Source organism: Pseudopipra pipra, chromosome 10 (genome assembly GCF_036250125.1).
Source record: "Pseudopipra pipra isolate bDixPip1 chromosome 10, bDixPip1.hap1, whole genome shotgun sequence".
Taxonomy (NCBI): Eukaryota; Metazoa; Chordata; class Aves; order Passeriformes; family Pipridae; genus Pseudopipra; species Pseudopipra pipra.
Genome location: NC_087558.1, coordinates 15608763 through 15871724, shown reverse-complemented (window position 1 = coordinate 15871724; position 262962 = coordinate 15608763). Strand labels below are relative to the sequence as shown.

Sequence of the window (262962 nt, the reverse complement as noted above, 5' to 3'; positions counted from 1 at the left end):
CAATGAATTTAATTTAAATTACATCTGATTTTTAACAACATAAACGAGAGAAGAATTATGTCTATACAGAGAAGCTTGTTTTAGAGTGAGCATCAAGGAGGATGAAATTATAAAAAGGAATGAAGAATGCTGAGTGAAAAATAACACTTTGGGCAATTTTATATGCACTGGGTATTTCTGCAGATTAAGAAAATTTACCAAGAAAAGAGACTTTTTACAGTCTCCAATCAAAATTTTTGTTTGCAGAGCATCACTACAGCAAGAAGGAGGTTTGGCAATCTGTCATCTAGATTTCACAATTTTCAGCTACTCAAGTTGATCCACTGAAATAGGAAGTTTACTAGAAGCCACACTTCCTATTTCAGTGACACGTACCCAGTAGTTATTCATAAGCTTAAGGAGGCTGGTCAGCTATGTGGCAATCTGGGAGATATTTCTCCTTCCCCCACTTGTGTACAGGAAGGTAAAGAGCCGCTGCTACAGCAGCCCAAATTCTCCTGGAAGCAGCTGTGCATTCAAACATTGTTTGAGGGCTAAAACCAGATAATTTTCGAATTACACTGCTGAGATGTTCCTGGCAGAGTGTGTAACAGCACCAGTGTCATTTGCTTAATGTAGTCACTATCCCCCACAACCAACAACTGCTACCAATAAAATCCTAATGGTTGAGTACATCCAGGCACATAAAGGTGCAGAAAACCAAAACCACTGTAGGACAAGAGACACATATTCTCTGTTCTCCAGTGGTTCTCAACTGTAGAATGTGAGACAGAAAATAGAGCAGAGTTCAGGGATGAAAACATGCTCCAATTCACCACAGTCCCAGTTAAGAAAAGGCAGACAGGTAGCTGGGAAGGGCCACCTTCTTGCTCCTCAGCCTGGGCACTGCACCAATTATCAAGAAGATTTTTAACACATCTGCTGTTGGATGGGTGAGAACTGATTTTCTGCCAAATACCCATGCAGGTTGTAAATAGAGATTTACAAATCATCCAGAAATGCACAAGAATCACCCTCTTGTGTACAATAATTTAGTGAGACCTGAGTCCTTTCTAAGTTTTTGGGAACCAGAGTGAATGCAGAGAGCCCTCCCTGAAGGTATAAGGCTGACGCCATCAATATTTCACCTAAGATTTTATGAAGTCTTAAACATGTAAAATGTCTTCAACCCTAGAAGAGGCAATAATACATAACAGAAAGTTAACAAAGCTCAAAAGTTCTTCATCAAGCTCATGCTTAAATTTAACCAGGAGCAGTCCCCAGCATGGCAATGCAGCTGGACTTACATGCTTTGCTCAGAGCCCTGCAGGAGCTTATTTCAAGCCACAAGCAAGAGATGGTTAAATAGCTGGACCTGTGGCAGTCAGAGGGACCCTCGATGGGTCTCCCACATAAAATGCCAATGCCACATAGAGCAGTTTTTGTGCAAGTAACATATCTATGAGTAATTATGAAATTAATTATTATGAGACAGGATTTGCATTTGTTCTTTCAAAAAGCATTGTCTTTTTAAAGAAATTTAAGGGTTGTGTTCCTCTTTGGTGTGTAACAGAGAATACATCCCCATACTGAGGGAAGGGATTTGCCAACTATTGCTGCAGAATATTATACAGAAAATTGCACTCATAAATCACCCTTGACACTGAAGTTTGAAGAAGAGGGATGTAAATCAGAGACAACACATAAACGAAAAAGAGAGAGACAATGAATTCTCAGAAATCTCAAAGCTGACTTGCTTTTGAATAAAGAGCACATTTAACTGTTGATTTGAAGTCTGATATTATTTCTCTGCCCACAATTTCTGCCCTTCTTGAAAGGTACTGCCAGATGGGAAAAGAGAAGATGACTATATTGCTTATGCAAAATCAGGGCTTCTCGAAAATCAATTGAGAAAACATGCCAGCCCTAATGCCAGGGTAGGGCAGTGGTTTTGTTGGGAATTTTAGTTTTCTCTACAGACAGTAGTCCACTACAGTGATGGAAAATTAGATGGTATTAACTATTTTTTACAGCAATTTTGTGGTTTATTGCATGAAACTTTAAAATGTCATCAAAGCATCACCATATTTGCCATTCAATAATATATTCCATTAAGTAATCTATTCCAAATGAAATCTTTCAAAATTCAGCAATATATATCACTAAGTAAACCACAGCTGTGAGACACTTTTGATTTAAACCTGATGCGTCAGTCAATACTGCTAGCTTACTATCTTATTTTAAATCTCACATGTATTAAAATATAATAACCCTTCAAAGCTACCAGGGATTAAAGCATCTCCATGGAATTGTAAAATATTCTCCCCATGGAAATGAAACAAGTGAAAGGCAGAGAAAAACTGATAAATTTTGTATGTAACTCAGCGCTCTAAAAATCTCATCCCATCTTTGTCCTTATCACGCACAGACAACACAGGGCACAGGGAAAGAGGGGAGGCAGTGTGCTGAGTACTGGAGATAAAAATAACTGGTCATCATATGGAGAACAATCTCAAGCTCAAATTCACAGCAAGATGAAAATGGAATGGCATTACAGGCACATGCAAAAGCAGATCCATCCTTATTTACATGACATTTTGCCAGTTTCATTTTGACAGACCTTTCTAGCAAATGCCATACAAAGGGAAAACAACTAAAATAAATGTTGAAATTAAATTAATTAGTAGGAGGAACTGGTGTCAGGTTCAGACCACAAATAAGACAATACGGACAGCACATTTTAGGTACAAAATCCTTGAAATAAATTATTTTGCATCATGACACTTATTGCCTGGTTGCCTTCTTCACATGACAGATGCAGTATAACAACTCAAACAACCACAGACTGCTCTGTAGAATAAATATCAGTGCCATACCCTGGGACCTACAAACACAGTATTCAGCAAGCTAATACTGATTTCTGCTCCCTGTAACCTATCCATGAGTTGCACTGTTCTCAGGGAGAAAGAATAATAATTGGAACCTTTGTGTTCTCTCTGTCTCAATACAGTATAGAAAATAAGCTGGCTTCTAGGACAGCACAGAAACTGTACACTTGAGCCATTATTTTTTTTCCAAACCAGAAGTTAAAGTTAACCTTCCGGCAGGTGGCTGAGGTAAATGAAGCTTTATCATGCATGAAATTGCCCTCATGGTCCTCATACTCATTAACAAAGTGTTTTCTTGAAGCTTACAGTGGCCAGGTGTGCAGGTGAAAGGGAGTAAGAACAAAGGTTCTCTTTCTCAGTTTCGTAGGCTTGACGGCTTAAGACACAAAAAAAATATACTATTATTCTAATTGATATGGTGGTGATCGGTCAAAGGTGGACTTGATGATCTTACTGGAGTCCTGGTGGAGCAATGCCATGCTGTGATATTGCTGTCCTGATGCAATATAAGATGCAGTCTTTCATCAACCAAAGCACTTATGAGAAGGGAGGAAGAGACTTAGAGAGATGGATGAGTCAGGAGAGTGTCATAAGTTCATCCTGTTCTATCTGGCCAAAGAGTTTCAGACGCAGGAACTCTCCATTGACCAATTTGCAGCTGTTTTTCCTGCTTGTCTTCAGTTATGATGCCAATGGTTAAGTTTCTCCATAAGATGCCCTAGAGCAGCAAGGCAGAATATACTGCACGAGCAAAGGGATGGTGAGATACATTACAGCAATGATCACATAACCAACCATTACAATTGAGGGTGAGAACAAAGTATTCTGCTGACAAACTAATTGCTATTGCAGCTTCTACATGCCAAAATAATATAAATTGCATTAGGCTATTTTCTCTTTCCACAGAAGCTACACGTATTTTTGTTACCTTGTGCAATCTGTATCTGGTTTCTAGGCTCAGACTCCAGGCGGATTTACTTCACATTACTTCAAACCCACGTAAGTGAGTAAAGAACTGCAGTGAAGATCAGAACAGTCACACTCTGCTTTCCTTGAGCGGTGCTGGACTGACATCAATGTATAGGCACATGCAAACTTGCTCATATGGAAACATGAATGGAATTCAAAGTTTAAGACACTGCAGATTCAGACTATTGTTCATGTGTATACTACTCCCAGGAGATGGAAGAGAAGTCCCAGCTGGCTTCATAAGAGATCTCTGTTCTGTTGCAAGGAGCTACTCTGACAGGAAGTAGACCAGTCCACAGGAAAAGAAATAAGTCAAAATTTTGCAGTGAAGGACATCTCCTTGAGAAGATAGCATTGCTTCCAGAGTGATAAACACGATCTCTTCTGGTCTGTGGGATGCTAGCAAAGAGCCTAGGGTCAATGATATAGAGCAGATTTTTTCCCTTAAACTATTCCTGGTCTGTTATTGAAGAAAGCACAGCAGACAAGCTTATTTTCCTAAATGATTAACTTTGCTGCCTTTTCTGCTCTGAGCATCAGATAAAGAAGTTTATTCAGTTAGCTTATTTATTTACATTCCTTTGCCAAAGATCTCACCAAACAAAGCCTATTTGATGATTTATTCTTTGCTAAAGGGGAAGCTTATTTACAATAATCATCTTATCATAAACTTCTTAAAAGGAGGATTTGAAACTGGAATTCATAATAACAGAGAAATCTGACTTTTCCATGGAGGTCATATTTGTTATACATTTTGCACTGTAGAAGAAATGAAGCCAGCTGAGCCCAGATGAAGCTGTGGCATAACCCCTTTGAAGTTTTGTTTGTTTTCACTGGGTGACCCACGTTCTGCCGGAAGGGATCACCTTCACCTATTTGGAGCTCTTCCAAAATATGAGGGGGGAAAAAGGATATAAAGGGTTCAGATGCTGGGTCCACTAAAGGGACTCTGCAACACAGAAGTTACACAAGAGGGATCACCTCTAATGAAAACAGCAGAAAGAGTCAAGAAGTACAAAGACAACTTCTGAGCGACGCCTCTGCAGTGACCAGCACATCAGCCTGAGAAAGAGCTGCTGGGAGCTGAGAGCACATCACAGTCTGCCCATCTTTGGAACCATCTCCAGCATTTTCAGGGAGCAGCAGTTTTCTGATTGCTTAGGTGTTAGACTCTGGCTGGTCCCATCTCCCTGATGAGATGTTTAAAATGTACACATAAAAGTGTCTCAGAGTCAAATTTGCCTTATGCCAACCCTCCTGACCCCGCACAACTACAATGTTTTGGCAGATGCTCAGCCGAAGTCTCAGGGAACAGAAGACAAACATGCAAGGAGGAGATACAGCAGATCAGTTCCCTGTCTCTCATCTGGCATTAGCTGTGTGCCTCACCCCTCTCTCACTACTCCACTACTCGTGAGAGCATTTCACAAGGCTGATGGATGCTGAGAGATAAAACATATTTTAAACAAAAATTTTGTTTATATTTTCTTATAAAATAAAAGGTGCCTGACAATCACAACCCAGTGCACATCTCTCTCAGTAGGTTTGAAGAGAAGGTTTGGACATACACTGGACTGCCCTAACACTCCCATTTCTTATGTTTGGAACATGAACTCATTAGCTCTTGATAATACACTAATTATTTTGATTATTCATAGCAGGAAATGGCATGGGAGACTAAACCCTTTGCTGAATTACTCTGGCTTTCATCTACCCTCCACGATCAAGGAGGAAGCAGAAGTTCTTACTTCTGCATCCCCTCTAAGGTCAGGAATAAGAGCAGAGTAACACACAAATAGCAATTTCAGCCCAGCCAATACTGAGCAGCACATGAACTGCAGAAATGTGGCAGTAGAGAAACAAAAAAGGGTTCCCAAAACTGGTCACTCAGCAAACACCTGACACAGAAAACAGACTGGAGGAACCCAAAGGGAGGACGAGCTGGATTTGCTCAGCTGTAAGGAAGGGTCGCAGCTCTATCCAATGCAATGTGCCTGTCTGCTCTGTGAAAGCTGGGTGGTTGTGGGCAACACGAAGAGGGAATCTCAGAGAAATTTTGGACACAGAAGGATTTAGCCACATGAAGGGGAAAAGAAGTTCCCTCTGGCAACACGTGGGGAGGGGCTCTTCAATTCCCCTCAGCCATCCCCACAAAGGATAATATTCAGAGGTGTTGAGTTTATTCCTCATCAGGTGTCTACTGCTATCAAAGGAGAAAATATACATCTTCAGGAATGTCATGTCTGGCCACACTCAGGGATGTTCTCCTATTTACAGATGGAAGAGGACAAAAAAATAACCAAATTTGGAAAGTACTGGAGGTTAATGACAAGCTCAGAGACTTGTTCCCATCCGCAGGAGGAGCTGGAGGCTGTTAGCCCATTGCTGGGGGCTAACAATCACCCCTTTCTGCATCTGGATGATTTACCAAAAAAACTCCAAAACAACCCATGTGTAGTATATTGACACCAGGTGGTATATGCTATACATCTATATTTGCTTCCTATATAGAACAAACTTCATATGGTTTGGAAAAAGGATATGAAATTACCAGTGTCCTTTTTCTGCATTCATGTATATCCTCAGAAGGACATGATCTGGCGTATAAAGACAGTAACCAACTTGTTCTTGCAGCTTCAGAGTTGGAATAAAAAGAGAGGATGGGTTTGTTCCCTCCAGGTCTGAGGGCTGATCCATCTGGCAGGCAGTGCAGCACTTCACAAATATCTCAGGAGCGCATGGATTCAGGCATAGTGCATGCATAACATGCCATCAGGGTTCAATAAAATAAATTGGAAGGAACCAAAGTAATTTTCAAAGTACAATTCATAGGAAGCACAGGATGATTTACAGAAGCTAGAGGCTTCAAGCGGACAGGAAAATAGCTCCTCACTTACCTTTCAGGTCAGTCAATTGAGAGAAATATAGGCTGGTCAAGAATCACTACCAAGGTGTGATTTGTATGCAGAAAGGCTGCTGCTCATTGCAACATCTCTCTTGTAAAATATGGACCATGAATATGTATGTTCCGTAGAATAACAGAGTTGCTTGTTTCCCTACTTTGTATAGATTTGCAAGCCAATACTTTATGACTGCAAAGGCCAAAAATTCAGAAGAATGAGTATTTCCTCTTCCTCTGATTAACAAATCAATTACAACATCAGTGTATTTGCCCCTTTTCCACTCAAGTTAAAAAAATTGGTACAGGGTATAGCTTGGTTTTGACCCTTCTCTGTAAAGGGTTCTCAAAACATTCCTAAAAGTTACAGTAAATAAAAGTTTCAATATACAGAATAAAACAGCAGCAAAACCCTGTACCAACAAAAAAAGCTCATCTGACAGCCACTAGGTGCAAATGTACAACCTCTGTCGTGGAAAACTGCCTGAAAAACAAATCTAGTTTAGAGTTAGGTCTCTTTCTAGCAATTATCTTGGACCAACATTGTTAAAAGCCCGTGGCAGCAGATACAGGGTGTCAGAAAAGGTATTCTGGATTTCTGAGAAGCATTTGGCATTTCCTTAATTCTAACACAACATGGTGTTACTAACCTGGATATTCACCATCAAGGACTGCACCTCTGCTCCGGAGCTCCATTTGTCTCACTTTCGAGAGATTACATTGATAACAAAACCCATATTTCCCTTTTCAAATTAACAGCTGGAATATCTTATTTTGGCATTATTTATAGCACATGTCCTTTCAAATTTATAGACAACACTTCACTTTGAAATGAAGAAAAACAAAGAAACAGCTGTAATCTTCACTGATTAACGTTTATTCGGTATTTTCTGAAATGAGCAAGAATTTAAGACGCCCATAAGCAATCAAATACAGCCACAAAAACCCCATACTGATCCTAAATAAGAAGCACTATGAGAAATACACAATATTTCATGAAACAATACTGTACATCAACAACCTTTAGGAAACAAACAACTTAAACCATATGCTTAGTTTACTCACAATATAAAAAACTTTAACCTTTAAAGAAAAATATAGATTCAGTCCAATTGTAGGATCCAATCCAATGCCCACTGAAGTCAATGGAAGTTCTTTCATTGATTTCAATGTTTAAAGGATCATGCCCTTACTTTGCCTCAAGAGGCACTTTAATTATTATACAAGGCCTAGCCTGAATAACTATTACAAAAATGTCAAACATCAACTCAAGAGTATGTTTTAGCAACTTTCAGGAAATAATGGAGAAATAGGTTATCTATCCATGCATGGAATAAGGCAAAAGCTAATTCATTCAGATTAGGAATAATAATTTTTACTAGTTTCTTTTTCACAACACAAACATTTTAGACTTTTTTAATTAATGGATATATTATATATCATATTATGCTTCACATTTTTCCTACCTCTACTGAGAAAGCTGCCACTGACATGTCATAAAGAACTCCTCGTTAATTATTGTTTTCTGTTCCGTAACAACCACAAGAAACTCATCTGGGTTTAGTAATAGTGTCTACCAAGAAAAAAGCACACACTATCGTAAGCTTATAGTTTATAGAGCTCAAGGTACATTAAAATGTAAATCATGAAGTTCACAAATTCTGTTTTAAAATATTTTTCCAAACTAAAAGCTGCAGAAAATTGGTTCTTAAATATTCTACAGAAAATTCTGAAGCATCTAATGGTTTAAATTACTTATGCTTTCTTCTTAAAAATATTTAAATTAGGTTAGTAGCCCATCCTTTTGAAAAATAATCCAAAAAAGATACACTAGATTACAAATCTTTTGTCTTAATCAGTGTAACCAAAGGTTTGTCATCTGGGCTGTAATCTTCATAAGCAATGGGGGTTGCATCATACATTGCAGGTCGGGATTTCTTGCCAAACCTGGAAACAAAAGAAAACTTCTGGTGACAAACAGAAGTATTAATAAGTTCATGGCAACAACAGACTGAGTTATGGAATGTGATCAGAAACAAAGTCAGAGAGCTTAGATAAACTCTAAATTGCATTGCAACATGCCAGAAGTACAGAAGTTTAAATATCTGAACTGTGACTCTTGAAATATATGTATGAAATAAAAAAATTTATAAATCTTCTTGCAATCAAGAAACAGATTCCATATCAAAGGCTACAGGAACTCTGCTGTGGAATTCTGCAGTATCAGAATATGGGAAGACTGTAGAAGATGAGAGGGAAGAATTTTATTTTCGAGCCTGCTCTGACAACCAATATTAAGGTCAGATCATAAATATTTACAAAAGGTAAATAATAGACAGCTATGAAACATGCATTTGGAAAGGCAGTAGCTGTGTACTGAATTGAGTTATAAAGCTTTAGACAAGGCATTTGAAAAATTAATTTTAAGTCTTTGCTCACCTGACATCCACTTGAGAGGGACACTCAAATTATCAACATGCTGCACACTGGTTGCAACACTGGCCATACTAATGGCAATTAGGGTGTTACAATGCCACATAAACATACTGATCTAGCAAAGGTTCACAAGCAACAGAATCACATGAGCAGCATCCTGGGCAGCCATCCCTGCTAAGAACCAGCTGTATCTGCCTGTGCTGAGAACTCTCAGGCTCTGTCATTGTGGACCCAGTGCTGGCATGTCCAGGACCCTTTTAGAAGACTTTGCACTGCATGGAGAGTCTTTCACCCCTCTGATCATTTATTAAGATATAAAAATAGTGCTAAAAATGCAACGCCAAAGTGGAAAAAGTACTGAAGTGTTCTGGTTACAATTACAGGAGTTTTAAATAACAAAACAAACAAACAAAAAATTCACAGGAAGATGAGGCAAAAAATGGTCAAGTATTTAGTAACATAGAAAGAGAAAGACTTATTTATGCAGCCATCCACACCAAGGATTTTTATCCATTTATATACTATTTTAAGTCTGTATTCATTTAAGTTGTGTGCACTGGGAGGTGAGACCCAGAAAAATTCAGTTTTTTAGGATAATGTTTAGCCCAAACCAAAATTAACTTGATTTTCTTCCAAGACTTTTACGCAACTTCCTGACTTCCAATTTCATTCTTGAGTGTTGTCAGTGATCTAGAATTGCTGACAAAACTGAAATGGCTGAAAGCATTATGATATATATGGTGAACATTTCATTTTTCAAGGTACTTCAGCTGTCAATAAGGCCACACTAGATACATTCCCATGCATGAATATCTGCCTTCCTCTATAGTTTGTTTTAATAAATATGCACAGAGCACATTTTCTCATCAGCATCATGGTGGATAAACCTGATTTTTGGCAAATGAGATAAAATTTCTAGAATTGAATTAAGGAATCAAGTTAATGGCATCTTACTAAATCAGAGGCAGCACTGAATTCTGAATCACCCTTTTTCACCATCATTTTCAAGGATTTAAAAGAAATAGAGCTTTGCAGAGATACAAATGATGATGAACATTCTCCAGAGATGTAAGTCAAATTTTGACAGGTAGAGAACACATGGCTCATTGCACACAGTGAAGTAGTACAAAATTTATTCTCTTGTGCAGGTCAGGGTTGACATGTGACCCTAATTAGAAAAGGCTGAGAAAAGACCACAGCACATGTGCAAGTAGTTTGTGGCCTGGTTGAGCCATCGAGCTGGTCGACCACATTGCCTTGATCAGGTGGTTCAGAAGTCAGTTCCTGCTCACAACAGTAAACGGAGTTAACACAAACCTCAGAGGTTTATGTCAAAGACAGAATTGTTAAATGAGAAATCTTCATTCAGTGGGTGTGTCTGGTAGGACTGCACAACAATGCTTTGCTATCATTTAATTGATGGCATAAAAGAACACATAAAACAATTACCGGCACAATCTGCTAGAGGCAATGATTTAAGGGGTAATAAAAAGTGAAAAGGTGCAGGTCCCTGCTACAAAGTGTGCTGGATCAATCCATCACCTGCTTACAATGAATCCACATACAAAAAAGTGAATAAAGATTTCTTCCAGGGCAATCAAACATAAGATTTTACATCTAACAAAGGGTATAACACTGTGTGGGGAAATCTCAATCCTGGTAAGCACTGAGTCTGGAAAAAGACTGGAAGAACAGGATGGATAATCATTCTGACATTAGCTTTCGTGCCATACTCTGTCTGAAGAACAACTGTGTGCTTGGATCAGTAAATAGAGTAGCAGTAGCACTAGGGAAGTTCTATAGCCTCTACATTTAGATTTGCTGCATCTATTCATGGGAGATGATGGTGTTCCAACATGTACATCAGAGATACTTACCAGTGGCACAGGGACCATCACAAAGTTAAGTAAATGAAATGAGAATTAGAAAATATATTTTGCAATGAAGCATTGAATAAGAGCGACCTGCGTAGCTTGAGAGAGACCAAGGGTTCCCTGACAATAATGAGGACAGCATATATTCCCTGTAGGAATTCTTCTTGGCACAGGTAGCTCTGTGTGTGTGCGTGTGTGACAGAGACTGCAAATCTACTTCACATACAGAATGGCCTTGCCCCTCCTCTTCCTTAGAAGGCCATTTCAAGAGATGGCTAATCATAGAGAGTCATTAACTTTAACAAACCCTTCAAGTAGAAGACTTTTGAGAACACTGGACAGTTGAACCCTGAGGAAATGGTGTCTTCCAACTTCTGTGGGCCAGGCTGGAGTTCTGAGTTTCCCCAGAAATAGAAGAAACCACACGTTGCTACTCTGTTTAAAGCCAGCAGCTGGTAAAAGGAGTCCATAAATAAAGTTTAAACAAGAGAAATAAAAAAAGAGAGACCAGAATTTAAAAAAAAAAAAAAAAAAAGAGCACACGTAGAGGAGGAAAGGGATTCTTTTTGCCTCCTCAGGAAGAGAATGATTTATTTCCTCTGAATTTTTCAGAGAAAAGGTCAGGTGTGTAACTGGTATTGTGTCTTGCTTAGAACAACTGAGCTATAACCCTAGAGTTCCCACAAAATTAATTGTGGCTGAGGATGTATATAAGCAATTGGCAGCTGATGTGGAGACCAGAGTACTTGTGCATGTGATAATACTTTCACAAACAGGTAGCTGACTGAAACCTGTCAGGAAATGGTGGGAAATGAGCCCGTCCTGATGTTCATCAGATTCAGAAGGCTTTGGACATTGCAGTTTAACACAGGAATGGGGAGAATGTGGAATGTGCAGTGGAGAGGAGCTGGCCCTGCTGTGACAGGACAACCTAATCAGAGTCTGACAAACCAGACTCTTCAACTCACACATGGACGGAACAGGACAGGATGTGAAAGTAAAAATTTAAGAAACTACTCTGTGAGCAGTGCATGAAAGCTACTGGAAATGGCATCTGGGCACACACGAAATGTACTGTAGTACAGTCTGTAACCAGATAATCTGTGAACTCAGTGTTAATGTTTTCTACAGTGCATGATTCAGTTTCAGTAACAGATCTTGGTTCCCATTCAATGAAGTCTTATGGCTACTGAAGCCAGTGGTCAACTATTTCATTACATTGTTAGCTTCTTGCTTTAAAATGTATAAACTTTAACATAAAAGCCATATTTCTTTCCTGCCCAAATAACGAATGTGAAAGACAGCTGTGCTTCACCAGGTTAGAAAACTGTCTAGTTCTGACCTGCTAATTCTAGGAACATTCACTAGAAGTAGACGTTTATTAGTAATGAACCTCGAGCACATTTTTTTTTTCTTACAGCAGGTACCGGATTAGCAAATATCAAATTATAAAAAAAAAAAAAATTAAGAAAAAAATGCTGAAAAAATGAAGAAATAATTTTAAAATAACTTATTTAATATGCAACAGGCATCCACACTCCCTGGACACCTATTGACTTTAACAGAAACCTCATATTTAAAGAAAATAATCTATTCGCTTTTCCTTAGGCCTCCATTTTCCAAAATTACTAATATGTTTGGGTATCTAACTGTGAAAGGGAATTATTTCCAGAAAATGCTGAATTTTCTATTATTTGAAAGTAGATCTTTTAGATACAGCAATTCTGAAAATTCAGATCTTGGTATTTATATATGTAGATTTAAGAGTTTATTCAAAAACAACTATAAAAGTTGTGCTCCTTTTCCTGGATTGAATTTACCAAAGCAACAGTTTATATCTTTCTGAAACCAAAATAAACACAACAATCTTCACACTAAACCTCTGTGAATTATCTGACTTGGCAGCTCTATCTTGGATTTTTATAAGACATCCATTCTCTGAGAGACACAGAGAATTATTTGGAATGAAAACATTTATTTTCATTTGCATTAAGTAGAAACACCTTTTCCAAGATAGGGAAACCATTTATTGACAATAATGTAATTTCTAACTGCATAATAAAAAAATCATCATGAATCTATCCCAGTCCAAGAACTTCTTCAAAGTTTATTTTACCATGATGATAACTTGGGGCTTTTTAAACTTTTGCCTTCAGTAATAAGCAGAGTTTCATTCACAGTAATCTAGACAGTAGTGATAAAGACTTGAACTAATCCAGCTTCCAAGATTAGAAAGGTTTCCTACAGGAAATCTTTTATCATTTTCATTATCTGCCAGTGAAACTGCAAAAGGCAAGACAAATTCTGACTGAAAAGAGCCTGCCTTGCTGGTACACTTTTCCTTGGTACCCTTAGATAGAAAGCTGACAAATTTGCTTTAAGAAATAAGTTAAGAAAACTCAAGTTTCTCAGAAGACGAATTCCACTCCTTGGGGAATTGCAAAGTACAACTTCAACCAGTAGTAACTCAAGAGGACTGACACACTCATCCCTGCTATAGGAGCAGAGGGAGGTGTTTAATTTCAAAGATGAACAGTATAATTTTGCACCTTGCTCTCCACCCTCGGAGATGTGTAGTACATAAATGTAGACATTCAGAAGGCCAAATAATAAAAAAACTCTAAAGCTTTTTATGGGTCATAAACTCTGTCCTCTCCCAGTACAGTACTAAAAGAAAAAAGGGTTTCTCTGGGTGAGTACAATGTAGAGATGCTGAGATTCTACTGGGAAAGACATAAGACTAAGTGGTAAAGGGGACTTCAAGGAAAACTTAAAAGAATACTGATTTTATGGCTGTGTTAAAACAACTATACACATCTTTCTTTTTAAAATATTTACCGACTAATGTATTTTGACAATGAACAAATGTTTTATTGTAAACCCAGTTGGAACACTTTAAAGAGCTACTGCCCAAAGCTGTGCTGTGATTAACTGAGTCCGTGGGAATACCTCATCCATTCCAGGTACCTGACAACTTCAGTGGTGGTACAATTTAATCTATTTAACTTTCACTGAAACAGCACTGGAGCATTCAGAAAATGAATTACCAGCAGTCACCAACCAATATGCACACATTCCTCCACATCAATGCACAGGAACGTGTCTCCCTCCATTCTTTTAAGAGCATTTTAATGGTAACACACACAAACACTATGTTGGAATTTGAAGTGATCTTGACAAATTGAAGAAATGGGAAAAAGAAACTACAAAAATGGAAGTTCTACCTTATTGAGAGAGATGTCAAACACAGACAAAACAATACTGACTGGGAAGCCAAATGACACAGAGGATCTTGGGGCAAGAAAAAAATCTGTCAATAGTGTAATGCAAATTAAAAAACAATAAAACAAACAAAGAAGAAAGTTTCTTTTTCAGATGTATGAAGAGGAATGCCACAAATAAGATGCAGGAGGTGATTATTCAGTTTGTTTGGCACATGTAAATCTTCAAACAGAGAATAACTTCCAGCGTTAGGGACCCCCCGTCAAAATAAAAACGAGAAAGACAATCTGGAGTGTGTCCCAGGAAGACAATGAAGAAGCTGGCATGATCCAGGAGGAGATACTGGAAGAATGGGTTAGTTAAGTCCAGGGAAGAAAAAAATTGTTTTGCTTTTTATTATTAAAAAAAGGGGGGGGGGGGAGCTCATCACCTGATGTACAAGTGATACAAAAAGATAAATTCTTCTTCATGGCAGCCTGAAGAGCAGTAAGAAAGTAGTAGTGTAGTTCATAGCAAAGAAAATCCAGGTTGGATTTTAGGAAAGCTTTTTTTAACTCTATTCAACTCCTTTGGAGATTTTAAAACACAATTATTGGCATGGAGCTATTTAATGCATATTTAATGCTATATCAGTGCAATGGCTTACACTTCAGCTCTCAAATCCTTTCTAGTTCTACTTCTGTATAATTCTGACACACAATGCCCTGTCTTGCAAGTGCTCTGTTAAAATTAAAAGTTAAAAAATTACTGTCTCTAGGAAAGCAAGTAAGAAAGGCAAACAGGAGCACAAAAATCAGTGAGGTGAAGAGAGTCTCACTAAATAATCTGGTAAATTCAACATGTCTTTGCTGTCTGATCATATTGCTTGTGTGTATCAGTTAAAGAATCTGACAGGCTAAGAACCTTGCACTTCATCAGCTGCACCAAATAAATCCAGAATAACTCCCTCTCTCTTCAAGGAGTTCTGCTGTATTATCACACTCCAGATGAGAACAGAATAGGGATCAAAAAAGAACTACAAGCAGCGATCCTGTCTTTTCCCAGTGAAGCCGCCCATTCATTCTCTGCCAACAGCAGTCAGATGCACTGGGCATGAACTGAAATCACGTATTGCAACAGATTTCTGTTAAATTACCACCCCCAGAACAAACCTGGCATGTCGGATCGAAGCAATTGCACTACTGAATTCACTGTCAATACTCCTACAGTTGTAAAATTCTTCATAGGCTGGTCTGGAAGAGCCCTGGTATTCGATGCGGCTGATGCGACATATTCCCACAATCAGGATGATCAGCATCAGGACAAAGGCTACACACAGGGCCCCGATGATGATGTAGAGGGAGTGACGAGGCATATTTGTTAGACTCTCTGCCATATGCCCAGATTTCCACTGCAGATCTGCCAATAAGAAATAAAAGTTTATTGTTAATTAGTAGTTTATATCCGTCCCGCTGAATAGAACTATTTTATGGTATTCATTTTCAATATTGCTGACTTTTGAAGGTAGGGGCATATGTAGTTTCTCAGGCTCTGTTATTGATACATCACCATGCCTAATATGCCACAAATCACTCATCTTTTTTTTCAGATTTTAAGGTCATATGGGAACACCAGTCTAGTTCCATCTCCATCTCCTATATAATCCAAGTCAAAGAAAGTCGTCAAGTTATGCTTGCATTATGTTATTTTATACTGTAGGCTCTCTAAAGGCAGGCTGGTTTTATGCAAAAGCTTCTAGTAACTCACCAATGCTCTGTGCAGTTTGTTCTAATAGTGAAGACTTCCACCAAAATCTTTTATTTAACCTGTATTAAACATGCTTTGTTTCTAATTTGAAATGCAGGCTTTCATTATGCCTTTCTCCATCAGAGTTCAGAGACTTCAAAACCAGCATTTCAAGGACAAAAAGGGCATCTCATAAGGTCCCACAGTAGTGAGCCCACTAGAGTCTTTTCTCAAGCATAATTTCCCTGAGAGTCTCAAAGCAGACCTTAAAGTAAAGCCACTGTGGAAGAGGCTTTTTGTATTTATGTATTCCAGATTTTTATAAATATTCTTGATCCTCAAACTATTGCCTATCAATGCCAAACAGATTTTCTATCAATTGCTTATGTCCTTAGATCTGTTTTTCTCTAGCATGGGTCAATGTATTTCTAATTAACCTGTACTTCCCTCTAGGGTTTGTTTTTGGCAGTCTTTTAAGCCTATGGATTCATGAATTATTTCAAACCAGGAACAGAACTGAATCATGCCAACTACAGAAATCTGACACTCTGCAAAAGTTATTTCTAGGGGGTGACTGTTCCTTTTTCAAATGTACTTCTGCTTTGCTCTGGTTTAGAAACTCCCTATACTTAATCACAAACACTCTGGGAACAGGGCTACCAAGCATATGACTTGGGACAGTTAAGATATTCTCAGAAGCCACCTCTCAAGGATGTTGATGATGGCAGATAATTGATTCAAGCACCTGAGCTGAAATCACCAGTTTAGTGGTATCCGTGGATAAAATCTCCATCTATAGTGGAAATACAGGGGAATGTATACAGACAGAAAAATAAATCCATTTTAGAGGAAGGTGGTGAGAAAGTTTGAAGCTGTAGCATACCCAAGTGATATTCACTTGGGCAGAGTCTGGAGAAATGGTTGCTCTTTGTCACAACAGTAAAGGTTGTCCCAGAGCACCTCTCAGCTTGGGTTGCTTAGACTTTTTGTCCACAAATGTGAGCTGAGCTTACAGGACTGGCTGTTTGTTTGTGTTATCTTCTTCAGAGATCAGTAAAGTTTTAATCAGCCTGAATCATTCAGTGATTAAATGCTTCTAAAATGCTGTTGCTGCAGTTTGCCCAGTCAGGATATGAGGGAGAGAATACAGCTGTGCTCTGTGCAGTTTGGGAAGGGTTTCTATTTCTGTTCTGCAGCACATTTGTCACAGCCAGTGGCTTCTGTCAGGTTGTCAGACTAGGCCAAATTCAGATCTAATGTGTGCAGATATATGGCAAGATAGTTTTGATTTAGATTCCATGTCTTCCATCTCTGGATGACAAAGATGAGAGAAATTTCTTCCTTTTTTTCTCACCAGATCAAAATACAAAGATTAAAAGTATATTAGAAAATATTAGAAAGAAAATATGACAGCTCAAAATCACAGTATTTTCAGTTGTTATAGTAATGTTCATAAAATTAAGAATTAGATTTCAATGCACACCACACGGTCTGCACTAGAAATTCTTCATAATGTTAGTTTTCAAGTAACCACATGGTTTGGCATACCTCAGCAATTACATTAATAATTACAAAAGTGGCAAAGGTAATGATATAAATGAATAACCAGCAGGAATTAGAGAATTCATATGAGACATTTGCAAGCATTTTTATAGTGAATGCTTCATTAACTTTTTAGGCAAATGCATTTTGTTGTGAAAGGAAGAATATCCTCTTTATAATTAAGACCAATTCAATTCTATTTAATTGGAATTGCTAACATTGGGAAGGACCATAAGATGATATAATAGATATCACAGTTCATTCAGGCAAACACGTCTAGTTTGTTGTATATACAACACTTGAAAATTCAGGAGAGCAGTTTGACAAGAAGATAACCCTGAAATTCTGTTAGGATAGTCACTCCAGGCAGCTAAACCAGCTGGTGAAAAAACGTGGAACTCTTAATAATAGTAAATAGGGTGGTTCTACAAAAAAAGACTAAGTACCAACAGCCTCCTTCATGGCTAGTAATAGAGAATCACAAAAGATAAAATGGGATCTATTTAGGTAAACAACTCCCAAACACCAGTTTTTTCCCCTCTTGAGAAGCCTGAAGCTGGGCTTCAGGTCTTTTTCTAGGTATCAGAGGGATGATTCAATACAGAGGAAGTCAGTTCACAGTGTTTAAATTTAATTTCTACCACAATATAATAAATATGACAAGAAGAATTAGAAAGATGAACAGAAGCAGATTTACTAAAAAATTCAAACTTTAGAGCTCAGAGAAATGCACTGCCCTATTGTCTCCCCCAGTGAGATCAGAAGTGCTGCACCTGTTCATAAAAGAGCTGGATATGGCCTTTCTATATATGATTACTGTTGGGTTCCCACCAATTCATAGCTCAGGGAAAGATAGTGAGTACAAAGATCTTCCCATGGCTACATAGATCTGCAGGAAAAAAAATCTGCAGATCAAGATTCTTTTAAATTCTTTCTGCAAAGTGATTTCTTCAAAACTCAATCCCTCTCTGTTTGCATAATCCTTTATATATCTGTTAAAATCCAAGTTCTTTAGGAAAGCTTCCACAGCTTTGTGTGTAAGCCACTGCATTGGTTAGAGAGGCTGTGTGTCCATATTTACACCTGGCTGTGCTCCCCATATCCCACTGGCTCCATACACACAGGGAAGTGTGGGTGCCATTCACAGAGACAACAAAAAGGCAGTGCTGTCACCACCTCTGGGCTAGCTAGGAATGGTCTTCTGCAGTCTTTGCTTACAACAGAAAGCACTGGAACTGAATTTACTGGTTTGAAGTAAGGACTAACATCAAGAACTGAATCAATTTTTAAAAGCAGTCGATATGTTAAAGTAAAAGAAAGTAAAAAATAAAAGCTTCATATGCTCCTCATGTAAATGATATAGGAAACATTTTTTATTCCAGCCTTTGTGTTTATTTTATTAATCTATCACCTATTCCTGCACCATTAACTGTGCTAACAAACTTGTATATCTGTATAATGACTCAAAGGGATCTATGACCACAGTGCCTGAAGCATTCAAGCAGTTAAATACACAGCTGAATTCCCTAGTAAAGACAACATCTCTATCCCAGGAACAAGACATCAGGGAAATACGAAGCAGCTCTGTGAGCAGCACAACTAATGAAGCTTAATTTCCATTTTAACTCTTGGGCTTCATTCTTTCTGTCTCTGATGGACTCTCCACTGCTCCATAATGGTGCACTTACAGTGAAGCTTCTCTCTAAACTAAGCAGCAAGATCACACTGAAGCTGTTCCTTCCCTAGGCCCACCAGTGGAACCTCTCTAAGCCTTACTAAATGCTTATTTCTAACAAATTTGCTGGAAATCAGCCTATGGATGGAAAAGTTATTCCTGAAAGAATTGGTAAGTGCATGCACAGACAAGTCACAGCACAGTTACACAGAACTAGTTTCCTTAGGTAAGCAAGTTCAAAGTTGTTTTGCTGAAACACCACTAAAACTACAGGTGCTCAGAAGTCAAAACAAATATGTTAGGGCCATGCTTATAGGGCTGTGGAAGTACATTTTACCCAAAGTAAGCTCTGAAGCACAAGCACAGTTAAAAGACAAACTGCTTAGTGCCCAGCTGTGAGCCAGTATCTGTGACAATCTAGTCCAGCACATCTCAAAATAGGATGCCCAGAAACAGAACTTTTTAAATTTCATAGCCCCTTCTGAAATGTTATGGCCTAAAATAAAATTAATTTAACATGGTTTTGATAATTTACACATGATTCGGAGTATTTGTGCGGATAGAAAGAGACAAGTATAAGTTTCTTTAACATAACATATCATTTTTAGACATTTTCAGAGAACTACAAAACTTACGTATTTCACAGTTTGCACCGACCCATCCGTGAGGACAGTGGCAGGTGTAGCCACCAGGCTGATCCATGCACGTCCCCCCGTGGTGACAGGGGCTGCTGTCACAGTCGTTTACATCGATCTCACATTCTTCACCTTCAGAGGAGAAAAAACCAACAAAAGCCACAGTTCTGTATGGCTGGTACCTGACACAGCAAGTACATCGTCAGCCATGTAATTTCTCTCTTGCTGCAAAACACCTTACAGTGCAGTAGCATCCTTATTCTCAGAACATCAAAAGTGTTCCAAGAAGGAAGTATCTTCATTCTGTCAGGTGAAAACAAAGTCTGAGGACTAAGGCATTTGACTAACCTCACCCAGACTCTGTATCTCATTTCTCTAAATATATTTGCCGTCCCAAGAAAATATAACAGTTGAACACGTATATTCTGATATGCTACACAATAATACAGATAATCAGTGCCTCTGAGCACTGAGAAACATTGTACAATAGGAAGCTAATTCTTTTCCAAAGAATGCCCTTTAATTAGCACAGATAAAAAGCACAATTTGATCTATAAAAGAGTTATGAATGGGTTTATCTATTACTATCACATTAGATATTACCTTACATGACTGACAGAGTATCAGGTTGTAAATTATTTTAGCAGCAGATATTTGGATTACACCAGTCATGTCAGTCTAAATACAAGGCCAAAGGATTAAATGGGCTTCTTACCAGGACTCTGAAAGTGTAAATTGATTCATAAAAAGCACTTTAGGGCTTTTAGCAATTGCATATTAAGGTAATGGAATAAGTTGTTTCTTGAGCACAAAGTAACTAAGGTCAATTTTAAAATATTTTTCAGTTTCAACAGTGTCCAATTAGTATATTGGCTTACCTGGAAGTCTTCAAAATGATATTTTTAAAATGCAATCTAATGTCAAGTAGTAAGGTCATAAGGCACATTAAATAGCTGTCAGCTTAGTAAAGTCTCTTTAGTAACAGGCTTTATTTGCTACAAAGTTCAAAGCAGCTGTAAGTAATACCAAGAATTTTCCATTCTCACTAGACTGACTACAATTCAGCGAAGTCCAAATTAATGTGTTTCTTGAAGAGACCCAGTCTGACTTGGTATTTGTCTTCTTTTGGACATGGTGAACACTGACAGCCTGATGTTCTGTGTAACGTACAAATCACTTGCCTGCATATCCAGGTGCACAAACACAGGTAGCATTTAGACCTTCGCTGTCACAAGTGCCACCATTCTGACAGTTGATGTTAATACAAGGGTCTTTGTATAATTCACAGTGCCTTCCTGAAAAGGACAAATCAGTAATTGCCATTACCATGACAGCATGAAATCAGTACATGCAATAACTTGATTTCACCTGGATGAATGTGCAGTCTCCAAACCTGTCCTATGTCATAAGACTAAAGCCATGTATATTTTGCTGGCTAAACTTTTTTACACACATGCCTCCTCTTTGCTCTTCCCACACAGAGGCTTTGGGCTAGGAGAGGTAGGGCAATTTCTGCTAAGAACTACTGGCCGTCTATGAAAAACCAATGATATAATAAAGCATAATCTGATCACCTAATTACCTAATATTCTTCAATAAAATGTAAACAATAATTGTCTTGAGTAAGAATTTTATGTAATAAAATTCTGTAATAAAACACACCAGCATTCTGATGCCTCATTAACTTTCGCAGGAAAATGAGGAATATAACTAAGGCAATAAAAAGAAATTAATTTATTCAAATGGATAGTTAAAAGTGCATAATTCAAATGGATAGTTAAAAGTGCATGGCACTTTCTTCATTCTTTCATGCTCAGTGTAGGCTATGTGAATTCAGCAGCTTTGCCTTGCAGAAGACCGTGCAAGCTGGATCTGGTATACAGAACATAAAACTCAGCAGATTCCCACCTGGGGATAGGCAGAGGGACTCTACTGCCACTGCTACATGCATCAATTTCTTGGGATCTACTGTTCAGATAAAACTAGAAAAATCAATACATGAATGATTTAATCTGTGCATAGATGACACTGAAACACATACATGTGAAAAATGAATGATTAGTGAGACTTCATTTATAATGTATCTACTACTGTGAAATTAACTTTTACTTAAAGCATCTGCTTAAATTTATCCATTAATTTAGGTTTTAAGTCTAAATATAACTTCTATTTCCATTCTTTGCTTGGGAATGAATCCAAAGTGACCACAAAGTGACTACTTAGCTAAAATCCTAAGTTATCCCCAGGTTTTCCCATTCTTATACTTCTTAAAAGAATTTCAACAAACTGGAGAGCAGGACTGGGTTTTGAATGCTTCTGTGTGGTAATGCTTAAAAATTACACACACATTTTTCACTTTATAAGGTGATTCATGTTTCTAAATCCTTAATGTCCTGCAAACTGTAAAGATGCACAACCCAAAACCTTCCATGATTCTGTGATTCTATGATGGTCAATAGAAGCATAAACTCATATTGTTTATTTTGTATAAAAACTGCTTTGGCATCAGGAGAATGTTTCTAATAATGAGATAGTGAATGATTATGTTGCTTGTGGAGATTACAGAACCTACAACGATGGAGGGCTAGAAGGGCTAGACAGATACATATGAAAAGTGGATGTGCAGCTGATCCTGTCTTACTCCTTCCCAATCTCTTTCATGAATACCAAAAGTGTTGCACAAGAAGTTTGCAACTTTGAATTTGGAGAGCCTGAGTGAATGACTGAAAGGAATTAAATGAGTTCTCTAGTGTTCAAGATTGCAATTACGTACAGCAATGTGAGCTTATGTGAGTTACATAAATAAAACCATGAAACCAATCACCTCAAGTTAATCGTGAAAATGAAAAACATACATAAAAGCAACTTATTTTAAATATATATATATATACACACACACACACATACTTGCTCACTACAGACCTGCCAAAATAATTTTGTTAACATTTGCAGTGTTATTAGCAAAAAGGCAGAGCAACTCCAGTTGAGCATCCTGCAGCTGCAGGAAGGAGCCAGCAGAGCCAGCAGCCCACAGGTACCTGCTGGCACAAACTTCAGACCTGCATGGCAGCTCTTGTCTACCTGCCAGCCAGGGGGGATGGAGGCAGAAGGGGGCACTGCAGGTGGGGATGTCTGGGTTGGTGCTGCTAAAATGGAGGCCTCTGATGACCCACAGAGTGTCCTGAGCTGGGGACCTCAGCTCTGTTCATCAGTGTCACTGAACACCTGAAGCACTGGAATGACGAAAGCTCAGCAATCAGCAAAAAGTGCTCACAGGAGCAGGCTCCCTGCTCTCATTTAAAGCATAATGTGTTGTGCACGCAGTGATTTCAGCTGCATGGACAGGTTGGATGAGAACAGAAGATGAAGTCATAATATTGTGGTTAAATGCTGTTTAAACTGTCATGAAAAGCTGATGGTCATTTCCTCACTAAGCCTCTAAAATGATGAATTCTGCATCTATTGTCAAAGAGCAGTGCAATCACCAGCATGAAATACATATTTAGCCTCAAGCAGCTGTTAAGTGAGCATTACTTATCCACACAGCTAAGGATGGATATGCTTAATGAGAAAATGCTAGAGCAATGTTCCTTATAGTCATTCTGTGTAAAATATATGTATTTTTTAAATACTAATATCATATAAAATTACATTAAAAATGTTCTCACAGCATGATTCAAAACAGAATACACCAAAAAAGTATCATTTCAGCCCTCCACAGAGGGATGTCACAGACCACTGATATGTGTTAATCTGTTTACAGCTGAAATGTACTGTGAGATGGAAGATTTTGTAGAGCCAAACATATACTCTTCTCATCTATTTTAGAAATTACTTAGGAAATGCCAAAGACCAATTCCATTTGAACATATCTAAGAGTAGCTGCAGTTAACATGGGAAACCAATCACAGACCAACTTCTCTCTCTGGGCTTTACAGTCTTTTAAATGAACAATCAAGACAAAACTTTCATTTCTACTTCTTTGTGCTAATCTATTTTAAATACTAATCTTTTATTATTATTTTGTTTTTAGCTCAGTTAACTGGAGAAAATTAATTAAAAAATAATTTGGAAAGCTCCCCATGTGAAAGCCCCTAAAAATAACTGATGAAAAAGTCTATTTGACAGTTATGTTTTCTTTTAAAAATTCATCACTTTCTAACATATCTTAAAAACAGCAGAAAAAAGCTACACCTATTAATAGCAGAGAGAAGCCATTTGTCCCAGACAAGGACATGCATTCTCACAGACAAGATAAATCTAAACTATTCATTTGAATAAAGACTATGGGATCAGGATCTATACTGTCATTTGTTTCCATTAATTTTACATGAAGGATTTACTTCTGCCCAGTGAAGGATGTCGTATATACCTGTTTGTAACAGAACTTACCATAAAAAAAATACAGAGAACAGTTGAAAAGGCAAGAGGCAAACCCATCCTACCTTCATACTCAGCAAGGCACACGCACTCGTAGTGGTTGGCGAGGTCTCTGCAGGTGGCTCCGTTCTGGCAAGGTGCAGAAAGGCATTCATTATATTCCTCTTCACAGTAAAGGCCATGGTAACCTAAATCCCATGAAGAGGAAATAAAACAAGCCATGAAACACTTCCCAGTAAAAATTTACAATTAGGCGACTACAGACTCCGGGCAGATGCTTGCTAATTTAAATATACTGCACAGACACATACATGTTAAGATGCTGATTTTAAAGGAATCTGCTCCCCGGGCGAAAATTACCAAAAAAACATTGGAAGCATAATGTTCTGAGAGAAATCCCAGCCTCTGTGACAAACCACAGTGAGGCTGCAAGGGTGGAAGCTGGTGGCAGAAGCCAGTAGCAGCAACATGAATACCCGCACTCTGATTGTAAAAAGGAATACAGGAATACTGACATATCAACCAGCTCCCTTGGATCCTTGCATCACAGCCACTTTTCATCAAAGAGGTGACATAATTGTATAACAGTTGTTAGAATGATAATATGTTTTAACTTCAAAGCTGTACAATGTCAAAACACTGTAGAAGCATTAAGGTATTTCCATTTTTACAGAGTTCCCAAGCCACAGGCAGGTATTACAGCCTGATTAGGCAGACACAGAAAGCAGAGGCAGAGAAAAGACACCTGTTAACAGCCACTGAGTCATTTGTATCATGAGGTAAGAAAAAGGAGTTAATCCACTTGAAACAGTATTTTTTTCATTACTTAGTGTGCCATACAATCATCAGTTTCAACAGAAGTTGAAATTACTTTCCAGACATAGTGCATCAGGTCAAAGTAGCATCTACTCATGTTAAGTAACAGCATTAATTAGTGCAGTGTAACAGAGGAAATAAACTAACTGTAATGCTAAAATATGTTTGCCTGATAGTATTTGTTTCTTGGTATTAAATATGAAGAATCATTTTTTTCATTTTGAAGGTCATTTTGAAAACTACTATTTTTGATATCAAGAAGCTTTTTTAATTCTTCTTCCATAGATCCAGGTTTTATTTTTGTAAGGAAAAGTTTCCTCTCTTATTTCTTGTTACTTTTCTTTCTTTCTTTTTTCCTTTTTTTTTTTTTTTTATTTTTTTTTTCTTTCTTCAGGTAAGGGGCTTTCCAATAGCGGAAATAATGTCTAAATTTATAGGCATTTAATAAACTAACAAAAAAACCATCCATTGAAAAGGTGAGGATTGAAACTTTAGCCAATACTGTTGTCCACAGAGTAATGTCAGACACTTTGTATGTGGTGGTTACTGCACACCCTTTTTCCTCTTGGGCTATTATTTTATAATATTTGCCTGATACTGAAAACAATATAGACTGGGAATTTTTTTATTTGTTTTAAATGATGGCTGGCCTCTATCTGTCAGCTTTTCTCAATGTTCTAGAAATTTCATTCTATTAAAGGTCTGTATTACACAATTCCAAAGGTGGTTTCAAATATGGCTTCATATTAAAAGCCGTTTCACGAAGAACAGTCATACAGAGAAGATATGTCATGGTATGTAAACAGTGCATAAGAACACTCTGAGATTCCCCTCAACCTTAATGATCACATAATAATACCAAGAATATGTACTTATAGTCTATGATACAATACTCTGCACTGGAACAGTGCTCATACGCTTTTAAAAAGCTTGATTTGCTCATTACATATAGCTGTAAAAGCAAGAGATGAGTGAACACACAATGAATAAATACACAGAGGGCATGAATAAAGATGCCAGGGAAAAGGCCTAAAATATAAAGTGAGTGTAAGATTCTGCAGTGTGATTTTAGTTCTTCAGATAATCTCTAGTTAGTAGCAAAACTCAGAAATATGAAAGGAGGGAATCTTTCATGAGGAACCAAGGAAAGGGGCAAATTCTCATTTTAGTAAGTGACAATCTATATTTTCTCTCCTGGTCTACATTTTCCCCAAAATTCTCAGAAAATCACAAAAAATAGGACAAATGCCACCTCCAGACAGTACTTGCATTTCCTCTCTCCCTCCCTATTATGGATAATTCAAAACAAAATTTTAGGAAGATACATTAGTACTACTCAAGATTTTATATACAGTATCACCCATTTGATTCTGCATAAAATTGTTCTTTCATACGAAATAGTTAACTGGACTAGTAGCTTATTAAGAAACATTTCAGAACCACTTTTTCCAAAGCTGTTAGCCAGGCAATACAGAATTAATTATGCTAAACATTATGGGCTTTCTTACTGGCCTACGATGAAGTTTATCTAGCTCATGGTTCTATGAAATATCCTTATGTGGTAAGATCTGTAGTCAACATACAAACCACCAAAATCAGCAAACTTAAAAGAAAAACAGATGGGAATTCCCAGTGTTCAACACCAACGTAATTCGACATTTTCAGAAAAAACGTTTTCCACTTCTCACCTTTCAAAGGGAACGAAGGGAATTTGTGACTGAATACTTGCCTGGTTTCCAAAATCAATACGAATTATGGTATCACCTCCTCAGGCTGCAGGCAGCCCACGCTGCCAGACACTGCACACAGCGAGGGAAAGATGTTTTCTCTCTCCACGAGAGGGCAGGTCTCGCCCACACACCATTTCACCCTCATCGTCCTCACCCTGGGGCCAGCAGCTTCCTTCTGCTGGAACTGCTGTGATGGAGAAAGTTCTGCTGTGGGACCAGGCACCCGAGGGAGAGGCTTGTTTCTCCTCATGGAGCTAAGAGGCACCATATCACTCTTAATAGCATTTCTCGTTGTATTACTGCTTTTAAATTATACTGATATATAAATCATGTAGTATACTGAATTCAGATATATATCTTCAAAAAGACTACATAAAAAATTTCTTTTCTTCAAAGAATTTAGATTGAAACAGGGGAATTTTTCTTAAATAACTTCAGAATAAAGAATTCCAGTGGAGTTGCTTCCTTTCTTTCTAAAAACATTACAATTCTGCTGCTTTTATATTCACAGCCAATGCCAAACACAGTTCTTCTGTGGTGTGTAACATTTCTGTGGACATATTCAGAAAGAAAGAAACAATTCCTACATTAACAACACTTCTCCAGCTACTGTGTCCTGAACTGGGAAAAAAAATATGTTAGGCAATGCAGCTTCAAAAAGGGCAACTTCTTTTTTCCAGGTCACTTGAAACTGGAAAAGCCTTCAATAACATCCTCTTCACGAACTCAAGCAGAACTCAAAAATGAAGGTCCCACTCTGATTTGCTCTCTTCAGAGGCTGGGGGATGGACAGGGAACCTAGAAAAAAACCTAAAATAAAGATGTCCCTACGTTACCTCTTTTCCCTCTGTGTGACGGTCCCTCTGCTACTGGTCTTTACAAAGGCAGAAACAGATCTGTTGCCATCCTCCTCTTGATTCCCAAGTTCTTCTTCCTCTTTCTTAAGCAACAGGGAGGCTGCCTTGAAGAGGCTGGGTTATTTTCCTGATGCTGTCTGGCATGGCCTTCAGAGCCCTACATGCTGAACTGCACTGTCTTTGCACATGGTTGTTAAAAACTGCAGGAGAAAATGGGAAAGGAGGCATGCAATCTGTGTCATGCAGGATGATGAGGAGAAGCCATGGGCTTTGTCAAAAGCTTTGAGAGCAGTTGACAGCAAAAGATACAGCAGAGGAACCTCTTGAGAATATCTGCACTTCCAGGTTAAAAAAAGAGACGCTTACTCTGCTTTTATAAATCAATAAAGAACAAAGCTGAAAGCCTTTGAGCCTTTTTAGACACTACCTCCTCAACAGTGATTCCCACACCTAACACTTCACCAAATCAAGGAAGCAGAACATAAAATCCCATCTTTATGGGAAGGCCTAATGGGGTACAATGTGAGAGAGTTCTATTTTGCAGGGAACAGCATCAGTCCACATATATGGCTGTTCACTAACAGAGGGTTATATAGTCAAGAAGCATGCTGTATAGTCAAGAGATAAATGTGTTCAGTGTAAGTTTGAGCTTATGTAACAATTAAATAAGAGAAAGAGAGAAGACTGCTCCAGATGGTAGGAAGGTAGGAAGGCATGCTCACCAGCCATGGCCAGATTGCATGGAAGGTTGTCTTAATGTAGAAGTGGAAAAAAGATGAGGAAACAGAAGCAATAAAGGGCTCAGTTGGGAAGACAGTCAGGAACTGGAATTAACCTAAAGTCACTTCTGCTGGAGCTTGCATACCCTGCCCCAGTTCCAAAATGTGGGAAGGGAAAAGATAGAGAAAAAAAAATTGCTACTGCTGCAGACAAATGTTGCACTGGCCTCTGCAAAGGCACTAAGACAAACCAATGCTCCCAGAACCACCTATTAAGTTGCATGAGCAGAAAATCAAGGGAAACATACTCTATGGTACTACTTCTGAAGTTGCCATCATTCTTCACACCTTGTAGAATTTTTTCTGGAACTCCTCTTTTCTGTTCTATATATGTCAGTATATATATACATATATATATAAAGTAGAGGGCAGGTATTTAATGTCTGTACCTGTGCTTTGCAGTATCAAAATATATACCCCTATGTCTTTAAGAAACCCAAATGCAAAACTTTGCTCCAATATTGTTATGCAACTTCTAGATAGATTTCTCCACCTTGGACCAGTCAAAGTTAAAAATATTATATTAAATATTTGCATTTTAAATTTACCACAGCAGCTGTATTAAATTATTTGAATATAAAGAATTAAAAGGTTTAAGATAAAAGGTTTAAGAGGGGAGGAAACTGCTTTGAGATCCAGGGACTAAATAAATGTTCTACGAACAGATACAATGGGGTCTCACTGGTCTCACAAAACTGGTACTAGATGAGAAATCCAACTAATGAGGACAAGAATTTTTATCCAAATTAGTTCTTTAACATGAGGTAAGCATGAAAACACATGACACAAACTATGAATCTAATGTCCAAACACTGAGTATTTTTTTGTCAAGGGTCAGATGATGAATATTTATAACTGGGGTGTGGAAGCATATAATTGAAGATTTAAAGGTAAGGTTTCATGTGCAATTGAAAAATCATACACACAACACAAAGTAGATATAGTTGAATAGGCTTGGGAATTCCACAGAGTCCCTCAGCAGACATTTGAAGAAATAGTATGTTCAACTTTGAAATAACTTACACTTCTTTCTCCCATTCAGGAAATAGGGACATTAAAAAGTACTAGATTGCTCTCCAAGTTAAGTTATACAAATTAACTGTCCTGTACAAGCTATTAGATGATGGAGATTATTTATAATGATGCCCTCAATGAAAGCCAACACACAAAAAATAATTAGTAGTAAATTCTTGATTGTGTATGTTCTGCAAATTGTGCAACTATGCAAATAAACCTACTATCATTTATCATTCTTCAGATCTGTACCCTGGCCCAAAAAACATGGAAACCAAACTGCCTACCAAGCAAGGAGACTTGCAAAGACCTTGAGGTAATTGGAACTGTTTAAAAGTCCTCTCTTGTTTAATTTTTGAGGCAGAAGTAATACAGATGAAAATCCAACTGACACTGTGCCTGCTAGTAGAAACAGTGCACAAAGGAAGGATTGCATTCAGGTCACACACATAAGCAAAACTTTGCAGCACTTTGCTTCTCTAACAGGAAATTACATCCTCTGTAAAATACCTAAAAAAAAAAAAAAAAAAAAACAAAGGGAAAAAGAAAGAAAAAGAACACGACACCCTAGAGCTGAACACAAAAATATAAGTGGTAGGTTCTAAAGTTTTTAGAGCCATAGGTTTCAGATGTACCAGATAACCAACATAGAAGAGAGTTCTAAAAATGTCAGTTAATAAACTCTTATTTTATATATATATATATATATATATATATATATATATATATATATATATATATATATATATATATAAAAATAATGTATAGGAATTAAGGGACATGTCTGAAACACTCCTGTTCAAAGAAGCCAGTGGTCTAGGAGCTGGCACACCAATGCTGAGAGCCTGCAAGCTTTTCTGGTTCTGCCTCATGGTCAGGAGGCAGAGACCATTTCTTTCCTGCTGATGTGTGGCAATATTTTTATTATTAACCCTTGATAATGCTATTAAACTGCACACAAATTTAATTCATCTGCTTTACAAGTAATGTGACAGAAACTGTCAAAGTCTCTTCAGGCAAAATTGTAGATAGAATCCAGCTTCTTAATATAGCAGAGACTTAACTCATCCACTCTAGTGAACTGTTTTGCAATAGAGATACCAAAAATGTGGTAGGCCATGATCTGTAGTCATTATTTTAAGGGGTTTTTTTTTTTTAGTAATTGCAGCCTAGGAATCCTCAAATTTAATTGCTCTTATCTGCCTTACACACAATAATTACGCAAACTACCAGGAAAGTGTGACTCCTAAATGATGATCTACACAGAACAGACTCCCAATTATCTACTATCCCTTTAACTCATGGGGAAAATCCCTGAAGATAATTGGTTCAAATTCTACTGCTATGACTTAAAAAAAGTCTGTAACAGTATGTTCATAACAATGAAAAGGCATAAAAGAAGGAAACAAATGATCCTGTGCATTCCTATCTTGCTACCACTTACGTGCAGTTTTTTAATGATCTTCTGAAATAAGATACCCAATTTTTTAAACTGATAGATTAATGACAAGCTCACATAATTTGGTCTTTAGGTTTCCACCTCTGCATGAAGCAAGTGATGCTAGTTTTGAAAGTGAAGTTTACAGCAGTCTATAAAATGTTTGGAAAAGAAGAAATCTTTTTTTTAGACTTCAAAGATGGAGCAACACAAAAGAGTTCAACTAAATAAGAGCTGAATGCAACCTCTACAGCTTCTCATCTGGCTAACTTTTAAATGCACAAATATTATTTAAATAAGTTCCCATAACATGGGAGGTCTAGGACTATTTCTAAGTCCTGAGACACACAGAATTAATTTGAACAAACCTAACCATCAACTTCTAATCAGGTTTAGGTGAAAAAGTTAAGAAAAAAAGTTTTTATTTGTCCAAGAATATTTAATTAGCTTTTCATTGTTTGAACCACAAGCAAAGAATGTGCTAAATAACATTAAAGCTTCCCAGGTTTACTTAGAAAGAGAAATGTCTAGTTTTTCCTACCATGGATGACTGGGGAAGGGGCATTTGTGCTGGACAGCTCCCAGTGCTACAGAAATTGGCTCCCTTTTGAGGACATTTAAAAGAAAATTTTTTTTTTTTACACTATTTCAGAAATTCAGGTTTCTGTTTACTTATCTTCCCATCACTTATACAGGTAGAGCATCTCTTCCTGTGTTTTGATTTTTTGCAATTTAAAGCATTTGAATCCTGACAATTCTTTTCAGAACTTCCTAGACCATACACAGAACCAGGAATCTTAAAAATGTTCATCATCAGTCTGGTTTTTACAGATCAAGATATATTGATACATTTTGATCACTTTCCTTGTTGTTCAGCATTAGGCAGCTTCTCAACTCGTTTGTTTTTCCACCATCTGTTGGGATGTTTCTTGGCCACACCCCAATGGCTTGTAACATTCCATAGCTAGAAAACAGCAGTTTTCTGTTATGAATCCAAACAAGTTAACAAAATACTCACCAGCCAAACAAGGAATAGACTGATGCTACCAAATAACTCTCACAGTCCTACCTGCTGAGCACTTTTTTCCTGTATTTCTGGATTTTTTTTTTCCTAACTTCAAGGTTTTTTCCCTGTTCATTCCTTATGCTGTTTAGTCCTTCAGGGGGGCTGATTGAGGAGAAGAATATCCAAAATGAAGGAGTAAATATTAAACTATTAAATACTCATTCCTAAAAAGGAATGTAGGAAAAGGGCACTTGGCAATTTCAAATACCTTCAATCAAAATGATACTTTGTCAGACATGGAACCAGCTATATGGTATGAATTCCAGTTTATACTTTCGATAAGACAGGATATGCTGGCTCTATTTAAATATGATTAGGCTTATTGCCCTTCATCTCAATACCTTGTCCTTTTCTCTAAGGATTCCTGTATTATGCAAACAAACAGCGAAGGAATTAAACATTTAAAAAAGGAAGACTGAATATTTGTAATGAAAGATTTATCATCTTCGGTTTGCAAAATGCATAAAACAAACCACGTGTTAGGAAATACACTTATGCACTACATATGCCATTCTTCTTTTGAGATGGAAACTGCCCACACCATTCACAGAAATATTTGAGTTGAAAACATTTGAGGTCACTTAAACATCTGGAACTATCTTGCCACAAAAATCTACCTACTCTCTGGTTTCTGAAAAGTTGCAAGCATGCAAGCAGAAGAATTGAGGATGTTTCCTGAAAATAAATACTGTTCATAAAATAGAGACTGCTTTTTATCTTGTTGATGTTGTGGTTAAATACATTAATATCTTTCAATGATTAAAGCTTTTACATGAGATTCCTATAATCTTGTATGTATAAATTCACAAGTGCTGTCAACAAATTAATTATAAGATAACACTACTGTGGTATGGTCTGCATTTCACTTTCATATTTTTCTCCTTTATAACGTATGTAATTTCACTATAAATCTGTCAAATCCAACTACAAATTTCCACTAGCTTCCTCTCAGTTGTGAGTACCTCCAAAAAAACTTTTGATGGCTCCTTGAATGGCTCTTAACAGAAGTTAAATTCTGACACCTTCTAAAAATGCTGCATTAGTAGATTTCATTATAAAATCCCCATATTCACAAATATACACAAATATGAGATTGGCAGGATACCTGCACATCCTGTAACTGAGAAGGCAGAGATGGAGAATTGTGACTGGTTTCCCACATGACATGGAACAGAAGCACAGAAGGTATTTCTCTGAAAGGAACTTTGCAGAACAACGTGTGTGTCACAGTGTTATGTATATATAGATCTACTAACTATCCAGTATCACTCCTTTGTTAATCACTTGTACACTGAAAATTTGTTTTCCCCTTAATTTCTTCAGTTTTCAAGTGTATAGCTTTATAGGAACAGCCTTAAAGAAATATGCCAAAATTATTCAAATTATAACAAAGATTATTGGGTTTCACTCTGCAAGTCCTTAAGCGGAGGTGGACGTGTAGCACAGGATATCATTATTTCTAACTGCTACTTCAGCTATTAAATATCCTTTCTAAAATGTATAAAGGAGCTATGGGAACCCTAATACTCTGTTACATTGGCACAGTGAATTAAAAAAACTCTAGAGCTGTGCAAAATGATCCCCAGACACCATTCACTGCCAAGCTGGGTTGTCAAACAACTCCCAGCTGAGCCACCTTGCTGTACCCACCTCAGCAGCACCACTGGAACTTCTGAAGAGATACAATTTATGGAAATATGGATGGCAAGACTAAACCCTTCGGAGTAACCAATTTTTTTCCTTCTCTACCTTTGTTCAGCCACCTTGTTTTTTTCTACTCCTTCCCCGATGATTAGTGTCATATTTTCTATTCTCTGCACCAGATTTCGTAATTCCAGTGGCACAGATACCTCACCTTAAAAAGACTTATCCTGCAGACCGGTTTTGTAATACAGCTGTAGTGATTACCCAAGCCATATGGATCTCAGTGGGTATTTTCAGTGCTCACTCTGCAATTTTTGATTTTCCAAATGGAATGTGTAATGTGTAGATTCCTATCATTACTCTAAACAGATAAAACATCTGCTCAATGTGTTTTATAGACTGAAAAAGAAAAAAAAAAGTAAATAATTTAAAACTATATATGGAAACCACATATAAAAACAGTGGAAGGTTTACAAAGTGTGTAACTGCTTGTACAAACCAGGGTTACAGAGGCATCTGTAGCTGGTTCCAACACTGCGACAAATGCCATGTGCACATGGATTCAGGGCACAGAAGTCAATTAGCTGAGCACATGTAGGTCCTGTAAAGCCAGGACTACAACTGCAGGAGAAGGCAAGTCTGTCTGCATAACAGGTCCCATTGTTCTGGCAGGGAGATGACGCACAAGGGTCTATTTTGTCTTCACAAGAGGTTCCTAAAAACCCTAAAAGAGATAAATGGTTTTGATGAGTAAGCATTTTGGTATGCATACAATTTTAATAACTAAAGCATGTTAGAAGTAAGCCACTGATATATCTATATTCCTTTTCTTAAATTCTGTGAAAATTATGAAAATTAAGAAAACACAGACTTCCTGGATAATAAACTCTAATTTTGTCCACTAAAGATGCTTCAGGTAAAATCATACTATGATATGTTTAAGGCAATGAATTGCAAAAATATTTGCTGAAACTGATAGTGCTTATCTGCCTTCTGAGTGGACCTGACTGGAAAAGCAGAAGAGATTTTCTAAAGATCAGGAGCTGACTAGCCTGGAGAAGAAAGAAAAGCCAAAACTGACCTTTTTTCATATCTCTTAACATATATATTAATTATAGCAACCTCTTAAACAGAACGTGGGTTTACTTAAGCATCAATAATTTAAATGACTTTTATAAGAACAATCTTGTCATTAGCAGGAGACACAATAATTTATTGAAGAAACACCAGACAAAAAACAGACATAAGGAAAAAGATATTCTTGCATGGGAGGTTTTTTAAAATCAGATGTAGGGAAGAACGAATTGCAGTACATTAACTACAGTTTGTGTCTATACACACACACACATCATATATGTAGTAACACAATGCATGGTTATTGCACCCAAAAGCCAGTCAGAATAGCACCTTTCCAAATAAAAATCAAACTGTCCTTTCCATTCAGTTCTAATTTTTTTTTGCTGAGTAGTTGGTCCATTTGTACAGACCCATCATTTTTCAGGCTTACAGTTCCCTGGATTATCTTACACTCTAGAACAGCTATTAACCTTACATTGGAATATTAAACAAAGGGGAGTAACCCACACAGAGCATACTACAGGGATCTACTCACACAATTAACGAGACTTAGATTATTGTAACTAAGAAAATATGGGAAGGCCACAACTCCTGTGTGAGTTCCAGACAAAACTAGGATGTTCTTGGCCACTGTTGGCAGCAGGATTTTAGGGGCATCTTCAAATATTAGCTCTTGGACAAGTGACTTAAAAGGTCATGTTTCCCTCATATGTCCATAAGTCTCACATCAGAGCTATGAAATGAAAAACATGGAAAAAGTAATCTAATTAACAAAAACAAACAAAACAACAACAACAACAACAAAAAAACAGGAAATTAAAAAAAAAGAAAGGAAGAAAGAAAAGAAACAACATACAGATTGAAATTTAACAGTTTAGTCATACATAACTCAGCAACAGATCAGGAAAGAAAAGCAAGTCTGGCAGGGCACAGGCAAAGAACAGGCAAGGCAAGACCCTTCTGCCCTCTCCAGGCAGGATTGTGCTATCCCATGGCTCTAATTGCTTCATGGGCTTTGTGAGGACCACCTGCTCACCAGTGCTGAACAGACAGAGCTTAAAAACAAATACTGGGAAAAAATCCCCAGATACTGGAATCCTGTCTCAGAGGTCCCTCCCGTCAATAATAACTAAGCATCAGAAACTGCGGAGAACAGAAACACTGAGATCAAGGATCTAATTCCAGGATCTAATTTGTTTCACTGACAAATTAAAAAAAAAAAAAAAAAAAAAAAAGCCTGTTATCATAAAATCTTGGTCAGATTCAGAAGAACCTGCAAGAGCTTTTAAGTATTACCAAGAGGAGGTCAGCCAATGAGTCCAGTGAAATCTCTATATTAACTCTGAAACCAGATTGAAAAGGATCAAGGAGATCTGAGGTCACCCAAAGACATTAATGCTGCTTCACTACAACCTTTGCAGTAATCTTCCCCACAAAGAGGAGCTTACTGGCAGATGGCTAATGTTTCAAGTGACAAAGCACTTCAAGAACATATGCAGGTTTAAAATACACCAAAACATGTTGCCCTTGTGCTATCTTTGACTGCACTGTGAAATGTGTTTAGTTGATTCTGGAAGTTTAAATCTTTAGTATGAGTTAAATATCTGAAAATGCTCAAAGCAGCAAATCTGGAAATTATTATTTTGGCATTTCCAAATGTACATTTAAATCCATACCAGTACAACTGTTGAAAATAAATAATGCAAGGAATAACTTTAAAAATAAAATTCAGAGGTGTATTGATTGAAAACAGAATCAAATAGTGGAGGAAAAAAAATCGGTATTGTTTACCTGCAGATAATTATCCCCTGAACTGCTCTTCAACCCAACCCAATGCACCTAGGTCATTGCTGGTGTAACAGGGACATGACTGAAATGCAATCACTACTGGTAATTTGAGAGATCTGAATACAAAATATAAAAGGAATCATGCAGAAGGTAAAGCGGAAAGGCAATACTGGAAAATACTTATAATTCTAAAAACCAGAATACAATGTTGGTGCTTACATGGGTCAGGCCATTGGGCTCGTTGTCAAGAAGAATAACAGTATTGAGTCAGGTGATATGCTTTATAAATTGCAACAGACCTCTAGGGCAGTGATTGAAAGCAGATCAGAAAATGTTTTCAGAGACAGAAAAGCTCCCCATAAAAGCCAGATTTCTCATCATGGTGGGATTTTAATTACTTTGCTATTGAAAGCAAAAGAGCCATGTGCAAGTCAAGGAAGTTAAGCATTTTCTGAAGACACTGTAGACCTGTCTTTTATACAGATTGCAGAAAAACTAACTTGTATGAATGTTGTGTTACACCCAATTCTGAGTGTTAGAAAAACGTGAAAAATTAAGTCCATGAATTGCCAGCACTTGGGATTACAAAGCCTTTAACTGTGAAGTACAGGGATAAGGAGTAAAAGAAATACAAGCAATTTATTTTCCCTATAGAAATTTGTCTTGTGAGGAAATAGAAATTGATGATATTTCACCAGAATTCTGTAAAGACAAAAAAGATACTGATCAGATGGATCACGAAGTCATTAAAATGTAGCTGTAAGATTTTGATTGAAAATCACCCTTGCTAAGTCTTTATGGATGAAGATGAATAGAGGCTAAATCCATTCAAGCACTAACTAGAAGTCTATTTAGAATAAGAGCAATTTGGGAAGGTGCCAGGTAAAAACATTAGATTAGCAGAGAGTACCAGAAACTAAACAGCCATAAAAAATTTTAATTAACAACAAACTGTTCTTCAGGTAAATTAAACTCTCTTGTGGTAATATGAAGAATTCGGCATTCTAATCACCAATAACCTTGGGAAATCTTCCATATGCATCAGCTGTGTGACCCACTTTCCCAGAATACAAATAGTAAATAGGTTTATTCTATGTAAACCTAAAGAAGTTGGAATCACATCTGCAAGATGTACTAGAGGAAAAGGTTTTTACATGAACAATGAAGGACAGAAAAAAGTGAAGACCTTGCAATTTAAAACTATTCTAAATATAGGCAAATAACTTCTGTTCTCTCAGTCAGTTACAATCCATGGTGACAATGTGCATTTTCTAGATGCTATTGCAAATCAACACGTATGAATCACAACTTAGCATCTTCTAGCACTGTCAAACACTTTTTTTTAAACCACAGAATCTGTAATAAGAGCATTCATAAATTTGTTGCTTTCCAGTATTTTCAGATATAGCTGCAGATATTTCAGGACACTTTTGCTCAGTGTGTTGCCAGCAGTAGTTACCTGCAGCTAGTCAAATCAAACTGTCAACAGTAAAATAAAATCAATCCTGAAATGTGAATTTCAAGTAATCTGTATGTTAAACTCTTAATCTCAAGCATTGTTTTCTCTCTGTCTTCTTCTAGAGGATGTCTCTGAAATCAATTATTGCTGAGGATCATTTTTCAAAAATATATTACCCTGAATGAAAATATTTCTGCCCCTTCTGTCAGAGCAGGTGACCTCCACATACAGCAAGTAGCAACAGCCTAAGAAGCCAAGCTCGTTTTCTGTGGCTGGCCAGCTGAATTCATGCCACTTTAAACAAAGATTAATATCTTCCTATAACACTGGATGCAGTTCATCTTTACTCATTATCAGGACATTAAACTTGCATGGAAGAGAAACAAAAGTTTATTTTTTTAATATAACTGATCTGCACTTTGCTCATCATTCTCTGGTTTTGTTCAAAACCATAGTCCACGACCAATTTATTTTAGTATTATCTTATGAGTAAAATTGACAGAAGCTCTCCGAACGTTTAAGAAACATAAAACAAATATATACACAACTACCAAGTCTTTTATTCCATCTAATTTTACAAAATTTGTATGTGGAAGTAACACATTTCCCCCACACAAAATGAAGCAATTTCCATATAGGTTTTTTTTTTCATTTGTAACAAAGATTTCCATGAATTTGGTAACTACATAAGCAAGGATAACTAGTTTCTACACTGTTGAAACATGTTTATCAATTTAATAACATTTGGCTATTCATTTAATGTAATGACATTTGCCTATTCCAAGCAGGGGTTTTTTTACGTTTCCAATATTTTTTTTTAAATATTTAATTCCACTTCAGGGTACTTTGGAAATACACATAACTTCTCAGTGACATAAAGACAATGGAGCAACCAAACTTATAAATTGATAATCAGTACACCAATCAACTCAAAATTTATTAATGCAGCTGTCAATACAGTAGTATGTTATATATTACAAGAAGGGGAAGAAAATCAGGGGATTTATGGAATTATTCTGAACACAAATTTCAAATATTCATATTCAGGTTGACATGTTTACTATGTGTAGGATTTTAGAATATCTAGAAATTCCTTTGCATGATCATTTGAATGTAATATTTGCTAAATGTATGTTTATTAACATGAAACTTTTGAGAAGACAATCAAAGATCCCCACCCCATTGTAAGCACAAGATCCCAAATATACTTTTCAAGTTAGTGTCAAAATTTTAAACAAATTCTTTGGTCCTTAGTATTCCTTAAGATACTTCTCTATAAATTTGAGTGTAAAATCCAATTTGCTCTTTAGTACAGGTGACTCAACAACTTCAGGTAACAGTTTATTTTCTGACATATTCTGAACATAAAACCTACAATGCATCCCACAGAAAACGAAATCTGCAAGCATAATGAGATTTTCTTTACTAAAGGACTCTTAAGGCAGCAAAATTTTCTAAAGAATAATCACGAATTGTTCACATCTGAGATAAGCTGCTTTTTCAGTACCTCAGATCTCACCTTCTGTCGGTTATCACATCCTTCTTTCATGAACCACAGATCTCATTTGTAAAAGAAATGCACAATCTCGAGATCATTCCTCATTGTTTCCATCTCATTCCTTTATCTGCCATCTTCTTCTTTTCCCTTTGTGATACTTTCCATATTTTCTTATCCTTTTCTGCCTAACCACATTATATCTCCAGTCTGTAGTTCTTACACATACATAAGCTCCTCAGTCACCTTTCTGCAGAGTGCTGAATTAGCACTACATAAAGAAAAGCCTTTTCTCAACAAGCAATTACTATTAAGCACAGCAGGAGAATAGCATCAGGGCAAGAGACCTTCAATTAGAAAACTAGGGTGTTGGTAGGGGGGTTTTAATGGAAAATTTGAAGACATGCTAAAAATAGCAAAGGTACAAGTTACTGCTTCTGCAATTTTCAATTAACTATCCTTTGTTGTATTTACAAAAATTACCAATTTTCTTCAAAACCCAAACAAAAGCTCTCAAAATATGCCTCTGTGAGAGGATAACACCTGAAAAGAAGCAAGAAGGATCAAGGGACAGTCAGTAGTAAATGTAGGTAATATATTTTGCTACATCAACTCTGTCCTTGCACAAAATATCTGAATTCTTGAGCTCATTGGCATTAGCAGACCTCCCAGAACAAAATGGAAAAGCAACACCTTTTTACTTAATATGCCCAGTAGGCCGCTCCAGAGCAATAGCCCAGGCCCTGCAGACAGGCTGTGTCTGCACCAACACTTCCCTCTTCGTGGTGACGACATGGGTAGGAAGCACAGCTGTGTGACTTCATGGGAAGCATTCACTCTTGGAACCAACTGCAATTATTAGGGAGAATCCTTGGGATTGCTGTTGAGTTATCGCAGGCTGACACAAGAAGAGCACCATGCAAACAAGGTGCCATTTGTTCCCACAAACCTAAGAATGATTTTTTCATGTCCAAGGAACTAAGAATCAGACACTGAGCACATAAAACTATTCTTCCCAAGGGAAATAATCCTGGAGAGTCCAGAAAGTGATTCCTGAAAGGCTTTCTCTACATTGGTAAATAAAGCACATCAATGCACAAAACCTGATTTCAACAGGAGTTATAAGTGTATTTCGGTAAAAGTTTTGGAAATTATACTGGGAGACTAGAACTGGTAACTCTACACAGGAAGTTTCAGGAGGATGGCTGAAAAAACATTTGCCTATCAACAAAGCCTAGGAGCAGAGAGGTACTTTTTGAAGTTGTTAAGGAATTGTTTCAGCTCTTTCTTTCCTCTGGAAGGGTCAAAAATCACACTGTGTCTTTAAGGAAAGTCCAGAAACCATTGAAAACATCGAGGTTCCTGGCAGAACAGGGGCACAGGCTTGTAACACATAATAAGAACAGAAGTACCAACAAACAAAAAGACCAGACTACTGAAAAAATGATACCACTGTGCCCCGAAGGAAAAAGAGCAAAGCATGCAGCCTGAACATTGAGATAGTACAATAATTGCCAAAATAAGCCTACTTAAAGCAGAGCACTCAAGAGAAACAATAGGAAACTCATCAATCACAAATATGGATCAGTGGAAAAGAAAGGAGCAGAAGATAAATATTCAAGGAGCAAAGCAGGTGACGAGGTTGAGGAATCAAATAGCTTAACACAGAGAGAGCCAAACACGAGCAAACAGAGAAAAGGAACGCAAGTGACTTGGTTCTTCTGCAGCAAAAAAGCTGCTACCAGTGGGAATGCTGCACATCAAGCACTGGCACATCAAGTAACCTCTCCATCAGTGTCCTGGGGGCGGGAGGTTTTCCTCCCCTGTGCTCCAGGTCTCCCCCACAGCACAGAGGCCCAGCACGGGGCCCTTGGCACAGCCAGCAGGTGCATTTACAGGAGCAGCATTGCCACCAGCAGTGCCAGGGCCGGCGGGCCAAGCGGAGCTGGCAGCCTCCCCACTCCCCTGACAGACTAATTGCCCCTGGCACGAGCTCCCTGAGCCGGAGAGCAGCCACAGCCCCCCACAGTGACTGAGGCACAAATGCCATTTAGCAGGTGCTGGGAGCAGGGCAGCGCATCCCAGCCACAGCCCCACAGCACACCCACGGCACAGGATGGGGAACGCGGCCATCCAGGGGTCTCAACCCCCCAGTAACCCCAACCCGTGGCCAGCGTTACAAATGGTGATAGAAGTCAAGACATGGTCAGCACATTCACTCATAGCTCAGCAGCAGCAAGCAACTGAAGTATGCCACACACAGAAACAAATAGGGCTGATTTAAAGCAACCAAAAATCCCAATAGCTTTTCTTCCTGACATTTATCATTGGAAAGATCATTTCCTGCCCAGCATCCTTAAAGGTTCTTGAACAGATCTCCTATGGAAAATGCAAGCAAATTATTCACCAAGCCTAACACCTAATATTTTTCTTGCTGAATTCTGCTACTAGTTATAACAGAAACAATTTTTGAAATTCTACCAAATATAAGATCTGCACTGCTGTCAAGATGTCAGTGTGTTTCAACACAGCTGTTAAGTGCTAAAGCATGACACTTGAGAAAAACAAGGAATCAGTCCAAAGAAATCACAAATAATCTTCATTATTAAGCAAGCAGATGTTACTGGAGAAGTTATCAAAGACTTGCACCCCTAGAGCAAGCATAAGGTGCTAGCAGAACAAAAACAACATCCACAGATCAAGTAAGGACAGAAATATAATTAATTCAAAGCTCTAATCTTAATTATAAATAACTAATAGAAGGCTTCATAATTGAAAGCTTCCACTCATGATAATTTTTTAATACGCAGTTTAGACATCTGTCATTGCAGTCAGGTCAGGTTACAAAAGCACACACTGGCATTGGAGTGTCCTCATTTCACACAGTTATATTTACAGAGTTTACCAGTGACACTCAATGAAAGGAATATGTCCAAACTGGAAGGAGAAGGAATTAAAATATTGGGGGATTGAAATAATTCCTTTAGTTTTGAGTTATTACTTTTACACACATTTTAGCCAACTGGCCCATATGCAGAAATATGCAAATGCTACAAGGGAGGTATCTTTTTCTCACACATTTAGTGCGCAATATAAAAATAAGATCACATTCTAAGTCTCAAATTCACCTTTCTCACAGTGCTGGAGCCTGATTTCTATTGTAGAATGAAAGAACATTTCTGCACCACATATACGCTGAAACACTCAGCCCCTGCCACACTTCCTATCCTATTGCTGACTGTACAATCATTTCTCATCTGGATATTTTTTTTCTGCTTACAATTATGGGCTAAGGTACAATTTAAAAACTATTTTAATACATGTATCAATATAACTGAAAATTTAGACTGAGCACACACCACAAAACACCAGTTTGTATGAGGTACTAAACAGGTGCTTGCTGTTTACCTTCTGGGCATTGACAAGTGAATCCATGGATGTTGGATGAGCAGGTACCTCCATTTTGGCATGGCTGCTGGATGCAGTGATCAATCTCTGACTGGCACAGCTCTCCAGTGTAACCTACAAAACACACAATATTCAGAAAATAGAGCAAAAGTGAGGGTTTACCATGAAATGTATTACTAGTCATCCAACAAGTAACAATACTTTTCTTGACTAAAATTAGCCAAATAAGCAATAGAATACAGGACAGTCTTCTAATTCTTTATAAAAATGAGATTTCTAATTAAAATGTATTCTTCACTGGAGAAACACAAATAAGTAGCACAAATCTGGGGGTTATATCAACTGTATTTTAATTACAGCAATATTCTGACAGCACTAATACAATGGAGGTAGGTGCTCAATCCTCATCAGCACCCACATAACCAAAAAAATAAGTAATTTTGGAAAGATTTTCAAATGCATCTTGAATCTCAAGTCAATAATCTTTATCAAGACTTTAAACAGAACTTGACACTATGAATTATTTGTGCATATGCTGAATGACTGTCATTTGCTCCTGCTTCTGGGCTTCAAAAAGAGTGTTTATTTTAAGTGGGAGCTGTGAAGAGTTGCTCAGCACAGTTGCAGACTCCTCCAAATAAGCTCCTATAAGTTCACAAGCTACAGATTGTGTGTACTGTACTATTTGACCATAAGTCTGCTTTGTTCCATATGTCTGATGTCTGTAACACACCCCCAGCAAATGAACAAACTTAAAAATACAGTCTAAATTATTATACACTCCAAGCTTTAATTCCTTAACAAATACCACACATTCCCCTTTTCTAATTTTTATTTACCTCCAAGAAACTCTCTTGAATGCATGACCGAAGAAGAAACTAAATGCTACACACAGACATTATTTTTTTTAAAGGAATCCTACATAAAATTGTAAATATCTTCCATAACAAGCACGTTTAACTCAAGATCTGGTGTTAAAGACTAGTAAGCTATGACCAGGTGACACTGTCAGTACACTGCTAGAAACAGGTGTAGAAGACAAAGACCCCAAGGTGAGAAAGAGGACATGCCTGGACTAGGATTTTGCTGATGCAGGGGGAAAAAGGAAAAAGAAGGGAAACCAAACCAAACAATGGGGGGGAAATATTTTTTTTTAATAATTATTTTTAATACAATCAAAATTTAAATTTATGTGTCTTTTGGGCAGGTTAATACCCATACCTGTTCAAACCTATTGGTATCACCACAAAATAGCTGTCAACACAGACTGTTATATTTGGAGTTGCTAGAGCATTACTACAGAAATCTTCCAGTTTTATATGCTATAGAAAGCTGAACTATAAACCTATCCTCTGCAATGCAAAACCTGAAGAAAGAAGCTCCGTTGTGTGTTGTCATATGATTCTATGAAATCACCTAAACTGGAGAAAAATAATGAGGTTGAAAGCCAGAAATCTGGTCTCACAAGGCAGGTCCTCTGGACCAGGTTGTGGCATTTGGAGGGCACTTTCCAGCCTCACTCTGGAAAACTAGTGATTTTCTGCAATTTCAGTTGGTCTCCAACAATGAAGTATTACAGAAGACTACATCCACGGATTTCTTTCATTTCTAGGCTTCATAGTTGTCCAAGTTCTCACATTCAGGTAATTATTTTTGTCAATCATAACACAGTATTGAATATGCTTAACTCATTTAAATTTTTTTCCATCTTTGAATGTTACCAAGCTTGTGAAGGTTAAAAATTACCCTGGAATACAGGTATCCAAAAGAACATGGCACAGAAAGGCAGCACAGACTGCGCTGCTCTGAAGCTTCCTACAAGAATCCGACTTCCTGTGATTGCCATTACAGCTGGCAGGAAAACTCATCAGAGATAATATTTTATAACAGATTTGCAAAAATAAAGATGTCCTATCTTATCATTATCTATCGGGCATGTTTTGTCCATCTGAAAGACAATATGATTCAGGAATATCATAGCAAATATGTCACAAGGGCTAGAAATGCAGAGGTGCTGAGCAATCACCAGGGGGGGACAGGGGGGAAGACAGTTTTCTAGTGAGATACACATAAGGAATCCTTACACCTCTGATTTTCTGCTGATATTTAACTTCATAACATCTCCTTCCATTAGAATTTGGGAAACAATCATATTCACATACAAATGTTTCTGAAACTTGCATATGCAGATATATATGATCATTAAACACTTATCTACCATTTTCTTTAATATTTTTCTGTATGAAATGATTTTTGTTTAGAAATTCCATGTTAAATGAAAACAGTTAGTTTTCCTGACTATTTTTTGATGTGTGGATGCAAAGTTTGGTGGAAAAAATAATTATGCATAGAAACACAAACCACTGACGTCAATAGTGATTGAGCCATCTGAATAACATTAGACACTTGCTATTAAAAAAATAGGAAGATTTATTTTACAAAACTTAAAATATAAACATAATCATAATGTGTGAAGGTCACAGAACACTGAGATCATCAATTCCAACCTTCAACAACACACACTAAACCACACCATGAAGTATATTTATGTTACTCTGCAAAACTTAATAGTACAACCTGAAAATATGAAGATATCCAAGTGGAAACACCTTAGGCTTTAGAATTAAAACATCAGAATTATCATAAATATTCCACTTTTTTTTCTTAAACACCTACAACCAATAATTTTGAAGTATTTGAAAAATATTTTATATTAAAATTATATTCCAGTAAAAATTTTGTCTTCATGGAATTCAGGCAGGGTTTTTTAGAATCACTATTGCATGTCTTCTGAGGTAGGGAATTTGAAAATAGATATTTAACCTAACAGTACTTGATGTAAAACAATTTCCAGGGCAATTATTTCAATAAAAGCAAACAAATGGCTTTGAAATATAAAGTTCAGATAGAAGACTTTCCTATAACAGCCATTTAGAAAGGTTTTTTTCCAATAACATGTATCTTTAATTTACCCTCCAGCATATGACCATCACTTTTAGTTTAATTTTAATTTCAGTGACGATGTCAATAATAATTTGATCCAATTTTTAAAGTAAACTCTTAAAATAACTTCAGATAAATCAGACACTTGTTCATTAAGCAAACCCACGAACTACTCAGTTTATTTTATGAATTTTTTTAAAGCTTTCAAAATCTAAGTTAATTCTGAGGAATGGTCCAAGAACTGCATCACATAGAGAGAATTTTCTCCCATTTGATTGGTGCAACATACAGAAAGAGTTTACTGGTTACAGTGAAAGCATGTTTATTCAACAGCTAGTTTTAACATATACTTAAAATCTGAAAACTGAAAAAAATCTGATTAGGAAAAAGTTGATGTAAACAAAATTTTGCTTATGTTTTCTTAATAGTTAAAGTTCTATTGGTTATGAACAATTCAGTCATTAGGTATTGGTTTAGACATGTGCTTTCAATGGTGTTTTTTAGATGAAGAATCTTTCACAGCCTTTTGAAAACTGCCCTCAATGTTGTTGTATTTTCCATCTTTCCCGGTATCTGAAGTTGCACAGTTCACTGCTCGGCAAAACATCTGCCCTGGCTGTCCAAGCAGAAATGCATTATTCAAAGTGTAACACAAAACCTACCAGGCAGGCAGCTGCAGGTGAAATTGTTCCTGTCGTGTTTCTGGGCCACATCGGTGCAGGTCGCGTTGTTCTGACAGGGCTGGCTCTGACAAGCATCAAATTCTTCACACAGGGAACCCTTATAAGCATCTTCACACTCACAGAAAAATGTTGCCTAAAAAAACAAACAGGATATGTACTTCCCAATATATTTTCAAAGATTATGTTTTCATTTAATACCCTACTGAACATAGATGTTTGGGTTTCCTGTTTATAAGAACAACAGCTGCCATAGATACATCAAATACTAAACGTGCACTAATTCTGCAGCTAAAATTTTTAATGGTGTCGGGTCATTTCATCCAGACAAGGAGGCTGGGATCAGATCCATAATACCTAAATCACTATAAATTTTTTCTTCCATTCCAGAAACTAGATTTATAGGCTGAAATAACTGTCAGGATAAGTAATGTGCAGATTTACTGCAAAAAAATCCTACTACAAACATGCACCCTTCAAGGGAAGGGTAGGACTGGCTCCCAGGGGATCACTTCAGTGGTGCTTCAGCAGCAACAACCCCTTCAATTTTGTTAAAATATGTCTTCTTCCCAATGTATTCACTACTTTTTCCAAACCCTGCTGCTTAATAAAAAAAACAAGACCACTACCTCTGCTAAAGGTTTAAAATACCTACAGAAGGCATGATATGACATTTTTAGTAATAATATAATTAAAATCAGATTTAAAAAAACTTTACCTCACTAACATTGCCAAGGAAGGTTCAAAGAAAGGAAGCAAGGTAAGTTATCTCATCTATAGTATAGATTTAGGTTAAATATCTATCTGAATTTGCTCAATAAACACTAGATGGCAACATCACTCACTCTCACGTTTCAAAGCCAGATCATTAGGGCTGGAACGCAGCTGTCCCATGCACAGACATTGTAATGCAAATGTGCATGGAAGTAGAAACAAAAAGAGGGGGGTCTTCTATTTTTTACTCGTGTTTGCTTCATATGAATAAACATCTGTGGCTTAAGTAGAAAATAATCATCTTCACACAAATAAAAAACTTTACTCAGTAAACCCCAGATTTCAATCTTCCTTACAAATACCTCACTGGTAGAGTTATACAAGGATCAATATGATACATCTCTAAAACTTAAAATGATGGGCATGTTATTTATCAGGAGTGCAAGAAGTCCTTGCTAAGTGTACAAAGAGTACAGTCTATAAATGTTCTGGAATTTACCCAAGCCTCTTCACAAAATAGCTCTGAATATCTCACATATTAGAAATTACAGGTTTCCAAACAAGGCTGCAGTTCAACAGAAAGTCAGGCAAGCAAAACAGAGTCAAAATTATTGTACTCCCATAGTACAGTAACTTACTTTAAAGATAATTCATGTGAGCTGTCTACAGAGACACAAGCAGCCCGGCTCTGCCTGCACTAACATCCTGCTACAGCAATATAAATATTAATACATTTAAACAGTGCAACAATCAGCCACTGCTTCAACAATATTGATTAAATAGGAAGTTAAGAAAAGCTCAGATAATATTGATATCACTCTAAGAGTTTCATACAGGCATCAATTTACCATAAAGAGTAGTTAACAAAATGAGTTTTGAAAGCTGCAAAAGGAAAGAATTGTAACACTTCAAACTGAAATGTCTAATGACAGGTAACAGTTCTGAGGTGCTGACAAGTTATTCTATAGAGAAGATTAGGTGTTATTGTCACTTCCCCCAACTGATACTATTGCTGTTTCCCTGAATAGCTAACATGTACTAGCATATTTGAGGAAAACTAAGTCAAGAAGCAGCGTCACATTGCCACACCAGCAGTATTAATGTCACTATCTAAGAACTCCTAAACCATCTACTATCTATAAACAGTTCACCTGTGTATTTTACTTGATTAAGCGAGTGCAAATCTATAATATATCATTTTGGATGGCAATAAAATAAATTTCTTAAATAATCTGATATTATGCAAGCCGTATCATATTATAAACATAGTTGGAATATAGTAATGTTTTCCCTATTTTAAGAAAGCAGAGTAATAAGTACTTTTTTTTACTATAGTAAAGAAACTGTTAAGAGGACAAGAATAAAATTTATGTCTATGCTTTCTCTTGCTGAGAAAGACTTTCAGTATTTATTACAACTCCCAGTGAGTTGCTATAATATTTGAGCAAAACATTGCTGTATGATAATTACATACTTTGTATTTAGGAATATATTGGACTTAGGAAAATAAGTCCATATGCAGGGCAGCTTGCCTTCAGGTATACATTAGGGTTTCTTATAATTTGCCTTTTTACAAATTATAATTAAATATATCTACCTCAAAGCTTCTAGTCCACAGAGAAGAGATGGAATCCATTGCTATTCATTTCAATATGTTATTTCTCTGTGCCAGCAGAGGCCAGTTATTTTTGTGTAAATCTCATGGGTTCTAAATCTAGCAATAAAATCTCATTTTTACACAGCCAGCTCTTCCATATTTTACATGGGAGAGCTGAAGTTATGGAACAGAGCAATCTGTGAAAGAAACAACTTTATCCCCATATATAAATAAAGTTGTGGCATTCAAAACGAATAGATGGGCAAAGTTCACTTCAAAATCCTACATGAAGTCAGAAATTCACACCAGACAAATCTCTCTTCTTTGTGTTAATACAAATATTTTTCTCTTCCATTAACACCTAACTGGTTTGAGGACAACTTACTCTGGTGCAAGGCTGAGTATACGAATCTGAAAGTTGTATTTCTATTGTGATGATGCCAAGACCAGTGTTGTACTTTTGACACATTCCTGCTTCCCTCTTGTGGACAAATGGCAAGCATGGCAGGAAGGCAGAGGTACAAAGTTCATACAAAGCAAGGAAAAGGCATCACTTGGACTCAGCAAAACCTCACAGAACTTTGTTCAAAGTGGTGGATTTTATGTTACTTTCAAAAGCAACAGTAATTGAAAAAGAAACTCTGCATTAAAAGTTTGCTTTTCATATCCACAGTCTATAAAAAGTATCTAGCTGAGTAGAAGCCAAGTTATGTATCAGTAAGGAATGAGTAAAAACTGTCCAAGACTCCCAGGTTAGACCAGAATTCATTTGTTTTCAGTTGTATGCACTCCGTAGATAACAGTTTGCCACTGTGCTCATACCACTGCAGACTGTTAATTACATTCAAATTTCCCATTAAGCAGATGTGTTCCTACATTCTTCTACATTAAACTAGATTTGAAATAAAACTATGAAGTACATAAAGCCCCAAAGACAACCATAAATCTTCTTGGCACTGGGAGCAATGACTACAGCCAGCAGAGCTCTGAGCTTGTTCATGGTATTAGGTCTTTTATCCATTCTTCTAAGAAGTTGCTTTGCATCCTGCAAGACTAGATTGTGCAAAACAGAATGAATTATAGATAAAAACAAACAGCAAATCACAAAGGACTTGCTGTAAACTTAAAGAAAATTAAAGTTTAAGTTCTGCAAAAAGAACTGTGTCCTGGGAAACCAACACAATGGTCGTACATGTCAAGCGTGTAATTTTGGCAGTTGCTTGCTCCGTCGTTAGGGAAATCATGGAGATATTTTAGGGTATATCTCACATACTTTGAGTTAAACAAAGGCAAAAACATTCTGCTTAATGAAATACGCACCTTCTATTTTTACCTTATGCTGGGCATGAATCAGTTTCTCAGCTGAGAATAAATTCTCTTATGCAACTTAATAGGCTGAGGAGCAAAGAAATCTCACAGATCTAAACAAACACCATGGACAAAGAGACAACACAGCATTTTTATTCTCCCTGAAGTAGGAGGCTGGACATAAATTATGTACATTTTGTCACTGTATCTGAGGTTTTAGTGAGCCCAGCAGGCTACCTGGCACAGGTTTGATGGCACTCGAGAGGATCACTGGGGACATTCCTCATTTGTTCAAGTTCTAGAAAATTCAGGAGCAGTTTGTAAAATGTGAAAATAGAAGAAATTGCATTTCTAAAGAAAAAATTTTATTCATACAAATATATTTACATTAATTTTTATGTATTATTTTGTCCTTAGAGATATTGAGATTCCTGCTAATTGCAGATCTCAGACTGCCATTAATTAATAGACACCTCTCCAGAAATGGACTTCAACATGGTTCCTGTGTCCCACAGGGACAGAGTCGGTCAACTACAGCCTAGTGCATGTTACATCCAAAACACTGCCTCAATAAACTTTCCTGTTAATAGATTCAGAGAAAGAAAAGTGGAAATATAAGAACAGTCCTAAATTTTTCTATTCATTTGCCAGGGAAAACAACATACCACATGTGCTCAAGGTGGGGCTCATTTATTACTAACTATTCCAGTTTTAACACATAATTTTTTCAATGCCAAGATTACAAGTAGGGACATATAAACACTGATTTATCTTTTTTTGAGTGAAATAATTCCTTCTCTTTTTCATCATGAAGTCAATCTGTCTTTCCTTTTAAAGAAAATTTTACTTTACTTGCCACGTCTTAAATATTTATAACACATGGATAATTATTAAAGGCCATATATGCATTTTCCTTAACGCAAAAAAGCATTAATTCTTCTGCATAGATGCAGGAAATAATTTATTTTTATTTTGTGACATATGACACGCAACAAGAGAAAAAAATTAGTCATAAAAATGGAAAAACAACACGAAAATATACAAAATAAGGCTATTTAGTAAAGGCTTTAACTCTCAAATTGACAAAAAATGGAAAAAGACTAAATTTTGATATGATGTTATACACAGTAAATTTGAACATATTATTTACATAAGTGAAGTTCAAGATGCCAAATTTATAAAATAAAAATTATAAATATAGTAAAGCAGAAAACTAAACTGGACTATGAAACAGAACCCTGTATCTGAATGAATAATTTATTTGGATACCAGCCAGCTGGTATAGCAGAGTAGCACTTATTTCTAAATGCATCTTGCAATAATTATGGTCACACATTACCTCCAGCATTTTATAAAATTCATTTTTGAGAAATAAAACAGACAATTATTCCAGATGTTAGCACTGCCTTGTATATATAGATTACTGTAGCAATTTAATTATTGTTGTTACAATTCAAAACACCCTTTTTCTATCAAACATGCTTATTGAGAATTTAAACCAGAAAATGGTAGCAGATGAACTAAAAGTGAATTCACTAAATATGCCAAATTTTCTGTGCTCAGAGCAGGCTCACAGCTGTTAATATTTACTCAACAGTTACTATTGCTTTTATCTCCCAAATGAATATTAATAAAACCAAAGATTAACTGTGCATATTTGTGCTGTAAATGACTTTTAATCCATGAAATAAAAAATAACACGTATAGAAGGTAACAGAGTATACGGGATCTAAGTCACAGAAGGCCAGTCTGATTTTGTAAAAGCAAAACAGAGAATGTAAATTTAACAGATTTGGTTCTTATTTTCTCATATTACTTGACCACATAAAAAATCCACAGTGGCCAGTGGAATTGGAATTGTAATCTCTCAATGTAGTATTATGTAAAAGAGAAAGATGTACAGGAAAACTCTCAAGCAATACCAAATTACTCAGTTCTGTTTCTTCTCATAATTATGCTCAGATAATTCCATTGCGCTGACCAGTGTATTCTGAGTGACCAGTTATTAAGATGTGTAGAGATAAGCACTAAATTAAATCACACCTAAGACCAAAACAAGGTTGAAGACTTAAACTGGAACACATTGGTCTGGAGATTAGAGATCCCAAGTGCCCACCACATGGGCCTTTTCTCATAAAGAAACATTCTTAGGTAGTGGCAGGATGCAGTACAAATTACCTTATACCTGATCAGAATGATTGGTTTTACTGCCAGGAAGGGTAAGAAACTTTGCATCTCATATCTGTTATTTTCTTACTTCAAGTGCTTCATTTCTAGGTGTAGGCAATAAATATATGGTTGTTATCCAGTAACACCTGTGAGCTTTAGAAGGCTGTGACACAGCAGCAAGGCATGTACACACTCAGAGGAGTTTATAGTATCGTGGAGTTGCCACACTGCAGGAAGGTCTCAATAAGTTCCCCTTACCTCATCTGGTTTGGTGATACATTTTCCTTTCCCCGAGCACTGCAAGTTCTCTGAATGGCTTCCCACAGGCAGGCAGGTACTGACTTTCACTACCACGGTCAAGCGTAGAGCCACAATGCACTTGGTAACTGAATCGTTCAAAAAACCTTTAAAAAAAAAAAAAAAGAAAATATTCTTACTACGTGACAAAAACACTGATACATATTAATGCTCTACAGCTAGACAAGCAGAAAAAAATGATTTGAAATAAACTGTCAACCAAGAACAGCATTGCTCCCACTTAATACACACCTATCTGAATTCAATGCGTGTAAATATAAACAAGAACACAGTTTGGAGACAAACGCTCGTTATATTGATTAATAAAAGAAAGGCAGGATGGTGAAACAGATCTACTTCCAGAGCTCTGATCTGCAATCATTTTTTAGGTCTCAAATAATCAAATGCTTATGCCCGCTATCTTTTTGATATGTAAAAAACTATATTTTTAAGTTTTCTAATGACAAGGAACATCAAAATCAAATTTTGTGGAGGAATGTGTTTAAATGAATTCACAAAAGTTACTTCAGAGCTCAAAAGCACACAGATTCATTACACTGGTTAAAGATGCAGAATCCCTTTGTCTCTATTTTTTATGAAGTTTGCAAAAATATACATACACAACTTGACAGCATTTCTTTGTGTATTATTGAATGCAAGTATTATTGAATGTCTGATCTGATTTCTCTATAAGGTGATATAGCAGGTAGAGATGAACACTACATGAAAATGGGAACATTTGACAAAGAGGGAAATTCATAAATCTCTGGCTAGCACCTGTAATTGCATGGAATTATAAACCTTGTTGGTTGGAAGCTATTAAAACACACTGGAGCCTAACGACATCACTATCACCCACATTTCTAACAGAGATATCTGGAAAATAAAAAAAAGGACAGCAGGAAAAATAAAATATGGCACATACACAGCCCATGACATACACAATTAAGTCAGAGTTCTTTTCAAAACATACAGACTCTGCTCCTGTACTTCACTTGTGCTCGAACTGCATTGTTCCAGCACAGGGATTAAACTCCTGGGTTACAGCCCTTCCACGTGTGGCTGTTTTGTTTGGGGAGCTCGTGGCAGAATAAATGTGCATTGATATAAAATGTGTGAGTTTGGTACAGTGTATATACTGTATGCAGAAAACATGCATAAAAAAATCCACCAAAGATCCTTCCATAAATTGTCAAATTTGGCTCCACTATCCTTAGTGTAGGTAGACTCCAAAGGCTATTTGGGTGTAGTACCAGTATGGAACATTACAGATACAGAACCACTGCAGCATTATTCTTTTCTTTAGAAATTAATACAGGGAGAATTCAAGCAAAAAAATTGATGGGTTTTTTTAAAATATTCTTATTTTTAAAAAGAATCATAGTAAATAGATGCAAGAAGTGTATGACATAGAATTTTTTTTCTAACATTTTGTACTTTAAATTCTAAAATCCACTTACAGCCTAAACCTCTAAGGAGCTTCAATGATGCAGTCTAGTTTCTTGCATTATAGACTGGAAATAGCACAACATTTAGTCAAGCAAAAAAAAAAAAAAATAGTACAACAAAACATTTATTATGAACAGGAATAAACAAAAGTTTTGTGGAACACTTAGAACATCAAGTGAATTTTCCTTCAGAACAGCTGCTAAGCATTACTTACATTCTGCATAGGGAAGTGTCAAGCATGACTAATTCTACAAATTCCATAGAAAATCATATGGAAGACTTCCATTCTTTGTCCTTCATTTTTAGATTTCACTTTTTGAAATGCTGCCTTCTTTCAACAATTAGTCTACAATCCCTAAACCCTGTCTTCAAACAGGAAAATCTCATGTCCAACATAGACACCACTAGCTTGAGTGTAGCCTTTACAAGTTACCTAAATATTTTAAGGGATCAGATAAAAAAAAAAAAAAAAAAAAAAAAAAAAAAAAGATGTTTTGGGTATGGTTCCAAATGTCTAATGGTCTGTTTTTGCTAGTGAAGATTATTGTAATCTGATGACCTCTCCAGAGCTAGCCAATTTATTCTGGCCTCAATATATACCCTATTTTTACCCATCTGTTCAAAGATGCAGCCAGAATTATTTTCTTTTAACAACTGAATGTGATTGTCACTGGCAGTCCTGCAATTATACGTGAATGCTTGGAAGAATGTGGTATTTAGGAAATGTCTTTGGGTTCACATTTGCTTGTCTGAAGCAGATTGTTACATATTCTTCAGGACAGTTCCCTAAAGAAATATTAAATCAACCTTCTTTGTACTTCGAATCCTGTTACTATTTTGGTATCAAAAGCCCTTCGGCAAATCACTGAAAAAATCATTATTCTCACCGGAACGCCACATATTTTCCTGTAATTTCCAATTATCTCACCTGATTTCCAAACACTAGAAAAATACAAACATGGATATTTATTTTCACTCTACAGAAGTTGCATACAACTTTTGGAGATCTCTAGATTTTAAGGCTAAGAGAAGCTTGTCTAACTACCTAAATATAATTCCCTGCTTAACTCAGGTCATAGCACTTCAATTAATTCCTTCCCCAATTCCCATAACAGCAACTGAACTAGAGTGAGTTTTAAGTTCTATTTTTAACTTCTAGGTAGGAGAATAATTTCAGAGGCATATTTACAGCTACCTTCATCTAAGGTCTGGAGAAAAACATTACAGCAGTTTATATCAAAAGGTAATTTTGTTCAGTTCAACCTTGCTGGTTTTCTAAAGCTAGTTAAAACATAATGACATCGAAGCATTTTCAGTTGCAGAATTCAGGGTTGAGCTATTTACAGTAATGTTAGGGAAACAATTCTAAAGTCTAATAAATCATAATGTGACATGAATAGTCATTTAGATTGCAGAGGAGGCGTTTGCAGGCTTTGTGCACACACATTTGATAGTCTGAGAAATGCCTGCACGATTTCACTGGCAGTATGTGTGGTAAAATACACTACAGCTCATCCCTCCCTGGTAGTTTCACCTACTTATGTCTAGGAGCACCGAATACATATGCTCTGTTTCACTCACATCAAGAAAGTTAAGAATGAAAAAGAAGGAATAAAGTCAAAACCAAAGATGACAGGTGTCATCATTATGTCCAGGTACTTTCAGCAAGGTCATATCATGCTGTTCAGATTGCCACTGCTTGCACTTTCTAGACTACACAAATTGATTTGCTTCTTCACAAGCCACATTTCTGAACAATGTCTTCCTTCTAAGCACAGCAGACTGAGGTCAGCAAGCTGGTCCATATTGGACAGCCAAAGGAAGACTGAAGCTAAAAGACCACCAACTAAGATCATTATCTTATTGCACATAGTAGTAATGAAAGGCATAACACTTCACTAAATGGTTAACTAACTCTTAGTGTGTACCCAACACTCGGACACACACAAACATTTGCCTTTTGCTATTGGCTCAAATGTATTTCTCTGTATTCCACACAGTGAATACATGTATTCCAACAGATACTCACCTGTGGCTGAAATAATAGATTATCATTTTAGTTCCCTACATTAAAGTTCCAGTTTGCAAAAATATAGGTCTTTCAGTCCACCTAGAGGTTTCTTGGATGAGTGAGAATGACTGCCAAGGGGATTGGGCACTCACTCACAATGAAGTATCAGTCCTGAAGTTTTCAACTTATTTTTAGCCTGGTTTCCTAAGGAAATGAGACAGCAGTGGGATGTCTATCAGTTTCCATCTGTTCTCTTTTTCTCTCTCAACACCTTCCCACACCAAAAGCTTTTGGGGTCAGTAGCCAACTTCAACATTTTGCAAAGCAGTGAAGTTCTCAAAGACACCAGGTGCCTGCAGCTTCCCTATACAGGATACAGCCCTGGCACCAAGGGCATTGATAAGCCTAAATGGGTAGGAAAACAAAAAAGGGCCCCAGAATAAGGTGCACAGTACAGTGCATCCATTCATTGTTTGGAAAATGGGAAACTGGGATATATTCAAATGGAAGAAAACCAGACACTATCAGTCTTTCAGGAGCAAAGAAGCAGTATTTGGTGTGCCTGCACCACATCTTCAGTTCAAGTTATGTAGTGACATAATGAACCTATAATACTTCCAGATCAGATTTCAGCTTCTAGAAACAACACTGCTGTCATCAGAGCATATTGAACCACAGTTTATAACCTTTAGTGGTCCAGGATAGAAGCTACAGGACAGTTCATCTACAGATGATGTAAAGCCACAGAATTAACCTAAAGAGTCAAGAGGAATTTTCTGTTTGACCATATCTCTCACATCACAGGAGATGATGTTATCCAGCAAGCTAAACGAGCGTGGTCAATATGCTCAACCTTTTGTGGCCATTGAACTTTGCAGACATAATACTTTAAAGAAAGGAAGGTAGAAAAGAAAGAGAACTGTATTTTGATTGCAGCAATCACCAGAAAAGAAGAAAAAAGAAAGGATACCTGAATTCTAGTTCTTTCTCCTAAAATGTTTTATGTCCAAGTTTTATCCAGATTATTTCATGTCCATAACACTCACACTGTCCATTCATCATATGGTTACCATCCAAAACTATGAAAATTACTATGAAAACAGGAGTCTATACTAATCCTCACCAAGCTTCAGTGCCTTTTTGATTCTAGGGATCAAGTAGTAAATTGATTTTAACCAAATAAACCAATTTTCCTCTCTTATGGCACTGCATATCACAATGTCAAATAGTTATTCATTGAGCAAATCTAAGCAAGCTCAATCCTTCACTTGTTCATGGAAGTCACATTCAACTCCTTTTAGAAACCTAACAAATGAAAAAGCATAACAAGATGTGCTCATGATGCACTTTATTCTGAAAATTTACCTTTACAAGTTGAAGTAGTAGAGACCTGGTTTTGAGTTACAAATGGACAAACAGTTATCACCTTTTCCATGACCCTAAAACTCAGGGTCGTTAAGGCCTATCAATACTCTCAGAGCCCTGACACAAACACTGTTCTACAGAATTTGGAAAACGGGTCAGGAATCCTTTCCTTGTCTGCTCAGGATGATTATCATACATAAGCAGAAAACAAGAAACGAGAAACAGGTAATCAATGCCATTCTCAATTTTTGATGCAGTACTTCAGTGCCATCAGCACCATACCGAACATCTGAGATCATTCTCTAATGATGCTGCTAGGCAACACAGCATCTGGGGATACAAAAATACAGCTGCAATAACAAGATTGCTATTTTGTCCACAAATAGCACTATTTATAGGTGGTACAACTCTCCCAAATTCTACATAGATCAGCATGCTTACTGTGCTTTATTGGAGATATTGCTTCTGAAAGTCTATATATATTTTAGTGAGAATCAGTTCAAGACCTGTTTCAACTATCTTATTTTTCAAAAGTTCACGTGAAATAGCAATTTAAAGAATTTTTTCTGGTTGTTGATAAGTGACTAAAAACCTTCTTATCGCATTTTTTTTCTTCTCCAAATTGACACCATAGTTACAATAATCAGTTTAAAAATAGATATGCTTTCTTCCTTTGCTATCAACATTGAAAACTCAGCCTGGGCTCCTAAAATAAACCATATACTTTCCTCTTGGGCATAATCACTTGAAGGTAAGCGAGTTGCTGGCGAAGTTACATTCTCAGTAACATTACTGGAATTCTACCAGAGGCAGGTTGACAATGATAGTGTTACAGTGGTGTAACAGAAAGCAAAATTTGGGTGTCAGAAAATTATTACCAAAACGTTGGGAAGAAACAGCACACAGCTTCACTTTCAAGCTGGAGCTCAGTTTTGCAGGACTAGCAGTTTAAATATATTTATGAACTGAGCAAACCAATTGAATTCACTCAGCATAGAAAAATCAACAAGCACATGTTCCATTACATTTCCTCTATAACAAATAGCAATTTCTGAATTTCATTGTTACTTAAACAATTACCCAACTTAATAGCTTTACTGGACCAAAACCCACAACGGAACTATGAAATAGTTAGCCAGCAAGAGCACACTTACATTTACAAAACCACTTTCATACTGCCTATGAAGGAGATGTGACAGCTTAGAGTGTGACCTTCTGCCACAGCCTCAAGGACTCTGCTTACAGTCCAAAATGCTGGTGAAAGCCCAAAAAAGGGTGACAAGACTAGTCTTCTAAAAGATTTCCTGTATCAAAATTTCCCATTGTATGCTAATTTGTCAGCATTTCAACAATGCTGTCAAGTTGGCAGTGAACTATTTTGGGCATAAATGTAGACCACCAGAATCTCTGATATCACGCCTCATAAAAGCAGTTGAATGTGGTGGAATACAAATGACATAGCTGGGACTGCAATAAGGGGAGCTGTGGAAGATGGGATGGCAAGGTTGGCTGGGGTATATCTACAGTGACTTAGAGGTATCACTTAGATATATCCATAGTGATCTTAACTTAGAGGCTTTATGAGTGGCCGCCCTACTTTTAAATACACTTTACAGTGTGTTACACTACTAGCTGAAGATCTCAAAGCAGTTTACAAGCATTATTAAAATGCACCCCTCATTGTCCTCACATTGGTACATTGCATAATGCACCAATTGTGCATTGGTGTCCTTATTTCACAGGTCAGGTTAAGCAGTCTGTCCAAGATCCCACAGTGCAAACAAACCATGGGATCAACTGAACACAAATATTATGACTGGCCACAAAAGTCATACTTGAAGAATGAGAAATCTTAAATAAACAAACAAAAGGTAAATACCTTTCACCAAGCTTTACAAATGTGAGCAGATGAACCTTCAAAGATGGACTAGAAAAATAATTTCCCACTGTTACTTGCTAGAAGTAGCAGTGAATAAAAATTAATTTTGATACTTTCCCAATTAAAGATTACTCTAAAGAGTAAAAATTATTTAAATGCTAGCTTAAAAGATAATACAATGTAAATAGTCTAATGTTTACATCTACTTGCATATGGGATGAGGTACATGCAACTTGATCATGAAGGACATCGTATTTATAGATACCACTTCTTGATACCCTTTCTTATAGAGGCCTACAGCATTCTTCAGAATGGTTTGGATTTTAAGTGAACACTTCGTTTTTTGCTTTATAAGGTCATCTTTTTTTAAAAAATCATTGAAATTAACACTTCATTGCACTCTTTTTGCTGTTCACTGTTCTGCTGGTGCTGCTATTGTTTACCAAAAAGCCATTTTCTGCAAGGTTAGCTCTTCTGCCCAGAACCCCAGGGAAATGTTCAGCTGAGCACAGTGCTGAACACTGCAGACAACAGGGCCCTTCCAGGCAAACTACACACTTAAAAATGAGAACCCCACGAGCTGGAGGAGTTGTCACCAAAGGCCCCCCCCAGCGAGGCTGACTTGCACAAAAGGGTCACGCACGCGGACGTTCCTGCACATGGGCCGAGCAGCAGAGCTGCCGGAACACTCCAACCACAGCATGCGCAGGGCAGGGAGATTTAATTTAGTCCACAGTGAAAGAGGGTTAAGTCAAATGACTGCACATATGCCATGGGCTGGGAGCTCACACAGATGCTCTGCTGACACAGAGCCACTTAAAGCTAGAGTAACTTGATTACGTGGCTCTCACTGAATTCAGTTCGCACATCTCCTATTATGAAATAAAATTGTCCTATTTAATTTTTTGTTTAAGTGAAAACAATTTCAAGACACAGTAAACTGCTTTCTTTTGATGGAAATGCATGTGTGTTTTAAAGGTAGGTAACAACACAAAACACAACAACCCAAAGCTCCAGTTACAACTTGCCTCCTAATCTGAAATTCTACATCCAGATAAAAAGAGCTAGAAAAGACTGACTTGTTTCAAAACATAGCTCTAGATTATTTATTTTTTCACATAGTATTTTTGCACTGTTTCATTTTGTCTATTCAATATCACTGCAGTCATACTAGTGGTGACCTCTTGTTAATGCATAATGAGGCCTTGCAAGGAGATTCATTAAATAACCAAAGAGGACCAAAAAAGTAAATAAATTCTCAGGGCAGAGATAGGAAAGAAAATATTTCATTGCACTAGAAAGGCAGAACAGCATTTTGGACAGTAAAATATTATACTTTCTGACATAGAACCATATTGTTCACACACACATTAAAAAGTAACAGATCTCTTGTGTTTGAGAAGCCAAGCATTAGTTTTCCTTTTTAAGCAAAGCTTTAAAAAGTTTTGTGGAATTCAAGCAAGCTGCCTTATAGGTGCTGGCATTTGAATGGCATCAGTATTCATTTCACCAGAAAGATGCTAGAGCATCCATTTTCAAGTGAATTTGTACAGCTACCAATTTCATTTAAGGAAATACTTCTGAAATACTTGATAAGTATAGTTTAAAACAGGTAGTTATGTTGTATTGATCTAAAATGCTGGGCATATTGGATAAAAACAGATTACACACCTGGTCTACATCATGTTTTGTTTGCTGTGACGAAAATAACCATTATAATTTAAAGACTGTCCTGGAGGATTTATTTTCTATTCGGATAAAAATATTATTTCATATAAATGTTAAACCTTCTGCCTTATTATCTGCAAGGTCTTATCTGAGAAATAGAAATCTTGCTTATAAATGTCTTCATCTCATTTTATAAGCAGACAATAAGCTGAAAAGCTAATGAAGCAATATCTCATGGAAGTCGCTTTTTAAGCAGCATCAGAGAAGAGCTAAATATAGCACAAAGTCAGAAAGCAAGGAGTTTCAAGCTATGTACAAGCATTTTTTTTTACATTTATAGATATATAAACTTTTTTTAACATGTTACCTATGGGAAATGAAGGCAAAATTATAACACCTAAGTGTTTGTTTTACTGTTTTTCTGAAAGAGCTCCCATCATTGCAGCTTCAGCAGTGGGCAGACCAAGGCAGAAAAGCAATTTTTCCAACATTTTATCATGAAAGCTGATGAGAAGCAGGTTTTATTCAACAGAAATAATACCTTAACAGACATGATAAAGACCTGAAAACAGAATTTCATTTTTTAATCTTGTTAGGAGAAAGAAAGGAAACAGGTTGCATGCATACAGTCGGCACTGCCAGCTTCACACTCTACATTGTGCCCAAACCCCCCAAATAAACACTTCTTAAAACTAAGTAATAATCATATAGTATGTAATTTTGTATTAGTATGACAAGGAAAATGGCCTGAAGTTGTGTCAGGGGAGGTTTGGGTTGGAAATTAGGAATAGGTTCTTCTCCCAGAGGGTGGTTGGGCACTGGAACAGGCTCCCCAGGGAAGTGGTCACAGCACAGAGCCTGACAGACTTCAAGAAGTGTTTGGATGATGCTCTCTGGCTCAAGGTGTGATTCTTGGTCCTGTGCAGGGCCAGGAGTTGGACTTTGATCATTGATCCTGGTGGGTCCCTTCCAACTCAGGATATTCTATGATTCTATGAATTATTCCTCAACCTCCAAATTCACTGGGGGAAAAAAGAAGCTATGGTGGTTTTGTTTACGAGCTGTTAACTGGACTGTTAAATATAACCTGCTGTCTGTGCAGCCACACAGGTGTATCTATACCAGTTTTCCAAGTAGACTGGAAAGTGTGTGAAATTAGAACAGACTGACTGGAAGTCTCTCAGCCACAGGTGTATCTTTAGATACACCTGAAGCACAGAACTGCTGCCTGAGTGAACAGGTATATTAATTTAATACTAGGATAAAATAACTGACTCGTAAAAGAAACAGAAGGTCTACAATCACTGCAAAATAACTAAAATGCAAGTGTTACAATAAAAGCATTAAAACACTTTTTTTATGTTGGATTTTTCAGTATTTGTGTTCTCAAAGCTAATGTTCCAGTTTTCAATCAGAATGTGATTGCATGCCCGGATAAAAGAGATGCATGCAAAAAGTCATAGAGGATTTATGAGGAAGTAGCCATACAGCCTGAAAATGTCCTTCAAAGACCTTCAGCAAGGCCTTTTTTATTTTTTAAAGAAAAACCTTAGTGCACTATTTTTTCAAGAGAGCTACTTTTTAATCAGTTTAGTAAATCTTATGCGCTCACAAGAAGCTTGTTTAGAAAAATATATCCATGTTCCAAAATTCAGTATATTAATCCCTGAAAGCGAGAAGTGCACAATGCTGAATGGATTAAGATTCTCCCCAAAACATATAACAAGCAGCACTTTCAACTCACCATAGAGATGCTGAGCTGTAACATATTAGTGTTCATGAGAACTTCAGTCTGAAAGACTTCTGCCCAAACTGACGCTGCATCGGGGAACTCTTATCTCATTTTTTCAGACTCATAAAATGTATTTCATCTGATTTCAATTTCTCAAAATATATTGCAATGCAGAATAGGTGTGTGACTCTAAGAAGGTAAAGTTTTGCAGTTAACTCATTTTCAAATGTTCTAGTACCATTATTGCTAGCACCAATATATGAAGATCCTGAATTAAAACAAATACCAATGAGATGTTTTATAAATATGATAAATAGTTAATGCGGGAATCACTCATTAACTTCAAAGAACATTGGGACAAATAGTATGAATCTATAGTTCTATTGATGTAAAAAACTTTCCATAAATTAATGTTTTAGATGTTGAACCCTTAATTGCAGTCCCTTATTTAAAGATATCATTGATTCCCTCCTGCTTCACTTTCTGTCTCTTAGGCAAATCTTGATACTCATCCATAGTGCTCCACAGAAGAGATATTTTTCTGTAGAGATATCAAAAACATTTCCTATTCAGAAAAACCCTCAGTTAAATGCTCCTTTTCTTTTTTTAAATCCTGCGTAGGGGCACAAAACTTTGGAATTCTCTTGGTATCACATGAAACTTTTCTGTTGCAAACCATGAGCAGGGACGAACAGTTCACCTGGCTTGTACCATGGACCAACCAACTAGTGATTACCTTTGTCTGGCAGTAACCTGGCATTAAAATCCACCTTGGGTTATGGAGTGTGCTTCATTGTGCTCCTAACCCACCTAAACTACTGAGTGAGTCAATACTTTCAGGGGTATTCTCACTTCAGAGCATGAGCCATATTGGTCTTTTTTTCCCATTGGCTAATAAGTACACTTCCTAATAAAATATTATTAATTATTTTTTAGAAGACTGACACATAGTATCAAACCTTACAAAAAATCTTTAAAAATACTCTGAGCAAAGCGTGGAAAGAATGTGTTACAGAAGGTAAAAGCCAGTCAAGTTAGTACTCTTTGCCATCTACTGGGGCTTATTTGAACAGGGTAAATGCTGAAATTTAACAACATAATCATGCTGCATAATCGCAGCACTATAATTCTTTCCTTGCACTTCAAAAGACTGTTTGCAGATGCAGCAGCCATTTTATAAATCCCATTACAGAATACAGGCTGCTTCTTTTCCTTTAGTTGTGCTCCACTCTCCCCCTTCATTCTCATACAGAGCAGGTCCTGTCTCTGGGGGGAGCAGAACTGTGCTGGAGGTGTCTATTTTTAGATGTCAGAACAGCATTCTTCTCAACCTCTAGACATTGTTCCCCGAACCACATGATCAGCAAATCAGCACATTACTGCTGACTTCTGTGTCTTTTCAATCTTGTCTAAACAACTTTAAACTTGTGTCACCACAAGGTAACACAAAACAAATAATATTTCCCTAAATGTTTTCTCTTTGGTGTAAATAACTTATTCAGAAAGATTTGCAAGAGGAATTAAAGTACCTTGCTGAGTAAAAAAACCTTGGAGGCAATACAGTGAGAAGTGACTCAAAAGTGACTCAAGATGTAGATCAAAAAGACACATACATCCAAAAAAAAAAAAATCAAATGGAAAAAACATCACTCAGACCTCCCCCATTTTTCTTTTACAGTTCTCATTAGAAATTGTTTAAAAGAAAACAAAAAATACCATTGTACAGAACTCACAAATTAAGACAAGAAACCTTTAAAAACTCATTTGAATAAACAGAAAAAGTAGGGGAAGGAGGGAGAAAGTATAAAAAGTAAATATATTGATGGTCATGGTCCACAGTCTTACTGTGTGACTCTATGTTTACAGCATCCTACAGTATCCTGTGGCCTCCTATTGTTCTATCTTAAAGAGCACCAATAAAAACACATGCAATATTATTGATTTTTAATATATAATAACCCAGTTTAATTTATTGTACCTTTGTATAAGCTTGTCATGCACATCAAGAAAATATGGAAAGTTGTCTATCAGACAAAAATATATTCATGTGATCTTATTGAAAACTAAATGACTGAAATCTAAAGAGTTGTGAGTCATGTCAACTTCATAGACCACTTCCATACATCTGGATCATATCTGAAGTAAAGATTAAATTATTTTTCTATAAGCCTTGGCAGAATTGCAGATTTCAGTTAAGATAACATTCAGCATTTTTCACAACAAATAACTGAGTTACTTTTAAGTTTTACACTCAAGACACTTCATCGTACAAAAACTGATGATGGAAAGTAAGCAGAATATTTCCACATAATTGAGAAGGAAACTCAGAGGCTGTTTTGTTTTTTCTTTCTTAAACTAACAAATTCATGTTTCAGTGTCTTTATTGCTTTAATATTTCACTCTTTTTTTGCTCAACTGTTTTATTAAAAGAAATAATTCTGGGAAAAGCTATAAGTAAGTTAAGACCACATAAAATAATTTACTCTGGAAAAGAGTTGAGTTACCTCATTACTTGATTATTTGATAGTGCAGAGTTGCAACCCCTCAGGACTGAAAGATATGCAGAAGGAATGTTTCATATTCATTTTCTATCAAAATCACTACAGTTAATCCAACTATTTGCTAAAATAAATAGGATTTATAAAAATTCAAATGCACTATAACCTCACTCATCTTGACTAAGCACTCAGACACTCCTATTCATGAACATCTCACTGTACTACTGGAGCCTCCCTGCTGCTTCATGCAAATGCATTTATGATTCATGTTCTTTACATAAATCAAATTACACTACAGCAACTGGAAAATTCTACAAAGAATTTCACTATCAGAAAATTAAAAAGAAAGACCAAAGAAAATATCAAAAGCCACATGGAAGTAAAATAAGAGGTCTCAGAAAACTTGTACTGCATTAAATAATCTATTTTCATGAATTAAGCCCCATTTTGTATTCATCAAGGAAAAGGTACATTTTTCACCTCGTGTTACCCAACACAGAATAAAAAATTTAAAGCAAGAATGCCAGTGACAGAAAGGCAGCCACAGAGACAAATAGGACAAGACAAACTCTGAAAGAGCAACAGAACATACGTTTTAGTCAACTGAATTAATAGCCTGTGCTGTACTATGTATACAGTCAAGTGAAACCTTCACAGAGCAACTCAGGCCCTCTATTTGGGAGCTTATAATCCAAGATGTGCCTTTGGGCACTTTCACGAGTGTATAAAAGCTACAAATTACCCTGTCTTCAGGATGCTTTTATCATACATTAGCTACCACAAGGCAAATGCAAAAATTTATTCCTGAGGAAGATACATGAGGATAAGTTTTCCCCTGACAAATTAAATGCAAAACTAGATTAAAAGGAAAAAAAAAAAAAAGGTTAAAACTAAGAATCTTGGAATAATAGAAAAACCCCGAAACTGAAAAATAATTTGAAGAAAATAAACATCACTGAAAGAAATTGCTGCTGACAGTAATCAAATTATTATACTAACAACGTTTCAGCAGTATCTTTGCTAAGTGATAGCTCAAAAAGGAGAGAACAAGGCACTACAGCTGCATTTGGAATTTTCTATATTAGCTACACACTTGGATTTTGTCCCAATATTTCTGCAGCAGAATGTTTTTAATTTTACATTTATTAGCATGATAAGTTATTGAATAACAATTGTGGCAGCTTATAGTTCATTATAAGATATACAGCATTTCAAGCAGATAATAATAAATGCTGTTATTACAATGACTTTGGTTTCATGTCATTGGTATAATAAAACATCTGCCCAGAAATCTCAATTTAATTAAGTCTATTGCATCTATGCATAAATATTGCATTAAACCAGTATTATTTCCCATACACTTAAAAATAACATATCAGCCTATTTTCATTACACTCCTTCCACAAAGATGCTTAACATTTAATTGCCCTATGAAACAAATAGTATATTTCTAAGGTTTCACATTAACAGAGACAAAACTAGAAAATAAAAAAGTTGTGCAATTAAACATTGTTAAAATATAATAGGAAATCTGATCTTCTAATATATTTTTTCAATTTTACTGTGTACAGGCTTAAGCTTCTTCACAAAGTACCTCATGACCCAGTACCTGACAAAGGAACACCTCATGCAGACAGTTATATACTGTAGCATTTACCAAAAGCTTTACAGTTATTAAAATAGAACACATAAAACATCTTGCATCATCTAAAGGTATCAGGCAAAAATGACCATCTACATTTTAAACTGAACGGTGCCAGCTGTGTACAAATTCAGTGTACCTCTTGTCTGGTTTGAATGAATCCATGCCTAGAACATGGTCCCAATATCCCATCTGGATCTTTCAGCAGCACTTAAATGAAAGGAATTACTCTTGTTCCTCTAAATGCTGCATAAACCATTGGCTGTCACTGAGAGGTGATGAACAGAAAGCATGTTACTCACCAATAAAGTAGTTGTTTCCCAGTGCAAGCATTTCTTCAGAAAGAACAAGTCCACCCAGTGCCTGGAGAAGAGTGACACTTCTGCCATCAATGAGTGAACACTGTTTAAATCCAGTGCTTGTGACTTTCCATAGCAGAATGAGAGAAGCAGTAGCATCTTGCCTTATTCTAAGAAAAGAAATAATGAGAATATTTACACTGAGGGAAATTTGTGTTATTAGGAAATACATCACTGTAGAACAAAAGCTTATCAATAAAGAAGAAAATCTTAAATTTAGCAAGCATGGAATCAGGAAAAGTCCTGAAGATTTTTAGCATGTCCACAAAATTAAAAAATGCTTCAACTGTAAGATTTGCATAATAGTATATGTTACAGCAGATTAAATCATACAGAGTTCCAATTTCCAATACTTGAAGGTCACCATCTTACTGCCCAAGAAGAGTTTTACATAAATATCATGTAATAGTTAAGGATCCTTATTCAGTCTCTGTATTTATGCCTTTTTGAGTAGTACTTCCATTCTACATCTACAATGCCATCATTTTCTGTAGCTGAAGTACATCCAGGGCTCTTGTTTACTGAAGAACATTCAATGTTCACTCAACACAGGGAGACATATCCTTGTAGAAATCCCCATTTGTCTGACACACCGGATCGAAGATTCGGGACAGTTTATTCTTTTAAATCAAATGAGTCATGCAATGCTCCCAAGGTCACTGAGCCCATGGTGTCTTCCTGAATACTGACAGATTGGATATAGGGTTTACTAGGGCACAGACACTGTCGGCTCCGGTAGGAAGCGCTGTACTCTATGCCACTCTTTCTGTCCTCTCAGGATATATTTTTTCCTACTCCCCTCCACAAAGAAACAATAAAAACCTGTCATGTTTCTGGCAAGTTCCCAAATATTTGGGCAATCATTTCCTCAGAAGGAATACCAAAGGAGTTTAAACAATCCTCCAAAAATTCAAACACAACTACATCCAACTGCTAAAAACTGATAATTTTCTCTTGCTGAAAACAGACTTCCAAATACCTAGAGATGTTCTGTTCCATAATTTTCTGTAATAAAATTATTTCAATCCTGCTCAAAACACAAGGAAATTGTCATTTTTCATTTGACTTCAAAGCAACAAAGTTTTGTAATGATGCATGACCCAAGTTGAAAAAATGTTGCAACTAGACATCATAAGAAAAATTTTTACAGTATTTTGGGTCCTCTTTAAGAAAAGTCCTTTGCTGACCATCTCATTTTAGAACAGGATAGAAACTAGTTTCACAGTTTAGATCACACCTGACAATCAAAACAAAACAAACTTATTAAACTCAAATTATTTACCTTTCATAGGTAGCCATCGAACCAGATATGTTACTTGGGCCTTTACCATAGGAAATAAGATGAAATAAAGATAGTTTCCCTGACCTGTCCTAATCTAAGCAGATATAAAACACAACTAAATATATGCAGTGTAAAAATCATCAAAAATTACTATGTACTCTGCAGCCTCCTTTAAAATGGGGTCCCTCCATTTTAAATAGAGCTTTAGAATCCACAAATGCCAGCTTTTTCCTGATTCCAAGAAAAGACACTTGTTTGCTTTCAGATTCCAGCCAGCCAGAGCATCCACACTCACAGATCTCTTTCTGGCTTAGGCTTAAGGCTCATGAATGAGCACAATTCAAAGTGCTGTGGGAAGGGTAGGACACCCCCACGTTTAACAGTTACTGCTCCAAACTGTCTGCAGCTTGTCTGCTTGCATCGGTTTGTTTTTTCCTGTGAGCATGGCCTTTTTTAACAGAAACCTGGGATCCTGAAAGATAAGATGACAGTATGAGAAAAGGAGGCTATTTTGGGAAAATCTAAGTCTAAAATTGCAGTAAAGCTGTGAGCCAGAGAGCTACGTTGGCAGATTTTTATTTAAAATAAAATTTCCAATACGAAAATGCCTCATCCCAGCTGACAGAATCAGATCTTTCTAGGAAGTCAGGTTCTGGTAATTAAATGTAACAAAGCAAGCATGTGATGGAAAAAGCAAGACTTTGAAAAGCAAATAACAGAATAAATTCAAATTTTTGAGAAACGTGGTTTGTAGGACATACACAAAGATTTCACAGCTGATGATGACACCCAAAGCAACAATCCAGCAATCAAGTACAAATGCACAAAATACATGCATTTATATAGTCAATGATAACATCTTCTACCAGCAAGTTCATCTTGAGATTAAAGGGGGTAAAAAAAGTGTTCACTGCATGAAGTAGAAAGGAAATGTCATATCTTCTTCAAACTGACATCTTCAACACATCTGCCCTAATTTCTGCTGCATTATGATAGCCCAGAGACAGCTTACACGCTCACATCTTCTAAACATTAAATACTTGGGGAAAATTATGCCAAGCAAAGCGCTGCAATGGCACCACTCGATGCCTGAAGTCTGTCTGCAGTTCTCTCATAGACCTTTAGCCATCTGACAGATCTGCCTGCCTGAAAAACTGTTGTCTAAACTATCCAGTCAAAGGAGAATAAAAGCATTTTTGTATTTCATCACATAGAATGAATATTCTTACTTTATTGACGTATTCTGTGGAACTTCAAAGGAGACAAGCCGGCCTCCAGCAGAGCTATTGGAACTGGCATTTCCACAAGCCACATCTGGGGTTATCTGAAAATAGAAATAGTTTTATTTAACACTAAATGAGAAAATCTGACCAATGAAAACATGAAAGAATTTTTTTTTACAAATGACATGAATAGTCCAGCAGTCATCTTTTAAAAATCCTCAGGAAGGACCAAAACATTCACTGAAGTCTTTATGCTGCCAACAAACATTCTGAAAATTTACATAACCATCCTTTTAGGTTTTTACTTTAACAAAAAATTCCTGCATGTAAGTGTGAACTTCTAAAGGCATCTTCTTTTAAAAGTGAACATGTTTAGAAAAAGATGAATAGGCTTCTGGTCTTTTAAAATAATAAATAAAGCTCTAACATTTGCCACATCCAAGAAATATTGCATCAGTAATTTATGCGTTCTTGGAGGATTTATAATAGCAAATATATTGTCTTTCTACTATACTATGTTTTTTTCCAAACATGCTTCCTTTAAAAAATACTCTTCCACTTGCCCATTGCTATTCTTTGCAAGTAAAAGTTGCTCAGACAAACAGTGCTTTCAGATGGAAAAAAATGATGATCACAGTTGAGAGTGAAAGGATGTGTTTGCCAAATCTAGTGATGCCTACCAGGCATAGAAATCAGTTACTTCATTAACTAAATCAAGACACCATGAAAGATGTCACACATCACAAAGCAATCACAGACTCCTCAATTATTCAGATCTTCAAAAGTAGTAATTTCCTAAAGACATTCTGAAAATCATTAATGGTTCCAAGGATAAATATATTTCAAATAAGTAATATTTTATGTGGTATGATTGAGTCTATTACTTAAATTAACATCATCAGTAGTTTTAAAGGATTAGTTTTCAAGTATCTTCATCAGCTTGCTATGAAATATCACACTGTAAAAAGAAACTCAATAAACCAGTTTAATCTTCAAATTTCTAGGAAGATTTTGCCATGTTATATTTTCAGTCATGGAGAACATGTGTGCAAGCTTTTTACATCAGCTTTGCTGAAAAGGCAAAAATGCAACTTGACACCCTTCTGTGAACTAATTTTACATCCAAGAAAAAGCCAGAATCCAATTTATAACCTTAAATAAAATTCAAATTCACATTCTAAACATGATTATGAAACACGTGTAAAAACAGGAACAACAGAAGTCCAGAATACAATGCAAGTAATAATTTTTTAGGAGACTCAGAGCTTATTTCAACTCAGGCAAGACAAACACGCAGTATTGACATTTCCCGATGTGAATGATTTCCCAATGTCTAGATTACATGATTCATTGTTGAATTCCCTGGAACATATAGTATGAACACAGGTGGTTTATGAAAATAAAGTGAGATGCAATTTTATTGTATTTGTTCAAGTGAATTTAAAAAAAAAAATTATATATCCATTACAATTTTTTAATCTCAGGAGTCAAAATTATGGAGCTAACATTAAAGGCATGATGCATCCAAAGTTCATATGGCTAACACTCTTTCTGTGCCAACAGGAAAAATGTCCCCATTTAAACTTCCATTTTCTTTGAGAATCTATATTCCTACTAGAAAAAAGGGAAAAAAGAAATCAGCATCTCTGTTCTCACGCAGTCTTATGCTACATCTTAAAATGCACCCGTTATAGTATTTCTATAATGTTACAATTTCATGCTCCTATTACCTTGGAACACAAGTGGGAAAACTGTAATTTATGCATTTCATTTAACTTACTGTTTAATATCAGAAGTTTGTAAAGGGTATTGATCTCTTTGAAACTCAAATTAAAAAAAAAAAACCACATAAAAATATAGAAGCAAGAGCTGAACAAAATGGCTGCATAACAAGAGCTGAGATTTGACCTTGAGAAAATGGAAAAAAAAACAAACAAAAAAAACACTGAGTAAAAAACTTTAATTTGCAAACACATCAGAATTTAGGATTAATCAGCAGGAAAAGCACACATAGGAAATACTGCAATGATAATCAGAAGAGTGAAAGGCAAAATGAATGATTTTGACTCTTCTATTAAGAGATTTGTAAAGTTTGATGTCTTTATCTAGGAAGTCCGTTTGTAATTGGCCCTGACTTCAAGCTCTAAGAATCTGATAAAATAATCATATAAACCAGTAGGACACTAAAACCAGGATTTTACAAAGCCAAAATTCTAATTTCTTTTATATATTAAAACCCCTGATACTTGGATCAGACAAAAAAACACAGGCAGAATCAGCAGCTCTCATAAGGAACAAGAAACAGTCCCAGCAGTGTCCTATTTCAGGCAAATACTATAGAGACAAAAATGACAGTTTTGACACCTGAATTAAGAAAAAAATTGCAGTTTTTCCACAGCTGTGAGAAATATGTATAAAGATTTTTAAGTATGTCTCTTTCATGTTTTAACAGAGCTCTCTGCAAAACTAAGCAACTGAAGAATGAAGGCAAAGACAACCAAGACATCACAATAATAAAGGACACTCAGAAGATGAAACCAATCTGTAATTTTCATTCCCCCCCAAAAAAATACATATTAAAAAACAATTACATCTAACTACAATGACATCAAACTCTTCTAAAATTCCCCTGAAGTATTCAATAGTACAGAACCTCTAAGACAGCAAGGAAGTTCCTTGGGGAACAGACTTATATCTATAACACAGATGATGCAGCTACTTAAAAAATAGTCACCAAAGAAAAAAAAAAATCTTCATGCACCTGCCAGAGCCTGAAGAATGTTTAGGAACTGATTGCAAGGATAAGCTCCTGTGTCAATAGAGAATACATTCAAGAGCTGTTCTTGACAACCTTACTTAGAGTTTAAAATTATCAAATTGTTGACAGTAAACACAGAATTCCTCCTTACATACATCTTCCATGACTTTGCATCTAAATAATTTTATGTTTTTTAAAAGATAACATAATATATAAAAATTAAATTTATGCTTTGAATACTTTAAAATTTTACATAGGTAAAAGAGCATCATTTGAGAAAGCAAGAGTGAAATCTTGAGAAGAGTATTTACTCCTACAATCTCTACCTGGACCTTTACAAGGCAGCACTGACTGGTTACATTTCCTTACCAGGTCATAGCATTAGTATAGATGAGATTGCAAAGAAAATCAGGTGTGGTACCTAAAAAGAAAGTAATAGACTATTCTTCCATATTACAACTTTTCTGAAGAAATTAAATAGTGTGAATGGTACAGCTACTCCCCTGCCTTATACAAACCAGAATAATGAGATATACACTTAATGCAACAAGTGCTGAAACACATACATAAATCCCAAGGCAACATTTTTCCATGAATGAGTGCCTTTATTACATTGATAAGTGTACTAGAGTTTAATTCAATGAGGCTAAGAAGAGTAGCATACAGACACTGTCTGCATTTATAGAGCCTCTCAGTACTGAAATTAGTTCTTTGAAGATAGGTATAAGAAATTTCATAGTATGTTTCTTGAAAAGCTGAGCAGACATTTGTAAGTCTGCAAGAACTTATCAACGTGGGCAGACTAATCCTGAACAGCACAAAATACAGCAATTCTGCCACTGCAATACATTTGCATTTCTTTTGTATCTCCACCCCCTGAGTTCACAAAATTGCAGAAGGCTTTTACTTCTTGCAAAACATGCCATACTTTCCTCAGACTTGAAAGTGGTCTGTAAGTGGAATGGCCAAATTTATATGAGCTTTAGAAATTCCTCACTACCCTATTAAGAAGATAATAAAGATTATTTCTGAAATCTAGCAGATACTTCCAAATACTGGAAAAGGCTGCCCAGGTATCTTGTGCACTCTTCATCCTTTGAGTTAAGACTCAGCTGAACACAATTCTGAGCAACCTGCTCCAGCTGACCCTGCTTTGAGCAAGGAGTTTGCTCAATGTCCAGAGATCCTTTCCAACCTCACCTACACTGATGCTGTGAGTGAAAATTCACCCAACTAAGACTTTGCTGTAAATTGCCATTGTAACTTCAGTGACACCACAGCTTTCACAAAACCCCACTCCAGCATACAAGAAGAGTGTTTTGTTTCATTCAGATGTCCCCAAAGCTTACACAAATAAGTCTGTGTGAACGTGTGTGCACACTCATGCACGCACAGATACCTGCGTATTTTTAATTGAAACCTTCCTCCTGTGCTAGCTGAGAATGTTCTCTTTGATTTATCTCTTGTCTTTCAGACTCAAAAAGCTGTTCTCCTGTTTTTACTCCTGATGAGGCAACAAAGAAATCTGCATGGTCTTAGAGCCAGAGCAAAGTGGGGCAAATTAGTCTGGAATTAAACAGAATACATGAATGCACACATCATTCTTGAACTAAATAAAAGAGATGGATACAAACTCATCTCACAGCAAAGAAAAAAACCTATGCTTAAAACTTTAAACATATTTGAAAAGACATGTTAATGCAAAGAGCAGGAAAATGAGCTCTTTGAGAAAAACAACGCTGTGTTCTGGGGTGGTGTCCCATGAAAACTGAATTACTTGTTCAAGCAATGAAGCAGGATCACTTCTGGCACAGAAATCCAATTCAGAACAAGATAATAAAAGAAAAAAAGAGGAAAAAAAAATCAGTTCCAGTACCCTTCCCTGTAGCATGAAAAACTACTGGTTTTGAAAATCTAGTGTCATGTAGCTTAACCTCCACACAAGTGTACTTGTTTCTACCCTCTAGAGTTTCATATGGGACAATGCTTGAAAGAAAACCAGAATAAAAAGAAAATTGAGGTTTATTTCTAACATATCTCACCAGTGGGAGAGAAAAGCAAAAGTGTTCAGAGTAGGAGTAGTGCCTCTCTGAAGAACACCAAGGGGAGGCTGACAGACTGCATCCAAAACCAGTACCAAATGAAGAAGGCTTCCCAGTTATTGCAGCATTGAAATGGGAGGTAAAGAAGGCTGCACATCCACCTGGGGAATTCTGTTGCTGGCAGTTTGTTTCTTTGCTCATCTGAGCAAAAGGCCCTTTGTAGAATCAGTAATCACACCACCAAGAGCATCCAGTGCATTTTGATGCATGATAATCCCCCAGATAACACTGTTAAAACTTTGTATTTCTGTCACGGACTACCAATGTCAACAGTAGAGGCAGATGCATCAGCAGGCACAGGAGGTTATCTTACCCAATGACACTTTCTCAGATAGATTACCTGGGTTATCACATTAACCATCTGCCTTCTGGTCTCAAGCTGGCCACCAAAATCAATGTCAACTTCATAAAATCTGCTGTTCATCCTGTACAGGTTTTGGCTGGGATGGATTTGATTTTCTTCGCAGCAGCTTTCATGGTGCTGTGTTTTGGATTTGTGATGAGCACAGGGTTGATAACAGGGATGTTTTAGTTATCACTGGACGGTGCTTACACAGCATTAAGGCCTTTTCTCTTTCTTAGACTGCCCTGCCAGCAAGTAGGCTGGGGGGTGCACAGGTTTGGGGGACCACAGTGGAACAGCTGATCCCAACTGACCAAAAGGACATCCCACACCATACGATGTCATGCTCAGTAATAAAACTCGGGGTGGGAGGTGGAAGTTGGCCAGGGCTGTTGCTGCTCAGAGAGTGGCTGGGCATTGGTTACTTAGTGGTGAGTAACTGGGGTTTTTCACATCATTTGTTTTGTTTAGGTTTTTAATTTATTTTTCTTTATTGCTTTCTTTTTCTTCCTTTTTTTTTAATTATCTCCCCATGAGTTCTCACACTTTTACCCTTCCAATTCTCATTGGATAGGGGAGTGAGCAAGTGGCTGTGTGTGGTTTAGCTGCCTATCCTCTGCTGACATCACAGCACAGTCATTCAATAAATATTACTTCCCTGAATAATTAATAGTCATTTATTATTCCAAAGTGTAAGGAGATAATAAAGGTAAACATTGTATGAACAAGCTCATCAAGCAAAAATTTCACACAGTCAAATCTTTATATGCAGAGTGTGAGCTCAGGTCACTGGAGAGTAAATTGGGACGTACATTTCAACCAAAGACTGTCAAGTCAGCTAGAGATATTTCTACACAAAACACTGAAAGGCAGTAAACACATCAGGCTTTTTTTTTTTTTCTCCTCAGACTCTCTGAGACTTCCAGTCAGGATGATTCCTGAAGGAGGAGTTAAGAATCCAGCTACTTTTTAAAGACAGCTCTGGATAACCAAAAGTCCTGAGCCCACCTACCAATATAGCTTCAGATGAGCGAGCCTTCAGTATCTTAATGGAATTGCACTCACTAGAATTCCCTATAAGGGTATTTTTGTCCTTAAAGAACTTTGATTTTAGGAAAGCTAGTATTTGTGACCATCTATTAAACATCATTTAGCAATAGAACTTAATAAACTAAGGTTTGTGTGAACTTCACATAAGTTTTTTTTAGCATACTGAGCTTTTAGAGACATTTAGGGGTTTGCTTTGAAAACAAATATAATAAATACTATTACTTATCCAGAGATGCTTGCATCAATTGTCTATCAGAATGGTGTTTGTACAGAAAATTCCATAAACAAATATTGTAGAGAAGAGAGTGAAGTTACAGATTTATCCTAGAAGAAAGGTAAAATTATTCTAGCAAAATCTGTGTTTCCTTCTGTCTCCTTATGTGTTTGTAGGATATCTTCTTCTAAAAACAAAAGAAAGGTATTAGAGATTTCTAAAACAAATCTTATATACAGGTAGAAGATCTGTCCTTAGTCAAACCAGAATTATACATGTTCCAGTACTTTAACAGCAATCATAAGAGGGAATGTCAAGAAAACAGGTTAAGAAAAGGGTAAGCATATATACTCCAGCCTTCACCCATTTCCATGACAAATATTTTCCTAAGATATCATTCCTAAGGATGGAGTTTCTGTTCTGTATTTAGCAATCTCAAATGGATCTCTCTTCCATGATTCCATTCGGATTCTGTTCTTTCCTCCTTCTACCCCCATACCAACCTTGTCAAAAGTGCACAAACATTTAACAACACATAAAGTAGTCAAGATTCAAAGGTCCCTGTTTCAAGCAGAATTATTCCTTAAGCATATTCCATTGGTGCAGAGGAGGAGCACTCCCTTTCAGGATTTTCCACTTGACTCAGCCATACTCCTTTTAAAGGCTTATTATTTACTGACTAAAGGACACACGTAAAACAAATGCTGTCCCCACTGCAGGAGGAATTAGAAGTTTATTGTAGCCTCTAATCACTAGTTCCAAAACCTTGAATCTGAGCACAAAACTGCAGTATAAATAGAAGGTTAGGCTAGGACTCACGTGCTCAGCATTCTAATCCCTGGCTGTGCACCTGGCAAATCACTTTACTGTTCTGAGCTTCAGTGTCTCCATCTGTAAAATGTGAAGAATACTGCTGATTTCCTTTGAAAAGAATTCGAGATCTATTATGGAAAAGTCACATATAAGAGTATGGTACTACTATTCTTACAGTTGATTTTGTACACAGAAACCTTTATTAAATCCATTAATCGAGTCTGATTAATGAGATGGTTTTTTTTTTCTTCTACTATTGGCTAATATACACCTTTTCTACACTGTAACAAAAAGATGATTGAACTGGAGAAATGTGGATTGTTAGTTGGATCTCTCTTGCAAGTGGAATAAGGTAATTGCCCCAAATAAGAAAAAGAGTTCTCTTTCAACAGCTGAGCACAAAGACAAATTCATGTTATACTGAAGAAATCAATTAAGAGAAAATCTTCTTGTCTAGGATCTGTGTTTTTACTCCTTAATCTGCATATCAGGAAAAGATTAATTTCCTATATCAAGACCTCTCTGAGAAATGAAACTGTACCCAAAGACATTTTTAATTTGTCTACTGCTTCAGACAATACTGAGATGGTTCATCCAAGCAAACAGTGCTAAATATATCCCTGGGATCACGGAATACAGAAAACATGTCCAACCATAAGCATACATCGTGCATCTCCTAGACAGTCTACTTCTCTCCTGTGTTCATATTTTGAGTTGCCAAAACTTCCTGGAAAAGCTTCCATGTAAACTTAATCCTTGCAAGATAGTGAGAGCTTTCAATTGGAAAGATTTTGGCAAAATTTCACTCTGAGACAAAAGAATCTGAAGAACAGTAGTTCACTTGCAGTATCAGCATAGAATAATTTGGAAAACTGACTGTCTTGGAAGATTTAAAAAAGCAAATGAACAAACAACATAATAGTATCAGCCTTTGTTGTCCTCTGAATATCAACAAAGATCAAAACAGTACATTTTTGCAACACAAAATCTACAGCTACTTTAATTTTTTCCTTTTAAGAGAGCAAGAAAGGATCAAGCTTTGCAAAGTTCTTAGAGCTGTGAGGAAAGGTAGTATTTTTCTTATTAACACTTAACTTTTTAATTTTGAAGCCTCCACCAAAGAGGCTTTGGAGCACAAACCAAATCAACTCTCTTCAAGGCAAATCAACTCTCTTCAGTTTAATATAGATCAGAGACAATGTCTTGAATATGCAACTGAAATCCCTTTGTTTCAGATAATCATCTCTCTCACTGCAAATTCCAAAGAACAAGGTAGAAGGTCACTATGCCACACTAAAGAGCTTGTGAAAAATACAAGACCCATCATAAAATATTAAAAACATGTCAACACCAGCAATTTCCTAATAGGGCAACAAGTAATTTCCATTTTAGTGTTCATAGTGCAATTGCAATTCATAACTTCTCAGGAATAATACAGAAAAATAATTTCTCAGGAAGAATACAGAAGACATGCAGAAGGGGGAACTCGAGCTATTAAAATACACACTTGCAAACAATCTGTTTGACTGAAATTCTTAGTGAACCTGCCTAAACTGCAAACTAGGCAAAAATGTTACTTACACAATACCAGATCACAGATTGAGGAAGACACACCAGGGAAATCTGGTAGAGGGAAGAGCATGCCCTTAATTGATCAGGACACATGGAGCGACCATGCAGAGATGAGACTGCATTTAAACTAAGTAATAAGAGCAGATCATTGTTTGGTTCTGCTTCAGTGCTCTCTCCAAACTCCATCCTTGGTGCCTGACATATGTTCTACTGAAAAATAACAGAGAGGGGAAATGGAATTCCAAGAAATAAAGCTTTGTGCTCCAGACACTGCCTACCAGAGCTCCTACTGAAATGGGAGACAGCCCTATAAATACTTCCACCTCAGATATAACCTGAGGGTCATAAGACATCAAACATATACTTTATATATGTTGATTCTACTTTGAAAAATTGATTTAAATGAATTTTCCAGTAAAAACATCTACAAATTTTTGTGGACTAGCAAAGAACGATGAAAAACACACTTCTTCCAGGATTAAACACATGCCTGTTCACTTCCTCATTATGTACTGTGTGAAAACACCTCAGGAGAATCAAACTCATTGAAACACTTTAAAAAGAGATACAGTGGACATTTTCCTTGTTTTACCTGAATAAACTGCAATGAAATGACTTCACAAGGCCTTTCTCAATAAGAAAAAATGTCACAAAGATTCAACTCTTTGCCTACAGAAATTAAAATATTTCTTCATCCACAAGTTTCAATACCCCTAGTGCTTGGTACTAAGCTGGTCATTACTTTAACAGTAACTAGGTAAAGTCTGATACTTTTTTTAAACATTTGCAGACACTAGAGTCCATGCAAGACATGCATTACTAAAAAAGCAGTGTACAACACAGCAGAAAGCAAAGGATCATATGTTGTGTGCTATCCAGTTGTAGTTTTGCCAGGTAGTGTTAAGTTTGGGATTGTTTGTAAGAGTTACAACAAACATTTATAAGTTTAAATATTTAAAAGTTTCCACCACTGTCACTGCATCTCCAGAGCTCTGCACTGTGTAATATACTAACTACCAATTTAATCCTTAAATAACTATGTTTTCTTAACACTGCAGGAACCTGTATTTTTCAAAGCAACACATGATTATAACTGCAAATAGCAAAAAATATATTAAAGGTATTGCTTTAGCCTTTATTTTTGCCTAAATTTATTTGATGTTTGGAGAGACAAATGCCTGCAAGAAACAATATTATTCCATTTCAAAAAACCACCTAATACAACACGTTGGCCAGCTTAAGCCCATTACTTGTAACATGTATCAAATGGGTTTTTGTGTTTAATTTTACTGGCATATTAACTCAGGGCAGAGATCATATCTTCAGTCCTCTCGTGTAGAAGCCCACGAAACGATGCACGAATGACAACCCAAAAATGATAACACTTTCAAGGTTTTTTTTCTGTGCATTTTCATTTAGACAGAATACTCTCACCTCTGTTTCATCCCACTTCAGTTCTACCACCTTCTGTCCCGCTCTTGGCTGCCACGTAGGTAATGCCACAGTCGCTCTTGAGCGAGGCAGAACAACGTCAGGTTCCAGGGTGGGTGAGGTGGGGCTGCTCTGCCGTGGGGACGTCGGCTCTGTCCTTTCAGCCCCGGGAAGGCTGTGAAATGAGTGCTCACAGTTTGTTCCCTCATAGCCTTCACTGCACAGACAGAGGTAGCCATCACTGCTAGTGCTGCAGTTACCATGGTGACAGGGGTTGCTGGCACAAGGATCTGAAACAAACTGGAAAAAGCATATCATATAGGTCAGTTCCTGATTATAAAGGATTTATTTCTGAGTTTTAAAAATACCATAAATCGGGATTCTTTAGCCCTACTGTATTTATCTTCTAAACATATTTATGAACCAAGCTCATCTTTGATGTATCTTCAAGGAGGTAAATTCAAAGGATTAAAGAAGAATACAAATTAATCTATATTAACTAATTTCCTCCGACCATTTATGCTAATTCACTGTTGCCACATTCAAGCAAAGAGATAAGCATGAAATAGGAACATGGCCACTGTTCGTTATCAGGAATTTTCAAAAACACTCTTAAAAGAGCAATCTATTCAGGGAAAACAAGAGGCATCTTGAAACTTAAGGGAGTAACGGAAATAGGACTGGGACACAGAACTCAGGTCACGCAGCAGCTCTTTGTGGTCAGAGTTAACCACATCACACAATCCTACTCATGGACACAGCTTCCAGTGGAAAACAGCCGGGCCTTTTACCCACACCTCATTTTATGGACAGCAGTTTCAGAATACAATTCATTTTGGTGCTGAAAACTTTCAGGAATTAGAAAGTAGGGGCAAAAATGTGCCTGTTCTTAAAACAGCATTTGTAGTAACATAGGCAAAGACTGAGCTGAGTGATGCAGGAAATATCCTGCCCTGGCCTTGCATGCCTTTAACTTCTAGCTTAAATTTACCTACAGCTAGTTTGTACTCAGTTTCTTACATCATCATTGACTTTCATGTTAAATGTCTTCCCTCTTCTGTGCTGATTTTTACATCCATAATGTATTTATAGAATACATGTACAAACTCTTCTCAGGTTTCATCTCCTAGAAAAATAAGCCATGCTTGCCCAGTGTCCTCAGGGAGGACAAACCTTTTCCTCTGGACACATCCTCATTTTTGCACCTGGGACTCCAGAGTTTACCACTGGCTTTTGGAAACGCACCAATACTTTTGCTTGGCCTGGAAACAGCTTCCTTGATAATAGTTCAGAATTGTCTGCCTTAGTGAGAATTAAATCACTCTGCTGGCTCAGTGTCGTCGTTTGACCATGACAGACACGCAGTTCCCTTGATTTGTCTTCACACCAAAGGGATTCCATCACTGGAATCAGACATTACCTCAGTCTTTAAATGCAAATTTCGCCCAAGAGCTCCAGTTCTAAAGGTTACCCAGTTCTTCCCTGTACAACATTCCAGTCCTTCCCTGAATAAGCAATGCTTCTTGTTACATCTCTCAGTAAAGAACCACCCTCATTTAATTATCACAGGAATTACATAAACTTTATATATCATTAATGTCATAAAAACAAGTATTGGGTCGGTCTACACTAGGAATTTTATTTTTTCATCAGTCCAAAGGTCTCGTGTCCCCAAATCCTAATATTACACTTTCTTATATAAAACAGTACTATTATTGACCTCAACTGGAATTCTTTCTTTGGCTGGAATTTTTGTACACCCCAGACTCTGTAACGTTTTTGGACAGAAAACAGAGGAAATATTATGATGAAAGTTAATTTTGGGGTCAATTAATGATGAATGTCAGACTTTGTACTGACTGATGTAGAAGAGTCAGGGGCAATGGAAGACACTCCAACATATACAATCTACTCATTTATCTGGTGGGATTGGCTGCAGCTCAGAATGTTATTACTTTGCATGAGGACACATCTCATACAAAGCAGGTGATACATTAGACATCAGGTTCAAGCTCTGACTCTTCTCCCTCTTTAAAACTCAACTATATAGCAATTTTATATATATAGCTGATATATCAAGTATCAAAGAAGTATGGATTTTTATTATCAGAAGGGCTTATGTCCTTAAAGTCTCTTTCTCCTGCAAATCAACAGAATATATAAGTTCTCCAAGAACAATTTCTAGATCTCTTCTCCACAAAACAATATTTAAGTGACAGAAAAGAACAATTTCCAGGAAGGAACAAAACTAGTTCTGTTCTATGGTTTGTCAGTTACATTTTAAGCTTGTTCCACTGCCAAATACCAGAGATATTCACAGAAATGTCCTTTTCCTTTAAGAGTACTGAAGATAAAAAGTGTTGACATGTGAACAAAGCCCAGTTTAAAAACCATTGCAACAGTTTTTTCATATTCTCGTTTCTTGAACTAGATCTGAGTTTCAAAGACATGCAGATATTCTATTGTTGGATAAGCTCTTTACTCACACTTTCACAATGAATCCAAATTCACATTAACCCACTTTTTGTTAATAATTTAATTGTTCTTGTCACACCTAAAATGTTAAGGTTAATTTGCAAACCTAGTAACAAGAAGAAAAAATAACATTTTCAAACAGTCACAAAGGGCACTTTTTCCCATTAGTGAATGCATCCATCCACTTTACCAGTAAAATAATACAAAATGCTGTGTGACACACACTATTTGTTGTAAACTGTTTTGAACTTGTTTGACTGGGAACAGATGTGTTTGATGACAACACCTTGTGCCTTAGGAACCCCCCCCTAACATTCCACATAGAGTGGAAATGAATATAACTAAAAGTGTTAAATTTAGATGAAGAATAAAAAAAAAAGTTGTGTGTAGATTTAGAACTTGAGCCATGGACTTTCCCAGAACTTAGTTTTATGAAGTATTTCACAGGATTTTGTCATTCTCTTTTCTTGGTAGTAATTCTGAAGCGATTCTCTTTCAATAAGCCTATCAAACAAATCAATGTCCTTTGTGCATAAGTTTTCTGTTAAATTAGCAGACAAAAAGAGATAAGCAAATATAATTGATTAATTTGTGTTGGTTGTTATGTGTCAATGGTTCCTCTAGTCCTCACCAAGGTGGCAGCAGCCAAGGGATCTGAGAAACACCTTGATACAGTGTTAAAAGGCAGCAAAATTTCAAGGCTTAACCTTCAACAAACTATTGAAGCTCACAAAAAAAAAAGAAATAACTATCCTTGGTCTCATAAGTAAGAGTTAAACATAAGCATATTGCAAGCACACAACTAAAAGAGCCCTTTTTTAGCCATTCCTTGTGAACTTCACAGTATTTTAAGAGACTGTTGCATAGAGAAAAAGAGGAAGCAAGTAACACATATCCATATAACCCATGATTAAATACTCACACAGTATGATCAATACTTTAAAAAATCCGGGGAGTTTTTAGGTGCAAAATTTCAATAATTATGATTAAGAAAGTATATTTAGTATTTAGGTCTCTTGTTTATATCCCAGTTTTTCCATTTAATAGTCTCTCTGTTTCCATAATATGTTTGTTGACTAAATAGGCAGAACCAGCCACTACAGCTGACAAAGCCAAGCTAAAAAGCATAAAATGTGTTTGCACACAGTAACTATTCCATGTGCCTGGACAGTTGTAATCTTTGGAGCATTTTTCCAATAGAATCCTAAGACAGATGAATACCAAGGTGCCCTTCACAACATAGTTAATTTTCCAAAGGCAGACTGATTATGGCATAAACACTGGGCTTGCTTAAGAGTCACGCTCACAAACATGGATCATTTGCCAGCCAGTCCAATTGTTTCCTAAGGTTTCAGTTTAGGATAAAACACTACAGGATATAAATCTGCAAGTTCTTTCTGCCAGTATTACTTGTGGCGACACCAATTTGTCATTTGATGCTTATTCAGAATCTCTTCAAAGTGGTTCTACTTGTTCTACCTGGAGACAGTCCAGGTAGATCCTTCAGAGAGCTTCAAAAAATAGAATAAGTCTAAAGAGAGAATATTTTTCCAGCTAAAGGATTTTGTGGTTCTCAAATATGTAAAATGACTTTAGCTGGTTGGGATTTAGTCAGCTAGTTTCTTCATGTGTTCTGGTAATAAGAGATTTTAAGAGAAATTTAAATCAGTAAAAGTTTTGCACCTACAATGCTGAAGAAATTCCTCAATACACAGACAACTCCCACAAGATCCACCACAAATCACCAGGATCAGACACACTAATTCAATATATGCATGGTACATTAAAAATTACAAACTTCTGAATACTTTTAAAAGAAAATAATTAAAACTTACAATCTAAGCTATTATCTGCTTTTAATACAGTAAGGAGGGGGAAAAGTTTTTTTTTCCCTTACAAGCACATCTGAAATATCATCTATTTCTGCATATGCATCTATTTATGAAAAAGAGATGGAAACAGATTTAAATCTATTACACAGCAATGGCAATAAAGATTATCTAGAATTGCAATCTCTTTGAAAAAATGGTTTAATTATGTTCAAACTATTATTTAAATTCATTCTCATTCAATCCTTTACGCAGTGAAGCTGTAAATCCCCTTCTATCACACATTAAATATTAGGGTAAACTAGGACATTAAAGGCAAGGAAAAAAGATGAATTGAAATAGGAAAAAACCCTCAAAAGTTCCAAAAAGCAGCCACAGAAAAATCATTGAGATAAGTATAACAAATAAGTGCATTTTCTTCTGTTTTGAGAAAAGACTGTCTTGTGACTTGGTAGGACTCAAGCAACATATCTGGGTTCAATTTCTGGCTCTCCCAGAGACATCCTGTGTGACCTGAGAACAGTCAGACTCTATCTCTGCCTCGTCCCCAACTGTAAAATGGAGATTACACTTCCCTTCTCACACTGCCTGTGTTGTTTGGTTAGAAAGTAATTTTTTTTCAGGATGGGAAGCAAAGAGACAGATGTAGATAGGAACTCTCTAGTAGCAGTTAAATAGAAATAAATGTAATCAAGAAATTCAGGTTTCTTTCAAACACTTCTTTGCTCTGACAAACATGCATTTAGAAAAACATCCAGCAAACTTAAAAGTTAAGAAAAAATCCTAAGTTACATCACCTCTTCTAATTAACCCATAAACGACAGAAAACTCATCTTGATAATGCATCCTTTAGACACTGTATTCTTCCTCAAAACAAGATTTACTTGAAAACAAGTAGGTAGAAGAAAATATTAATTTTCCAACTGTGACCAAACATAACAGAAATAAAACAAGTGTGTAGTACACTCTGATTACAGGAATAGGATGAATGAGAGCTTTTTGTCACATGAGGATGTAAAAATCAACCAGTATCAGCACCAGGGTGCACAGAGATATTGCCACCTTAAATGGCTGTTTGCTACTTAAAAGCTGCTGCAATTTGCTTTGTGTTTGAGTTTAAGGACACTCTTCACAAGTAATTCTTCTTCCACACGAGGAGAAGTAGTACCAGGTCAGAGTGAAACCCTGCCTGACAGGGTGCAGTGGCCACAGATCAGACACCAGCCAGCCCACACAGGAATTGGAACACCACAATTTGTCAGAAGGAAAAAGTGCCATCGTGGTGCTATTTCATACCAGGAGGTGCCCACATGCAATGAACTATACCAGTCTGAGCCCTGGCATCAGGGACTTGGAAGAATGGGCAGCCACAAAGTCATGGAAATCTCTTTATACAGAGGTCCTGGAAGCCACAGCAATCAGGGCTGTCTTGGGCATTCCTCAAAACAGTGTAAGCAGGACAAAATATTTATATAAAACATAAAACATCGATATGGCAGCTACATCCATTTCAGTTAATAGGAACTAACTACAAGCTGCAAGACAGGATTGGAATTAATCAAGATTTAGAAGGCTAAGGCCAAGAACTGTGTCAAACTGAAAATACAATGTAAGCCACTTCTTTCTAAAAGTAAGCATTTACTGTTTTCATTTAGCAATTCAACTCAATGCCCTAACCCATCAAGAAAGCCATCAATAAATCTAATAAAGTGCAACCTTTATCAGATAATTCAGAAAATGACTCTTTGAAACACCATTAACAGTGAGAATTTTGGATTCCTTCCAAGCTGCAATTCTCATTCCATGAGTTTTGAATATTCACAGTAATGAAACTGCCAGTGAATGTAATAAAGGGATATAAAACATTTTTTTTACTTCAGTGAAGCAGCAAAAAAAGGCCTAAAGAAATTGTCTGTTTAATTGCAAACCAAAGCATGGCTGCCCAAATCTATCTGAAAAACCAACAAACATAACAAGGCAAAATTTGAACAGCATGAGAGATTTTAAAAACAGAGCTCCAGCAAATGGCTAATTTACCCTTGTGTAATAAGTTACCAGGCACCAACTGCTTTGCTCTACCTATCCTCAGGCACAGTTACCTCAAGGCACACTGAAATAAATGCCAAGCAAATTGAGATCACTTTCCCTCTCCCTCAACAAAAGGAAAATATCTGCTTCACATTAATCACCCAGAACTGTCAGATGTCAGCATGTACATAAACAGTTATTGACAAGCACCTCACATTTTTCCTCAGCTTTTCTCATCAGATGATTTTTGATCCTTTCTTTTCAATATATATTTGCTTTTTTCCTGTTGTGAGAGGACATTCAATTTTGTTCATATTTGTCTAAATATAACGGATTTATAATTACACTCCGAGTAGACAAACTAAGCCAACTTACTGTGATTTTCAGCAACACCCATACTTAGCAAAGACACCTTTTAAAAAGCAAAATGAAGTCAGAATATCCATCCTGAAGACAGGTCAACTACTTAAGACAATTACCAATAGATATGTGAAGATTAGCACTGAGATTTTTTTATTGCAGCATCATCTCATTTTACTCTCAGTAAGGGTTGGCATCCTACACACAATTGTTAGATGGAACCCCAGTGGCATTCTTATTACTGGTGGCAAAACTAGGGGGTGATTCTGAAGGCACAGCATTACATCTGTTACAGTGGCACAATACATTTGTTCATTTAGATCTTATGCTATTATTTCATTATTAAGACATCACACAGTGAAAGAACTATCAATAGTGGTTTTATTCTTAATACCGTTTTCCCTTTTTAGAAGTAATTTTTCTTGAGCAACAGTAGGGTGCACAAAATATTTTTTGAGAGGACATTAAGATATGTAACAGTATGAGAATTAGCAACATTTTTTATTTCTTGAATGAACTAGTGAAAAGCTGAAATTAAGTAAATATGCTCCCATAAATTATTCTAAAAGTCATTGACTTAAAAAATGTCAAGTAGAATTCCATAAAAAAAACACACAAACAAGTGTTCCAACTTACATGCAAAAGATTTAATTTTTTTTTAAGCAAAAGATCTATTAATTTGAATTTAATGAATTTAAATTCACATGAATTGAAGTTTGAAGTTGAGTATATGGGTCACAGTCTAATCCAAAGCTAACAATAATATTTCAAAATCCTAAAGTTCTGCCATGAATACTCTAAGTTATGGTGGGATCAGGACTAGACCAGGGAGGAATACAGTTCAAATATCATTATGAGAAAAATAATCCCAAACAATCTGCTACTGGAATTTTCAAAACTGAATAAAGAAATTAGTCAACCTATTGAAAGTAAGATGTTTTTGAACTCCTAAATTTTTAGCTGTTTTAAAAACAGTAGTGTGCTCCAGCCTCCACAGTAATGCCAAGTTTTACACAATCTGTCTGTCCACCCTTACAAATACTGACCTTACTGAACAAACCAGATTCGACAGTTTTCTAGATATCTCAAAAATAACTAATTTTTTTACTTTTCTTGCATGAACAAGCAACCAGAGGGAGGATCAAGCCTATGTAATTGTTCTGACTAATAACAAGTGCACAGCATAAGCTCCCACTGGATTACACACAAGACAGAGCACCCCTACAAAGTTCAGCAGCGGGAACAGCAACAGCATTCTCATTTTCTTTAACATCAACATCAATCAACCTCAAGACACAAATTCACCTAAAACAAGACTTCATTAGTTCAATACTAATGGTATTTCTTGATTTATAACTCTGACATTTTCTAGATGAGATACAGCAAAAGTGACACACAGTTCTTGTAAGAACAAGAGGAGGACTGAATAATACAGTGAGTTGTGCATAAAACTATGCAGTTGAACCATCAACACTGCATTAAATCTTGAAAAACTCCAGACATGTGACAACTGGCTACTCTCACAGCCTTTTGCCCACAAGAGGCTGTGAAAACAGGCAAAGATAATAAACACATCCGTAAGTTATCCAGGAGATGTGATATAACCAGCAGTTCACTGATGTCACATTTCCAAATCTAATAGGGAAAAAAACAATTAAAATTTGGGGAGTTTGAAAAGAAGCAGTTGTAATTTCAAGCCACAATGCATCAGAAAGGAGACATTTTGCCATCCGAGGCATTTGGCAATCAATAAAACAACAAAAGCTCGTGCACTGGGTCAAACAGATGAGCATTGGATGGGTCTTCCAGCACTTTCAAACTCAACATTCCTGCACTCCATCCACTACTACTGAAAACATAGTAGATCACAGCTATATGGTCTGCTCATTTTTTGCTTACTTTTCATACTTACACTTTCCTCCAGATCCAAAGTTAAAATATTGTCTAGTTGGAGAAATACCAAAAGAAAGATGAAAATAATGGTGACCCCCATGAATGCATTCTCTCAGTACACACTCTCTGGTTTGCTGTGTTGGACAATGTTACTCCCCAGGATTGCTATTTTAAAACCTCTTTCCTCTGTATATTAATATAGACTTGATTTTAATTGTTTGAGCTCAGGATTAGAATTCCAAAATCCAGCTACATTTTTATATGGTTATTGGAGGTTACATCAAGAACTAAACACACTTAATTAATTAATACACTTAAAGACACTGTGCAGAACTGACACCTAAAGCGAATCAATGAAAAGGGTTGCCAGTGTGAAGTATCTGCCTCCAGATCTCTCATTACAGCAGACAAGGACTCACAGCCTTCCTTATTGGATTAGGAACCTAACAGTTTTCTGGTCACAGGTGATTTTTAACTTTAAGACAGGGTTGGAGGCATCTTTATCTCCTAACAAAGCACTGTCTGCACATAAAAAGGAATATCCAAAGAGTTTCAAGTGAACATCCACTTACTAATCCCTGAAGAACTTATCATTTTACTGCAAAAAGTAATTGGATTAAATATTTGAACAATGTTAGGAGAGAGATAAAAGCCCAAAATTTCTCTGCTCCTCCTTGCTTAAACACCATCCCTCACTCATATTGGCGCTCATCCCATTGTCACACTCTCCATCCCTGTGAAAGCAGTTTAAACTACAATGTTGTATCTCACGTTTTATGACAGGCGGAGTGAACTCAGCTACTTCACGGCAGCTCACACACAGTAACTTGTTAAGGTATGAAAACAGCAGCATATGCCCGAACCTTGAGAATAAGCCAACCTTCAGATGCATAAAATAGGTCATTATATTCAGTGGTGAGAGGCAGTGCTTCTTTTAGCCTCATCTGAAATAGCAGTTTTGCCCAGTCAGTAAAAAAACCTTTTTGGGGTCATTTTTTTAAAACCATATTGATCTTGTGGTCCAAAAGACCTTCTAAAATTGGTACTGAAATGGACTGGATTATCATTTTTCCCATGCCATCCAGTAACAATTGCTCAGGGTTTTATCTAACTAGCCTATGCCAACACAATTTTTCTCATGTCAGGTTTTGATTATTTCCATTTAATTTCAGCTACTCGATCACTCTCACAACTTCTAATTGTATACACAGACTTTTAATTTCCTTAATACAGAGGACTGTGCTTGCTGCCAGGACAATTCAAAAAGGAAACTACCTCTAAAATCTCTAGGTCTAGGGAAATAAAAATCTGGAGTACAGCCAATCTCTCTGGGACAGCTATAGGCAGTCTCAGGCCTCTTGAAGTGAGTTGCAGGGAGCTTGTCCTTACAAACAGGGGAATTACCTCTCAGTGTGTTTTTTTTTTTTTTTTTTCTGTCACACCACAGATAGCAAGCAGAAACTTGTTTGTTGTAAAATCTTCTTTCTGGTGTCTCCAGGATGTCATGCATGAAAGATACGTTTAGAAATTATAAAATGAGTGAAGTTTTAGCCCAGCAATGAACTCATCATCTATCATTTTAAAACTGCCCTAAAGACCCTAGTTGTTACCAAATGCATTACAATATTAATGAACAGTTCCTAAAAGAAATGACAGGATTTGTGTCCCCTCTAGATGAAAGGGCACAAATGAAAGGACCCTGTCCCTTCAGGGAATAAATTTCTTTTGCTTAAGTCTCTCTTTCAGTTGGTTTAAACACTGGAATCTACAAAATCAGACAATACTATACAGCCCACTTCTCCAGCACTGTAGAAAGCAGGGGTGTGACCTAAATAAGCTCTCCTATGAATTTCTGAGATAATATATCAAAAAATATAGACCTTGTATCTGTCATCAAACTACATTGTGTGCACACTGTCAATTTGCTGTACACGGTAAACTCTAGAAACAACTCTTGTTTAAACAATACTATTCTACAATTTCTCTCACTTCTACAAATTTCTCTTTTGAGGATTCACCCTCATGAATTAGTCTGTATGCAGACAAGTGGAAACTTACATCATTTCCCATATTATTTACTTCTCCAAATCCACTATTACTATCTTTGAATAACTTCAAATCTCCTGTTTTAGCTAATAATACCAATACTAATTCGTGTCTGTTGGCCCAGTGGCTTAATGGTTTAATGTTATGAATGAGATCTATAATTTTCTGAACTCAGCAATGCTTCATTGCACTTAAAAAAACCTTCATGATAATAACACAAGCATAGATAATCTGTCTGATTTAAATTTGGTAATTTTATTATATGTCCCTACTGCTTTTCCTGTGATATTAAGCAAATGTGTTGCTCTCTTCTTCATATCACTCATGATTTTAGACACTTTTATCAAAAGTGTGTTTGAAAAAGAGGTGAACATAAAAAGTCCTAGATATTCAAAAGCTGTTTCATACACCTTGTTACCATTCACTGTACCTTTTTGATGTGGAGAGAGAGTACCAGAGATGTGGGTTTACCGTGGATTTATATACTGATATAGTGATATTACCTGCTTTTTTCTCTTGTCCTTTCATCATAGTAATCAAAATATTAAACCCAACTTCCCCAATGATTCTCATTTGTTTTGCCACTACATGTCATTTCCAACCTCTATGCCCGTGCCTCTCCCCTCAGCCTCAATTCAAACTGATTGTCTTCACTGGTTCAGACACAGACCCTCTAAGGTCTGTGTGTCACCACTGCCCTGCACACAAGCACAATACACAATGGTCATTACCCACAGGAATCGTGAGGGCAAGGATTTCCAGATCTGATCACAATCATGCTGGGAAACTTTGTATGAAATACAAAGGCAAGAGCAGTAGAATTCTGTTTCCTGCAGATCACTCCTGCTGCCTTTCATCAGTTAGAGTCCTACAGGCATGCTTGCATTGTTAATAGTTTCTTGTTATTTTTTTTTTGCAAGTTTCCATTAATTCTTATAACAAAAGATTCATTTTTGGTGGCAAACATTGGGGCTTTTGAAAGGTACTCTCCTATATCAATTTTTTATATAATGGATGGCAAGACACACCAGAGTGTCTGAGAGCACTCCAGAGGTAAGGAAAAGTGTTTATTAATATTATTTTCCTCCAGATTACCATGCTTTCAGGAACCAAAGCACTTATCTCCTTTTGAAACAGATACAAGAATTCAAGGGAGTATTTCCTGCTACTATAAAAGAATTCTAGGTTATTTCTGGGGTCATCACCCAGCACATTGCCTCCACATCACATGCATTAGTGAGGCACTTGTACACTGACATTCCTAACGCTTTGCTCTGATATACTGTTAGTCACAATACTAAAAATGATACTTCTCCTATTGTAATTGCACTGAAAGATGGTGGTTTAGGAAACATTTGAAGAGGCAGCCAAACACAAAGTTTACAAATAGCAGAACAGTACAGTACATTTTGCATAATAAGATATCGCTGGGGGCCCATCCAACTCGACACAAAATCCAATTTGTACATTCACGTATTTACATCATGGGATGAGATGGCAACTTCTGACAAATGTCAATTTTCTTATGTTGAAAATTACACATACACATCTTGTATCAACATTTTGTCCTTGACCTTCAACAAATATGTTTATACTAAAACGAACTTTTTTAAAAAGATAGGAAAAATATGGGGAAAAATGTGACAATTTTAAACCACTGCTATGGAGATGCCTTGCAGGAAGCTTCTGGTGATGGGCAAAACAGTGGCTCATTAAATCCCTGCGGTGCCCTGTCCTACATAACTTATTCCATCAGGTTACATGATATTGTAAGACACTACACAACTGCCATTCTCTCTGAGTACAGAAAGTGCAAAGAGTAGATTCTTAATGCTGTATTTGCAAAATGGTAAAACACAGCATAACCTCATAGCAGTATAAATTTTGTCATTAGTCTTTGCTCTCTCACTGTTGGTTCTAAAACCTTTTTAATTAAGTAATTAAGAGGATAAAAAAAATATGGAGAGCAAGAAGAAAAGTCAAGAAAAGTTTTTTCTCTTCATTTGTCTTGCTTCTGGTTTGCTTCTTTATACGCAGGAGACCTTTCAGAGTTACAAAGTTCCTTCAAGATTCCACTGAAAGTCAAAAAAACTGGAAACCCATGATGTGATTAGCTATTAATCCTGGCAAACCTCTTCCCATTAATTTACTTGCTTTTTGCATTATGGAAATCATTTCTTAATTAAAGACTCAATTAAAAAATTTTCTGGGAAATAAGGGTGGGGTTTTTATATCTCAATAAAAAAATTTTTTTTTCAAGTAATTTCTCATTTAATGTAGAAGGGGGACAACTCTGAAATAGGTTAGGAAATAAATACTGGCAGAGAAAGTCTAGAGCAAGAACAAAAGAAGCTAAGAGAAGTTGACCAGGACAGACAAATATATTTTGAAAGCACAAGAGAAAGAAGTAATCATTAATCAAAACCTCTAGTCACAGAATCAGTCTGATTTTCTGATATTTCCAGATGATGCATCATGGGTTCAGGATTCTTTTCTCAATAGCAACAAGACACTGAGTTACAGATGAAATAGAGGAAGAGATATAGCCAGTGCTACAGTTTTTAGCCCCCCAAAAACAGATTTGTATTGTAAGGTCAGAACATAAGTCTTTTACACAAGAATATGCAAACATTTAAAAAATAAGTCAGCTATACTCGCTAGACCTGGCACTGTATCCTTAACCTCCCCTACAGATGCATTCTTGAAGCATTCAGCTGCTAAATACTTAGAATGCTCATGCACTACTTTCTGAAATGATAATCTAAAGAGACAGAGGAAAAATATAGTTAAAATTCCAAAGTGTTAAAGTCAAAAATGTTATTTATGCACATTATCATATAAAATTTCCATTATTACTTTTACTTGTCAGGTAAATATGTAGGAGGAATACAAAAATCCATCTATTGCAGGGCACACAGTAGAAAGAATATTTAAAACTACTCAGACCTATATTTTGTAGCAGAAACAATCTGATAATGATTTAGTCCCTGTTCTCTCTCCTGTTTTGTAAAAATCAGGCTGTTGCTCAGCTTCCAAGAAACTTTCTGGTTAAATTCTCCATCATACCACTACTGCTTCTTGATCAAATTTTCTGTAAGTTCTCTGTAAATGCTAAAATATAATGTAATTGGAGTAACATCATGGGAAAAAATTATACTTTTCAAGATTGCAGATTTTTCATCCTCCTATTTTTATCTCTTTTTTTATCGAGTTGATGATCAAACATAACTTGGAACTGAGCCTCCAATGAGCAATGGACATTTATGTATATTTGCATCCTTGAGTAAGAAGTATCAGTTGCAAATTCAAAATAGGATTCAGAATTAGAGAATCAGTAAATATCCTAGAAAATACTATTACCCTGCCTGATAGGTATTAAGAATTAATCTGTCAACAACTCTGATACCTTCCATGAAGTTGTGATGGATATTCACAAACATGCTGAACTTCCTAACAAAGCCTGGGTTTCTGTAGCATTTGATTTCCTGTGTCTAGTTTTACTCTTGTCTCTCTAGGTTCAAATCCTTAAGCACACATTCACAGGCACCTCCAACATCTCTTTAATTTCCTGTTTGGAGGACACCACAATCCAAATATCCACACACTTGTTTTGGGAGAAACTCTTTCCTAGTGGGTCCCTTCCAGGTCAGAATATTCTGAGACATATCTACAATGGTGATTTCATTGTGCACTTCTCTAGCTCATTGTTCACCTCTCACAACAAAGCCAGTTAAAGCTCAGGCCCTGAGATTTCATACATCCTCCTACTTTACTTGGTGAAAACAAAAGAAGTGCAGTTGGTGGAAAACCAACAACATGCGACTAAAATCCCTTTTCCATTGTGCAGGCTACATTAGGATGCTCAGGTTACAAATCAGCCCAAAAGCTGTAGGCTTGTAACATCCACTCTCCTCTCCAAAAACCACTGGAAAAAAAAATCTCTCCTTTACAACCTCAGAATCTGCTTTGCTAGTTTACTGAATCCATAAAATTTTCCCTCCCTGCTCAAATGATCTGCTGCTTAATTACAAGCTCGTCTGGAAGGATCAATATCTCTTGGCAGTAAACAAGTCATTATCCCAACATTCCTGCATTCAACTCAGGCAAACTCCAGTCAATTTTTGATAATCGTTCATCACATGCACCTCTGTCAATACCTCCTCTATTTCCAGGACCAAATACACATTTAAAAGAAAAAGAAAAGGAAAAAGAAAAAAGGAGACAGAAGTAAAATACCTTTTATGGTCTCAAAAGACAACCAGATACACACTAAATCTTCATGGTCTTAGTCTCTGAAAGAAATAAGTCTCCATTTGTGAAATAGTACTGAAATTACATTTAAAGCCTAAGGATGGAGACATAAAAAGTTACTTTATTCTTATATGTAAGGTCTCCCTCTGCCAAATCACTGATTTCCTGTGACAGCAACAGCAAAAAGGAGTAAGTGAAACATTAAATTCCCATTTAAATCAGAAAATCAGATAAATTTTGCTTATTTTGTTCATTGCTGAATAAATTCTGTTTCACTGTCTGCTTCTGCCATATCAAGTGAAACAAAAGGACAGACCACCAGAAAGCTTAACACAACACATGCTGTAAAATGGACCCTTTCAATCACAGTGTCAACATCTGCACAAATAATTAGCCAGAAAAAAATGTATTTAAAACACAGGTATACACAAAATATAAACAAATTATAAAATTAATTATACCCAGAGTTGTCCCTTCTCCAGTGGCTTCACTTATATTTATTTTAAGTTCAAAAAACAGCTTACCAGGAATGAACTATTGCCCACAAAAGTTTTTCTGGAATTTAGTGACTGTACATTCAGGTTAAATGCCAGTCCAGCCCTGGCAGTCACACTGACCCTCAACAGATTCAGAGGGAAAAGAGAAGCCTGCAAGCCAGAGAAGGTCTTGTAGATTAGTGCTGAATTTGGAAACACTGAGAGACTGAAAGGTAAGATAAAAGCAGGTGGCTCAGGAACAAAATTTGTCATGTTGCTTTGCCAATGTATTTCCAACTTGATTTGTCACCCTTCTGTTACTTTTCTATTATCCATTATTTGAACAGACTGCATATTTGATGAAGACATTCAGGAATAATTTCTTGCACACAAAAATGTCAAGTAAGAACAAAATAATGAGCAATTTCATTTTAATTTATGACCTCAAATAGGATTTGAATCTTGATAAAAAGAAGAGGAACAAACTCCTGACTGCCTGAATTATGACTTCCCTGCATTGTGATTTTAGTCTTATGTGGAACACAGTCAATGTTATTTATGTCTGAAACGCAACTAAAAAAAATTGGCTGTATCAGCTGAAACCTCCTCCCTCGTAAGGCAGTAGAATGACAGCAAGAAATGCCTGCAACCCCTTGCTGTGGTATCTAGCACATAAAAACACAGCCATTTTCCACCACAAACACATAGAGAGATCTGCCAGGTAAATATTTGGAAACTTGAAGGCTGGTATTACCAGCAGATTGAAGCATGGCACTCTCCCATCCCAAATTTCTTTAGGGTACATTCCTTCTGCCCACACTTTGAGTGCAAAGACAGAAAAATAAAAGCAATGCTGTTTTTAGATGACAAACCATCTGCTAAAATGCCTACAATAATTACTCTGTTTCCTTTAGAATAACTTTCCATATGTCGGTAACTAGCTGTATTTTCTTGTCCCACAATACAATGAGCTTGGAACTAAAAATGCCCTCTAGAGTGCTGAAATTAGACTTACATTCACAATTTAGGATATACCCCACTGCAACTGTGCTTGTTCTTTTATTTAAAGAAACTTATGCCTGCTGATTTACTATGGCTCTTCCTCATCAATCCTTATTAGATTTCAAACTGCAATGATCTTGCAAAACAAAGGACAATTATACTGGGGTTGGATTCATTCTTTTTCTCTCTCTCTTTCTTTTTTTTTTTTTTTTTGAATAAAAGCTACCACGTGTTTCACCTATTTATCTGCTCTGCTTATTACAGAATTATTTCCAAAAATAAATTTATCTTTTTATCTCCATCCCAGTAGACACATTCTGTATCCTCATCAGTCTTCCTATGGACAAGATTTACTACCTCAGATCAGCAAATCCAGCACACTGAACATTTTTAACACTAATCTTCTAAACCCCAAAGAATACTTCAACTTTTTCTTCTTGTAATTTTTATTTCTCATAAAGAGCTCTTGCCAAAAATTGCATATTACTCCATATTACATATGATTATACCCCACAAACTATACAATTTATCCTTTGAATAGTTCTATTAGATACAACTATTAGCTTGTCTGAATTTTCCAACTATATCAAACTCACCTAGCAAAATGTATCAGTTTTGTTTACAAACCCCATGTAACTAGTATCAAATATTTTTATATTGAAGGAAAATTGAGCTAAAGGTGCTAGTTAAAAACCGTAAAAAAAAACAATCAAGCCCTGAGACAGAATAAGCTATTAATTGACAAAGCAAGTGGTAAGGTGCTTAATGATGTGACAAGGTGGCAGAGTTTGTCCTTTAAGAAATATTGGTACCCTGCAAGTGAAGGAATGCATGACACCCACATTGTTAACATACAAGCACACACACGACTAGATGACAGAAATTCTCTTGATTTAGCATCAAGCCTTTCCTCCATAATTTGTCACAATATGACAAGTTCCACCCCACAGCAGCTGGCAGGACAGAAATGACCTAACAATGCAAACAGCCCTGAGGTTGGGGAAAGAAATCCTAGTAAATACATCTCACATTCTTCAACTACAGTAACAGTCTCCCAAAATTGATCTGAAGAAGTCAACACACTTGGTGAATCACAGAATCAGACACATTTAAAATGTATCAGTTTGCACACTACTTAATACTGCAGATTCTCTGATTTCTGCAGTGAAAAACTGAACCAAACAGGACATCATCCTTAATTTTTCTTACAATCAATATTTAACCCCAGGCCAAAAGCCAAGCACCAGACAGTGTGCATGGGCATCGTGAAATTGCATTAGGGATGGAAGAGCTGGGAGTAAATAAACTGAAGGAGAACAATTCAGGTTGTTTTAAAAAAAATATTTGAGAGGAAAAGCAAAATTTGAAAGAGAAACAGTTAAAATATAAATGATTTGTATAAATGCTAAATATATGATCAGTCTAGTTAGAACCAAAAAGATTGAACTTTCTACCAAGTAAAATGTTCCATAGATCACTTTGTTCAGTGTTTAGTACCGCCTTAAAAATTGTAAACACTTTCAAAAATGCACCAGAAATTTTCCTGTTTTTTTTTTATTTCTTTTAGCAACGTATTTTAGAGTCTCCATTCTGATGGAACCAATATTCTGATAATTTCCAAAATAATCACACAGTAGATAGCAAGGTGGAGGGGTGGAGGGAGGTGTGTAAGGAAAGAGGGCAGTTACATTATAGAAAAATAGCCTGTGTAATATCCTGGTGCAACAGCCCCTCTACTTTTATAAATATAAAATAAAAACTCCTCTTTATATACACGGCATTCAGAGAAGATCCCCTCAGGCTGCAAATGTTAGAAATGGGCCACATTTCTGTGATTTAGTGTCGGTCCATCCTATAAAGGCTCTTGTGGACTTACAGTGGAAATCTGCTTAACTGTGTTAGAAATGTGATTTTATGCAAGAAAGGGGGGGGCGGGAAAGAAGTGGTGAATCACACAAATGTCAGATATGGTCTCTCTGCTAGTCCAGGGGCAAGAGTGGTTGAGACTTATCTTCAGGATGAGATGTTTCTGTCTTACACTTGGCCTTTTACTGCATCAGCTCCACTCATTGCTCCCTTTCTTACCTTGTTGCATTCACCCTCCCTTCCCACCTTGATCAAATGGGAGAACATCAAATCTCACTGCAGAGCTTGTTTAACTAAATAAGAATTTACTCCTTTCACAGTCCTCTGACATCAACAGAATATATTAATATGTGTCTTGGTAATTAGAGAACATGCCTCTCTCAAGCAAAGGCTTCTGTAAATCATTCTTGAGTTCAAAAACATTCATTTCAACCCAATTCCACTGCAGCCCACAACTCTGGGCCTATTTTAGCCAAGAGCTCCCCACTTTACTCCTCCTCTACCACTCAAAGCTAAATTCTTACAGTATGTCTTTGGGTACCTTTCTATGCACTTGCTATAACTTCACTATTACATATTGACAGATTTTGCCTGTATATTGCAACATTTAGGCACAATTTTAGTTTGCTCCTTGAAATGCAAGGATTATATTTATAATTTTCTTTTAAAGAAAATGTAGCCTAAATTTTCTAAATACTTCTTAGAGATAAGATGGAACAGTAGCAAATTCCACGCTGGTTAAGAGAACTTTAGGCATAAAGCAAAAAAATATTTTGTTTGGGTGGGGTTTTTTTGTCTATCTGTTCCCAAAAAGTATTCCAGTTTAAAATAGTTTCAAATCCACTTTTTTTTTTTTTTACTCAGAGACCCTGTATCTTTCAAGACACAGAAAATTATAGATTTTTTTTTATAGTTACTACTTTATAAATAGAAGTAAATTTAAATTTTGTTCCACTTGCTGTGAAGATAAATTAACTTTTTGAGAAAGGTAAGCCAGAAGTCATACATAGTTTCAGAGGTTACCACACATTCTTAAATTGCAGGTACAAACAAAGCAAAGCAAAGACTTGATAGTGGGCCTGTGCATCCCATATTTACATCTCAAACTTGATATTCATCATCACACATTCCCACTCTTTCCTTTGTTGAAATCTGGTACATTTTTCAGATGGGTTTGTTGTCAGTGAATGAAGACAAACATTTACTTGTGAGTTTTATTAACATAAGCACACACTTATCAGAATTCCCCTCATTGTTGGTATATCAACTAGTTATAATTGCAGCAGACTAAGTTTCTGGACTATGTTCAAAATCTATTTTTGTATTCATTTAATGTTAAATCATAGTTTAATCCAAGCCTGACTTGGCCTTTTAGTGCTACCATCAATACTTATTTTACTCATGATCTGCTGAATTTTATTTGGAGCCTCTGTTAAGTGGATCATAATTTTGGAATTTCTCAAAGATCAAAGAAAACTCTACAAATTAATGATACTAATCCACCCTTGGTTCTACAGAGATTCTTCACACACTGCAGGATATCCTTGGCTGTTAAACTCTACATCTCTAAGTCAACAAGAAGATGCTTAAAATGAGGGAGAGATGGTCTTCTGCATAGTGATTACCCCTGCAAAAATGTTAAATATTCACTAACATTTGTTTTATCTGGATTCTATGAAAAAACCTGGCATGCACAGTGAACTTCTGCATTTTAAAGTGCTTGAACCTTTGAAGCTCACAAAATGTCTTCCATCCAGAAATGAAAGGTCATAAAGTATAATGGCTTAAATGATAATGGAGGCTTTGCTAATCAAACCTCTGGATTAAAAGTTTTACCCAATTAGCTCCCTGTTAAAAGATATGGTTACTAAATTTTCACATTTTCTTTCCAATTGCTTCCTCTTATCTGATTTCTCTTCTTGGGTCCTTGTGGTGACCTATATAAAACGACAAAGTCTCATTATCAGGATTGTGCAGCACCCAGAACTGGCTGTAATTGATGAACTGAAGCCACAGCTGCAGCAAGAGCCTGTACATTTTAAGTCAAGCAGGAAGGTGTTCCTTTGAAATAAGACAAAAATGGGCTGCCCTCACCAGGGCTTTGAAAGCAGGGGTTGGTAAAAATGTGAAGTTCTATTATATAAAAATAAGGAGGATTTAAGAAAAAAAAAAAATCTCGGCTTGATACTTTTATCCCCCTAACCTCTTTCTGCCCATACAAATGTGGAAAAATCACCTAAAGTCCAGGCAGTCATTCAGGAGCACCATTCCTCACAGATTTCATGTGCTTACAAAGGAGGAAACAAAAAAAAGTAACTTCTGTTGACCCTGTTTGTGAGTACATGAGGGGATACTTTATACACCATATAAAAATTAATGAGGAAGTCTAGTCATGGAAAATCCATAGAATTCCTAGAACTCTAGAAAGGGCATATACAGATCTCATCCAAAAATAGCTAATGGATTCTCTTATATTCCCACATCACATATCCTCTGAGAAAATGTTATATTCTAGTGGGCCAGCACTGATCAGCAGAACAAGCAAAGCACAACACAAAATAAATTCAGTCTGAGAGCACATAAAATTACTGTGAGCATTACCCTCATCTTATAAATTGAAAGCAAAGTGGGAAGACTGGTTCAGTCATCCTCCCTCATTCTCTTGAAATCTGGAGTACCCTTGAGACCTGCACTGTGCAACCACTTTCTTCGATGCATCAAACATGTTGACCTTCAAGTGTTTATGATGCCACAGTCACCGGGTCTTGCTGCCTACATTTTATCTCCATCATGACAGAACTTCAACATGAGGAGTTCTGTCACAGGCCACCCCAAAGATGACTTTCCTCCACGTGTAATTCAGTGAAGGAAACTTAGGAACTTCTGATGAAACCTCTCCAAACTAAGCTTACCTCAGTTAAAGAGAAAAGGATCAATATTTGTGTTTCTGTTCTTATTTCAAATTTTTTTTGTTTTAGCTTTAAGAGGTTTGTTCACTATCTCTTAGAATTGACCTTTGCAGTTACAAATTTTATGAACTCCCAGTACTGGGCATTCTAATGGGCCTCCAGGGCTTTGACAGCAGTAAAGAATTTGTCAGAATTTCTTAGATTACCTCCAATATTTCAAGTGTCTATAAACATGAGCCTTCTTATTTCTGCACCTGACAATAAAACCTTCAGTTACGTGCATTTCTATTCAGAAGCCATCACAAAGCTCATCCATGTCAAAACACTCAGGTTTATCAGTAAGTAAAGAAAAATAGCAGAGTTTTTGTTATCTGACATTGAAGGTAGAACTCTTAGCCCTGTCCATAATCTATGCTTAAGGGTCATAACTGGGGTTAAAAGAAAAAAAAATTATTTGAAGGATATTTTAACATGTTCACTGTTTCAGAACAAAACAGTACTGACAGGAACAACCTAAAACCATCAAATTTCAGCCAAAACAGGCACGACATGTATTTTGTTTCATAGCCTTATACCATGTAATACAAATGTCATCTACATGTGTGCTGTCATAAAACATTGAAAGGCAAGCTTTTGGGCCTCAAAAAAGATATCAAAATAGATTAACTTTATCAGCTTTATTTTATATTTTCTCACTTAAAAGCTGTTCTGTTTGACAAGCGGGCTTAAAAAAAACATAATTCAGTTTAAAATGCATGTGTCAAGTGGAAGCAATGGTTTTATAACATGTTCTATAGTTATTTTTATAAAAAAAAATAAAAATTATCATAGACAAATTGTTCTAGATAGAGCTACTTCTTGTTACTGACAGGTATAAAACACTGGTCCAGGAACACAACCTTTCAAAATTTTTATTTTAATAGAGTAATGTAATTTCTACTCTCTGTGACCAAGAAGTGACTTTTCCCTAATAATGTTTCTAGAAGTATGAAACCTCTGAAAAATGTAGACTACAACAACTCTGAAGTTCCTGAGTAAGAAAAGGAGGCTTAAACAACACGGTGGTGTTTCTGCATCTCACACTGAAATTTGTAATTACCATAAATATTTTTTAAACCCTTCTAAAATCCACTTTGTCAGCATCTTAGATTGCAGCAATTAATCTTGGCTAACTCATTAACTTGATCCAGCAACCTGTTTGTTCCTTACTTTTGTTGCAATCACAAAGCACCCTTCATAACAGTAAGTGTTTGAAAAGAAATAAATAAAAAACACATGGGAAAAAAGTCTTTCCTGGTTCCTTCAAACAAGTGCATCCATACACTTATAAAACTAATCATAGAACATAATTCATATACTTTATAAACAAATGTAGTTACGGCTGTACCCCTCCTGCAGTGCATATGTAGTTCTCAGAAATACATCCCTTCTGAAAGAAAGATGCTTACCAGTACATTCATATGCCAATGCCTCCAAATATATCTGCAGACATAAAAGGGTAACAGTTAAGTGTAATGCAGAAAGAACTTTATCAGGACTGCAACTTGCAGGACTGGAACATGCAGCATCACCTTTATTTTTTTGAAATTAAAAATGTGCACACCTTTTTGGTATGTGCTCCAGTTCCACTGATTTCAAACAAATACATTCCTGTCTACTTTTACTAACAAGGTTGTACCATCCTTACAAGACACAAATATGTTTTTGCATTTTCAGGTTATGAACTGCTCATTTCCACGTTGCCTTATAACATTATATTGAGCATGGCACTGTCTCACATTATAAACAGGAACTACTTATTATAAATACATATATTTATAAGAAATGAACATTCCTAAAATTTAATGAGCAGCACTGCAATCTGCATGCTGCAGTTCATTAGGTCCCATGTGAAAAGCAGAAAACACTGCAGCTCAAAATTAAAAACAGTGGCTGTGAATTAGTTCTTTTAGGGCTCCTCATCTTTTGGCTGACAGTGGGAAATGGATGTAAGAAGACAGATGTTGTAAGCTCAGTTCATTACTACCAGCTATGCATTATTTCCCCACCTTCCTGACAGTATGTAGATTGATTGCTACTCTAGCAGTCACATTCCTCTAGCTGTATTTGGATTTGAATGAAGGTTTTATTTTCTCTATCTCATGTCAGAAATTTTAATATTTTGCTTTTCTCTCCCATTTCCTTGCGTTCATGGCACATTGTGGACGTCCCTTGTTTCACCACACTTTCATCCAGTAACGCAACAAAAATCATTAGCAATCTTGATTGAACTCTGTCTTCTCTCCAAAGCAGCAAAAGCATGTTTCACATTGGGAGAGTAGTGCTGCACTTCCCAAAAACACCTACATTAGCTCAAGAACAGTGGCCAAAACAAAGATGCTCTCCTGATCCGATAATGGGGATGATTTTCACTGAAGATGTGTGTGAGTAAGAAAGATGAGATAAAAGCACTCAAAAAATTGTACAATATAAAATAGTCTCACAAACTCATCACCCTTTTTAGCAAGCAGCTTATTTTCAGTACCATTTAAAAGTTCAGTCTGTTTACTACACTTCTCAGGAAAATATTGAGATTACTAAGTTAATAATACAGTCTCTCAAATGAGACTAAAATTATTGTATTCTGGTTTGGGTTTTTTTTAAATTTACCTTATTGAAGTAGAAAGAAGTCTGCCTTGTCATATTTCAAGGCTGTGTAACGTAGTTATTTTATGTCACATATGACTTTAGATATCTCTGAATTGCCTTAATTCACCAAAGCAGTCACACCTTTACGCTTTGTAAAAGTAGAGGGAAAAAAGTATGGGTATTTGCAAATAAAACATGTATTTTTACTAAAGCTTTTCATCACATACTTTTGTGAGGTTTCATCTGAGGATGCTGAAGGAAACAATGGTGGATGCCCATTTACAATGGGACAGCTACTTTGCTCTGTATTTTGCAAAGCATGTGTTAGTCAAAATATGGACAATAATGCCAAAAACTACATTTACAAAAAATCTTTTATAACTAGAAAAGTTATAAAAGTTTAGACAGCAACCATGAACCACTGAGATAGGGTTAGCAGAATGCCTGCAATGCCCATGGAATCTGTTTGCTGAAGTCATGCCAAGTTAACTGAAATAGGTTTTGTTAAACTAATACATTTTTTGTGCAAGGACTCTCCTATAATAGGTTTTCAAATAGTTATTTCAACTTAAATTGTGTCTGTAAAGTTGTGCCATTCTCATTTTATGAGAATTTCATATAATCCTACTAAAAAGAACTCTTGCTTCAAAATCCTGTGCTTTTATTGCTGCAGGCAGACATGGAGAGGGTAGATAGGGCAAGAGGATTATTAAAGTGGAGACAGGCAGCTTTCCCATTAATTTCCAAAGACAGCCACAAATATTTCTTGTTCATGTCATATTAACCAAGCTTTTAACACTACTTTTTTCTGCACTGTCACAATAAACTAACCATGGAGCAAACACTGCTAGGTCTCCATGTCACACCATCCATTTTCTTTTGTGACAAACTGGAAGCTCTTTCACCCAGGAATCATCCTTTCCTTCCGTGTCTAAAGAGGTACAGCAGGATCCTCATTCATGGCTTATTGTCTAGAGGCTACCAAAACATACAGGAACCAGTATAAGCACAATGACTAGAAAATGATGGTCTTGGTTGATACCAAGGCTACAAGGTCAGAATCTCATATGGGAGGCTATTGCAGTCAGCTTAAATGACCCAAATTTGACAGGCTATGCAAACTCCAACCCTTCCCAAGCTAAATCAACGTGAGTAGCTCTCACCACGAGCATAAGAGCTCTGGAGTGTATTTTACACTGTCTGCCTAAAACTCTCTGACCCAAGAAGGATCTACCTCACCGATTATTGTTATCTGCAAGGGAGTCTACATCCAAGGGAAACAGTTTTATAACTCAGAACTTCTATCTGAAAGTAGCTCAGGAAAAATTACATTTTGCTTTTCAGCTCTCATACCTGGGAATATCTACCATGTAAGAAAGCCTAAATCCAAGAGCTTTGTATGTTATATTACATCCTTAAAGACTGCTAAAAATTTAACCAGCTGGAACCCAAAACATGTGACCCTAAATTGAGAAGCTGTTAAATAAAACATGTAGAAACACACTCAGACCTTTCATTTGGAATTCTATTGTGGACATTCTATTTTTGGAGCTTAAGTGTCTCAAGAATTACCTCAGGTAAGGCACAAAAAAATCTACGGGGGGGAAAAAAGTCAGTGGCTCTAGGAGGAAAAATAAAAACAAAGCCTATTTTTTAACTAAATATTTCTGCAGCCTACATGAAATGTAGAAGAAACCAAGCAGTTTAAAGCCAATTGTTTACCTAAATAAATTAGATCTGTTGTCATTTAGCATTGTTTAACTCTTAAGTGGATATCCAGAATGAACAGCCAGCTGAACAAAGGAGACAGATATAGAGATGAACATTAAAGCATGTTGTGGAATAGAAGTCCAAAAGTTTTGCTATCACATTAAGTTGTTACATATAAGAACATATATTTCCCCTTTTTGAGAGCTGAAAGTTCCCAAAATAATCCTTCCTTTTACTACTATTTAACTAATATGAGGTAACTACCAAAACTCCAGCCAACATGAGGTAAGGGTGGTGAATATGGTTGGGTTTTTTCCACTATTAGAACATTCAGTTAATTGATCTAGATATATGATCCCATGCATGTAGGAGAAATCAAATCCTGATAGTCTGATAGAAGAGGTAACTGAAGAGACACATTTCCTAATAGCATCTGCTTGCTCCATGAGCAAGAACAAGACAACACTCCATTTAACAGCCTCTGGTCATGAGCTTACCAGCTTCAGAAACTTCTCATTAACTTTTCCCCTGTGGCAGAACTTAGTTTTTCAGAAAATAAGGTATGTGACAAGATACTACTTTATTCAATTCCAAAAAAATTAAAATGTGCATACACCTTCTAAAAGACTACAAATTAATTGGTTATGACAGCCCATTGCAAGATTTTCAAAAACAATTTCTTCTGAAGATTTTTCTAATGAACAGTTTCTGGCAATTTCTTCAGTCCTGTCCCATCTTACTTTCTGTAATACCAATACTATGTTGGACTCCTATTCAAACATTCCACCTTGTTGGGCACTGTAATGCTGATTAGACTAATTTTCTGAATTAAATTTTCACCAGCCCAATATTATTACATTATTTATAAGCTGTTTGTTGTTTTACAAGCTTTATCCATTAAACCAAATGAGGCTTTTCAGCGACACTTGTTTGAGTTGGGACCAGGACACTATATAACGTTCAACCCAAAAAAAAAGGTTACAATAAAGGACAATAACAAAACTGTTTGACTTTAAAAGTTGTTTTAGCAGTTGTGGAACTACGGGGTGAAAGTAGGGTTTAGTTTCTTGTTGGAAGAGTGTGGTTTACACAACAAAACTCTTTGAAAAATATCTTTCTGTGTACTTGTCTTCACCCTCTGTCAAGCCCAGATCATCCAGTAAACAAAGGAAGTTAGAAGGTAGCCTTTTTTAATTCTTTATTAAAATTAGCATCCCATCAGTTTCTCCTAGAAATAAAAAAACCCTAACACTAAAGATTCCTTAAAAAAAATGATAAAAATTATTATCCATTTCTTCTTACGAATTCTCCAATAGACTTAAATTTGAATCCTCTCATCAATGTAAACCCATGTGTGATCCATAAAATGATGGTAAAATCAAGAAACAAAAAGTTAATCTAATCTTTCTTCTTGCATCCAGATAATAAAATTACTTCTCTTTTCTCTACAGCATACAATTTTATCTATTCAGCTGCTGCTACTTTATGCAAAGTAAACGTTCATTGTTTCCTTAAGAGTAAGAAATAAAAGTATGTCATAAAAATTATCCAGATTTCAATGCAAAACAATGCTCACTGGTACTAAAATATTAGGTAAGAAACAAAAATCATCTAAAAGGCAGTTTTTGGTCAGACCAAAGTTTGTTTTCAACGTAAGTTCTCAAGCAGAATGGTAAAAAAAAGTAGGGAGGTTTTTTTATTTGGCTGTGGGTCTTTTTCTTTCCTTTAACTACAAAATAATTGAGGGTAAATTAATTTTACTGAACCAAATACAGGCTGGTCCTGACTTTGATACATTTGGATTCAATTTCTCCATAATGCTGGATTCCCCATTTCTATTCAAATTACAACCCATAGTTGAAAACTCATTATCTATTGAATCTTACGTGTAGGACCATTACTTTTTAATGAAACCAAAACAAAACACCAGTAGAAAATGTTCCCTAGCTTCCAAACATATCTTCTTTAAACTTCCATCTTTAATTAAAAATATGATATTAAATTCAGGCCGAATGTAACTTGCAAGATCTAAAACCCCATGTAAATACCTTGCTAAAAAGTTATTAAAAACATTTGTTATTACCTCATTAACTTCGAGGCATGTCAAACATGTCTATTAAAGAACATTAAAATTTAATCCTGTGCTTACCTATTAAAAAGCAGAAAACAAAGAGAGAAATGAAAGAACAACACATTATTTCTAAAAGCCTGAAGCAATCAAGGCAGTGATAGCCATCCAGAACTGCAAAACAAAACCGAAAAAAATGCAAATTTTGCTACCTCGATAACATTGAGGCATCTTTTACAAGGAAGAGAGTCTATTTTTGAGAGCAGAAAGAGATGAGTAAAATAATACACTTCTGGAATTATTAGAAGTATCATTGTTACTATAATATTAAGCAAGGAATGTTTCTTAATATTTTTTATTTTCTATATAACTTGGTGCAAGATTTAGAAGTATTATTAAGGTGGATAAGCAAATCCAGAAATAAACTGAGACTAATGAGGAATTACCACTAAACACCATCTTAGATATAGAAGAAACAAAATCTCAAAATTCATTCAAAGTAGAGAATACCAGAAGTGACACTACTGTACCACCACTGGCACAAGAGAAAAGAGACATGAAGGTAAAAGAACACATTTCAGAACTAGAAAATCCTTAAGACTAGGTTTCAAAGTCAGAAAATTGGCTTTCCTGTAATTCAGGAAAAAAGAAATCCTGTTTTCTGTTTTTAACATAATCCTATTTCCAATAGATGTAAACCCTTTAGATTTAATTCTTACATATAAACCTGTGTCATGGGAAATGCAATAGAAATTCCATATTGCAATGGAATAAAAATGTGGCACATCCTGCTGCCAATTTCATTTATTTTTTTTTACCATACAAAACTCTACACAACTTCAGGTACAGAAGCCATTAGGCACTGCGGCTTTCAAGCAAAAGTTTTTTACTTAAAACTGTCATAAAACTTTAAAAGATTTCATATTTTTAGAAGTGTCTAGGAAGCATGTGATTGGTTTATTACATCAAAGAACTAGTTCACTGACATTCCTGCATCTGGACAAGACCACGTGTTCGTGAAAGAAGTGCAAGCCAGAAAAGTTATTTTCCTGATAATTGACATTATAATTTGGCATGGTTGATGGTTTTCAACAGAAACTACCACTATTACCTGGAATTGTGCGATTCAGCAAAATACCTCACCCTTCGTGGCAGCACAGAACTGAGATAACGTGACAAGGAGGCTGGACAGGTAACCTGACGTTCCAGTCCAAAGTAGAAATTGGGTACTTCATTTCATAAAGGCAAATCTGAATATAAACTCATAAACGGTTTTTACCCATTTTGAACACAGATGCAGAGACACGTGCAAGTTACTGTTGCAGACACGAATCGATCAGTTGAGTTTTAGCTGCCAATATAAATCCTTAAACTAACATTTCTTCCTCATCTAGCTTGAGTGCTACCACACATTGCAGTAATACCACAGTAAGCAAAGCAAGCCCTCCCTCTCTTTCCTTTTTCATTCCCCCTTCCTTTCTTTAGTGCAAGAGATCATCAGGTGAATGGAAGGTTGAAATAAACTATCTCTGCTCAAAGTCAAGCATATGCCAAAACTTCAATTTGTTGTTGAAATCAGCAGATTGGAGATTAAATGTTTAAACATTTGAAATCTCAATCATTCACCCATTTGTAAGAGGAAATAAATATCTTCTTCTTTCCTTTCATGCAGCAATATCAAAAGGACCTATTGTTACAATTTTTACAATTAAAGAGACTTGGTGAAAACATTTTTTTCCTCCTACTCACAGACAAGTTAGAAAACCTCCAGGTCTAACTCCATATTTCCCAATTTGACAAAACTTTTTCCATTTTATTTTGACATAAGAGGTGGTCATAAATTTGCTTCGCTAATTTTGCACGTCTCCAACAGATGTAAAACACAAGTAACGTGGCGAGGATATTTCAGAAGATTGGAAAGAAAGGATGCAGATGGCATTGCAACGAGAGGAGAATTTGTGCCACAGATGAAAATACTTCCTAGACTGAAACCTTTTGTTAATCACGGAATTCTGACAACCAGTGAGGTATTTTTATCTGCGCTGATTGCCCGGCTCCCCCGGGACAGCGGCTGTGCAGCGGCAGCAGGCCAAGGTCAGAGGACATCACCCACAGTCGCTAAGCAACGAGCAGCCCTTCCTGGGATAACAACAGCAGGAGCAGGACAGGCAGCAGGAGCAGGATGGGCAGCAGGAGCAGGACGGGCACCCACCATGGGCATGGAGCTCTCAGCAGCTCTCAGCACCCATTCTCTTCAGCCACAGAAGTTACTGTGCTGTTGAATCAATTGAGAGCCCCCTGCTCACAGCTGGCAACAGTCGTACCTCAGAGACCTGAGGCAGGACTGGTGCTCCTGCCTTACCCTGGAACACCAAGGACCACAGCCTGGCTGAATCTTGAATAAAGGTGAGTCTACAGGAAGTGGTGGGAGCCGTTCAATATTACTGTTCAGCAGTTATCTCAGCCAGTACCAGAAGGTCTGTGTGCCTTTTGGGAATAGCTCTTCCTATAGAACTGTTCCACGTTATTATGTCTTCCTATTATATGTTCTCTATGATTAGGTTTTACTACTTTAAGTTCTTCTCCAGATTTTACAACAAAACTGTACAAACAGACTTCATACTGACAGTGTGAATTAATTGCTTTGCGTGTGCATTGGTTAATGCATGAATGCTTCGAACAATTAAGACCCAGAGGTGCTGATTAGTTTCCACTGGTTTAGAACCCAAGAAAATCTACTGAAATAAAGCACTGACTCTGAGCTGGACTCATGCAGTTTGAAATCATTTCATTTGTCTTCTGAAGAAAACAAAGCACATACAAGGTGTCCATGATCCTGGGGTTTAAAATACAAACGAGGTATTGCTTTTATGCTGTTGCACTATCAATATGAAACTCATGGGGTTTCGAGCATATTTTAAGACTGCAAGAACAGTTACTTTATGGATGGCTCTGTAACCAGAGCATTTACAAGCAATTCTTCCAAATGATGGATTACAACTGAGAAAGTCTATTTCATTCTTTAAAAAAAAAAAAAATCAACTAAGCATTCAACCATTCAGTTAAGACAGCACCAATAACCTCCCCAAAGAAAACCAGCATAAGAAATACACAGTGTCCATTATTTATGTGTCCAGTGCAGAAGCATTGCCTTGGAGAAATCAAATTGGTTTTGTCACTTTTTGTCATCGTATGCATCTATGTCCCACAGCAAAAAAATACTTTTACTTTCACAATTACATATAGGTGCAAAACAGGAACATGGATAAAGTAATATACTTTTTACAGGAATAAGATGATTCTGAATTCCTAAGAATCAGAGCTGAATTATGGTCCAAGATAAACTGAACAATGCTTATCATTCAGTGCTTTTCACTGTAATGCAACAACAATTTTATTCTATACATTGTATAGAATATTAAAAAATTAATTTAAATTTTATAAGCCATATAAACAAGTACTTGTAAATAATCAGTTGCCCATATTCAGAATGAAATATGATTTTTTAATGTTAATTCTAAGGAGACAAAGACTTTGAATTAGGACATAATTCAGCACAATCTCATAGACACCTTAAGTTACTGAAATGCGAGGGTATTTTTGCTAGATAAACACCTAAAAGTCTATCAGGGCACCCGCTTCAAAACTGATATTAATTGACATTTTACTGGTCCAGCCAGCTGGTCAAAGGACTGAACTGACACGGAATGGGAAATAGGAGATCTTGTTAAAGGATCTGACAGTGACTGGTATATAAATAAAAACACACCAGAACACACCAAAACACACCAATTGCAAAACTTTTACAATTAAGAAATGATGGTTTTTAAAATGTGCTGAATTGTATTTTTAACTTCTAGTTTTTATATGCTTTCATAAAGAAGAGATTACATTCACTGGCTGATAACTATTAGAATAGGTTTTTTATTACTAAAGCTGTTACATCAAACCCAAAACCTTTTGTTACCAAGGCCAACCCATTATACCTATACACATTTCTTTGTCAAAATAGTTACATCTTACATACACATATTTTGGTTCCTAAATTTTGCATATTTTGTTTAAAAGTCACGAGGCATTTCTCATCTGCTAATTAACAAACAAATGCTGAGATAAACTTCATGAACCTATACAGTATCTTTCAAGGCTCATTCAAAATTCTTTTTCTAAGATACTTCAACAATCCAGACACCTGCAATAAGTTAAATTGCAGAGGAATGGAGATTTGAACAAGATCTACCTTTTCCAGAGGCACTGTGTGTCTGATCTACCAACCATGAAGCTGCTGGAGCTTCATGCACCAAGCCTGACTTCTTTCAGATGATGCACACGTGACCTGTGAGGAGATTCTCCTGGAGAAGGCTCAAGCTCTGCAGCAGACCAAGTCAATGATGGCATGGGAGCCAGAGTGGCAAGAAGAAATGGACATAAATATTAACTTTTATTTTCAAAATTATTGTTAAATAAATAATTATTTATACATAAAGTATTTGTAAAGGAAAAATTTCGTGACTTCAACCAGGTCCAGAAAAGGTGATCTGCAGACATTCAAATATTGACTTGCAATTCATAGGCAATCAGTTGGGAGAAAGCTGGATGGGCATCAAACTTTATAGCAGCTGACCTGGCAGCCAGGGAACAATGAGCAGAAAAAGATTTCTGCATCTGGAGGTTACTGTAATTAGTAAAGAGCATTCTGTGAAATCTCCTAAGACATGGAATTTATGGCTCACATGCACATAAATTAAGAGGAATTTCATGTGGACGATTTGATGACTACATTCAGCTTTCAGTTGTTAGCAGATTTTTCAGGGTGGAAAATAAGCAGACTACAGATGGGGAAAACATTGGAGCTGGCTCAGCAGGGTTAATTCTGGCATGATGCTGCATTACTCGTCAGCTGCAGTGCCTCAGCACCACACTCCAGGGACGGGGTAATTGTGCATGGAGCTGGCAGGGAGTCAGGAGCTTTGTTAGCTCCTGATCAGCATTAACTGTTCTAAATAAAGCTCAGCTCTACGCAGGCAAATGTAGGTGACTCCACGTGATCCTCCTCAGTACTCTGGAGCTTTCTTCCATGTGGAGTATACTATTGCCTGATAATAGCTAATGGAAAGGGACTACTAGCAGAAGAAAGATTTTGTCCAAAGATGTCCCACCCCAGTTTCAGCCCTTCTGTACAAACTTCCCAAAAACACAAGGAAAGGAGGAGATTAGTAGAAGGAAGCAGACCTTTGTATTGCCACAGGCGTACATAAAAAACCTGCAATAAAGTAAAAAATAGAATGCACATTTGGTGTTCTTGTAACTACAGAAGGAAAATGCTTTATTACAATAAGAAAATTTTTAACTGTTACTGAGCATTCCAGAAGGTTATAGTCCACACAAAGGTACACTTCCAGGGACACAGAACCACTCCACAGAGATAAAGACAAACTAAATAAACAATTCACTAGAATAATATCCTGTGATGTGGTAAAGTGGAAAAAGTAAAAATAAAAGGAGGACCAAATTGATGCCTTGATACAACTAAATATAGGACCAAAGTCCACAAGATTCCTGGACAATTTACTAAAAAACTTCTAGAATAAATCTGATATGGACTATAATGAAAGTGAATTAATATCAATAGGTAAAAAACTGCATTATCTATCAGCTCTGAAGAACACCTCTATGAGCTCTAAAAGGTAACCATATTGTTAGATTTGAAATGAAAAGTATGAGTCCATTTTGTTATCTGAGGGTCTATATTTTTCTCATAAGATTAAGAGAGTTCCAAATGAAGTGTGAACATATCTTTTTCCAACATTAGAGAGATAAAGAAACTTTTGATGTTGAAGAAAAAATTTGAGGAAATTGCTAGGGGCAGATTATAAGCCAAGCCTTGCAATACCAAATTTCCAAACTTTTAGATCAAAAAAGGGATATTAACAGATCAGGCAGGAGACAAGAAAGAACAAGCAGTGTGGGGGCAGGATTTGTTTCCTATGTCTATTAATTATTTGTAGCCTGAATTATTTCATATGAACAGATCAATGATGTGGTCTTGCAGATATTGATCACTATTGCAGTCTATTGATCCAATCCACAATCAGCTGAATGCAACAGAAACAGTCTTTAATGAGAAATTTAAATATGTCTGCAAAACAGATTCTTATTTCTTTCTTCCTTCGTTCATCTCGAGTCATATCAAACCTTTTATCTTCACACAGAATCCAACACAGAACTCACCCTATAGCAACACACAGTGAAAGCATTAAAAAAAAATAAAATAAATAAATAAATAAATAAATAAATAAATAAAAAAGGGATAAGCCCAAGGGCAGCTGGGACAAACTGTGCTTACCACATCTACACAGCACAGCAAATGACTCAAGGTTTCAGAGCAAGGCCTCTGAGCTGCACTGCTCAAATCAAGCCATTTCAGAGTACCTGGAGAAATGAGCTTCTTGAAGACTGTCAGCAGCACCACTATCCACTTGAAAAAACTAAACCACACTTGGCACACCATTTATGGTGCATTTACATATATATATTAATGATGGGAGTCTAGTACAACTCTTGAGCTCATATGCATCATTGTAGATAATTACTTTAAATGTTGCAAGGAAGAAGTTTTTGTCACACAGCTTCAACAATAGATTGTTCCAAATCTATTCCAAAAACCATACGAAAATGGAATCTCAGATTTTACTTACACTATCAAGATGCACTGAGTTATCACAAGTATAGAAGAATAAGAAAGTTGTTATTTAGTTGAAATAGAGCAAGAAGATGAATTGCAACACTAGTCAGAGTTCTTTTGTCATCTGATTTTCCACAAAGCATTTTTACTTTTACAGTAAAATATTGAAAACAAATTTATTGACAGTGATGCCTCTTTGCTTCATAGGATTTTCAATCCCAACTCTCAGCTACCTTGGTAGGAGCCATCTACTTACTCTAGAAATACCTTTCCAGAATAAAACAGAAACAGTAGAACAATTACCAAACTGTAATTACAACTAGAAAAACTCATTGAAGGCCTTAGTCCCTCAGAAACTCAATCTGATCAATAAACCCAAAAATTATGGGCAGTGAAGAATTATAAATACTGACTCCCAACATATCTCACAGAAAGGAATTTTAGAGAAATATCTTTTCTAGAAGAATCCTCTCATTTGATCTGGAATAAGAAGAGATGCAATCCACTCACACTGTCCAGTTGATGTAGATGACTATGCAATATGACCTCACCAAAAAGGTACGTGACCTCCACATAAGTTATTGGCCAAAGAGCAAACAAGATCTAAAAAATTAAAGACCTAAATACCGTTCTGAAATAACAATATTACTTAACAGTAATAAGTAAAAGTAATAAGTAAAAGACTGGGTTAAGAAGTTGGTCAAAAGCAGGGAAATCTAAATTTGTCAAGTGTTTAGCAGGCCTTAGTAAATTCTTCAGAACTGAAAATTTAGAAAATATTTCTATTAAGTCACTGCTGAAGTTACTAATGCCGAGCAATAATATTTTACTTATGGTAAGTCCATAATTTGTCTAATAGGAGTAAATGAAAACCAACTCAATCACTCTAGTTAGTTCCTTAGCACTCACTAGGGAAATGCAAATCAGATTTGCAACAGGAAAAAAAAGAAAAAGAGAATAAATATCATTATTATATTTGAAAAACCATCAGCAATGAAAATTACTATTTTTTCCCTAAATTATCTGCTTCTTGTACATTCCCATTCATACCTTGATGCCAAAAATTACCATTTATTATTTCTATTCTGGTGAAATCCTATGCCAGATGTCTAACCATGTCTGCTCCTGTATTATAGAGCAATACTGTTCTAAGATGAAGCAAAATTCAGAAATCCATACAGCTGACTAAATATAATTTGGGTTGCTGTTATCCACATGAACAATGGTATATAACATATAATAGGGTATATATATATAATAGGACTAGAGAAATTCATAATCCTTTCATACCTGTGAGAGGGCTAAAGACACCTGTAACACTATGGAGCATCATTAATGCATTTATTCAGACCTGGAATACAGGCAGGTGCAGAAGAAAAGGCCAACAGTCAAACTCTCTGAGATATATGATGTGAATTCACCTAGCTGAGACAGAGAAAATTCAAACCAACTCTCCTTTCACTTATACCCAAAGAACTGTCAGTACTGAAATGAAAAACCCACAATGCCATTGAAATGCAAGTCAAGCAAGAAAAGAAGCTATCAGACCTTTTCAGCATCTAAATCCTCTTTGTCTAAGAAGAATATAAAAACTGTTTTGGAAAGCTAACTTTATTTATGTGACTCAGAGTTAAAAGACAACAACAGAAGCTACAGAAATTACATTCCTGCAACTACAGTGCAAAAAAATCTTAGGCATTGAACAGATGCCTAAGCATCAAACGAGCTGGGAATTGAACAGATGTTATTCTGATAAAGGTAGAGGAAAACCAGGAAAATATACATAGAAATTATTTCAAATAGATTGCCTTCTAATAGTCGTTTGATGTATCTAGTTACTCATCTAGCTCATATCCTCAAAGTCATTCCAAACACTGTGAAGGTCAAAGGCAAGGGCAGCTTTGTGGTTCAGGAACAGCAGTGCTGGAGATGTGGATGTCAGAGCAGGACCCCAGTCCAGTTCTTCCTTCCCAAACCAGCAAACACAGCAGTGCACACTTCCCTTGTTCAGAGCGTATTTTGTACATTAAATCAAAGCTTCTATAAAATTCCACAGCACAGACACAAGTGCTCTGTGATTAAACCAGAATTTCCTCATTCTATTATGAATATCTATGGCAAATATTTCAGCTTATCTGTTATACAAACTTAACATTCAATCCTTAAAGTTTAACTTCCATCCTTTTTTTCCTGATTCTGCCTGTATTTCATGTCTTAAGCAAAGAAGTGCAAACACAACATGATATTCCATATTTGTCTTCATCCCACTTACTTCATGAGGTTTAAGGGACTATAAATGATTTATTCTACTCATTCCACAATTCAGTGACTGCAACCAAATTAGTTTCTGCTCATTCCTACATTAACTTTGGTTTCCTCTGGGTTTGACATGATTGTCTTTAGAATGAAAGCAAATTCTTCTGAAATGAGGGATACAAGTTTCATCAGCTTAACCTGATCGGCAATCAAGCAAAGACATTTACAATTCCCTTGAAAAACAGAGAATCTCACCTGTGGTATTCTAAAAAAGACAGAAAAATAAACCATGCAGATCAACAATTGATACTCAAAAGTTTTACAGCTATCTCCAAAATTAGATTAGATAATGGCAAAGTTCACATCTAAATCAATACATCGTTAAACACTCAGGAACTTTTCCCACTAGAGACCACAATGGGTAGAAACCTCCGGCTGAACACAGGAGTTATCAGAAAATGACAGTTCATTGACTAAAATGAGTTTTGTGCTGGCACCTCTGATCAGAGGAGGCCAAATCACAGTTGTGTTTCTGATGGAAGCTCTCTCTCCCTACAGCAGCACTACTGTTCTGCTCCAAGATCACGGAACGCTGCACCTTGAAGCCCTGAGCTGCAGCCCCACTCAAATCAGAGTACAGAATTTCAAGTCATAAGAACACCAGGGTAACTCAAAACTTTCAAGACCTCTCAGCTCAGAACCAACCTTCTTACTGTCAAGAAGTTTGGAAGAGCTTCTACCAGGCAGCAGCTCTCAGAGCTCAACAGCTGCTTGCAGTAAAGGCCCCACCTCCAAGCGGGGTATACTTTCACACCGTAGGCAAGGAGCTTAAAAAAACCTGAAAATACAGAATAGAACTGGATGCAAGCATATTTTGGGAAAGAAAAATGTCCTCAGAACTAGAAATCCCAAGTTGGAAGATGCTGCAGTACTGATTACAAAGTGAAAAGCATATACATCATGCAGAAAGCAACGAAGACGCTACACTTGTGTTTGCTGTGTGTCACTTGATAAGGTTTGCTAACACAGCTGTCCTTCCAGAGTACCCCTCAACTGATTGTCTTATATAAACATAAAATATGGTTCTATCACTCACTAATATGCTACATTAACAGAAAATCCTCCATGTTCCTAAATCAAATGCAGAGAAGTTTGGGGCCAATACCCTGGTTTGTAACAGCTAGCAGGACTTGATAATCAGAGGGCAAATCTGTAACTGATAAATCTATCACACTGTTCTTAAGCAGGCCTTTGTGAAAAGGCAGAATTACTGTAACTATTAATCCTTCCTTTCCCACTCACCTGCAGAAAGAGTTAAAATTGGATGTTGCAGGGGAAGCTGTTTAATTGGGGAGAAGGGTGTTTTGGAAGCAAGTGGCACAGCTGACCTTGCTCCTCCATTCTTTCACCTTAGAGATTTTCTTGGCTACATTTCAAGAAACCAAAGCTCAAATTACTGAAATAACTAGTTCCAGATATATATTTATTATTTTTATAGACAAAGAAATAACTATGAGTTTACTTCACCTTTAAGTGGTATCACACTGGAATCATAAGCAGCCTTCTAAAGATGCTCCACATTTTTAGCATGCTCTGTACAAGCCAGGTCCCCACACACCCTCAGAAAGATCATCAAGAACTTCCACAACATCCACCCAGTACCTTTCCATTACTTTTAAGAGGAAATAGTTAGACAGATTTTAACATTAGAGTCTATTACAGTTATGTAAATGAAGTCAACCTGTCCTTCCTTCAATTAAACATGTTAATTTCCCAGGGGACTCAGCACCGTTTTCTTTGGATATCACATATGCCATCAGCACACAGGACGCTGGAGCCTTAAAAAGAATTAATCAAGTAGCTGATCTCACAGACCTTCCCTGTGTCAGTAAACCTCGTGTAACCCAACTCACTGAAACTCAAAGACATTCTCAAATGTGAAAGTTTCTCAGATCCCTACACACAAGAACACAACCTTGCTGTTACACAGTGACAATAAATGCCAGAAAACAACCCTCTCGCCACCAGACAGCAGAATTAGGAATCTCAACACAAAAGGCATTTAGCTCATAAATTATTAAACTTTTCCATGGCCTTCTTCCTTCTGTTAAATGTTCAGTTTGCCTGAAAATTGCTGAATTTGCCTGAATATTGGATGATAACAGAAGTACAAGTATACAGTCAATCACAAGTTATTAATAGATTGCCAGATGTGTATGAAACCTAAGAAATTTGGTTTGGCTTGCCATTACAGAGATTCATTCATTAGTTTGATTTTGATAAAAGGTATTTAACAATTTGCCTATTTCTTCAGCAGAGGAAACCATACATCTGATAAACCTTTAAAACAAATATACAAATAAAATTTGTATTAATTTTTACAGATTTGCAAATTTAAAGCACAAATCATTAGGGCTGAATAAGAAACATAAGAGTTGTCAGGCAGTTCATGATGATAGTGACTGTTCTTATTGACAAACACAGCTAACAAATACTTCAAAAGGAGATCACACCAAGTCACCAAGTTTGGAAAATTACAAATAATTTTTTATATATTTTCCTTAGCCACATTATTTGATTAACAGCTGATGCCCAGAAGAATTTAACTACCTTATTCATGTTTATTTTTTAAAGGACTGTCTTTGTCACAAGATTACCTTCAAACTCTTCTTGTTTGTCTCTGTATCAAAGTGAACAAGTAGTTCACCCCAGGTTATTCAAATCTTCTCATATCTACTGATCTGCTAATCTTTCTCTGGGTGATATCTATTTCTGTCCTCTCTATCTTGTAACTAAAGTTACCTGAACTTGACTTCAGGGGACCAAGTATTCATTCAGAGAAAGGAACAGCATTCTACAACAGCTTCTGTTCTCTTGTGACATTATCTGCACATCTTAAAATTGCATTTTGAGCACTCAGGCTCAGTGAGGAGTTTACCACATACCCCCAATAAAACATATGGGTCTTCCTCACAGAGAATCAGAGTTTATTTAGAATATGCATGGTTGACTGAAGCTATTCCTTCTCTTGCACATTTGTCAACAACAAGCTTCAGCTTTACTAGGTCCGGTACAAAGGACCAGATAAGGGCAACCCAGACTGAAGAAGAAGTTTGTTGTAAAGAAAAGGAATCATATCTTGTTACTTTTTTTACAGCTATTGTTCCTACAGCTACCCAAAAGTCTTCTCAGGCTGGCAATACAGTTGCTGTTGTAACTAATACATGAGGTACAGCAAAGTTCTCAAAATCATTAACATTCAGTGACCTTATCTCAGTATAACAATCCTACTTTCACAGTCAAATTGAATCCTCTTCTTACCTCATTCAAGAGCACCTTGTTCACAAACACCTTTGCTACAGAAGTCTTTGAAATACTGATCATTGATCTATTACCCTGCTTCCAGTGAGAAAGAACATTATGAAACTAAATTAATCTGTAAACTGCTAGCCTGAATATTTGCAAGAGACAGAAATAGCCCAAACGGTTGATTTTTTTTTTTTTAATAAGAAGGCTTTTTTTTCTTTACAATTTAAATATATCCTGATAGGCCACTGATGTGTAATTTAGAATCTAGTATTTCAATATTATGCTTCCTTATAAAGTGCTTCTCACTCAGCTCTTAGAGCCTTCATATATATTCACAAATTAACCTTTTGAAAACCCAGGATTAACTGAATTTATAGAGAAGAAACGTAAGTAAGAAGGTGATGAGAGTTTTTGCCCAGTGTGACTCAGCAAGGCAGTGAGAATTCCAAGCACCAAACCCTGATATTCTTATTCCTAGTCCCAATATATCACTGCCAGGCCTTTCTATAGAATTTACAACTATTTTTTCAGGTTTACAGCAGAATATAGTACTAAAAACACAGTACAATTGTTACACTTACTACAGTTTGTATAACTGTAAAACAAACTCAGGTGAACTTGAAAAATAATATAGGACAGTGACATGTATTGCTGAACTCAAACAGGTTACATATGCAGCGCTCAAATCAGCTTTTGAATGCAGGAGTGCTTCTTTGTAAGGGATTCCACTCAGCCAATAGGACAAATAAAGTAGTTTTCTTATCAAGTAAACATTACTTGATAAATGTTTATTTTGATGTGCATTTCCCTTGTTACAAAATTTTTGGAAAACTGCACTTACAATTTATGTTGTATGGAAAACAAATTAATTGGAACACAAATGTGATGCAAAATATCACAAGGGCTTGATATTTAGCAAGAACAGAGTGAGATATGAGAGCATCAAAAAAACAACCCCAAAACCAAAAAATCACCAGCCTGTGTTTATGGTAAAGTGGACACTGTTTTCAGCAGACCCATATCTGCCTTTTAAAGTGGAATTTTAACTAATGATCTTTTAAGATTCCTGGACTCATTACCCCATGATCAAGCAAAATCCTGCTAAATGCCACTTCTGAAGTTATTGATCTAAACAAGACCTTCTCTGAAGGGCAATATGTACAGGATTTTAGGAGAGCCCTCAGAAGGAGGGGAGCAATTCTACCTCCTATAATACCGAGTCAAGTCATACAACTCCACTTGCATGGAGTTTTGGGAATTTGCTCCACTAAACACAATTTCCAGAGCTACATAATATATGAATTACAATATCAAGTCAGGTATTTCAAAGGAAAGCAAAACAATGATGGTTTTTAAGCAGATATTGTTGCAAAGTGGTTCTCTTAGATCAAAGAATATAAACTGCAATAAAATCCGACATATGAAAAGTGGAATCATCTTGGCATAGCACAGCTCCTACTATTATTCAGTTACTTTACACCTGATCCAGATCTTTGCAGCCTTTAATCACAAAAAAATTATTAACAACCAACACTTGAAATTTTCATTTATATGATGGAATTCTTCAGGATCAAATAGTTTGCTCTATGTAATGACCTGACTAGCATTTAAAAATAACTATTTTGAACAGATTTAGAGGGATCATTTCAGGACACTGGAAAAGAAAATACAAAGGGTTGGTGTGTAGATGGTACCCAAATAATAACCTCTGGTCCAACCCCTGCTCAGGTCAAGGCACTGGGAGTTTTGGCTACTCAAGCCAAGAATCTCCAAGAATAGAAGTCTTACAACTCCTCTAAATGTCTACCTCAGTGTTTGACCACCATAATTGTGAGGAATTTTTTTCCTTAGTTCTGGATGGAAATTCCCCTACTATAGCATGTGTGTCACCTCTCGTCCTTTCACTGAGCACATCTGAGAAAAGTCTTGCTCCATCTTCTCTATGACCACTCATGGGGTAGCTGAGAATGGCACTTAGATCCCTCTTAGCCTCCTCTTCTCCCCCAGCCCCTTCTCACACACAGTATATTCATCAGAGCAAGTATTTCAATTCTGCACCTTGAAAGCACTGCACGAGTGAGCAGAGTTAGTCAGCAGGAAATGACGTGGTACCTCAGAACTGAGGCTCATCTACATCCAAATTAAAGAAGAAAACTGCAGGGCATCTGCTAAATATGCATGTTGCTGTTATTAAAGGTAAAAAGCAAACAGAGTGGTCACATCACAAAACACTTGCATCACAATAGCCAGATAATCTAAGTATGTACCCTTCATTAATGAGTACAGAATGAAAAAAAGCATTTTAAATATACTAGAGAATTCATTAGGAATTTAAGGATTAGAGACCTTTCAGAAGTAACGTCAGCATTTAATAGAAAACAGGATCATGTGAGGAATTAATCAGGATACTGACATGAAGGTGATTTAGCAGTTAGATTAAAGGATGTCCTTTTACACAGCACTGTCCAGTGCAACCTGAAATGACCTGGCCAATGAAATTCGTACCACTTCCCCTGAAGGATTAGACCAGTGAGTCAAGAAACAACAATCCTTCTTCGTGGACCTGTTTGCTAACTCTGGATTTCTGCATTCAGCATTAAAGACCACACTATCAGAAATCTACTGAGAACAGAAATAAATTCAAGGAAAAAGAAACACAAACCCAACACAGGATAAAGAAAAATATAAAAGCAAGGGTCACAGAGCAAAAAAACTGAAATCACTGCAGTGTAGTCTATAAACATTCAAATACTATGATCAAAGACGAGAATAAATCCACCTGGCCTTCAAAAGTACAAAAAAAAAAAAAAAAAGGAGAGAATTAAGAAAAACATAATCAGGCAGAAATTCAGGAGGAGAAATCAAAAATAATTTTAAAAATATAAAAACAATTCTAAAAAGAAAATTTAATATACAACCTACTGTCCGGTTTTTGTAATACCAGTTCCTTCACTGACTTTTTTAAACTCAGGTTACACCTTTCTGAAATTCTATTTTAAATAAGCTGTCCACAATTACATGTAAAAAATATTTTTTGTTCTAGGTGTGGAAATACAGCCATTAGAATCAACACAACAAATCCTCCCCAAAACCAAAGAGATCTCTTTGCCACAAAAAGAATTGCTTGAACACTGACTCAAAAACGCTCTTGCATCAGTGGTACCAGCTCAGAAGGGAAACATCCAGTCATCACTAATCAGACTGGAGAGAAGAGAACTGCTGCAAAGTCAGAATTCTGGTTAAGTATGCGTGGACACTACTTGTTTCCTAGTTCTGACTACTGACACTATCTGCAAAATAACTAAAAGCATACTAAAAAGCAGCAAAGTAAAAGAATTAGGGGAAATGATCAGTCAAGAGAAAGAAGAACAAAATTTGAAATTAAAGAAAAAAAACAACAAGAAAAGGAACTAAAACAAAGCATCTGTGATAGTACTTTAAAATACATTAATAATTTAAATTTCTTCATGTGATAGCCTTTTAATGAAATTAGCACTAGCATGGGATCAAATAAACATCATGCAATTCAATGCAATTAGCTGAGTTCAGTTTCTGTATTTTAAGCCAATTACCAAGTCGATCATGAAATTTTTCATTTCCCAATTAGTTATTTTGTATCTTATGTCTCTAAAATTATCTCATAAGCCACAAATACAAATTAATCTTTACATAAAACTTTCCTGATAAAGAAAAACTGTTTTATTGGATTACATACGTCATTAGAAATAACAGAGTAGTCATTACACTGGTCATTAGAAATAAAGGTTAAAGATTGTTTTTAAAAGTAAAATACAGATTAAAATTTAGGGATTATAAAGGTAATGTAACTTTAATATCTGTTACTCAGTTCATTTCAGTTTATTTCATCAAATTCTCTCAGTGTAAAGCTGAGAACTGGCCAATTTCAAATTACTGAAGAAAAGCAGTTGAATTCACTATAATTTTTGTACAATTTTATTGGGAATACATGTGATTTCTTTGCTCAGAACAACGTTTAAAACACTTCAACACAGTATTCCTATTTTTTCTTTACAGACACTGGAAGTGTGGTAAAGGGAAGTGGGAAAAAATTCACAACCATGAACAAAAATGGTGGTAAAACAGAGCAATGTCCTACAATGTGAAACCAAAATCCATAACAAAACACGCCTCAAGTTTGCAAAGCAAAGTATATTCAAGCCATAAATAATGTAAGATATACACACATGCATAATTCATGGCATGGATGTACTAAAAGGACCTATAATTTCTGTTGTTAAATAAATAATGAGTTACTAAAGCAGTTTTCAGATGAAATCATGGACTTGGCTTGTCTAAGTTCAATACGTTACTTGGTGACAGGAGAGCTCTGGACTTTTAGAAGTATCTCACTTGTACGTGATCTCAGTTTTATTCTTTTCCCATGCCAGCACCAGCATACACAGATGCATCAAAGGCAGTTACAGTAGAATCTTCAGGAGTAAAATTTATGTGCAATCTCCAAGTTTGTCTCACAGCAATCCTTCTGCATTATCAGCTTCACCGTGCCCAGTTGACTCATGGGCACATTCAGAACATTTTGTCTTCATTCTAACATCTCAACACATCTGAACAGAATTACTGAAATCTTGCCTTCAATACAGGAAGTAACATGAAAGTATTTTTGTCTTTTTAGAGAAGCAGGATCCCCAAAGAAATCCAGCTCCATCACAAATTGCAAAAACTCAAACATATTTTCCATTATCTCAGTATTTAAGCATAATAATTTCTGTTCTTTTTTCCCCCTCTTTGCATTCTCCTCTACAAGTCCAACTATTAAGTAACAACTTCAGCATTAAGACAAAAACCTCTGTCTAGTTATATCCCAGTGATCTCCTAATTAAGTCAATAGTTTTCTCATAACTCTTCGGAATACATGAAAAAATCCTTATAGTTGCTTTTAAATCCTTATGATTATTCATTGTCACTGAATCAGAAAACATGACTGTTTATGCCTTTCTTTGTAGGAGTTCAAGCCATTAAGTATCTGTTAAGGTCTTTGATATCTGAATGACAGAGCAACCCAAGAAATAAAGCATTTGTATAATATTTATTTATTCCCTATTTTGACAAAATGAACAAAACCTCAAAAGTACTGTGTTTATATTATGCCTTTAAAAAACCCTGCCTGGTCCCTACTTAAAGTTACATTTCAAAACTGTATTAACTTCATAACTACCTGGTATCCATACTTCAGCTGCTGAAGAAAGCTTGAAGTGGCATTCATTTGTTTATCAGTATTCCCTGCAAGGGTCATTACTTGGTATTTTATATAAAGGAAACAAAAGGTATAACAGCATAAGCCTCCTCTTATTAGTTAACAAAAAGCATAACTGCTATGAACATATTGCCTCTCTTTTATTAGAAAAAACAATTAAACTCAGTTCCCCAGGCATAACACCTCACAGGAGGTGTGATGGCACAAGTGTTACATTTTACTAGGTCTTCAAAAGGGTCATTAATCTTTCAGTCATGGATCTCACAACAAGCAGAAGCAAACACACAGCGCTCTCTTTCTCTCTTTGCAGCAATAGAAACATAGTAAACTCTTAAGAAGACAAGATCTAAAATTAGCCAAAGAGAAATCTATTTAATCCACTTTCATCTCTCCGATTTCACAGAATCTTATTAGTGTAAATATTTTCACTTTCATTGTTACATTGAACCAGCTGAGGCGTTTCAAGGCAAGCACAGAACTCTGTGCTCCTACTTTACAATGACTTTCAGACTCACCTACACATTAAGTCTTCAGTAAACGTATTATCCCTTTCATCTATTCAGCAGTATAATTCAGATACTACGTGACCAAAGAACAATAAAATAAAGCCTAAAAAGCAGACTGAAATTACTTGAAATCATTTGCTTCTGTGAGATCCACTTACAAGCGAGAGCACTGACAAAGCAATGGTCGCCAACCCATTCAGGCTTTTGTACGCTGCTCTCACAGAAAGTAACCCAGCATATACACATGCAGGAAACAAACCTGGGTCCCTGCACCTGCTTTTCCTTATCTGGAGAGAGGGAAGATTAAGTTTTTGTGAATTTCTGAGCATGATAACAAAGATTGTCATCCTTAATGCTAGAGAAAAAAAAAATCACAATTTCACGTGACAATAATTACATTCAGTTATGTTACCACATTAAATCCCAGTATGACCAAGAGCATTAGAAAGATACTGCTTTTTGCCTCTCTGTATTTTAGACCATTATCCCTACTCTGAGCATTCCGACCTCTCAGAATTCAAAATCAATCCAAAAGGCACCCGAAACGTGGGAGCGAGCATTCCTAGCCTATGAAAATGACCCCTGGAGACACGATTTAAGGATTAGCATTCAATGCAGTACAGCACCCGCTTCCAAGGACCATCCCTTTCACCTTACAGTAAGTCAATGCTGAATAAACTGCGAGGACTGACTGTAGTGCTGACATTAACCTGAGAGGCACAGCTGGGCTCAGCCCCATCCTCTCCTAACCCGGCCGAGCCCCCCGCACGCCGCCGCTCCCTGCCATGCCCGGGGGAGCGGCTCCAGGCTCGGGAACGCAACCCACGGCACGGCTCCCAGCCCGCAGCGCCGGCAGCCCCTCGGGGAACGGCTCCGGCGGCGGCATCGGGGGGGCGCGACAGCGCCCGCCAGGGACCGGGACCGGCGGGGCGGCGAACGCGGACGGGAAGGGGCACGGCGGGTGCGGAACGGGGCAGGGCGGGCAGAGCCGCCCGCAGACGGGGCAGGGGCGAAGGGGAAGGGACATTCGCTGTGTCCCCGCACAGCGCGGGGACCCCCAAGGGCAGGGACTGGCACAAGGACGCGCGGCGGGCGGGCGGCGCTGGGGCGCGCCCCTTACCTGGCAGGAGTCGCCGGTGACCCCCGGGGGGCAGGTGCAGCTGTAGCCGGGCGAGGGCTGGGGCAGGATGAGCTGTAGGCGGCGCGGCGGCGGCAGCGGCGAGCAGGTGCCGTTGTTGCGGCAGGGCTGGCTCAGGCAGGGGTCCCGGCCCGGGGGCGCGGCGCTGGCCGGCGCGGGGAGGCAGGCGCGGCGCTGGGCCAGGGCGAGCAGCAGCAGCAGGACGAGCGGGGCGGCTCGGGGCATGGCGGCGGGGCGCGCGGGTGCGGGCGCCGCTCCGCTGCGGGCGCCGGCAGGGAGGGAAGGAAGGAGGGATGGAAGGAGGGATGCAGGAGCGGCGGCCGCCCGGCTGCTCCCGGCCCGCGTTCCCCGGGCAACGCGCGGGCGGGGCCGGGACGGGCCGGAGGGGGCGGAGCCGCCTGCAGCGCCACCCGCGGCCGCCAGGGGGCGCCCGCCCGTCCGCCCTCGGCGGGGCCGGGGCCGGGGCCGGGGCCGAGCTCAGGGTGGGCGGGCGGGTGAGCCCCGCACCCATCGGCCCCCGGCTGCTCATGGGCCACGGGCACCGGCACCGCGCCCCCGGCACACCGGGTTCGAACGGGAGCAGCGCGTTCATGAGCTGCCCGCGTTAATGAACCGCCCGTTCGCGTCACGGGTGCGAGTGAGGGCGCAGAGGCGCCCGGAGGGATCGAGCGCTGCCCTGGCTGAGACTGAGCCTGGAAAAGACACTCCTGCGTCAGGACAGCTCACCGTTTCCTGCTTATTTACTGTTTCACGAGTGTAATCCGCTGAGAATTACTTTAAAGTTCTATTGAGACCAAAGCAGGAGCAGATGAAAAGCACAAACATTAATCCTATCATTTCTCATACTGCAGAGAAGCTGTGTGTTTTCTCAATCGAAGTTATCTACAGCTGATTTTTAAAAATCGATTTATATTTTGCTAGTCTTCTGGGCATTTTTAATCACTTATATTAGAACTAAGATACAGGGTCCGTAAATCAGTTAGTGGGCAGCAGGAAGATACCCCCCCCATTCTCCAGCCTTCTATTTATTTGCTTCTGCAAAACTGAAGTGAATTTGTCATAACTATCGCAGGGTACAGGAGGATTGCTGGCTACAATTTTCATAAACCTTCACACCTCACATAGGGCCAGAAGCCCTCTCACAAGCAGAAATAACTGATGATGCTGATTGAACTGAAAATTCATCAGGGGCTCCAGCAGCCCGGCCACGATACTCTGTCCCTGCATCCTCCATCCTCCATCCCCCCAACCCCGTTCCCGGCATCTGTGGCTGCCCCTCCATCCCCCAGCCCCGTTCGGTGCCGCTCCGGCTCCCTCTGCTGCCGCCCGAGCGCTGCAGTGACCGCCTGCAAACCGACCCCATTTACATCTGACATGATTTGTTCTCTGTAAGTCCACAGAGGCTGCTACTTGTCTCCTTGTTATCTTTCAAGTGCTCTGAAATAACTTGTATATATCCCAGGCTGCTGCGATGTTAAAGCAGCAGGGCTGTAATTCTCTCTGTCCTCCTTCTCAATAACAATGTTTGTCCCTTTCCCGGCTCCTCAGACTTCACCCATCGACACAGGGTGTCAAAGATAGTTGTTAATAACAAGCTTTGGCCAGTTCTCTAAACATCTTACAGAACAATCATCAGAACCAGACAATCTGAAAAAAAACATTCTACTCTCTGACCCGACCCATCTTTCTTCCTGTTGAAGCTCTTCTGGCTGATGCTGATTGCGTTGACCAGCTGACCAACCTTCATAACAAAGAGGAGGCCTGCACAGATGGTTATGTAGTGACCCTGCTTTCCAGTTGTTCTTGTACCCCCAGAGGCTTCAATAATTCTGGCCTGAAGCTGAAGCTTTTTAGTAGTAAGATATCTTAGGTAAGTATTGGAAAAGATGGTTTCAAGACTGACAGCCAGACCAGACAATGAATTCTCTTGGTGGAGCAGCCTGGTGTTTGCAGAATAGAACAACTTTAAAAATAAGCTGGGTCGACCAACACAGCCAACAGAACAGGTCATAACACAGTGCTCAGGGTCAGATTGTACATACCTATATCACAGTTTCCTTAGCATTTTACAGAATAAGTAAGCAATGTTTGCATTATAATTGCCATTTCCATAAGGAAATATTTAACCTTAAAACAGAAAATATTATGCTTACCTAATTAGCTAGTGATTTTTTGAAATGCTGTTCCTTTTTATGCATATTAATGTTCCAATATGCATAGTTTAAATAATTTTATAGTCAGCTTTCCATAAACAAATTACTAATCTTAGTATTCAATAAGGATTCAAGCTGTCCGCCTAATTTACACTTGCTAGGATTTGAATTGTATTACCAGTCTAATAGCTTATTAGTGTGGCTTAGATAAGCTACACTACAGCTTAACTATTTATTTGGATGGGGAAGTACTCATCCTCCAGTGGCTTGAAGGAGATTTTGAACAGATTTTTTTTATCTGTTCTGATTAAATATTTAGTGAGGAACAAAAATCTCTCTGATTTCCTAAGAGAAAGTTACATGCTTTAAATATCTCCCATAACAACAATGATGTTTTCAAATATTGATGAATTCCTTTAAAACCATTAACTATTACTTACATTTTTCCTTTTTACCATAGGAGTTACTTTAGATGAGAAAGTTACTGTGTTGAGCCTTTTCTGAACAGTGTCTGGACTGTGATTCTTTTCTGTTTCTTGTTTTGGGTCAGGCTGAAATCAGATCTCCATGCTACTGGTTTGGAGAGTACAGAACCGACATTTTCCTCATCTCTCCCTCAGCTTGTGCCTGCTGTACAGCATCTCAGGAGTTAAAGTTTCAAACTACCACAAGAACTGGGATTTTAGAGTCATTTGAGAAATTTCAGAAGGGTCCCATTCATGCAACTGAAGTCAAATTTCCAAAAATACTCATTATCTTCCCAATCCCATATTGAACAGCAGCCAAAATTAAAGCTAAATCCCTTTGAAAATCGTTGCTGGAATCACAGAAACTATTACTGTTTATTTAACGTTGTGTTTCATACAGCTTAAGATGCATTTACTTAAAATGTTTGCTACATGTATTTAACTTCCTTTTTCCAAGCACATAGAGTTTGCTGGAATAGAAATTATTTAATGTAACTGTTGGAATGACCCACACCTCCATTTATCCAAATATTGGAGTACATATTTAATCATGTAAGTAGCCCACAAAATTCAGGAGAGTACACACCTTGGAAGGAACATGCTCAGGTGTTTCACACTGGAACTTATTTTGTCTGACTTTCGTGGGTTTGTGAGGGCAGTTTTTGGCTACAGGAGAAAGATAGTTCAAGGGTCTGAACAGAGACAAAAATTTTAAAAAGCATATAACTCACTGTTGTGGGTGGGTAAGGGGGAAGTGTTGCTTTATTTTCATGTGTACCTGAATAATTGCTATTTTTCTTTTATCTCAGCACAGACTGACACACACCTTGCTCCCTGACAATGAGCAGGAATTTATCTGCTTTCTCTCCAGCTCTTGCATTTACATTTGTTTTACCTTGCTCCCCTTTATTAAGCTGTTTGAAGCTTACATGTTTTCTTCTTTTTGTTTGCTAACTTTGCTATAGGAAGCTGGCGATAATCACGCTGGTTTGTTCACCCCTGACGGCAGTGAAAGTACACGTTATTTAATGTCTGCTGCACGGGGGAGCTGCGCTGCCAGCAGGGAGGTGTTGATACAACCAGTACCAAGAGAGAGCTGCCAGCCTGGGTACAGAAACGTTCTTCATTGTGGGAACCATAAATTCTTGGGAATCATAAATCATGTTTTAAGACAAAATCCATAGAGCAGAAGTTAAACTATTCTATTAGGGAGCACAAAACCTCTGTGCTGTGAATATTCATGGTGCCTGTTTGTCAGTGGCAGTAGGGCAATTCTGGAGTGGTGGCACCTCCCACATTTTCACTTGTTTGTTTGGTTCACAGGAAATTTTATCAACCTGTGTGGTTCTTATTTATACTTTTATCACAGTGGAATTAAATATATACAGTATAGATGTTTCCCAAAACAAAATGACTGTCAGCTGTCTAAGAAAGATCTTCTCAATATCTAAGAAAGCTTCTCAATAGCTACTGCACCTTTCACCAAAAAGCTGTACACATAATTTGATCATAGACCCTTTACAGTAAAGATGAGCTTTTTATACTCTTACAATATTTTTTATAATCATGCTGTGGGACACCACAGCAAATATTACTGTACTTCATAAAATGATAAATTTGTCTTATGAAAAAACTGATCTGGACCTACCTTTAAGTGAACTATATATGGTAAAATTCTGCATATTTATACCAAGTCTGAATTAACTTCCATGGAGCTTACCTCAAATCTTCATCCTAGAATTTACATAGATGTTTCAGTAATTCAAGTGATATGCTTAATATGACAGCTATCAGAACTTGTATCAAACAAGTATTGCACCACAAGAACTTCAAGGAAGTAATATATCTGAAGAAAAGTTACTTTTTATCCAGTAACTAAATGACTCTATTTCTATGAATTTCAAGGTGAGTATGGCAGAGGACATGACATCTATATTTGGGTTGACTGAGGAATCTTACACATTAGAAGCTGTACAGAGGAGAGGGATAAATAAAATATCCATGGACACCTTGCCCTACCTGTTTGCCTCCCCTAAAAAAATCACAAGGTAATTTACTTAGATGTTTCAAGGCTTATATTTGCTATTCTTAATATTTGTTATTCTTCCTGAGCAGTAAACAAAAAGGTGATGCTTTAGTTTGGTTTGTAGACACAAAATGGCAGTACTCGGGATTCTCAAGAAGCAGCCAGTAGTAAAAAAAACCCAAATAGAACTGCCTATTATTTTTTTAATTTCAACACAAAATTTCCCAGCAAATACATAACTCAAGTATGTGTCAGGTTTTTCCTTTCATGAAATTTTTCTTTCAAATCTTCTTTTTCAGCTATTCATTTCTTTTCAAGTTTTTCAGTTTATTATTACTCAGTAATATCACCCTCACTAGAATTAAAATTCACAGATAAATATCACCCTTTTTCTATCTTCTACGTTCTTTTACATGTCTTTATAAGCAGTAGACAACGGCTGAGTCCAGGATTGTCTTTTCAATCTCATTCTCTCCCTAAGCATTTATTTCAAATAAGAGATGTATGCACCTATTTTAATAAATGTGGATCCACAAAATATCTTGACTCCTTTACAGGTTGAATCTTCAGGCTCCCAGTTAACTGAGTGCTGATCAGGATTCACCACCTCCTCACTGCTCTCCTGAGGTGGGGAAGTGATTTTATCCAAATTTTACAGCTCAAGCTCCAGCCCAGATCTTAAACTATTAAAACATCTAACCAACAAGTTGGATTCTTGGCTAACATCTGCAGAGTGGCAATGGTAAAGACAAAACTCATCCTATAACTCTGAACTGCTGATTTACACACTGCTAAACCTTGCTAGAGAAAACAATCAGGTGCTAAATTCTGTAAAAATTAGGAATAAATATTGTATGTTTATAGGAAAACAATGAAGCCAGTATGACTTCACTGTCATGAAAAAGGGGGGGCCACTGTGCATTGTGTGGTGTCAACATCAATTCAAAGTCAGGGAAAAGAAGACTCAAGAGATTGAAGGAATCAGTGCTGTTTGCAGAGGCAGTGGATGTGCACTGGCACTGCATGCAGGCCACAGTCAGAGTTAATGACAGCCTGTTGTATATTGTATCCACTGTTTCTTAAACCTTTTGAAAACTAAATGGTAATATTGTAAAACAGCTCTGGACCAATTTTCATTAGGCCTCCCACACAAAGAACCTCTTATTTATTTTATGTTATCAAATCTTAGGGAGTGACTTGAATATACCAACCTGGCTTCTTTTCAGGCTGGCAGATCCTATATAATGCACTAATGGGTGGAATTACTCCCTTTATTTTTAGTTGTAGTCAATAAATTTTATGTTTCTGAAATTATGATGAAATTATAGAAATCTACAGCACTAAAAACATTCAGTAGTTTACTTTCATCTTTATGGCTACACACCAGACATTTTTGTATCAATGCAGCAGTGACAGCTATTAATCCCACACTACTGTCTAGTTCAAAAAACAGAGCAATTGCAAATTGTTTATTTTCTTAATGTCTTCTTGCTTAGTTGCATAAATGGCTATAAAGTTCATGCTCTTATACAATTTAACAAGTCAATAATTCAAAATAGAAAATGCAGAATCACTCATCTACATTCCACATTGAGCTTTACAGCTTTTTTCTTTTTTGTTTTTTTGATTTAAAGTGTTTGTGTGCCTGTCAACCTCAAAGAAAATGCTTACAGGATTCTCCAGGGTAGAGATACACACATTGAAGTCCCTATTTTTGCTCAAATAACGAGAAATCTGTGTCATAAAAAACTGGCATGCTCCCTCAAAGGCACATGGCTAATTAGCTCAACATCTAGCACACACACTTAGTGTTACAAATTACCCTATCAGGCAGACTGGCATTTTTGCATTAGGTGGTACCTCTATAAATGCAGCTTTTGCTTTTGGCAGGATGGCTGGTTGGGTTTGCAGAAGGAAGTGTCAAAGTGTTGATCACTTAAAAATTGCTCCTTTCCTCAGCAATTACCAATTCTGAGGGAAAAAAAAGTGCAATTATAAAACCCAAAAGGAACTGAATTACTGGTATTTAAGAGTTCATGAACATTTTTAAACAAAGATACATAAACTGTGAACTTGAAAACCAAAGTGCTATCTTTGATTGCATGCAGAGCAAGGGATAGTTCACATGGTGTCTGGTTTTCCACTGACACATGATTTTTTTTCTACTCTCCATAGTCAGAGGCAAGATATTAAATACTTATTATTATTATTTCAGTAAAAGATTATTGCAGAAACAATCTGTGCCATCCCTTTTGACAGGTTCAGCTCTGTGCAGAGGTGCTGTAACTCAGTCTCTGGAAAACACTGCAGTGTTTAGAAAAGCAGCGGGCACAGAGCACATCTGTGCTGCAATGGCTCCTGTCAGCAAATGCAAAATACCTCAGCCCCATGGCTCTGGAGGGCAAAGGCATGCACTTAAACAAAGCCCCAACAAATGAAAAATCAGGCAACCTCTGCAGAGGAGTGCTTAACTTGAATTTTCCAGTAAACTTCATAAATAGCCTTGGCCAAGTGAGAAGATTACGTTGCACTGAGATTAATTTTACTATGAAAACTGAATGAGAGGTGCAGATTCACCCTTTGGAAAGCTGTTTTGCTGATACTGTGTAATACAAAGCAAATATAGCCTAGACTTCTTAATACCTTTTGAAGCCATATGATCATAACATGAAGTGTAAAAGACATTATTACATAGTGTCATATATTATTCTGATCTTCACATTGATTCAGGTGTGAAGAGATGCATTTTCATGATTAAGAATCAAATAGGTAGGACTCCTAAAAGAAATAACAGAAAAAGCCATATCATCTTTGATAAGAGTGTTTACATGGACAACTAACTAAGCAGAATTGCCTAATTCCATTTGAGAATTATTTAAAAGCTAAAAATTATTGCTATTAAGTTATTTCCCTTAGATAACAATCAAATTAAAGTTTAATAGCTAGATTCAGTTTTTTATTTTTTCACGTAAGATTAAAAAGTAAGCCTTTGGCAGCTGGTAATTTTTTGCTTTTATTTCCAGATTGTGCATTAGTTTTGAGACACTGTTCTTGTAACCATGTTCTGTTTAATGCTGTACATTATTGTGGTGGAGGAAAGGGAACTAAGAAATACAAATGGAGAGAAGAAATGATTGACATAAGCCAAGCCACAGTCTGTGTATCTTTCCCCTGAATGGGAATAAGCAAAATTATCTTTACTAGTAAAAAAACATGAAAACCTAAACAAAAATGCCAGTTACATAATGGAGCTGATATATCCACTGAGTGATGTATGTGGATGGGAGAGGACCTGCTCAGCATAAAGCATCATCACATTCAGATCCAGCATGGATGCAAGAATCTATTTTTGAGGCCAGGCTGACATGGAGGATGGTTGTATTAAAAAAAAAAAAAAAAAAAAAAAGGAAATCTCTTGGAAGAATGATTAAAAGCCTTATTTTGGACTTACAGATATGAAACATCTGGACATCAGGACTGGAATTTGGTCAGAAATAGTCTGCTGCAGCACAGAAGGATAAAACCTTTAAATCATTAATATGAAGAAAGTAGTGAAATGTGGTTTAGTGCAAGATTACTGAAAAATAAGCTATAAAAGGAGAAAAACAGGAAACTAAGAATGGGGACACTAATTGTAATATATAATGTATGTAGCAACAATAACAAGGATAAGAGAAGACAAAAGCAATGTATAGCTCTATGAAGTTGGTATTGTACTGTCTCTCCCCCTACTCTGTTACTAACATTGCTTCCACATTCAGGCTGAAGCAGTTGTAAAGCTGTCCACTCTGCCTACCTAAAGCAACTTCTCTTGTGCATTACTGATGCCTTACTTTTGAAAGTGTTATGGAAGAGATCAATGCTGCTGGAGGGGAGGGAGATGCTGCTGAGTGAGTGTCACCTTTGTTAGGTCATGAAGCAAGTATTCCTCCTACAACAGGCTGTCTTTATAGTTTTAAGCCCCATAATTTTTTTTTTTCCACTGCCATTCTTAAGACAAACATTTTTTTATGAAAACTCATTTTAAAAGACTGCTTGGTGGAACCATAAATGGCTCTGATGAAATAACTGACACACAAAATTAAATCCTACTTGATTTCAACTGCCTGGTAACTGCTACACCTTTTTATGTTGTCATAGACATACAGGATCTCTATCAACTCAAAATCAGGCCTCCAACAGCTTTAAACAACAATGTCAAATGTTACTGACAGCTGGATTTGGGCATCTGATCCCAAACAGCATCTTACTCTCTGTTCCTTTGCCCATACACTTCACAGGATCAAGGTTACATTAATCTGCAAACTGCACAGTGAGCTTTTGGTAGGAAATGCATTGTGCAGGAATGTCTCACTAAAATTTTGCACTAACACAGTAAAGCAGAAGCTTAGTTATGTGACATGACCATAAACACCTTGAGCATCACATGGACATACACAGCATTGCTGTGGTCACTCACCTCAGCAGTACTCATTGTTCAAATTCCACATATGGGATAGGAATAGAACTTTTTCCTATTTTGTCCATGTCATACTCCTAATTCTACCTATCTTTCCATTTCAGGGCAGTTTTCAGGATGCTGGGTTTTGTTAATACCTGTGAAAACTGCTATTTCTAGAAAACCCTGTATATGGAATTATGACATCTCCATAATTCCTGTCAAATCATGTTAACTCCTGACTCTGGAAGAAATTGGAAATGACCAGCTACCTGCTGGGGCAGAGATGAACATTTATCTGTGTTTCTGATCACAGATAAATGCCAATTCATTCAATATTAAAAACAGAATAAGATGCCAGAAAATCTTTTGAAAATTGAAACCCTTTAAGAAAAGTGGAAGTAATTAAGGCCTGCAATTTTCAGCCAGTTGAAGCAGAATTCTCTGAAGTGGAGGCTGCTCATAATCTGCAGCTGCAAAGACCCTTATCATTTCTATTTATTTTATCAGAAAATTTAGAAAACCTTTCTCTCTGCATATAAACTTCTTCCACTGAACTTATTTAAATTGATGGGACTGATGTATCACAAAACAGTGTAAGACTAAGATGCATATCAGCTTAGTTTGATGCTCAGCCATCAGTAAATGCCTGCAAACAGTTCTGATTTTCAATTCTAACCACAGCTCATTTGAGAATTGTAACACGTTTTAGTGAAACAAACAGATTTATCCAGTCGGGTCTTGAAACAGCCTGGAGATTGCACAATCCCTGCTCTGGGGATGTGAAGCAAAGGGGAATAATCCCTTCCCTTGATTCACCAGCTGTGCTCCTGTTACTGCAGCGTGGGATGCTGCTGCTCCCTTGCTGCCAGGGCACAGCACTGACCCAGGGCTCAGCCCTTTCCAGCAGAGCTCCTCTCGAGACACTTCTCCCTTTAACTAATATCTGGTCCAGCAGAAGTAGCCAGAACTGCTGGCCATAAGCTGAAATTGCCACTCTTAGAACCTAACTTAGAACTAAAAGTGGAATAATTTTGCTCTTTGATTACAGTTTTAAAGCGATTTTTTCTCCCTTTTGAATAGCACTTATACTTTCAGTGTCCCAGAACAAGGGTTGGTTCTCTGCACACCAAAGAAATATCAAAACTGTGGGAAACCTTTCTGAATGATTAGTAACATCAGTACTTCCAGTAAATTAAGCATAAGAAGCTACAAAGTAAATGCATAAAGATTAAATACTGCCTTTTTTTTTTTTTTTTTTTTTTGAGAGGTATAGCACAAACTACGGGAAACAGCTAAAGGAAGAGTAAAATAATTTGGGAAATAGCTGCTGACACGGGATAACTGCATTAAAGTATCTCATAGCATGAACTTGCCTTGGCTTCCAGTGTGTAAGAAAATAGATTGTGTAAGAACATACATTGTGCTAGCTTACCTTTACAATGTGAACCCTCCTTCCTCCACCTCTTCCTGTTCTCAGACAACAGGGTAGGGTGGTTGCTGTCTCACATTTTCCCCCAGGCTTACCTACTTTTGTCCTTTACAGGGTCTCAGCAGTTGCCACAGCCTAATACTAAAGGGGGAGCAGGAGGAGGAACAGGACAGAGACAGATGAGACCAAATAAAAGCCCAACCCACAACACATGTGTTGCTCCACCCCAACATGCTGCTTACAGCTCAAACTGGTCAGTACCCTCCCTATATACAGGAAAATATCACAGGAGTTGGGAATTCCTCCCACCTCTGGGGAGGCTGGTGGAAGGAGAGGGGGACACTTTCATGTCTCCTATTACTTCTAGGGTGGTTTGGGCTTTGTTTGGGGTTTGGGTATTTTTTTTTGTTGTTGCATTTTCTTGGAATTTTCTTTACTTCTTTCTTCTTTGAACCAGGTTTCCAGAAATTGCTGCCAAACTAGTTCTTGAGCTATCAGAAACTTTCATCTAGTGCCTTGAAAATACTGGATGTGCCGTGACTATTTCCCCTCTGTTTACTTTTCCCATTTACTGTCCAAGATTTCATTATTCCCCAGAACACACAACAAAGGAAGAGACCCAAGGTCTGCTCCTCCCTCCACCCCTGAAGCAGCTCAATACCTGATCAATACACACACACACTTCAGCACCAGGAGACAAGGACACCATATTTCTCTAAAGGCATCAGTTATTCCTCGAGCCATCCACTCTGTCACAGGCAGCAGAGCTATGGAAGTTGTTTCCTACCTGCTGGATAAACATGCACCAAACGTTCTGATCAAACACTGCTGGTGCACTGGGGTGGGGCAACTACTCCTACTCTGGGGGCAACCACCTACATTCATCTGAGGAAAGCTCTGAAAACATAATGCAATTGGGAGCACACAGCTGTGAAATTCCTGCATAATCACTGGAACAGATCACACGTAATAAAGAGCTGTTCCAGTTCAAGCCATCAACAGACTAGGAAAGAAAAATAAGAGAAAGAAAGGGCAAGCCCTGAAAAGGCTCGACCATCAGCAAGATTTTGCCTCCCCTTCTAAACTTTTTATTCTAATCCATTTCAGCAAAGCTTTTCATTATTCTCCATTCTGCCAACAGCTTTAGCTACAGAAAAGAGTTTTGGCCTTGGGGAGGCACGTTCATATTAAAACCAAGGCATTACCCCTCATGTCAGGTGGACTTTTCTTTCCTGCTAGAAAGCCCCCTGCAGAGGTTCAGGCTGCTCAGAGGACGGGCACTGGCATTACTCATGTGCAGACAGGTTGGTGAAAACAGGTGGGACAGACCCATCTCCAGCAGTGGCCAAAAGAGAGGGCCCAAGTGATGCAGACACTTGGAATTTCACCAGTCCCTGCCCTCAGGCACCCACCTTCTCAATGGAGGACAGCTCAGCAAAGAAAAGAAGATAGAAGAAAATAAGACACATGGTTGAGGGGAAAGAATCTGAGCAATTCAATTTTGCAAGCAGTCTGCATATGGAAACTTGAATATCCAATTAAGTTTGGCAATGGCACGGGGGTTTTACACATAGCTGGAATTAATTCTTGTGCATCTTCCTACAGAATATGAAGCAGCAGTGTAACTAATTCATGTCAGATGGGATACTACAGCATTCCCTAAACAAGAGATTCTGGTATAAAGCCAACATATAACAAAAATAAAATTACTGCACAAGTTCAGTAGCAGCTATAAGTGCTTAGATGGCACTTACGTCCATGAATGATTTTTTGCTGCTCTTCTTAATTTAAAAGGACATGAAACTCATCCAAAACAGTAACTGGTGGTGTTCTCTAAAACCAGTTGAACTTACCATGTTAAAAAAACGCATCTATTTTAAAAGATAAGACTTCTCACTGTACCCTTTATTATACCTTATAAAGGTATACAAAGCAGTGCAGTACTAAGATGACTGTGTGTTCTTCTGAGGGCTACAGAGCCCTCAGCTGGCATCTGCACACACCTGGGATTGATTTTAGTGAGCTTTTCCCTTAATCCAAAGTTCCTGAAAAGGAGGAATCCCTAACATCTTACCCCACCCCTCCACTTGTCTTGATTGCTCCTAGATACATTTGTTTGCAGGAAAGTACTGCAGCCATGTGAACTGTGACTCTTCAGTTTATTCTTTTCATTTACTAACTTGCTTTCTAATACATTAAAAGCTGCCCCTGGTATGAAAAAAAAGAAGTGTCCCCAAAAGGGTTTCATTCACTTTTCAGGCCAACTAAATCCTTACTCTGTGCTGAAAATGACAGCCAGAACAACCAAAATCATCACCACAGGTACTCTTTTTTTTCCTTCCTTTTTAAATAGGTAACCAACAACTTATTTTCCCACTGAAAGTTACACAAAGGCTATATATCAAATTTGAAAGCTCCTCAAAATTTCAAGGTCGATGAAAGCCAGATTCTAGAGGGAGACAACATGGGTAAAAAAAAATATCAATACACATGATATTTTAATACAAAATATTAGCTTTTTTCTTTTTTTTTTACACAAGTCAGTTTTTTTTTAAAATATAGAACCTTAGAAAATGAACAAATTGCTATCCACACACTATAAACACTTGTTTGTGCTCAGTTTGATCAAGTTATCAGAACAATTGAAACACCAGTCCATAGTTTAAACACTGCCTTGAAGTTGAATGAGAGCTATGCCGCACTGTGCGCTACCATTATTGTATGGACAGTGTGAAGCGCCTTCGGTCAGGTTTAAGAGTAGGAAAAACTGTTCAGTTATCAGGTTCTTTGTGCAAGGATTTCACCTTCTACTCGTGCTCCTGACAGATCTGTATTACATTGCAGTGGCACTGGTATGAGCAACCACATGTAATTCTGTGAATGTTCACTGGAAGAATGTCCGTTACATGTTCTGGAAGTACAAGTTCTTCAGCTAGACAAAAGAAAACTTGTTAGTTTAGGGGAAACACTAGCCTGATTAGCCAGGATTTAACAATGTCTAAGCACTGAAATGAATTTTGATTTCTCAAAGTTGAATAAAAGTCATTAACTATCACATTTTCATAGAGATTAACTGTGTAGCAGGTACATCTCAGGAATATTTGTAATTGCCCGTTTTTTGAACCCATAGAAAGGAAAAAATTTCCCTCTGAGTTGGAGGTCTTTAAAAGGTCTTGTTTTAGTAGTAAATCATCCACAAGTTGCAGGTTGTTAGCCAAGTAGATTTAGGATGATTTACTTGCATTACAGTAATTTACACAATTGAGCTTTAGGCATACAGTACAAAACTATGAACAAAAAGGTGAAGCAAACTTTTTTATTTATATTCAGGTAAAAACATTAACCTGATGAAGTAAATTATTGCAGATTTGAGAAATCAGCACATAAAACAGTTGGACAGAGCATTGCTTACAGGTGCTTTATCTGTGTCAAAAGACAAAGGCTGAACTGCTTGTTCCAAGCTAGCACTGGGGGGGAAGAAAAAAAAAAAGAAAAAAAAAAGAAAAAACTACAAAATTAATCATGAACTTAGATCAAGAACAAGAAAACTGTTTACTCAAACAGGGAATGGAACAACTAATTTGTCTTTTAAAAAACTTTACATCAATTGGAAATGCTCTGGCCATACCACAATACACACTGGCCAGCCCAAGCTGTTGGACTTCAACTACATGAAAGAAATAATTCTTCCTCGCCTCCAGTAAGAGGCTTTTGCTGCCTGAATCACTGTGTAAACAGCTCTGGAGCGCCGACTGGTAACGACTGTCACCATTATAACCTACCACTACAGTAAAACTATGCTATAAGAAAGGTTCTACCTAGTTACAAAGGCTGAATTATATTGACAATATATATTTGATTTCAGTAAAATTTAAATTATCTTAATCAGAGAAAGAGGCACGGAGCAGTTAAATGCCCATGCTAACCAAAACATAACAATTGTTGAATGTTGCACACAAAAAGAACCAAGTGAATTGCACATCAGACAATACATGAGGATGGGTAAAATTAGAGGCAGGTGAGGGTACACAGAACTAGTCTACTAAACTAGATTCGTCAAATACATGTTGTGTTTTAATTTCTGTACTTATGTACAAAAGTTGTCTTTGGAGGAAAAACTTCAGACTTAGCTAGATGGATACACACAGCCCAGTATTAAACTGCACAGCGACATTTATTGTTCCAGCCTGGAAAAACATCCCTTTTTAAATTTCACACAGCAAAGCAAGTTAAAAACTTCACTCATCAAATAAATGATAATTTAAACAAGAACTTGCTAAAGAAACCTTGTCACAACAACTTTTAGGGCCTGATCACTTTAAGTCCATAGGGGCTTTTAATGAATATCAACCAAGTGTCTTTGTTTATAATCTGCAAGCCGTTTTTCTACAACAAGAAGGCGTAACACGTTTCCTTGACTCAGGTGATATATTTAGAAAAGAATCATGAGTTTCTCTTTTGCTGTAACAGGCAGACATTGCATTTTTCATTGTGATCAGGAAAGATGGAATGACTGCTGCCCTTCTCTTGCAGCTATCAAGAGTTTTTCACGCATTATCTCAATAGTTGAATAGTCCGGCAATTTGAGATAGTTCACACAAGTCATTACTGAGGGTAAGAAATCATCTGGATTCTCTGTAGACTCAAAAGTCTTGCGTACAATCGTCAGGGGAGGGTTCAAACTTCGAAAACCTGGTAATGAGAAAACACAGTCAGAATGAGGTTGCTCCTCTGAAAACCCACAGCTGACACTGCAGACATCTGTCAGTGACAGCAGCACAGCTGAACCTCAGCTCCACATTTACAGCTTTGGGATATGGCTTAATAAGGCCACCAGCAACCTAAAAAATACCTGAAATCCTGTCTGTAGATTAGATTTCCAAGATGAATTTAAAAAAAGAAATAAGTTAGATGAATCCACTCTACTTTTAATTGTGGTCTGTATATGTAAAAACCCTATTCCAATCATAATATCTTAAAGACTTTGTTGGCTTCACACACATGTTTTAAGATTCTGAGGAATTATCTATGACTGTAATACCTTATTTGTTTTTACTCTAGCTAAGGTTTTTATACTCCTAACCTTCAATTCTGTCTGCGCCATCTCTCCATAAAAGAGCTCTAAAAAAATACTTTAAATACTTTAAAAAAAAAAAAAAGGCAACTCTTCCCCCCACATCCCAAAGAATGTAAGTAATGGAACAGATGCATAAATTCTGGTTTTACTTGCCAAGGGTTCAGCTGAGAATACAGTAAAATGTGTATTCTACAATGGTCCCTAGCAAAGACAGCAAATTCCTCTGTTTTCCTCCCTGCCTCTCACCTGAATTCTGAAATTCAAAAGGGGGAGAAAGTGAATAAAATTAATACTATGCTAGTATTGTCTCCTTTCTAGGAAAGAGATTATTGTTTCCAGGTAGCAATGCATCATTTTGTTGACATAACTTAATGCACCTCTAGCCAAGAAATACGGTATTAGGAGCTTTTAGTTTTGTTTAAATTTCAAACTATTTTTTGCCCTCTGATAGGTTTTCTGGTAGCAAATTAAACCTGGAGAGTCAAATGAATAAAGTATCATGAGATTAACACAAAGGTTATGAAAATTATACCTGAAGTCTACCCAGTCACCTCTGAAATTAGAAATGTCAAACCAGTATGAACCTCTAATAATTTTTTTCCTACACTGAAGTAATCCACTTACTCTGAAATGCATTATTAATAGTGATTTCATTTACAGCAAGATGTAATAAGGAAAACCTACCTCCTACAGGCAGTCTGGGGCTCCCCGTCACAAACTGAAGAAACAGTCTTTGCTGCTCACTGTCAAAACTACTGAGAATTTCAAACAGATACTTCACTGCTCGACTGAGGAGGGAAAAGAACCAAGATGACATTGCTTTGTTTATCATTAGAATAATTGCATCAGATTCATATTCAGTGCAGTATAAATGTTTTCAAACAAATTTTATATAATTCCTTTAGCTTGAATAACAGTATATCAAAGTTATTTAAATACATATTTTCTACTGGTTTTGGCTTTTTGGTTTTGTTTGTTTGTTTTAACAAGACCAACCCCACGTTACCTGTCATGTGTATAACCGTGATCAGGCCTGCAACATTCCATTAAAGTCTTTGCATCCCAAGTGTCTGTTTTGCTGCCACACAAGAGCTGCTCCAACTATAAAATGAAACAACAAGAAGTAAGTGCTCCCCTTTAGAACTTGAGGCAGGATGATGAGTACTGTCTGTTCTAAACACTACTACAGTGCTCCACTTCCTGGCATGGCTTGGTGCAAAAGCAACTCTGTCACACCAAGCAATCCACCCAAATTCTTTGGATTCAACAGCTTCATCCCAACGACTGTCTCATTTCCTCAATCTGCCTTTGCACACAATCCACCACCATACGAGATGCAGAATCTATCTCTTAGAACAGAGACAGTGCTAATAAGCATTTTACACTGGAGAACCAAAAATGCCATGAAATCTCACAATTTTTAAAGAAATCTGGAGGAATGAGAAGAATAGAGTGTTTACACTAGAGTAGCTACAGGCCTCAGCTTTAGGAGCTCTTACATTGCAAAGCACCAAGAACATGAGAGTAACAGAGAGGCGTGGCTAACACACTGTTTCAGAGCATGCTTTAATGTTTGTTCTTGAAGTCAAAGGTATAAGTTTATAAAGGTAAAAAAAACCCTCAAAGTACAGTCTTCAAATAGACTCCTTAAAGGGAGAATAATAAAACATTCTCTCTTCTAGTCCAGACAACCATAATTGTGACTCAATTCAGTCCACTTAAGACTGCAAGCATTTTACAAGGAATTTATATGATGGTGGTGAGAACAGGGCAAGACAAACTATCCTTATTCTTTACCCCTTCACCTGAATCTCTTCTTATTGTCTAAAGCTTTGTTAAAGAGCTGAATACTTTTCTTATTGTTTTCATAGAACATCTAGGTAGCATCCACATCTCTGGATAGCTATTCAGAGGTACTGCAATACAAGGAATTAGAGTATCCATGCCAACATGGAGAGCATGCATATATAAATTCAGGCACTTTTCTCAGAAAAGCCAGAATCACACAATTTTAAAGAAAATGGAGCTGCTCACAAAAGCATTAAATAAATGACCACTGAACACAGAAATCCTTAACATTTAAGTATGCAATTTCAGGGACACTGAGTTTTACTAACGTGCATTAGAAATGTAATGTCATCAACTGTCCCAGATGCCCATACATAGATAAGGTTCTAAAAACCTCAGCAAAACCACATTCACCAACCTCCTCAGGGTAGAAGTATTGAAGATGACTGAGGGGAAAGACCGATTCAAATCCATCTCTGAAGGAGTCAAATTGTCTGGCAACACCTTCATTTAGTGCCCAGAATATAACCAACTGCAGGGAAAGAAAAAAAAATAAAAAGGAAAAACCAATCAATTTGAATGTAGGAAGCGTGGAATGACCACAACGGTACAAAAGGGGTACAGCTGCAGAAACAAAACTCCACAAGTCTCACCATACACTCACTGGAGTTTCAGCAGTTTGAACATGGATTTATGGAGCTGCTCTACAGGATTGCCTCATTCTGCTCTCATTCATAACTTAGACTACGCTAAACATGAAAGTCATGCAGAATTTAAACAACGTATTTGCCTTTGTTTTTAACTGAACAAATAAACAGAATTCAGAATAGCTGTTTAAAATGAACCTGCAAACCTGAACACTTACTATTTTTAGAAGCCTAACCTAGGTGTTCTCTCTCTACACCACTTAAAATTCAGTAACTGAAGCAGAAGTCCATAGGGCATCATTGGCTATTATATTAGTTCCCCCCACGGAAACATATGGATCCCTTTTCTAATATATAGTTTAAAAAAAGTAATTCTACCCTGTTTGATATATTAAGTAGCTTAATATTACACGAATACATGGGAACAAAAGAAATACCTTCATTTCAAGTTACAGGGACCTGGTTAGGAATCATAATGCAAAAGGCAGTAAGACACTGGTCTAAGCTTTTTGAGTGTGATCCTTCTGTTTTGTTTTGGTTTTGTATCTGTAGTTACTCCCTCAATATTAAATTCACTTCCAAAGTGGGCAGCACATACTAAAACAACAATCAGTGGGGGGAAAGAAGGGAATATGGCACAAACAAGATGAAATTTCTTTTAAATAATCTCCCATGGGCAGTATTGCTCTATTAAATTAAGAAATTATATTGTGCCGAGTTCAGATTCTTTTGTCAGTCAGTGCTTTTGGTGATTACATTTGCCTTATATACCCTCGACTCAAACAGAAAATGAAGGCTGGTTGTAAAAGACATGTTGTCAACACAGAACTACTAGTTTTAAAACGTGTTAAAAGCTCTGCCCTGTGATGTTGATTAAAGTTATCTGCATATGAATGTGCTGGACTCCTGAAGCACGTATTTAACCCTGTCCCAGTAACTGAAGAGTTACTTGTTCCAGAAAGCTCTCAAATACAAAAGCTCATTAGGATTTGTTGATAAGCTTTCCTACAGAAGGGACTGAATTTCAGTTGTGTAAAGATACACACCCCTACTCTCACACCCCACATTTTACTCCTGAAGAGGAAGGTAGGAAGCACCAGCAGCACAGAAAGCTGTTCTGTAACACAGAACATTCTATGGCTATTCTAACAGCAGACTTGCTTACCTAGAATTGTGATAACTTTTTATGACCAAGAGCACGTGGCAGAATTCAGCTGCGCTGTATTTTTGCAGACTCAAAGAAAAGATCAAATTGCTAGGCAAAAAAAACTACACTACTGAAACTTTTTGTTCACAAATTTAGAAGCAGTAAGTTGGCCTCTTTCTCTGTAGTACAGGGGAGAAGGGGACAAAAAAAGAAAGAAAAAAGAGAATAAAGTCTTTCACTATACTGGTAGCTGAAGTAGTTCTACTTTCTGATAAAGGCAGCTCCTGTGGGAACTGTCCTTTTGGGGAAAAAAGGGAGGTGGAGGGTAGAATGACATGATGACAAGAAAGGCATGAAAAGCAACAGTAGGATATTCTAGCTTTATTGACTACTTTTAATGTTAATCCACACACAGGATTTTAATGAAAATAACATTTTCAAGAGCAGGACAGCTGACCCACAGGGAGCTGTACAGGGCAGCTGATAAATAAACTGTTTCTAAAATGCAATTCATCATACTTGTGATAGAGAGCACACTACTCCTCTCTGAAATCTTTTCTATTTCCTTCACATCAAGTGTGCAATGCTATAGGACAAGGACAGGAAAAACTGCACAGGTGTCCTTTAAGAAAACAGTTCCAAAAGTTGCTTAGAAAGAAGAGGAGGGCCAACTTTCTGTAGTAATCTGCTTTTCCTTTACAATGCCAGGGGCCTGCAACAGGACAACTACAGGACTCTGCAAGCCTTTCTCAGTGTATCAGACACCTGATACCAGTTACCTAGAAGAAAAATGACTGCAAAATGTATGAAAAACAGACCTGAATGAAACTTTTCTCGGTAAATAGAGACTGCTAATTCAGTTTCTAACCAACTGTGGTAGTTCATATCGTTCATCTGTTAAGTCTGGAAACAGCTTTATATCCAAATATATTTAATTCTGTAAGTGATTCTTGACCAGCAGAATTTGCTTTCAATAAATACATGAGAACTGGATAGGTAACCATTTTGAACTGTAGGATGAACAGCAACTGCTCAATATTCAGTGTAAGGATTATGGAATACCTTTGGAAAGTTCTCAGTTCACATGCAGGAGCTTTTATGACCCTCACTGAATTGTTTCTACCAAAACATCAAATGTGTTTTCTTAGTGCTTTAAAACTTCAGTCATCAGAGTGAAAGGGCAGCAAACCAACCTCTCAGGAAATGCATTCTTTAGTAATTGGAATACCATGATCTTTACCTCCATCCCACTCATGACTTCAGGGGATAGCACTGCGAAGTTCCTGCCTCTCCTCATCTCTTTTCCAGGCTGTTTTTAACCTATTCCTTTCAACATTTTCTTAGGGAGAAACAGTTTCCTACCTTTGTTCAGCAGTATCAACTTTCTGTTTTTCTATGCCTTCTGACACAGGAATAAATCAATACACAGGTGTCCTGTCAACTTATTATGGCAATACTTTATCTTTTCTTTACCTATCATTTTTTATGGTTTGGCATTTCTTGTGTCTATATTTCATGGGTTTTATTTATTTGTTTTGGGGGGATAAATGGTTTTTTATTGCCTTTTTTTTTTGACAAAACACTACTGCTGTTATTTTGACTCACAACTGAGCTGATGTTTTCTTTGAGCCCAAAAAAGTTACACTATTATTATAGCAATTCAAAGGCCATGGGTTAGCAGATGCTAAATTACTATTGCTAACAAATTCACTACTATAACCCAGATGTGGGAACTTGTTAAAGTGTTCTGAAAGTCCATAGCTGAAATGAGTCCACTTACAACACTTTCTTCAAAAAACCAAACTTCTGATGACTTAGTTTTTGTACTATAAAATTTTCAAGTCAGGTGCATTGACTAGGACTCAAACAGTTTTTCTGTAGTAATTAAACTTGTACAGAGAAGAAACGATCAGTAGGAAAATTATTGCAGTGCCTAGTTCATGGGAATGAACTGAAATATATATGGGAGCAAGAATAAAGAAAATTTTAGTCCTAGGTTTGCTTTTACATACTCTGAGATACTCCTCTAAATTGTGGATGGTGACCGGTGTATCTTTCCCCCCTTTCTTCAGTTCTATATTGGGAAACCCAGGAAGTGTGAAGTCCAGCCCTAGATCTTCCACTGAGCAGCCATTCATAGTCAGAGCCTCCAATGCATACTGTAGACTTTCTTTGGTCTAAAAAATTGGAAGTGAAAACCAATGAGAACAATTCATTCAAGTTAACTCATCCAAAAGTTAAGCAGACGTTTCTATAAGAATATTACCATTAAAACTGTTACAGTACTCCTTGCTTTCCTTCCATAGTTTTCATAAATAACAGTAAATCAAGACAAACCAAATAAATCAGCTTAATGGATAAACTGGAAAGCTCATAGGAGTACACTTTTTTCTAGCAATTTTGGGATTACTTTGACTTCTTGCCTATTATGTATCTAGAAAATACTAGTGCAAGATAAGGAAGCGTGTAATAGGCTAAGGCTCTTAGGCTACGTGTTTGCCTTAGAACAGTTAATAGCATTCAGATTTGGCATGCATACTGACATTTTTCAGCCTTCATCCATCAGGTTTCAGGTTTTTCAAACTCTTGTTGGGAAATTAAAGGCGGTGACAAAGGAGAGATAGTGAGACAGTGAGGCGAAGAGGAACAAAGACCCACAAGCTTGCAATAACTTCACTAGTAACAAAGCAGATGTATTAAGAGTATAAATTAGGTTATTAACTGCTACCTTCTATTAACATTGGATGCTACAAAAAGCATGCATGCCAAAGACCTTTCATCACTATTCTGCAACAGTGAATTGTACTATTTTCAGCTAAAATTGGATAACCTTGAGAAAGACTTTTCTGTATGTCTGACAGAACCTGTACTCTCATGCATTATCACAGTTTACACAGTTCTGCATACAGCTCTTCAGGGCAGGAGGGGAAAATACCCCCAACACAAAAGGCACTTCTAAGAAAACCTGAAAATTTGACTAAACTAACTAATAAAGCCCAACCTTTTGAACGTTCAAGAATCAAGGACAGATTTTTTTCCTCTGATATTTAAGTTGGTTAGTCTTTTCAAAGTGAACCAAAAAGAGAAGTTAGGCAAACACCTGACAGTTTTAGACATTTCTAGACTGTGTTTAACCACACAAAAGAATCCTATAACGTATTTCTCATGCTAGGCTTCACAAAAAGATTGTTTTATAATTACTAGCCATTGATCCAATAACATTAAAACTACTTTGTATTAGAATGAAGTAATTATCACTATTATCATCAGTATTAAGCCCTATCATACACTCTGAATTACTCCCACTTCATAAAATCCAAATGTGTGAAACTGCACTCTTCCATTCTTAGGGTAACTTTCCCACCTGTGTTTTATCCTGTTCAAGTCTTTTCTTCTGTCTCACAATATCTTCAAGGTGATATATTGATTTGGCTACTACTGGATCAATACTGAACAAGTCATGTGATGTCAAGGAAGTTTCCTGTCGCAGCATCCACTTATAAAAAGGAAGTCCAAGAGGAAGGTCCACCTGGAAAGAAACCAAAGCACTGAACTGTTTAGTACTGAACTGTCTTCCAAAAGTATATCTTTTGCTATCTTATCTCTTGACTGGACCTAGAATACTATTTACTATTTTGTCCTTCCAGCACACACCAAAACACCGTGTCTGATTGGTTTTGCCTCAGAAATTTACAGCTGAGAAAACACAACTGACTGCTTAGTGCACATACATTAAAGCAATCAGCAAACTTGCAGCTGGGAGAACAATAAGCCCAAAACAATCTTGAAAGAGGACTGGACAGAGGCTGCAACACGTGCCAGGTAATGGCTTTTCCTTTTTACACTATGGGCTCAAAAGCCACTGTAAAGATCTTCAACATATGCTACCCTCTCCCCCCTCAAAAGTTCAGCTGCATCCCTGTCCTCCTCCCCACCCTCCACCAAACTGCACTTAATTCTAGAGCTGAAAGCAATACCATTAAACTCTTAACGCTTTTATCGCTCAACACTCAGAATTACCATTTTAATTTGACCCCTTCAGAATCAAATTTTATACTTTATTCTTACCAGTCTAAAATCCATGATTGCCTTGGCCATTAGTTTTCCCAGAAAGCGGAACTTCATTTTAACTTTTGCAATGTGAGCTGGCTTGGCTGTTCTACCAAAAGGAAGTGCAAAAAGGCCTTGAAGGTTATGTATATACTTGGTACCTTCCTGGCTTCCTGTTGAGGAAGGAAGAAAGAAAGAAAAAGAAAACAGTTCAGTACGTACACATCCAGTTTCATTCCAGACTCAAGTCTGAAAGTGGCAGACAGTCATAACCTAAAGCTTCTTATAAAAAACCCCCACCCAAACAAAACAAACAAATAAACCCAAAACCAAAACCCACAAAGATAATCACACTCTATCATGAGGTGTATTACCAGGCCACAAACTGAGGTGCCCTTTACAAAACTAAAGTCAGCTTAGAATCAATTCAATATTAATCAATATTGGTAATTTAGACAGTAGAGCAATTACCTTTTGGATTGGCTAAAGTCACTTCTTCTCCCCTCCAAAGGCCCAAGTCTGCTCTCTGTAGTTCCTGAGATACAAGTGCATAGAACTCTAGTGTGGGGCCTAGGCCAGTGCCAACCTTCAGGGGAAGGAGGGTGAAGGGAAAGGAGGAGGAATGAGATAAATAAGTAAATAAATTAGTCCATTACATCAGTTTGAATATCAAAATCTTTACCTTATTTGCTATAAAGAAGACTGCACTGCAAAAAGCATCTAAGAGAACATAACTACACCAACATTTACAATACGACAGAGGCAGCTTGGAAAAACCACATGTCAGAGGGAATAACAGTGGAATAAAAGTATGAACCACCTAATTATCATATTATAGAGGAAATGCACACAGCTGTTTGCTTAAGAGTTAGAAAAAAACGTGCTCTGCAGAATAAGATTGATTATGAAATTCAGATCAGAAAGAGCTTCTCCAAGCAACTAAAAATAACCAAGTGGATTAGGGGTAATTAATAGATAAAATTCTGTAGCACCAGCAACATGAAGGAAGAAGAGTCTGACCACGTCATTCTAGGAAAGTTGTAGCTATTTTGCATTAATCTTCAGTAAAAAGGGGTTAAATTAGACTGCATTGATAGTACTTACTTCATTCTCATACTGGATTTCCAACATGGCTCTTGAACTGCCTAGATCCTGCATCACAGATTCTGCCTGTTTCAACAGCTCATCTCTGTTCACAGTGCGCTACACATTAAAGAAGTTTTAAGTAGTGAAATTATGTCTGTAAGTCCCAGCTCCCGAGGCAGTTACAACACGAAAAAAGTCAGTTATGCAAGGTTTTCCACCCCATGCCAATAGTTCCACAGTTCAACAATTTGTAAGCTTATACTTTGAGAAAATAATTCTTGCTTCTATATGAAAACTGTTCAGAATTAAAAATTTTCATGTAAAATGAAAAACCAATGCCTTACAAGTGTGTCAGTATAACTAACAGGTACTACTCTTGCCAAGAATCTGGCAATAGGACTGTAACATACAGAGAAGTGTTGTCACATGATGTTATATACCTCAAACTATTATAGGGAGAAGAAAACAGAATAAAGATGCTGAAACCCAAACAGAAAACCCAACACCACCAGGATTCATACATGTTGGAAGCTATATTCTGTTTTAACTTGGTTCTCATGTCTCTTGTCTTTTTTCCCCCGTAGGTATTCAAGATCATACAGCATATACAGCAGATCTTATTTTAAGGTAACATCTCTCCAGACTCAAGGCAGGCATCCAAGACTTCCTCAGTTTAACACAGTTACAGCTTATTATGCTGTGAAAGGAGGTTTACCTTCCCCAAATACAAGGGCAGTATTTTTGTTTATTCAGGTAACACTTAAGGGTCTAAACCCTACTGCTTGAATTCTTCTGAAAAGTCAAGCAAAGCAGAGGTTTACAAGCTAATATGTAGAAATATCACTAAATTTTTCGTAAAACTCAGCATTCATTACTGGAGCATAGTTTCCAGAATCCTGTGAGGACCCCAGCTGAGGATGGAGCCGGCTGTGAGGGTGCAGCCATCCCGCAGCCCCCTCCTGCCACCTCGTGGCCAGCGCCGGGAACACACTGAGCTTCCTGCTCGGGGGCTTTAGCGACTAAGAACCACCTCCCCTCACCGCTATACCACCAAAACCTCCAGCTTCACAAATCAATCTCCCTCACATTTATATTCTTAAAGACGATATAAAAATAAGCAGATCGTCCATTCCATTTGAAACAAGATCTACCTACTTTTTTCCTGTCCAGCCGTGGTGCCACTCTGCTATCCTGAGAATCCGACTGATTGATTTCTGGATTAGTATCCAGTAGTCTTTGCATGGCTCGATCACGATCAAAAGCGGTTACGTAAAACAGCATTTGGCGGGTATCAAATGGAAAGAAAAATGGGCTGTAAGGAGCAATGGATTAGTTAGCTCTGTTCCACGTAGCATCTATGACTATCATTTAGTTTAAAACAAACCAGAAATGTAGTATGCCTGCAATTAGTGCTTTACTACACACTGTGGTGAAAGCAGCCTCCATGAAGGAAGCCTTCCAGAGTACACTTTAGTTTTAGTTACAATGCTTACGAGCAAGAGTCTAAAGAAATGCAATAAAAGAAGGAGCCACAAAAAAACTCTAACTCTTCTTGAAAAATAACTCAAAATACTTGAATGCCTTGGCTATGCAGTTTACATCAGAAAATAAAATTCCTTGTTCACAACTGTTTTATGTTTCGTAAATGTAACAGATCAAAAGATTTTTAAAAAGTGGCTCCAGCTCCTGTATTTGGCAGTGGGAAGGCATGAGAACCTGCTTACAGCAGCACCAGTATTCTACCTTCCACCATTTGCAAAAATATTTTAAATAATCTGTAAAAGACTACCAAAGAAACTTCTTATTTTAATTTATCACTTCCACTATTCTCAAAGGCATGTGTATGTTAACTGTAGTTCTCTATTGGCATTTAAGTGAAAAGGCAGTTTTATGGAACAAATACTGCTATAGATGTTCATATAAGAATATACACTCATACTCATCATCTATTATCTGGAATGTTTATGAAGGACTTCAGAGACCTTATTTTAAAAATGAAAAGCCAAACAGATTCTCTAGAGTATGTATTTCCAGTCAGTTGTCATCAATGTTGCTGCAATTAACATGCTTGAAAAATCCAAGAATGTCAATTCTGGTTCCTCATTTTTTCAAGTGCAAGAGCTTTACAGCTTATACTCTATATCAAGATACTAAAAAGTACTATGAATATAGCTTTATAAAAATTATTTTGAATATTTTATCAATAATGATAAACATATTTTCCTTTGTACCATATTGAATATGTCATGATATATGCAGTGATACAGTAAAAATGCCATTAAGCAGTTTAACAGGAGAAAACCACCACCTGAATAAACAAGTACCATAATTTCAATGAGAAAACTTAAAATTGCTCAGAAACTCCCATAAGAAGTTGCCCAAACTTTGCAGCTAGTCTATCCCCTAGCAGGTGGTTTAAATTATGCAATATAGGTGTAAACATCCATAGGAGTGTCACTGATGTAACTTGGCAAGACTTCCGTGACCACATTTTACCCTCCTGTGGCTCTCAAGAGTTTTGTAACGTGTGATGCACTTGTGCTGCCCAGTCAAGAGGCCTACTCAATTCAAATTAGAGACACTATGCAGCAAATCATCCATACCATGTTTTCCCCAGTTCTGTCAGCCAAGTTGGTATGTTTCCTGTCATAATGACCAAAGGATCCTGAAGCTGCCTGTTTGCTTTTGCCGTCAGTTTGCTGTTGATAAACTCCGAGGTTGGAATTATCTCCTTGCAGACTGCATTCTGTGTTAAAGAAAAGCAATGTAATTCTAGTTAGAGAAATGCTGAAAGAAGTACCAAGTCTTTATTAAGACATCTCTTTAATGCTTATAGTTTGCTTATCATCACAAGAAAAAAAAAAAAAAAACTTTCTCATTTTGGCCATCCAGAGTCTAAGCCATGAAAGAAGGACTCAGTAGAGTTTTACTGTTCATTTTCTTTTCAGGAATAATGTTGGATTTTGAACCTAAAGAAGGAAAAAGCACGAGAAGTGTGTCCAACACACTATAGAGAAAATATGGCCGATGATAAGAATTTACTGCCTTTGTCTTATCAGGAGTTAGAGAAACAGGCAAGGGAAGATTACAGTAATAATTTGCATTATTCCATCGTGTTGGGGGGCAGCAAACGGGGGAAGAAGGTTATTTAAGGTGTTTGAGGACAGAACCATCTGTATTATTATTATGAAAGGGATTTAAAAAGTGCTCTACTCACATCATACAAGTAATACCAGTATCGACTGATAGCATGTAAAACTCTCAAAAGAAGAATAACATCTAATGAGGGATCTTCAAATGTTATATTTTCAGGTGGAGTAGATATGAGGTAAATTTCCAGAGGATTTAATACCGAAGGGCATACACCATCTAGCAGGAAAAAAAGAACATGTTAGCAAAACAAATCAGTTAGTGGTCTTCCTAAGATTTTTATTAGGAGCCTAGGTAGTATTAGTCATGGCATTCCCTTAGCTACAACAGTTTAGTTAAACAATTCAGTAAATATCTTATTTTTAGTTTTAATACACAGATTAATATATGCTTACTATTCTTATATTATGCTTGCTTTAAAAGAAACACCATGGTGTCTGTAAACATTCCTGTGAAATTTCTGCAAGGAAGGGGAGGAAAGCTAACATATTAGCAAGGCAACACACTCACCATGCCACAATTCATCATGTTTTTTAGAATTTCTAGGGGAGGTTTTTGTGGGAGCAGTTTGTGCTCTTCCTCTTTTACCACCAACACAGTCCTTGTTACCATCTTCGTCCTCCCGCACAGGTTTGTACCTAAATCATAAACAGAAGTTAAAAATACGTTTTTGAAATGCTAACTAACAAGGAAATGAAAGCACTTATGAAAGTGTTAGTTCTTTGATTACCAGAATTCTACTTGAATAACAGTTAAAAGCAGAAAGGCAAGAACACTTGCATTTGGATATGATCCAGCCTTTGAAGGTAGGCCCTCAGAAGCAAAGTTTGTCATGAGGGAGAAAAAATGGGGACCCTTCGGCTCTGTGAACTGGAAGGAGAGAAGCAGAAGGTATAGACAAAACCCCAAAGTGACTGGGGTTTGGGGGAGTGGTGGTGGTTGTTTTTTTTGTTTGTCTACTTTTTTCTTTAGCACATTTTAAGATTAGAAAAAGACACTGCTGAACACTGAAATGTCAGGCACAGTTGTAGGTCAGTGCTCCTCTCAAAGTATGGCCAGAGAATACATACACCTGCACCCCAAGCATATCAGGAAATTCAAAGGTCCACAGTTATGGAAAGAAAAAGAAGAAAGACAGCTATATTCCGATTTTCTTCATGTATATACATTTAGGAAACTGGAGAAGTTATTCCCTGATTTCTCTAGGAAACTTACCAAATGGTATGTGTTTTTGTCCAAATCCCAGCTCTTCCTAATGGGTTGCTTTCATCATCTGTAGATTCCCTCTCTTCCTCAGACTGCAAGCTGTACTGCCTGACTGCCTGATACACAGTCATATTGTATGGCAGCAAGTGATCTCCAATGTAAAACTGCAGTCTATGTCTCACATTCCCTGAATTTAAGAATTGAGCAGCCTGAACAAAACAAAAAAACCCCCATACAAGTTAGGAAGCTTGTTGCACAGCTTTTCTTTTTAAGCTTCTCCCCACACTTCTCCCTCGCCTTGCTCCCAGACCAAAAGCTTACCAAAGATTCATCTATTTCTTCATCTGACCCATCATCATCACTATCTTCATCATCTTCTCTAACTCTTCCATAGCCTGAGGCAAGAGAGAAGAAAGATTTCCTCATTAGCTTTTTTACATGAAATGTGACAATGCTCTGATACTCTGACTTTTATAAATTCCACTGCTTAAAATCGTTCCAAAATGCATCAGTTAAAAACAGTAAGATTCAGAAGTGCCAGAACAAATTTCAGCATCAACATCTGGCATCAAAACTGCCAAGCTACAGCCAGTTTGACAGTAAAGTAGATTATACTTCTGTTAGTATTTTCACTGAACTGTTTACAACATGAAACAATTTGTCCCAGAAAAGGGAAGATTTTCTACAGTCTTAAGTCTCCTCCCTGTGAGCAAGATATATTTATTTATAGGTGCCTCCCATTTGTCTTCAGTGTAATCCCTCACAGGTTTTTATGAGCTCTACACTGACTGTAGGAACTATTTCAAAAAGCAAAACACAAGTTACTGTATAATATATAAATACCTCTAACTACAAGGTATCTTTCAATGGCTTGTACCAAAGCCAGAGGATCAATCTTCACAGGTCCACCTTTCCACTGTTTCACATTAGCACAGTCTGGATGTCTTTGCAGTTGGCATTTTAATTGATGTGTATTGAAGAATTTTAAAGCTTGGGATCCTCTGTTAAGAGAAAAACTCAAAATAATTTGTGAAAAAAGTTGCTACACAAAGAATCTAATAACTATAATTGCATTAAAATAGGCTTATACATGCATTTACAATTTCACTGGTTCAGTGCATCATCTGTCAGATTATTTCTCTAAAAATAACTTACTACAGGTTTGGATAAATAGATTAAAAGTTTTCTTCTATAAGAACACCAGAATTCAAGTTGGACAAAATCTGGAAGCTACACAGATTAAGAGAAAGCCCAGCCTGAGGTCTGATTACAATATGGCCCACAGTGACCATCTTTGAAATCTGCAGTTGTTCAGATTGTCAGTTGATGCCACATGAGATTTAGAGCTGTGTTTTCCTGCAGTGCAATAAGTATCAGAAATGGGCATTTCCTTTCAAAACGCAAGTATTCATCTATATGTTTTTTTCAATAAGGACCTGAATTTTAATGTTAGATTAATGCTACAGTTTGAGGTTCCAATTCATTTAATATAATGGATGTTATGTCACCATTAGTGACAAAAAATCCACACTAATTTACTCCCTGAGACATAGAAGACTTTTGGCATTTCTAAAAAGAAGAGCTTTCAAAAATTCATGTTCAATGCTCCTCCTCTCCTAATTTCTACATAACCGTAAGAATATGTCTACAATCAAACTGAGCTTTTAGCCAGCACCAAAAAATACTTGCAAAACTTCTTTGCAACTTGTACTAAAATAGATTTCCTAACTGTGATACAAAAAATGAAAGCTAGTGTTGATATACCAAAGAAAAGCATAGATAAGAAATTGTAGAAATAGGTCTTTAGTCACTTAAATTTGTTACATAAAGCACAACTAACAAGCTGGATTCCAAATTTATTCTCTATCTTAAGACTCAGGGCAGGTCCACAGCTATTTTAAACTATGTTGACAGCCAAGAGTTATCACTCAATCCATTATCATGCTAGAGAACAGAACTTACATGAGTAACAAAGTTTAGCACTGTAATACAAACTCTGCAGTTTAATGACTTGGCTAAAAACATCAGTGTCCCAGCAATAAATAGATGTTTTCTTCCCAGTGTTTGTTACATGGAGACAAGGAAGACTTCTGAAATTTTAAAGCTTTAAATTTAGCAACTGCATTTAAAATGACACATCCGCCTCCAATCTAAGTGAGAGAAATTTCACGATGGTAAGCAAATCTTTGGTTAACTATTCCATCTCCCACTGAATAAGAAAGCCAATTGTGTAATCACTTCTGTCTTTAACAGGGTCAGAAGTTTCTATTACTTCCATTATCTCTTGGAGTGTTTAGTGTTGTTTAAACAAGTTTTTGAAAACAAAAGCTTCCAACAAAACTGTTACCTGAGCATTAATCCTTACCTGCTCCCTGTTCCATTTCCACTAGGGAAGTCATGCACTTTAACAGGGAACTGTTCCATCTGACTGAGGCAGTTGTTCATTTTATGGACTAATGCCAACAAAGGTGCATTTTCTAATGGCTCTAATCTTCCAAGGGGCTCTTCTCCAGGAAGCTGAAATATAGTCCAGTCTTTTAATTATGTGCCTGAATTAATCCATTTTAAATAATTTATACCACAGATTATTTTAAAAAAGGGATATTAAGAATCACTGTTCTCACTGAAAGCATCAGCAGTATCAGGATGACTAGATGACACATCTCAAGACTACGAAAGATCTGTTTCAAAGAACATACTTTTCTCTCCTGGTTTCAGTTGAATAGCCCTACAGATTTTAAGCATTCACCCTTAGCCATGAGCAATAAGCTTTGTGGAAGCTGTAGTTAACTACCTTCCTCTCTTCCACTTTAAATTTATTCCTTTAAAAACAGGACACTAGTTCCTTGCAGTATTTAGGACTAAAGAGAACAAGTGATAAGATTACTATCCAAACTCTTTCCATATCAACTTCTTAAAAGACAGAAACAACTTGTAAGTTGTTCAAGACTCAGTTAATTGGCCATTTTGGAACTTTTTCCACTGCTGTGTGAAATTCTCTGTAATTACAGGGTATTCAAAAAGTTCATGGCCTATAAAGACTTAGAACCATGTGAAAGTTATAGTGCTATACAGTTTAGGCATAAACAAACATTCCTTCTGTACTCTATCCTTAAAATAAGGTCAACACTGAACCTTCTCAGATGGTTTTTTGAGAAAGAAAATTTGAGAGAAAGACAACTAAGAATTCCAAGACAAAAACCAAGAAAACTTACCGGAGAAGAAAAAAATACATGAAGAAATCTTTTCAATCTGATATCCCTGCTTACAGCATCTTTTTCACTTTTAGATGTCAAATAAAGCAGCAGTTGTTTAACAAACCCACTATGCTGGATTTCAAATGAGGAGACATCGGACTCCGAGACAATGCTACGGATTTCTACAAGGCACTCTGTTCCACCATCCACCTGAGAAACAGGAAGGTCGTGTTTTACTGTGCAGGTACTAAGGGCTTAAGAAATACTATTTTTCCTTCTGCTGCATGGAACAGCTCTAAAGGGAGAGGGAAAAAGGGAAAGTCTGGAGTATATCTTAACTTAATACAAGCAGTAACGGGGCAAATAATCTGAGGATAAGCACTTCTCTGTTCAAGGGGAGACATTATAGGCAATATCTGCATTTTCTTTATTTTAAGAGAAATGCAAGGTCCCATTTTTGTCTCACACAAGGTAAAGATGAGCTCCAAACAAGTGGGGTTTGTTTTAAAAAACAAACACACACACACACAACCCAGAAAAAGAAAAAAAAACCAACAACCCCCCCCAACACAAAAAACACAATGTACAAAAAACCCCAAAGAACTCAGACTGGTATATATTTTACACAACTTCCATGTGGGAGAGAAGAAGAGAGAAAGTTACATATTTTAATGATTGCTTAGATTAAAGCACAGAAGATGGCTCAGCTCTTGAGCTTCTTTAGATGTTACATGTTTAGACCACCTATCAAGGATCACAACTGTTTGAAAAGCAAGGCTCAACCTCTTGATATGCTCACAGATTCACCTCAATCTGTATTTCTTCTATCATTTTAACAAAACACTACTTCCCTTTTGATATCCCTCCGCCCCCAAAGTTCTTACTACAAACTGTGTTGTTCTTTAGGTATAAAGAGCACTTTATACCTAACACACTTAACTGTGGAACTTTGAAATTTGAAATAAACTGCTATGTAAATGACATATTGCTAGGAATCAAGAATACCCTTGTTAATACTGGTCTTTTATCATAAGTGATGTGTGTCAGAGCTTATATACTCATTCCAAAAAATGACTCCAAGTCATAATGAGTCATAAGTCAAGTCAAGAAATGTCTCCCCACTCCAATTAAGTTTGCCATTTCTAACCTGGAGGTTGAGTTGTTCAGTTGCAGTGCAAAGTCTCTGTAATACATTTAGTGCAGGATTGCTTCCATCCATGTTTTCAGAGCTAAAATAATGTTCTACAAATTTATGGGCTTGCTCCTTAATCCAGCCCTTAATTTTTTCTCTGTAAAGAAGAACACAAAAGGCATTTGGCCACACTTAGCATTTCCATCACCAATATTGCAATAAATACAACCAGAGTATGATTTTTCTCCCTGTTAAACAGCAGTCCCAGACAAAAGCTCTTTGCTCTTACTCTAATGCCGTAAAGTTCTTTTCTCTACAGATCACTTTTTGCATCACTTTTCTCAGTTCTACAATTTTCCCCCACCATGCTACTTTAAACTAATAAGAGGTTATTTTCTCTACCTTTATTTCTTGATTCTTTTTCCAGAGTTATTTTAACTGTGGTTGTGCTCAAACTTCTTTGTTACATGGTATGCAATCCCTTGATGGCTTATCATAAACAGCTGTACCTCAAAGTTAACATCATATTACAAGTACTTTGACTTTTTTGTGTGTGTACCTGTTATTGGAAATGGTATCCTTGGAAGCAGCCCTTGCAAGACCACTTACTCCTGCTGTTCGTGCTGGTTCAATGTTATTACTGTTGGACTGTGTGCTTAATCTTCCCCATGTTTTAGGATTTAAACTTGCCAAGAAAGAAGATTTAGGAGACTGAGTAGTTGTAGGGCTTTTAGCTGGAGGAAGTAAAGACAAAATTAAGAGAGTAACAGGTTTGTTACAACTAGCACTTTTGGCAGCTTATAAACTTACTTTAGAAGGAGATAAAGTATCACATTTTAAGAATTATTTACCTTGATTGTCTACTTTCTCGTCATCTCTTGGAGGAGAGTATTTTGGTCTCCTTGGCCCTCGTTTTGGCAGTCTTTTCCTCTTTAGAACATCACTGAGTCTTCTGTCCAAAGTTAAAAATAAAGAGACATGTTCCCACCCATCATATTCACAGACATACCCATCCCTTATTTTAACATGCATCTGCCAGCTACTTCCTCAGGAATTAAAGAACAGGCTCCATCCCATAACACGGAGAATACTCTTCACTCTGGGAGAAAGGGCCTGAACACTTTGAATTGACAGGACCAAGTGACTACTCTCACAAAGAAGGGGGTTTGCTTGCTGTCACCTTTCTATTATGAGCAGCCAAATGCAGAAGCGACACTAAACAGAGGTCTCTCATAATTTTCATGTTTTAATTTGTGTAACCATCTGTTTATTCATTTATTTGAATACTCTTAAAAAGAAGAAAAAGGAAATCCACAAACTTCTACTGAATAAACACCTGAAAGAACATTGGATATTTGACCTGCCTCCCTTATTAAAGCCCAGAAAACACTTTTTCAACAATTTGAGGCATTTCTACTCACCAACCCCTACACTTACAAAGTTCACATATTTCAGTTCTGGTTTAAAGTGACAAACACCTGACCTTTAAAATGAAGGCAAACTGTGTAACATGAAAATAATTTATTATTTATTCCTACAAGAGATTTTAATTCTACAAGTGTTCAAAATGGTTGCCTTCCAACAAAGTAACTTAAGGATGAGTTCTTTTTTGTCCAGTCTCCAGCAGAAAGGACCTATGCACCACAGCTCTTAAAGAATTGCTCTGTCCTCAAGAGTTAGACGAGACTATAGCTGTGGCTCTTGGCATCCTCCCAAAAAAGCAAATTATTTCATATTATTACAACATAACTATCATGTCACTAGTCCTTTTTTTTCTTTTAAACATTTAATACAAAATTAATCAAAACTACCCACTGAAAGTTTCAACACCACCCCACTTTACTTCTTTAAAGGAAAATACCACAGCAAAACACAGACAACAATATGGCAGCCCATGTCACTTTAGGTTTTTAAAAAAAAAAAAAAATTAAACCACAACAAACCACTAAACTCAACCCAAATATGTTACTTTCCAGGAATTGCACTTACCCCTGTGGGCTCAGATCCAGGGAATCCTCCCGGCTGTGCTGTAGGCTGGGAGAGCCCAGATCTGCAGCTGCGTTACTGGCAGCAGTGGCTGTTCCAGTACTTATGGTGGTCGTGGTGGCCAGCGTTCCCGAGCCGTTAGTGCACACCTTCGGGGGGCTCGTCAGCAAAGCCTCAGACTCGGCCAAGTTTTTTACTTGGTGCATCACCCCTTTGCAAAAGAAGAACTCTTTGTTTAGTAGGTTGGTTTGGGGGGTGCAGGGGTGGTGTGGTAGCAGGAACAAGGGTGTTTGAAAATGTAAAAGTCTTATGTGAACCTCTGTTTTGACTCTGGCAGCGGTGGCTCACCCCACCCATCAATACAAAGTTTTAAAAGCAGCTCAACTTTTTCTCCAGAAAGTTAATCTACATAGTTTAAAAACAAAAAAATACAGCTGCATGACCAGTAGCTAAAGAAACCCTGAAATCCCCAATGGAGTAGAACACAGACTTCCTGCCAAGGATTCATCAGTTTTCTCCAGTAAGACTTCCCATGTAATGAGCCATCTTCAGCCCAGGTCAGTTCACTAGGATCTAGTAAGCCTTGTTTCAGATTCAGGAAACACAAGTTTGTCTCTTCCAGAGTCTTGGTAAGCTCCTCCCTAGCAATACGAGGACAGCTCGCACAGATTTGTCTTTACAATAACAATATTCCATTTTTACAGCTTGGGGAGGTTGGAGAGGAGGGGTAAAGGGTATGGATTCTATACACACGTTTTTAAAATACTACCCAGAGAGGTGAAGAGAAAAAAAAAGAAAGCAAGATTTACCTTCTCTTCTGAAGTAAACACTAAAAATGTCAGGTAACTTTTGCATTAAGATCTCTGCCATCTGCAGGGCTCCAACTACTATCTTAAGGTCTTGACTTGACAGCATGGAGGCAATATGACTAAAACAGATAATTTGTTAGAATTAGCTTTGTCTTTTTTTTTACAGCGTTTTTCTTTACAAATCAAGTCAATTCATCTTGCATATACAGCACTGGAGACTGAAAGCAAACAAATTTCACAGAGCTTTTGTAAGAGCTATAAATAAAAGGACAGCCTTCTTCCCATCTAAATCACTTACTAAGTTTTAACATGGCATAAAGAAAAAGAGAGGGTTTCCTCCCTTCATAAACATGGTGTTGTGCAGCTCGGTACTGCCTTTGAAAAACTATTCAGTTTATTTTCTGATTGTATCCTTTTATCCAGCTCCCTGACTTTAGGCACAACATGTAGGAGAGGCTTCACGAATAAAACTTACCAACTGAATGCCACGACTGTCTGTTACTTGCTCACACTGTATTACCTCAAAAGTTATCTTGCCCTTAGAGGAGTTCATAGGCAAGTTTTAGAAATCAAAAAACCAATAAAGGGTAATATTAGACATTACCTACGGCTGTGGGTACTAATAATCTAAGTTTCTAGTAAGAATGCCCAGTGTTGGCAACTACTGCAAAATCTATATTGGAAAAATATTCCTGCAGAGTTGGCAGCCTCAGCTTTTGGAAAAATACATGAGACTTTAAAAGTATCATTTCCCCCTAAAAAAGATGATTCAAAAAAAGTAATCACAAGTTTTAGTTTTAAGCTTAAAATTAATTTCATTCACGAGAGTTAATGAACCCACCTTGAAACAGCATGGTTTTTCAGAACATCCTTCAGAAGTTCAGCATCAGCAAAATAAATTATCCTAAGAATTGCTCTAAGGCACTTGTGTCTAACAGCAGGTCCAGCTGAAGAACTATATACTTCATAAAGAACACCAAACAATGTTTTGATAAAGGATTTTGCCAGTTCTGGGTCCTCTTTCATTAACTGTGCTCGAGCATCATCCTTCTTCAATTCTGAATGTCCACCTGTGAGAAAGTGTGCAACCAAACACTGTTTAGTTCTTTGCACCTCTGCTCCGATGCTTACTTTCTTCCATAAAAGCTGATTTAATTCAGCTCTTAAATTGAAAAGATATAATTTAAGAACCAGAAGTCAAAATCATGGCAAGAATGTAGGTACAAAGCCTCCTCTTTTAAAGAGTTCATTCTTTTTTTCTTTAGCTTTCTTTCGTATTTCTGTACAACAGTAAGAGCCCTCACAGAGTCTTTGTTAAACAAAAAAGCTGTATGAACAAAACTGTTTCACAAGTTCCTAGGCCAGGAACACCCCCAGCTCCCTCCCAATTCAATACATTCTCAGTTCCCAGGAAGAGTTTACATGCTAAAAAGCATACGTGTCAACACTAGGAGTTTTGTTAGGAAGTTGTCTTCATTCATTTAATCAGAACAGTCTGATGTTTCACAAAAGCCATGAATTTATTAGTTAAGTAGTAAACTGCTGCACAATCCAGCACAAATTAGCCATAGGTAGAGACACCAGGTTTTTCTGAGCTGTACTTACTAGTGTTTGTATTGGCTAAAGGGTTTGGTTTTCGCTGAATGGCACGTGCTGTTCCAGTATCCTCATTTATTTGCTGCATAGAGTTAAAGTCAATAGTATAGACACGCCCAAGTGTAGACAGGCTGATCTCATCCTCACCAACCTGATGAGCTGCCTAAAACCAAGGAAGAGTTCAAAGTTAAGAAATCCCTAACAAACAGAAACTATATGAAAGGTGAGGAGGGGGTAACACAGTAGGAAAAGCGGTGACTGACAGAAATACAGTAAGAACAGTGATTAAGCAATTAAGTGATTTGGGATGACAGAATACCAAAATAGTGCAATACTACAGCAGGATGTTTGAGCAAACTTGTGTTTCTTACTCAGAAAGATCAAGAGTGGTATTCTCAAAGACGTAAAGAAAGCACTCAATTCCCTGTACAACCGCACGCGTATTTTAAAAGCATCACCACACAACTGTGTGGAATTACTACCTCTATTATTCGACTATCAATCCTGTTATAGGGATGCCAGAGACCCCTGTCATCTCGCCATTGCCATATTGCACCATCTGTATTTTGTGCATTTCCTTTCTTTAGCATAGTATCAACAGCAAAGATTCCCTCTTTTGGCAGGCAAGGCATCAGTTCACTGTAAAGAACATTAAAACAGTATTTTACTAGAAATATACAATCAAGTCCATCTAAGCTGAAAACTGTTTGCCTTCATTTCAGCGAAGTTAGGGATTTCAACATACCAACCAGACCCAAAACCTAGGACTGCAAAACTTACCAGATAAGAGAAGTAAGCTCATAAAGTTCTTGAGGACTGCGTGGAACAAGGTCAATTTGTTCTTGACAACTCCCATTTGAGGCTCCACAAAGAAGGAAGTGAAGAGTTTCTGCAATATCTATAAAAATTATTATTCATGAGATTGCCTGTATCAGAATATGGACTCCATTTCCTGTTGGACACTACACAGTTACTGCCCAAAGCAAAGAGACAGTAGACAGTAAGACAAAAGCCATCTTTTTGAACAGTGTAAGAAATGTGTTTGTTCTCAGCTCTGGGGTTTGTGGTTTTCTTGGTTTGGGGTTTTTATCTCTAATGGACTTCTAGGGGAGAAGTGTCACTCAGTATACAGCACACAGAAGAAAACAGGGAAACATACAGGGTAGATTAAGTGACAAGTCAAAATTTATGAGATGAAACAAGGAAAACAAGTGATGACTAAGACAGCTGTAGAGCACCTACTTTGTTAATGTTTTACCTTAGAAAAAGTACTTAAATCACATGGTCCCCCCACATTGTGTAGACCATAAAAAGAATTATTCAATTTGTGTTGGAATGAGAGTAATTTGTGCAGCTAATACAGACTCAAAATTAGGTGAGCACTCCAGTGACAACAACTAGATAGGAAAGGGCAGAAAAAACCCTCTGAATAAAACCTTTCAACAAGTTCAACTGAACTATATCTCAGGGGAAGCACAGTAAGAGAGAGAACAATTGAAAGAACAAAATATTTACATAATCAAGTTACAGAGAGGCCCATATTGACTGTAGGCATTAACTTGAACAGGTCCCCTAGAATATGAAAGAGTAAGAACTCACTTTGCTTCATGAGCTGGACTGCAAGTGTAGGGCAATTGGAGCACATCAGGGAGAACATGCGCACCACCATGATGAACATTCCTGAGCTCAGGATTGGAGGCGTCACAACCAAGAGTTGCTGGATATTTGTTAACAAGTCCTTGGAAGCAACCTGCTGCAGCAAGTTCTTCAGGAAGGAACAGCAAAATGGGAAACATTAGTCTTTGAGAGGTAAGCCCTCAAGAGAAATAGAGGGAGGGAAGTAAGAAACAAAAATCCATCCCCATCCACACCGTTACCTCCTCATGCTGGAAGTTGTCCACTAGCCGTGCAAAACAGAGACAAGTGCTTTCAACAGACTTTTTATCCTGTTATAAAAAAAAAAAGTTAAGTATTTGTTTGAATTGAAATACATTAACTTGCATAGGATCATCCTGTCATTTCCAGGCATTCATAAAATATCTCCAAAAAGGCCATCTGAATCATATTTTACAGAACATCATAGCTCTCAATTTTAAATTAATTGATACATTCTAAACCGACCTCTGATAGGACTGTGCTCCTGCATATTCCCTGGGAAATACCTCACACTTGCAACACTAATACCATTAGTGACCTTTAGAGACAAATACATGGATCTATAATATTCTTTTTGGATTCTGCAAGGAGGAAACAAAAGGGAAAGGAGCTACAAAGCCAAGTAACAGAAGATATCGATAATAAGCAGGAGTGAAGGCTACTGTTCTATAGAATACATGGGGCCCATTTTTTATATCATGCAGCACAACCAGCACAGCAAATGCTGAACACCAGAGCAGGTTACCCAGAGAGACTGAGTCTCCACCCTTGAAGATATTTTCAACAAACAAAAAAATCAGCTGGACATGCTCCTGGACAATCTGCTCTAGCTGACCTTGCAGGGTAGCTAGGACTAGACAATTATCCGATTTAACTATTCTGTTAAAAGCAAACTCAAGATTCTTTTCCAGAAAATTTCCAGCTCCAAATTTCTTGAAATCTTACTTTTTGGGGTTGTAGCTTCTCTTCAGAGAGCAGGAATCAGTACCTATCCCTACTATTGCTAAGAATGGTGCTTCCTGCTCCTAAAGTACAATCTAAAGCTGACAACTGACTCTGTGAGGCTGCTTCAAAGATTCAAATAGTCTTTCAGCAAGATGATGTTTGCAAAATTAAGAACAGCACAAGAACACACAAAACCATTGCCTGAAAGCTTCCATTAAGTTTATTTGTTAACAAACAATATACCTCTCATTTTTCATCTTTATAATAGGGATCTGCCAGCCAAGCAGATCATCAGAAATCTCTTTTGTAGGTGCTCATTTATGAACACAACAACTTTGCAGGATAGATAGCATTTAAGAGCCCCATGATTTAGGATTTATCACTTCAAACTATTGTGCAAGAATAGGAACTTTTTTTTAAAAGCCATAAGCCCTCCCAAAAAGTGAAAGCAGTGAAAAAGGACACAAAAACTGAAACTGAAGCTGTTCTGAGTTAAAAGTGGGAGAGAACCTTGCGAGACATCTGTTAAGGAAAAAAAACAACAGTAATACTACTAGACTTCCTTTTTCTGATGTCCTTGTAGTTCTTACAAGGACTACAAACCCACTATTATTCATGCTCCAAGTTTAACTACCTTATTTACCTCATTTTATATAATGTCACAAATCCTTACAGCATGCTTACAAAGAACAAAAAGCCCATATGCACATTAGGATATTGCAACTTGATAGTACAGAAACTTAAAGACAATTATCACATTGCAAAGGCAAATAATACACAATAAAGAACTAGGTATCTGGAGGCAACTTTATACTACTTTCACTTAAAAATTAGAACTTTCCATTTTTTAATAGCTTCTTACCTGATGGGTTAACCTTTGTGTAAGCAGTGGCAAAGAATCTGCCACAAAGTGAAACTCATCAGGTGTTATACTCTGGCAGCAGTTGGCAGCGATAGCTAGTGCATTCCTCTGTGCATTTATACTGAAGAATTCCAGATACAGCAAACAGTCTGCCAGCCCACCCTATAACAAAACAAACATTTTCACTTTCAGTGCTGCTGAAGTCACAGAAAGTTGTTTTCTCATTTCACCTTCACAGAAGATCACCAAGATGTGGAAATGGTCGAGGTAAGAGGGCAGGTTTTGTCACTTACTGCCTGCAGAATGGCTTTGCTGTGCCTGCGGGACAACATCTCCAGGGCTGTAAGCGCCTGCTCTGCCACATCAATGCACTGGATAACTTGCAGCTACAAGGAAACAAAAAAGCTTGTAGCTCAATTTCTAAACCAATCTGTAAAAGTAATCACCTTCATCAACACTCGGACAGACAGTCTCTACTAAGATACACATGCTAATGAAGCAGATGGAACCAAGCCTGCCAGTTTAGGTTATCTCGGGTATGAAGCTACTCCAGGAGACAACAGCTCAATTACACAGCACCTCTGCAACATCAACCTGACCAAAAGCTCTCAGTGGATCAGACTGCACCACTCAGCGAGGATGGGAACAAAATTAAATGTGGTTTTAAAAGACTCTCATGCATTATGTGTTATCTTGTAAGCGGTGAAAAGAAGCTGTTATCTTAATGGTATTTCTTAAAGTTAAAACACCTTCGTACCATTTTATCACTGTTTTGATTTCATTTTACCTTTTCCAAGAAGACAGGAATTGCATCTACCACTACAGCAGATGATCTGGGAAGTGCTTCCATCATGTATGTTAAGGCTCGGCATGCATGATTCATCTATTAAATAAACAAATATTTGGTTTTAAGTTCAGATGACGTATTTTTGCATTTCAAAAGTTTCTGAAATATTACAGATTACTTACAATGTCAAAGTTGTGCTCCATCTGCAGCAGCGTTATCTGGTTTTAAAAAAAAAAGTATTGTTAGTTTAGAAAAAATTATCTAGGTATCATCGTAAAAAAGGGTACAAATCACTACTGTAGCTTGACTCGGGACTTTGACTGTGGGTAAGTTTCAAAAGAACCTACCTAAGCTTGAGCTATTAAAGAATTAACAGGACTACCAAAATTTCCCAAAACTCGCCCTCAAAACCACATAATGTGATAAACATATGCATAAATACAAGGAAGTCTATATAATATAAATTAAAAAAATTAAGCAAGATATTGAATGAAATATTATATCCTCCAATAGAAACATGAGACTAAATCTTTACCAAAGCTGGTACAACACTCTTGACTGGAAACCCTCCTAATGTTTCTTCATTTCCCATGACCAACAGCTGGCACATCTCAATCACTGCCTGTAGTTGCTGACTTTCATCAGTGGCTTGGAGACCTTGTAAAAGCTGTTGGGCTTTAGAACCTAGTTGTCCAGAAAAAAAAATTAGGAAAGAAGATATTAGAAAACATAAGTGTTCAAGGGAACTGTTATGCTATACTTCTGCCAGAGCGGAAGACCAGAGATAGTTTGTTTTCCTCTGTATTTGTAGTTTCACTTCCTTTCCCTGTCATAAAAAGGTAGGATAGGAAAGGGAGACAAAATCTCTCTTGGCTGTCTTTCCAGTGCAGACTGGTCAGCACAGGGAGTCCGCCACACTGCTCCTCACAGCCATCTTGCCAACCTACAGCAGGTGCCAGAACCCACACCACCCACCAAACCTTCGTAAAGCAAAGGACTTTTCAACACCCTCCCAGATCATACAGCACATGAGACCCCATCCTCTCCTTGGCATGCAGTGTAACAGGCTGCCTCTGGCTCTCCTGGGAAGCCAAACAGACTTAGACTAGAAGGTACACATCTCATCCAGCTGCATAGTGCAGACCTGGGGGAACAAAGCCTAAGGACCCACGTTCTCACTGACACACCATCTGAAGGGAATTATTTCTGTCTGAAACTTAAGACACTTCTGAAACTAAAACCAGCATAACTTAGAACTGACATCTACAAGTAGTTTTAAAGCTAGCTTAAGCACTTGTTTAAAGCTAGCAAAAAACCCAAGGGGGTTGGGAGAGGTCTTTTGTTAAGCAGCCCATCATGCAAAAGAAAAAGATAAGGAAGGGGTGAAAAGGCAAGAACCCTCCCTTCCCCACCTAGAATGGAACATTAAGATGCCCCCAAAAAAAGAAAAGAAAAGAAATACAGCTAAAGCAGATTTCTCTTCCTTACAAGAAGACAAGTAAATTAATATTTTTGACCGGTGGTCTAGCACTATCATGACATACAAGTCTCCAACACGTAAAATATTAAACTATGAAGCTAATACAAATATTAGATTTACTAGTGGCTGAATTCTACTAGTCTGGAAGTGGAAAGAATTAAGTCAAATTAGACAAACTTTGCTTACTAGCTCCACTTCCAATTGTCCTGTGGAAGAGCTGCGACATCCGAGGACCAAGAGGGCCAAACAGGTGAGGAGGAAGACCCCTAGCCTCTAATAGAGCTAAAAGCAAACAGAGGATAACAGCCATTGTCAAAGCTTCTACGAATATTTTTAAAAGCTTAAATTCCATGATGTTATCATTTAAGATTGCTAGAATTTTGATATTTTAAGAAAGAAGAATTAGAATTAGATGACTGCAGCTACCTTGATTTCCAAAAAAACACCGAAAAGATGACCTTTGGAGGATAAGTAACTCATTTCTGTAAGTATCAGAGCATTAAGGCCCTTTAAGAAGTCACCCGCTGAGTGTCCAGAGTTATGCATTTCACAGAAATCTGGTCTGTTAAACTGTTGTAAGTCTAGAGCTACAATAGCAGATATACCAGGCTGTAATTTCAAATCTGAACTCAAACTACATAAAATAGGTTAAGGTTATCTTCACATTTTCAGAAACTGCATGTCACTACTAATCTGAAAAAAAATGCCACTGAAAAACAGGTTCATATCTTTATCTGCTGATGTGCAGAAAAGGGAAGAACTCTGCTAGCTATTAGCGGGTTTCTTTTTTGATTGATTTTAAACACTTTACAGTAGTGTTACTTAAACTAAACTAACTGGCAGATTCTGATTTTTATTGTAGCAATCATGACTACTGCTGATTGATAAAATAATCATTAATAGTGAAAACCAATTTAGTTCTATATTCCTAATGCATACCTGTGCTTACTGAGAACTACAAGCTAGTGAACTGGTACTGACACAGCACTCACTTCACATTAAATACCCAGATTAACCAAAACCTCTCATTTGCAAGGGAGATCATAATCTCAGGACTCCCTGCAATGTAGCAGCAAAATCATTAGTCCAATTGCAGGACATGCAAACTGAGTTTATACCTGTTTGTACTCCTGGGTTTTGAGAGACCGGAGTCCTTTAGCCCAAGCACAAAAGCAAGCATTTTAAGAACATTCAGATTTTGTTTGGTCAAAGCTTATAGCAACATGGGTATCAATGACAAGCACAAAAAAAAAAAAATGTTATCCAGAAGCAGGCAGAGTACAATAGGTTTAACCTGGCCTGTGAACTGAAAACATGCTTGCAAAGATTATTTTGATATTTGAGCTTACACACTTGGGACTGAGTTCTCAGTTCTCTACCTCCACCTCCTCCCAGAAAATCATCAGTAGTAGTGTATTATACACCATGTAAATGAATATGCCACCCCCTCCAGACATTACTTCCAAATTCTTGCATCTTTAGTATATTAAGGCTTGTAACTCCATACTTCAGAATTACTGTAAGCAAAGCAACACATTCGCAGACAGTGAAACAAAATACAGCCTTCCCACTACATGTAATACAGAATTTGTGTAAGTATGGCTATTTATAGGCTGCAAACAGAGGTAAATTAATAACAACTTTTATACCTTGTAGTCTTCCCATCTCAGAATCATCTGACTCACTTTCTCCAGAAGTTGTCATACCTACAGCTCCAGCAACAGAACTAGAAGCTAAAGAAACAAAATAGAGATTAACGCAAGTTACAGTGCCTTTAAAGCTACAAAATTCACATGAAAAAAGTCTCTGCCATCAAAAGTGTGCTCTGCATCTAACACTGCCACCAGTCAACTTCTATACAACTTCCATTTCAAAGCAGACCAGTCTACAGGTCTAGTACTTTCCAAAAGCTGAAGAGAGTGGCTAAATCCACACAATATAATGAAAAAGTACAGCTAGATCCACAAATTACATTTCAGATAGATTTACCAGTATCCTTAATAAATTTATGCTTTTCTTAATTGAGTATTACACTGCACTTAGGTTTTCATTAATTTTAACTTTCAGTACTGATGTGGCTGGCTTTAAGCATAGAACACTTAATATTTTCTACCATTCAGCATAATTACTGGAAAGCACCTTTGAACTCACTACTGATTAGGACCAGATGATAACATTATCATTTAATAGGACTGTGCAAGTAATAATATTTAACTTAGTTATAAATTTCTCCAGTACAGACATGCTTGCAATTTCAACAGAAAACCTGTAGAATATTTATGAGTAATTTCAACAGAGCTTTTACAGGTACACGATGCCTTCTGTATTCTAAACCATTCAGTGTCTTTTCAGTTGGTAGTAATTTATGTAGCATCAGCTGAAGTTACTTTTTTTAAAAGAGAGAGAAGCTTGAAAACTAAAGTCTGGTTTATTGAATATAGTTTGGAAACTACAAGAAAGCATAATTGACCCATGTATCAGACAGCCAAGAAACCAAACGCAAAAGAGAAGACCCCTCTCACTCAAAAACCTTCCATAATAATTTATGAGCTTACTCAGAACCATTTAATTATTTTCAAATGCAAAGAAGTCTGTATCATTATTATTATTATATCATCATTATTATGCTAAAAATGCTTTAGTTGGAATTTCTTCTTACCTGCAGCTCCCTGGGGAGGCTCGTCTGTTCGTGCAGCTGAAGAGTTAACTCCATCCTGGTTGTTGTCAGGATCAGCCATCTTCTCCTGTCGGCGAGCTTCAGCTGCTCCTCTTTTGCCCAGGCCAGAGCCTCGCCGACTAAAGGTTCAAAACACAAAGTTTCAGACCTTATGAACTATGACAAGGGATTCATTAGTATAAGTCTACTCAAGACTGTATAACATCTATGCAGATCACTACCACAACACTACACAAACTAATAATTTGTTTAAGAATCAATCGTCACAAAATTATCCAACCCTTCTTTGCCCTCCTTGCCCCACACCATGCAGTGATCTGTTTACACTAATGGATTACAGCCAGGTCCTTACATTATACCCTTCAAGACAAGGCAGTCTACACTAAAATACAACAGTAAAAATGAGCAAGATTAAAGTGACTGTTAGTTACAATCATGTACACATTTGAGAAGCCCAATAATAAGAGTAACCATCTTTAAAGGAAGTTCTGAACTACTGAAAGAGGACTCTGATGCTCAACATGGTTTTCAGTGCCAGAATAAGTTTGAGGGGATGAGTCTATTTAAATCTGCTGTTTTAAACACTACTGTCATCATCACTACAAATACACATGCCTACAAAGTAAACAGTCAAATTGAAATGCTCACTTGACAACAGAACCGAGGCTTCAGAAGTGGGGTTTTTTTATGGTGTGGAAGAGGGAAAAAAAAGTATTGCTGGAACTACTAAACACAGTCTAGGCATAAGAACAAAAATAAAACTTGTTCAGGCTTCCTAGGTCTGGTTCCAGAATCTATACAGCTACAAGATTTTTGCACCACAGGACACATTAACTCTCCCCTCCCACTTAATCTACCAGCTGTTTAAAATAACTAATTCAGGGCTAATTTTCCTCTGCATTAGGAAGTATACTAAGCACTTAAATGTAGTATTGTTCAGACAAAGCTGCTGACAAGCTGAGTCAGCTTAATAGTGCACACTATTAAAACAGACTGCTACGTGGTACCATGAAGTCTCATTTTTCAAAACAAGCATCTATTTTACTAGTCATGATGGACAATAGTTCAGCACTCTCTCTCATTCTCTGTGTTAAGTATCTTTTTAAAAAAAAACCTCCCTAAGAACAGGATTACTTAAGTTTGTGACACTGACTTTGGGTGTTTCTTTCCCTCCACCTCCAGAGATGAGGGACATACTGGAAGTCTGCTGGTGACCAATCCTTTGTTGTATCCATGACACTGGTGTACAGAGCCATCAAAGCTACAGCTACTTTTACAACAGCCAAGTAGGAGATAGACAAGGCCAGTTTTCATGCATGCAAGTGACATCAACATCAATTCACTGCAGAAATTGGTTTGCTGAAGTTCTACCTGGTGCTAGCACAGGAGCCCGTGGTCTTTTGCCGTGTGCTCCGCCGCAAGCTGGGGAGCTCAGCAGGTGGTGATTCACTGCGCTTCTTTGTAGATTTTCTTAGACCTATGCAATATGTAAAGAATTGAGAGGAAATCAGTCTTTAAATACACAGCAGTTCTACAAAGAAATTTTCCTGTACGGGAAACCTCCACGCAGAAGAAAAGCTTCTACATAAGAACCACACTAAGCCCACCTCAGCTTTTAGTCACCTTGCACTGAACTGCTAGACCAGTAAAAGAAAAGTTCAGGCACTTACTTTTACTTATTATTTTAAGCTAAGTAACACTAAACTCCAAGTTGTTATGTAGGTACCTTTTCCTAAAATACATACTACGGTTACAAAAGAGCTTCTAAGTCTTTCTTATGCTAAATAGGTAACAAATTATGGGATACAAGTTTATTATTTCCACATGTTGATGTCTAAACACAAGAAGATGCTTTAGTCTTAAAAAGGAAAAGAAATTACACTTTGGGGAGGGAGGGCAGTGGTGGTTGTGATCTCAATTTTTGGTCAGTTTTATTCACATTAGTCTGGCTTTAAAATAACTGTATAAAATCAAAACCACGCCCCCCTCCTGGAGTCAAGCACTGCCAGTGCTGAGGTCTATCATGTGTATTATTTGCATTCCTATTTCAACTACACCCCTCCAGCCCCTCTGTCATGAGGCCTCCTTTGATGAAAATAATCAAGCATATCCTCAAGGCTTTGGAAACGGAGTTCAAGTTTTTAATTTACAAGTATTTGCACTGTTGAAAATGACCCAGTTGATACTAATTTGCTCTAGGTTACAAAGCCATTGTTCTGATGACATCCCACCACAGAACCAGGTAAATCTTAAGCACACAAAAAACCCACGTGACACAACATTCTCAGCAAGCTTATTATCAGGTTGAAATACCCCATAGCAGCTTCCAAACTGGAAAACTGATAATTTAAATGTCAAAATTAAAAATCTTTATCAGGCTCAATTTGACACTGCAGTGCCCCTCTTACCTCTACAATAAGTCAATAAAATAAAAGAGAAATTTATAACATTAAGTTCAGACATACTATTACTAGAAGAGAAGTAAATAATTTTGAAGAGATGAGGAGGTTAGATCACTGCTCCCCCCTCTGGCAACAAAGAAGAAATAAAACACCTTTAAACATGCAATGTGTTTGAGTTCAGTACTTATCAAACTGGCTCCTGTCTACTTCCTTAATCCTAAAACATCCTAGGAATGCAGAGTTGTGGTACTGAGGGATGTAATAACTATGCAGCTTCTGACTGGATATTTAACAGAAAAGGCAAACTGATCTGAAAAGCTACTACTGACCTGGCCAACAGTGTGTCCTTTCAAACACTACTACAGTGTATCTGACTGGGAACACAATCTGTGTGCAGGTTAAGTTCGATGCAGATGAAGGTTAACCTGATATTCACAGATTTACCACACACTTGGCTTACCAACCCAAGAAATATGGCAACCTTAAGAACACAACAGGGTATTGTATTTAAAAGCCACCAAGCACTGAACTGAAGCAGGCCAGCCACTTGAATTTTCAGATGGTCTGTACATATAGAACAAAATATGTAGCTTTTTCAAGTGTTCAAGAAGCAGTGGCATGCTTACTACATAAACTTTGAAACCAAAAATAAGTTGAAGTTGCTACAGTAGAAATACACAATTACTCCAACACTAGGTACATAAAGTGAGATACTTGTGAGGGGTGACAAGAGAAAGAAGAGTGTCATAGAGATACAAGACAAAAATCACTTGAAACAGCTGCAGCAGGATCCCGTGTCGTAGCTAAGTTTCTCAAGTAGTAGAAGTCCAAAGGTACAGCAGAACTTCCCTCCAAGCTGGTTGTATTTCACACCAGAGAATGCATGCTTTAACTGGCACTAGGTATAGCACTGTACTGCTCCACAGGCAAAACATGTTTACCCCTCTGGGTTCAGAGGTATACTTTTCCATATGTAACATATGGAACTCATGGAAAAGTAGGCTACTTAAACCCTGTAACTCTACGGTAAAATTCTAAGTGAAATGTACCTTTGCTTTACATTTAGAAGAATAAATCAATCATCTTGTTACAGTAGAGTTCACTGGGAAAAAATTCACATTTTCATCCTTTATGGTAGCTCACCATTTATTACTGCAAATCTGTGGGTCATCATTTCCAAGCAGTCAGACCTTAACATCAGGTACCTTATTAGCTTAGTAACAGGCCACCAATGACACACCACACATTCACTGTAAGTGACATAAGACTGACTTAATGGATCAGAACAGGATTTCTGCTAAGGGCAAAGGTTTCACAAAGCAGCAGACCTAGCTTAACAACTTACTGTTTTTTAACAGTATGGCACACTCACTCATGTCTTCTTGTCCCCAAATCAGTCCCAAGATGTACAAAGTGCACACCTGACACACATTTTCTTCTTTTAGTATTCTGCCAGTTTGGCAAGCTGAGCTTGCTTTACAGGGGTCGGATGAGCAGACACTATAGTAGAGCAAAGAAGCTATAAAACGGGTTGTCCCTTTTCACTAAGAGACATTAAATTAGCTGAGCCATCTCTTTAAACTGAATTACCTCAATAATCACCTCAGTTGTAGAGCAGGTAGTTACCTGGTTACCATTTGGAGGGTGAGCTGCAGAATAAATCCCAGCCCGAGCTCTTGGAAGAGTTGAGCGCATTTTCTCTTGCTGCTCAAGAATGTTCTACTTGTCAGATCTTTGTGCACGTTTCTTTTCCCAAGTCTTTAGTTCTCTATGTCTGATGCATCTACCAGGGCACATTTGAGCTTCATCCTCCCCCTATTAATTTCTAAGGTTACAAAGGAAGCAAAGAAAGACGTTCCAGATCGTCTCTCCCTGCTGTTCACTGCCATTCTCTGCCCTTAAAGTTCATTGTTTACAAAGGCTTCTTAAGTCAATCTTACCACCTGCATCTTTTGCGAATTCTCTGAGTCTTCCCAATACCAAAACTTCAAGACTTAATTTCTTCAGACTAAACCTTCTTCATTTCACTTGCACTGTCATCAGAATTTGGGATGGCCAACACAGCCTCCCAACTGAAAGTTAGTCCTGTGTCTAGAGGACTTGCAGGAGGCTAAAAGTTGCAAGCCTTCACTGGCAAATAGGGCACAACCAGCATTAAGAGAAATGAGATTAGAGATGCCCTGTGACTGCCTGATGAAGGAAAGCATCAGTCATATTGCCACAGACAGCAAGGGATTTCAGAGGAATAGATTTATGTTCATCTCCAGAAGTTATTTATTCAGCACTATTTCTGTATTATATAGAGCCATGTATTGATAAGTCATCTCTTCTCCAGGCTAAACAGGTGCAGCTCTCTCAGCCTTTCCTCATGAGATGTTTCAGTCTTCTCATCATCTTCATAGCCCTCCACTGAACCTTTCCCAGTAATTCCTTGTCTTTCTTGAACTGGGGAGCCCAGAACTGGACACGGCACTCCAAGTGAGGCCTCATGAAGGCAGAGTAGAGGGGCAGGATCACCTCTCTTGATGTGCTGACAATGCTCTTCCTAATGCACCCCAGAACACCACGGGCCTTCTTGGCCACAACAGCACAACACTGCCAGCTCATGGACAGCTTGTCCACCAGGACCCCCAGCTCCTTCTGCACAGAGCTGCTTTCCAGTAGATCAGCCCCCAACATGCAATGGTGCCTGGGGTTGTATCTCCCCAGGTGCAGGATCCTACACTTGCCTTTGCTGAACTTCAGCTGGTTTCTCTCCATCCAACTCTCCAGGTTTCACTGAATGGCAGCACAGCCTTCTGCTGTGTCAGCCACTCCTCTCTCTTTTGTATCTTCTCCAAACTTGCTGAGGGTGCATTCTGACACTTCATCCAGGTCACTGATAAACAAGTAGAACAGGACTAGACCCTGTACTGATCCCTGTGGAATGCTGTGAGCTACAGGCCTCCAACTGGACATGGTGTCGCTGATCACAACCCTCTGAACTCTGCCATTCAGTCAGTTCTCAGTCCAGTTCACTGTCACTCATCTTACCCACTCTCCCTGTGCTACCTATGAAGATGTTATGGGAGACAGTGTCCAAAGCCTCGCTGAAGTCAAGGCAGACAACATCCACTGCTCTCCCCTCATCTACCCAGCCATCACAGAAGACTATCAGACTGGCCAAGCATTATTTCCCCTTGGTGACTACTACGACAAGCTTTTCCTTCATATGCTTAGAGACAACATGCAGCACGAGCTGTTCCATCATCTTTCCAGGGACAGAGGTGAGGGTGACCAGCCTATGGTTTTCCTGGGTCCTCCTTCTTGCCTTATTGAAGACTGAAGTGACATCGGCTTTCCTCCAGTCCTCAGGCACCTCTGCTGTTCTCTGTGATCTTTCAAAGAAGATGGAGAGTGGCTTAGCAGTAACATCTGCCTGCTCCCTCAGCACCTGTAGGAACATCCCACCAGGGCCCATGGAGGATTTGTGGGTGTCAACTTTACCTAAGTGATCTCTAACCCAATTCCAGCAGCCAAGGAAAAGTCATCAGGAGATCTGTTTTAGTAAAAGTTATGAACAGACATGGACTTTCAATAAACAAAAAGAAAATTACATTTAAGCAGTTCACATTCAATACCTGCCAAAACTTCAAAACTAACAGGCATATATTGCTTGTGTCCTGACATCATCCTATTTGCATGCCAAACACTCATGTTTATGAGTCAGAAGGAAAACAGACTCAAACAGGCTAAACCTGAAATAGCACAGCCTAACAGAAATCAAACTAGAAAAATCTTAACAACTTCACATTTAAGTCTGTTTCCTGGTCAGCACTTTTTTTAAAGGCATATTTTGTTGTGTGAAAGAAACAAGTTCTGAATGCAGCTGTACTGCGATCACTTGAGTCAGTGTATCACCCAAGTCAAAACAAAGTCAGTCAAACTTTCACAGTTCATAACCCAGAAAACCCTTTATTTGCAGTTCAGAAAGGTAATCAGGAGAGATTTACTGGTTAAGATTGGAAGTTCAGATTTAAGATTGGCTCCTGTGCTGGTCTGCTCTCCTCACTGAGAGAGGGTGAAGGGCAGTGGAAGGTAAGACAGCCTCCTGTCATTCTAATATTCCATTATTACCCTCCCTCAGGACCAACCCAGACACCCTCAGCTCTTGATTATGGTCCCTCACAGCCCATCACCACAATTACAGCTATTATCTCCAAGCCAGCCATCTTACTTCCTCAATCCCAAGTCCACAACCCCAAGGCTCCAACAACCATCACCCAAGCCAGCACTGTTACCCACAATCCCAAATAAACTAATTCAGAGCTATTTTCAGACTCTTTTCTCCTCACCTCTGTCAAATCCCTCAAAGCCAGGAGTTCTACACTATTCACACTCTGTGTTTATGTTCATGTGGCTTTTCAGTGTATCCCAACAATCCCTCTAGCCAAATCTGACAGCATTAGTAGAGATTTCTCAGTCAGAGACAGCTACTCTATGTTACCCTGCACTCAGCACTGTCCCAGCCACAGTTTCCAGCTTCCTCCTACTTAAGGGCCACAAGACACTACACAAAGGACAGCAAAGATTTCCCTAATAATGGAAACATAATTACTGTTTTTATATTGTTACATAATCAGGAAGATGACCCAATTTGCAATATTTAAAAAGCCCCTACAACATATACGGATTGAAAGGGATGTGAAAATAGTCAAATCAAGAGAGCAAAATGAGAAACTTGTTTTCTTCCTCTTTTGCCCCCCCCATGAAGAAATATTCAGCTACTCAAATGGATGCGAAAAACTTTAGTCTAGCCTGTTTTTATTATTCCAATATATTGCATAGCTGTTATTCACTGATGTTACTGCTCAGTTACAGAGAATGCTGTGTAGCTAACACTCTGAAAGTCACCTTGGCTGGATTTAAAACCTATTAATTATCCAGTGAGGACTGGACAAGAAACCTCAGGGTATTCTCCTCCACCATGTGAAAACCTTCTGCCAAGATGGCAACCATGTTTCTCCTCATTCTTGTCTTCAGCAGACTAAGCCAGATCAGCTCTTCTTGTTTTTCCCTTAAAAATCACAACATCTAATAATACTTCCTGTACTTCCTGAACTGCAACACTCAGAAGGGAACAGCATTGCATTTATATAGCCATGGCTGACTGGATGGGGCTCTGAGCAACCTGGAAGGTGGCCTTGCTGTGGCAGGGGGGTTGGAATGAGATGACCTTTAAGATCCCTTCAACCCAAACCACTCTATGACTTTATGTTAGCCTGAATAATCTCCCCTCTCCTCCCACTTTTCATTCTAGAATGTTTGACTTTTTGCTTATCTCCCACTAGTTCTATAAGTCCTAGTTCCATCTTCTTCAAGCATGTGTTTCATAGTATACACCTATACAAGCCTACTGAGTTTAAGCTTTCAGTTTCTACACAGGATTACTATGACTTCTAAGGACATGTTTCCAGGCAGACAGTGCACACCCCAATTTCATCAAGATCACTGTTTGCCTTACTGCTTCAGAAAGCTTTAGGGTGTTAATATTTGTACAAGACATCATCTCCTTCTGCTCCCTTATCCTCCAAGGCTACTGGCCTGCTACAGAAAATAAATTTGAACTTATCCAGTCTTTCTTAAAAACCAACCCGTGGTTTATTGTCTTCATATTTTCATGACACTTCTCAGCATTATCCAAAATGTGTATTTTGTTAAAATACTTCAAATTCGTCCCAATATTTTGAAGCTGTCACACAAGCTTGTTTTTAAAAAAGGGCTAAGCTAACAATCTTTACTATTGCTTCCAAGATCATTTCAACCTGTTGTCAAAGAGCACTATTTGAAAGACTGAGACTATCTGAAAGTATCATAGTTTAACACTTCTAAGTTGAGCTCTTACTCTTAGTGATATTCAGTGATTAATTATATTTATTGGAATAAGTTTTGCTGTAATCTATGGTAAAATAAAGAGGCATTAGACATTTTAGACTTCCTAGTATCACCTGTTAGCACTTTTCCCCTACCTCAAAGTAGGATGCCCTCTACATAAAATAACCTGATCCTCTACTGCTTCTAGAAACATCTCTCACCGTGCTTTGTGCCCCTTACCAGTGACATTTTATACTTACACACACACCTCTACAATCCACACCAACTTGGTTTTGTCACATAGACTTGAACATTTTAGTTGAACTGAAGTTTAGCTTTTTCCAAAAGATAACTTTAGCTCTTCCATGACCTGAAAGTTAAGCCAAACTGGCTTTCTCAGTACAGCCTTTATGGAGACAGTTTAGGCTCATTCTCAACACTGTTTTTCAAGCTACTAAACACACACCCCACCCCACCCCTTACACTGTGCTATTTCCCCCTTCCCCTTCTCACTCTTTGCTGAAGTTTTGTAACTTATCACATGAATTACTCTCTGCCTTCACCTTCTTGTTGTTCACTTGTTGGAGGCAAATTCTCTCTTCTCCCTATTGCTTTTCTTTCATTTCTAAAAAGCTGCCTGTAGCCTGACTTCGCCAAGAACTTGTTGGTCGTTCCTGTTGTTGCCTGACTCCTCCTCACTTCCCTCTCATTCCACCCTGTGCAAATTCAGAGTTTTGATTCTGGAATTCATCACCCAGTAAATTCTTGAACCAGGAAGCAGGTAGAAAAAAAAAAAACAACCAATCTTTGCTGTAAAGCAAGTAAGTCCTCTCTACTTCCCCAATGCCATTCTTCACCCCTTAGGTTAGGTCATTCCAGAATCAATACTCCAGTCACGCAAGTTATCCAAAACATACCTGTTAGATTTAATTGACCCGTGTTGATTATACAGGAAGACAATCAGTTGCTGTTGTTTATTCCACCTATTTCCTGCATTAGTATTAGCTACAGATGTGCCCCAGCTGGGACAGGCTACTTGTGACCATGCACAACAATCTACGGGTTCATGCACACAATTCCTTTGTAAAGGAACTTTGTAAGCAAGCTTAGGAATCCAACTTCTTACATTGTAGAGAATACATGCTGTAAATAAATCATTCAGCACACGAAGGCAGCATAATGCATTTAAAAAAAAAATTGCTCAAGACAGCAGAGCTACAAGCATATCTATAGCAAGCAGGTGCTCTGCTTGGAAACAGCCTGTATTTGTTAGAGACCATGTCCAACAACGGTACCTGCTATTCAAATTCAGCACCAAAAAGAAGACATACTTTGTGAGAACCTAAAAGATAAAGTGACTAACATCCCCAGCACTAGGTACACCAGGTTTACAAGATTACTGTTCTTAAAGTAACATCAGAGAGTTTTACAGCAATGAAAAATTAGGAAGGTAGGTTTGAAAGAAGAAACCACATACAATGCACTTGTTTTCCAGCAGTTATTGTTCCCACTTTGGGACAGAAGGCTTAAGAAAACGAGGAAAAAAAAAATCTGACAGAAGAATATAATCAAGAGTGTTTTATAACGTATATGTCCCCATCACAACATTCAATTATTTTGCATATATTTTATTTTTAAAATCAATTTGAAAGACAGAGAAGCAACTTAAATTTACAGAATGCTGACTGCACTAAAATCATCTGCTTTAGCTGTAAATTGTTTCAGTCACAGTTTTACTTAAAAACTCAGCAGAACACACTAAAAGTTACTAGGAAGATCCCAAGAAGCTTGAAAACAGAAGTATTTGTTTAGAAGACTTGATTTTAAAACACATGTGCTTATTCTTCCACAAAAGAACAACTTACTTGCTAGCTTAGCCTGTAGTCCTGAAGGTCCAGGTTTTGATGTCTCCGACTTGGAAGAGCCTGGTAGAGACAGTTTTGTTTTGGGCAGACTGACTTTCGGGCTGAATCGAGCAGCCCAGTCAAACTTCGAAGAGCCACCTGTTTTACTCGGTTCTTTGTCCCTGCTACTCCTTCTTGGACTGGGGCTAGATGCAGAACGGGAACGTCTAGCCTTACTCTGGTCCTTTCCCTGTTTCACTCTGGCACCCTGAGGAACAGCAGAAGAAGCAGAGGCAACAGCAGAAGAGGAGGAGGAGGTGGAAGCTGAAGAAGAAGAATCGGTGATGGTGTTACACCCAGCTTTGGCTGAGGTCACCGATTTTGAAGCCAGCTTGGAGACTTTTGCTGACTTCTCTTCAGTGCCAGTTGATTCAACTGATGACCCACTCTTTATACAAGACAGATTCTCTGTCCTTTTCCTTTTCTGACTTCGGGAGCTACCAGCAGCTCCACCCTTTCTGGTGTGAGCCTTGCTTGTTGATGGCAATTGTGTAGACTTGGGCTGTTCTTGGTCTGAGTGTCTTCTCTTAGACTTAGTATGTGGCTTGTTGGTTTCCGAGGAAGTTTCAGTGTGTTGAAGTGCTTTGGGTTTTTTAGCAGAGCTGGGAGAATTGGTCCTCCTGTAATCTGGACTAGCACTGCGTTTAACTCCTCGAGAATTGTCTTTCTTAGGCACTTGCCCCGTTTTTTGCTTTTCTGAAGTATTGACTCTCTCTGGATCTTCTTGTTGTGGTATTAAAACAGCAGATGAACTACAGCCTCTGTAGAAGTAAGCAGGAACAGCATTAGTGCTGAACTCAGGAAACCTCACAGTTGTAACAGTTTTGCATGATAAATGTCATCATTCTCTAATAAAGGAAACTGCACGTAAGAAACTGTTGATTAGGTTAACACTGAAACAAACAAAACAATGCCACAACATGCTCGTATGAGAACAATCATATTGCACATACTCGCTAGCATAAAAACTAAACAAATTGCAAAATAAAAGCACAGTACACTGCCTTCTAAAGAGGAAGTTATAACTTGAATTGATTTTACTTTTTTATGTATATTGGTACAAACTGATTTAAAAAAACAAACAAAAAAAAATCAAGCCATGAAGGTGTTATCTGAATGTTTGAGAATGTAAGTTCCACAAGAGAGTAAGGAGTGTTCAGTAATGCATAACTAGTCATAACTGGATTCTAGTTCAAGAAAGGCTCTTAATGAAAGGATAGTTTCTCATCAATCTTGAAATTGAGGTAGTGAATCACACACAGAAATGGCAAAATTCTCTTCTACATGATAGAAAACTGTTCCAGTGTGTAAATAGCAGAAGCATATGAAGAGCAGACAAAGCAATACCAAGATGATTACTCTGAACACAGGCATACTTTAGATTATTGCATGTTTCAATTCATATTGGACATTGCTCCAAACTCCTTGGGCAATCTTCCCCCAACATGAAGCAGAAGAATGGGAGAAAGACCTTGCAAGTATTCCAGGACTAGTTATGCAGAAATCGTTTCCTCCCCATCACTGATGGAATGCTCTCAGTTGGTGAATTAGAAAAACAGAACAGAAACAGAATTTGAAACACTGAAACACATCCAGTGAATGCAACACCTAGATTAGTTCAAATCTATTAGTCATACGTAGTATAAGAACTCTGTATAACTCAACACATTATACACAGTTGTGAAGTGCAGATAACACTGGTTAACATATGAATATGAAGCGCAATTACCTTTTAGAAAAGTGTCCCTTGGACTGCTCAGAAGTAGTATTAGACTGCACTTTGGGTGTCTTTGAAATAGATTTTCTACTCTCAGGAGGGCTATGTGCCTTATGTTTTGCCTGCCCTAAATGTGACCTGTCAGCAGAAAGTCAAAACAGAAAGCTATCAGGATTCCAAGATACAGATACAGACCTGTAGGTGGAATTATTATTTATTTTTGGGCCATTTACAAATATTCATTTACAGCTACAAACCCTTCCATATCAGCTCCCAATATTAAAGCAGCATTTCAAAAGAATCACCTGTTGCAGTTACAAATCACTACCAGTAACTGTTTTGTAAGGCACACAATTATTTAGTCATTTAAAATGAATAAAACATCATCTAACTCCTGAGCTGTGCAGATAAATTCAAATTTTTCTGATCTGCAAGATTACTGAATTATTCACTTAAGCATTAAGCTAGCACAGTAAGGCACATGACTAGAGCACCTGTCAAAGATCTCTTCTCAAAAATAGATATATACTCATCTACCTCGAGATTCCATGCATTAAGTCTTTATACAGTTATGAGTTTGTATCTTTGTTCTTCAGTTTAAAAAAAATCAAGTGCTCAGAATAGGAATGCAGCCAGTTTCACTTGGTAGGAAATCTCAACCCTACCAGTTATTTTCTGGCTGCAGATCCACCAGTTCAGAGGATTGAGAGCTGTGTGGTAACAGCTGAGGAATGAAGAGGAAAGAAGAATGAAGAAACACATGCTACCAATGAAGGCAGTCAGATGAGACAGGAAACCTGTGATGTCAGAGATAGGAATGAGTTTCACACAGATAAGCTACAAGAGGCCTTCCAAGCAGCCTTCAGCTGCAAGCAAAAATTGGTTCATTGTATGAGCTCTGACTGAAGGACAAAGATAATACTATACCATGGATAAAATTTAAGACTTAAGTTACATCTTCACATATTCCACATTTAGCTTCAAAACCACTTGGAATTACCATCTGCAAGACTCAGAAAAGAGCTCATCAGCATTTAGAACAGGACAGTATAAATAATTGCTGAGGCAAGGGACATCTCACTTGCACTTCCCTGGATAGAACACACTTTTGACTCAGCTGCCACCAGGAAAACTCCACTGCACATTTCATAGCTACAGAGAACCACCAAGCACCACCAACCTTTATGAAACCTCAAACTAGTCTAGTATTAACACTGAAAGAAGTCATGTTTCAAAGTTGAAGAACTCTTGTTATATGTTTATATGTTATTAACCTCAGCTATCTACTCCTTTGAGTTGAGCTCTGCAAACATCTGAATGCTAAGGTGTAAGAGGAGGAACACTGACTTCCAATTTAAGTGTCCTGCTCCAACCCATGACCCCAAACATCACAAAATTTAGGCCAACAGACTAAGTGGAAGTAGTAGAGTTCCACAAGCTTTCAAACAGTTTTTTCCAACCAAATGCCAGAAATCCAGTAGCGAAAGCAAAGCTAATTTTACTACTAACCAGAAAGCTTCACTACCCTCTTCAGGACTTCAACACAAACTTCAATGTCCAGAGAAAACAAGTACCAAGTCCAACCACCCAGATGATAATAACATGCTCACCTTTCTAAGAGCATGACAGTCTGCAAAGATTAAATTAACAGCATCTTCTCCATACTCAAGAAGTAATTTGTTTTGATTTATCATACTACAAGAAGTAATTTTTACTATCAAAAGCAAGTGACACAAAATAGTTAGATCTCTAGGTCACAACAGCAAACTCCATCAAGGTAAACTTGGGAATGTTTCACCCAACCCTCAGTGTTTGGATTTTCCTTTTCCCAACAAAAGATTAAGGCGTGAAATTTAATTTTCCCCTTGAAGTGTTTTTATTATGGGAGTAACAGACGTTATTACATAATTTACACTTGGCAGGAATCTCATTTTTTATGTAAGCTAAACTGATCAGAGTTCACTTATTCTGAAGTGTATTTTAAAAGGTTATTTTCCCTTAAAGATTTTTGTTTTGCTTTAGATATTCACAGAACATAATAATTGAAGATCTTTTCAACTAAAATATTGCTAAAGCAATACATGCAAAACATGCACTGAAGAGTTTCCACTTGTTTCAGGCTCCTCCCCTTTCACCTTTAAACCCTTTGGATTCTTACAAGTTTTACAAATACAGTTTCATAACAACATCCAATTTATGTGGACTAATAAAGCTACAACCATATTCTAGGGATGATGAATGCTGCCTCATGCAGAATACTCGCATTTGCTTTTTCTTTATCCACGAAACGATCAGTAAAAACACTGAGCAGAAAAGTTACTCTAGAAATGCAACAAATGGGGAGTTTAAAACTGATGGGAATTTTTTTTATTTCATTTTTAAAGACCTACTGTGCTTTCACTTCTCCCTCTGAGTTTAATCACTCACCTTGCATGTGTTCCAAAGAAAAAGTACACAAGACAATAACAACTGTGCATGCAGTAGCATGTCAGTTAAAAGGAACAGGACATTAATTACCCTTCTATAAGGTCTATACAATAGCAAGAAGCCTGACAACTCGGAGAGTCTGCAGGATTAAGGTAAAAGAACTTTAACCATACACCAACCAGCAAGCATCATAGTCCCAATTTATACTGAAGTTGTGACAGCTTGTTTAAGGTCTCCTTAAAAAAGTTAACTTACATACAAAAGCATAACAATCTGTAAAGCTCGACACAGAGGGTGGTGCTTGGAGAACAACCAAGGGCCATGAAAGATCCATGAGCAGCTGGAAGGCCAATTCTTTTCAAGGTTGTAAACTACCTGTACTCTTGTCCATAATCCAAGGCTTTCCACTTGGAACTTACCATTACAAGCTCTTTAGTCTTTTCCATTAATGTATCATTCATTAAGAATCTTCATTTAAAGCAACATTCCAGCAACAAGTATTTTGAGAGCCTACGTTCCTCATTAATGACAAAAAATGACAAGGTAAGTATTTATGAGCTTGTGTTTGTCCTTTTCCACTCTCAGGGAAAGGTCCAGAAAGACTGAGCTCTTGCTGCACCTTCAAGTGTTGTTTTGTAGAGTTTTTAGTTTTCCTTCCACCTCTCCCCCAACTTAAAGACAGTTTCATAAACCACTCCGAGGCTTTACTCAACAGGGAAAGCTGTCTGCTGATACACATTGTAATTCCCAGGCAGACATTCAAGTTTAGAGAAGCACACATACAAGTTGACAAGCAAACCACCATTTAGCTCACTGTGTTATATAAACAATATGGTGGAAAACGTCAGCCCTGAGCAAAACCATAATAAAGAACCAACTAGAACCTGTTCTCAAAGAGTTACTCTGTGCATATTAAAAAAAAGTACCTTTTGAAGTTAGTTAATAAACAAAGTGTTTCATCTAAGTAATTTTTCTCAGCAGCTGAGAGTGAGCTATTAAATGCTTCCAAACATTAAGTCTGCAAAAACTAACCACTCCTACTTCTGTCAAAAATGAGATTAAAAAAAAAAGCAGCAGCACAGATGAAAAAGCTATGGAAAAACACCTATTTGCTTTCCTCAGAAATACTCCACCTGTCTTCCACACCAACACAAACATTAAATTTAGTTTTTCACAGGTCGCAGGTAAGTTTTTAACAGTTTAACATATTACCAAAACTGGTCCAAAACCAATCCTGTTCAGAACAAAAGCAGTATAACTGACAAAAGCATTCTCTCTGCTTATAACAACATCCTACATGCAGCCAACGAGGATCTCATCTATCATTTCGCCTTCAATCCCATATGCACACGAACATGTATGTATTATATTTCAAAAATAATTAAAATTTGTTTATGAAGTATCCTACTTTCATATACAACTCAACAGCATAGCAGTCATTTATGTCAAATTGATATACTACTTAAATACTGTTGTTCCTAAAGATTTCAAAAGGCTAACAATATGCAGGTTAAAAGAAAAGCACTGGCAATTAATGTCACTAATAAAATACTAACAATGTTTGCAGCATTAGTAAAAAGTTCCAGTATATAAGACTACTTCCATTACTCCATACCAGCATAGTGCAACATTGATCACAACTGAAAGGAACAGTCAACTGCACCACTTCCAGAAAAGATCTTATTGTGTGCCTCACAATACTGCTTCCAAATCGCTCCCATTCCAAGTAAATACTACAGCATCCCCGGGAGCTAAGCCACAAGGGCACAGTTCTTCAACACACATGGTAACAATGTAGATACACAGTTAACAAAGTGCCAGTAAGTACCTTCCACCCCCTTCTCCTGCCCCTACAAAGAAAGCTCGGGTTAGGGCATCTGCTTCCCATTCCTCTTGGGTTTACTGCTGCAAAGGGAAACTTCAGTATCATTACTGCTTCCCTACAAACCTGCAGAGACATCCTTCAGTGGAAAGTGCTGGGAAAGATACTTCAGACGAGGGTATGGGGTGTACAATTATGAAGGTGCCATTGTAACAGTAATTCTAAATTAGGAGGATAACACTAAATACTTCTCAAACTGGTAGTAAAGCCAGTAAGAACTACAATACCTACAAGAGCTGAAAGCAATCCAAAGCACAGAGTTATTTCAGCATCACTACTGATAACAGAAAGTGAAGAACCACATTAGTCCAACTTCACCAAGGCCAGTGCGGTTACATGCACACATGGGAGGAACAACACTCCACCAGTTCACCAGTTTATATTAATCTCTTGTCAAACACACAGCTCTTTCTTATTTAGAGAAAAGCACACACCATTGTTGCAGCACAAATTGGAAATAAAGCATCTTTCTTTCTATGCTGTCTGTGAGCCAAGTATCATTGTTCATATTTTTAAACAAATACATCTCTAAAAAAATCAAACACTTGAAGCTCCTATCAAGTTCCTGAGCTGAATGTGAAACTGCCTGTAAATCTCTAGCAGAAAACCATTACAGGCTTTCCCCGCTCATTTTGACTACAAGTATTGATGTGACATGAAACAAGCCTCATCTAGAGGAAAATGGGTTTGCATTGTTCCTTCCAGGTTAGGCCAATCTGTCAATATTAGATGTCACAGGAGGGAGATTCTGCATTTAGAATAGACCATACAAAAGTTCAGAATTTCCAAAGTCTTTATGCAAGTGGACAGTAGCTGCTCAGCAAGTTCAATTTTTTAAAACTTTTGTTAAAAGACCTTAAATCTGTAAAAGTGTCAAAAGACTTTAGAAGGACACACATTAGCACTTCAGCTTGGCAGCACTATCATTCTCCTGCCTCTCTCCTTTTTAACACCTCTCTCAACTGAAGTCTATCCCATTCACTCCAGAGCATAAGAGATAGCACTCACTTACCTTAGATTACTGGATGTCACATCTAAGTCTGAACTTATGAGTGCCAAACTGCACAAACTCTACAAATTTTTGTCACTTAATTTGTGTTTTGAAAATACATGCAGCTCAGCCACACAAAAGCCTTAAGAAAAAAAGCTGTTGCACTTCCAGCATTTAGAAAGCTATTTATACAAAGGAGAAGTGCAATCAAGTACACAAGTTCAGACAGTATCAAAACCTGTCCTTGCTCGAAGGGCTATGATTGCATATCTGTGACCAAAGTGAAGTAACCTCCAACACTTCAGAAGGTGTGGCCCTTAAGTTTGCTTACAAACTTTGTGGCTAATTTTAGGCATGAAGCAACAACCCCCTACAGACTCACATTACTGTCTAATTCACTCTGCAACAGTAGTTTTTCTGTTTTGTGTGAGGTTTGGGCATTTTTCATCTTTGTGTATTGATCTGTTGTTTGTTGGTTTTTTTTAAGAAGCACGTGGATCTAATAAAGTGGCTGAATAAAATCTCATACTGTTTGTACAACTACAAGTAGTACAGATGAACAGAAGAAAATCTGTAAAGCAAGATAGTTCCCATTAAGGATAAATGTCCACTATCTTTGCATTTCAATGACTTCTACTTCAAAGCAAACCAGACTAAAACCCCAAGTGACCAGAATACATGAACTGCTCTTATAGAGCATAACTTTCAGTTCAGTTTCATCCAAAAAGATTCCAGTTCAAGTGCTCCAAGACCATTCCATGATGTTAGCCAAAGCACAGCAGGTTAGGATGACTGATTTGTTTCAAAAGAACATTCCCAGCTCCAACTAAAACACTAACACAGATACATCCCAGGTTCACAGCTATTTGCACAATACGAACGTATTATTGAAATAGTCTTTCCACAGTTTGTTTATTCTATTTTAAGTGATTTTACAGCTGAAACTGAAGAGTTTCAGTTTACAGATGACAAACACAAAAAAGGCTGGAAATAAATTGTGTCAGGAAGCACAAGAAAACCCTTATGTAAGAAAAGGTGTGTTGTTTTTTGTTTAGTTTTCTTTTAATACAGCAGCCAAAGCAGTGTGTATCACTGGAGTACAGCAAGGTATAATGACACATCAAGTTGTAAGCTCTAGACTCTCCTACATACTGCTCAGCAGCAGAACTGAAACACAGTAACCCACTGCATGTAGACCCAGTGTAGGATGAGTCCTGAGCTTTGTGTCTAAAGACAGGCAAGCAGAAAAAAGCGACTGTTATCTGAGAGCCTGGCTCTTTCCATGTCATGTACAAAATTGCCAAGGACTTGACAGATCTATCTTACATTGGTCCTTGTACCATGGTCATTGCTGCCCAGCAGCTTACTAAAGAGGAGATACTGACGACAGTAAAAGATGATTAATTTATTATACATTTTATATTAACCAGCATGCTTTATATCTAGGCCTTTTTAGATGCTGTGCCAGCCCAAAATGGCTGTTCAGAGATGGAAAGGCAGGGGAGGTCCTGTTCTAAAGCTACTCAGATTCAAAGCTTCTCCCATCCTCTTTACTTCAGCAAGGAGCTTTGGTTCTGATAAAGGTCTAACATAGTTTAAGAGTGCAATACACTCTTGTTCATGGAAGTCTGACTCACACAGATTTGGTGAGGGTGGAAGAAGTTCAGCCATTCCACACAACTGCATCTTGAATCATTATGTGACAGCATAAGTAACAGATCACAATGCACCAAAACAATGTATGAGTAACTTTTTTGAAAGAGAACAGTGCTACCCCTAAAATTTCTCAATTTGGCTGACTCACTGTAGAGCTTCTCCCTGGCATTGTGCTATAAAACCTGAATTAATGGTAGATATCTGAAGAGGAATCCCCCACCCCTTGCCTCTAATTCTTTATTCAAGGGAGAGGCTGATTCACCCCAGGTCAAGCTCAGTGTATAAGGAAAGAGTTGGAAGGGCAGTATCTAACTTAAACATCCACTGAGATTCAGAGACAACACATAATGAACAGAAGGGAATGAAAGGCTCAGTATGCCTCAGTTAAAAGAAATATTCTTCAGAAACAATTCTAGCTTACAAAATAATCATCAGCATAAGGCAGCAGCTTCCCCCTCCTTATGCCACATTAGTCCAGGAGAGAATCCTTGTGTTTATCAATCTGCTTGTCCATTTGCACAGTGGACTAGTTTAGAGAAAGTGAAGCTGCATTTTTGAGATTGAATTATTCTCCCAGAAGCTCCTTAGAAGAACAGTTGGCCTTCTTCACCCATTCAACAGTTGTTCAACTTGTTCTCAGTTAGACTTTATACCCGTAAGACATACACTTCATCTTCCTGAAGTTTTATAGCCCAATGCTTTAAAACAAAAAAATTCTTTTGTGCCTGTGCTGATTTCAGCTGGGGTAGAGTTAATTTCCTTCACAGTGGCTTGTATGGGGCTATGTTTTGGATTTGTGTGGAACACAGGCTTGGTAATATCCTGATGTTTTTGTTATTGCTGAGCAGTGCTTATACAGAGCCAAGGCCTTTTCTGCTTTTCATACTGCCACACTGGCAAGGAAGTTGGAAGGCTGGGAGGAGACACAGCCAGGACAGGTGACCCAAACTGACCAAAGGGATACTCCACACCATATGGCATCATGTTCAGTATATAAAGTGCAGGAAAGAAGGAGGAAGGGGGACATTTGGAGCCATGGCGTTTGTATTCCCACGTCACCGCTGTGTGTGACAGGGCCCTGCTCTCTTGGGGATGGCTGAACACCTGCTTGCCCTTGGGAAGCAGTGAATTAACTATTTGGTTTTCTTTGATTGTGTCTGCAGCCTTAGCTTTCCCCCTACTAAAATGTCTTTATCTCAACTCACAAATTTTCAGGCTTTTACCCTTCCCATTTACCCTGATCCTACTGGTGGGGAAGTGAGTGAGCAGCTGTCTGGGGCCTGGCTGCTGGCTGGGGTTAAACCACGACAGTCCTACTGACCTGCAATATTTTAATACACTTATCCCCAAAAAAATCAAGTCCAAGGTACATGTATTCAAACAACTGCACCAATAAGATGTCTGGGGGAGCAGAATACAGACAGATGTTGCCTACCATCATACTGTAACCTTCATTAGACTGGTATTTTAACTATATTAAAATAAAAGAAACACTTATCCATACAGACTTCACTCACTCACAGCAATAATTATACAGGCATCCACAGGAAAGTTTTAATGATCTTTATTCTGCATTGTAGAGGCAATCACTTGCAGAACTAATACAACCTGGTCCACTTGCTTACTAGATCAGGCATATTAAAGGATGGCAAACCTTTTTTTTCTTGAATTATTCAAAAGCTGCAGAGGATTAATATGCAGTGCAAAAGGAACAGAATGGTACCACTTAGTTACTCAGTCTTCTTTAATAGGAACATAGATTTTCCCAGATTTCCAGTAACAGATTCTCCCTGTCCCCCCCCCACATACTTTTGTTATCAGAGAAGGAAGACAGGGAAGGAATTTGTTATTACCTGTGATCTATGGAATATAGCTCAGCTACACTTCTTCCCCCCATAGATCTACTGCTGCTATTCTGGCTGAACATGTACAGTAGTGAGCTACCCATGGTTTCACCCCACACAGTAACAGTACAGAGAGCATCTCACAGGCAAAAAGACCTAACACAAATTTCAGTGCCTGGATTGCAGGGTGGAAAACTTCATTCTCTAATTAAATCACAGCAATTTTACTTTTATATACTAAAACACACAGAGCTGAGAGTCATACCTTCCTCCTACTGCGTCGTCTTGTGGCTGGGCCCCGGCAGTGTTCCTCTGTGAACGTCGCAGTGACCCCCCTGGATTGTTATTAGGCCGGTTGGACATTGGCACCTCTCTCCTGAAGGGACATACCCTTTCTAGACACTATCATTCACTGAAAGACAAGAGAGAAAGAGTCGTAAGACATGTGGCATGAAGACTCACTGCCCTGCCTCCAGAGGCAAGTGTAAAATGCTATTGTTTAAGCAAAAACTTAAGACAAAAACCTTTAAGCAATTCTTGGTTAAAAGACACACGGACCAAGATTCTCCTCAAGAACATTTAGAACCTTAATACAGAGCAACCACTTTTACATATATATATATATATATATATATAGCATACAGTTGACCTATTGGACTAGATGATCTTTAAAGGTCCCTTCCAATCCAAACTACAAAGTCCTCTATGATTCTATGATGACATCCTTTTTTTCTGGTAGGCTTCTGTAACTATGTTGAGACAAGACAAATGTAATTTAGGAGAACCTGTGTTTATCAACATTAAAGAAAAACTCAATGCTTGATAGAGAGCAACAGTATTCAAGTATTTTAACTCTCATTGTGGGAGATGACAATGCCAGTTTCAAGAACAAGCAAGAGTATTCACAAGACTACAGAAGTAAGTTAACCACTATGCTCTTAAAGCAGTTTCTTTCTCTAGTCAGATTTATGCAACTTTTGCTTGCAAGATACTTAACTCAGGAAAAGATTTAGCTACATAAGCAAGAAGTTCTTGCTCACAAGAGGTTAATGAGTGGGAAAAGGTATTTGAGACAGAAGGATTAATAAGTGCACACAATTATTTTTCAAAAATAATCAATATGATGGCCTTGTATTACTGCTTTTGGAATTGCTTTGTAACTGCTACAGGTCTACAGATACTTTAGTAGTTACTTATGAAAGACTACTATAACACCCAGCTGTAGTCCTCAGATACAGAGGTATTTCAAGAACAAGTCTCACTTAATTCCTCACTGAAGAGAGGTGACTTCTGTATGCTGTGCTAAATCAGTATTATCATGTAGACAGCATAGCAACAGGACCACAACCAGCAAATCCAGTTCTACTATTTCTAATTTTGTGGAATCTGGTAAAAAAAGGTTATTTGCAGGTGACAAAAAAAAAAAAGCCATAAGAAGTGTGTTCTTGTTTAAGAACACGATAGCCTATATGGCAATTTGGTATCTATTATATCGATAGCACAGTAAGCAACAAGTCTGCCAGGAAAAAGTTTAAAACATTTCAGCTGCAGATTCAAATTCAAATGTCTCCAATGAAATAACTCTCCAGACCTGGCACTGTCAGTAAAGCCAGTGAATAGTTGACTGTAATTGTCTATTCCTCTGAAAGGGCCTACAGAATTGAACAAAGGGGGGGAGGGGGCAGGGAGAAAGAATCCTAAGTGATGCAGTTTTACCGTAGGCCATAAGAACCCAGGCACATAAAGTGGTATTATGCAAACCATTACCTCACATATCACACTAAAAGGAACGTGTATATCATCATGACACCTGCACAGTGCAAGAAATTATTGATCCAGATTCTGCTAGCTCAGATTCAGTCTTGTTACGCTGTAATAACACAAACTAAAAGTCCACGCTTAGCATGCCAGAAATATTTTAAGTAAGGTAAGAATACAAGTTAAGCAGAAGAATTGCTCCTCATTCTAATCCCCATAACAAAAGAGTCAAAAGCATCTTTTTTAAGTTTCTCATGTTCTTTTCACTATGAGGTCCCACATAGCAGCAGACAGCAAAAGCAGAAAGTAGGATTAACAAACAAGTCAATTCTACCTTTGCTGTTTCGTTTTTTACCTTATGCTTAGGAACTTGAAAGAATGTAAGTAAAGCACAAAATACACAGTCCCATGAAACAGTTGTATGATGAACCTCATAGCTAGAAGTCTTGATGACTAAGAACTGAGAACGCTGTAAACCCTACTCCTCCAAAGGTGAGCTTTCCATCCTCACAGTTATTTCTAACTCCTTAATCATAACCAATATTCCCACTAACAGGAAGGTTTAAAGCTTTTCAGTAATACATGGTACCATTAGTCTACAACTTCTTATACTTTAGAGCACAAAAGAATTTACAATGAAACAGAAAAGGCCTGGAATAGCTGGAAATCTTGCCAGCTTGCTGGTGTAGCCAGATTAGTCAAGCTGAGGAGAGTGTAAGTGGCAGCATTTTCTTCAAATACCAAGGCAAGAAACAAAGCCCAGCATTAACTAGGCTGAAAGGTGACCAAGGTTCCAGCTCTACCTAGGGGGTCTAGCTGAAGTCAATCACAGGCACTGTCAAATATTGTGCATTCTGTTTCCTTGTATTCAAACATCAAATAAAAAAAATTTTCTTCTTTACTATCAGAAATGAGGTGCATTTTGTCTATTTTCTAAAAGGAGTAGTGTCCCCCTCTGTAAAAGGTCAACTGAGGTTGAAACTCTGCACTAATGTCAAACTTTTACTCCTACTACAAAATGGTTGCCACAGAACTATTGTCTCACCTCATACTGACAATAAGAATGTGCATTCCAGCAGTTTCATTCTAGAAGGAGCAGTGCTCACTCAGAGCTCTGCCAGCTGAGCCACATGCTTTCCCACCTCGGGCCAGAACATGGGCTTCTCCACACCCCACCACAAGAGTCAGCTACAGAAAAACACTGCACAGGCAATTCTGGCCCTGCCTAGGGAAACTTCAGTTTAACACTGATCTGTCCAGGTGTTCTGGTTTTGCCTGGGATAGAGTTTAATTTACTCCTAGTGGCTAGTATGGGACTATGTTTTGGATTTGTGTGGAACACAGGGTTGATAACAGAGACGTTTTTGTTCTTGCTGAGGAGGGCTTACCCAGAGCCAAGGCCTTTCCTGCTTTTCACACTGCCACGCTGGCAAGGAGGCTGGGGGTGCACGGGAAGCTGGGAGGAGACACAGTCAGGACAGGTGATCCCAACTGACCAAAGGGATATCCCAGACCACAGGGCATCATGTTCAGTATATAAAGTGGAGGGAAAAAAGAGGAAGGGGAGGACATTTGGAGTGATGGTGTTTGCCTCCCCAAGCCACTGTTACATATCATGGGCCCCTGCTCTCCTGGAGATGGCTGAACACCTGCCTGCCATTGGGAAGCAGTGAAGGAATTCCTTGTCTTGCTTTGCTTGCATGAGCAGCTTTTTCTTTCCCTATTAAACTGTCTTTATCTCAACTCACAACTTTTCTGGCTTTTGCCCTTCCCATTCTCTCCCCAGTCCTGCTGGTGGGGGAGTGAGTGAGTGGCTGCTTGGGGCTTGGCTGCTCACTGGGGTTAAACCACAGCACTGGGTCAGCCAGACACTTTAAGAAGACTGTGCTTAAAAGTTATGCACCACAATGTGTTGTCACACACACGATATTTTCAGCTGTGTAGAAGAATGAAATGACAGCTGTTTTATCCTGTAAGGCATCTGTTAAGTCAAGATAATGTCCAGAATTATTTTCTATATTGAAACCTCTCAACTTAACTGCATTTCTTATTGCGTACTTGTTACATATGATTCCCAGTTTTCTTTTTAATATAATGCTGCTTCATGATTCAACTGTGACCTTTAACATCAAAACACTAACTTCAGTCTCACTGCAAGTGTCTCAAGCCACACAATACCATATGCCCAGTCAGTCCAGCAACAAAGAGATCTTTTCACAACTGTGTCTTCCACATGCTAGAACCACAAGAGCCCTGAGGTTCCTAAATCCCAACTGCTCTCATTCAGACTTGTCCCTCCACATGTGAGTCTCTTAAAGCACTTGGCTTATTCTTTCCCATCTTCAGACGCTTAAATTCAAAGGAAATGTGCAACCCAGTAGAGATCAGCCAAATGGGCCAGTGCAGTCCTGTCAGATTTTAAGATCATTTCCTCAACTACACTAAATATTCTTCCCCATACCCACAATCAATAAGAAAAAAGCTACAACTGTACATCAGACCTCCGTGCTTCTGTTGACAAACTTTGTGATTTCAGAATTTTTAAGTTCAGGCCCTCTTCTAGCATAAAGTTATCTGCAAACAAACCACTTTAGTTACTGTCTCATAACTCCATATTCTTAGCTGTAATGATGCCAAAGCACTGGCCCACAGATGCTCTCATCATAAGCAGACTCTTTAGAACAAGGATGAATTCCAAAAGCCCAAGCATTTCAAATAAACCCACAACAGATCTTCTGAAGCCATGTAACAGCACAGGTATCCAATGCTTTTTATCCTGCATATAGTGTTCTTGGGTTGTAGGAATCACTATTTGATTACTATTTACAGTCACCTTTGTCACTGTACAGGAAAGCAACTAGAATTAATTTCTGTAGACTTGACACAGCTATTGCAAACACTACAGCTAATGAACAGCCAACATACTGCTTGGAGAATTATACAGGAACACAAGACAAAAATTACCTGCTAATTTGTCATGAAGCCTTTACCTTTATCCTAGTGGAAAAGCCAACAGGAAATGAGTAACACTCTTCCATGTTTTTGAAGCAAACAGAGGAAACAGACGACTACACAACAAGCCTGTATGAGCTTTTACTTAGCACCCTAATCACTCCCTGTAGGATATTGGGAACTATAATGCAGCTACCATGACACAGGCTACAGAGAAGAAAAGAGTTAACTGAAGAACTCCAGAAGGCTCTGGGCTCACTAACAGAGTAACAAGGCAAACCAGTAACAATACCTGTAAAAAATGAACTGAACTCTCTCACAAGGGCCTCCTAATCTACCTGCAGGAGCTCTAAAACCTATTTGTTTGGGGTTTCTGTTTGTTTGGGTTTTTAAGTTCTGTGGAAGAATCTTGGTAATGCAAGAATTCTTTCAGGCTCTTGCACTCCAATTTCCAGAATATTTCAGGATATGCCTAGCACCTCTGCCTAGAATGCTCCATTATAATATCTGTTTGGGGTTGAGCTCAGTACATCTGCTTTTTCATACCTTGGCCCAAAAAACCCTGTGCCTTATTTAATGCTGCTGCAGCAGCAAGACAGTGCCTCAAAACTGCAAAGACTTACTGCCCTGAGGTCAGTATTAGGCAAAAGAAGGGGGGAGAAGGACAAGACAGGAGGATGTTTATATGCCTTGTAAGTTCAGAACATTTTCTTCCAGCAAGTTGCACATCTTGCCAGCCAGAACTCAGAGTTTGGCGTACATATCAGAAAATATTACGTCTAAGACTTCGGATTTGTATTCATTTACTTCAGTGTAGACAACATTAATTTACTTGATCAGCTGTTTCTGTGGCAAATCTAGTCACTTAAGATATAGAAACAACATTCTAAATATACAAACATACAACACATTCAAGAGTTGAGACTTTAATTGCAACTAAACTGAAGGACTTACTGCCCACGGTTTAGTAACCGCTGAATTGTTTTAGATCTACGTTACTTCATTTTCGACTGATCTCAGCTGCACCTCATTTTTGCTCACTGCTCACAAGATTCTCCTGATTTACCTGCTGACATACACACCTATTTTCTTGCCTTACAAGCAAGCACTTGCAAGTACTCATTCAATTACTTCTACTACTTCACCAGCTGACTTAAATTGACTTCTTAGTCCGGAGAGTTGCTTTAAACTCAGTCTTATGCAGCTGATTTTGACATAATATTCTTCCTTGCTATACTCTCCAAATAGTCATCCACTCTGCTCAATTCTTTTTCCAGTGAGGTCCTCACCTTGAAACATAAATTTCATGTCAAAGCTCCATGCAGGCAGAAGCTTGTATTTTCAATTTAGCAGCCTCTCATCCCTTCTAGTTGTAGAAGTAGCTTGTGGAAGAATTTAGGGAGTAGGTAAAATAACATACTGAAAACTTCCTAGAAAATTTTTCTGCAGCATTTCCTGAATTCTCATCATGCCTCCCTTCTTCCAGACAGCAATTTTCTATACACAACCAGGGGAAAACTATACTCTTCCATGAGCTGTAAGGTACACTAAGGTGCATGCATTTCTTTTGATACAGAAACCACACAAAATCATACTGAATCATATATTAGGCTGGACTGTATTGCTTTTGTGTTCTCCTTCCCCAGTGCTAAAGAAAAACTAGAAAACTACACACACAAATGCATGCACAAACACTAGAGCAAATCCAGTACATACAGAAAAATCTTCAGGACAAACAAGACTGTACAGCCTCCTAATACTGTGACATTACCTCACTGCTAAGAAGATGGACAAGTAGGTATCAAGGAAGTTTCTTCTGACTGTGAAGAAACGATTTCTACACCTCCTCAGGCACAGAATTTCTACAGATTTAAAGAACTGTATCACTTTTGTCACTTCTCTCTGAAGACATTAATAAGGTATCAATGGGAAGACAAGTGGAGCTTAACAGCATACAGAGGCAAACTCTCTTCAGACCAGATGCCTTTTTGACATAGGGTCCAACTGAAGTACAACAGTTAAAGTCATAATGATTAAAAACACCTTGGCTGGAAAGGATCTCTTGAGATCATGTGGTCCAACCACCTGCTGAAAGTAGAACCTGAGATCACATTAGAGATCTCTCATTCTGAGAAGTGACAACTGCCAAGCAGGACGACTGAACACACACACAGCTCCAAAAGCACTCCTGCCCCTTCAGGTCCTCAACAGCACAATCCAGTAACCTGGACTAGGATGAGGAAGGAAAATGGGCACATAAGATACAAATGTCAAAGGAGTCCAGTCTCTGGAGATACTACAGATTAAGGACTAGCTCACATGTCCTTCTTTACACTGAGTAAATATGACAACACATATGCTGTTAATGCAGATATTTTTCCAAATTGCCAACAAAAAAGAAAAAAGCTGCAGCACAATATTCTTCCTAGATTAATTTACAGTGGAAGAGTTCTTTTTAATTCAGCTACTCTACAATCATTCTTGTGGAAGCATTTCTTAACCATTTCAAAAATACCCCACATACTAAAGAAAGGAACAGATACTGCAGAAAACTTCTCAAATACCAGGAGGCCATAAATACATTCAAGCTACAGACTCAAAAGGAAAAAAAAAAAAGAAATCAGTAAAGAAACTGGAGTTACTCTCTGTTCCACTGACTTTACAACAAACAGCCATCAGAAGATTGTGGCAGCCTCTGGGCCCTGCTGCATTAGGAAGTCACCTTGCCCTTATCCAGTCTATCAAGAGCTTAGATCTTGCCCAGCCTTCCAGCCAATAGAGTGGAAATGCCAAAGGTCACCTTCATAGAATCAGCAAAACAGGTGGCTTCAAACCTGAAAGGATGTTAGCATCAGGTTTAGAGTCTCCAAACTGTATCTATGTTTATATGTCTGTAATGACATATAGACAGAGATTGGGAAGAGAAAGCTTGGCATGAAAGAGAAAGGGGAAGAGCCAAAAATATCTTCATTTGCGATCTCACGGTTGGAACGAGGGGGAACTATACTGCTAACTGGAAGTTCAAATATTCATTACCTGAAACTGCAGATTTACAAGTTTCCACAGGAGATAAGAACACTGAAAACACCTCTGAAACGATGCAAACACTGTTTGCTAGAGGAATGGCCAGGTTGTTAGGACTGTGTGATCAACAGGTCATACATGCCATAATCCCAAGCCAGAAAAGCAGCATCCTTACCTACTGACTTCTCTCTGGGGAAAGGACTGGAAGATACCTGTGCAAAAGACACCACGGTTTGAGAACGCAGTCTGAGGAAGTCAGAGGTCAAGTATTGTTTAAGGAAAGTCCTAATACATGCTATCACATGCTCCAGGTGTTGATAAAAACAGTTTTGTGACAGTGATTATGAGTTTTAGAAGATGAATGGTCTCCTCTGCTTCAAGCAGGTCAGTTGAATTTGAAGTCTGAGATTGCAGAGACCTTTCACGGGATCTGGTATGGAAAAGCAAACTGGAGATGTCTTCAGTGACCCAGAAGAAGCTTAAAACCCTGTTCCATGAAGGTTACCAAGATCTGACACTCATCATTCCTTTAGCAACACAACAGTGGATTGGCCTAAATGCCACAGCCAGGACCTCAGTGAGTCCTTCTGGACTGTGGAAAAGTCAAACTGAAATAGCAAACGGGGCACTACTCAAAATTAGGGAGCAGCACAGGTGCCACTGGCGGTCAAGTACAACCAACTTGTCAGCTCAAGAACCAAGAGAAGCCTATGGATTGTCTGGAGAGGAGGGGAAAAAAAAAAAAAAGAAGCACCTGCAAAAGTTAAGACAGCAGAACATTCCCAATTATCTGGATAGCTTAAAGGAACAAAAAAACCTGCTCATGTTCTACTCTGGATATGGTTGCACAGGATACACAGGCAGGCTCAGGTGTCTCAGGTCTGATTGTAAAACTGGTGTTCCCAGTTCATGGTACACAGGAATCCACAGCTTCATTTCATCACTGAAGAAAAAAAAAAATCACCCTATTCATGCACTGGGAAATTGGACCAGGAGTAAATCTTAGCTGAGTTCTTGCAAGCTGGCTAAGGGGGCAACCTAACACTAAGATAGTGAAAGCCTTTATCTCCTACAGTCGTTTCTTCTGGAAGACCAGAAGGTACTGCAGTTTGAGGAGAAAAAGCAAAGGAGTTGCATGGAACAAATATAATGCTCTCTTGAGGGCATCCCTCTTCAGTTCTGCCACCTCATTGCTTTGCTTCTCTTATGTTCATCAAGTACATAAATACTACAATTTGTGTCACTCTTTGGACTGCACTTTGGTTCACAAAACACCACAAGTGTCATTCAGATCTTTGATCCTCATCCAAATGAGAAGTTAGGAAAAATAGAAAGCATTTCATTTTTTCTCTTGCTTCTCTATAGTTTTGCACTGTGTATTAAAAGCGTTGTCAACAGCAACTATTCCTCTTGGGTTTGAGTATATCAGTAATGGAGTCAATTATAAAAATAATCTCTTAGAACATTTATTCATGACTTTTTCCAAAGAATTTGCCCTTGTAAAAAAAATTCAAATAATTAAGTTGTTCTTCTCCAAATAAGCCACGTTTGTTACCCTTCCATGTCACCATTTGTAACATGTCCAAACTAATTCACTGTAAGCTTTCCCCCAGTGTATGGTTTGACTTGAATTCATTAATGAAGGAAGATTCAGAATGCTCTCTCAGTGGCAGAGGGCCAGGACTCAACACTTCAGGAAAATATTTTCACATTTACAACACCTGTAGTTTCTCAGCCTGAATTCAGTGTTCTATTTCATGTTAGTTTTTTAGTCAGCTACATATTAAGTTCTGTTGCATAATTCAGTCAACTCTGCAGCAGTTAATTTTTTTTCTATGCACAAATATAAAGATCATCAAAAGCATAAGAACCCAGAAACTTCTGAATCAATCCATATTCAGTAAAAGACCAGCCTGATCAGGATAGCTGCAAGGCAACCAGAGACAGCTCAGCTTCAGCAGCAGCCCAGAGGTATCCGAGCCATGTCAGTAACACAACTGATTGTCACACCACATGGAGAACACACAAACACAGCAAATGTTCCCTGCAAAATAATGAACCAGGTTTCATCTCTTTGCTGACAGGTCTTTTTCATTTTAGCACAACAATGGGAAAGGAAGGAAAAGTGAGGAACAAATGCACATTCTAAGTTTGTTCTGCTGTACACTTGTGTCACAGAGTGAAATTTCTCTGCCAAATCAGATTCTACATCAAGAGCTTGACTTCACCTCTACAGGAACTTTAAAACTACTGTTCCTAACAAGCTGCGAGACAGCAACATTTACACTAGGAGAGCCTCAGTATGCAATTCTGCTACCTGGTGCTCAAACAGGTGTGGTTCCAGCTTGTTAGCAGCAATGGAAATACCAGTTCTTTTCCTTTTTAAAATTAAACAAAAGCATATCTCTCCAATGAAAAAGAACATATTTTCCAGCAGCCAAATTCTGACCAAAACTCTGCTGTTTGTACCCGGAGTGAATTGATGTGAATTCATTTCTTGCAGACTCTCAATAAAAACCATCACAATAAATAAAAGTAAAATCTTATCTGACCTTCACTTTCAGCTTATCCATCCTCCTTGTTTAGTAGAAGCCAGAAGTCAGTATCTGTATTGTGGCTTAACCTTTCACTAACATTATAAAAAACCACACTGCCTGGCAAGAATGAAGGAGAAGATTCTCTTCAGAAGACAGGAATGAATTTGAATGAGGAGCTTTTACCTTCTGTGAGACGTGAATTAAAAGCACAGAATCCTTCATGAAGAACAGATTAGTGACACTGCCAGAGGAGAAGAAAACTACAAGGCAGGTGGTCAAGCTAAGACCAAGTAAACAGCTGCAGCAAAGTTGGGACAGGGGGTATTTATTACCAGTGGGGAAAAAAAAAAAAAAATCAGCTGAATGATTAGTGCAAATTTCAGTTTAGAAGCTTGGTTTCACTACTGTCATGTAAGTAAACCAAGTACCCAAAATCATCACTGACTTCCAATCTGCCCTGCCCAGTACTTAATACCCAGCTGCCTTCGAGCTGCATAGTTCTATTTACTTCAACATTATGAGTCTGAATGCAGAACCTCCTGCTAAAACACCAAACCTCTTCTGTATTCTAATGCCATAGACCAGATGGTGCCTTATTTGCAGTTTGCCATTCACCTGCATCTGGCACACACAGCCCTTAAGCAAAACCAAGTGCAATAGCACAAGACAAATACTGATATGGTACAAAGCCATGTCCTACCTGCAGAGCCTGTTAGACAATACAAGCCCCAAGCTGCAGCATGGCAGGTTGCCTGAGCCCTGCCAAGTTCCTAATCAACTTTTGCCAAGCTGTCTTAAATTACAGAGAGACCTAGTGAGCTCAGTGGCTAGTAAAACATAGTTTGGTCACCCACAGTCTAAATTAACACAAGATGATCTCTGCAATCTTCTAGGCAACTAGAAGGAGGGAGTCAAACAAAACAAAATGCAAAACTTTAATTAGCCCCTAAACTGAAGGAATTCAGGGACCAGATCTCACAGAAATTAGTGCTGGAAGAAGAAACAAAAAACAGTTGACTTGTACATGCAGATTAGAGAAGTGCACCACAGATAAAGCCAAGATTACAGGTCTAAGAGCATTATGTAGATCTACCTTGAAAACAAGGTAAAGAGGGAGGAGACTGGGTCTTCATTTTGATCATATCCAGCTTCAGCTTTAAACTGGTCTACACATAGAAATATCAAAAGTTGAGAAGCCTGTTCGCTCACACTAGCATGTCTTAAGGAGAAACACTTTAAAAATAAAAACAATTTCAAAAAAATAATTTATGTTTCCAAGGGCAGGTAGAAGGGTGAGTACTCATCTGTTCTCTGCTCACCTAGAACATGTCTCAGGTTTTTGCATCTTCAAAATATAATTTAGACAAGTTTTAGACAAATCAGGAGGCTTTCCGCAGTTTTCCTTCAGTTTTTTTACTCACTGACACTTAGCACTGACTCAGGATGATGTCTCCTGAGGCCTCCTTTCCTGTCTTAAGCAGGTTTTGCCATCCTGTCAAACAAAGACTTCTATCCAAATGCTACACAAAACAATTCATAGGCCCAATGCATACCAAGATTCCTACACCACATGATACAATCTGGAAAATGGTGTAATTGTAGTTGTTGAGGAAGAAACCCAATTAAAACAGGTTAAGTTTCCGGCTTCCTCAGCACTGGATCTGCATATGGATCTTTAGCTCTCACAAGAATACTGCAACAACAAACAAAGGGATTGAAACACATTTATGTTTTCTAAACTGGGCAGTGCTCAAAGCAGTGGCATCTTGGAATTATGTGCCACGGAAGCTTTTCCTCCACCAAAAAAAAAATGTATGCATTTACATTAGACCTTACAGTGATGTAATTAAGAGCAAGCTCCAATACACATACCAAATCACTGACCCAGGCACAATTAAAGACATTTACCTTGTATGAAATCATGAACTGAACTACCTATCAAACAGCTGTATAGAGAAACAGAAGTTCTGTGTAAAGACGAACAAAAGGAAGGCACATCCCAAGAAACACCTGTTAAATGCTAAGGATTAAGCTGTCTTTAAGCTGATCCTATCATTGACAGGATCATGACTTTACAGTGCTCAGAGCTATTCTTTCATGTTAACTACACAGAACAACATACAATATTAGTTTCCATAACTGTATTTTAGGAAGGTTCAAGCTTTCAGAGTCATGGGAAAAGCTGTCAAAAGGCAGAGCTTTATAAAAGAATTAAACAACTTTATGGTACACTTTATTGACAAGTGTCTACTCCACTCCACACATACACACCTTTCCAGCACTCAAAAAATAAAACAAGTTTGTGGGAACAAGGCACTGCACATGGAAATTACAGAGTATGGGAAAGGCAAATGAGTATCTCAAGAACCTGAATACAGAAGGTTAAGATGCTGAACTTATATTAGAGCTCTTTCAAGTGCTTTCTAGCAGGATGCCAGACTTAGTCTTAATTTCAAGCTAGACAAGAACTCACCATCACTGAATCTTGATACAGACAAAAAAAAGTGCTACAAATTCCTCGCTTCCTTCCCATAAGTGCAAGTACCACCAGGCTGTTTTTCTGCTTTACCTCAGCAATGATTTTTACCTCATCTTTCCCAGGCTGCCCACACACTTTCCTTGCACAAGCAACAAAGGTAACTACGCCCATATGCTACAGTTCACTAGATTAACAAGACAGTAATGAGGTATTTTTCCTAGGGTCATAGCATGGCCAGGTTCGGCAAAGCCTGAATTCCTTGTGAACAGTCAATCACCCAAGAGATGCTGCCTAAATCTCTTCAATGTCTTTTGTTATCTTCAGCTAAACTGCTGCTCTGATGTACTGTAAGGATTCACAGAGTGATATAGAATACACAGGAGAAGAACACAGTTTCTCCACAGCTCCAACATATTTGGAATAAGCAGAGGTGTAAGCTTTCTGTAGCTTGAGCAAAATGATTATTTAAGAACTAGATATTACAATAGCTGATTTGATAAGCCTTTGCTCTTGCAATTTGCTGTGACCCAATCAGAATACTCAAGAGTTGTCTCCAATACAGGTGACCTTTCATCCTACACTAATGTTTAACTATGCCTTACAAGTAAACCTACAACCTATTGCCCCCAAACAACACACCAATTCTGGCCCTGTCTGGGATTGAAAGAGAATATGGCAAGAAAGAGAGGAAAGGAAGACAGTGTTTCTCCCAAGTACATCAATGATAGAACACGTTGGAGCAAAGCCATGCATCCATCTTGCTACACTCCTAAAAGACATTTTTGCAAACATGAAAATAATCCCATACTGTTAATATGACACTGAATTGGAAGCAAAGTTCACTTAACGCCTATGCAAGATTTCTTGTCTTTCTGGTTTATTTTTGTGGGTTGTTTTTTTTTTTCCTTTAAAAAATATCCACAAGACACTCCAGAACTACTCCCCATCATACTCTTTACTATTTATTATAAGCCATTTAATAAAATGCACTAGTAAGGAAGACAAACAAAAGGATATCTAACTGGAGAGGGCACCTTCATCACAGTGCAAGGCAGAATAATTCTCTTTACAGCATTTGAGTAAAAAACACACAGAGAATGGAGAGACTTCAAGGAAAGATAAAAGAAAGAATATGAAGTAGACAGGCTCGTAGAGGGGAAAATACCTGTAGGCCCAGAAGTGAGCAGTTTCTTCCTTCCTGCCCCTCAGCACAGTATGTTATCATAGCAAATATAAAATGTAGGTATTTCATAAAGGCTGCAGCCTCTTAGTCCTATATCTGCTTTGTTAATTAAAGATACTCCACTAGGAACATGCACATCCCCATCCAACACATGATTAATGCACAAAGAAATGTTCTACTAATACCAGTATCTTTACTACCTCTAATTCCCCATGTCAAGTCTTGAAATATCTTTTCTCACATAAACTATTTCCTAGCACCTCCAACTCCCAATAGCTACTAAAGTTGCCAAATTAATTGCACTAACTTTGGCTCTTTTTTCTAAGCTTTTCAAATTTTATTTGTATGTTTAATTTGTATTTAAAGGCTCTCCTGGCAGAACAATTTTGGGACACAGATACTGTGTACTGCAATCTGAAAACAGCCTGATCTGTGCAATGTTTCTTCTTCCACAGAACTGAAAGTTGATGAGAACACTGCTCACCAAACTTGCAGTTACCTACTAAGAAATAGTTTCAACTATTTTCTATTAAATGTCTATTTTAACAAGTTAGAAAGTGGAGGGCATAAAGCATCTAACATTGAATTTCAAATCAGCAGTCTGGTGTTGTTTTCTTCATATATCAAGAACAGCATATGCCATAGGCATATTATTAACATGGCAATATTTATTACATTAAACAGCTGCATGATAACAGCCTGGAAGTTTCAGGTATCCTTTTTTAATTTTTAAGAAAAACACTTCAAATGTTGTACTGCAATCTGTGCTTTATAATGGATACTTTTTTTAAAAAATGACAGCATAAACATTTTTATATATTCAAGTATGACAGACATTCTGAGCCAAACACACCTGTATTTTTTTTAACTCCTAAGCTTAGTAGTGATTACACTTCCTTATAATTTTCATTCAAGGTTTAACTTACTACTGAAGTTACAGTAGAGACAAAGGAGAGAAAACAAGCAGGCCAGACTTGAAGGCATTAGAGCTCTCAGTCTGCACTATGCAGTTTCTCAGCTGAGCTCCACTGTATCTTCCAAAGAGTACCAGGTACTGATGGAAGCCAAAAATCCCAACTACACTTCCTGGGAGACTCCTAGTGAGTGTGGTCATCTAGATAAATTAGGAAGTTAATTCCTCTAATCCAAACCTACGTGAAAGTCCTGTGTACTAAGCAGAAGGCAGTCTCTAACTATTACATATATTTATCCAAATAAATATCCAAACGTCATCATTTCATACCCCTTCCCTTACACAAATAGCTCAGAGGGTACAGGGACAGAGTACAATCATTAGTGTCATTCCTATGCCTGTGCAGACCATCTTCATGTTAAAAATCAGCACGTGAAACTTAAGGATTTGGTCCAATATACAGACTGCATCTGTACAAGTTGATACAGACAATTTAAAACCTGCTACTTTGATCTATCACAAGTTGTCACAAGTAAAACTTTTCAAATTCTGCTGAAGCAACCTGAAATTACAGCAGCTCCCTGTCCCACCACAAACACTGCTCCAGTCTATGCAAGCACAAAGAACAAAGCAGCTTAGATGATAGCCATCACAAATTTGTATTTTCAAGTTCTTCCGCCTCAAAGCTGGGCCACCAACCCTCCCAACAATGCAGCAAACACACACCAAGAGTAGATGCAACTCCAGTTTGTTGCAATAACCTAGAATACTATTAAGTAGTAACAAACTATCTTGATTTTGGACATATCTAAGTTAAACTCAGATGTTTAAATCACTATATTCTACAATAGGTTAAGTTTCTGCTTCTGGCTGCCACAGGTCTGGGCTTGCACCAGTCACTTCCTGCTTTTGATACTGACAACAGAGCGCCCAAACCCCTCTGAAGGAGCTTTTCAACAAGCCAGGTAACACACAGAAAGCAAAGATAGGGACTTACAAGCCCCAACTCAGCAATGTCTCACACAAGCTACGTGAGAATCAGAAGAAATACAGCAATTTGCATCTCCTCTACTTGTCACACCCAGTGATCTCCCAGCAGCACTCGTGAGTCCATGGGCACAAAACTCTGGATCCTTGAATTCCCTACCTCAGTTGTTCAAGGTTTAGGCATGGCAGGTTAACATGTTTAGAATGCCCTCCCTTAAGGGACATGAACAGAGATCCCCATGGGAGCAACTAACTTTCATGGTACAGCTATAATATTTATGACAATGGGAGTCAGTGGTATGAAAACTTACACATACTTTTGCACCTTAATTTTTCTCCTCCTGTTAGCCTTCAGCTGGCATTTTAAGTTCTCCAATCTAAAGTGACACAAAAATACAATAAGGAAGAATTATCCCTTCACTTTAAAAAAACAAACAAATAAAATCACTACTTAAAAAGACGTCCCCTTAGTGTTGACAGGATTTCCAGGAGTATTTCCCTCCTTTCCTAAGAAAGCAAGCCTGTTTTTTTTCAGGTACTTTTCCCAGGACAGCCTTCCTTCCCTATGTCAGTAATGCCACGCAATGGTACTTGTTTCCTCTCTGAAGGTATGTAGATAGACACTGCCACTGAAGCAGAGTTGAGCAGAGTACAAGCACTCTTTGATGAGGACCACAGCTTCCACCCCACCAGTTTCAAAGCTGTGTTGCAGCAAACACACTGGAGCAAGAATATTTTTGGCTAAAGTACAGTTATGTCTGAACGATGGAAGGACTTAAAATATTCACAGCTACTCTGAATGTTCAAAGGCTCAACATTGAGAAAAACAGCTGAAAATGAGTGTCTCTGTAAGCCATGGGTGCTTAAACATTTGTAACACTTGAAGGCAGGCAGTAATGTTTAACTTTAATGATATTACATCTTGAAATCCTAGTTCAGTAATAACATCAGTAGTCTCCAGAAGCAAAAGATTTTTTTTTTTTGACAGCAGAACTCAGAACACTTGCTACTATTTCCAGGCTCACAGAAGAGAGGTCATTCATTATTTTATTTCGGTTTTGTTAAACCCAAAACTATTCAAACAACCAACTGCTGTTAAGTAACATCCAAATAGAATGCATTATTTATGAGTTTAACAGAAAGTATTTGTAATGATGGAAGACTATTACACATAGAAGGAAACTATGAAATAAGATGAAATCTTTATTATTGTTACAGCCTTGCTTATTTCCACTTAACTCCCCAGGTGATATGATTATCTAAACAGATCTGTTCCCTCAAAACTACCCTTTTTTTCCAAACTACCAAAACTTTCAAGTTCCCTTTCCTCTCCTCTGTCCCTCCCCCAAAACAGTAAGTATGAATCAAAAGTTTGGAACAGTAATTATTCTCATGAGACACTACCAATGCTATGAAGTAATAATACCAATCAATATGGAGATGCTGTGCTTCAGAACTGAACCCAGAAAGTGTTGCTATAAGCCAAGCCCGTGTCAGTAGACAAAAGCATTAGTGACTACATGTTCCAGTTCCTCCCAGAGTGGTACTGGAGGGGAATGGAAGAGGTGAAGTGTGAAAGAGGCACCAAGGCTTATGTATATACACCATTACAGAGTAACCAAGAATGCTCAGTGCTTTCGCAAAAAAAAAAAAAGGTGGTTATCTGGAGTACTCTATCCCATCCCAGCTGGCCTTGGTCAAGAGACATGAATTTCAACCAAAAAACAGAAGAGTGCTCTTAGAGGAGTTAACTAATAAAGCCTGTATTATTTAGCCTGGCAACAAGGTTGTAAATGCTTTTTTTAAGTGCCAAGGGTAAAACAACAACAGAAGAAAATAACTTAGAAAGAGAGGAGTGTATTGATACAGTTAGCAGGCAAAGAGTTATGAGAAACCTTAGGGCTGGAAATTAGATGACCCTATATTTTGAGAAATGACATGCTGAAAGAATATCCCAGGAGGAAAGAAGAATTAAAAAAGCAAGTATGAAAAAACAACCAATGCATGCACTTAAATCTAACTCTCAGCCATCTAAAAAGCAGCTAAGTGATAGATCAACAACATTAGCATTAGATCATTTTGACATTACAAGATCTCTTATTAAGCTCCTGGAGAGTCTTCATTGTCCTTACAGACAACTGACAAATAACAAGTTCTGTTGTTCTTCAAGGCAGAGAGATGTTGCTCAGGACTGAGACATTTGGGCAGAAAAATCTCTTTAAAGGCTCAGTTCCTAGAAAAAGCTTGTTCCCCCACTTTGATCTTTTTGCTAAGGAAGTAACTGGAACACCATTCTTGTCATCACAACACCCATTCTTTCTCAGAAGGTATAAGAAGTCAAAGACACTGCAAAGAAGCAAACCTATATTATCTGCAATCTGCAAAGTTTTTCTTGTCCTTCTTGTCCCATGGGACCTACCACTGAAACTCTGCTATGACTGAGGAAAGAGAACTTGTTCCCACACCTTCTCCTGGGAAGGAGAAGGGGAGGTAGAAGACAGCCCTCCACAAAGCAATTTATTGCAGTAAGCAGCAAGTTCTAGGATTTAAAAATAAAAAACCACAAACCATATACCAGACTTTTGGACAGGGTTAGTCTGTGCAGAGGTTGTTTATCCAGCTTGATCCTTCAATTGCTGTGTCACTCTGTGCCCATATGTTCAGGTTTGATATCTGCCACATGTGGAGGGGGGGGGGGCAGGGGGGGGAATATGCCAGAGTTAATATATTCTGTAAACCAAACCAACTCCTCGATTTGCTGCACAGAGCTCCATGTAGAACCAGCAGACAAAAACACAGGAATGCTATCAAAGTGCACCAGAGAAATTCTGTAATTGAGTTACTAATGTTCAAGACAATTGATATTTCAGAATGGGTTACAGAACAGAGCAAGTCAAAATATTATTTGAACTCTGCTATTAGATCAATTAGTAATATCACCTGCTCTCTGGTTTTGATTTGCCATCATACTGATCTGACTTTCCAAATAGAATGACATCATTTTGGTGAAGGAAAACAATATTGCAAATCTGAAAGTCTAAGGAAGAAATCATTTCTTAGTTGAAAGGGAACAGCTCTTTGATTAAAACACACTACTCAATGTTGTGATGCAGAGTAATCTACTTGGCTTACTTCTGATTAAGTTTTTAACATGCTCCAACACCATTAAAATACAAATAAAATTAATTGCATTAATAGTACAGGTGAGATCTAATAGGGTTCCCAGTAATTTCAAGTGGATGTGAAACTGCAACAACAAAACAGATCCCACAAACAAGCAACAATCAGACTGCTGAGAACAGGCTGAGGGAGTTGACAAAGTGTTTTTGTGACACTACAGGTGTTACCAGCAGGAATCATAGTTGGCATCTAAGTATGAGATCTCAATCTGAAAGAACCTCACATTTCACTCGAATAAAATACATAAAGCAAAGAGTTTTAAAAACTAGATAATACAACTACATTGTTTATCCACTGACCTGTTACTAATAGGAATCTGCTTTATTTAAGTTACAAGAATAGTTTTAACAGCTTTTGGCTAACTCTGTGACAGATGAAAAAGCCTGAAGCACCCAGGGAGTATACTTTATTCCAAGCAACCTCTGGAAGCCATAAAGTACAGCAACAAGTGTGTCCACTGCATTGTATTTTGGAAGTGACACACTGAGATTACTTTGCCTGTCACTCCAGTGGAGTCTCACAGGTGACTTTACTTTTAAGTGTACTCTCAAAAATTAACATCACTACATCTCTATTTACCCCAAGTTTCTAAATATACAGTTCTCAGGTTCTAGCTCACTTCAGTTCTTCTGCACACAGCACAGTAAAGTTGGAATCTTCAGTGCCCACTCTGTTCCAACTCCAGTTCTCTTTAGACAGCATGTAGAGAACTCCTAAGCTATTAAAAAAAAAAAAGCATGACCACAGTGCTTGAGTATTTCAACATTAATAGAAGGCATATAAGTGGTACCATTCCTTCACATACTAAATTTCACAAAATTCATCTTTCCTCTTCAGTTACTCTGAAGAGAGCTCAGTTTCCACTCACTCCATGAAGCATTTAAATATGCAGACTGAGGTGTGCAACAGCATTTCTCTTAAAACGCTTCTTCCAAATCCAAGAAGTGCTGGTGAAAGTTCTGAGGGGGCTGTCAAGAGTCCAGGATAAAACACTGCTATGCTCAGTTGCAAGTCTACAAATATGCAGCAGAACTGTATCAACTAAAAGCTGCCATACAAGAAATTTGAAGAACGCATATTAGTTATCTTATTTTTGGCAAAGAAATATATTTGTTCTTCTGCCAGGCTTCTTGTAACTCAGAAAGGGAATGAAACTAACTTCTTTTATCCACAATCTTATGATATAATGTAGTTCTTAATTTTTATTAGTAGTATTTTATAGTAGAAAGTTATCTGCTATATACAACAGGCAGGATACTACCACAATAAGACATGGCAGCACACACTGTCATTACATAAATATGAAAAATACTGTGGAATAGACTGCAGAAGATCTCTAAAGTACAACTTTTAACACCGGGAATCCTGGCTTAAAGTTTAAGATCTCTAAAGCACAACTTTTAACACTGGGAATCCTGGCTTAAAGTTTGCCAAAGTTATGCAGCTTGCATCACTTCCACTAAATGAGATTCAGCTGAAATTGTGTTTTTTCCAGTTATTTAATTTAAAGATCTGAAACCTACCTACCTACCTAGGCATGGAGCTTCTTCTCAGGTGCTGTTCACTCAGGCTTATTCCTATAGTTTGACTATGCCTGCGTGTCCTTGTTCAAGTGAGTGATTTCCCACCTTCCCCTCACCCCAATACCGTGGATGAGTCCATCAAGCCATCACGACTGAAACAACTGCAAAGCTCAAAACAAGTGAAGTTTTAAGGAGAGGTTACAGTTCCCAGTCAGTAACTTGATTACTAACGAAGTATATCCTCAAAATAAAGAGGAAGAAAACTCTCACTCTCTAAGGAAGGCAGAATTCCAATTTAATATTCAGCATACAGCCAGTTAATATGCACCTTCAGTTACTTTCATTAGTTCTCTTTAAATGCACAGCCACATCTCACCTGTGATCAGAAGATTCAGTTACCTTGCACACACTTTCCAGGACAGGACATTCTCTATACTGAATAAGCTAATTACATAAGGGATTTGACACATCTTAACACATAAGGGATTTAACCACATCTTACAATATCACCCTGTCCAAAAACACACATCTACCACATATTCCACAAAGGAGTATGATGTAAAGACAGCTTCTCCTCACTAACTTCAGGAGTTAAAGTATGCAACTAATAATTATACCAGTATCAAGGACATTTAATTTGAGTCCCTTGAGAGGTGGGAGGGATGCAGTTGTGTGCTTTTTCTTTTCTTTAGGACTGGGGGAAGGCAGGCAAGGGGGATGTTGAAGTCCACCATCACTAATGTCACCATGCATTGTTTCCATCTTTCCCGTTTTGGTGCCTCAACTCATTTATGTTGCTCCTGCTCCTACAAAAAAACCCATGCTTTCAACTCAGAAGACACTACATAAGAGTGTATTTTTTATTGCCATGTTTATTTACCTGTACTTCTACTTTTACATCTAAGCAGTCTTGGACTAGAGTAGAGGTACAGAAGAGACTTCAAGTACATAAAAGCCCACAGTACAGAGATAATTTCTCCCACCCAGAGCCGATAAGACAAACCATAACAAGCTCAAAGTAAGGCAAGTAGACAGAAGTCAGACGTGGAGAAAGATGAGGGAAAACAAAACAGCATACTTGCTTTCTAAAACAAAGATAGCTTAAGACTGGATCTTGGGGCACAAGTTTGTCAGAGACTTATTTTTCCTAATAGTTTTACCTTTAAGAGCTACTCCTGAAAAATCCAAGTAAAAAATTAGTTACTGCTCTGCACTAATAACAATTGATATCAGCCATGCTTCAAACAGCCAAATCTAAAGGAGGTGCACATTGCTGGTATTGAGTCTAATGCCTATCTCAGGACTAGACAGCCTTCTGAAAGTTTAACACCTTTGTTCTCAAAAAACATATGTACACCAAAAAATAACAGGTTTGTATTCTTTCATATTTCCATCTTTACAAAAGTCTAGCAAATATTTGCCCTTCTTTACAATAAGTGTATGTATTTGGATGTCACGCACTAGAACAAAAGTTGTCAGTAACAAGTTGCTCTGACATAAAATATACCCTGCCTTTCAGATCTTAAAACACCCTTCTTGTTCAACAAGTACCAGGGACCTCAGCTTCCATTTTGAAACACCAAATTGCTCCCTACAACTCAAGGTTCACATTCCAGAGGATGACTCAGACCCTTTCATACCTTTTATGAAGGTCAGATCTTTGCAGTTCAGTACGTGCACTTCATTGTGGACACTATCAAAGCAAACCATTCAGAAAACACTGAGAAAATGGGATTTGCCCCTGCTCCATGAGCCAGCACTGTATTACCACACAACTGCAGAATCCTTCCAGTTTCTTCTCCACACATACCTTTGTAGGTTTGTTGGGATTTTCCCTTTCTCACTCAAGAAAATGGAGCTCTTTTTATCAGTTGTGATCAATGACAAACTTTATTCAAGGGTAGATAAAGTTAAATGGGAGAAGGGCCAAGTAACTTTCAAAGTCCTTTCCAAACTGGCTTACTACATGAATCTTGACAAGAGAAGCTTTTCTGGAGCAAATGAGGGCAACTATGGCTTGAACACCATTGTTCATGCATGACAACTGCACCTTCAATATAAAGTCCAGTATTAGATCATCATGATTAATTTTTTTATTATACACCTAACTCTTGCATTTTTCCTACATAAAAGCCTTCACTCCCAGAGTTGTCTCTCTACTGCTCTTACATGGCAGTTTCCTGCCATATTTGCACTGAGCACACTCACGAGTCCAGTAAGACTGGCAACAGTCAGTACATTGCAAGAGGAGCCTTATTCTAGACAGTGAGAGCAAACAGATTGGTTCTGAGTGCTCCAACCTCGGCTGCCAGACAGAACTGAAGGAGAACATGACTGCATATTTACACAGTCAGATTCTACCAACTTGATGGCAGGATTAGGAGGACAATTGCTCCTCAAAACTAAACTCTGAAAAAAAGCAACCATTGCTGGTATCTGAAAGCAGGCAGTGGAGAAGCCAGTTGACTTAGCCCTGCCTGTCACACAGACTGGACACTTGACATGTAGCTAGAATGTCTTTGTTTATGGAAGACTTATTAACTTTAAAGCACGAATTCAGCATTTTGTTAAAAAAAAAGACATCCTGAAACAAGCAGCTACATACAAGCATTTTTGTCATTACTGATCACCAGTGTGAAGTCTGAAAATAGTTTTGCTCCTCGAAAGGCACTTCATTTCATGTAAATTGGAAAAAAATGCATCAGGAGGAAAAAAAAGAGTTAATGTGGCTTTGTTTTGCTGTTATCAACCTCACACCCCAAGTTAAAAGTGAGCTATGAAAACACTCGGGAAGAGGTTGCTTCATATACTGCCATGAATCTGTTAGGATACTATATATAGATTAAAATATTATGAGCAAATTCAAAGTAAGTATTACTTCTTCAGAAAAATAAACCTACTGACCTAAAAGTAATCTGCTACTCTTAAAAAAAAAAAAAAAAAAAAAGCCCAAACAACAGGGATGTACTCCTATCTTCAGAGTCAGTAATGAATGGGGCAGTGACAGCTTGATGAAGAGTGTCAGAGCCCACAAAGTCCTTTACAGGGAGGGTTACTAATTTGACAGGTGATGAACAGGACACTGCTCATCAGGCCAACAGGAGATGGGTTATGCTTTTGACAATGCAGTAGTACACCAGGGTGTACAACTTTGGGATTTGATTATACTTTGTCACAATAATTTAGCTTCAGTGTGACAAAAGACAGACTCATGATCAGAAGTGTTCTACATGCTGCTTACTAATTAGCTTGTTAGAAAATATAGCATGGCCTATAAATATAAGATTAACACAGACAGTTCTGAGATTCACTTACGCTGCAAATTAAGTACAAACATGTAGTTTAGTCAAACAGTAACTTTCCTACTTATGCTTCAGCTTCATTACTCAGAAACAAAAGGAACTTAGTCAGGTTATGTTTCTGGACTGTCATGGAGTAAATACCTGTACTTATCAATGGAGAAGGACCCCCACAAAAACTCATCATGTCTCCATTCATGGCATTAAAACCAAATACCTTGTTTTTACTACACTTCTGCAGGAGAAATAGTGTCCTTGTTGCCTACAGCTGTAGGCCTCAAATTTAGGAATGATGTTATAAGTACAAGTTCTCATTACAATTTTTTTTCTGTAATATTTACATTCCAGTTTTGAAAACAAACTGTTAAAACCCAATATAAAAAAGGAAAATTAAAAAAAACTGTGCATGATTCCTGATTGGGAATGACAGTTCTGATTATTCATTTACTGGGAAGATGCAGGTTGATTCCCTAATGGTCACTCTGGCCTGATGAACTTTTGCAAGACATCAAAAGACTCCATTTTCATAATCTTCACTCAACAGGTCAGCCCTCCTACTAAAGCAGTTCTGCTATATTAATAAGTAGAAATGTCACACTGTGGGTGACCTACAGTTTTTCTACTAACAGATAAGAAATGTTTATGTTACTACCTATGGAACCATCTGGACACTGAAGACTTAAAAGCTGTTAATTCAAGTTTACTACTCACATTTTTGGCAGAAATACCCTAGGAATGGGGAAAAAAATCTGATTACCTATATTTCTAACACAATAGAATACACCAAACAATAAAAACCTAAAAATACCTTTCCATTTAAGACCAAAATGAGTATATATGCAGAACTGGGCCATTCACAATCAGCTGCATTTTACAAATATAGAAACTATTACCAGTTAAAAACATATATTTCTGGAAACTTGAAGTATTATTTACAGAATTTACTCATCAGAACACTTTTTAAACTTAAACATAATATTGATATCAGCTGCAAAAACTGGAATACTAATATTTTCATAAATACGTTCAATTCCTATCAATATTTATTAAACAGGCTACCAAACAATAGAAAGCTATACAGTTATTTTTCAAGCACTGCTTTCATGTCCATTATGCACATTTTTATATATGTATGTAAAATAAAATGTTCAAAAACTTTTAGTTTAATGAAAAACTTAATAAATCACAGCAATTGCAGAAATCAAATACAAAAAAAAAAAACCAACACTGTACAATTAGAACTCTAGTCTTAGGAGTGGGAGAGAAGAGAAAGAACTGGAAAGAAAAGACTATACAAGAGATAAACAGAAGTAATCACAGCAACGCTTGTTAGCTTTTAAAGTTTTACAAAAGTACATCCACAGTGACAGCATCCCTAAGAAAATCCTGTAAAATTAATTTAAGTGTTCAGAATTCCTCTTCTTTCTCATTATCATAGATGTAATTCAAATTTATCAGGTGGCAACTACTTAACTCCTCTTTCTGACAACCTTTAAAGCACCAGGAAGCTCAATATTCATAATACACACAATACATTAACTGTGAAAGTTACCCTGTTTGAGCAAAGTTCTGCGTTACACTGTTAGAAGCTCTGTATCAATATTATTTCTGCTGAACAAGGCAGGAAATAAAAAAAAAAAATTGAACAGTCTTTTTTGGGGGAAAAAAAAGTATTCCAAATAAAAATTATTATTGGATTGCTCCACATAATAAAAACACTCCCAAAACAAACTGCACACTCTCTAAAAACGTTCTTAAGTTGCACGCCAGACTTACAGAATAAATTTAGGCCAGTACCAAGCACTCATTTCTTCCCCGTGTGTAAATGCGACACAATCAGGCCTCACATGCAGGCCTCTCTCCCCAACACAGGCAGGACCTTTGTTCGATACGTCGATGTTTTTCCCTCAAAGCCCTTGACATAACTTTCCATTCTTTCCCCTATTATTTTCCGGTTGCCCGTCTAGACTTCGGGACCGCCGAGCCGTGCGAAGCCCCGGCCGCCGGAGAGCCCGTGCACTCGGAAAGGGGAAGGGGGAACAATAAAAAAGTTGGACACAGGAAGACGGGCCTGCAGGTCTGTCGAGAGCCCTGGCCTCGGATCCTCTCCCAGCCCCGGATCCCGGGGGCACCGCCGGGCCCCTCCCCTGCCACCAGCACCCCACAACCTGTCCCCCTGCCCAGCCCCCCGGGAAAGGGGAAGGAGGAAGAGCCAGGCAGGAAAGGCAGAACCCAGCGTTTGATCAGCCTCCAAGTACGACGCATTATGCAAGCAAACGCCAAGGACCAGGCAACTTGCTTCTCGACTGAAAACAAGAAAAACATCGCCTAAAACATTTGGCTGCGAAAATAACCCCCCTCGTGGGCAGCCAGCCCTGGGGCTCCGACCCCGCGGGCGCCTCTGTTCTCTGCCCACCTTCTTCCTCCCCCCAAAAAAACCTTGTGAAATATGGACGTCGGCCGATTATTTGGCATTTTTATCGAGCCGGGCAGGGACGAAAGAAAGAGGAATTGCTGTTTTTTCCTTTAAGATATTCGATAGCTCCTTTAGGGGAAAAAATAAAAAGGGGGGGGGGGGGAGGAAGGGCCATTGGGGGAAAGGGGGCCCAGCGGAGTGGGGGAAGGAAGACGGGGAAGGGCATCGAAATCGGCACGGCAGTGTCAACACTGACACTGCCCTTTTGTATCGGCAGCCACACAAGGCCCGCGGAGGGGCGGCTGCGCTGCCCCCCCCCGCCGGGCGGCCCGGGAGAGCCGAGGGGCGAGGGCTGTCCCCGCAGCGGGCCCGGGCACTGCCTGGCCATTTTGTCAGCTGCGTTTCCACCCCTTCCCTCGGCGGCGAGGGCCCCACTCCCCCCTCCGGGCCGCCCCACACACACTCACCAGCGCGGCGCCGTGTCGTTCCCAGCTCCCCCTCGCTCCCCCCCCCATCTGCAACAATGCTCCGGGATGGCGCCGCTCCCCTCCCCCTGCCCCGGGCCGCCAGGAAGGGCAGCTCGGCTAATGCCGGGGATGACACAACAGGCCCTGCCCGGAGGCTGCCGAGGGGCCCAGCGAGCGCCCCACCGCCCCGCGCCCGCCCCCGCGGCGCCCCCTGACCGAGCGGCGGGGCCCCGGGTACCTAGTTTGTCCCGGTGCGGCCTCCGCAGACGCTCCGTGCCTCCCTCCTCCCGGCAGCAGCCGCCTCGCTTCCCTTCAATTATCAGCTGAAGCCGCAGCACCGAGCGGCGCCTCGTCCGCCGCCTCCGCCGCCGAACCCCTTCCAGCGGCGCGAGGGGGAGGCCGCGGGACTACTTTCTGCCGGCGCCGGGGCCCCGCCGGGGCCCGCGCGCCCCCCGGGCCGGCGGGCGGCCCCTGCCCCGGCTGCCGCTCCCCGCGCAGCCCCCGCCGCGGCCCGGACCGCGGCCCGCTCGGTGCGCTCGGCGGGGCCGCTGTCGGCGGCCGGTATCCCTCCGCCGGGGTCGTCACCCCGGGTCCGCGAGAATGTCCGCCCTCGGGGCGGGCGGGGGGCGGCGGGGCCGCGGGTCTGCGCTGGCACCGGCGGCGGGGGTCGGACCCTGCCCGGCACCGCGGCGCCGCCGGGGCTGCTCCTTTAAGAGGGGGCCGGGCCCGCCGTGACCCCGCGCGATGTCCGCCCCTTCCTGGTTGCCATGGGGACCGCCCGCCGGCGTCCAAAATGGCGGCGGCGGAGCCGCGCGGAGCTGCTGCTCCTTCCTCCGCCCGGGAAAGAAGGAAGGCGACCGGGGCCTGTCCCCGGCTCCTGAGGCATCAGCGGCTTTAGCGAGGGCTTGTGCTTGAGCAAGGAGCTCCTTGCCGGGGCAGGACGGGGGTCGCCTGTTAACGCCGGGAAGCGAGCCGGGAGGCGCCTCCAGTAAGTGCTGCAGGCCGGGCCTCCTGAGGGCTGGGAACGCCGGGGCGCGGCCCGGGGATGTGGTGTCGGTGAGTAGCTGGGCAGCAGGTAAGGGCTGGGTACAAAAAGGGTTATTTCCAAGCTTTGGTGAAAGTGGGTCTAGACGAGGAGCCTCCGTATATGGGAGATTCCTTCTACCTGGGAAGGGGCTCTGAGCGAGGACCAGAGGAAAGGGGGAAATAAAAATCCTTCAAAATGGTGAGTTAATAGCCTTGCAAAGAAGTATATTCTGTGATCTCGTAGCCTGAAAATAGACGTAAGTCTACGCTCAGAAATGCCTCACAAATAAATGAGGTACTAACGTTTAAAGTGAATAAGTAACAAATCCTTAAGTAATGTCACAATATTCCTCCTAAGATAAGTCTAGCTGCACTCTCAGAATAACTAGATTAAGGTGGGGGGTGTCATTCCAGGAATATAAAATTAAACTGCACATCTGGGAATGGGAAGGCTATATATATTTTCCACATGGTACCTGAAGGTGTTTGTGTATCCTGCCTAACGCCTCTGTACGTAACTGGTTTTCCAAACAGGGAGAAAAGCAATGTTAAATATCCTGGAAGAGTTTTTTGAACTTTTTCTTTTTTAAATATGCTACAAAATGTGGTCTATGAATATTTTTCAGAATACTCTAATAGGAATCATCAATGAGGAATACTGAACAGTAAACAAATGAGATTTAACAGATCTCGTTATGAGTTTATAAGGTTACGAAATAAAACTGCAAATATTCTATAATTTTTGTTACATTTTTTACTTAGTTGACTTTATATGCATGAGAGATGAACACAAATGCTTGTGTCTGGCTGGACATACCGATTTAGAAGCTGTAAAATTTCAAAAATTTTTCTGAGAAAGTTTTTAAAATCTCACCAGAACAAAAACCACCAATGTATTTTGAAACTAGAAGGAAGTTTTTTGTTTGTTTTCATAAAGTAAACCAAAATAATGAACATATTTTATTTCAGGGAAAAATTGCTGCACAATAACTGGGAAATGTATGCTGAAGTCTTGTAATGGGCCTGTCCCATTGACCCCGTGGGAATCCTATCAGTGCCCTGCTTGTTCATGGAATATGTAATTCAGTGTTATGGGGTATTTACCATTCATTTTTGCACTCAGATAATAAAAATAAGATGTCCCTTATTATTATTGCAGTCTTCAGTGTTTTGATTCTCATATCTGTTTCCTGTCAAACACTTCAGATATCTATTCTTGGGTTTTCAGTTGCCCAAATATATCCTGAAAACGAACCAGTCAGTTAACATAACTGTCAGTGTAAGGAAGTTAAAATTGTTCTGCAAATGTTTATTGTACAAAGTCTTACTAGGAACTTGGTGTCATTGAAAAATAACTGGTTTAGATTATTGGAAAAATTCAGCTTTGATTTTTATGAGGATAAGATCATTTGAGTATGGTGCAGTGAACATATGTATTTGAATATATCACTATATTGTCTGAAGGTAATTGCCTGAAAGACCTCACAGTCTGTGCCTCCAATCTTGCACACAGTTACCTGGACACTGAAACTTGCTGCTTTGAATAGTCCCATTCTTCAAAGTAAGTGGCTTCAGAACTGTCTGTTGGTTTTCTTTAAAAACAAAAAGGGAGTTTGTGGCTGCATACTGGATTTGAATGAAGGCTTCCATATTTCTGTAAGTGTTGCCCTACTTTGAATGGTCTACTTGAGCTTTACATGAGCAGTAAATTCAGCTCCTTCAGGATGAAGTTATCAATCTACTGGGCATGTCTTATACAGCTCCAGAGTGTTTGTACCTGTGGTCATTGCCAGGATTTCCAGCTATCAACTGACCATCAAGTCCAGCTGTCACAGAGCCAGAAATCCTGTACAAATACAAAATATCTTAAGAATGGCTTAGGGCAAGAAATTTAGTTGGACAAAGAGGCCATATCAGAGAGGTAAAAACAAGTCCCTGGCAGCAGCCTTTGTGTTCAAATGAGTCATGTGAAATGTCTGTGGCTTTTGTGTAGCTTTTTCCCCTGTTCAAGGGAATTGACATCCTTCTTCTGTCCTGCAACCTGATAGCTTGAGGATGTTCTCCAGAAGGCATTTTTGAAGTCTGCTGTGCCTGCCTCGAGTCACTACAGTAGGCCCAACGTGCTGTATAACTAAAAATAAGTTAACGGGAAGTACTGTAAATGAACATAAAGGATGTCTCTGAGAGTAGAGTTAAGTATACACTAAGTTTGCTGAAGCTAAGTATAGGACAATAGTCAAATAAAGAGGACAAGACAAACAGAGAACCTAGAATGTGACACTACAGGGGCACACTAGTTTCTGCATGGGCTGCTTCAAGGAGGAAGAGTAAGAAGAAGGGGGAGTCCTGTAACTCATTGCAAATAACTTTTCCAAAAGGAGACTACATAGGTGCAGATGCATAAATGAGCATTCATGGAATACAGTTCAACCAGCTGGATTGTGTAAAAGGAGAAATCTTTTTGAGCCATCAGTGAAAATAATTTTTTTTTTCAAGTAGCTATTTCAAGTCAGCAATCATAATCTTACAAATGTAGAGAAACTACTGAACATATTTCCCCTGTGTGGGCATCTGCCAGTTCCACTGCAGAAAAATAAGACTCAAAAAGACGACTCCAGGTCATCAAGTCCTAGTGCCTGCTGTTTCATTCAGCCACATAAATGGGACATAGCATAAATGGGATTTGATATGTTTCAAAGGTAGTGAGGGTTTTTCACACAGAACAATTGCTCCAGACCATCACTTCTCTGATGGTTAGAAAGGCAGTTATGCAGACTAATTTACAGCTTCTTCTTTTTGGATATCTTGTGTGTAGGTAACAATGCTGTATATGTGTGTGTATAATAGTGTGGTTCTTTGAGGCTCCTTCTTAGGCCCAGTGCTCTTCAACCTCTTCATAAATGACTTGGACACAGGTCTCCAGGGGATACTGAGCAAGTTTGCAGATGCCACGAAACTGGGAGGAGCTGTTGACTCCCTCGACGGCACTGCAGAGAGACCCCCACAAATTAGAGGGCTGGGCAATCACCAACCATGTGAAGTCCAACAGGGGAAAGTGCTGAATTCTGCACCTGGGCTGGGGCAACCCTGGATGTACGGGCAGACTGGGGAATGAGATGCTGGAAAGCAGTGCCAGGAAAAGGACCTGGGGGTCCTGGTCGGTGGCAAGATGAATGTGAGTCAGCAGTGCCCTGGCAGCCAGGAGGGCCAACCGTGTCCTGGGGGCATCAGGCAAAGCATCACCAGCCAGGTGAGGGAGGGGATTGTCCCGCTCTGCTCTGCACTGGGGCAGCCTCACCTGCAATATTGTGGCAGTTTTGGGCACCACAACATAAGAAAGATAATAAGCTATTAGAGAGTGTCCAAAGGGGGGCAACAAAGATGGTGAAGGGCCCCCAGACTGCTCTGAGTTGTTGTGAAGGAGAAGCTGGTGTACATGTCAGGATAAACATACTAAATAGAAAAACATGCTTGGCCATAAAGTGTGTACTAGGAATCCTGCTAGAATTCATGGGAACAGTGAATAGCTTTTGTTTTGTGTGAGTGCATGTAATATTACATTTTCTCAAGACTGACATGAGGGATGGCAATTTGTGTCACGTATGCCTTTCCATTATCTTTCACTGTACGTGTTTTTCACTCTTGAAATGCCAAATTAATATTTGATATGCCAGTTATAATTTGGCAGGGTTTATCACAAACAATAGATGTTATCTGTTTGTACAAAGCAAGTGATAAATCATATGGCCTCCAACATTAAATGTAAGATGGCTTAAAAGAGCCACACAAATAACTCTTTAAAATAAAATTTCTTATAAATTTTCTAACAGATGATAAGTACAGGTTTTGAAAAGTGCAGTGAGAGGAATCCAGATGGTGGGGTAGTGTAGAAAAGATGGGTCACTCATTTTGGTCAAACAAGGAATATAGACACACATCCCCCACTCCCCCCCAAAAAAAGTCTGGTGCTTAATCTGCTTATAGGGCAGGCTGATAACTAGAATGATGAGGCTGGTAACAAAAGAAACGTAATGGGAAAATGATCCACTCGACATGTAATTAATACCAGCATCTGTCACCATTTAATGAATGCTGCACTAATCAGAGGATTTTGTCATGTTAGTAAAATGTGGAGCTACTTCCCTGTAAAAGGCAGACCTCACCCATACACAACAGCCCCGGCATTGTGTGCAATATTCCACACAGGGGCTGCTCACACAACAGTCAGGATGGCTGAACTTTGTCAAATATGCCACTGCAGAATTGTATGTTTGGTCAGAGCTCAGCAACTGCATTCTCTAGCAAATATATACAGGCCATGTAGATGAGCAAACAGTGCAAGTAACCAGGCAAACAGTTCTGATGGATGTTCTTGTTCTTTACCCCTCACTGCTCCTATTGTTTAGTGTTCGCCTCTACATCTTCAATCAGTTTCTGATTAAATCAATACATTCTGAACACAGCATGTTATTTTGGGTACTGAGAACTACAGTATTTTTTTAAAAGACCTTATAATTAATTGTTTTAATTGAAAAAATAAAGTTGTTTTCTGGCTTTTTAGTTTTAAGTAAAAATTCTGAACCTACAGCACTAAAATCTTTAAGAATGTTTTTTTAAAAATCCCTTCTCAATAAACAATTCTATGTCTAATCCCTGTAAGTACTAAATTAAAAAAAAACACAACAACAAAACCCAAACAAAAACCAACAAACCACATATGGAAAAAAACCCACTTACAAATTATCATTTTCAATAAAATTTCAATTTTAGGAGACATATTAATAAGTGATTATTGTAATGATTGTGGGCTAGTTGATTTTCAGTTGTGAGTACCTTTGGGTTTTATTAAACCTGCAAGGATAGCTCCTCCATTTGGGTAAAAAAGGTATTATAAAGTTAACTATTGAATGCTGGCCTTGTTTTTAAGTCTTAATGATGACATTTGATATGTAACCTATTTGATTGACAGGAGATGCCATTTGAAGTGCTTAAGCCAGATGGATTGGAGGGGGGGGAATTAACAGATGTTATAATAGTAATTGAGCTGAAATTAATTTCATGTTATACAAAACAGTGTTTTTGAAAGATGTCTTATTTTAAGTAAAGATCTGTGGGAGATGAACCTTCTTCAAAATTCTGCTATTTTATTTGCATTTGAAACCTGGAGGATGCCATACCAATTATTGCCTATCTGGACCTATTCTATTTAAGTCTCTTCTTTGACTTTTCAAAGCAAGAATTTGTTCTTAACAAACAAAAACAGCACAGAAATTTTTCTAGAGGGCATTTAAAAAAATTATATTTTTTTATTAACTATCTGTATGGAGGACTTTAATTGCATAAAACTAGGAACTTGTTGTTGTCTTAAGTTAGAAACCTTTCAAGCATAGTTTGATGAGCTCAGAAAGAAGCCATTTTGTCCCAGCTCAGAAAATGTTCTGTTGTGCTTAAAAAGTGTATTTCCAAAACAGTCAAACACTTTCATGGTAATGGTATCACACACTATTAAGCAATTATTATCAGCAGAATGTTTGTTAATCCTAAAATACATAGGGAAATCTCCTTTGCTTTTTTGCTGTCTCTAATTCAGACATCGAAGGAAACAGTAGAGCTGCTTGGAAAATGGAGACAGTTTCTCTGGGGAACTAATGCTGTGTTGGAAAGACATGAATACTGTTGTCAGGTATTTCTGTGCAAGGCTAAAATCTGTTGGTTTAGCAACGTTGTGATGTTGTGTTAGAGTTCAGATGCCTCTTAGTACCTCTCACTTCTTCCATGAAGCGCCACCTCTGGATGTGTGCAGTTGCTAGGTCTTATCCATAACGTTTTGGGGAAGATTTGGGAATTCTTTAGTCATGCTGCAAATTGAAGATGTAATCCAGCACAAGAACCCAACTGACATATGGGCTTTTAACAAGTGCAATGCAGTTTCTGATGTGTAGCCCTAGCAGTGCTGGCATTCCAGGGCTTTCCTTACTGGCGGGTCAAGATTTCTCTACAGAAGCATCACATACAGCCATGTCAGTGGTGAGCTTCTTCCTTTCCAGAAGACTCAGTTCTCTCTTTTTTGAGGGGTGGTTGTTTTGGGGTTTTTTCCCCCCACAAACTTTACTAAACTGTGTGAAACTCTGTGAAACATTTATTTATGATTTGAAATTAGAAATATAACTGGTTCTGAGTCCTTAAGTAGTTATTACTTGTAAAGTTCAGTTGTTTGTGAGCCTATGATAACTCTGTACTGTTGTGTGGGCTTATAAAATTCTTTCTGTAGTAGTTGACCTGTCCTTTGAGGATGCAGTGGAATATTCTTGTATCAATTTCAATTAAGGTATGTTAAAGATGATAAAATAATCTTAGTTAATTCTCTGTTACCATTGTTTGCTATTACTCTGGTTTTTCTGTATCACTGGTGGCCTAGAGATATATTTTTTTCTTTTGTGTCAGCTGGGTTTTGTCTCCTCATAACTAGTCTTTAATATACAGAGAGCAGTGGCACGCAGAATTGCAATGTTTAAGCTCCCATTTTAAGTTTTATGTATGATTTTAATGTTTGTGGCTTTCTTCAAAAGTATTATGCTTGATCTAGTCCTACCTGCCAAGGATGATTTCCAGGTCATGAAGGTATAATAGTTTCTCAAGGTAAGCAATCACAACTACCTTCTGCTTAATTAAGTCAACATTTCCTGCTGTACCCAAATGTTGCTCACATGTTCATTATTGTCAGTGCTTCTTCCAGAGAAAGATTTAGTTATATTTTTCACTTGCCTTACTTTAGGTAGTACATCCTTGTCCATGTTGTTCTCTCTCTTGGGATTCTTCAGGAGTAATTCTACTTTTGTTTTGCCAAAGGTAAGTTTGTGTTCTTTTCTATTGTCTTGTTTTGCTTTTTTCTGCTTCAAGTTCGGAAAAGACTTATTTCTTCTTTTCTGTTGCCTTTATTAACCAAGAGCAATTTACCTTATTTCATTTTCCATATACACAGTAGCATTCATGATGAAGAACTTCCAGGGATATTTACTTGACTAGGCATACCATATATTTACACTTTGTTCATTTACCAAAAGTCAATTAAATGCAATCAGTAAAGTGTTCAAAGGAAGAAGGCAAGAAAGGTGGAAGGCAAAGCTAGAAAAAATCAGGATTTTTAGCTCAGTGTGGGCAGGTCTTACCTAAAGATGTACTAGAGTAATTTAAAAACTGGTTTTTTAAACAAACTTGTTGGTCTAAACTGCTCTATGGATTCTTATTGTAAAGATTTGCTTGATTTTGATTGAGTATAAACTAAATCAATTTGTGTTAAACAGAAATAAGCCTAAATTAAACCAAAGTAAAAGTGCCTGCAGCTTTTGGATGGACTTCACTAAATTAGATTAAAATTGTGCACTGGGTGCAACCAGTGTAAATGTCATTTGTTGGCTGAAACCTAAATTACACAAATTATCTGGAGGAGGGTGGGAACTAGAAGAACAAACAGTAGTGCACAGTAAAATGATCAAAATGATTTGTTGAAAAAGGCAAAATAATACTGCAGAAGCCTAAGAGAGTGTCTGAAGCCAGAGTTCTAAATAACATAATAGGATGATAGTGAACAATAGAGTGAAAGGAATGACAACAGATGGGGATTGCAGGCAAGAGGAGCTGTGTAGCTGGAAAGCATCAAAAAAGCAAGCAGATACTTGTGACAGAAAAGGCAATGTATGGTTTTAATATATGTGCACATCAAATTATCATGACAAATGATAATGAAAGGATAGATTTCAGCATTCACTAAGATGGTGCTACAGCTGAACTGTGCAATTGTTCCCACCTCTGCAGTTTACAATGAGACTGAAACCTAAAGGTAACAAATGTTAAGTTTCATGTAAAACAAGTAATTAAAATTGGACTAAAAAAACTTAGTATTTGAAGAAACAGGAAAAAAAGTCAACCAGCTTTTCAGAGAGTATGCTACCTGTAGTACTGAGCTGAGGACTGGTTGAGAAATAGGACATACTTGTTAACACAGCTTTTTCTGCAAACTGGAGACATAGGTAGGAATCAAGTATATCAGAATGCCTGCACAGTGTGATGGATTCTTTAGTGCTCCTGTCTTTCAATCTGAGGTGGAATTAAAGCTGTAAATAGACAGAAAGGGAACTTTGGAAAACACTTTGATAGTGTTAGTCTGTTCTTAAAAAATGTGATGAGATTTTAGGGGCCACTGCACTAGGTGTTCCTCCAAATTTGGAGTGAGGGGTGTCAGTGCTGGAAGTGAGATGCCCACATAAGAATACAGGAAAACAGTTTTCAGCAGATAGACTGGTTGCAGATGTATACAAGTCAGGAGGATAAGAAGCATCCAAGAAGGGAGCAGTGGGATGATTGAACTAAGACTTCATCTGTAATAAAAAGGATTGCCAGTTATGTGTACATACCCTGCTAAAAGAGGTGCAGATTCCCTAAAAATTACTTTGCACAGCTGCACTTGAGGACTTTTTGAGCACATAGCGGGGAGTCTGACTGTTCTGTTCTGTTGTTTGGGTTCTTTACTCTAAGAAAGAGGAAAAAAACACACACAAAAAAACCCACAAAAAACCTAACCAACCAAACAAAAAAAAGACCACCCAAAAACAAAGCAGAAGAAATTTAAAGCATAGACTAGACCTGAAATTGTAACAAGAAGACCTTGAAACTGAATTAAGGAGGACAAAACTAAAAGAAATGATTTTAAGTGAAACCTGTCAGTGTGTTATCCATCTAGAAAGGAATGTTATGCCTTGCACTTAGCTTGCATCCTTTGTTCTGTTAAGTAGTGGAATAATCTCTTTGTGGCAGTCTTATCTAGGTCTGCCTATTTAATCACATTAATAAATGGCAAGTATCATGCTCATAATTGAAGACTCTGATCCTCAAGAGTAATATTTTATTCCCTCTGATAGTGTTGCTTTCCCCTCAGCACATCCCCTCCCTTCTGCATTGTCTCTTGCTCTTGTGCTGTCTCTCTGATCTGTGCACAAGTCTGTATGTATAAAGGTAGATGTTACCTTCCAAAGCACCTGTGCTGTTGGCAGCTGTGAGAAACAGCTTGAGCTACTTTTTTTTTCTTATTTTCTTGACTTGTTATGTATTCCTTCTCCCCTGCAAAGTCTAGGAAAACCAATGAGGAAAGATACTAAAATAGGAATAAACCAGGTATGTAACTGAGAAAAGGGAGGAGGCCATGGCAAGGCAGCAGATTTTGTGCTCAAACATAACTACTGCATTCCCCAAAGGAGAAGACAATTATTTTTTTTCCAAGCTTTTACTCCATCTTCCTCCTGTATTATACTAATATGTTTTTCAGATGCTTTAAGTGGAAGCCTTTGGTAATCATGCACACATGCACACAGAGCTAATCCCTTAAGTGGGTTGATGCTTCAGAGTATGAGTGAAGTGGGGGAAAATTAGCAACTTCATAGTTGCTCCATATGAAATTTTGAAATTGGGATATTTCTTTTCTTCTTCATGCACTTGAAATATTTGTTAATAGCAACTCACAAAACAGTTTGCCTTGACACCAGGAAGTCATCTTTCTTTCCATGTGCCATTGTCTTTACAGCTGTACTCTGCTACAGTCACTGTTGTATTTTTGCTTGCTAACTAAATTGTTTTAATCTCTTGCTACTTATTAATAGTAATTTTTTTTTCTCCAAAACCAAAGCAGACATAGGGCAGGGAGGGTTTGTGTGATGACTGTTGTGGCCCTACAAACTTCCAAGTACACACTGGTCTGAGAGAATGTTTTTTTTCCTTGGAGAACAGTTTATTTAGCACAGCTTAATAGGTTTTACACTTCAGACTCTGTGGCATATCTGAAATGGACATCCCTTAGAAAGATGAAAAATGGACTATGTCTAATAAATGCCAAAGAGACCTATTTTTGCTTCTCACGAGTGCACATCAGAAGGAAACTATTATCCTGTAGCGATGTGAACCTATCAGTGTAGACAAAATAGTAATTTGTATCATTTCCTGTACTACAGCAAATGCAAGGACAGACTTTCGTATCAATTGTCAAATGAATTAGGGACATTGAAAGCCCTACCTTAGATTTGAAAAGAAAGGTAATAAATTGCCAGAAGAACAAAATGCATCCAATTTCACAGACATAGCGGGCAGCAACTGGTACCTATTTAATTTCATGTTGTCCATGCCTGACATAAGGAATGGCACCAGGGCATGGCTTTAGTTTAATTTCAGTTTGGTGGACTCTTGCACTATTGCACTCAGATGTGTTTCATTTTTTGTGCTTACTCCTATAAAGTTGTCCTTCAGAGACTTCTGGGAACCCTAAATAAATGAAGGCTTCATTAACTGCGACCATTTTACCTTCTTTTCCAAGGAAACAGGACAAAACCTGTCAGCAGTTTTGAGGTACACACCACCACCACCACCACCACCACCCCACACCAAAACCAGTGTAGTCCCTTCTGCCAGGCTGCATTTCCTAGTGTTCACATTCTTGCATATTAACCCAATCAAGACTCTCAAAATAATCTCCTTTGGCCAGTCAAATATTTTCCTTACCAAGAATCTAACTGGGTTTGGAGACAGGAGGAAAAAAGGAGACTTAACAGATTCTTCAGTTCCACAAGATCTGCATTCTTGCTTTTAAGTTAATCACAATGTGCCATTGTAGCCTTACATGAAACAATGCCCATGTGTGTTACTGTTCTGCCCAGCTTATCCCCCAGGGATCAAAGCAGCCCTGCTTTAGTGCCTCAGTGTCACCACGTGAGCAGAGTCTCGCTCTGCCTGAAGTGATTTAACATTTTACTTTAGTTCTTTCACAAAGACCTCTGCATTGGCAGTGCTACCTGACTCCATACCTTAGACACAATACATAATTGCCTCTTCTTGGTGAAAAGTGAGTAAAATTGTAAGGTACCTAATTTCCCTTTTTTGAAGTGACCTAGAAGCCAAAGCTTCATTTGCTTGCAAAATGAGCATAGCTTTGTCTAAGCCTAAAGGTTTCTGTTGTCCAACTCAAATTTTCCTTTATTCCTTACACAGTCAAAGCTGTAATGTGGATGTAGCTGCAACTGTGTGAAAAACTTTGCTATGAAGTAAAAAAAAATTACCATAATAACAATTTCTCAATTAGCTGTGACTATGTTAGAGTAGAAAAACCTATGCCAGCAGGGGTGCTTTTTCATAAGTAAAATTGCATCTACAGTGACAGGCACTGGACAGATGAAGGAAGCAGGTAAGCTGGTAGTTTTCACTGTGCTAATTAATTTCAAAATTCAAACATATATATCTAGCAAAGGCATTTGACTTCATGGCTTGGAAATTGTGCCTAGCTTTACAAATTCTTAGGCAACAGATTAGCAGATACTGGCCTCAAGCAACCAATTAACTCAAAAATATTTAGGTATACAGATCATGACTTTAGAAATATCTATTTTATAGTTATCTCCTTTAAGATATTTCAGTATGCTGATATTTATTCCACTTTCATTTTGTATAGATTTATGTGAGGGTAAAATGGGCAATTTCTATACCAAGGTACATGAAAATGGATTGTTTTAAAACCAGTAGATTCATTTGAAATTGTAGCAAATGAGACAATATTGTGCAAGAGAAAATGAGATAAAATGAGGACTGAAGCACTTGAATACTCTAATTTTGAAATCAAATTTTTGTGGTCTCCCCCACTCTACAAAATCCAGCCAAAAACAGAGATTTATTTTTTTTAATCTATGGAAAATTAATAGAATATGAGATAAAATAGTCTGAGAGAAGGGATTTAGAGATAAATCACTAAGACTAATAGAGAACATGACTTTTTTTTCAGTAGAAGATACAAGGGCTCCTTCACTGCACAGGGAAATGAGAGCTTGGACTGCAGTGACAAATCCAAGGGTGAAAACAAAGACTGGGGATTTAGGCCATTCACCTGGGACAGAGGAAAATGTTTAGCTCTAGATCTCCTGAATCTCAACAACACTATTTTCTAGATTCTGCAGTCACCTTCCTTCTCCAGTGAATGTTTAGCTATTTAAAGGAGAACAATTTAAGGGGAAAATTAATCTCCCTATAACCTTTAATCTGAGGAATTATATTTTGAGTTTCTGCAGCCGAGTCTGGAGAAGTTTGAAATCCTAAAAATGTGTATTGGGGAAGGAAGAAGTTCCTTGTATGTGCCTTTGTACAGAGCTTCACAATTCACACCGTCTGTCTTGACCTTCCCCCAGAGGTTTCTCAATAGACAACGTGAGTCTGTCATGTGAGACTTGTCTTTACTTATATAACTTTCAAAATGGATTAAATTAAGGGAAGGTTGAGGCCAGCATCCTTAAAAGATGGCTCACCATATGACAAATTTCAAATATTATTTTCTCATGCTATGTAAATAGTAACTATGCTTCTGGGAATTTGCAGTCCAGATTAATTTTGACAATACATACTTACTAAATAGTTCGTTTTTTGCTAATTTTCACTTAAATATTTTGGTTGTTTTATTTGTTTAAAAATTTCCTATGACTTTTTACCTGAAGCCTTCTCTGGTTGCTGCTGTTTAGATTTGGTTTTGCTCTTCCTTTCCTCTTCTCTCTTTTTTCATGAAGAAATGCCAACAGAATAAGCAATGTGGCAGTGAATTGCTTTAACACTTGCACCTCCAAATAACATCCAGAATGGAATGTGTCCATGGTAACCAGGATGCACTTACAACACTTTCCATTCCTCATCTTTTTAATCTATGCAAATAATATAGGTACTACAAAGTCTGTGCATTATTTTTATTTGAAATAACCACATGCTAAGAAATTATCAAGGTAATTGCAGATTGTCCCGGGTATTTGTACATAAGGAAGTTTTTTAATGCAATTGACAGTTTGTTCCACTGTAAATCAAAGAATAATGTTTAGAAAAATCACTGGTGTTCAACAAAATTACTTGAATATTTTACTTTTCCTGTGCCTCTGCATGTTGGCCTGATCTTTCCATTTTGGCAGAGAGTTCTACTGCAGTGTGCTTCCTGGTATAACAATTAAAAGGAGGTAAGATTATGGAAATATGTATTGCTGTAGTTTTTTTTAAATTAGTATTAAAATGCTTTGGAATTTATACTTCCACACAATAATGCTAGAAAGTAAATTTTCATAGCCATGTTAAAACATCTGTTGTAATGCACAGGGGTATTTAATTTGTAGAGTGTTGACTTAGTGTTTCATTTTAGAGTTTGTTGGATTGTATAAAGATAAAAATCTGATTCAAGAGTCTATAGACACATATGCCCACTCTAGTGTTTGGATTAAAGACGTTCTTGTACACTCACATAAAGTTACATTACAGATAAATACACTCACACACACAAAATACTAAACAAAAAATACATGGAATACTTGCTGTGAAAAGTTTGTCTTGCTTACACCAGTGCAGAATTTCAGTATCTGCTATCTGTATACACTTTGTTCTGTTGTACTGTATATCCCATACTGAAAAGTATTGATTAATGTATTTCATTTACACATTGTAATCTGTGGTGCAATATATTTCTGCTTTTTTAAGAATTAGACTTGTGTGTTCATTTTCTGTACAACCTTATAGATTTAATCTGTAGAATATTGTTCAAAAGTTAGAAAGCAATAGCTGTTAATCATTTTTGGCAAGTGGTTTTGGGGGCAGGTAGAACTATTTTCTTTTTCAGTAACACTTGGCATTTTCATGCTGAGAAATGGGGATTTTTGGTTTGGGTGGTTGTTTTTTTTTTTTTTAATAAATGTCACTTCCAACAGTAACATGAAAAAGCCCAGAGAAAGCCTCTTAACCATGTTCCTTTTCTCCTTTAACAATGGGGTTTTCCCTATAGGATACTGTATTCTTGCATACCATGTTGAAGGGTGTGCAAGCTGAGGAACGTGTTACAAAGATGTCTTTTCTTTCTCTATTTGCATATCAGTTTTGTTCTGACCTTACTCTCACCTCGTGTTTTCCACAAATAAGAATGGCAGTAGCTCTACATGCTGATTCTCCCTACACTGCCAGAGATAAAAAGAGCTTTTGGAAGTACAGTACAGCATTCAGTGTCCTATTATCCCCGTGGTGGGCTGCAAACATACCAGTTCTAAAGCCTTCCCAGGCACTAAAATCGTCTCTGAAACAGAATGACAAGGGCTTTACAATCACTTCAGCATTGAATCCTCATGTTACCACTAGTATATGAAACACTGTTATTTTAGCAACATGATAATCTATATTGTGCATGTACATTGCAGAACTGTTAACTCTGCTACCATCAAATGTTTCAGTGGTGTGGTTTACTTTTCCTATATTCAATTCTAAAATGCAGATTGGATGAATATTTTTTGCCTTCAAAGAGGCAACTGTTTCACTGCAAAGGAATAAAGATTGTGTGTGTATTGTAAAATAGGATGAACTTATGTAACTGAGTAGGATGTTTTTTTCATTTATTCACATAATAAGGGTACAGAGTATTGCAGATATGTCTGAGCTGTAATTGAAGCTATTCTGTATGTATGCAATCAGAAATATGATTTAGCATTCTGATTACCCCCTATAATGATGTATTAGCCACAATAGCCATCAAAATGATAAATTTTAGCTGTTAAGCCTTTATTCAAATTTGTTTACTGTTGCTATAGCTAAGAGATTAACAAAGTAAAAGAAAGACTTGAAAAATACAGAAATGACTGGTGTCTTAGCAGATCATCTGAGCTTTAATTTGAAAATTAGCGATGAAAGTGAATGCAACTCTTTGGGAGTTACAAACACTTAATTCTCAACTTTAAAATCTACATTTTATCACTGAAATACCAGAGAGATCTAAAGTTAAATTCGATGTTGAGAGATGTAAACACTGTTGTCAGATCTGATTTGTAATGATAAATTTAACTCTGTTCTTCGGTCAGTATATGTGAGTATTGACTGTTAACTCAAGGCTTGCTTTCAGTTTTCCTTTTCAACATGCCAGAAGAAAAAATAAAGCTCTGTGGAGTTTGTTTTTTATATACACATATAAAACACATATGTGTTTATATAAAACATATGTGTGTGTGTTCACCTCACTAGTATTCTCATTTGTCAGTTGTATCACTCGTATCAGGAATCCACCTATAGATATGACAGTGTAAACCCCTCACTTTTCTCAAGGAACTGGAAGGAAATAAACCATATTAATATTAGTAAGACTAGAATATATGTTCTTTTAACCTTGCCTACAATAGCAGGTGAATCTTACTTGTGGCTTGGAGTGTGATCTTTACTAGCATGAAGGGAGAAACGTGATTATGACTTTCCTCTCCTGTAGACCCAGCTGTGACAGCAACAAAAAGAAAGTCAATATTAAAAGCTGACACGCTGTTTAAGCACACAGGTAATGTTTTAAGAGAACTCTGGGAAAATTACTGATAGTCAGGGCCACTTATTCTCCAGCATTTCATAGCTACCTAATTTACTATTCATAGTAATTTTTTGTCTCAGTTGCATGCTTTGTAATGCAAATTTGTCTCTGAAAATGTGAGTTGAACATGTACTTCTGGAGTGCCTTTTCCAGAGTTTTCAGACAGTCTTAAGTGCTGAGCCTTTGAACTGTCCTGTTAATTTTGATTTTAACAAAACGTTAAAATCACAGTGTAACTTCCAACACTGCCACTTTTGAATGCCTGAGCAGTTGAATGAGTATTTCTGCTTATCAGGCATTAAATTATGTGGTTAAATTGTGTTTCTATGACTAAATGAAAAACAAAACCAGAATGTTTATAGTTTTGCCAGTTGAGATGTCTTTAAATGTGTGTTTATTTCTACAAACAATTTGCATGCAGGGGTTGGGAATGTTTTCTTTGTATGTAAAAACATTTCTCACTTGTTCTAGGTGCATTCTGGGATGTTTATTGTCCTTTGAAGCATGTTTTAGGGCTGCTGGTAAAGTAACCATGGTCTGATCTCTTACAATAACTTTGTTTTGGGACTGCAGTAATATTTCCACAATCTGACACCTGAATCTGAGTATTTATCTCAAGGTACTTGATACTCATTTCTTCTGCTTTTTTTCTTTTTCTTCTTTCACAATCGTGGTCACTTAGGAGTGAATTTCATCAATTAAGACCTGGAGAAATTAAAGAATCCCAGGAGGATTTTTTGATGATTCATCTCTTCATAGGAGATGATAATAAAAATTACAAATTTGTGGTGGCATATAATGGAATAACATAGCAATATTGGTCTGTAATAACTTCCTGAAAGATGTGATTGCTTTGGCTAATAGACTTTTTTCCTATGAAATTATTAATATAAATTAATGTATGAATACAGGAAAAAACAAAAAGCTGTGACAGTAAACCTAAATATATTATAAAACTCAGCAACACTGATAGTTTCATTATAAGACAATGACAGAGATTTTAGCAACAAAAATAGGCCAGGAAGCAATATTTTTATGGCTAATAACTCATAATGCTCTGTGGCAGCCCATTTGTTTTTATGGCCACCTGGATTTCCAATCTGATTTAACACAAGTAACCACAAATGCTGCAGGTAATTGGGACTATGCAAGTGCAACATGACTTCAGGAGCTGCAGCCAGAAAGACATCACTAAATAAACCTCAGAGGTAGACTGGCCACTGAGAACATCTGAAACAATGATGCATTTCCCCAAAATTCTGTGGAACTGTGTGTCCCAAGTAGTTATTGCTTTGCATCTTCCTATAATCTTCGTTCTCAGTAATGGATTAACTTTAAGAGATGATCATGTCACAAGATATGGTGGATCCTGATCATGGCTCACAGAGGAATGTATCCTGAAAATACTAAGCCAAAGACACATTAATTCACTGACTGGAGGGAATAGATGAGGTGAGCTATGACCTAGTCTGGAAATGGAGAAGTTCATAACTGCACCTGCAGGGACTGCAGTTGAGATCTGAGGCTTTTGTAGCCCAAGAGACCTGACAGGACACCTTGGATTGGGGAGATTTTATTCTTTTTTAAATAAACTGCTCTTGTATTCTGTTTGTGTACAGATATTGAAAAAAAATAGTTACAGATGTGACTTCATATTTATCCTATTTTTATTATGAACTTGGAAGGTGTCATTTTCAAATGAAGTCCTGTTTTTCTCATCAACAGTTTTCGGTAGACATCATCTTATTGAATCATCATCTTATCTGAGTAAGTTGCCCAGGGAGGTGCTGGAGTCATTGTCTCTGGAAGTGTTCAGGAGGTGTCTGGATGTGACAGGGGTGGTTATGGTGGTGCTGGGTTGATGGTTGGACTACATGATCTTGAGGGTCTCTTCCAGCCTTGATGATTCTAGGATCCCATGGTTATTTACTCCTGGGTGGAGGAGGTCTGCTTTCCCAAGAAGTATATGAATCTTGGGTAAGTGGTATGGTGGGAGGGAAGAGGGTAACATTATATATCTCTTTTCAAGAATAAACTTGACTGTATCTTCATTTATGATCTCGGATAAGACCAACATGTTCCCTATGCTTTGCTTATTAAAATCTAACACTTCCTACGGCACAATCCAGAGATTTTTAGCCCTGGTGATTTAGCGTGGTCTGCACTTCTATGTTTAGGTTTGTGTTTGTTCGGTTTGTGTTTCTCATTCCCTCTATAACTTTTGCAACTGATCGATATCAAGTGATGTGATAGAAACAGTGACACTTCCTTGGGCCGTTGGGTGGGAGGCTGCAGGTGAGCCCTGCTGGTGTTCAGGGACGGACACAGCACACCTTCTAACCTCAAGTGACTGCGTATGTGCGCGAACCGTGGAAAAAGTCTCAATCAGCACTCACAGTCCATGACAAAACCAATCTTTAATTCCAGTTATTACTGCTTGTTTTGACTAGAAGGGGAATGAATGTATCCTGAACCAATAGAAAATGGACTGCCTGTTGGATTTGGCTCAGGGTGTCTTTAAATATGCTGGGTTTTTGCAGTAGACATTCATAATTGCTCTGTTAGTTGAAGCAGAGTTGTACCACATTTTAATTTGTGGCAAAATTGATCATCAATTTTTATAAACTTGAGCTTTCAAAGAAGTATTTTTCTATACTTTTTAGTTTACCACTGGTGGGTTTATTTTATTTACCTCATAAAAGTAGATTTGACATGTGAATATATGTTAGTGAGAAGGATTTTAGTGAGGTTTTTTTTCCATTGCTTATAGTGTAACATTTTCCTGCAGCATTTGATATTAATATGATGTCACAATAAAACATCTGTTTTACATTACCTGGGTACAGTGATTCAAATGATTACATTATTGTTAACATGCAGTTTTCTACTATCACTCTGTGTGTTTTCAGTAGGTTACAAATAAGATCTGCCTGCTTTTTCTTGAAAAGTATTGCTGGTAGTTCAGAGGCTTCCTATCCCATAGGAAGTATTGAAAGCCACAGTAGCCATTCTTTTCTAACATTTGATCATTTCTTCCTTCTAAAATAATCTCAAAATTTGGGAGTTTCCCCTCTATTTTTTATTAAAATTATCATATAAGATAAAAGTGCTTTGTTTTCAGAAAAGTGCTAATATAAATAGAAGTATTATGAGAATAAATTACTATCTTTGTGAGAAATTGTATTGTTATGCTGACACTATTTCTGTCCATAGCTCTTGCTGTTCCACACAATCAGATGTTTTTACACCTCCTCACCTCCTGTTAAAGGGAGCTTTGCTGCTCCTAAGTATTCACAAATTATCATTTTTTCTCTTAATTCTCCACAAATATATATATAGGAATTATATATATATACATATATATATATATGTACTGGAATAATATTCTAGTTATCCTTACTGATTTTTTTGCCAAATGAGTTCAAAGAAAAAACTCATCATCATACCCATGGTTTGCTGCTAAATATTTGGTACATACCCCAGCCACCAAAATGTTTTCCTGTTAAGTATTGGTATTTCCTGTTGTTATCTCCTAGTTTTCATTCCTAAGATTTTGTCTGTTTTCATGGGTTTTTTTAAAGAAAGGTGCTTAAACAATTAACATTAGCATTTTAGTAAATTTATAGTAACTACCATACACCTATAAACATCTGTGTTTGATTTGAAATGTTTTCTGTTCTTTTTGGACAGTGAAATAACTTATCATTAGTTTCTTTTCATAATCTCCATCAAGCCAAGAGGGTACAGCAAGGTTTTATATATGGTTTTGCAGTGATGGAAAATAAATTGATGATAGTGTCAAGCAAGAGAAGAGAGGTCTACTTATATTTCTGGATGAGTGAACAAATAGTACAAGTCATCAAATAGTCTCCAGCACTCACAGGATGAAATTTTCATAGAAAATTTGAAGTTCAATAGATTTTCACAGTTAGTTCATCATTAGCTGCAGATACATTAATAAAGCAAAATAAACACAGCTAAATATATTTTAAAACAGCCAAAACAGATCACATTATTATTTCTAGAAATAAATGATTTTAAAGAAAAACTCAGATATTCATGTGGTAACCTGCTTAATCTTCAACATGAAATACCTGCTCAGTGTATTTCACCATCATCATCATTCCCAGTATGTGAAGATTTTGATCATCCTTACATACCAGCCTGAATTAATCAGCCCAACCATTTTTAGTTGACTGTGTAGATCATTTTGTACTTGCATAAGGAATTTGAGGAAAATTACCAACCATATAGAACTGACATGCTTGGAAAGCAAAAAAGCCAAGGAGAACTGACAGCAAACTGCACTTGCAGCACGGAAATGAAAGCTTGCATAATATTGGGCCACCTACCCAAAGACACGAAGGAAGATAAGGCATTAGCTTCCTTCTCCATAGCTGCCTTAGGAATATTTGGAAGGAAAAAAGAAGGAAAGTGTCTTAACATCGTAGCAGTGAAATCATGTAATTTTCAAAGCTCTTTTAAGTGTAGCCACGTAAGCTTGAATTTTGTAACTAATCTTATAAAATACTTTGGAAGGAAAACGGCTGCATCAAAATTGGCCTGTAGTTAGTATAGTTTCAATTTCCATGATTCTGTTTCTCTTTTTATCACTCTAATGTACATGAGAAGATAGATTCTAGTTAGCTAAAACAAAAACAAACCAACCAACAAACAAAAAAGCAATAAAAAGACACCACTTTGGATGTATTAGAAAAAATTTCCAAATATAAAAAATAGTAATTCTGCTTTAAATTTTGATTGTGTATGAAAAGGCAAAAAAAGTCCTGTACTAATCTGGATGACTGCATTCATTTTGTTAGATCTTAGGAAATCAAAATCTTCATTAGACGTGTAGCAAATTGAATTCGGGATTCTGTTTTATAATGAACTAGTAATTTTATTACAGCAATTTGATAAAATAGATAAGTGATCTGAAGAAATAGTGTTAAACACAAAAGGCCAAGTTCCAAGTGGGACACAGAAGCAGAAATAATTGACTGTATGACTGCACGATGGGAAGTAGCTCACTAAGTAGGAAACCTACAAAGAGAGAATTTGGTGTATTAGATTATAAAGGAACGAGCCAAATGTCATATACTGAGTAATTAGCACAGTCATTATGTAAAAAGATCTAAGGGATCTTTTTGGATCCCTTTTGGATCCAAAAATGGTTCTGGATGTTCATGTTAAATGTTATTTTCTCTAGAAAACATAAAAAAAAAAAAAAAAAGCTGTCTGTTGGTTTTGGTTTTGGTTTTTTTTAAAGATGTATGTGAATAATTTGAGATTATTGATAAGAAATTTTAGGCTTTTACAAGTCTGTTGTCACTTGGGTTTGGTTTCATTTTTTTTCCCTGTACTGTTTGGTGCCAAAGTTCTGGAATCTGTGGCGAGATAAGTATGACTTCCTGGAACGGCTTCCTGTCCCATTGCTCCTGTACATCATTTCCTTTCTGGAGCTTGAAGATATTGCCAGACTTTCTCAAGTTTCACACAGGTCTGAAACAGTAAACATTTTGGCATGTTGGTTTTGATTCATCTCATTGGTTTAACATAATCGTCAATCTGTCTGCTTTACTTAAGACAAGTAAAGTAAGGATTGTCTCTTCATTGAGCTACATCTTAGAGAGACAGTGCTTATCCTGCAAACCTTTATTTTATAATAAACACAATGATGCAGACAATTCCATTGCCACCCGTGGCTGGATGTTATGCCCTGCTTCCAGGATTAAGTACTGGAAATGTAAAACCTTTGCTTTGTGTTATGATTCGTATTATTGTAATGTTTAGAAACTTCAGCCACAGCCTGGGATCCCCTTATGTTAGGCTCATTAGCAAACAAAAAGTCACTGCCATTCCTTACATTTACATCTGTGACAAAAGACAGGAGCACAAGGAAAGAGATTTTTTTCTTTTTTTTTCTTTTTCTTTTCTTTTTTTTTGTTAGACTTCACTGCAAGAAACTGTAAGAAACACAGGAGGAGAAAGAGATGACTTTATGCTTGCTTGCTAGGAAGCTCTTTCCAGCTATCAGGAAAGCATGGGAAATAGTATGAACATGTTGAATTTAAACTTTAAAGAGAGAATAACAGAAGTCACCACTACTGGCTGCCTGGAGCTCAGAGCAGCCTGCCTGTGCTGAATGAGGGGTAACAAATTGGAAGGGTAGGCTGGACATTGCAGAAGAATGACAGGCAATCTGTCCCTCATATTGAAAAGTCCTTCATATAGAAAAGTCATATTGGAAAGGCCTTTGAAAGGTCATCTGTTCCAGCTTCCTGGTCTGTGCAGGGTCGGGAAATTGGGATAGAAAGATAATGTGTTCAGAGCTATGATCTAGGAAGCTTATTTTTGTGGGTCTGAATACCTCAAAACTGTATTTTCTATCCCAGTCAGAGCCTGAGAAAAGGCTGCTGCAATAACTCCAGTAGGGGGAGAAAAAGATTTTAGCTTATGAAAAACAGGAAGAGAAATGTTTTAAAGGGAAAAATAACTTCTTATCCCCAAGGGTGCTGTAGGAGCCTAGAATGAAGCCTGTCAAGTTATGAGTTGAGCAGTTAATGAAAACATAATGGTGAGACCTTATGAAAAAGTTAAACCCAGGTTTAGTTGTCTTGAGTCTGCTGTGACAACAGATACACTCTGAAAGACTTTAGAGACACAGATTAACCGTGTAGTGTGGAGAGAGGGATGTGTCTGGTACAGAGCACATCTCCAAACTGTATCAGGATGAGATTGCTCCCAGGGTTTCTATTATTTTGAGGCTACGTGGGTCAACATTTCAAGTTGTGTGTCAGACTGCTGGCAGTCCCAGAGGACGTGGCTGTGCTGCAAAGGTGTTACAGATGCTTCAGCAAGACAGAGTTCAAGTGAGCACAAGAAATAGGAGACAGTGCAAAGAAAGCACAGGAGAACATGGCGAGTCAGGAAAATAGAGCATGTCATTAATTTAGAGATGAAGGCCAGATGGGAGTAGATAAGCTTGCTGAGTTCTGGGCTTTATTTCAGTTTGCAGATAAAACAGTCGATATTGTGACTGGGAAACAACTGGTTAGAGAATAAGGGAATAAAAACAACTAAAGGAGAGGAAGAGAATGGATAGAAGAGAGGTCAGGAAATTATTTGTGAGTATATCTGGAATTCATCTGTCATTTTGCAGACTGTGAGTGGAGCAGGATGAAGTACTGTGCAGGGCAATAAACTTTTTATTAGTTTAACATAAAGCCTTGGATATTCTGGAATTTAAGGAAATCCTAGAAAGAATTAAGTTGCATGATAACAAAGATAAAATTTTGGGACAATGAAATAACCTACTAGAACTAGTAGGTTCTCTTTCTCTCATTTCAGAAGTATTTTTATGGAATTAAAAATTTGCCCCAATAATATGAGTTTTCATTTCCAAAATAATTCACGTGTAGGCTGGAATGCTGCTCTCTGTGGGATTATAAAATATCATATTCGGATTTTATATTTTCGTCCCGGCACAAGGGCAGGGCGGGACTCGTTTCGGTTGTTTTGGGACGAGCCTCTTCCAGAATTCCCGGTGCTGCGGGGACGTTCCGCCGCCAGAGGGCGCCGGGGCCCCGGGGCACGGCCGGATCACCGGGAACGGGGAAGAGCCGCGGGAACGGCGGGAGCGGCTGCGCTCGGCTTCCGATATTTATTTGTAATTTTTTTTAACAGAACACTGTGTTTGGAAATAAAAACATTTGATAATAAAAACCAGCCTCTGCTATTTTTAACTTCACGGTGTCCATTTCTCATGGGAAAAGCTGAATGGGGGAGAGGCAGAGAGAAAGCAGAAATTCAAAGAAAACTTTTAAAAGGTATATATTTTCATTTCAGCGCTCCTACAGCAATTTTGCCTCAATGATCCCTGCTTTTCCTTTGCTAAAACGTGCTAGGATGTTGTGTGTGCCTGCACAAGAACAAACAGTTCACACTGTGAACAGTGACAGCTTTGCTGTAGGCAGTGAATTAAACAGTTTAAGGTATTCAGCTCCATCAGCAGTAACACAAGTTATACCAGGACTTTTGCTGTTCTATTTCTGCTACCACTTACCAGCCACTTGAATTGGAGTCATCGAGTACAACTGCACTTAGGTCCCTGCAACTGCACATGTAGAGAAGTGGAACGTTTGGGGGAAAATCAGTGTTGCTGTGCTCTTGTATTACTTACAATGGGTAGATAATACATAATGACACAGAGTATCTTCCTAATTTTTTTTCTTGTGATAGTTCTGTCATCTAATAAATTACATCATTTTTGCTTCCTCTTTATAATATTTTTACCTGATTTTTTATGGAGTCATTCTGAAAGAGAGAAGCACCTCCTGACAAACAGGCTTAATCCTTACAGTACTTCTGAAAGTTGCCTAAAATTGCATTTCTGTTGTAAGCCCAAGGCTTCTCTTACGTCCTTGAAAACAGATTTGTATTTCTGATGTGATTTCTACATCCTGACAAGTCTTTTGGCATCAACTTAACCAGACTGGTTGATTTCAGAGCAGGTGTATGAATCACATACCAGGAGATTATGGCATTACAGCTGCTTTTAGTGTGGCAGAAAGGCCTTTGATATCATACCAGAAGAAGCTTCTCAGATATTTCACAGAACAACATGGGATACCTTGCACTGGCAACTCTGGGCAAAACTTCCACTGATATCTTGTGAATTTTAACTCAAGCTGTGTCTTTCAAGATACGTGGGCAGCTCACACTGCAAGTGACCTTGATACAAGGCCTCTGTGCTGTCTAAACACATTCTGTGTAGTAGAATAATCACCAATGAGTAAACCAAATTATGATTTCTAACCCTCTACTTTCTCTTACAACTACCTGTGTGACAGTGTGCTATGGGAAACTATTGTGGAGAACTTGTGTGACACAATCACACCTGAAATGAAGGAGCTGGCATAGGAAGTGGGCTGGAAACCATTCTTTGCACACAGATGTCCACTGCAGCTACAGCTCTGAAGGAGGAGGCAGAAACAAGATGTTCAGAACAAATAACTGAATAAAGGTTCATTTTTCACTGAAGCAATTGTTGTAAGGTGTGGGTTTGCTGTTTATCGGGTCAAACACATGGACTTCTTTACTGAGGAAAGCAGATTTCTTTAAGGATTGAAAGAGGAAAACCAAAATATGTCTTACTAGGAGCAACATGTAAACAATACAATCTTTAATATGTTGGGCATCCTGAAACTGTGTTACAATCAGCATCACAGCAGTTACTAGTAATATAAATGGTTTGGCTTCTTTGTACTTCTTCATTCTGACTTGTCTGGTTTGTATATCTGCTATCCACTCCCTGGCTTATAGCAGATGCTGTGGCATTGTCATTACTACCCTTACAGAAGCATCTATCACTTCGTGCTAGAACAATTGCTCTTGAGCGCTGGGCCTTTTACTTTGTGATTCTTTCATTTTAGGATAATGACAAATACAAATTCCATTATGTGGATAAAACACTGTCCTAACTGAATTAATAAATGAACAGAAAGTGTATTTTTGGGTAATGTAACTTTATTCCCAACATACGGCCCATAGAAAGATATAATGCAGATATCACAAGTGAACAGCATATTATTTATTACTGTAATATGCAAATAAAGTTACTTTTGACAAAAGACAAAGTGAAGATCTATGTATGAAGAGTACATATCTTTCAAAAAAAAAAAAGGAAAATAAGGGAAATCATCACTTCAATATATATATTTCACAGATAAAAGATAGCTCAGTTAAAATAAGCTATCAGCAGCATTCACAACAAGAAGACATTAAACCTGTAACAAAGAACTGATGTGAAAGTTTATGTGAACATCTTCTCCAACAAAAAAAGCTGATTATAAGAAGTTACTGTGTGTTCACACCATGTGTTGCAGTTCAGTGCCACCTCAGTTGTTTTATGTGACTTTTAAAGGCCATACATAACTACTATATGATCTAAATCTTAAAGTAGTTCAGGGTTTTCTTAAGGGTTTTTTTTTTTTTTTGGCTCATTTCAGTGATCTATTTTAAAATATGTCCTTGCCAACAGCTGTAGAAGTGCAACACTAAGAAGCTGGTGAATTGCAATATAGAACAATACACACAGTGGTTCAGAACTTTTTCTCAGCCAACTTTGCAGCTATAAGGAGGTTCAGTAGTGTTGCAAACTCAACTGTGTCTAATAGTTCTTCGATATAATTGAATAGTATCTATTGTTTTTTTAAGGAATTCCAGCAGCACATATCAGTGTTATACTAAGAACCTGATTTGTCATGCAAAAAACTTTCATAAAACTAGGAGGATAAAAACATACAGTGGCTTTTCTTTGATAGAAAAATTAATGTCAGATTCACCTCTCAAAGCTGAAAATTATGTCCTGTCCCACCATACAACACCTTCTGCATTGGTTACCAGGTGCTTCATGTTAAGAAAATTTATTTGAATAATTCAAATGTTCTTAGCTCTTCTATGCTCTGCAACATCTTATTTTCTAGTGAATAAACTTCTCAAACATGGCCAATCTTATTCAGTTAATGGTGTATACTATGAGCAGGAACACAACTCCTCATAATGTAAAAGTTTTTGTTATTAAAGTAACTGTAACAGAATTTAGTGTGCTGTACTAGAGCTCTTTCCCATGGAAGGACTCAGTGGCAATGTTAAGAAGTTCTACAGTACCTCTAATTAGGTAAAGGGGCCACAGACCCCAGACTGTTCCTGGAATCATTTTCCAGTCACGAGAATATTTTCCATGTTTCCCGTTTCTGCATTTATGATTTTTTTACTTCAGGTGCATTAAGTGTCAGAGCATTTATAATGCAGCCTGTGTGTTGAGGATGGCCACTTTATTACGCAGTTGATACTTTAAAAAAATAAAATTAAAAATCCTTGAAGTAGAATCACAGAATATTCTGAGCTGGAAGGGACACACAAGGATCATCAAGTCAAAATGAGTCACTTCAGAAAAATATAAGAACTTTTCTTCAGTTTTGTATCACAGAAATAGTAATTTTAAAACATTCAATTAATGGAGTTCTTATACTAGCATTTCAACAGTACTTGACTAGCCAGGCAAGAAATACAATCATTTTCTTATACTCTGTAACTATCAGACTGAACACATAGTAGAAGGGACCTTTATAAATCATTCATGTCCTGACCAAATTCTCTCTAGGACTCGTGTAAATCAGGAGTAACTGCACTGCAGTCAATGGATTCTCACCAGTGGTTAGTGGTGAAAAGTTGAAAGAGAAGCAAGGGTAAAGGCTACTAGCATTGTGCTGATATTAAAAGACTAGCAGTGTGCTTTTAATCACTGTATTTGGTACTTCTAAAGTAAGAGATCTTAACTATTTTAAAAGCATGTTTCTCATAATTTATTAGCATTATGGAGCACATTTGCTTTTCACTTAAGTACAGCTTAATGTGGTTGGTTTCATAAGAAAAACATCTTCATACTGTCACACAATAGAAACATGAAATCAAAAAAGTTCTGTAAAAAAACTTCTGGAATTTGTTCTATACTTGTGCTTCTTCTGTAGATTTTTGTCTTGGTTGTTTCTTTTGAATACAAGGTTGTATAAGTAAAAATATTATTCCCACCATGTATAGCAAGCCAGCTATGTAAAAAGAAAAATCGTATTTTTGTGTGATGTCATAGATCCAACCTGGAAAATAAGGACAAAACATGTTTGTTACAAAGCTTGGCAACAAGGTATACTGCATGGGAAAATACAAAAAATACTTCACATTTCTCTGATGACATTTCAGTCAAATCCATAGATGTTTTGTGGACACAAACAATTTTCAAACAAGTTGTCACAGGTCTGAATTTAAAATAGACATTTTGTAATCCCAAACCAATCAGCTCTTCCACCCCACTACTGCCTTTGTGAAATCCCCAACACTGCCCAGTTCAAATGCTCTGCCTTGTGCAAGCAAACACATTCCCAAGAGCTTCCTCAAAGACTCACATACCAGTAAAAGACTTTTGAAGAGATATAATCTCAGTGCTGCAGTGACTCTCATTCCAACCTCAGTTCCTTTGCAAAACCACATTAAAGTTATTTCAGAAAGGTTTGAGAACCCAAACTAGCAAAATTCTCTCATGTCCCGCTGGCTGCATTGCGATGACACCACAGGATCAGCAGCTCTTTTTACATCAACCACTTGCATCCTATTTGCTTCGTAACCAGTGACCAAATACAGAGCCACGTTCAGCACAGACTGAGAGGTGCTGAGGGAACATATGGCAGAGTGAAAACACTGCTGCTTTCAAAGGGCACTGAGTGAGCTTTCTTCTGACTCAGAGGTGGGCAGAGGAGCTGTTCTCTCTTTTCTGGGCTGCTCGTGCTGCCAGTGGCTTCCCTTCAGCCCACAGCCATCCCTGGCTGACCATGGCCAAGACTATCAAGGGTTTTTTCTGCTTTCTTCTGACCAACATCCCTGTAAAAGAGAGCTGTAGTCTGGTACAGTACTGACAATTAGGACCCCTATCTCTTCTGCACTTCCCTGCCTCTTTCTATGAGAAAATTCATAATGAATGTCTGTTCAAACCTAAGTAACTAGGGGTACTATGCATATTACACTTCTACCTTCTGCTGTGAATGGCAGCAAAGAGGTTATGAGCACTTCAGTCCCCAGAGTAAGTCTTTCTGGCTGAAGGAAGGCAAAGTTAGTTACATCAACACATCCACTGGCAGCTTAAAGTGGTGACACCCAAACACACCCCACAGTTCTTGGGGGTAATAACTGTGGTACAAACAGCTGCCTGCCCTGAGAACTAATCATCATTTTTTCATGTGGTAGAGGAATGGGTATGTATGGTGCATATACTACATAAAACAGAAAAATAGGTTACACCTTTCTAGTTGAAAAAAAAAGTGCCTGACACTGTTTTAGGGAAACATACCATTGAAAGCATAGATTGTAATAAATCTGGGGTTATTTCCAAGGACTGGAATTTGCAATGTGTGAGCTGGTACCCAGAAGATGTGATCTGTGAATTTGTACAATTTAAAGCTGAATGTTATAGTCCATTCTGGAGTAGCTGTGATTTTGTTAACTACACATGCTCATAACATAGGAAAATTTAATAAGAGAAGGAGTCATACAGTTATTATACAAACATCTGTTGTTTAGCAATTTGAACTTTTTACCTGCAAAGGGTGGTCCAAACAATGCAGATATTCCATTGGCACAAATGATGATGCCATAGGCATTTGCAAGGTGTTTAGTTCCAACTAAATCTTCAGTCACAACAGGCATTAGAGAAAAATAGCCACTGGAAAATCCTATTAGAGCACAAACCACAGCCAGGCCGACATATGTTTGTATTAGTGGCAAAGTAAGAATGCAGGTGACCAGGGTAAAGTTAGCCATAAGGAAGACATTCCATGTGCTGATGCACGGGAGATCAGAGATGATTCCAAGGATCACTTTACCAAAAATATGAACAATTGCTATAATGGATGTCAAAGGAAATACATTGTCCTGCCTAGATAAGTTGTACTGCTTGACTATTTCTGGAAGATGAATAAAGGGAATGACAAAGCTGCTATAGGCAAACAAAGCCCAAATTATAAAGGCCACAAATACTCTATTGGTAAACAGTGATGCAGCTCCAAAGTAGCTGGAGTACCATAGTGCAAAGCCCTTCCTGACTGTAAGTGTCAGCTGGCTCACTGTCTTAAGCAAGCGCAGTCCATACATATTCCTTCCGCTCCCAGAGCTACCTCCCATTTCTATGTGCTGAGCACTCTCAAGCACTCCTTCATTTGTTGCCTCTTCTTTTTTCTCTGGTTCTTCACCGAGTACTCCATTAGATTTTACAGTCTCTGTAGAATGGGACAGAGCTTTTGCTTGATTATCTTCACTATTACTTCTCACAACAGATTTTTCACTCAGGTCTTTGGGGGAGAGAGGTCTCATAAGTGCCCCACAGACACAAAGGTTCAGAGAGATGGCACCCTGGATGAACATGGCATTTCTCCACCCAAATTCAGTGCAGAGGTACTTCAGTAAGGCAGTCATTAAGAAAGCTCCAAATCCTGTTCCTGTGGTACTGAGCCCTTGTGCAAGTGCTCTTCTCTTCTGAAAATACTGCCCCACCATGACCACTGCAGGCAGATAAACCATGCCACTTCCAATGCCTATGGAAATAATAATAAAAAAATCCTAAATAAATTTAAACTTTTTGTCAACAATGTAAAAAGCAATGAAAAACAGATCAGTTTTATTTCTAACTTTTATGCAAGGTAAAAATCTGGTAAAATCAATAATAAAAATTAATATTCAATTCTGATGTCAGCTTTCATTTCTGTCTTGTAGTGTTTTCCAAAATTTTCAGTACTCATTCCAGTGACAATACAAAACAGATATTTAACTGCTGGAAAAACTTAAACATGTGGAAGATAAAACCTTACCTCAGTTCAGCATGACACTGCTGGAAAGGCACAAACGTGCCACAACCAATCAGGGACAGTTAATGTGAGGACAAACACAGACACACCCTATTCTGCATTTGCAATACCTGCATCTGATTGTATCAGTGACCCGAACTGCTTAGTGAGCACATCTTGCTGCTTTCCCCTAAGTTCACCAGCAGTGAAGATTCACACTGAGTTTTTGTCCTTGCTCTGTAACTGTGGTGCCGCAGTGACCACGATATGTGTTTCAGGAGTCAGCACCAGGGCTTAGCACGGTGGGGGGACCTTGGGTGGCTTCCAGGCTGGTTCTGTTTGGGCACTCCAAGGAAGTCCAGGGAGGGCCACACAGTAGCTGCACAGGTGTAAGTCTTAAAAGGCAGATCTCTAATTTTGTAGAAACCCCCCCACCTGTAGTTAAAAACCAAGGTATTCATGGTATATACTTCAAGCAGAAAGTGTTAAGAGCTGTGCAAACTCATCATTAAAGAAGACAGTTGCCCATTTTTTCTCACAGCCTATTCCTCATAGAGGAATTTGGACTGGAACAGGTGTATGCAGTAAGATATTTCCCAATACACTGTGATCATAATTCAGAAGAGTGTTTTGGGGTTTAAAAGTTTTCCTAAATAGGTGATAACACAGCTGCAAGCAGCTACAGCACGATCTAGCTACAGCTAGGTGTGAGAAAGAGCAGTGATTCCAGCAAAGCCTGAAAAAAAGCCCTTCAACATCACAGCAGTGACCATGACCAGAGCTGACCTGTTTGGCCTATTAGAAGTATTTCTTTGCTAGGCAAATACACATTCAGGTTTTTATTTTGCGCAAATGCCCCTCCCTGGCCACAGAGTTCAGGGAGGCCTCCTTGCCCCCCTGGAGACCTCCTGCTCCTCAGGCTGCCCTGGAGCTCTCGTGCCCCTCACTGCTGGCTGCAGTGAGGAATAAGCTCCTGCTTGCACCAGTGCTCACCGTGTTTCCCCAAGAATATAGCATTTTAAAATGGTGTTATCTTTTCATTCTGTGGGCTACATAGCGAGAGACAGTCTGATTACAAGTGAAGGCCTCATGTACCTGCCTCGCAGGCACACACGGGGCCGCAGGTCTCTCCTTGCCTTTTCCTCACAGATTCGTCAGGGCCAGCTCGGCTCTGCCCCCGCCATGCAGGGCCTCGGGGACAGTTTGCCCCCAGACCACAGTCTGCCCCCAGACCACAGTCTGCCCCCAGCCCACAGTCTGCCCCCAGACCACAGGGCCTGCCAGTGCCAGCGGCTCCAGGACGGGTGAGGGGAGAAGGCTCCTCTGCCCCCACACTGCTGCTGAGGGGAGGAGAGCCCGCAGAGCGGGGCTGGAGCTGTCGGCCAGGAGGTGAGGGGACCAGGCTGTGAGGAGCTGGGGAACTACTCTGAGGTAACCCCCCGGGATGGGCTGAGGCAGAGGGCTGGCTGCGGTCGGGGTCACAGGGACATCCCGTGAGAAGGCGGGAGCCATGAGTAAGGTCACAGGCACAGCATGGGGGCCCAGAAGTGATGGCAGCAAGAGGCGGCCACTGTAAGGGAACAGCAGCCATGAGAGCATGGCACAGACTTCCCTGGGGTGGCGGGGAATGAGGTGACCGTGAGCAAGGGGATGGGACTGAGTGGGCAGAGCCCGAGGCGAGGGGTGAGTGAGGAAACCATGTGTGAGGGGGTGGTGAGCCAGGGACCGGTGAGTCAAGGAGATGGTGAGTCAGGGGACAGTGAACGGAGGTCTCATGGAGCTGGAAGGAACATCTGAGGCACTGCTTTTCTGGCCAGAATTACTCCTGCAACACCATTTTATTTCTCCACCTCACATAGAAGTTTGCTTATGAATTTTTTCCATATAATCTTTGTCACTTTGTGTGTGCTCTTCCTGAAAAGCAGCAAGGGCTGAGGGAAAAATATGTAGATTCCTGCCTGCTCAATTATATTCAATATATACAGAAACAGAAATTCTGAAAAAGGCAAAACCCTGTCTGTGGCCGTTGTTCTTTGTTCAGGAATTTACATTACTGAAGTCTATGGTATGGTGGTATAAAGAGTCAGCACAGTGACCATTGCTAGTTTCAATATTTCTCCACCCAGAAGGCTAAATCAAAATTTCTGAATAGAAATTCTGTAGCTTTCTATGAAATTCTATGAAAGGACGGTTTAAGAGAATGCGGGGTACTGAAGCTATTATTAGTATTACAAACATGACGTTTCCATCTGTCACATATAATACAGACACTGTGCTTCATTTGCAAACATAGCTGGCCATGTTATCTGTGGAGTGAGTAATATTTCAAAGCCCCTTGATTGCTCAGTGTTGCTCAGATGATAAGTAAAGCCCAAATTTTATATTTCTTACCTGAGTAACTTTCACATTTCTGCTTCATATCTATTAATAGTATCTCTTTGCAGAAATGAACAGTAAATAAAATGAAGTAGTGCTTTAAGCAGATAATACTGGGCTATTCTACATAACTTACTTAAAGTAACTAAATTTTTTCACAAGACACATTATTGCTAGAACATGAGCATTCAGGCACTAAGGATCTGTTGATTTTGAAGAAAAATGCCTTTTCATATTTTGATCAGGGTCTTACAAGACAAAAGGTTTTCTAGACATCTAATTTCAATTAAAATGACAAAATATTACTTCGGTCATTTTGGTTGTAAAAAAGTGTAGCACTATTTGTTGCTATATATGATTGCTGACACAATGTGACTATCCTTTATTAGAAATTAGGTATGAAATCCAGCATCATGAATTATCCTAATTGAGGCTGGGATAGAGTTGATTTTCTTCCTAGCAGCTCATACAGTCCGTGTTTTGGATTTGAGGCCCAACTACAGCTGATAACACAGCATGTTTTAGCTGTTGCTGGGCAGTGCTTACACAGCACCAAGGCCTTTCCTGTTTCTCACACCCCCCAACAGTGAACAGGCTGGGGGAGCACAAGAAGCTGGGAGGGGATGTAGTGGGATAGGGGACCCCAACTGGCTGAAGGAATATCCCACACCATTTCATGTTGTACTCAGTAATAAAACTGGGGGAAAGAAGGAGAAAGGGAGGACATTTGGAGCTGTGGCATTTTTCTTCCCAGGTAACAGCTACATGTGACCAAGCCCTCCTTTACTGGACATGGTTAAACACCTGCCTGCCCATGGGAAGTAGTGGATGATTCCTTATTTTTCTTTTGCTGGCGCACACAGCTTTTGCTTTACCTGCTAAACTGTATTTATCTCATTTTTACCTTTCTGATTCTCTCCCATCTCACTGTGGAAGAGTGAGAGAGGTGCTGTACAAAGCTTATCTGCCTACCAGATGTAACCCACTTCACCCTTCAGTTTTAAAGCAGCACACAGTTATTATAATCCGGTATTGTATCAATGTGGAGCAACTCCTGGAGAAAACATTTGCTGTTTTGTCCTGTGACAAAGAGAGGAGTTAGCTATATATATAATTCAACAGTGTTTTAACATCTTTAAATTTCATTTGTTAGAGTTTGGGTTACATTAATTCTTCCAATTAAAAATGTCCTCTAATATATTCACTTGGCTAAAACTGATAAAAGCCCAATCCACTGAGTAAATAATTAAGATTTCTAAAAAAATAAAAGGCTGTAAAGACTGTGAAAAAAGAGCTGGAATAACTTTACAATCTAACTTCCCTCTTGACTCACTCGGATAACCTTCAAAGGAATCAAAAGTAATTGAACTTTCCAACATTAGTGCAGCTCTTACCGGCTGTCACTCCAAACGTGAGGAAGAGGTAGTGCACACTGGAGGCATAGGCACTCAGGATCCAACCCAGGGCATTCAAAATCCCTCCAATTATAGCTGTCAGGCGGCACCCACACATGCTGATGAATAAACCAATAAAAGGACCTGTTCAAAAACATGAAAAAAAAAAGAGAAAAGATAAATTATTTATTTAATTCTTCTGCTCTAGCAATTTTTCACATTGACTTTTTTAATGCTTTAAATAAAATGTAAAACATCAGGCAACTTGTGCAATTAAGTTTATTTTCCATATTACTGCTTAAAATTATGCAAAGAAAAATATGATCAACTGATCAAATACTTAGCAAATACCTGCAAGACCTAAAATCAGAGTTGCCTCATGAAGGATAGACAGTTTAAACAGAGGAAAAAGCTGAAACTGCTGTTCCCAGTGCTGATGCTGTGTGAGTGCAGGCCTTTTTCATAAATAACTAGAAAGTAAACATTTTATTTTGTTTTCAGTGGGATATTTTAGGCAGATCTAAACACAGCTTTTTCAGTCTTCACTTAGGGAGCCATAGGTGTATATATACATGTACATGCAACCATATCCTCCAGATATTATTTTGGATTGACCCAACCACAACTTAAAAAGTATTTTTTAGTTCAGCTGCCAAACTGAAATATAAACTGAATTCAACATTTTCTCCTCCCAGATAGAGTACAGAAAGGACCACAAGCTTCACAGATCATCTGTTTCCTTAATTGTAGTGAGACCTTGAAGTCACAGGCTTCCTTTCCTGCTCATCCCGTCTCCTGGACTGACATCCCTATCATCTTCCCTGTTGTTCCTTTTTCCATCTAAATTGTAAAACTCGTCCTAGGGACTTCAGAAAGGCAACTCAGGACAACTTTGTCAGCTCTGCTAATAAAATGGGAAACTAAGAAAATACTTTAGGGATGAATGGCAAACATATTCTAAAAATCTATGTAGTTTTGAAGTACTGATGCTAGAACATACCTACAATAAGTGTGATGCCCATGCTGAGGGAGCTGACCCACGCCGTTAAGCCACGGCTCTGATTAAACTCTTCAAGCCATTCCATGTTGAGTACTCCAAGGGCCATTTGGGAACCCATGATAAGTATGTGCACAAGGAAAGAGGAAAATACAATCATCCAAGCCCATCCTCCATCGATGTTTGGATTAGGCTTAATTGGCTTACTTCCAACTTTTGAGTTGTCTCCAAAATCATACCCAATATCCTCTCGACTAGCATACATTTTCTCCACAGTATTCTGAAACAAATGCAGTAAATACCTACAAAATACACACAAAAAGATCAGACTTTTTATTTTGGCTATAGTGAATACCACAAATCCCTATCATATTTCGCCACTTTTATTTAGTGCAGTTCTCAAGTTAATATTGTGATTTCAGTGTTCAAATGTAAAATGCTTAGAAAATTGTCCAATTAATTTATTTATTTGTGTACCTTATTATCATGGCTGTCTATGCAGGAGTATTTACAGGCTAAGAGTAGGCTGCATTATTTCCATTACTATAGATTCTACTTACTTTCAGGTGGTTGAGAGCACTCACTCTTCATGGGTTGACTGTGGTCACAAAAAAGACTGGTCTCTCTCTCTATATTTCTTCACTGTATCACCTTTTGCTGTCCCAGTAAGATTTTGTGCCTTTGTGTTCAAGTTCATAAAGCTTTGAGTAAAGAAATTAAATCCTCAAGAGGCAAGTAGGTGAAGTTACCCCATCTTTTCAGAGGAAACCAGTTTTCAGATGTATTTCTTCCTTAGCAATGGCAGAACAAGAATGAAGACAGCAAAAGATAAAGAATTACGGTTCTTGATTTTCAAAACACTTTACTTACATAAATCACAACAAGGGGATTGTTACTACCTCTCTGGCAAGCTTTTTAGTAGAGTCAATGTGACAAACAGTTTGCTATTATGCTTTCAGTTTCCATAGTATTAATCCTTATAATCCTACCAAAACCAAAGAATTCTTCCAAATGAATGTCAGTGCCTATCAGAATCAAACCCACAGGCAGAGATATGTATAGGTGTACATAGGAGCAAGCATAATTATACTTAGCATAATTTGATTACTTCAATTTATTGTAGTTACTCTAAACAAAGATTGCAACACAATGTGAAAATAATTTCAAGACCATTTTTAATTGATTAACATGCAAGGTGCAGAACCCAGCCTTCCCTCCGTCTGATTTCTGCTGCAACAGATTGAAATATTACCCAACTGTGGAGCACCACACAGGTTTCCATGGAGACTAGAAATGTAATGATACAATTTACCAGAGATGGTAATTTTTTGTCTTTCCTTTTCCAGAGAAATAAAAAGAAACATCAGCTTCATGACAGTTGAAACAGAGAAGAAAGTTATCAAAAATTGTTTAAAAAGCTCCTTATATATTCTGTGAGCCCTCAGAAGGTGTCTTTCTGGGCTAGCTCCTCACTGCTGCAAACGGGCAGTGAATGGACTAACTCAGATTCTGTACCAAATGAAGATTTGTCTTTAAATGCACGACTGCATTTTGCTTCTCAAGGTACTACCTTTCCAAACGATTTTACTTTTTTTCTGATTGCTAGATGAACACAGAGAGATGGCCCTGGAGTATTCCACACTGATACACAGATGGAGGCAGAGCTGACTGGTCAAAGTTGTTTCTCTCACAGACACCAGGGAACACCTGTTGACATGTGTGACCTCCCCAGCCTGGCTGTTGGGTAAGTTACCTTTGCAGTCAAGTGCCACCTGACCCTTCCTGGCACTACAGGCAAGAATGTGTAACTAAGGGCAGCTTGGACACGGAGGTTCCTCCAAGAGCACACTGACTTGCCTCATACAGTGAGCTGGAGCTAAAATATGTTGTAATCCTGGCATCAAATTTTTCACAAATACTCTTCAGTGACTAAGTTCTCCCTAGCCCTAACTTGGCCATGGCAGGTATTGGTGACAGGGAAGAAGAACAAGAACTTGTGTACATTTAACACTGCATGGACAGATAAACTGGGATCGATTGATGAGTCCACACCTGGCTGCCAGTGGAAACGGGTACTGAAATGCCTTATAGGCTTTTGCTTTCCAAACTGAGAAACAGGAAGAATGGGGATGGTGCTTAGAGGTCTTTCCAGAGGTCCTGCAGGGTGTTTGAGGCAGGAAGGGTAGCAGGGGAGCCAGGCAGAGCCATGTGGGGGTGCAGACTTGTTTTTTGACAAGAAGACAACAGCCTGGGATAGCCTTAGTTACAAACGTAGCTCATCCTTCCTCTACAAAGGGTAGGTCTTAAAGGTGACATCTCAGCTCTTCCCTAATAATGTACTTGGAGCCAGATCCCCTGTTGCTGTAGTTTAGAGGACTACCTATGGAGGATTCAGCCCACTCACAAGAGAGAAGACTAACTGCATAAAGGCAATAAACACAGTGAATAATCATGCTAATGGGAAATCATGAGAAATAGCAGAATGAAGGAAAATCACAAGCTATTATACATGTTCTGCATAAGATTAATGAAAATGTATGATGGATATTACAGTACATCTTTGATAATGGAATACAAAATTATGTAACTGAAAATTCAGAGTCAGGATTAAATGTGAGGCCTCACCTTTCTCTTTTATGCTTTTGACTGTTTTTGTACACACCTGAATCCTGATACTGGATACAAAAATTTTCTTCTTTGGACAGAAAATTGACACATCTTTTACCTATTTTAAATTATTTGAAACAAAAATAATTGACACTGAGCTACAAAGATATGACACTCATCTCTGCAGTCTTGCTGACAGAATGGGCTTAGATTGAGTAGATGCAAGTTAATGTCATACTTGCATCAAATCTTCAGAAAATGCATATATTTTCCCTTTGAACTGGATTCTTGCTTATTATTACTGTTTTACTGTTAACTTTTCCCTAATGTCACAATTTCAGAGTGAATTCACTCAAAAGCAGGCAAGTCATCTCCAGTAACTGCACAGACTCTCAGGCTCTGGATAAAGCAAGGAATGGATGCCTGGATCACCTTCCCAGTACTGACTCATCGCCCCATGGCCTGTTGTGCCCAGGAGAAATGCACTTACCTGTCCTCAGCCTTCTTCCCACACCACAGCACAGCCAAAAACAGTCTCGTGAAAGGCAGAGGAGCCCAAGGGAGTCTTTGTAATTATGAAATCCTAGAGAGCCAGGCCAGTTTCCCCAGTAAGCAAGGCAGTGAAGACCCATTCACAGTAACAATGTTTGAATACAGCCCCTCACAGGGAATTGCATTTAAAGGCAGGAGAATCTGGATTCCTGTTTGGTCAGCTGGAGAAGATCTAGATTTTTTTTTCAGAAAAGCTTTTAGGACTGTATGCACACAAAGTATGCAGAGCTCTCAGAAAAATGGCCCAGATAGTAGTGCCTGCAAAGATGCTGAGCTTTTTTGAAAATCTGACTCATGAGCTATTTCAGGGGCAAATGCAGGTGCTGTAATAAGACCATAGTTAGCAGCAAAACACCCAAGTTCTCTGTACTATCAGTGGAGTTATGGCTCTCTAGCCTGTAGTTGAACTAGATCACTGAAAAACATCTGATCTTGATATAAAGTCCATATGATGAATAATTGACATATAATTGGGCAACCTCTTCTAGCACGTGACTGCCTCAGTATTAAAAGTTATAGAATAAAATCGTACTTTAAAGGCACTTCCAATGGATAACTCAGAAACGTATTATAACTAGTAATGAGTTTTGCTTTGCAATATTTCCAGTAGACATACCACATGTAATTATTTGTCTGCTGAAGGCATACAGAAAAAACATTGTTAAAAACATCGTTTATTTTGGTTTTCATATGTTTTGGCAGTCTGACCTCACCTAGCCAACACGAGCACTTCAGCTGTCAACGACTTCACTGGAGATGCAGACACTGGCCACTTCTGCCACTCAGAGCCACAGTGGCAAGAGTGTGTGTCCAGCAAAGAACACAAAATCGGGGAAATTAAATGTTCAAAAGGCTAACTGCCAGGGTCACAAGTTTGCATGAAGTCGGCAGCGGTTCCATTTCCAGACCGGGGGTGCTGCCCTGCTGTCCCTTCCCGAGAGCTGTTTCCCAAGCCCTGCTCTGACCTCCCCGGGCGATCCCTCGGTGCTGTTCTGCCGCGGTGCGACCCACGCGTGGTGCCACGTCCCCGGGGACTGCGGGGATTGGTTTAGGCAGTAAAACATTTTTCTCCTAAGGGAACGGGCAGCTTTTGCCAAGGGAATGGTCAGCTTTCACCAGGCATGCACCTTTGTATTGTACAGGGTTACGAGAGCAGCCCGAAGGCAGGGGATGTACTTTTCGCCCCAAGATAACAGATTTGGGAGCTCCACATGCTGAGCCTTCCCCCAGCACTCCAGTGAGGTTCCCCTACGCGAAACACCGCCGGGGCGGGCACGGCCGGGGGCCCGGGCACGGCCCGCGGGGCTGCGGCGGGGGCGGCGTTCGGGAGGGCGGCGCGGCGGCGGCACCGCCCGCCCGCGGAGCACAAAGGATGACCGCGAGTTACCCCGCTGCGGCAGCGGCGCTCCCGGCCCGCCGCGGGTCACGGGGGTCCCCGCAGTCCCCGGGCAGCCCCGCGCCCCTGCCCGCGCTGCACCGTGCGGGGACAGCCCGGCCCGGCCCGGCCCGGCCCGGCCCTGCGCGCCTTTGCCGCAGGCGGTCCCTGCCCGCTCCCGTCCCGGTGCCGGTGCGGGTGCGGTGCGGCGGCTCCCGGCTCCTCCCGAGGTACTCACCGCGCCGGGCTCCGCCAGCGCCGCCGTCCCTGCCCGCCACGGCGCCGAGCCCCCGCTGTCAGCCCAGCCCGAGCCCCGAGAGCTGCTGCGGGCTGCGGTGTCCACCTGCGCCCGGCCCCGCTCAGCCTCGCCCCTGCTCGCCGCCCCGGGGCTTATTTTCCATTGGAGTGCGGCACTGGTCTGGGGCCCCCTGCCCCCCAGGCGGCTCGTCTTCTGCACCGCCTTGTCTCCATTCCCTGCAATTTCAAATCTCCACGCTCTTTCATTCCTGCGATACCGGCTAATTCTGGTTTGGCGGAGCAGATTTGCAATCCTCTCACATGCACACTCTTGTGGCTGAATGAAGTTTATTGCTGCACAGGTTATCGCCGGAAATTTACATCCCAGAGAGTTAGAGGATATAGTCCAATAAAAGCAGCCAGTATCAAGATCTTAACGGCCGTTGAATTATGTTTACTTCTTCGTTGAATTTATGCAGCTAAACCACCCTAAGAATGAAGCTCGAAAGTTTCACTGTATGGTACCGTATTTGTGTAATAAATAAGTTTCAAAAATATTACTCCCTTAGGAGAAAAGCTGCAGAAATACATTATTTTTTCAGACCAGTATTCACACCTCAGTCGTATCTTTCTGAAAAATCTGACTAATGAGATATATATTCTGCAGTTCATTGTTTTGATTATTTGCAGTGAATATACCCAGGCTAAAATGATTTTATACCACCACACAAAACTTTCATCATGGCAGAATCTTGATGTCCTAGCAGTGCACGGAGTAGTATAAATGAAGACTGTTCAAGAATATGTAAGAAGTACTTTGAGAGAAAAGAAAATGAGGAGAGGCCAACAAGAATGTTTTAATGGTGTTGTTAATGCTGTCTACGTGCAAGACATGGTGGTACAGAATCTGTTAGAATTGCTTTTAGAGGGGTTAAAATATGTGTTTGGGGCTTTTTATATATTTTTTCCTACATTTTTATTTGACTCTTTGGTTTATCTGCTGTTTAAACATGAAAATCTCATCTGTTTTTTAATTCAAAAAAATGTGCTGCTCCATTATGTATTTAGTCTATCAAATATATCATTATGAAACACTTCTATCTGGGTTAGATTCAAGTGTGTGGCAGACTATGGGCTGTTGCTATGGCTTCGGTCTTTACATAAAACTTACACTACTTTGCATTGTAGTCTTCAAAAAATAATCCTTTCCCACAACAAACAACTGGATTACTGTCAGAGACTTGTGACTGGGTTCTTTATTTTTCCTTTATAAATAAAACTAGATTCGTCATTTTAAAAGACTATGACACTGCATTGCAAATGTGTGTCATTCTGAAGTATACATATTCCTTGGTTCCTTTGTGTTTTACAGAAAATACCTTGCCCAACAGTGTATGGGCATTCTTATCCCAGAATTTAGCTTTGGCATTAGCTTTTTGCCTGAAGTCTGGTTTCTTAAAAGATATAATGCTAGGTATTTGACATTTGAAATCTGCTGCTTGTTGACTAATGTTATTACTCAAGTTTGAGGCACATATATTTGCACTTGTGAATTATCTAACATGCTACCATGTTTTATTAATCTGGCACAGAAATAGATTTGTCTGTTAACCCCTCATTGCCTCCAGTACCCGAGATGCTGCCTGCGTGCCTAAATCCTTGTGCCAACAGAGATTTGATCGGATGGAGAATTCACTTAGCTGTGTCATACTGCTACAGCAGTTCTGCTTCATGTGTCATTGTGGTTCTGGGCTATAAGCCTGGATTTATGTTGTCTTTTGGGAAGGTGAGTATGTAAGGACCTACTTGAATTTAACCATTAAATTGTGCAGGTCTAGCAGCAAGGGTACAAACTATGTTCAGTAAGGGAAAAGTCCGTTTTGTAAGAATGGGAAAGACAATTCTATGAAATCAGAAAAAGTGCAGTTTTTGGCAAAGGTGAATAAGGTGCCTGATCCAGTAAAATAAGATGTAAACCAAGTCTGACAGATTCTGGTGCACCCGTGCACAATCAGTCACAACTCCATGGACTCGGCTTCAGACTTTTGCTCCTTGTTTTGCCATTCACAATTGCTGGCAAGAGTCCAGCTCAATGATCTTTGCCGCTCCCCTTCGGGTAGTTTTAGATCGTTATCAGATCTCCCCTTATTTTCTTCTTTGCCAGGCAAACCAAGCCCAACTTCTTCAACATCTCTTCACAAGTCATGTGCTGTAAGCCATTTACCATCTCATCAGCCCTCTGCACGTCCCTCTCCTGTTTCTTGAAATCTTTCTTGAACTGGGGAGCCCTAAAGGGGACATATTATCCCAGGTGTGGACTCATTAGCATTAAATAAAGAGGGATAATAATTTCTATTCATCTGCTGTCCATGCTCCCTTCCTAATGTAGCTCAGTGTATGGTTCGCTTTCTTCGCAATAAAAACACCCTGTTGGCTCATGTCCAACCGAGTGTCCGCTGTGACAGCCACATGCTTTTCAGCTGCTGCTGCCCTGAGCCTGCACTGGTGCCTGGCACTGTCCAACCCCATCTGTACGCTCTGCACTCCTCGTTAAACTTCATGAGGTTTCTGTTGACCCGGGTTTTAAGTTTCTCAAAGGCCTCTCAACTGAACCTCCGCTGTTTGTTTTGAAAACCACCCCTTCTAAGTTAGTATTGTCTGAAAATCTGCTGCAAGTGCATCCTGTATCCAAGTTACTGGCACCAGTATTGACTCCAGACTGTTTTGTTTGTACTGGTCACCAACTAAACATCAACCCATTGATTCCTACTCTTCAATTGCCCAGCAATCCATCCGGTTTTATCCATCTAGCAGTACATTCATCCAGACCATACTCTTCAGCTTTTTCCTCACCCTGGGCTCCAACC

General features: G+C 38.1%; 4 protein-coding genes and 2 long non-coding RNA genes across 15 annotated transcripts; 3 read left to right on the top strand and 3 right to left on the bottom strand.

Moving 5' to 3' along the window:
* Positions 1 to 7591: 7591 nt before the first annotated feature.
* Positions 7592 to 126889, bottom strand: DNER (delta/notch like EGF repeat containing). The gene is made up of 13 exons (XM_064666448.1): positions 126548 to 126889; positions 79898 to 80194; positions 69618 to 69712; positions 67050 to 67216; positions 52465 to 52610; positions 46401 to 46554; positions 42796 to 42909; positions 34068 to 34292; positions 24290 to 24412; positions 21026 to 21139; positions 19845 to 19976; positions 15419 to 15665; positions 7592 to 8682 (listed from the first exon to the last, which is right to left on the bottom strand). Exons 1-13 carry the CDS (start codon positions 126788 to 126790, stop codon positions 8571 to 8573), a joined length of 2169 nt encoding a protein of 722 aa, XP_064522518.1. The 5' UTR covers positions 126791 to 126889; the 3' UTR covers positions 7592 to 8570.
* An 8483-nt stretch (positions 126890 to 135372) lies between these two features.
* LOC135419717 (uncharacterized) lies at positions 135373 to 140649 on the top strand. Its single transcript, XR_010433124.1, has 2 exons — positions 135373 to 137334; positions 137539 to 140649. It is a non-coding gene; the product is annotated as an uncharacterized LOC135419717 (long non-coding RNA).
* On the bottom strand, positions 140384 to 220121 carry TRIP12 (thyroid hormone receptor interactor 12). 9 transcript variants are annotated; one of them, XM_064666411.1, is made up of 42 exons: positions 219992 to 220121; positions 193301 to 193447; positions 184248 to 184373; positions 182480 to 183279; positions 173731 to 173836; positions 172342 to 172478; positions 171332 to 171415; positions 169869 to 169964; positions 168738 to 168886; positions 168385 to 168420; positions 168203 to 168298; positions 167709 to 167801; positions 167416 to 167577; positions 165830 to 165898; positions 165552 to 165717; positions 164733 to 164850; positions 164435 to 164591; positions 163962 to 164115; positions 163198 to 163426; positions 162357 to 162475; positions 161551 to 161758; positions 160413 to 160513; positions 160121 to 160295; positions 159577 to 159718; positions 158448 to 158639; positions 157598 to 157749; positions 156076 to 156248; positions 155554 to 155627; positions 155242 to 155441; positions 154537 to 154664; positions 154094 to 154245; positions 153480 to 153622; positions 152032 to 152188; positions 150895 to 150993; positions 150262 to 150376; positions 149809 to 149963; positions 149105 to 149269; positions 147753 to 147917; positions 144365 to 144478; positions 143165 to 143259; positions 142843 to 142946; positions 140384 to 141773 (listed from the first exon to the last, which is right to left on the bottom strand). In XM_064666411.1, the coding sequence occupies exons 2-42, from the start codon at positions 193396 to 193398 to the stop codon at positions 141577 to 141579; spliced, it is 6201 nt and encodes a 2066-aa protein (XP_064522481.1). In that variant the 5' UTR covers positions 193399 to 193447; positions 219992 to 220121; the 3' UTR covers positions 140384 to 141576. The 9 variants fall into 9 exon arrangements, with proteins under 9 accessions (XP_064522481.1, XP_064522486.1, XP_064522487.1 ...); XM_064666416.1 differs by having other exon boundaries at positions 156076 to 156233; XM_064666417.1 differs by lacking the exon at positions 219992 to 220121 and adding an exon at positions 219754 to 219802 and having other exon boundaries at positions 156076 to 156233.
* A 94-nt stretch (positions 220122 to 220215) lies between these two features.
* LOC135419714 (uncharacterized) lies at positions 220216 to 234314 on the top strand. The gene is made up of 2 exons (XR_010433121.1): positions 220216 to 227628; positions 232595 to 234314. It is a non-coding gene; the product is annotated as an uncharacterized LOC135419714 (long non-coding RNA).
* A 1136-nt stretch (positions 234315 to 235450) lies between these two features.
* FBXO36 (F-box protein 36) lies at positions 235451 to 245206 on the top strand. The gene is given in 5 exon segments (XM_064665596.1): positions 235451 to 235505; positions 236771 to 236975; positions 238407 to 238459; positions 241466 to 241663; positions 244995 to 245206. Coding segments are annotated over 5 exon segments (696 nt in total). The 3' UTR covers positions 245180 to 245206.
* A 466-nt stretch (positions 245207 to 245672) lies between these two features.
* Positions 245673 to 260209, bottom strand: SLC16A14 (solute carrier family 16 member 14). Of its 2 annotated transcripts, none has more exons than XM_064666434.1 (6): positions 260097 to 260209; positions 255885 to 256111; positions 255328 to 255626; positions 254328 to 254471; positions 249316 to 250308; positions 245673 to 247824 (listed from the first exon to the last, which is right to left on the bottom strand). In XM_064666434.1, exons 3-6 carry the CDS (start codon positions 255587 to 255589, stop codon positions 247676 to 247678), a joined length of 1548 nt encoding a protein of 515 aa, XP_064522504.1. In that variant the 5' UTR covers positions 255590 to 255626; positions 255885 to 256111; positions 260097 to 260209; the 3' UTR covers positions 245673 to 247675. The 2 variants fall into 2 exon arrangements, with proteins under 2 accessions (XP_064522504.1, XP_064522503.1); XM_064666433.1 differs by having other exon boundaries at positions 255885 to 256115; positions 260097 to 260185.
* Positions 260210 to 262962: the final 2753 nt, after the last annotated feature.

Excerpts from the sequence above, each read along its gene's own strand:
- TRIP12 (XM_064666411.1), bottom strand. The coding sequence starts at position 193,398 with ATGTCCAACCGGCCTAATAACAATCCAGGGGGGTCACTGCGACGTTCA. Across the intron at positions 164,116-164,434 it reads TTGATAGTCGAATAATAGAG|GCAGCTCATCAGGTTGGTGA; the intron begins GTAGTAATTCCA and ends CCTTGGTTTTAG. Across the intron at positions 150,994-152,031 it reads CACGGCTGGACAGGAAAAAA|CGCACTGTGAACAGAGATGA; the intron begins GTAGGTAGATCT and ends TTTAATGTGTAG.
- SLC16A14 (XM_064666434.1), bottom strand. The coding sequence starts at position 255,589 with ATGTATGCTAGTCGAGAGGATATTGGGTATGATTTTGGAGACAACTCA. Across the intron at positions 254,472-255,327 it reads GGGCATCACACTTATTGTAG|GTCCTTTTATTGGTTTATTC; the intron begins GTATGTTCTAGC and ends GTTTTTGAACAG. Across the intron at positions 247,825-249,315 it reads GTTTGGACCACCCTTTGCAG|GTTGGATCTATGACATCACA; the intron begins GTAAAAAGTTCA and ends CTTATTTTCCAG.
- DNER (XM_064666448.1), bottom strand. The coding sequence starts at position 126,790 with ATGCCCCGAGCCGCCCCGCTCGTCCTGCTGCTGCTGCTCGCCCTGGCC. Across the intron at positions 21,140-24,289 it reads GTGCCTTGCTGAGTATGAAG|GAAGGCACTGTGAATTATAC; the intron begins GTAGGATGGGTT and ends TGTCCTTTTCAG. Across the intron at positions 19,977-21,025 it reads TTGTGCACCTGGATATGCAG|GTGAAGAATGTGAGATCGAT; the intron begins GCAAGTGATTTG and ends TCTCCTCTGAAG.